At 39.8% G+C, this 273,762-nt stretch overlaps 1 protein-coding gene and 1 long non-coding RNA gene across 3 annotated transcripts; one reads left to right on the top strand and one right to left on the bottom strand.

Moving 5' to 3' along the window:
- Positions 1 to 31,714: 31,714 nt before the first annotated feature.
- LOC128016486 (zinc finger homeobox protein 3) lies at positions 31,715 to 184,055 on the bottom strand. 2 transcript variants are annotated; one of them, XM_052601015.1, is made up of 10 exons: positions 183,959 to 184,055; positions 120,346 to 123,436; positions 117,204 to 117,700; positions 92,499 to 92,730; positions 57,004 to 57,111; positions 48,259 to 48,392; positions 47,607 to 47,807; positions 43,988 to 44,105; positions 38,402 to 43,876; positions 31,715 to 38,269 (listed from the first exon to the last, which is right to left on the bottom strand). In XM_052601015.1, exons 2-10 carry the CDS (start codon positions 123,398 to 123,400, stop codon positions 36,552 to 36,554), a joined length of 11,538 nt encoding a protein of 3,845 aa, XP_052456975.1. In that variant the 5' UTR covers positions 123,401 to 123,436; positions 183,959 to 184,055; the 3' UTR covers positions 31,715 to 36,551. The 2 variants fall into 2 exon arrangements, with proteins under 2 accessions (XP_052456975.1, XP_052456974.1); XM_052601014.1 differs by lacking the exon at positions 183,959 to 184,055 and adding an exon at positions 172,884 to 173,232.
- A 24,216-nt stretch (positions 184,056 to 208,271) lies between these two features.
- Positions 208,272 to 209,902, top strand: LOC128016487 (uncharacterized). The gene is made up of 2 exons (XR_008184185.1): positions 208,272 to 208,433; positions 208,637 to 209,902. It is a non-coding gene; the product is annotated as an uncharacterized LOC128016487 (long non-coding RNA).
- The last annotated feature ends 63,860 nt before the right edge of the window (positions 209,903 to 273,762 follow it).

The following is a 273,762-nucleotide window of genomic DNA, read 5'->3' as shown; positions in this document are numbered from 1 at the left end:
ATTTGGAGAAGTATAAATGAGCTTTATTATTTTCATTTCATATGAGTATGTTCAAGTGTTGTTCTAACAAAAGCCTCAGATTTGCTTAGGTCGTTTACGTTCTTCAAGAGAAAGATAAGTCTTGGGATGTAATGTACTGTATATCATTGTATTTTGAAGCACTCCTTATTGTGCATTTCCAAACATTGGGCCTTTTAACTGTTATGGTCTTTAGTTATGACTCCAAAACACCCTAAAGACTGACTTGGCTAAACCAGCATAAAGTCTGGTCCACATTGGAGATGATTTGGGTCAAAAACAGGCCTCTTACAGCTGAGACACTACAAAACAATGTCAAAGAACTAGCAGTGATGAAAACCAAATGCGCATGTGTCTGGGCCAAAAAGTTGCAAAAAGTCGCAAAGACTATAGCCAACAACCAACTAGCTCATATGTTCAATGCAGGTGTGCCTCATACATCCTGAAAAGTGAAGCTCTTTGATCGCCCACCATGTAAACGAATGGGACTTGAGACAAAATAAAATAAATAATTACACCCCCAATACAATTTTCAATAAGATGGTTTTGACGGTATATGTTAAATTGTTTGTCTTTTTGATAAGTTAGATTTTTGCTAGTAATTTGATGCTAAGCAAATGTGGCATGTCGTTATGGTCTGCGGGAGTTCCACCTCATGACACTACTGCGCAGCGGCCATAATGAGATACTTTGGCTTCACTTTTCTATAGTAGAAGGAAGTGGAGACGCATCGTCCACCCTTTTTTACAGTCTATATGCTTCAATGCCTACTTGAATGGAAATAACGGTCTATCCCAGCAGGTGGCAGTAGTCTATATTTGTTATTCAAAAAAGAAAACCGATATAGGACTGAGGACATACAAACTGCAAGCAAAGCAGCACTTACCTTCCATATTGAATATGAACCATGTTGATCAGTTGGTCTTCTCTTTCTTAATTCTAGACAGCCATGATGATATGAAAATATTTCCATATTGGATGCTCAGGCAAGATGATGATATAATATTAGAATAGTAGAATAGCACTGTGTGCATACCTTGACCTCATTTGATTGCTTTCATTACATTATTTATTATTTGTGTGCACTGGTTGGATAAGCTAAATGGCCAATCAGAGTAATTTGTCCCACCGACTGCCTGATGCCATTTCAACATGCTCAATCATGCAAAAAGCCACCAAAGGGGTCCTTACTAGTGCTGACAGTGCAGTACGCACTGCAAAAACTGAGGTGTCAAATGCTCAGTGATGACCTTCCTTTTGCTGGTTTGGTCTATGACAGCCATTAGACCGTAAAAGACCATCTGAACGATCAAACACAGCTTGCTTTTTAGGTGACTTTTTGGCAGGTAAATACAAAATCAAACATAGGCCTAATCCTAAAAGAAAATTGGAATATAAAGGTATGCATAACGATATCTTGTTTATTTGCTTTAAGTCTCAAATAAAACTCTTGGATATCTTGAATGTGATGGAATGAATCATAGACATATTGAATATGGGATATTATACTTAGACGTGCATAAAGGAACAATCTAGGGTAGGGTTTCAAACCTGTTCCTGGGAATTCACTGTTTAGCCACAGTCCTGATCTAACAAACCTGAAACAACTCATGAAGATTGCTTACATATAAAATACCTGGAATGCTTAAAGAGATTAGAAATTAAATCTACAGTGGGTCGCAAGGAGCAGAACTGAAGACCTAGGGTCTAGGACAGGGATGTCCAATCCTGCACCAAGAGGGCCACTATAGCTCCAGTCCAAATTAAAGATTATTCAGCCTTATCTAAATAAGCAAGGTCTTTAGGATTGCCTGAAACTTCCAAGCGAGTGTGGTGAGACAGGTTGGAGCTAAACTCTGCCCTCCAGGAACAGGATTGGACACCCTTGGTCTAGGGAAACTATCAGCTAAATGGCCTACTTAATGTGGCTTGTACTTGTTCACAAGGGTGTTTCTTGTGTCATTTTATGATTTAGAACGGTGCTTACAAGCCCTTTTCAGCTGCTCTATGTATTTCCTCAATACAACCTTTTGCTGAGCCTGGACTTCATGGTGTTCTGCTACCAGATACTTTATGCAGAGGACCACAAGGGGTGAGGGCAAGATATGGCACCTTAACTCCTGGAAAACTCAACTAATCAAATCACTTGACATTTTGGGAAAACTCTTACCAATGTTGTGTGCAATAGCCATCTAATGGTCTGTGGGTGGTTTGTATTGGTGTGAATTTCTGAGGTTGAGACTGTCAGGTGCTGGTTTCAATGTGTGCAACATAAACTTGTACATTTTTACTTGGACATTTTGGGTTTATTGAGTGTTTTGGCATTAGTGATGTGTCTGCTCACACAAACAAACAGCATTTCAGCCTCCATCCTTCCCTATCCGCTATGTTTCTCATGCCTTTGCACAGGTATTGACCCACACTGAGACACAGACAGAGATTGAAAGCTCTAGACAGAGAAAATGTTGAGATACAGCAAGAAAGAGAGAAAGAAAGGTTGAGAATAAGGAGGAGAGAAAAAGGAGAGAAAAGACAGAAGCTCTCAGCTGTTCACTTGTACTTAAGAAGTGCATTTACTTTCCATTGATTTCCAATGGTTTAGTCAATTTACTGTCACTTTTCATTGCAAGTACATGGCATCTCAGTTTAGCGGCTTACAGGAAAACAGAGAAAGTCCTGTGGGGAAAGTAGGAGGGTTTGAGTCAACAAACTGTCTGGCCCAGGATCATTCCTCATTTCTCGCAAGCATGTAACCACTGCATAGATATACAGCATGTCATACTGATATTTTGATGTGTTCAAACTAAAATCAAGCTATTTAGAGCATTTATGTGCTGTGATGTGTGCATGTCACATGCTGTGTTACAGTGATTGTTACAATGAAGTCGAATCTTAAACCATGGCAACCTGACAGTAATCTTTGTGTATTTTCCCCTTCATTTTTATTATTAGCCTATTATTATTATTTTAATCAACTATTTCTGTCCCCATGCAGTGTAGATCTCTTCTATGTTTGCTTCTCTGGCACTGTTGTCGGTGCGTTACATTCCTTCCTGTCTTCTCGCGGAAAATAATCTGCTCACATTGAACATTAATCCTCACTTGTTTTCTCTCTCTGTGTTGGACCCTTTATTACTTGCAGGTGAGAAAAGCCCTGTGTCGCTCACATGCAGACGTGTGTTTGGGAGGGGTGAAAGCGGGAAGAAATAGCCTTAGTTTGGCATTGTGCAGGTTTTAGAAAGAAACAGTCAAACTTTGTTCTCTGAAGAGCTGAAAAAAGAGAAAAGAGGGAAAAGTGTAAAAAAAAAATTGAATGAAACTTGAATTTGTTTCACCCTTTTTAATCACACTTTGCTCTGGATACCTGAGAACTGACTACTGTATACATCCACTAAAATCACTTTTATGACAAGTTGTTTAAAATGTCGGGGGGGGGGGGGGGGGGGGATAAAATACAGCATAAAGTCATTTTTAGCTTGTAGTGTTATCCTTGTAGTTTTTTTGGCCCGCATTACTACTCTGTATATATATATATATATATATATATATATATATATATATATATAACAAGGTAAGATGCATAAACACTAAAGGAGGAAAACTAGTTTATCAATACAAAAAGTTGATAGCAGAGTAAGACCGAAAGCCAGAAGGTTTCCTGAGCAGTATCACATTCTGTCTTTTACATTGTAAGTTTCATCACTCGTCTGTGATCACTCCCCCAACACTTTTGTTTTTAGAGCCATTTCAACACCATCTTGACTACCCATAATTCAACTTCATTTCTCCCCTGATTCATCCCATAGACCGAAGGATCTCAGTATGAGAAGTGGCTTTTTCTCACCAGTGAGTAACACGAGCAGCAAGGTGTGAGAGACCGTGATATAATGTGAATAAAGTCATGACTACAAACATTGTTACTCTGTAACTATGTTTAGTTCCCAAACTATCTACTGTAAAAAAAAAAAATAATAATAAATTAATTAAAATGGCATATACTTTTACAGTAAAATACAGTTTTTGGAAGTAAAATATGTGACTTTTTATGTGTGAATATTATATTACACAGAACAATACATGTTTTACAGTAAAACACTATTTTTTTAAAAAACTGTCAAAGGTTTGGCGTAATTAAGATTTTTCTTTTTGAAAGTCTCTAATGATCAACAAGGCTGCATTTATTTGTACAAAAAATATAGAAAAATTGTTATATCATGTTATTTATATCTTATTTATGTTATATCAATATTATATATATATATATATATATATATATATATATATATATATATATATATATATATATATATATATATATATTGTCACTTTTGATTAATTTAATGTGTCATCGAACAAAAGTATTATTATTTTATATTTTTTTACACCAACCTTTAGCATAGTAGTGTATCATTGTTTTCATAAACAACTGTTAAACATAAAAGCTGTTTTAAAAATGTGTAATATTAAGAAATATTTTTTGAGTGCTTGAATCTGTATTTTAGAACAATTTCTGAATGATTATGTGACACTTAACACTGGAGTAACGGCTGCTGAAAATTGAAATCATAGAAATTAATTACATTTTAAAATGTATTAAAAATATAACTGTTCTTTTGAATTGTATTAATATTTCATAATATCACAGTTTTTTTGTTTATTTTGTCAATGGAGAAAGTCGTTTTTTAGGCCCAGATGGTGTAGTTACAGCCTCTACCAGCAGGGGCTAACTAGACCACACTAACCAGCTAAACCTTGACTCCTTGATATTCACAATGCAACACAGCCTGTGACTTTTAGCTTTTATTAAATAGTTACATCATAAAAAAATATTAAGGTGAATGTTTGGCCTGTGTGGATGCTGTGCAGTGATATGGTGAATGTGTTTCGTGTCACAGCTGTTACTGAATAGTGAATTTTAGCACAGCTAGACTTCTGTAATGACCAGTTGGAATACAAGACCGGAGCTAGCAGTGATATAATAAACTGTGTGAAACAATCTCATTCACTCACTTTGTGTCTAGGTCACAGTGACAGTTAGATCATGTTCTGCTGTGTGTGAGTCACTGCAGTGTGAAGTATTCTGATTGCTGTTAATCTGTTTGCTTGTTCAACCATATCTCCATTTAAATGAGAGCAATATTCAGCAATAAAGACACCACAGTGAAGCTCAAGAGGACAGCCAGCAGCTTGCAAATTATACAGCCCTAGAATAAAACACTTCTGAATGAGGACAACTTCATTTGGAATCTCATTCGAGTTTGGAATATGACTTTAGTTTTTTTTTTTTTTTTTCACAAAGCAGTAATATCTGTTTAATTTCAGCTTGTTCACTTTCAATGGTGAAATTAATTATAAAAATAAAATAATGCAATTAAAATATTGTACGTATGCAATTAATCATGCACCGCGACTCATAATAAGGAATTTACTATCTTCAGACCACAGTGATCTAATATCTGGAGAAAGCTATTAATCAATTCAATGGCAGTTTTCTATACAAAATAAGAACTTTTTTCATCTTTTTAGCTCATGGGCACTCATGTTTTTTGAACCAGTCACCAAGGTTGTAAATGCCATGGCGCTGATGTTGGAATATCATGCAAGTTGATTAAAATTAATCTATTCAATTAACAGCCTTAGTTTGAACAGAGAGACCAATGGATATATAAATTAAACTGAATTTTTATATTTAAAACTATAGTTAAAACAGTACATTTCTGTAACACTTTATTTTGATAGTCTCTTTTGAACATTCTGTTGACAATAATAAATGTTGCACCTACATGTCTACTAACTCTCATTGCTATCATCCCATGCTTTAAACAAAAAAGATTGTATCAAAGCAACTGAACAGCATTAATTAGGAAAACAGTGTGTCAATAATGCAAAATGACAGTTAAAGGCAGTTCATCATTGAATTCAGTGATCTCATCATTCAGCTCATCTCAGTTCAGTTTAAATAGTAACTGTGCAATCATTTGCAATCAAGTCAACGATATCGCTGTAAATGAAGTGACTTTGCAAGTACATGTCAACTTATTCTTACCCTAACCCTACCAATCTATTAATACTCTACTAATACTCTAATGAGAGTTAGCTCTTGCAAGACACCGGCAGACTAGAGGCTTTAGAGGATGAGAGAGAGATGACAGAGGTCTCTCTGGAAAAAGCAATTATTCTGAGACATGCTGACTCCATTTTGTAATCTACAGATCCACCTTCAATCTCTGAAGGCATGGGTGGAGGCAGCAGACGAGGTGCCTCCCCTCCCCTGAAGGCCTCTTCTCTCTCTCCTGCCCGCTTGCACACGGGAACGGAACACACTGATAAATCTCACAAAAATAAAACACAATTTTTGCACAAAGAATGATGTGTGTTTGTGAGTGTGTGTGTGTGTGTGTAGAGAGAGAGATACACACGGGGATGCTCTGTCTTTTCCTCACTGCTCTCCCACGTGAAATGGAATGGAATGACATTAGATGTCGGTGCGTGTTTGTGTTCTAGTGACAAGTAACAGGGGACTATGGTCTCCATGGCAACAGCAATGGCTCAATACATCATACCTCGTTACAGTAGTCAAGCGGGAACGTTTGGTCAAAAATTAATAAATCGAAGGAACAGTGGAATGTATTGCTCAGTATCCGTTACAGAAAACGTATTACCCTGCATGCTTACATTTTTTAAAAATGAAATCCAGCTGAAACCACCCTAAGGAGATAATGGGTTTTGGTAACAAGCATTTTGTTGGTAGACAAGCAACAAACCAGCGAAAAACCATGCAGCTTGTCCACCATAAATGAATATCCCACAGTCAATACAAGCTCGATTACATGCTTATAGGGCATAATACAGTACTTATTACCAAAGATTCATTCAGTTTTTATAGAAGAAAATGTCAAAATTACATATGAAGTTCATATTTTTTTGTAAAAACAACAAAATATCCGAGTTGCTTTTTCAAATCAATTATGCAAATTAATTTGTTTTCCCATTTATTCACTGACAACTTTCCCAATGTTGAGAGAACTTTTGAGTTAGGTGCAGAGGCACTTCCTTCAGCATGAGGCTTATTGTTTTGAACTTTACAGTTACCAAAAAAAAAAAAAAAAAAACTTTTAGGGGTTTTGTCATTAAAAAAAAATTTAATAAATATGCAAGCCTAGCCCAGGTGACAAAAGTAGGGCAAAGGTAACATAATGTGTTACTTTCCATAAAAAGTAGTTGAGTAATGCAATTAGTTCCTTTTTTTGGTTGAGTACTGCAATATTGTAAAATATTACTTTTAAATATAACTTTCCCCAACATTGGTTGTCATTATAATTATTATCTTTGGTGTGAAGAGCCCATAAGTCTTTTGGCTAAACATCAACATATATGTCATATTATGCATTTTGTATTACATATTCCATTGCCTTGCCCAATTTACTTTCAGTTATGCATTATTATTCCACAAATGCTGTTTATTGAGCTCTACGTGAAAAGCTTTTCATTTTTGTCATTTAAGCCTATACTGTAGCTTGATTGCTTTGTATGCATACGTTTGTGTCAATCACAAAGCATGAGTGAGTACTTTACAGAAAAAAAGAATGCTCAGATATACTGTAGTCAGGGACCAGCATAGAATGATTGAAAGCAGATGCAAGGCTGTACTGGTGGCACAAGTAAAGGAAAACATCAGTGTGAAGTATCAAAAGCTTTTATCTCCACATAATGAAACTAACATACACATACTGTAATCCTTTCATCCAGACAGGAAACAATATCACTGCTCTCTAATACCTCATACAGATACAGCATGTCTGTGTTCACCAGAAATCTACACATTTACAGTCTCCCAGATTCTAATATGAGGCAATTTCCTTGTTAAGTGATTATCACCAGATAAGCATGGAACAAGATTAGTTTTGTGCACCGTCTGTCTTTCATTGGAGAGAAAACTTTTTAATATGTGTTTCCTCAGGTCAAATGTGCCTTCTTTCTGCTGCTCGTTTCAAAATAATAATTTTAGTTTGATTGATGTTTAATAGGAAAATGTGTATCTGAATCCCATAGAATTCTTAAAAATAATGATTTCAGAAATTCCTGGAAGGCACAACAAGGTGGAAAAGGATTCAGAAATTATTATATAAATGTTGACCTTATGCGCAACACACACACACATGGCAAGTAGGGATCATGGCTTTGAATCTTTGAAAAATAGTGAGAGTTTTGTTCGATGCTCTTAATCAAAAAAGCAGCAATATACTTTTTAAAATTAAGTTCCTTAAATGGCATTAATGGTTCCATGATGAACATTAAATATCAATTGAACCTTTTCACTGCACAAACGGTTCTTTATAGTGGAAAATGGTTCATTAGATTATTATTGTTCTGCACTAAGAAAAAACTAAAACAAATAATATTAATAATAATATTAATAATAATAATAATAATAATAATTATATATATATATATATATATATATATATATATATATATATATATATATATATTTTTTTTTTTTTTTTTTTTTTTTTTTTTTCAGTAAGCCTGGGTTTATAATGAAATCCATTTTAATGACTATCAAATAAAGAAAGATGCATTGGATTACAGTCAGATGTTGTAGTTACAATATTGTATTTACTAAATGGAGCTAACATGACCATACTAACCAGTCAAAGCCTGATCTCTTGATAGAAGCTGATGGAATGATCCATCCACAAATGGAATGTAAAAAATAAACATTGAGGATTAGCTAGTAGGCTAAGCTGTTTAACTTGCTAACCAAAGTTTAAATAAAACAAAAAGAATATTTCATGAATATGAAAGAAGTTCCTCTTCAGGAACTCGTGCTGCGTCAAAAGCGCTTTGGGAACGCGCCCAGCGTGCGCGACTCTGAATATCGTGTGAAATCAGATCAATGGAAGAGCGTGACGTCACCGGCGGAGTGACGTAAGCGACCAGGAAGCTATAAAAGCACGTGCCACGCAGCTGGCGTCAGCTTCGCGTCTCTCAGCAAGCGCTCTGTGTGTGATTGTCAAACTGTTTGTCTGTGAGTCTTATTTACTGTTGTCTGTCCAGTTTAAGAGCTCCTAGACAATGCCCAAAAGCAAGGCGAAAGTTAAGCATTCTGGCGATTCCAAATCGCGTTTTAGGCTGTGTGTTCCTCCCTGCCCGAGATATATAACATGTGGGGATACACACAACCTTTGCGTGGTTTGCCTGGGTTCGAAGCACGCCGAGTCGGCTCTCGAGGGGGCCGACTGCCCGCACTGTTTGCGGATGTCGGTGCGTATGCTTCGTTCCCGGAGGGCCCTCTTCGAGGAGGGGGCCTTCGCCAGCGTTCCCCGCGGTGCTGGTCCCGCTTCTGCTGAGGCAGAACGGCGGCTGCACTCGTGGGGTTCGCAAGTGGATCTGGTGGAGGGAATGGAGACGGGCCAGTCCCTATCTCCTTCCACTTCTGCCAGATCCGGCACCCAATCCCTAGAGTCGGAAGCACGCTCAGCGGTTCCTTCCACTCAGGGAGAGGGGTCGACGCTTCGCCTCTCTTCCTCCGAGGAGGAAGTTGATGTGGAGTCGCTCGACAGGGATTCGCCACCCCACTCGCCGCAGTATGAGGAGCTCTTGGAGGTGGTTACTCGCGCGGTGGCCAAGCTAAACATCGATTGGCCCACCGAGAAAGCAGCTGAACCGCAGAGAAGCAAGCTTGATGAACGCTTCCTGCGCGCGAGTCAGCCACCTCCCAGCCGGGGCCTGCCATTCTTTCCCGACCTGCACGATGAGATCTCCAGGTCGTGGAAACGCCCATTCTCGGCCCGCCTCTACATCCCCTCGTCAGACTACTATGGGAACGTAGTGGGGATGGGAGAGCGCGGTTATAGAGCGATGCCCCGGGTGGAACAGACGCTCGCGAGCTATCTGTCCCCCGGTGCGGCGTCGTCTCTAAAGGCCCCGGCATTGCCCTCAAAGCCGCTAAGAACAACTTCGGCTTTGGTGGGCAAAGGGTATGCGGCAGCAGGTCAGGCTGGTGCGTGTCTGCACACCATGGCGGTGTTACAGGCGTACCAAGCCGATCTGCTCAAGGAGCTAGATGAGGGAGAGGAGATCAAGTCCCATGATATCTCTGAGCTAAGAAGGACCGCTGATCTCTCCCTCCGCGCCACCAAGGAGACCGCTCGAGCGATTGGGCGGTCCATGGCAGCTATGGTGGCCGCGGAGAGGCACTTATGGTTGACCCTGTCTGATATGAAAGAGCGGGACAGGGTCTGCCTCATGGACGCCCCGATCCAGCCGACTGGCCTGTTCGGCGACGCAGTCAATTCTGTCGTCGACAGGTTTCAGGAGGCCCGCAAACAAGCGGCGGCGTTCCATAAGTTCCTCCCTCGTCGCTCCCTCGGGGCATCTGGGCGGGAGATGCCCCAGCCGCTCCCTAGCTCCTCGTACCGCGAGGCTCAGAAGCAGAGCGTCGCCTCTCGTGCTCCTCCGCGTCGGGAACGAGAGTCTCGACGACGCTCTCGGCCGAGGACTTCCCAGCCCAAACAAGATCTCAGGGCGGTTATTGAAGCTAAGAAGTCCTCGGCCAAGAAACCCTGACGCCAACAACCCAGGGTTTCAGAGGGCAGCCTCTGCTGGGGTAGAGCGGTACACACCGCAGTACACGGTGCCCGTCTCCCCTCAGCGCCCTCTGGGGGCCGGTCTGCTAACCCTGCCAGTGATCCAGGGCGCAGCAGGTCCCAGCGAGCATCGCTCTCAGTATCTTCCGCCCGTGCGCGTAGCGGGGCTGAGACGCTCGCCGCCCCTGCGGGGGCCTCTTACACCAGAGATCAGTCTCGAGAGACTGATTCCCTTAGTAGATTATTTAGCAGCGTGGAAACTACTGCTAAATGTATCTCGATGGGTCCTGCACACAGTAGAAAAAGGCTACCGCATTCAGTTCGGCTCCGTGCCGCCAGTATTCAACGGGGTCGTTCAGACAGTAGTCGGCCTCAGGCAGGGTCTGGTTATGGAACAGGAGGTGAAAACCCTATTAGAGAAGGAGGCCATCGAGGTGGTCCCTCCTCAAGACAGGGAGTCCGGATTTTACAGCCGGTATTTCATAGTTCCCAAGAAGGATGGGGGGCTGCGTCCGATTATAGACTTGAGGGTCTTAAATCGTTCAGTTATGAGACTAAAATTCAGAATGCTTACAATCAAGCAAGTTGTAGCACAGATCAGGTCCCAGGACTGGTTTGTCACGATAGATCTCAAAGACGCATATTTTCATATATCCATCCTTCCACATCACAGGAAGTTTCTGAGGTTCGCTTTCGGGGGCGAAGCTTACCAATATCGAGTACTTCCCTTCGGCCTTGCACTCTCACCCCGCACGTTCACAAAATGTGTAGACGCGGCTCTGGTCCCCCTGCGCATGCAGGGCATCCGCATTCTCAACTATATCGACGATTGGTTGATCTTAGCTCAGTCAGAGCAGGCTGCGGTTCGGCATCGAGATGTCGTCCTCGCACATATGGGGGAGCTGGGTTTGAGACTGAACGCCAAGAAGAGTGTACTTTCTCCGGTTCAGAGAACCACCTATCTAGGCGTAGTATGGGATTCGACCACGATGCAGGCACGATTGTCCCCTGCTCGTATCGAGTCGATCCGCATCTCAGTCGAGAGAGTCAAACAAGGCCAGTCACTCACTGTCAAACAATTTCAGAGATTGTTGGGTCTGATGGCAGCTGCGTCCAACGTGATACCTCTTGGCCTGCTGTACATGAGGCCCCTGCAGTGGTGGCTCAAGACCAAGGGATTTTCCCCGAGGGGCAATCTACTCCGCACTATCAAGGTCACGCGGCGCTGCCTACGTGCCTTAGATGTATGGAAGAAACCTTGGTTCTTGAAACAGGGCCCGGTGCTGGGAGCTCTTTGTCGCCGTGTAACGCTAGCGACAGATGCATCCCTCACTGGTTGGGGTGCAGTCATGAGTGGCCACCCTGCCCGTGGTCTGTGGAGCGATCGCCATCGAACATGGCATATCAATTGTCTAGAAATGCTAGCAGTTTTTCGTGCACTGAAGCACTTCCTCCCAGACCTAAGGGGTCACCATGTGTTGGTGCGCACCGACAACACATCGGTGGTCTCCTATATCAACCACCAGGGAGGTCTGCGTTCGCGCCCTTTGTACAAGCTGGCGCACCAGATCCTGGTGTGGTCCCAGAGCAAACTCCTCTCACTAAGAGCAGTATATATTCCTGGGAAACAAAATGTGGGAGCAGACATACTGTCGAGGCAGGGGCCGAGGCCCGGGGAGTGGAAACTTCACCCACAAGTAGTGAAGCAGATATGGAGAATATTTGGCAGGGCTCAAGTAGACCTATTTGCATCTCAAGAGACGTCTCAATGCCCCCTTTGGTTCTCTCTAGTTCATCCAGCTCCTCTGGGACTGGACGCTATGGTACAGACCTGGCCGAGGCTTCATCTGTACGCATTTCCCCCTATTGCTCTGCTCCCGGGAGTTCTGGCGAGAGTATGCCGGGACGGGGTCCGTCTGTTGTTAGTAGCCCCGTTCTGGCCGGGCCGAGTATGGTTCTCAGATCTAGTCTCGCTCCTCGACGGCTCTCCGTGGGAGATACCGATCAGGACAGACCTCCTCTCGCAGGCGCAGGGTACGATAATTCACCCTCGCCCGGAGTTGTGGAAGCTGTGGGTGTGGCCCCTGAGGGGGCACAACTGTTAGCAGCCGGTCTCTCAACCGAGGTTGTTGAGACCCTTCTCCAATCCAGAGCTCCCTCAACGAGGAAACTGTACGCCCTGAGGTGGAAACTCTTCACCTCATGGTGCAGAGACCGCCAGCTAGACCCAGCAAACTGCCCGATTGGTACAGTTCTGGAGTTTCTACAGGCTAGGCTCTCTGCAGGGTTGACCCACTCCACGCTGAAGGTTTACGTGGCGGCTATTGCGGCCTACCACGCCCTTCTCGATGGCCAGTCTTTGGGAAGACACCCCTTAGTTACACGTTTCCTCCGCGGTGCGCTGAGGCTGAAACCTCCAGTACGGTCCCGTATTCCCCCGTGGGACCTGGTGGTGGTGTTAGAGGCAATGTGCAGACCCCCATTTGAACCTATTCAAGATATCTCAGACAGACACCTTACACTTAAAACCTCCTTTCTGTTGGCTATCACCTCTCTGTGGAGAGTAGGAGACCTTCAGGCCCTCTCTGTGGCCCCTACTTATCTTGAATTTGCACCAGGCATGACTAAAGCGTTCATATACCCTCGAGCGGGATATGTTCCTAAGGTTCCCTCTGTTACACCACAACCTGTCGTACTGCAGGCCTTCTGTCCTCCTCCCTTTCGGGAGCCCGACCAGGCGAAGCTAAATTGTATGTGTCCAGTTAGAGCGCTGGACGCATACGTCCACAGAGCTGCCCTGTGGAGAAAGACCGATCAATTGCTTGTATGCTACGGTCCCCCCAAGAGGGGTTTTCCTGCTTCTAAGCAGACTATCAGTCGTTGGATAGTCGAGGCTATCAACGCTTCCTATGAGTCCTCTGGTCGTCCCCCGCTGTCGGGAGCCAAGGCTCACTCTACCCGGGGTATGGCGGCCTCCAAGGCCTTCTTAGCAGGTGTATCCATGCTGGACATCTGCAACGCTGCGGGATGGTCCACGCCCTCCACGTTTGTCAGATTCTATGGCCTAGACATGCCAGTCACTCCAGGCGCTTCAGTCCTCCTGACCTAAGCTGTGCTCTTCGGATACACACTAGGCAGGGGTTTGGTAGTCTGGCGGCGTTGGTACTCGTTCCCCAAAGCGCTTTTGACGCAGCTCGAGTTCCTGAAGAGGAACGTCTCTAGGTTACGTATGTAACCCTAGTTCCTCGAGGGAACGAGACGCTGCGTCTCGGAGCCATACCCCCCGGCACCCCTGCCGGCGCTTGCTGGTACTCGAAGCTGACGCCAGCTGCGTGGCACGTGCTTTTATAGCTTCCTGGTCGCTTACGTCACTCCGCCGGTGACGTCACGCTCTTCCATTGGTCTGATTTCACACGATATTCAGAGTCGCGCACGCTGGGCGCGTTCCCAAAGCGCTTTTGACGCAGCGTCTCGTTCCCTCGAGGAACTAGGGTTACATACGTAACCTAGAGACGTTTTGTCTTACATTCTTTATTTTCCTCCCAAGAATAAATGATTGCCCTTACATAAAGCTAAACACATTATCTTACATTATTGTTTAGATTATATAGACATATACTGGACATCTTCTTAAAGCCATGGCAACATTGAATGTAAGATGACGTTTGACATTTATAACATAATCGATCAATCTCTTTAGATACTATATAAAAATAAAAATACATATATTTATTTCTCTCACAATTGAGTACATATATTGTACATACATATTGCCATATAAATGTGAACATATGGTAAATATATGTTAAAAAAGATTTACTCATATGTGCCATATCTTATTACATGTACATATATACATATTATGACCAACACTGTCTCATATTTCAAAATATGAAAAGCAGCAATTCCTTGTATTTTTTAGTATACAGGAATTTATAAATTTTCAGTATATTTTCAATAAACAATAAAAAAATAGATATTGTTAGCTAATGAGAAGATATATTTTCTTTACATAAGCGATATTTCCATATTTTTACTCTGTTAGAAAATGTACATTTTCTAACCAGGCACCAAGCATTGTCCTATTTATTTGTGGTTAACTTGTGGTTAATTTTCTGAAAAAAAAAAAAAAAAAAAAAAAAAAAAGAATTACAAAAACAATTCCTCAAAAGGTATTTATGAGACAACTGTTATTATAAAAAAAAAGACGAACACACACACAATGTCAGTTACAAACTTGAGAATACTGATCCTTCCTGTGCAGTCGATACTTATTCTATCAGGGCCTGTCAGGTGACTTCACAGTCTTGAGAGGAAAGGACACAAAAATGTGATCAACACATCACAATCGACTAACAGTACAGGGCGCATTTCTGCTGCAAACAGCCTAAGTCACAAAGTAATAGGGATTGGTCTTTGAAATCCTATTTCCTTCTGTTCAGACACTCAGCACGCCTGCTTCTGCCAAAAAGCTTTATACAAGAATAACTTCAGATAGCTGCACACGATTGTATGTCAAAGCAATTCTCCACACTAGAAAAAGTCTGTAATTATAAAGAGGCTGGACATAATAGTGCAAGAAGCCACCTTCTTGCCACAAAGCTCGGTTTTAATATCTGTGGTATACAACACTTTCATGCCTCATTTTCTTTTTGTTTTCTTTTTTCTTTTTTTCGTCTATTCCTGGAGTTCTATAGTAAACACGAAGTCAATATTTGATTAATATGCCAGAAAAGCAAACATGGCAAAAACGGAATTGCATTTTTCCCCATCTTACAAGATAAACAGTTAAAAGTGACAGACATTTCAATAGCCAGAGCGAGTAAATCAAATGGAAATATCTCTTAACAAAATTCCTCAAAAATGATTGCCTTAGCGTCCTGTCCCTCCTCATCACATACGTTCAGATACGTACCCTGCCCCCAGCAACATCTAAATTTTGGCTTAACATGACCGAGATCATAATGGGAAAATCTGAGTGAAACAATATCCAGCTTTATTATGATATCACATTCCCTTTGAAGGACGAGCGGTTTTTGAGAAGTACTGTGATGTTGAGGGTCTAGATTGAGCCCCTAGTGTAAAGGCCCTCATAAGCAGCTCTATAACCGCCTGCGTTTGACACACTCTATGACCTGCGGTGAGGAGCAAGAGTGAGAAATTCTGTATTTTAACGCCAGCTGCAATATCCGTTCCTCAGACATGTTCTTTAAAGGCCGTCTAGGAAGGAGTTAAATTATTGATGTCAAATGGCATGCTGGATTTCATCTGGTGCCTGTTAATTAGATTGTAATTACGAGGGAGCTTTGTGAGACTGTCTGGTCTGATTAGAAACACTTTTGCGGCCTGATCCTCCTGACCTTTCCTTTAAAACTTCAGCTACTCGAGATTAACAGCAAGCATCAGGGGTAAACGCTCAACAAATGAAGGTGTTCTGGATGAAAGATAACACAAAGGCTCATCTATGCAGAAAAACACTTATCAGCATCAAAGAGAGTCATTATATCACAGGATCACTGCTCTGGTCTGGTTTAATCGCTGGAAGTTTGCAGATAAAAGGGTGTTTGTGCAGGAATTCACAGAAGAACCAATAAGCTTAGGTTTAATGCTGTAAGATTCATACCTGAAGTACAAGACCACATTAAGACTAAGGACTGTACATGTTGCCGTTTAATACTGGCATGACAGGGAACATTCTCAATTATGTTTTTAAAAGTTATTTAAAGTAATGTTTATGGAACATTCTTACAATTTTTATTATATTTAATATAAGTTGACAGAGAGATGTTTTGAGATCAATTTTTTTTTATTCTGTAACCTTTAAATAATATTCTAATCACAACAAGAACTGACAACTGGATATTGTAAGTAGTATACTAGTTCTTAGTATATTAAAAATTAAAATTTAAATAACATTATATTTTGTGTAAAAGTTAGTAGAATGTTGTAAGAAACTATGTCGTAACCTTTACATAACATTAATAATGTTTAAATAACAAATAATGCACTTTTAAGGATTCTTAGAATATTACAAATAAATGTTTATATAACAATGCAGTGAAACTGCCCGACCACTGGTTCATGGAGTTCGACAAAACTGCCACGCGAGCCTATGGTGAGCGAGCCCGCCCGCCCCCCTGTAGGCTGAGACCTTACGGGGACAATACATTCACACCGTGCTGTCAGGAAGGATGACCAGGTATTCACCCGGAGCACTAAGAAGGGCTTGTAACGAATACGTAAAATATACCAGACCAGTCAGGGATGATATTACACCAGCCATCTTGTTGACCTCCTACAGTTCAGGCACCAAGAGGCCTGAGAACGTCTAGGGGACAAAGCTAGCCCCAGGGACCCGGACGCAGCTGAAAGGACCTGCGTTTGTAGGGGAAAAAAACATAAAGGGGGAGACTTGTACATTCATAGGCCAGAGCATCCTTTATTTTTGAAAAAAAAAGATTGGGCAATGAGAATTGTCTTCGGAGGAGAAGAGGTCGACCTCCCAAAGATGTCCCAAATCCTTTGAACAGTCTGGGGATGGAGCCTCCACACCTCTGAGTAGAGGTTACCCCGGGACAACATGTCTGCCCCAGTTTTCAGGACGCCCTACACATGCGCTGCCCTCAGCGAGAGCAGGTGGTGCTGGGTCCACTCTAGGAAGCTTTGAACTAGAGTGAATAGAGGTTTTGAGGAGAGCCCACCATAGCCATTTATGAAGGACACCACTGTCATGTTGTCTGACCAGACTAGAACGTGGTTCCCTGCCAGGAGTGGTAAGAAATCGTAGAGAGCTCAACATACAGCCCGCATTTCCGGGCTGTTGACATGGAGCTTGCTTTCTGTACTCGTCCAGATGCCTTCTCGGATGGCCTTCGCACAGGGCTCCCCAGCCCGTCTTGGAAGCATCCGTGAACATGACTGTCCGCCACAGCATGTCTGGCTCACCTTGATCATGTGGTGACCATGCCATCAGGGTGGGGAGGGGGAACTTGAGGTTTTAGCCAAAACTGTAGTTGATGCATGTAGCATCTTTTGAAACCTCTTGAGCGGCAGGGCTGTTCCGAGCCTAATGGCCAGAGCGTGTTCTGGCTAGACTACGGCCTGCATATGGGTCGAGTCGATAATTGTCCACAGGAACATGATACATATGGCTGGGGGACAACAAGCTCTTGGAAAAATTTATCCTGAGCCCCAAACACTGCTGGTTGAGGAGGAGGGATCTGTGAGCCACTAGCTCTGCCTCTGACTGGGCCAAAACGAGCCAGTCGTCGAGGTAATTTGCACTGTCTCAGAGTGGAGAGAGCCGCATCTATGCACTTCATAAAAGTGCGGGGGGCCAGGTACAGCCCGAACAGATATGCCTCAAAAAGTTAATCTCAAGAAGCGGCTGTGATGGGGGGCTATATGGATGTGAAAGTAAGCATCTTTCAAATCCAGGGAAAAGAACCAGTCCCCTGGGCTTATTGACCGAGGATCTGCTTCAAAGTGATCATTCTGAATGAGATCTTCATCTGGGCCTGGTTCAGATGCCTTAAATCGAGGATGAGTCTGAGACCGCCATCTTTTTTGGGGACGAGGAAGTACAGGCTGTAGAAGCCTGACTTGCTCTGCGCTGGGGGGACAACCTCTATGGCCCTTTTCCCCAGCATAGATTTTACCTCTGAGCGAAGGACATGCACATCCTCACCTGTCACAGAGGATAGGACCACGCCGTTGAATAATGGCGGCCTCCAAACAAACTGCAGTACGTAACCTCGTTTTATTGTTTTCAACATCCATTCTAACACTGCAGGGATGGCCTGCCATGCTGTGGCCCACATGGTGAGGGGTTGAATTGGTTCGGCCACTGTAAGGAACTGTGGTGCTCGTAAATAGTTGAAGAGGAAATTTGCTCTCTGAGTATGTTTGTGTTTTATTGAATCGATAATCTATGATAGTGGCATGCTGCCAGGGTGCTATGTTGGGCTTTGTAAGGCTAATGTCGCTAAAGCTACCATTGTAAATGTCTGTTTTCACTAATGTGAATGTGGTAGTTAAAAATTGCACTTGGAAGCAATCACTTGGAAGGGCATCAACTTTATGTGACATCACATAGGGGTTTAATTAACACTGATCTTTTTGGTGCTTTATGATCATAAGCTCATACATTCAACACTGTTAAGTAAGATTTTACTGGAAATAAATAACATTTCAGAACTTTTCATAAAAATGTTACAACAGCATCTACAGTTAATTGAATTTTAAATATCACTATGTTAGGCAATAATAAGATAATATATTTGAACGTGAAAAGTATGAGCATGTACAGCATTCAACACTTAGTTGGGGCTCTTTTTGCCTGAATTACTGCAATAATTAGGCGTGGTACGGAGTCGATCAGTCTGTGGCACTGCTCAAGTGTTCTGAGAGCCCAGGTTGCTCTGATAGTGGCCTTCATATCTTCTGCATTCTTGGGTTTGGAATAACACATCTTCCTCTTCACAATACCCCATAGATTTTCTGTGGGGTTAAGGTCAGGTGAGTTTGCTGGCCAATTATTAAGAACAGGGATGCCATGGTCCTTAAACCAGGTACTAGTAGCATTGGCACAAAAATGAAATCTGCATCTCCATAAAGTTGGTCAGCAGCAGGAAGCATGAAGTGCTCTAAAACGTCCTGGTGTATTGCTGCATTTACCTTGGACCTCAGAAAACACAGTGGACCAACACCAGCAGATGACATGGCACCCCAAACCATCAATGAGTGTGGAAACTTTACACTGGACCTCAAGCAACATGGATTGTGTGCCTCTCCTCTCTTACTCCAGACTCTGGGACCCTTATTTCCAAAGGAAATGGAAAATTTACTTTCATCAGAGAACTTTCGACCACTCAGCAGCAGTCTAGTCCTTTTTGTCTTTAGATGCTTCTGAGGCTGTCTATTGTTCAAGAGTGGCTTGACACAAGGAATGCGAAGCTGAAACCCATGTCTTGCATATGTCTGTGCATAGTGGTTCTTGAAGCACTGACTTCAGCTGCAGTCCACTCTTTGTGAATCCCCCCACACATTTTGGATGGGTTTTGTTTCACAATCCTCTCCAGGGTGCGCTTATCCCTCTTGCTTGAACACTTTTGTCTACCACATCTTTTCCTTCCCTTTGCCTCTCTATTAATGTACTTGGACACAGAGCTCTGTGAACAGCCATCCTCTTTTGCAATGACCTTTTTTGTGACTTGCCCTCCTAGTGCAAGGTGTCAATGGTCATCTTTTGGAAACTGTCAAGTCAGCAGTCTTCCCCATGATTGTGTAGCCTACAGAACTATACTGAGAGACCATTTAAAGTCCTTTGCAGGGGTTTTGAGTTAATTAGTTGATGACAGTGTGGCACCAGGTGTCTTCAAAATCTAATCTTTTCACAATATCCAAATTTTCTGAGATACTGAATTTGGGATTTTCCTTACCTGTCAGTTATATTAATCAAAATTAGAATAAATAAACATTTGAAATATATCAGTATGTGTGTAATGAATGAATATAATATACAAGTTTCATTTTTTGAATGGAACTAGTGAAATAAATCAACTTTTTTATGATATTCTAATTATATGACCAGCACCTGTATACACAAAACGTTAACAACAACTGTCAGTGATATTAAATGGCAAATCTATAATTTGCCAGGCAGAGTATGGACTCTGAGCAGGAATGCACCTCCCATTTAGGAAAAGGCGAGGAGAGGGGAATATCTCCTCTTTGGATCCCCTAAACACACCTGGTCTCCATTATCTGCCCATTTCACAGCAATGCACCCCCTTACGGGCCAGCCTGGGAACCAACTTCAGCGCTTTCATCCTCTCATCATTAGAGCAGCATGCCCGGGGTCAGGGCCCTGTCCCACAGCCCTCCGAGTGGCAGCACAAAAAACTGATTTCGTTTGGGGAAAAGGGGAGTTAGAGGAGGGGGGGGAAAAGAGAGAAATCCAAAACAGGCCGCAGTCTGAGAAGTATTAATAGGAGAAAGTCTTCTACCAATTATTGTATGGAGAATTCTGCTTGGGGTTGGACTTTGTCCCAAAAACTATATGAAACCTGAACCTGTACCTCAAAGGGTCTAGAAGAAAGACCCATCTCTGTCTGTCTGAAACAGACCCAGTTTGTAAATGACGCTCTGATACAGCTGTGTGCTCTACATACAGCCTTCACATAATGGCTTAAAACACATATACACACAGACAAGAATAATGAAATGTAGTGAAGCAAGCATAAATTATGGTCATTTACACATGCACCCACACTCTTGGTTTCAAACATGCATATGCTGAGAGGAAGATTTAATCTAGTTATTTTGCTGACTTTCCCTCCTAAATATACCCCTAAGTGTGAGGGCTTAAGACATATGGATCTGCAAGGCCTCGCTCTCATTCACCTCCCTTTTCTTAACACATCTCCACATTATTAACTCTTTCAGCAAAAACTAGCTCTCAATTTGCAGTACAGTTTAAAATATGAATCTTCCCATTTCATTAATATTCTTAATGTACTTTAGAGGGGAAAACAATGCAAAAAAACAATAAAATAATAAATTAATTAAACAAACAAACAGTGGAAATCATTCTGTGAATTTGTGGAATGCACATGCTTAGCTAACAATGCTGACAATAGGTGACAATTTTCTGTATCTTTGTATTCAAAGCAGTGTTGTCAAAAGACCCGGTATTTCAGTACCAAGTCGGTACAAAAAAAAAAAAAAAAAATGAAAATGTCACGGTACCAGGTTTCTTTAAGTACCGGTGGTATAGAGTACCCGGTCAACTAAGTTTTTGACGCATACAGCGATATGATTTCCACGAAGAAGAAAACACGGACGGAATCTCAAAATCCAGTCATGAAAATGAAACTTACATTTTAATATGGACAGTCATGGAATTTGTCAAAGCATACATTAATCAAATCTCCATATGGACCAGTATCTGTAAATGTTTAGCCTCAAAAGTTGGTTGAAATATGAATCCTGCATGTTCTGCGCGTCTCTGTGTGAATGAATGAATGGCAGAGACGTGCAGTTTTGTTTACTACATAGACTGAAGCATGTGACGCTTGGAGCAATTTCAGCATCTCAATGAAGACATAAATACATAAACAACATCACCAGAACTGTTGTGAGTCACTTCACACACTTTTACTGTTTCATTTGAGTAAAACCAGTGTCAAGTTAAAGGTATTCACGGCAACCCATCAAAACAACCCTCTACATTGCGAGTAAATAACTCGCATATGAGACAAAAATTTTTCTCTGGGCGACTAAATTATGTTGATTGTTAATAAATTCTTAGATTTTACTCGCCAGTGTGTGTGTTCAAGGCTATTATAAGATTAGCACATTTTCACTGAACACTGACTGAGCCCTTTATAGTTTTGTTTTATATATACAAACTATATATAGTTTTAAACTCTTTGTGAAGGCACACGACTCATCGTGACGATACATGTAAACTATTATTTGTTGTCTTCTCCTGTCAAAATAATGGAGTTCATTTAGAATCATTTAGCGTTTTAGAACAAGCAAAAGATAAACCAGTTTCTCCGGTAGTGGGTGGAGCTAATGCACAAATGGCAATTTCATTGCTTGGCACTCATCCATTACCATCCCCTTGTTTTGATTTCAGCAAATCAGTTCGACCGAACAAAGACAATGTGATTAATATTCATATTTCATTTTACAAAGATAAGCTGATTGGAATCGTGTGTGTGTAAATAGTATATCAGTATATCAGTTTGTTGTTCGTTATCTGGCTCGGGCTCAGTGTTCATCTTCAGTTCTCTCTTCACAGCAGTTCAGTCAGTGTACTGTTTGAGTACATGAATTACTTGGGGATATTGGTTTGTTTGAACTCAGAGGGAGTGTCAGCCACATTAAAAAAGTTAACAGCTTAAGTCATTTGTGGATTCATGAGTATTGGAGACGCGAACCGTTTAAAATGATTCAGTTCGATTTGGTGCCGCAGCATAAATGGCTGCCCACTGCTCCGGGTGTGTGCTCACAGTGTGTGTGTGTGTGTGTGTGTGTTCACTGCTCTGTGTGTGTGCATTTCGGATGGGTTAAATGCAGAGCACAAATTCTGAGTACTTGGCTGAATGTCACTTTCACTTTCTGTTTTCCGAATTAATGTTGTTCAGTTGCTTTGATGCAATGTATTTTGTTTAAAGCGCTATATAAATAAAGGTGACTTGACTTGACTTGACTTAATTCAAATCCCACTTCTATGACAACTACACGTCATAGGGTAACACATTTGCATAATGCACATCTATGTTCTACGTTGGCTGTCCCCGAACAACTTGACTCCGCCCACAAACACATCATTCGACTGAAAGATGGATCAGTATTCTGTTTGTTTGGACCAGCTGCTCCACTGAATCACAACCAGTAAGTATGATAAACAACGGATGTGTATATTTTCTATAGACTGTTCAAAATACAGAACTATTGAAGTAGGCCTATCGTTTTTGACACCGCTGCCGTAGACCAATCACAACAGACTAGGCCATCTGACCAATCAGAGCAGAGAAGGCTCACGGAAAGGAGGGGTTTAGAGAGACTGAATCTTTGAAATGCTTCGAATGCATCGTTTGAGAATCACTGGAAAATTAGGTGAAATGCATATTTTGAGAAATCGAAAGCGTTTTTTTTTTTTTTTTTTTACATTGCATACATGTAATCCTATTGTAAGAGACTCCCAAAACAATATTAGGAACCATAAAATTGGCATAATGGGGCACTTTAAAACAAATAATCTGCCATATTTATGTATTTTTTATTAAAATAATCACAATGTGAAAAAAATAATAAAATAAAATGTGCCACTTGGATCAGAAATATATTGATTTTGATAACAAAAAAAAAGTGCTATAATAATCAATTAAGGGTACTTTAGCACAATTAAGCTTGAAACCCATTTTGTGTTGTGGTCATTTGTGGTCAAAATGACCTTTGACCCCAAATATGTCATTCAAACCTAAGGAGATTTTATTATAATTTGTTACCCATTCACGCAATATAAATGCATATTTAAAATACATTTTATTTTAACATGAAAGGGTTAGCCATTTAACCACTTTGCCAGACCTACAAATCTCAGAAGCACATTGACTGGGACACCCCAAGAGACGAAAGAAAAAGAGCATACATGGTCCTCCCATTATCATTTTTGCATGGGAGAGAAAGAAAAAACAAACAGTAATGAAGTGTAATGGTCCACTCTCTCACGGCACCATATATTTTCACTCCCATAAATCTAAGCGAACATTTCAGGAGTTAAAAAAAGTTTTGCTCTCTTAAAGAGGCCCGAGAGAGCTCTCTGCAGAACGTTACTTTGAGGTTACCAAAATGACACCTGGAGCACAACTTTGAAGTGAAGTAAGACTATCCCTCCGTTTCTGTTGAAATGATATATCAGGAATTGAAGAAAAGAGGAGGCTGGAGGAGTGAAGGAAGGAGAGGGCAACCAAGAAGGAAGAGCAAGGAAAAGTGAGAGAGGGGGAGAAAAGTACAACCACATTCCCTGCACATATTCTCCTCATTACCAGAGAGAGGGAGCCAATCGCTCAATTATTGGCTGCCATCACAGGCTAATATTCCTGCCTGTCAGCCCTGATTTTTACTCAGTTTTGCTCAGACTCCTTCTGATGGAGCTCATTTCATGTTAATCTGAAACAGAAGGTGCTATGAAAACTGCGACACCTGATCCTGTGTCCAAGAGACGGGAAGTGCACCGCAAGGCCTGGTGCCTGCCAATGTACCCTCTCTGCAAACGCCCTCCCTAGGAATCCAAACAGGCAGCGGGACGGGTCAGGGGAGTTGGTCAAAGATAATCATGAAAACTTGCGGAGATTTGATTGATATGAGTAAGGAACACCAGAATGTCTGAGTGTTGGAAATGTGCCATTGAACAGTGAAATGCATGGATTTACATATATTTAATGGATGTTACCTAAGATTTACTTAAAATGTAAAATGTACTAAATAATAATTAAGAAAATACACTACAGACAAAACATTGTTTGGTAACACTTTAGAATAGGTAACACTTGTAATCTAACTATGACTTTTCTCTCAATAAATTCTTAATTTTCTGCTTATTATATTGAGTAAGGTAATTGTTAAGTTTAGGTATTGGGTAGAATTAGGGATGTAGAATAAGGTTATGTAGAATAAACAACTAATAGATGTAACCGTAAAATAAAGTGTTACCTTTTTTTCGTTTCTTTTTTTTTTTTTTTTTTACTTTTGCATTTTGCATCCATATAGATTTCAATTGTAGTATTTATCTTAAAGGCTATTTGACCAAAGTTATTTTTTCTCCACTACAGTTGCACTTATTGTACATACACCAAACGTTTTGCAGTTTCCTATTTATATTTGGAAGGTTTTTACAGAGTGGTTTGTCTGATTCATATAACATTTTATTCATTCATACTTTTTTAAAGGAAAGAGACAGAGAGATACCCAAAATCTTCTCTGTAAAATCCTTCAATATGTCAGCAAATTCAAATGATAATTTTGTTATGTTTAGAGTTTGACTCTTCACTTTATGAATTTAATTAGATGATGCTTCAAACATAACTTGAATACAAGACAATTGACAATTGCGACGTGCGCGGGTGCATTTTTCCGGGAGAAATGAGGTTTTTTTTTTTGTGTGTTTTTTTATACTGTCCTTGGTTATGGCTTTTCCTAAGTAATAAACGAGTTTTAAGAGATATATAATAATTATATAAGCATCCATACCAAATTATTTTGGTGGAATGGAGGGAAAAAAATGGAAATAAAATATTATTATTATTATTATTATTATTATTATTATTAAGATTGATTTTCAATATATTGTTTCTCTGTGTAATTACAATTATAGACATGGTACAGATTTAATTATTCTCACTGAATTAGAATGATTATTAAAACTAAATATTTAGTGTCATAGATATAATACTTGGTGTTAATGGGCCTCAAAACTGGGAAAGTCTGATGGCAAAATGTGTCACTTTTGGTTAACTAATCCATTAAGCAGTAGACAGATTGCACATTTGTATGCATGGGGTTTTCATTAATGTGTGAGCTATTCTTTTTAAATGCTCTGTGCATTAATTTAGAAAATAAATTGTTGGCGATGTTCCAGTTGAAGTGTATGTGATCAATTTATCAGTTTGCCCGCTCTTGTCAGGGACACCCTCATATTCCTGCCTGTTTCAATAAAAGCCTTTGCTGCTTCTCTCATTTCATAGGAGACTCGTCATTCCCGTTTAAGTCTTCCCCATGTTCTGAACATCTCTTCCTCGGATCCTCTTCACCCATCATTTCTTCTGACAGATGAGATTGAATTAGTCTGACCTGTCCTCACAGTTCGAGTGTAATTTGGCTTTGACATTGATAGCAGGGAAGATGCCTGACATGAATAGAGGGGAGAGAGAGAGAAGACGGAGGAAGGAAGTGATCACAGGATGCATGGCAATGAAGGAGGAACTCTGCCTGATTAAGGCTTTGACCAAATAAAATGCATTGTTTGATATTTGATCTCATTATTTCATAGGTCAGTTAGGGATCAATCTTGGCCTTGCAAACTTCTGCTGTAAAAAACACCATTCTAAAGACAATCACATCGATAGTAAAAAAATGCTTTGAAATATTAAAACATTAATACAAAATATCTATTTTTGAAGAATTGTATCTGTAGAATACATAAAAGGGGCCAAATTAGCCCATATTTATAGCATGACTTACATCCATTTATATAGCCTTGTGAAAAAGCAGTGTTTATATCAAGTATGAACAAACAACTTAACAAGCACTGGCAAAATGGCTATTCTGGGCCTAGGTATCTTGAGCAGATCCAAAACATGGTATATGCAGAAATAGGGAAAGGAAGAGCAGTGTTATGCAGCCTTCAAAGTCACGCTGAGTTCTGTGCTGCCATGGCTTTTCTCCCAGCTCTCTGCTACTCATTTGCTGCCTATGTGGTCATACTTCTCAGTACCAGCAGCCAGTAAACCATTCATGTTTTCCATTTAAGACAATGACTGTGATCACACAGCCTTCTGTACACTTGTGTCTTTTGTAGTCACTCCGGCTTAACTTGTCGAACATTTGTATCCTTGATGTTCCACAAATGATGGAAGCAGAGCTTGAAGTTTTTTTAAACCCTAAGACTGATTAGGAGAGAACATAAAATGCATGAGACATCACATAGCACCACTGCCTCAGTGTACCATACTATGTGAGCTGCTCGGCATTTGGAGATCCTTTGCGGTGCTTACCCCTTCATCTGTCACATGAACTTGAGCTTTGAGACGGAATACTCTTGAATGCCCTTGTTCAAGATTTTAATGGACATTGAACTGAGATTAGCTAATGCTTCCATTCTTCAAAAAAGCTTGTTCCCCGTGGGGTCTCGGTCGGGGATGCTGAAGCCCATCACAGCATCCTGGACCACAGGTCTCACATATAGACACACGCTCACTCTCAAAACTACAGACAGTTAAGTGCAGGTTTGTCCAAACCTGTTCCTGTTTGGCCACTATACTGCAGAGTTAAGGTCCAATCCTAATTAAAAACATCTGAACCAGCTAATCGAAGTCTTCAGACTCTTCAAAATGTGAAGTAAAAAATTCCAAGTGTGTTGGAGTTGGTTTGAGCTAAACTCGTTTAAGTGGTTTACTAGCACCTGCTCAAGACCAGCTCATAACTAGCTTATAACCATCTCAGGACAAGCTTAAACCAGTTGCCATGCTTCAAAACAGCATATTCAGTTTTCAGTTTTTTTTACTTGGTCTGAATTGTAAGAAGTAAGGAAACACATGCAAACACTGAGTACAGAGAAGGCCTCCTGACTCAGAACTCGAACCAATTTAAAGCAACAGCGCAACCACTTGAAAGGTTTTTAGATTCTTTGGGTTATTTGGAGTACAATCACAACATGCAGTCTCAGAAAAAGAAAATGGTACAAGTGCTGTCACTGGGACAGTACCCTTTTGAAGTGGTACACCATTGTATCTTATTTACCCCTAATGGGTTCATACTGGTACCTTAAAGGGGGGGTGAAATGCTCGTTTTCACTCAATATCCTGTTAATCTTGAGTACCTATAGAGTAGTACTGTATCCTTCATAACTCCAAAAAGTCTTTAGTTTTATTATATTCATAAGAGAAAGATAGTCTGTACCGATTTTTCCCGGAAAAACACGACCAACTGGAGGCGTGACGTGTGGGCGGAGCTAAAGAATCACGAGCGCCAGTAGGCTTTTGCGTTGAGAGCATTTGGAAGCTGTGACATTACCATGAGGGAAAAACCATCATCCAAAACAAACCATGGCTTACAGTCAGATTCAACCGTTTATTTATGATCCAGAATCAGATCCCGAGGCTGAAACTGAACAAGAGCAGCAGCAGCAACGACTCGCTCCGAGCGGGACTCGAACCCGGGTCTCCGCATGGGAGGCGGACACACTAACAAGGAGGCAGAGATATTTTAAGCAGTTTTACTCACCGCCTGCGGTTCCAACACACGATCGTGACCCTTTTTCGTTGGGACTGCATCATCCTTAAGAAATAAACGATACGCAAATCCGTCAACACTGGGCCTTGTTTGTAAAACAAGCATCTTCGAAATGCAGGGAACAAACAAAAACACTTGCACAACTCCGTTGATGCTCTGTAAAAATAAACTCCATCCACTGGTCCCTTAATGCTGTTTTTTTTTTTTTTTTTGGTAATCTGTGCAGGGTTGTCTTGCCCTGGCAACCAAAAACACACTCCTTTTGTGACATTTCGCGACGCTCTCGCTCTGATCAGTGAATGTCTGTTGTGCTCTCAGTGCTCTGCTATACGGGAGCGCGCACTCTTCCGGCAGAAGTCCCCTTAGGACACATATAAGGAAATTCCGCTCCATCTAACGTCACACAGAGCCATACTCGAAAAAAAACTTTCCGAAAATTGTGACAAACCGGAAGGAGTATTTTGGGAACAAAAATACTCCTTCAAACATATAACTTAATTTTTGAAACTTTGTCCATGTTTAGCATGTTTAGTGTAAAAAAACTCAGTATGCATGAAATAGCATTTCACCCCCCCCCCCCCTTTAAATTGTTAGTATCAAAAGTGCACATATTAGACATTTTTGAAAGGGTACCACCCAGTAACTGCTTTTGGTCCACCATTTTGAATTTCATCTGTTTTAAGTCCTCCTTTAGGTCTCACCAGTATCCAAATATTGATACACCAAACCATTGTTATGTAAGTCTAACATTGGCTAAATCTCTGAAACTCAGTGTACAAATGTCCAGGAACAATATGCTTCAAAGTTAGAATTGGGAAGCTAATTAAATCTGGGGCCCTGAATCAGTGAGTTGAACTCTACACCAACAGGTCACAGACCTTAAAGAGGAAGCACCTTTGCTTAATATCAGTGTTACACACAAGCGCTAACTCAATTTCACACTCTTAATTCAGGCCCCGTGCTTGGCCAACATTGCATCAAGTATGCATACCATCTGTATGCATACTTGTAGAAATATCGGAAACAGGAGGTCTGATCTACTGCTGTGGAAATGTGAGCCGTGAAAAACATGTTTTCAGGCACTCATCTAAGTCCATGCCAACTGATCTCACTGTGTGCCTTGTCATTCAACACTTTGTTGAATATCATATTCTTATGCTAAGGACAAACTGCATCTCTTCAGTCAGTTAAGTGAAATAGTTGACAGTGGGCATCAACTGTAGCTTGAAAATGTTTTTGTTTGAAATATGAATTTAGAACCATGGGTCCTTTGAAACCTCTTTTCAAATTCTCTTTAAAAGATTCTTTAAAAATTCCATTTGCAGCACCCGTTCTAACAAAACTGAGTGCTTTAAACGGCTCAAAAATAATGCAGCCTACATGCAGATATAGTACAGTCCTTTATCAAGGAAGACTTAAAAAGTGGAGCCAATGCCTTCAGGTTAGCTGTGAGAGAGGCCCATCATCAACCCTCCTGCCATATTAAAGCTGTTTTTTTTTTTTTTTTTTTTTTTTTTTAAAGCATCTAATTTCATAGGGAGTTTTCCCTGAATTTCTGAATTAAACCAATATGGTGTGAGTGTGTCACATTCCTGAGCAGAGACCCACTGGCTTCTCTTCATAATGAGGGAAAATTGGTTTCAACACAGGACAAGATATGAGCTTCTGCAAAGTGTTTTGCACTGATGCACACTCTGAATAAAATGAGATAATTAAGTAAAATAATAGTTTACCCAAATATGAAAATGCTGTCAATATTTACTATAACATTTTTAAAGAATTGTTACCCACCTCTTGGCTTATAACAATAGTTCACTATGGGCAAAAAATTAATAATTAAATTAAATTAAATTAAATTAAATTAAATTAAATTAAATTAAATTAAATTAAATTAAATTAAATTAAATTAAATTAAATAACTTAAAAAGACTTTTATACTTTTGATATTCTTATGGTGGTTTTATGGTACTGTTTATTCTTTTTCATCTATACCACACCACTCAGTTTAGTGCTAATATAAGTTTTAAATTAAACATTCATAAAAACTTCAACGTCTAGTGCAAGTTATTGATATGTGTTTACAAAATAAGAAGAACCTGAATTTTTGTTTGTTTTGAACAATGGCATCAAGGTAGCAGTTGCTTTACTATAAGCTAGCAACAAAGTCACGGGTTTGATTCCTAGAGAGCAGAACTTATTATAAAATGCAATCATTTGGTACTGGGGTGTATTTTAGCTATTTTGTAACCTCATTCCAAAATGACACATTTTCATTAATGCACCCCACAGATCTAAGTATAAAGCTATTTTAAAGGAAAGCGTATAAGTGGTTTATTAAAATTTATTAAAATGTGCATTTTATCATATCAAACTTTCTTGCTTTTATTATATTGTGTATACTTTTAATATGCTTCATAATCTAAAGATATGTCTATTATCTTTTGTATTAACAGTATACTCAGTATATAATATAAAAAATAATATTATACGTTTTTATTTTCTATTAAATTTATAATATGTCAGGAACCAAACATACTATATGTCTGTGTGAACATTTATCATCCAACATCATTTTTGTTAAATATTTAATTGACATGGATAATTGGACTTCAATAAGTTTAGTACCGTTTCCTGAATAAATGACCAAGTGAAGCACTGCAACCTGCTTTGAATAAAAAAGCCCCTGCAAACTGAAGAAATGTAAATATAGATTGTTTGTGTCTGATCAACAACAAGATGTGCGAGTGTTTCTTCTAACATCCTGTCAGATATCTTGTGAAAAACCTTAGTTGAAAGCTGTACAGAGAGCAGGAGTTCATTAATGGACCTGAACACCAGCATTGTGAAACATCCCTGCTGCTAGTAATCAGTTCTTTTCTCTCTCTTCCAAGTACTGTAAATCAAATAATCAAGAGAAACAAAGTGAGACACATGCACAAGACAATACAGGCATATTGTAATAACCAGCAAATACATAAATATGATAACCTGCACAAAGGGCATATGCAAGGGAGCTCTCATCCAGTTATGTACTATACAAGGCTTTGAATTAGCCTGGAACGTTGCATTTGATCCTTTGCACAAGTCAAATCGAATCTCAGAGCTTTGCTTTTAAAAGCAAACTTCACTTGGAATTATATTTGACTGTAAGTCTTAATCAGGTTCAATTTGTCATAAACAGCCACTTCTAATTAGCTACGTGTCTACGTATCTTGTTTAATATATTCTAATTAATCTTGTTCATGAATGTTCCCTAAGAGGAATTTCAATGTGACTGCTCTTGCAGAGAATACCATACCAACAAGACAATGCACTACTGGGAATGTATGTTTAGGGGCTGTCAAGTCATGCGCATGTTGCATTAGATTAATTGCAATTAGGGTTAATTACGTTTTCAAAATCAAGCTCACGCCAATGATCAGATGAGCTATGAGACATAGTTGCTTATTATTGGCTCCATTTGTTTTTTAATGCCAAAAATGTGAATTAGAATTAAAAGTAATAAACAAATGTGAACTTTGGTTGGCGTTCTCTCTCTCTCACTTCAATCATGCCAAAAATGCATCACACAATAAACGTTAATGCTCATACTTTTTAATGTATCACAATGAGCAAGAAACATACTTGATGAAATATTTTCAAAGGAGTATATTCAATTACCATCTACAATCAACTTAACTAGGACAACAAGGTTTTTGTGACAAAAGTTTCTCTTTAAAAGTCCATGTGGTTTATGTATGTTAGTCTCCATGTAATTTGGTACAGTTTGGAAATCTTCATCATATAATTACAGTAACAAAAAGCTAACAAGACTACAGTATAGAAAAGACATCAAGAACAACATTTTTGGTTTAACTTGCTCTTTTTTGTACATTGCAAGGCTGTAAGTTCTACCCTCGGATGGGCTACCTGGAGCCACAGAGCCGTGCTTGTGAGGCTCGGAGGAGGAGGAATAATTTGAGGAGAACGAAAGAGGAAAAAAAAGAAAAAAAAATAGGAAACACAAAAAGCATCCAAAATGCTGTGGCATCAGTAGCCACTAAAGGAACAGGAAGCTCCAGCAGCAGTTCATCCTTGAAACTGGAGCAAATGTTTTTTTTTTTTTTTTTTTTTCGTTTTTTTTTTTTTTTTTTTTGGTTGCTTGTTAGTTTGGTTATTCATTTTGGTTGATTCGCTTTTTTGTGTTTATCTGCTTTCTTAGGAATGACACACAGGAAAATCCCCTCCCCTTGAACAGTAAAGTCACTCTTTATGGTTGGATGGATCCGGTCGACTCCACGCCAGAGTGGAATCATGTGTCAGTCACTGAAGTGGGAAGGAGGAAATGAAACCGGTAGCAACATCGTGCACTGGGAGACAACGTATGCGAGTGTTTGAGTCCATCCCGTTCAGAAGTGCAGAAAATGTCCAAGTAGATGCAGAACCAGAGAGAGAAAAAGGAGATAAATTCCTCTCCGTGTCACATATGTCCACTGGTTGCAGAGTCCACTCCCATCGGCATATAGTGTTATTTAAATAATGACTTGATATCGGGGCGCGTCTGCCCTGCCTTTGGCTCCCATGCCCAGTTTTGGTGTGTCAACAACAGCCTTCTCTGTCATCTCAATGACATCTCTCAAGTTTCCCAGAGTTCGTTTCTCTTTATTTCCTTCTTTGTCATTTCAAAGAAAAGTGTTGATGTCTTCTTTAAATATATCTATATCTGTATACATGTTAATTTTCACAGTGGGCAAAAGGATGACCTCTACAGCAAAACCTGTCGTTTTCGTTCTCTCTTTGCAAAATGTCCAAAAAAATAAACAATAAAATAAATCAAGTATCCCAATGAGAGTTGATGCATATCAGCCACATGTAGGATTAACCACAATAAATATACACTCATCAGGGGCACCAACTAAAGTTTTTCGTGTTTTCGACTGCATTACGCTTTGGCCACATTCACTAATGAAAATAATAACTGCTCAGTGCTTCGGTATCTTCTTTCACCACGTTACGCAATTATTGTGAAAATCAGACTTTTCAAACCCTTTACTGAAGATTCAGCTTTGCAGTTCAGTATGTTTTGGTGCGAAATAAAAGTAGAAAATAGAATACAAAGTATAAAAACTCAGACTGATGCTGGCTCTTATGAAACACACATGTACACACACACACTCACGCTCGCACATACAAAGTCCATGCTGGCTGAAACAGTGAGGAATTCTGCCCCACACAAGAGCCTATAAAAAACGAGAACACTTTGGAAGCAAGAGATACAACTGTGTCAAGACAAACAAATATAGGAACATTGTAACACCATAAAGTGGCCAGAGAATGATAGAAAACAAATAGATGAGATTTCAATTTAAAGCTGGCATTGCAACATTAATTTATAAATGGACAACAACAAAAACAAAACAAAATAAAACATACAGTTACATGAAAACAACCATAAAGATATTATCTGAGACCAAAACAATGCAAAGCATTCAAAAATAAACTATACAATATCAGGCTTCTAAAAAATAATTATGAACAATATTATAGATAACATGGATTGTGAGGAGTGGATCAGCTTGCAGATCAAAGGAACCCAACTGCAATAGCATGTAAATATCCATTTACGATTGAATGGGGGCCATTTCGGTTAAACGCAAACATTTCCATCGCAATAATTTGGAGTGAGGGATCTCTTTGGACACATCTACCTAGTCACCATGCAAAACAAGGGACACCTAATACAAATCCTGCTTTCCCCAGTCTCATAATGCTTTGGAATGAAAATGCCCCTTACAGAACCACAACAGACATTTCCAGCATGAAAATGGCTTTACACCCTACAGACAACAAATTCCCCTACTTGCTTTTCCAGGAGGAGAGGCTGACTTTGCCAAACAGCCTTTCGTTCTGAGACTAGTTATGAATCAAGAAGCATGATGACACCAAATCAGGTTAAGATAAGATAAGTGCCCGACAGGTTGCAGTATGTACATTTTTGGTAACCACTATGACTTGGTGATCTAGTTCAAGTGAGTAATGTCATTTAATGGCTGCAGGGATTCTGTTCACTCTCAACACATCATAACTGGATATTCAGCAAACCATGATGGCAGAGTTGCAAAACAGCTTACAATCACCTTAGAAATGGGATAAAATAGAATTATACTCAATTTGAATAAAAAGAAGCAGTAAAGAAATTAAAACTCAGGTGTAGTATTTGGAATGCACTGTTATTTTCACAAACGTTATAGATCATTGGCTTTTAACATTGGTCTGTTCAAAAAAAAGAAAAGAAAAAAAAAAAAGAAAAAGAAAGCCAAAATGTCCTTTGGAACATATATTCACAGTTTTCAAGTTCCGTTATTTTCAACAGAAAAAAAAAAGATTTTGCAGGGGCAGGGAAATGGTTCATTGTTTGTTTTATTTTTTCTTAAAGCTTAGCCAAAAAGCAAAAGGAGCATGCATCTAGGTACTCTTCCTTTCCAAATCTACATTAGCAGCAAAACATGTCCTCAAAGACCAGACCTTATATATATATATATTTATGTGTATTTTTTTCTTTTTTTTTTACAGAAAGACAACAAAAGAAAAAAATTGATTACATATGTGACTGAAACTTCAACAAAACCTCTATTTTACAAACTGCAATGGCTCTGTAACGGTGCTACTCCACAATGCAAGGACAAGGGCCCTTTTTGATTTTTGGTTTTCTTTGTATTTGACGTAAAAATGCCACCTGTCTGCTTGCAAAGAAGCAAAAACGGCAACTCTGATGCGTACTTCTTTTATTTTAAAACTTTGTTTTCTTTCCTTAAAAACAGCAACAAATTCTCAAGTATAAAGAAGCCTCTTTTCTCATCTTTGTGCACCAATGGTGTAAGTGTTAAGTCTTTGGATTTTCTTTTTGTTTTAAAGCATGAGCATTATTATTATTATTATTATTATTATTATTATTATTCTTTTTTCATTTTCATATATGGCAACACAAAATTTGAAATGAACATAAAACCTATAGCAGACAGTAGCCACTCTACATGGAAACAAGTATCTGCTTTGTAGTGCTGAAGGAGAGGCAGTTATCTCCAAATCTACAAAGGCAGGGGTTACAGAAAGATGAAAAAGGAGGAACAGATGGATAGAAAGAGAAAAATTCAGACAGTGGTAAGTGCACTAAGGTAACACAAATATCTGAACAATTTTCAAACACACCCCAGATTTCTCTTCGGTTTTGGTCAATGCTGCACCAACCAAAGGTGAGAAACCCCATGTGACAAAGAGATTCAGCTGGGAGAACAAAAACCAGAAGCTGAGAATTGGACAGAAATAGAGTAGAGATTGTTTCCTGCTCCTTAATCTAGTCTATTGGAATGACCAAGACAACAACAAATGAAGCGCCTTAAAGTTGGACGACACAAAAGCTAAATGTACACAAAGATTTTTCAGTCTACCATACTGTTTAAATTCATTTCCAATGCAACAATCTACTGAACACCAAAAATGTATATATCTATCATAAATACAAAAAAGTTTTTTTCCTAAAAAAACAAAAACAAAATGCCCCCCCCTACAAGTCTGCAATGCTCTTTGTGTATGGGTAAAATGGGATAAGTAACTGTCCCATTAAAAATAAAAATAAAATAAAAAATAAAATAAAATGATAATATTTAAGGTTTAAAACCAGCAATTCAGCTTCTCATTGAATGCCCATAATCTTTAGTTGAGTTAGTATCATTTCTGAATACTTTATGCCAATAAATGTGATACAAAAACATAAATGTCTATCATTTGTTTGGAACAAAATTCATTAAATAATGACTTTCTGTAACACAAGAAAAGGTTGTGAGCTGTTGACCTGAGAATAAAATAGACATTATTTGTATTTTCTTTAGCAAGCCATTGGTATCTGAATGCTTAGATAGCAAGCAAACTGTAAGACTATTGTCCCATACAGTACATACTGGCTTTATGTGACTGTGCTATTAAGTGGAAATACTTATGCAAATAAGGGACATTTGTTGACTTGTTCTTTGTTGAGAGAATCGTGGGACCATTCCAATAACTTTGAGGCAGTCCACTGCAATACAGCATTCCACTAGAAATAATCGACTGTTAACTGCTGTGATCTATATATATATATATATATATATATATATATATATATATATATATATATATATATATATATATAAAGAGTTGTAATAAACTAAAACCAGCATGTTGATATGGGAAAACAATCCACTAACATTAAAATTTTTGGTTACAAGCTTTGGAATTGCAGTTAGTCTTTACACATCTTTTTCTGAAATTGGTTTGTATACTTTAAACATATTTTGAAACTTTGCTGCTCTTCTTGTTTTTTTTTTCTTTTGTTTTCTTTCGTCTTCTGTTTTTTTTTTTTTTTTTTTTTATATATATATTGTTCATCACTGAAAGCTTTTACAATCTGATGGAGTCCGATCCTACACTAGCGACATTACTACTACAACTACTGCTGTCTTTGAGACAGCCAAGCTGTTGTGGCTCCTCTGCTGGCCTGCCCAGCCTGTCTGCTGACTTCTGACTGCTGTCAGAATCAGACTCGTCGGAAAAGACGTCTGTTGGTATCGAGGTCTGGACCCCTGAGGTGCTCAATGAACTTGAGGTAACCGTTGAAGGAGAGGAAACTGGAGGAAAAGAAGACAATGCAGACAAAGGGAGATTGGACTTCCCAGCTAAAGCTCTGGAGAAAGGGGTCTGGGACCATGATTTGCCTGTAGCTATTGTGTTGAGTGGAGTGGCTGTGAAGGAGGAGGAGGTGCATGAAGATGCAGACGCTGATGAAGATGGTGTAGTGGCTGACGTTGTTGGTGGAGGGGATGGGGTGTTGTTTGAGTGAGTGGCAGACTGCGAGGTAGATGCGGTGTTAGGACTGGGGAAGCAGGCTGAAGAGTGAGGTAATAAATTAGTAGCGTGCTCTTTGGCATTTCTGGATCTCTTGATTGTTCTGTGTTTGTGCAAGGCTGAAACCAGGTGTTGACTGAGCGCTTTGTCCCCTTTTAGTGTGGTGTCACAGGCGAGGCAGTCATAAAGGCTGACCTCTGCTGCATTCCCGCTGTTTGGGACCCGAAGCAACATCTCTTGCAGGTTTGCCACAGACTGACCAAAAAAACAAATTGACTTGAGGTGGCTAATAGCCGCTTCCTCCTTGCTGAAGACAGCTTGACACTTGCGGCACGCCAGCCGATACTGAACTTTAGGGATGATATATTGGTCAAGATGGGGGTCTGCACCTTTGCTATCCATTTCATACTGCTCAGTGGCTAGGTTGTTGTGAGTGGAAGAGGAAGAGGCTTCAAATGAGGGAGTGCTCTTTTGCTCCTCTGTTTTTACTGTATCTTTGACAGAGTCCTTACGGTCCACCGAGTTTTGTGAAGTTTGGCTTGCTTTGGGTTGCTGGATCTGCTGAAGCTGCCTCTGCTGCTGCTGAAGTGCCTCCTGCAGGCTCTGCTGATATTGCTGGTAATGTTGAAGCAGAGATCCTTGTGACAGCCCCATCAGGGCCTGTGATAAAGCTGGGTTGTAGGGGAAAAGACTTTCCATGCCATACATGGGCTGAAGATATCCTCCTTGAAGAGCACCTGGTATCTGAGGGGCATAATATGGAGAGAAGCCAGGCATAAAGTAGGGTAGGAACTGACTTGTTAGCAGAGCTGTTGGATCTGAAGCTAAAGCTGCTTGCAGAGCTTGAAGTTGGGCAGTATCAACCACATACTCCATTCCAGGTGTTGGCATCGAGGTGGCCGGAACAGCAGTGTCTGTTTTTTCTTTCTTGGCACTGGCAGCAGAAGTGGAGGGAGCAGAAGTACCCCCAGCTGAGGATGGTGTGGTGGGCTTCTCAGCCTTCTCCTTGGGTTTCTCTTTCTCCCTGGCCCTCTCAGGAACACGATCTTTAGGAGCTTCAGGATGAAGGCCTGGCTGGGTCATCAAAGAGTTTGATGTGGATGTGGGGGTAGGGCTTGAGTGTGCGACAGATGTGCTGGCCTGAGCTGGGCTGGGTGAGGCCAATGAAGAGGAGGAAGGGGTCTTGTTGGGTAAACCAGATGTGGGGAGACTAGGTGAGGGAATGCTGGCACCAGGCATGTTCAGGAGGTTTGGAGGTTTCGGAGGGGTTATAGCTGCAGAAATTGACATATAGAAACACAACATGATTAGGATTATTGCAATATATATCTGAGAATTAGTAGATCATTGTACACTTCATATTTTAAAAGTCTTACTCATACTAGAGACTAAATGTAATGACATACCTGAGTTGGATGAGTTAAAGCCTGGTATGGAGGGACCACCAACACCTGGCAGGAGAACAGGGGGGATCCCCTGTAGATTTGGGTAACCTGACTGAAGGTTCAATGCTTGCAAAGCAGGTGTGTCAAACATCCCTTGTTGCTGCATGGCTTGTTGTTGTGCTAGTCCCAGGACCTCATTTGCTTTCTTGATACGATCCATCTCCTGCTGTGCCATCAGCTGACGAACCGTCGCTGGATCAAAGTACTCTTTCTCTTTATCGAGCTGACTTCCAATGGTATCCTTTACTTTGGAGATGTGTTGCTGGGAAAAGATGTGGTCTCGTACTGACAGGCGAGCACTGTATTTAACACCACACAAAGAGCATTCTGTCTTAGGTCCCTCGTAAGAAGTCTGGTTGATACCAAAGTGCTTAGCCATGCTGAGCTTAGCTTTCTTTTCCTTAGCACGGGCATTTTGAAACCAAACCTGAACAACTCTCTTTGGAAGTCCAATGTCATTGCCAAGTACCTCACACTCCAGCATGGTTGGAGTCCTATAATCATTGAAGCAAGACTTGAGCACCTTAAGCTGAAGATTAGTCATCTGTGTTCGGAAGCGTTTTTGACCAGGCCTGTCTCCACTATCAATGCTTCTGCTACCAGAGGCTCCTGGACTTGGTGAACAAGGGTCGGCCAGGCTAGATGTTTCACTGTAGTCTATAATATGTTCATTTTCAAAGTCTTTTGTATAGAAGCTTGTTGCAGGGCTCACCAGTCCTGAGGACATTTGTTCATCGTTCTCAATGGAGGGGACTGCACCCCCAGACTTAGAGAGAAAATCTCCACTGTTATGGCTGTGCTTTGCATCAGCACTATCATTGTCAATGTTTGCCTCATCACCAGTGGTAGTGTCAGTGATGGCTGTATTCACAGACGAACAATCATCGTTATCAAGCTTATGTTGATCAAAGTTTGTGTTTACTGAGGAAATGGTTGGGCTTTCAAACTCCTCTGCTCCCTCAACTTTGATAGATGTTGGGCTCAGGAGAGCCCTGGGAGACAAGTCCATGCTTTTGCTCACAGGTGACAGTGATGAACTTTGCACATCATTGTTAGACTGGGCAAGATGAGCATAGCTGGAGATATCCAGAGGATCCATCTTCAACTGCATGGCCTCCTGTTCAGGTAGCATACCGGAAAGCACTAGGTTATAACCAGCACGTTTAGCTTCATGCCAGTGGCGTGAACGAATATGGGCCTCGAGGGCAGTTTTAGCTTTGAATAGGGCTCGACAAAATGGGCAGCGCCGGTGGGCTTGAGCTGGCCCAACAGCACGAAACTGACCTTTTCTTTCTCTGGCTCTTGTGTTTTGGAACCATACCTGTACCACTCGTTTTTTAAGCCCCACTTCATGAGCAATGTGGTCAAGCATTTTACGAGTAGGATTGGAGTCAAGCAAATATTTCTGGTACAGAATCTCTAGTTGCTCTGGTGTAATAGTGGTTCGGAGGCGCTTGTCTCGTTGTGGCTCCTCTCCACTATTCATGCTGTCACTTTCTCCTGGACTAGTTCCTGCCTTCTCCTCCAATTTCCTCTTCAGGGAGTTCATAGTGGATGTAGGTGTTGATGGGGAGGTGGCAGAGTTGCTGGACATTTGAGGTATTGCTCCTGCAAGGAGCTGGCTAGCAAGCAGAGGGTTGCTGGGATCAAACAACATAAAGGACATGTCCATTGGGCGATCCAAAAACTGAGGATGAATGAACTGATTTTGGATACTCAGGAAATGCAGTTGCTGGTGTTCCTGCCAGTGTTCAAATGAAGGGAAGGCAAGTTTACACTGCTCACACTGGTATGGGATCATTTGCTGGGCCAACTGCTGCTGTGAGGCAGAGGCTAAATGAGGATTAAGGGCCATGTGGGAGCTCTGAGAGATCTGACTGTTATGTGAAATGGAGGGACCACTGTGCTGTTGCTGTTGGGACAGGGAAGGTGAAGAAAGCTTTGAATTCTTTGGGACTGTATGTGTCTTTTCCTCTCTTTGTGGTCTCTGCTGTGGAGTCTCAGATGGATGAATGGTTTCCTGTTCCTGTTTGAAAGATGTATGTTCTCTTTGGGCGAATGATGCTTCTGAAGAGTGTTTTGATTTTTCATCAAACAAGTTTGATGTGTTAGCTGGTGTAGGCTCCTCGTTTTCAGATGATGTGATGTTAGAGAATGCAGAGGATGAAGGGGGAAGAGGACAGAGGCTTGAAGATGTGGGCACTGGTGTTTGACCTGATGACCCAGATAGAGTATAGTATTCATGAGAGAGATCCAAAGAGTCCTCATTTAGACTGTCATATTGCCCATCTTCCTCCTCGTCTTTGTAACAGAGCTTCTTTTGGTGTTTAATAAGATCAAATATGCGCTGGAAAACCAGGCTGCACTTCTTGCACTGATAGTTTAAGTTGGTAGTACGAATGTATCGGTCATTAGATAACTCACGTCGATCACCTTCTTTTCCTCCATCTCCCTGGTTCTCATAATTCTTACGGGCTTTCTGTCTGGCATTTTGGAACCACACAACAATGACTCTAGTTGGAAGACTCAGAAGATTGGATAACTGCTCAAATTCATCATCTTTAGGATAAGCATTAGCATCAAAGAAATCCTGCAGTACCCTCAGCTGGTAGTCTGTGAACCTTGTCCTTGAGGACCTCTTATTTCCAAATGATTCTGGCTTTTGAGGCTCAGGGGAGGGTGGCTTTGAATCAATTTTGGTATCTTCAAGAGTTGTAATTGGAGGGTTATTAAAATTATAAGGTGAGTCTTTGTTGCGTTGTCGCTCTTTAAAGAGTGTATTGCGGAACCAGTGCTTGATGACTTTCTGGGGGAGTCCTGATTTATCTGCCATTTCCTTAATTTGGTCCTCGTTGGGAGAGTTGTTGATATCGAAATATTGGCGGAGCACCCTTAGCTGGTCATCTGTGATACGGGTACGGGGTCTCTTATTCTGTTGCTGCAACATGGCAGGGGTAAGCTGCTGTTGGTAGAGCTGGGCCAGATCAGTGGCCAGACTGGGCTCCACAGCTGGCAGTTGGGCAGGAATCTGAGAAGGTAATGACTGGAGTGACATGGGCTGCATCATAAGTGGAGAGAAGAGAGGGAGATCCATTGGCATTGGAATTTGGGCCAGTGAAACTGGGGGTTGAGGGGTTGTAACAGTTGGTGGTGTCTGGGTAGGAGCAGAAACAGGTATATTTGGTGTTGGTACCCTCTGGGGAGGCGGAGGTGGGGGTGGGGGCGGTGGAGGAGGTGGAGCAGCTTCGGGTGTCTGAGGTCTCAGTGGGTACAACTTGTCATATTGTTCTCTGTACTCTTTGGCAAATCTCTCTAGGAATCTGAATGGAAAGAAAGCCTGGTGGATATGCTCCTGATGACTCTTGAGAATCAATATGTTGGAAAAGAATTTACCGCAAGACTCACACTCCAGTTTCTCTAATCCTTCAATGGGGTCAACCACTCTAGTGATACCAGCTGACCTACTGCATCCTGACAGAGATCCCGTTGACTTTCTTTGTGCTTTTTGCTTGTTCTCATTGTACTGAATTACTAACTCGAAGCCAAAATTTTCCAGTAGGGCTTTAGTGGCATTCCCTCTGGCATCTGAGGCAATCCTTGGAGGAGGAAATCCATAGTCATGGTTCACATTTACAACAGCTTGAGGAGCATCTTTCTTTTCATTGGACTTGTCTGACATATCTTTTGGAACATGATCCTCAGCTTTATCACTAATTTCTTTATCCTTTGGCAACTCTCTTTCTTTCCCGGTGTGAGGAGATGGCTTTGGCTTTTTGTCTACAGGGTGAGAGAGGGCACTCTGCTGAAGTAAAGCCATTTGGCTTGACCCTTGGGAGTGGGAATGAGCTTGGTGCTGTTGCTGAAGGTGGTGGTGCATAAGCTGTTGTTGTAAGCAGCTTTGCTGGGCCTGCTGGGCAGTGTTTTTCTGTTCTTCCAATAGTGAAGCAGTAGATCCACTCAAGTTTAATGAAGAGCTACTTGGATTCATTTCTGGATTAAGCTGAAATTCTGCCCCAGGAATGTAAAATGGAAAAAGCAGCTGCTGTTGCTGAAGAGGAAGAAGAGCATCTGTTGTCATAGGGAAGTGCTGGAGAAGAGGGTTAAAAAGCTGGGACTGAAGGAGAGCAGCCTGCTGGAGCTCTTGTTGGAACTGAGCCTGTGCCTGTGCCTGAGCCTGGGCTAACTGCTGCTGCTGCTGTTGCTGGAGTTGTTGCTGATGACTCCTCGAAGATAGCATATCTGCAAATTTCTTCTTTTTCACTTCATTATTTTCAGAAGGAGAGGGATGACAAGTTGAGTTTCCCAAATTCTCAACATTGTGAGAATGACTTGACAGATGATTACCTCCCATGATGCTCTGTGCTGTCTGAGCTCCAGCTGGAGAGCTGCTGCTGTTGCTGGAGGTGGTAGTTGAGTTAGTGGCTGGAATAGGGCTTGGGGTTGAAGTGCTATTAGAAGTGCTTCCACTTGGGCCACTACTGCTTACAGCACTAGATGTGCCACCTGCTGCTTCAAGCTTTGCTGCCCTGGCCTTGGATTGGTGAAGAACAGAGCGCATGTGAATCTCCAGTGTAGAGCTCTGGCTGTATGCTACATTGCAAGTGCTGCACTTGAAGGGTTTATTGTCAGGGCTGCTTGTGGGCTCTGGCTGACCAGTGGTGGATTCCTGTAGGGCCCTTTTGACTTTGTGTAAGTGAGACACAGAGTTGTAGTGTACAAGAAGAATATTCTTTTGGGTAAATGACTCTTTGCAGACTGTACATTTGAAAGGACGGGATGGATCAAGAAACTTCTCCATTGTAAAGTTGGGGCCTTTCCTAAATGGCAGGGCTCGTTTGGGTTCAGATCCAGAATCTTCTTGCAAAGATCCAGAGTCACTACCAGTTGGGCTTTGCTTTTCCTCAGGATCACTTTCGTCTCCCTCTTTCTCATCATCAAGAAGAGCTCCCTGGTCTTCTCCAAGTGAGGGATCACCCATAATCATTAGGTCTCCATTCATCAGTAAACCTCCATAGAGCTGCTGGATGTCAGCTTCACTTAACTCCAGGTGACTGGTCTCCAGATGCTTCTTAAGTGCCTGTAGGGTCCTGAAGCTACGCTGGCATAAACAACACATTGTAGCTGCTCTGATTACATGGTATTGGGAATGCAGCTGAAGTTTCTCTATTGTCTTGAATGCCAAGCTACACTGGTTGCAGCGATATTTGTAGACATGACGATCAGAGACAGGCAGTTGGGGCCTTTTATTGTGGACCTCATTGAAGTGCATCTGAAGGGCATTGGAGGATTTAAAGACTTTGTTACAGCCCTTTTTCCAGCAGAGGAAACCAGTGGAATCATCTCTTCCAGGCTGCTGTTCCTCAAGAGGAGACTTGTGAGCTTCAGCAGTGTCTGAGGCCAGACAAACTCCTTTTTCAGGCTCAACATCTGCCATCTCTGCATTCAGAAAAAAAAAAAAAAAACACATAAAAATGTTGATAACATTACATATACATGTGTGCATGTGTGTGTTTAAAATATGTTTCCTCAATTGCACAACATTCTAACCTGTTTGTTTCTTAATGTCATCAGAGTTGACCATTGACTGAGGTGTGGTTTGAGTATCCTTTTCTGCTCCAGGGACTGGTATGAAAATACTTGCTGGCAGTACTTCTGATGCTGCCACCTGGAAAAATAAAAACATAGTATCTGTTATATTAATTATAAGCCATAAAAATAGAACATCTCAAATTAAGGTAAGGGGCAAACAAATTTCACATTCAAAACAGACAAAATTTCTGCAACATATACAGTAATCCTTCATTTTTTATTATTAGTATTTTTTAAAGCAAAAAGATGAATGTAAGGTGGTACAAGTGAGATGAGTGCTACAAATATAAAAATAAATAATTTCATAAGATAATCATATTATTTGAACTGGACACAAACACGTTTACTGTCTCCCACTTTCACACAGACGACTTAATTTGCTATCCATGGAATTTGCACTTTGATCACTGATGGTGTTTTGTCATGCTCTGCGATAGTTCTGTTGCTGGAGCCAATTAGTGTGATGGGCTGAGTGGTCTTCCTTGGCCAGTTGAAAAGCTTATTAGAGAGCCTAATTAAATAAGTCTTCCACCTCATAAAATGTGCTTTTCATTCCAATAGAAAAGCTTGGTGCAATGGTTAAATGCCATAATTCAGCCTGGAATTCTGGCTAATGCAACAACTTTCAATTTTTGGATAATGATCAGCACTCTTACTTTAACATACAGTGCTCATTAATATGTTTTCCAGCAAACCAGAATATTTTAATGTAAAACAATTATGCAAGATATTACTTGAAAAAAAGTCATTAATACAAAATGCCAATACATTTAAATGTAGGTAGATGGCAAGCAGCATGTTTTTATAATCAAATTAATTAGAAAAGTTAAAGTATTCGTAATATTGTTGTGATAAAGGTGCACCAAGGTTTGCTTGGCACTTCGAAGGTTGAAGTTAATCAAGTGTGAATGACAGCAACCTCCCCTCTATTTTTTAACATGATTCTCCATGCAAGGATCTCACTTTCTTGCTATCTCTCTCTTTCTCAGAATAATAATAAAAAAACAGATTCATTAACAGGATCCTATTTAACAATAATCAGCTACTGAGATTGGAAAATGTTGGGAGATGAGCCCTCGTGTGCTTCACCTTCCTTCAATTAACTTCACAAACTGAACAATCAGCCTCATTCATGCATTTCACTACCCCAGTCCCACCTCTCTCTCTCTCTCTCTCTCTTTCTCTCTATCACTCTCTCTCTCTCTTCCTTACAAACCTTCCTCTTTTTACAACCCCATGAGACAACCAATTATATTTTTCTCACATCAGACATCAGCTTCATGTCTATAGGAGTTTTAATTTTTGCATTGAATTAAATAAATGAATAAATATAATATACGTACATATATATATAGGCTATATTATTTATTTATTGATTTATTTATTTTTACAAAAACTAAACTGTAGATTAAATAACTTTCTTCAGACTGAACATACCTTGTGACATTATTCAAGTAAAATAAAAGTAATGTTAACTAAAAACGAGTAATTACCTGTGAGAGACCTAAGCAAACATAGTATCATTACATGGCTGTTTGACTGGTCTTCTGAGATCAGAGAGAAGGAACTGTTTTATAGTTGATTTAAAACCTAATCACAGCCAGCAGCTTTAATTCAGTGTCATCAAATACCAAGTGCCATGCAACCCCACGTCTCTGAGCGTGAAACACTGAGAAATATTCAGTGAACCACAGCCATTCTTAAACATCTGGTTTCTGCAATCAAGATCACACTGGGCAAAATGTAGCCCTTTTTTAGCTTTTTAGTTTCCTCCCTTACCCAATCTTTTCCTAACTAAATCTGTTAAATGATGTGACCAGTATAGAGAATTCCAGAAATAAAATATGCCTGTGATTAACATTACAAAGTGGACTGTTTCTAGACAACTGCATCATTAGGCAAATAGAGCAGAGTGCTGAGAGTATCCCAAGGTCACTTTTAATTTGGACCGTCTAATTGGCAAACATAGTTCCAAATGGCTATCATCTAGCCAGGCTCAGAATTAATGAAGCACAATTATTTTCATTACCCCTATCTTAGACAGACAGAACATTAGACATAGAGTGAGGGAGCGAGGGAGGGAAAGCGAGAGAAGAGGAAGGAGGAGGTAGGGTGAGTGGAAGAGAGTGCATCTTTATGCAATGTTTGCAAGAAATAAAAGTCACCTGATTCAGAATTCATTAAGCTTGTCTGTCTGACAAGAGGAACAGGACATGAGTATCTCTCCATCTCTCATTACTTGTAAAAAAGGTGATGGTTTTAATGTGCATTGTTTTAGCTCAGTTACTATCATGCACTGCACTTGTAGAGCGCTCTGTGTGTTATTACCTCTATAAAAGAAAAAATATTGCTGTCTGGCCTCCACTAATGTGTTCACCATTTGCTTTCGGGGCTGGGGGAGTAGAGATGCCTTCACAGTATTCGGAGTGATTGGCCAAGCAAGCAATTCAAACACCACAGGCAAACCTACACATAATTATTTCACTGCTAAAATTGTGTGTAAAAAAAAAAAAAAAAAATCTATGAAAGCAGAGTAGTCTCAGTAGAAGCTGAAATGGAATAAGGTGAGTATTCTCAGAGGGACCAGGCAGACTAGGCTGCTGGAGGCCTGAGCGCTCTGGGACTAGAGAGGGGGAAATAACGTAAAGGGATGATGTAAGTATTACTGCTTCTAGTGAGTGCCTGGAATACAAATGACCTTGGTAATCACAAGAGGCTTTTATAATTTTTCCACTAAACCGAGAACATTTCTTCTAAAGTTAAGAATTACAATATTCATCAACTTCCTACAAACCAACTGTTTCTTCTAATCAGCACTGAAATTAAATAGAGAGCAAATCAAAGCTTGCGTAACTCTACTGGTTTGCAGATTTTTTTGCCTGAGAAGACCCTAGTAATCTTGTGTGTCTTCTAGAGAACACAAATGAGCACAAAATGTGCTCTGATCAAAAGGTAGGTTTTTAACTAGAAGCAATAAGCAAAAAAAAAAAACACTTTAGGATTGTAAACATTTAATAAAACAAGGAAATGATATTGACCATAGTAATATCCAGTAATAACCAGTGTTACACCCAGCAATGTTCAAGCTTCAGCCTTACACATCTCATTTTGAATATACAGGATTCTTAAGGGCCATATCACAATTATCAGTTTCCTTTGTGATTTTAATTAAGCCTCAAAATTTCATCAATTAGACAGAAAAAACAACCTTTGGTCCTCAAAAGCAGAGTGAATGAGAAACTGTGAGTCTTTTGTGAGATTGATATCTGACATTATTACTACTAAACATTGCAGTAAGGCTACGTTGCTTTTGTGTAAAAAGCATATGGGCTTCACACCACACAATAGCAGGGCAGCCATGCCTTGCATGAAAACAAATGTTCCCAGAGAGAAATTAACTGGGCTTAATGAATATCTTTCCACTTGAGAGACTGAATGGGAAATATTTAGAAAGGTTCTTTTGACTGTGGAAGTAAAATAAACTTGGTTGAATGTCTTTGACATTCATTAGAGGAAACAAATGCATGCAAAGCCTGCTGTGATCGTTACCCCTAAATATTCTTCTGTGTTAACTTACTGTGGCAATTAGCTTTTCGACGCAGTCTGGTGCCACGCTGTGGAGGTGAGTGAGATGGAACTGCAGGTGGACCTTGTTGTTGAGCATGTCCTGGCACAGCGGGCAGCGGAACATGGGCTGCACTGAGTGCTGTGTCATCACGTGCATTCTGAGCCGGTTCAGATCTGTGTTGCTGAACTTGCAGTAGGGGCACTGGTACATCTATATAATGACAAGATGGAAGAAAAAAAATATTATTTTCTAGAGACGAGTGGTAAAATCAAGGGCAAAGCAACGCAAATCCATCTCCCATGCAGTGAGCAGTGGGCTACTCTGAGAGGTAGACACTTCAAAGAGCTCTCAACTGTCAAATATCACATTGATTTTTCACCTTTTGCACAATTAGCACTGCAAGAGCAGCAGAAAATATGGAGTAATATAATATTTGTAGAAAAAAAAAATGCATGCATAATTTAAAAAGGCCAGCTACATTCTACTACTCTATATTAAAAAGGGCTGAAAACAACATCCTCAGATATTTTGTTAATTAATGGGTACAGTTAATGAGACCTACATGCCTGGGGATTAGATAAGGTCTTTCTGAATCTACTTCACAAAAACAGACAGATAGAATTCTAAATGTTTCCCAGAGGCTGTAGATTTTCCTCCACACCTGCTCTCCACTGCTCTTCTCAGCGGTCCTGGGTCGTTTTGACGAGAGGGGGCTTTCTGCTGCCTCGGACCTTGAAGAAGGCCACTTGGAGGGGACCGGGGAATCCGTCTGATCCCTCTCCGATTGGTTGGATGCTGACATAGACACACAAAAGAAGCATACTTGTCAAAACACAGTGCCGATTTGGCAGTCAGGGCATGTAATCAATCAATAAGCCAGCCTTTATAAAAATGAAACGCAGTAAAACTGCAGTTTTGTGTCATATAATGATACTGTATTGTTCAATTAAAAACATGTAGCACAGTTAAAATGGCTTTTATGAGGCCTGCTATGCTGAGATTACTAGTAAAAGCAGTAAAATGAATATGTAGTAACACATTAACTTGCTAATGCTAGCTTAACCTACAGTAAAAGTCCACTGAACGTTTAAACAAAGCATATTTATTTTTCTTTGGTTTAATTATACTCAAGAAACGTGTAAGTCTGACTTTTCTTTTTTCAAGATATTTGTGTTCATACACATTTTTATGTTCTTGATTGCTACAACAGTGTGGGAATATGGGAACTGGAGTATGCAGTACAATAGTGCATGTGTAGTAATGGAAATTAAATATATTTCTGTGGTTTTCAGTAAAAGTGAGGGGGAAAAAAAATGCTGCGCATTAGCATTCACGTGGTTCAAATTTTACTGATGTCATATCACCATGCCATATGCTGTCATATCTTCATTTACTGTCAATAACATGGAAAAAATGGATGCAGAATTACAGCAGTTTTTAGTGCTGATGTTACCAAACTCACGGTACAATTAAGAAATTGCAGTCATTTTTTATTTTTTTTGTAAGGAAGTGAGCAGCATGTCTTTCTAAACTGTGATATATGGCCACTGAACAGGTAACACCCAGGCCGGCTGATTGTTAAGGCAGGCTGCTCCCCCTCCAAACCAATGCAGTCTTTTAACCGCTCCTCCCATGGCACTTAGAAGAGGCAGTGCGCAATGCTTTGACGGCTTGTCTTTCTCTATGTTGGATGTTTAGGACATCAGACACCAGCACAGACATCTAATCAAAACATTAGTTTGCCACGGTGAGCAGCTTTAGGATGCATGCTCTCTCAGATGAAGCCATTTGAAGTGTGGCTTCAGCGAAGGAATTCACCCAACTTGAAAAGAGTCAAATATACCACAGGCGGCTTCAGAAAGTATCAAAAAAAAAAAAAAAAAAGAGTTCTGTTCAGGTTCCTATTTCGATTCTTTTTTTGTTGCTTATTTGCACTTCTCATTGGAATACGAAATTGCCTTCCCTAGTTATTTCAGTTTTTAGCAAAACTTAATAGATTCTTGAGATTCTTGTTGCCATAGTTTTTAAGAAAAGACTCTTCACTAACTAGCCAGTTACTGTATGTGAGCTGAATAAAAAATCAAATTAAATTAAAATAAAATTGAAGAAGACAAACTAAAGGTGGCAATACAAAGCAATCAGGGTAAAAATAATCAGTTCGTATAAAAAGTAAATCCACACTAAGCCAGAGAGGGGTCGAGAGAACACGCTGTTTACGCTGCTAAGGGAAAGAATTTGCAGTGAAACTTAAGACGCCCCCCTCTCTCACAGGCCCATAACGAGGCTATAAAGAGTTAAATTTGCCATGATTTGTCCACTCCTGAAAGGGCAAATTGAGAGCAGGGCATTGTGGGGAGGGGTGTGGGGGTCAATTTAAGCCGAGCTGACCATGTTCCTTGGACAGACATTAAAGTGTCGGGTCCAATCAGGGCAGGGCAGCTGAGCGCTGGCTTCAGTGGGGGGCCCTACTTTGGGGAACGCTGCCTGCTGCAGCTCTCGGAGACTCCCCCAATCAGCCAGAGCTGCACTATTAGGTCCAGTCATGGCCAATCCCATTAGACATCTACCAATAAACAAAGGAAATGTTAAAGGAACCTCCTATTCATTGCCATTAACCTTTACTTTCGGTCCTGGCACTGTCCCGGCCACTTACTGCTCCTACTACTGTGTCAGTCCTTTCTATCTGATTTCTTTCAGGAAACCCCTTTTCAGGTGCATTGAATGTTCTGCAACATCACTTTTCCACCAAAAACAGCTGTAGTTATTTTTACTTCAATAAAATTGTGGAAACTTTGTATTAGCCACCAGTGTCATCAAAAACAAGCTGCTAATGCCATTTAAAAGACTAGCTATAAGTTTAAACAAAAACGACAGTAGCTGTGGTATTTGGGTGGAATTTTGGTGGGTACCATAGTACATTTTTGTTAGGGAGTGCAGGGATAGAGTGTAAACAAAGAACGCTTTAGCTAATGCTTTTATGCTAAATGCTTTTAAGCTAAATACATGTAAATAAACCAACAAAACAATTTCCTGTGACTCTAAGTATGATTGAAAAAGGCTTAAGTACACTATTTCACTATTATTGGAAATTTTTTCATTGTAAATTCTGTTTAACAGACAATTGCAAGTGAATAACTTGAGGTCAGGGGAGCAGCTGCCTGCTGGAGGCCTGCAGCACGTGTGGAGGGGAGGGTGGCCCACTGCCTCTGGGCACAGATGCACCTCGTCACGCCCTGTTAGGACTCCATAAATCTGATCAATTGTTTGCTTTTAAAAGGCACAAAAACCCACTTCTGCCACCAAACCCCCGTGACTAAAGCCCAGCTACCGTATCCTGTTTTCTGTTGTCAAGAGACGGAGGAAGAAAGCGAGGAAAAAACATCATCACGGAGCACGCTGGAGCAAAATGGAGACCAATAAAAAGGCGAAGGGGACTGTTGGCATGCGCAGTACGTGTGTCTTTGACACGGTTGGATGGCCGCAGGAACATGCCTCAACATTTGAGCAGGTCAGATCCATTATTAGAGACCAGATGACCAGAACCTGATGGTAGGGGTCTCTCTTTTTCTCCCCTCCCTTTCCCTGGTCTTTGCTCATGAACCTGGCTATACTGTATGTGGCCAGCTCTGTTATGTTCACTGTGTACTACTGTGTTTTCAAAGGGTATGGGTTTTATATATTTAACACAATTTAAGAAACCATGAAAGGAGAATGTAATCAAAAATACATACATACACACACACACACACACACACACACATATACATATATATATATATATATATATATATATATATATATATATATATATATATATCGCCGATCAGTTAGTCAAGAGGTAAAAGATCAATATAAACAGATGCAAATGATATCATATCACCAGATCATAAAATAATTAAGTGTAAATAATAGCCAATAATCTATTAACCAATATAAATAATAAAAAAAAAAATGCTAATTATTGTATAAACGGAATAATTTCAAAATGCCCAAGTATCATCTAACTGTGCTAATCTCAAAATGGACAAATTTTGGCTTAATCAAATTTCAAAATGGTCAAAAATAGCCTCTAAATAGCCACTATAGACAAGTAGTCTCGTTATTGCAAAACATCAACCTAATGAGTATTTATAACAAAAGTAATATTCAGTTCATGTCTAAAATGTACATTAATTCCCAGAAACACAGCATTACACTAAAACTACTAACTACTTTTTTAAAGCCTCACTGTTTTTAACAGGGAGGAGTGGGAACTACATCAGTCTGTGTGCACTCTTTGCCCCATGTGCCTTTTTTCAAAACCATCCTAATGTAGTATCTGTACATCTGACCTCAATTCTACCATTCAGCAGTAGACCGTGTTTGCAGCAAAACCCACAGAGACAGCGACAACGCCCCGATTTTCATCTGACATCACAAAAGCCAAAGGGGAAGCAGTGAAAAAAAGTCTTAAAAGTCAATTAGGTGATTATTAATTCATGGGCCTTTTCCATAAGCAGGAGGTCTTTGTTCTGGATTGTCCCGTAAGTGAATTGGACTTTGGCACCTTTTCTCAACCCCTGGAGCTGAGAAGCATTTCTAAGCCAGCCAGAGGAGGCTGTCAGTGCTGAGTGCAAAGCCTCTAAATCAGAGACGTGAAGCGCTTTCATGGACGGTAAGCACTGCAGAAGTGGTTGACTGACACAAGCATGGCAGCAGTAAGGCAACAAGTCTGAAAATGTCCACAAATGTAACCACAGCTGCCATCATTTCATTGCCCAGGTGTCCTTGGGAAGTCATCTCCTACGAGACTAACTGGACTCTGAAAGTGGGCGGACAGGGAAAGAACAGAAAGATGATTTCTTGTGGCATATTGAGTGCAGCATGTGCATTTGCAAAAAAAAAAATCAACTGGAGATGTGCTCCCAATAAGGCAATGGAAATGTCAAGTTGTCAGTTTTTCTTCACCTTATCCAATCCAGCTTTTGAATCTGAAAAGGCAAGTCATCAACATGTTCTACGGTGGTTTAGATTGGTACAAAGTCTGATGGACCAAAGGTGATCAACCAGCATGGTCCTTCAAGGTAAGCTGGTTGACCATGTATCTAGCTGGTTAGGCTAGTTAAGAAGCCCAAACTGAGATAACAGCATCCCATGCTTCTCTTTTCAGGAGGTCAAACCTCGTCCATCATTCGCTTGTCTGTGCTGCTTTTCTCCCAATACCTTCTCTCAGTGCTCCTCATGAAAGTCCTCCTCCCAGTTCATCTGCTATTTAACCGTTAATACGAAGGAGAGGTCCAACTCCCCAGTGCTATAAGTCATTCACTTTTACCATGGCTGACAATAACTGAATATTATATTTTTCTGCTCATTCACTCCCCGCTTTTCTTCCCTCCTTTTTTTAATCTGTAGGCTGCGTCGGTGCCCTGAGCAACAAAGGGCTAGATTCCATTTCACCACATATTTCTCAGGTAATTACTCTGCATCAATTAATTTCAAATAAAGAAAATTACAACCAAAGCCTAACGCCAACACTACTCCATATTAAGGCTTATCATATAACAGTTCCCTTGGTGCATAACCACTATTAAATGAAAGGACCACCTCCATGGCTCTGCAAAGGAAGTGCCCATGTAACCCCACAGGCGTGACTGCTACAAAGACAAATTTAAAATGAATAAATTAAAAGGAGATATCAATTAGTGGATGTGTTATTAATCTTCTGATGGCTAGGTGGGAGCTAATGCTGCAATCACCTTTAGAGGACATACACACACTGACACAAATACATGCAACTCTCTCTCTCTCTCAGGACGCCGTGCCAATTAGAATACAGGGAGTAAAGCTCATAAACACACGTCTCTGTGAGTGCTGGCTTACAAACAAGGACAATTTATAGCCTATTAGTCTGCAAGACAAAAGTAATTTTAATTTAAGGGATGACAAGCTTTTAAAGGACACAATATGAATATGCAAAAGCGTCTGTGTTTTTAAAACGGCTTTGATTGATGCTTCGTTTCAGAGAGAGGGTGTCAGGAACAACTTCAGTGACATGCTTTTCAGATTGTTTCACTACCTGTTAAATTCATCTTAAAACACCCTCAGGATGATGCAATAAATATGGCATCATAAAAATCATGATCCGCATACGTACCATTTCTTCAGCGTTATTCATGCAGTCAGCTGACAACCCTGACAGCTACGATTGCATTTACTTCGATTATAACACACCGCGGCTAGAGCTCCTGCCTATTCACATCAACTCCTGTAAAATCTATTGAGGGACATCAAAGCCATTAAATCAAGTAGGAGATGGAAACAGATTCACTTGTAATACACTCCACTGCGTCCAGGGGGTGCTAATGTTCACCTTGCAGTCAGAGGACAGTTATTTTGCTGTCCTTCTCAATGCTGTCTCTGTCTCTCCTATCAGTGTCACACACACACACCCGCCCTTGTGCATCCAATCACTGGCATTCATATATTTAAGTAAATATATAAGGCAAAAGAGATGGAACCAATTTGGAGGGCTGCTTCTGCCGTGTCAGATAACGTCTGACCTGCATCAGATTATTCACCCTCCCTCAAAATAACCCCAGTAATTTGAAAGTTGGGGGTTGAAAGGAATTATTCATAAACCTGCCGAGGACCACATACCCCCCCACTCCTCACCTCCCGCCAGTAAACCACCCCTTCCCCACCTATATTTATGTTAAACATCTAAAATCATATTGTGGTTGCTCCTCCAGTCCTTAAGTGAATTAACAATCCTTCTCATCTCTTTCGTGTCCACATTGGCATGTATCTTCCACTTTATCTGTCCATCCGTTATGGCCTCTATCCTTGTTTTCTGCCACATATATACCCATCCCTCATTCTTTAGTATCACCCTGTTTCACAAATGCTAACCCAACCCTCACCAAATGGATGAATGCTGAATGTATTTTTGACTATTATGGAATGCTTTTATACTAACCTAATCAAGTTAACCTTGAAAAACGTATCTGTATCTTTTTCCTTACCTGCCTACACGATACCCATCCAGCACAAAATCTCTCTAAATGCACTAAATGACATGTTCAAAAGAGACCCATCAGATTGGCCACGGCTTAACTCGGATGGTACTAACGTGCTCAACCTGAGAGTCATCTGTGAACCACGTTTCAACACTCAGTGTTCGCATGACTAGGATGAGAGGAAAAACTTCAACAACACTAATGACAGGCCCTAATAACAACCCGCGCAGACAGGGTGACTCAAATCTGCTCGGATACGTGCCTTTAAATAACAGGTTAGCCACGTCCCCATCGTGACGGAGTCCAGCAGCTAACCATTGATGCATTCTCCACACACATTCTCAGACAATTTCCAGCCAAAACAAGAGAGCCTCTGTTTACTAAAAGCATTCCAGCGCTTCCCAGGCAGAGTTCAGAAAGCCTCTCGTAGCGGCGTCTCACGCCGCTCTGTCCGTCAATCATGAAAGTGAGTTCTAAACACAAGAATATAAAGGAGCTTCCATTAAAGCAGCACCAGTATCTTAGATCAGAACACCGCCAGGTTTCACTCTTCCACCCCCGTCACTCCTTCCTCCCTTCTCCACCTCCCCTCAGACATCAAACAGCACCCTAGACCTGGCTTCCTAATGCACGCTATTTTTAACTAAGCGTTCCTAATAAGCTGCTGGGAAGCCTGTAAATTTTTCATATGCAAGCACATCTTTCCTTTGTGAAAACACAGAAACACACTTATTTGGTGATTAGCAACTGACAGGGGGAGGATAGGAATTGAATATTCTTGTATGGAAATTCAGAAAAGACGCAGGGCTCCTAATGCGCACAGTCGTCTTCTTTGGCACCACAGGTAACGGCTGAATTATTAATCAAGCAGCTCATTTTAATGCTTTTTAAAGTGCTTTATTTTGATACTTTTAGCCATTTTCAGCCAAGCGATGCATATCATTATTTCTCCCCATCAAAGCCGAGTGGCACTCGCTCAAAGTGCACAGTCAACTCAGCCTCATTTAAAATGAAAGTTGAAAAAAAATCAAAAGACGTTTTGAAAGATTTGCCTTCAAATGCTCCAATGATTTACTTTATTTTATTTTTTATTTATTTATATTTTTTTTGCTGTAGTTTTGGAATTTAAAAAATAATGATGATAATAATAAAATGTGGAACATGCAAAAGACTAAAATTGCTATCACGAAGAAATAAAAGTTATATTCTGTAATCTGTGAGGTACAGCTGTAGTGAAAACACTTGTTCCAGAAAGGTGCATGCCCTGACTAATTCCACCTCGCAATCAAACGGCTTCCACACTGGCACAAATTGAATGTGAATGGAACTTCAAATCAGAGATGGCAAGCAAGAACGGACACCTCACATTCAGACCAGCACGCACCTGTCCAAGGACATGACTAATGCTCAACGTCCAAACCCAACCATTTAATACAGCACCACCAGTAAGTATACATTCACTGAGATCAATCCATGAGTGCTATCCTATTAAACAATAATCATAGTTATTAATGTTACTTACTTTGAACAGCTAGTTCATAGTTGAACAGCTATAGTTTTATGAACCTACAGACATAAAAATGAATGTATTGCTTATTGTTAATATTTTAGTGCATTAACTAACATTAACTAATGACATCTAAAGGGAAGTGTTATTTCATTTTAAAATGGTACATATCATGCACAGGTACATAATTATGACTATAGTAACAAACCAGAGGTCAGGTGACTCTCTCACGCGCACGCATGCACAAACCAGCTCGTAACGGAGCACGTGCGGCAGGCCCTCGCCACTTTCCAAACACATCAGCAGCACAGCAACGCACCACTGATCTCCACTTATACCACCACAGGCCTCTCTCTCCTCTGCACTCCAATCCACTCCAACACCCAGAGCAACCCCCCTCCTCTTAAACCACACCTCTCTATGAAACCCGACACCTGCACCTGCCACAACTGCCCACCCCCCCACGCCTGCAAAATACTCCTATCTGATAGCATTCTTCAGAGGTGTGTGTGTGTGTGTGTGTGGCAGAGAACACGGTCACATGTGTTTAGACACATGGCTGCACTGTAACTCTGTAAGCAGGCCCTGACTTGTTTTTTTTTGTTTTTTTTGTCACTTGACCAGATTCGTCATAATGAGGGATCATTTTTCCTGGGAATTCCAACTCCAAATCCTCAGGGGTGAGAAATAAAGCATATTCAATTAAGCTTGGTTCTTGGAAAATAAAAATAGCTTCTTAAAGAGCACTGAAATATTTGAGGTGAAACATCATCTTATTTAATAAGCCACAACACTGGAGCTGTGGAATATAAAGGATTCTCAGTGTGAAAAAGAAACCCTAAAATCTAACACCCCCCTGTTAAACTGGACCCCTTGTATAGTAAAATGGGAAGATAGGGCTTACCTGTCCCTTTGGTGAGCTCCCTCTCCCCCCCACTCTCTCTGTCTTTGGTTTGGTCCTCCTGATCTGTGGTGGTCTCACTGGCAGCCTCCACATCCTCACTCAGCTCTCCTGAAGGGGGAGGAGAGGATGGGATATGTAAATCAGCACTCCATCAGAATTGGTGGAAGCACTTAAAGGGACGGTAGCATTTTTTTTTCTACACAAGCCCACAACAATTACATTCTCTGACAAGCATTTACAAGGTTACGAGACAAAGCAGCTGTTTCTCTCTCCAACCACACATGCTGGACCATACATTACATCAAATACAACGGCATCAATTTTTTTTCTATTACATTTTATATTGAAAAAAGCAAATACATATAGGCCTGTATGAGTGTATAATACATAAATCTAATATGCTGTTTAATTTAATAAAATTTCTGTATACTTGTATCCTTACACTCTCTCTCTCTCTCTCTCTCTCTCTCTCTCTCTCTCTCTCACACACACACACACACACACACACACATAAACAGACTTGCATTTTTTTCTGTAATATATTTGTACCTACAAAATGCATTTGGAAATTACACATTTTATCCTTTTAAGCACATGATTATTTTAATAATGTCATATTTTTGATGGCATATAAATATATTTTTAAAACAAGCCTTGACTCCAGAGTTATAATTCTTCATTTATGCAGGACCATGACACAAATATCTTTATGACTTCCTCTGTTTAATATGAACATAAAACTACAGCAAACCGCACACATGTGGTAGAGACATACACACATTTTCCACAGCGGCTCCGAGCATGCAGACAGGAAAAATAATTGTGCGAGTTTTTTAAGAGAGAGGAGAATTTCTGCGCGTCGCTCTCTCTAGTACTTCTCCCAATGTTCATAATTACAGTCCCTTGCTGCAGTTTGCTGCTGGCTCATTTTTACGTTCATTTTTAAAACCCAATGTAATGCAAAGCAAAAAAAATAAAATAAAAAAAAAATATATATATTTTGCCAAGTCAAATGCAGAAACCCCCATAACCATCTTAAAAGCCCCATGCTCAATATATTAGGCCATTTAAAGGAAGCAAACCTCCAACAATGGATCTCCAATAATGCCATGTGTAAGTAACAGAGGGAAGTAGCTGAAAAACAGATAATAAAATGGGCATCAATCCTTTTTATTCCCACCTCGTGCCCCCCGAGCACCCCCTTTCCTGGGCCGAGCTTGTTTAAAAGTACCGTGGCTAGCACACACAAACATTGATTTTGCAACAGTAAAGTCCGTGGCAGTCAATAAGCCTTATCAGTTATTACACAAGTCAGCTAATTCTCAGCAAATGTACTTAAATGTTCTTTTGAAAATGCCTCCCCATGCAGTCTCCACTCTATCAGGTGGGTTATTGACGTATCGACAGGACAACAATGACCGCTGAAATATCCTGTTCAAATATTCATCTGCACGCTCAAAGATCTCTATTCCATGACAATATTTGAACCCTTAACTTAAAACAGCTTTTATTGTCCAATAACGTTCCAGCAACTTTAGAAGCCCGCCTGGGACGCGACTTGAATCTGGACCAGCCGCTTCCAAAAGCCACCCCACAATCCATTAAAGTTTATTCTCATCAGTGTTGGGTTTCTAGAACTGTTAAAGCACAACCTCAATCCATCATTCTTCAAAAACACTTTTTTGGTCTCTGCATGAACATGGAGCGGCGTATTTAATAAACGCCTCCGCCATAACTCTCTCACTGCGAGTAATACATCAACATCTCTAAACATTTCCATCTCCTTGACTTAATGTGCTACAAGAAACCATTTGTGTGTGAGTGCGCGTATGTGTGTGTATCTAGAGCAGTTAAAGCCATTTACATCTGATGGTCTTGTGTGGATTGCTATGTGTAATTCTGCATTTTGTTGCACTGTTTTAATTATTGATGCACCGAGAGGAAACGCGACTGGCGCAGACCGTTTGCCAAAGCCTACGATCACTCGCTGTGGTTTCCACTGTGGGATTCTGGGAGAAAGTAATTACACAAGAAAACACTGGTGTACTGAGTCGTCTGTACTACACTGCAGGGCTATAAACTGCACGTGATAATTCACAAGAGCTGTTTTTCAGCATTACAGCGATAACACATCAGATGAACAAATGCAAAAACAGGCAAATTATTAAATAAAACAGGAGTGCAGATTTGAAAGAGGAAGGTAGATAAACACAACTGTAGTTAATTTCATCTCAGCCTCACTGAAGTTTTTTTTTTTTTTTTTTTTTTAAACAAACAAAAGCTTCATAAAAGAAGTGTGATTTGCTCAGTGCTTTTTTGCATTTGTACCTGTGTTCGGTGTAGATGAAGCACCTAGAGCTTGATCGCAGTATGGATTAATGCAGTTAGGCCATATTACCCAGAGCTCACACTGATCCTGTGTTTAAATGACGGTGTAAGTGGACAAACCGACTATTTATACATATACACAATTGTATTCTTTCACATACATGCATGTTTCTGTTTATGTTCTCCATAACCCAACATTACCCAGCGCTGGGCAGAGAAATAGGCTGGAAACTCAAAAAAAAAAGCAACATGCACTGCAGTCTAGATAAATCCACCTTCGCCAGGCTGGGAATTACTATATGATATGGAGTCAGAAGCAGCCAGATTACAAAATAATCCCCAGGTAGAATTTACACCTCTGGAAAAGACGCCAGTGTGTCTAATTTCTGCTCTAGCACACTTCCTTCTCTTAATGGAGAGTCACTTCACGCAACAGCTGCCACCCTAAAATCATCTCTAACCCCTTTTTCATCTCGCTCCTCGACTGTACGCCAGTCACCCTTCCCCCTCCAGTAGTACGCAGATAGGTAGACATTTAATTCCACCCATGGCCGTGTGTCTAAGAGGCAAATGAATGTGCCTATTCCTCATCTCCACCGGAGTAAACAATGATTAAACCCGGGCCAGCCATAATTAATGAAAGGTCACAAGTGGCCTTAGAGTACGCTGCAAATGAAAGAACCCACCCAAATGTAGTCATATATCTGGCCTGGAAATAGATTAAGAGGAAGCACTGGCAGCAATGGCGAGAGGCCATTTGCTAACCCAAATCCTAAAAATGTAAAGGACAATACCCCGAAGGTTAGGCTTTCTAATTAATCGTCCTCATTAACCCGTCCTCATACAGTGATATTAAACTTTTGCCATAATCTAATCACGCCAGCCGAATAAGCCCACCACAGTGCCTGAAATTACAAAGCATGTCTGTTCTCAGAGGAAACACAATCTCACAATATCTCAACGAAGCCAGATGTGGATACAGAAAACGGACTGTAATTTTGTACGGAGGCTGCATGATAATGTGTTAGAGAACTGGAGATGAAATGTTCCGGCACACACAGTGTGCAGTATCTCAGACTGACCTATAGGTGTCACCCTATACAAGCAAGGAAGAGAAATCGGCAAGACACACACACACACACAAACACACAGAGCAGATGAAGGCAGAGAGAGGTTAGAAAGGCACAGAAAAATATATACAGAACACGGACAGAGAAATATGTGGAGATGATAAAAGCAGATGCTAGACAGGAAGTCCGCGCCAAGCGATGAGACTCAGAAGACTGCGCGATTACCTTCAGATGATGCCGAGCTGCCTTCCACCATTTCCCCAGAAGAACGGTGATTACACACATACTAATCATACTGACAGGCACAAACCGCCAAATAAATACATGGTAACCACTGCTCCATCCAACCTCTCCTAACCAGACCGAAAGGCCAGCGTACGCGTTCATAACCCATACAAAGTATCTGACTCAACGGAAATAAGCCTGGTGCTCTCGAAGACACGTTGATGAACCATACCTGAGAAGCTCTTGGGATCCTCTGTAGGTTTAGCGTTGACTCATGAGGCGAGTCTCTGGCCTGTCTCGCCTCACCCATCCTCCAGCCAGAGCGCAGTGGAGCGGTGTGAGTCGGTCTCTCTGTGAGCGCCTGCTCTTTCTCATTACTCTCATTAGGATTACCGAAGCACGGGTTATCATTTTAACCAGGTGTCACAGCACACATCACTGTAAATCTGTGGGGCCACATTTCCCCATCTTCTTTCCCCCCACCCCCATCTATCTCCTTCTCCCCCTCTTTTTGCCCCACAACAGACAGCTTCCTTGTCTTTAACGCTGCCCTGTTGGATAAAAAAGCAATCTTATTTCACACCTCACGGACTCTATCTCTCTCTCCTTTGCTTGTCCGGTGTTTTTTTTTTTTTTTCTCTCTCTACGCGATCCCCCTCTGGCCCCCAGCCATCCGCTCTCGCACCCTTTCCTTATATCAAAGCTGTCCTGACTCCGGAGCTTGCGGTGTAAAATGAAAGTGACAGAAGGGTTCGGCGGGACAATGGGACATAGGCTCCATGCTGAGGGCTTTCACGCTTTGTCCACTCCTCATATCAGCACTTCTCCGGCTCCGTCCGTGCCCCTCCCACCCCAAACAGGACCCCCCCCTCTAAACCAAAACACATAAAAAACACTGCCTCCATCCCAGTCCAGCCGTAATCTGTGGACACCATCACTGCATGGGCGAAATCCCTCCTGTCAAGGTCCATCAAATGCACTATAATGTGTGAGAAATAATTGATGATTGACTGCTGAATTTTTAAAAATTAAAAGCACATCAACGTGGCGGTCCAGAATCAAATCTGCTTTAACCACAGTTAGCACATGTATATAAGGTGTACATTTTTAAGATTTGTATCCTGAAATGCTCTTGAATTTATTCATTTCTGAAGTATTATGTATAAAACATCTTAATACACCTTTATTGCAATAAGAAAAATAATGATTCCAAAAAAGCATTGCCATAAAAGAACCTTTCAATTCTTCTTCTTTTTTTTTTTTTCTTAGTGTGAAGAACATTTATTAATCAGAGAAATCTTTTTTCCACTACAAGGAAACTTTTGTCCAATAGAAAGGTTCCATGGATGTTAAAATTTCTTCATGGAAACATACATGCAAATAAAGCTTCTTTATTTTTAAGAGTGTAGTTCGGAAAGGAAGTGTGAAACTAATGCGGTCAAGACTAAAAACGAATCCACATCATGGAATGTCAGTAAACCAATCAGAATCAAGAATAAACTCTGAAGTAAACAAATATGTTCCAGTAGCAGCCACTTCATTACTCTACCGTACATAATTTTTTTTTTAAATAAATGCTGTGCGGAAATGCAACCAAATAATCATAAAACAATTCCCTAACAAAATATTTAAGCTATTCTCTAAAACTGCCTTTGAAGCAAAAAGTTCACCCACTTCAAACAATGCACACTGGGAAAACCCCTCCATCACCATAAACACAGAGTGTGAGTCAGGCAAACGTCAGCGAGACCGACATAGTGCACATGGTGACCACGCTCCCAAACAACAGCAACACCCTCCCTCTCACACACACACCAGGACGAGAACAGGACTCGTCTTTATCACTCCCGCACTCTCAAACAAACACACGCTCACCTCCAGCAAGGAAAAAGAAAAGCTAAGTACCTCTTTGGTTTAAAGAGCCATGGCTCTGTATCGGAGCGGGGTTGAGTTATGTGCTAGATTCCTGACCTGTCTTCCAGAAGCCATGGCGTTCGCTCGGCACTGGCCCTGTCGTGACCCCCAAATCTAAATGTGAATGAATACTTTGTGTCTCCATGGGGCTGTGCGCCAGAGGGGGGAGGCGCAGGAGGAGGAGGAGGAGGAAGAGGAGGAGGGTGGGCTAGCTAACAGCTAGCAAACTTTAAACAGCGAGTTGATCACAAACAGAAGGGAAAGCTCACACTGCTTTAGAACAAGAGCTTGAAGTCACCCCTCCCCCGTCTTTCTCCGTCTCGCACCCGGCTCTCCATACACCCTCCGAGTCGACCCCACACGCCCTCTGCGCAACACTTAATTTGATCCCCCAAGCCTTTCAAAATCACTGGCCCTTTCAGTGGATGGCTCACCTACAGACGCATTCTGCGGCGGAAGGAGACAGCTAATCAGGGGAAATCGAATTTACACCGGCACTGTCAAATCCTCCTCTTCTGAACAGACATCATTTGGTTTCAATACCTGATGTGACATCGCATCACAAGCATGACATTTCCAATAGCTTCTGATCTGTGTCTGTCATCATGAGGAAGTGACTTGAAAGTGACACACATCTGACTGCTCGCGCAAAATTACAGTGATATTCGTAAATAAACAGAAGGCAGGTGGACCACGTTAGGGGCTGCACAGGTCACACGTATGCATTCAGACTGAATCACTAATTATTCAGACAATTTTGTGTGCAGGTTTGGCCAATTCCTTTAAAAGAACTAACTTAAAAGGACATTTCATTCACAATCAAATCAAGCGTTTGCTGGATAATATAATACAATGCAATACAATACAATATAATATAATATAATGTAATTGTAAAACAGGTTCCATCTTCACATTTGTTAACTAACAATGACAAAAACTTCTAAAGCATGCATTAATCTTATTTAATGTTAATTTCAACAATTAATAATACATTGTTAAAATCAAAAGACATATCTGTTAATATTATTTAATGGACCTAACTGGAGCTATCATGAATTAACAATGAACAATGTTAATGTTAACAAAGATAAATAATAAATACAGTAGCAAATGTACTGTTAATTTGTTCATTGACAGTTAATGAATTAACTTATCAGACCTTATTGTAATGTGTTATCATATTAACTATAGAAAGTTTTATGAATTTTGAGATTTTTATTAATTGGAAAATTCCAAATTTATTTCCAGGTTTTCATGACCATCAGAACCCTGATTTTTAAATAAATAAATAAATAAATAATAATAATAATAATAATAATAAATCCAAATTTGAATCAATTCTAAATATTAAGCATGATAAAATACAATCAAAAAATTGCAACAACAGCAAGAAAAATCATTAATTTACAAAAAAAAAATACATATACATATATATATATATATATTTTGTTATTGGTCAAACTCCTTTGGACTTTATTATTTATTATCCTTGGTCTTTATTATTTCAGGTTTTCCTTGTGGGGACATTTGTGCACACAAACGCATTAATAGCAGAGCAGTGTGCTGTGCTTTTTTCTGCCCTGCACTCTGTGAGGTTGCAAGGGCCGTGTGGACGTTGTTCTCTAGCGCCTGGAGACATTTTTCTGCACAACAGAGAGGACGGGCTGGCAGAGCTTCCCTCAACGGCCACAGCGCACACTACTGGCCTACTGCTCTCATTCTAACATAACCTACATTTTCCTTCTTCATCATCTCATGCTACACTGCTTTCAGTTATATTGAGACAAGGATAAGGAGAAGAAAAAAAGAAAGTCAAGAAGGGTAATCAAATACAGTCTGATATATTCACCAGTGGCTCGGAAAATGTGATGGTACAGATATGACAGCCGAGCAAAACCCCCCTTTCCACTGAGGGCAGGGGCTTGACGGCACTCTGAATATGTATAACCCAGAAAAAAAAAAAAAAAAAAAAAAAAAAAACTTGCTGAATTTTCATTTGGTAAAAAGGGACATAAAATAATATAAACTGAAACTGTCACAGCTCTTCTGTTCATAGCTCCTCTCTCCTCATGCACGGCCACAAATGCCATTTAATTACTAGGTGGAAAGACATACTATATGATCGCATTTGTAATGGCATTATATGTGATATTCAACTTGAACACAATAAACTCGCTGCTTTTCATATTCCATGCAAATGTTCCCTATTAAGGTGGATGCTACGCATCAACCAACATGCTCGGCATCCTACCAGGAAAAGTTTGACCAGAAGGTCCAGGAAGGTTTGTCTGATGTTTGTGTAATCCAGAGCCTGTCCATTAACAGCTACTTATCTGTTTACGTCTCTCTTTAGACTGCTCTGCCTGGTACAGTGGGATGTCTGAGAAAGATCTCCGCCTGTCGATATATTGAGCGTAGCATTTGCATATCTTTGTAGTGCATCCATCTGCCTGTGGATCACTCTGTAGAGGTATTAGCTCAGAAAATCAATGCGGTCTGAACGCACGCATGTATGTATGTAGCGCCCACCTTGGCGCGTGGTCATTATTGTGTGGATAATGCAACACCAGTTTGTTTTCTTCAATAAAACAGATATTAAGAAAACACAAACTCAAACAGAGCATCATCCCACCATAGGAGGGCTCCGTAGGCATCCAATGCGTTCTGTAGGAAACGTGTGCCCTGCAATTGAAGACCCCATGCAGCACCACCCGCTTGTTTATGTTAGCAGACCAGGAGATAAAACAGAATTTTTAAGGCTTATGAATGCCAGATGACTTAATCAATTTTATTTAAGAAATATAAGAGCAGGGTTCATATCGATGTGTTTGAGCCATGGGAATCCACTGCACCCTCGCAGCTGTGAGAGTTGTGATTTCAATGCTGTTTTTTGACTTCGCGAACCGCGATAGTGAATCACTTAGTATGCAAGCATAAGCACGTTCTGAAGTGGAGTTGCTGAGCATTATTATAAGGAAAAGAGTTTCCTGTGTGTAGCATTCATAAGTAAAGTCAGGTTGTTTGGAATAGCATACTAGCATTTTACTTTTACTCTTTTTGAAGTATGCATGTATGGTGGATATGTGTACGGTGGATGTTATGCAAAGTTTTTAGCCATGGAATAATATGGTTGTTATTTCATAAAATAAGGGTGGCCATATGAGCCGTTCATAAGGGACATTTGGATTTGGATATTGCCTAAAACGTCCAAAGCAGTTTGACCAATAACATGCATATTGTATATAATGAGAAGGTGAGATCTACAGAGAATGACTGAAATGATCCAAACACGCTCAGATGTTTGCTCGTTTGTTTGACTTGGAGTGTTGCTGCTCACTGATCAAAAAAGACACCGAAGGAGGTAAAATAGTGATTCGAAAGCGTAAGGAGCCATCTGCTCTGCTCTCTATAGGGCCTTTCGCACCGCTTTAGTTCCAGAACTACATGAAAAGTATACTAAAGTACTGGTACGATTTTGTGCGAACTATTTCCCAGTACCATTTAAAGAGTTGCATTCGCACTGACCATGTGTTCTAAGATGTGACAATCCAGTAATCCAGTTGAGAGTGATGTCATTTGTACACGCAGTTCAACAAAGTTAACGAATAAGAATACCGTTAACAACAGGAGGATGGAAGACACTGTGATCATAGCTGTTTTTTTTGCGTCTCGCAGGTTTCACAATAATGAACATGGAATATTCTCCAAACGACAACTGGTAGTGCTACATTTGCTACAAGTGCCTGCACTTCAGCATCCGTATATTTACCGCTGTCCATCATACTTGTGAAATAAGTTGAAACAATGTTTACAGTATGTTACACAGCGTTTTAAATCATGGCGGGTGACGGCGTTTTTGAACGTGTCTGGCCAATCAATGTCTACTTACGTCACGGTTAGTACCATTTGTGCTGGTTAGACCCTGCTACAGATTAGGAGCTAATTTGGTTCGCGAAAAAGGCAGTCCGGTACTAAAATCGCACCTAAAAGTGTGTAGTTCCTCATTAAGTTTTGGTACTATGAAAAGATACCTGCGGTGCAAAAGGCCCTTATAGCTCTCATGAATGTCATATAACGATCGACCTGCACAGTTCAAATAGCCAAACCCTGGATATTTTAGGCAATATTAAAATCCTGGCTGGAAAGTGTCCTGTATGAACGGTGCATATGGCCACCCTACATAAAATATGCCACAGCAGTTCATACTCAACAGAATGCTATATCTCTGCTATACTTGACAAGAGTTCATAATGAGCAGAATATAGTACTGTCTCCTCATATCTAACCATTAATTTCCAGTGAGACCAGTCAACTGGAAGTAATCTCCACTATAGTCCTTCTTAAATATTTCAGATAGTCAGATAACCAGATGTTTACACAGAAATGAATAATAAAAAAAAAAACATGATCATGATAACACTGCAGCATTCTATTTTTTCCACATACTGTACTATTTTTGAAAAATAGAAGGCAGAATACTGTGCAGCATGCGGTATACCAGCATTCAATTTGGAACACAGGCAGGCAGAGGGCAGAGGCAGTGGTGTGGACACACAGAAAAGCTTCCCCCTGCACACACACACCGGATCGCTGTAGTTCCACCCCCGGTGGCTGCTAATAGCAATCCGCTACAGAAATCCAATCGTTACATCGTGCAGGCACTTAAAACAAGCTCAGTACTGCCACCAGTTATTGAAAAAAGGAAACACGGTTCATCTGTCCCACTTTCAGGCCATTTTCTAATACAAATCAAACACTTGCTGCTCCCTTCTTCCATTTGTCTTTCTTTCTGGGCATCTTTTTATAACCCATCCATTACGTTCACATGAAATATGAAAAGGCAATATCCTCTCTGTGTTTGTACTGAAGCGTAATGCGATTGTGTTGTCATTTATAGGAAATAATCGCAAACCTCTCTTTCATTTTCCAGTTCAAATAACCATGAAAAATTAGCCCACAATGTCAGGAGGGACAACAAAGGAAAGCGTGCAGACTATCGCTTCACCACTGCGCTTGACATTTCTCCTTAATAGGAAAATGTCTGATTGTTTCTATCTTTCTTTTTTCATGACAAATAAAGCCTTTTTTTCTTTCTTAATTAAAAAGTTTTGCACTTTGATCTGGAGAATCTCATCCTGCCCACTCTCTTTAGTGACAAAGAGGCGTGCATTCTGGTCGACCCAGTGAGAAGAAATTGAGCAGGGGGGGTCATCCCCAATCCCCATTATTTGCCCTTCACCGCATGCACAATAACTCTGTAGTAGTACAAGACGGCATCTAATGGCTACTAGTGAGGACCGTTGCCGCCATACTGAGGTCTGGATCTCTGCGCCTAGCATCCTACAGGCGTGATCAATTATTCAGCAGCCATCAGATGCAACCACCAGCCTGGCCTCTGATCTCAGATCAGCTGATGGTCACATATCTAATAGAACACCTTTAACAAACCCAGCAGATCTCAGATCAGTGGTGAACCGCTGCATCGAGCCACAAGACGCTCAGACACTGCAGGGCTGCACTGTCTCAAATGTGCCTACTTACAGTGAGAAACAAACTAGTGGTAATTGGATTGCTATCCGTGAAAGCGCCATAATGACGCTTAATAGACATGCATTGTTTTTCAGCAGTAATTATGCACAACATGATCGGCCCCATCTCCATTTTCTGATGTAATTACTATAGATATGTTTATCCGGCTGACAATTAATATTTGCGTGTGTGTTTTTTGCATGAGTATATGCCCTAGTATATGTTACATTCTGACAGCCCAACTAAAATGTTATACTTCAGAGCTCATGCCAAATGAAAGAACGCTCATTTTTTCATAATTAAAGTCGCACTACATTCTCATTACAGGGTTGAAGAGCACATTTTCATCTAGGAAATGATGTGGTGAAAAGTGTAAATAGCAAAATGTACAGTGCTTAAGAGAATCTAGGACTCTTTCTGTAACAGAAACAATGTGCATGTTAAATATAGTGAGTTGCGCCAGACAAACATTAGGCAAATATTAGGCCAGCCTAGGGTCCTTAAAGGGACCATTCACTGGAGGCTTGATTGAAAATACTAAAGACTAAAACCAGAATTATTGCAGTATCATTAACCAGACGATTGTTTTGATTTCAGTACACACAGCAGTCAAAACTCATCCAATGTACTGGTGGGCGAAGATCATTTTTGTCATGTCGAGTCAAATGAGGTGCCCAAGGAAGCGGAATGCGAACATGACATAAGGCTGCTCAAAAGTATCTCTCCTTTCCTTGTCAGTTTATTTATTTATTATTTCTGTGATTGCAAATTTACATATTTCTAAAGGAGGATTATAGTTTGTGATGCATATAATGAGATTTCCCCTCAAAAAGCTAATGAAAAAAGACTCATCTTACGCAATTAGCTGGGGCTTATTTATTCTCCTCCTGTAATGTATTAATTCATTATCACATAATTCAGACCTTATTTGTTTATTTGCGTATGTGCACACCTTAAAGCCTTAATTACAATAGAAACTGGTGAGGTCGAGGAAGAGAGGCGACGCACCAACTCAGCTATCAGCCGATCTAGTTATCCATTTAATCTCGAGAGTATATCCATCCAATCTCTTATCAGCAGCCTCTAATCTCAGTCTAATCAGTTTACCAATTTGCTGTATGGCTCACTGGAAAGAAAGGACTCAAAAAATCATTCTTTGAAAAAGATTTTGAACCAACAAAGCCAACATTTTCCACCATTTCCTTTGCTTTCCACACTCCCCTCGCTATTTATATCTATACTTCAGTCCAAATGAAGGGCAGAGGCAACATTTCCACGGTCAGTTTGGTTGTATTCAGCTCCACTAGCGTGGGTCATGTATGTCAAGTGAGCATACTTCATTTCTTTTCGATTTTCTCTCGCACACCTTTTATGCTTTAAACTACAGCCACACGGCACCCAGGACTTTTTAAGCCGAGTCGTGGCTCATGGGAACATGCTTTTACAGATATTCACAGCTTTAATTTTCATCCAGAGTGTCTCTATTTTGCCTTCCGGGTCTCCAAGGCCACATCCTCCCACAGCTGAAAGTGCAGGCCTTCACTCCTGAACATACATACTTCTCGGCTTCATTCAGAACAAGATTTTAGTTAGCCATGAGGTTTTGGCTTCATCTGACTCGTGTCATGAGCCGTTTTGAACAGACAAGGGCATGCGGTGTGGTGTAAAGTTTGAGCGCTGTGTTGTGAAGGGCTCCTGGAGAGGGGAACAGAAATTATTACAGTCACTCCTGTTACTCAGTGAGACATCTTTGGTTCAGGGAAAGAGAAGAAAAAGTCTAGAGATGTGGATGATTACACCAACCCTGCTCGAACATGCATCAGCTGCCCTAAAATAAAAGGGAGCAAAAAGACTCTCTTAACTGTGTTTTATTTACTTATTATATATGCAATATTCAACAGCTATCTGCTGTTCACATATCCTCCAAACCAAATTAATTTCTATTAATAATTGATATTTCATATGAATGTTTATATAATTTCATTTTTATTTATATAAAATGCATTATATTATTATTTACAATTTATATAATACTATTATATAATAATAAAGTGCATTTTCATATTATTAAACTTATTTTAGAATTTAGAATATGTATGCATATCTAAAATTCTATATTTTAATACTGAATTGAAATAATAATTCATGAAAATGACACGTCTAAAGATGAACAATTTGTCTGCTTTATGGCTTTGTCAAATTCTACAAATATGAAAATTGACATATTTATTTATTTGAGTTTAATAATTTGGTTTAGATGACACAAGTCGCAGGGAGATTTTTTTTCTTTAACAATCATTCATTATAATCAACCTCAGTTTTATCCTTAAAAGAGATGAATAAAAAAAATAAATACTTTCAAAAAATAGAAAGTAAATTGTAAATAAACAAATAATAATAATATATATATATATATATATATATATATATATATATATATATATATATATATATATATATATATATATATATATATATATATATTATCAGATTTAATTTAGTGCCAATTATGAATTATTCACCAAAAATAAATAAATAAACAAACAAACCCTGATGCTGGTGATGTAAAGTTCAAGTGTGTGTGGTTTGTCTGAATATAAGGAGAACCAATAAAAAAACAGCGGCTGATGGGCTCATCAGCCAAGAGAGCTAAATATTCGTATTAATTTATGCGATGTGAGAGGAATGCTTGGCCACGCAATTAGTAATACTTCCCAACTTTCATAGGAAACGTTAAGGCTAATGGTCTCAGGATCAACTCAGCAGCATTTTGTGGAATGAAAGGTTAGCTTGTGTGTGTGTGTGTGTGTGTGTGTGTGTTTGTGTGTGTGTGTGTGTGTGGCTGTGTCTTCTTTGTGCTGACTTTGCACAGCGAGAAAGAAAGAGAGAGAGAGAGCCTGCTTGTCACTTGTCTCTCTTGGGGAAGCATGGGATTAACTATTATTCTGCTCCTCTGAGACCACCATTGCCCCTAAATTGGTTCCAATGTTTTCTACCAATCCCTCCACCATATTCTGCAATCACGGACCAGCGCTGCAACTTCCTGCTTTTATTTACAGAGCTCCTGTTATTGCTGTTTTTTATTGTTGCTGTTGATGTCATCCCCACTGTGGAGGCTTGGAGCGGAAGACTACTCTCTCTAATTAGCCAGAGGTCTGTCTCATTGAAATGAGGGAGCAGGTAGCTCACATTAATTATTCATCCCACAGGTAAACATTGGGGCGGCCATGCCTGATGAGTGGCCTGAAAAGATGAGCTGGGTGAAGCCACTAACTAATACAAACCTTTCCCCCGGGGGCTGCTGGGAGGAAAATAAACAGGGTGCATTAGACGCTGAAGAATCCTTTGCACTTTTTTAGTTGAAACAAAACAACGCCACTTCTAATACCTCTAGGAGCAATGAGGTATTAGAACGGGACAGTTGCCTAAGCGCGACTTTCACGGCGGGCCGACTTAGGCTTAGGCTGCCTCCGCTTTCAAATTAAGCCCAAATTGGCCATTCATTCTGTTTCCCTTTATCCAGAACCAGATGCAAGCGGAAGCCTCATCCCAGATCCTCTTTTTTGTGTATGTGTTTTTTCCTTTCCCTCTCTGTCTGAGCTCCAGTAAAAACAGCCTCGCATGGCTCCAGCCAGGACTGGCGGCCTCATGAGAAAGCTGTGATAAGAATTCATTTCTCCCAATTATGCGCTCTTGTCCACTGCTTCAGTTCATCAGTTCAGTGCAGCCAAGTCAATGAAAAGGCTTGTAATGGAGCAATCAGATGCAGCCTGGCTCCCAGGGCCCAAGCCTCGGCTCCAGGCATCTCAAGCAGACCAGGCCATCCAGCGGGGGGAGATGGTGCTTGCATGGACCATCTACAGATTTATAATGACCGTCAAAAGGTCTGCCTAGTCAAAAGAGCCCACTCTTGAGCGTATGTATGTATTCTGGTTTCTAGCTATTGCTCGGGTCCCTCCTTTAATATAAATCTTTCTCATTTTAAACTCCACTAGGCAAAAATCATTATCATTTACAAAAGTAATGGCATGAGTTACGCGCTCTGTCTATGAGCAACAGTAATGGTGATAAGTGTCTTAGCGGCCAAACTGCGCAATGAATTGATAGCAGGGCCTTCACCTGTGGCAGTGTGTTGTGTTAGAGAGGTTTAGAGAAGAAACTATATCCAGCCAAACCTTCTCTTTCTTCTTCTCACTCTCACCCTCTCCCTTTCTCATTTATTTGCCCTCTCAACCTCTTCTGCTCTGTCCCCGTCCAACATGTGGAAAGCATTACAGGGAGTCAGGGAGAGGAATGCATGTGTTGAATCATAATCTGGACCTTAAAGTGCTGGATTCTATTTCCTTTGTCTCGTAATGCTGCGAACGTTCTACTAAAATTAAAACGAGGCCCATCTGATCCGTCTCATATCAAGCGCTACTCCTCAAAAGAAAGAGGAAGTCAAGGTTACCAAGCTATCACAGATGTGTAATTTGCTTTCTGTTGGTTCACGGTTCAACTGCAGGGCAGAAAACAAGGTCAGTATGTCCTCCTAGAACAACACTCAGCGCTGTTAAGCTGGGTTTTGTTGCCATAACAAGTGTAACACTTCAAATAAAGCAACAAATACAGTCTTTTCCTTCGAAAAGTCAACTTGAAAACACCATTCGCAATGCATTTTAATTTCGCAGTGTGACGTATTTTACGAATGTAAAATGTGAAAAGTGGTCAAAAAGGAATAAATACTGGTCATTTCAGCTGACCGAGTTTTATTTGGACCTTTAAAATTTTCTTCCACAAAATTAAGAAAATAATGAACACGGGTACTAAATCATACTGAAATATACAGAAAAAGAAAGTACTCTGGCAATGGTATTAAATGTTTGGCCTCAAGAATGGCTGACACATCTCTCATACCTCCTTTTTTCTCTCCATCTGTCAGTAGCAGCCAGTTCTAGGTTTGGAAGGCGAATCCTTGGTTGGATTCCACCTGACAAGAGCGGCTCTACAAGCGCCAGTCATTAACCTCCGGAGCGGGGAGCTGCCATGTGATGAAGTGTGCTCACCCAGCTGCAGAAGGGCCCTATTGATCCTGCGCATACTTGGTGCCTTCCTGGATGTTTATAATCAATATGCAAATGGCCCACGGCATTGATTCAATATTAATTTTCAATTAGAGTATCCTCCGGGGGTCTGCTAGGGTCAATACACAGCCATTCAGAGTGCAGGCTTGAGCAAGTTGCAAGAATCGACATTCCTCCACCACGGAGACACCTTACTTACTGTTTATTTGGTCTGCCCCGCTGTAAGCACCAATTAGGAATATAGCTTTCAGTCCAAGAGATGGATGGAGCACCAGTCTCTCTTTTTCCTTTCTCTCCTACTATGTTTCGAATGCTGCTTTTTACTGTTTTTTCAGTCAATCCCGTAGGAAAATCAGATCTCTTTAATATCAGAATAGTTTCTCCTAGACACTAATGAGAGTAAATAGATAGCAAATCAAGATGTTTTCTTGAGTTTACTGCACTTCTAATTTAAAGCAGTGGTTACCAACCTTTTTGACTTGAAGGCCCCCAGTTGTCCAACACATCACTCAAAGATTTTCTGAGTTGCATTACCCACATTAATTACACACACGTTTGTTTTTGTGAATGGTTTTTATACTGTACAAACTGTATAATCTATGGCTCTACACCAACCCTACACCTAACCCTAAACCTCACAGGAAACTTTGTGCATTTTTACTTTCTCAAAAAACCTGGTTTGTAAGCATTTTGAAAAATGGGGACATGGGTTATGTCCTCATAAGTCACCCTCTCCTTGTAATACCTGTGTCATACCCATGTCATTATACAAAGTTGTGTCCTGATATGTCACAAAAACATGCCCCCATATATATATATATATATATATATATATATATATATATATATATATATATATATATATATATATATGGGAAAAAAGGTGAAGCTCAAAAGAAAGAACACTAAGAACACTCCATCTGGTCTCTTGGGTCATGAAAGAGCAAACTCTAAGCAATGAAACTGTCCTCTGGGATGTGTACACATCCTAATTCCCTGCGTATGCTTTCAGATGTATTTGCAAATGTACTGTTTCATACTATATCTTTGTGATCTGCCTGCAGCCTGGCAAGAGTCCCCACTTCCTGTCCCCTGACACTACACAAAACATGCAAAACATAACACATTTTACACCCCTCGCATAATCTCTCACGAAAACAAATACATAATTAAGGATGACCTCCATAATTTATGAAACATAATGAGACATACACACAAGCCGTCGCTGTGCCAGCTCTCACATTCACTTAAAGTGCATAAATTCATTACAAGCCCTTGGGAGGCAGAACCATAATGGCAAATAAACCAAGATTACCATCATTTCTGTGAGCTGTCCTCTCCTTCCAAATTCAGTCTCCTTTCCTGTCCCTTTTTTCTCTGTGAGATTTACAATGTCTCGTCTTATCTACAATATCTATTCCAGTGGTTATTACCTTTTCTTGGATTAAAAGAAGAAGAAGAAGAAAAAAAAACTTACTTTTGCTACATCAGTCAAGAAGGGCAGTGGGGTGGGTAGGGAAAATGTCCTTTGTTAAAATGGTGTAGCCTGATAAGTGAGGTAATGGATTCCAGGCAGGACTGGTCCTGCTCTTCAATGTGAAAACAATAGTATTGATTTATAAGCGTGTTGTGTTTCCTGTACAGACCAGGTGTCTATCAGAGGCCCTTTGATTGAGTGCTTGGGATTGTCACTCTGTCTACACAGCTGCGGTGTAAGAAAAAAAGAGAGGGGGAAAGAGAGGTTGCTGGCAAAATACCTCCACAATAGGCAGGTGAGCCATGATGTCATCGGAGTGGAACGAGATTCGCGTTTAGCTCTGTAACCCGATCCCTGTGAGTAAGAAACACACGTCCCTCTTAAAGCAGAACGCTGCAATGTGAACATTTACTAGGGCTGATTTCATACTTCAGCTATGTGTCATCACGCGACATTGATCACGCGTGCAGTCGTAGGACTTGTTTTAAACTTGCTAATTGTGTGGAGCTGAGTATACATCTTCGCAATATTTCCTGAGCAAATGACTCTCATGAGCCAGCTGAATAAGCATTGGATAATTAAAATAATAATATATATTTTTTTGTTTACTAGACTCTTAGAAATAAAATATGTAAAAATTGACAATAAATATGATAGTCATACATTGCTTCAATAATGATACCTCCACAGAACTTTTTATAAGGGTGATCTGCGAGTCGGCTGAGAACAGGGCAGTGAGCAATAGGAAAAGAGATAAAATGGACAGGACCTCTTTCGGTTCTTACCAGCAAATGCAATAGCTGCTCTAATTGGTTTAGGGCTAACATTAATTACCACATTGCTCATTAATGGATGAAGCCTTTATTGGTTCCATTGATCAGCAGGACTTGTTAGCCATCATCCTAAGCAATGGTGGATGTAACAAGCTTACATATTGGCATATCAATTAATGCAATCAATTCAACTCCCTCCCTGGGCCCGGCACTCGCTCCCTCTCATCCCCATCATTCGTTCGGACAGGCCAGACAACAGCCTGATGTCATCCAGGAATTAACCAAGAGATTCCTTCATTTCTGCTTAAGAGGAAGTGCTGGATGGCTTGGAAGTAGAGAGTGATAGGAATAGGAGAGACACAGATGTGTATATATATATATATATATATATATATATATATATATATATATATATATATATATATATATATATATATATATATATATATATATATTCTGTTTCTTCTTTTTTATTATCATTATTAATAATTATCTTATCTTATTTTTGATTATGTAATACATGCATTAAATACATTGGAATTCTGACTATCAATTGTCTGTCACCAGTGTAGTGCTTCTTGAAAAGACGCAGACATGGCGACATCCGAGCAGACAGAGGGCATTAAAAACGGAAAAAGCAATGGGAAATTCTAACCACTATTTCAAGACTTGTTGGAATGTTCAGTAGGATTACCTATAACCTTTACAATGTCAAGAGGCACATCTGAGTGAGATCATCCACACTGCTGTTTAACATGTGCTACATTTAGTCCTAGAGACGCTCCTTTCCAAACTTCCCTCTCTTTTATAATTGAGATCAATGCTGCTTTTTAAGACACATTGATTAGCACTTAAAATCCTCTCTCTATCACCGAAGGTTCTACAGGGAATGCAGATGTTAAATATTACAGCAGCATGTTGAACTAAAACACAATGTTCTTGCAGAAAAACAAGGGTAGAGGACAAAGGAAAAACAGCCCATGATAGGTGGACATGCATCACGAAAAAATTGAGGGATTTAATGGCAGGTGAGCATCACTTCATTTGCCTAATAACAAATCATCTGTATGGCAAGAACGCAGAGCATTATATATAATATAATATAATAGGACCCACTTTATATTAAGTGGCCTTAACTACTATGTACTTACATTTTAATTAATAATTTAGTACAATGTACTTATTCTGTACATACATGTTTTTACATTGTACTTGTATTTAAAAAAAAAAACAAATGTAATTACATCTGTATTTAATTTCTGTAATAACATTTATAATTACACTGTTGACCCATACTTTACACCTTAACCCACCCTTAAACTTACCCATACCTCCAACCCTGTCTCTAACCTTACCCCTATCCCACCTCAATAGCAGCAAAAGTGTTTTACAATACAATATGAACACAATAAGTACATTGTACTTATTTTTTTATGTAAGTACATAGTAGTTAAGGCCACCTAATATAAAGTGGGACAATATAATATAATATAATATAATATAATATAATATAATATAATATAATATAATATAATATAATATAATATAATATAATATAATATAATATAATATTCCAAAAGCCACTTGAAGTATATGTGGAACACTGGTCAAATGTTGCGCATCAAATGAGGTTGTCCTGAGAAGATAGGGAATCCAAACTCCCCTTGAGTCCCATTTAAAGAGAGACTCATTTGGCTGGAGTTCATCTGCTCGAGTGGCTCATTCACTTCTAAATGACTCAACTGGCACATTTCTCTGCACAGCCATGACAGCCCGACCCAGAGCACACCGTCCCAGAGGCATCTTCCCAACATGCTGCCTTCCTTTTAACTCAGACTACACATATAGTCTACAAACAACATTCCTGAAAAGCATATTTTACACTTGAATAAGGGCTAGCACAAAGGTTAGTTCCACTCACACGCTGCCAGGCTTCTAGAGACATTCTGACATTAGACGAGGGCACTGTTGAGGCCAAGGCGGCTCAGATGTGCACAATAGCAGACGTAACAACTGTGAGGAGAAGATCAAGGTCAGAGGAAGGAGTGATGCAAAGGGAAAGAATGGATTCAGACTAGTTTGCCTACAAAAGCATATGCACACAGGCACTTCGGCGGGCACCCAGTCACTCGCACAATCCGTGTCCTTCAGGCAGCTCCCCCAGACTCCGTCCCCTGGGCGACACGTAAGTGGGCTGAGCAATTAACAATTTCATGCTGATTGCCTGAAGCATGCTTTTCTATACCATATAGATAATAGCATGAAGGGTGGCATACACCCCCCACCCCTCCCAATCCCTACCCATGATTCCCGACCGCCTCCAATCCTGCAGTCCCGTGTGATGCACTTTCCCCATTCATTCATTGGGTCCTGAGCGTGCTGCCTGCTGGCTTCATTACAGACGCTCTACACTCAGACAACACATTTAAGAAAAATATAGAAAGGACTCCCTGAAGAGTAAACAGGTATGATTATTAAAGGATATGAAAAAAAATAGAGGGAAAAAAATGAGATTCTCAGTCTCCCACTGGCTTCGGGTGATTTGAAAGTCTAATTTGGCCACAACACAACAGGCGTACAGGTTGTACAAAACAAACCGCCTCAGTTCCCGTGATGCACTGAGCATGCTCTGTGCAGAGGGGTGGCGACAGACCCATCATCCACTGCCATTGGAGGCCGTCTGTGTGACAGCTTGCGACGACAGAAACTGTGCTAACCACTGATTCTGATCAACCTCTCCACAATATCCCACGTATGAGATGCACATCAAAGTGTAGCAGAGACTAGAGGCAGAAAGCTAACTGTACTCTTGTGGTATCGTCTGTCTGCAAAGTGACAATGAAATTGGTGCATCAAAACGCGTCTTGCATGTTTACGCAAAACTGCGAGTCTTTCAAAAACTGCTAAATATTCACATGCATGTCTGGATTGAGTCGTTAAAATGAGCGTCAATATAGAGGTGATTTTCAGAGAGTCGACCTTAATGTTGTGAGCCATTCAGAGTGACGGGTGTAAATAAGGACGTGGCAAAAGATAAACACTACATACCAAGCCACACACAGCGGGCACTGCTAATGAACATACAAACCCTTTCCCAGACAGTTCACGTGCCCCAAACACTCATTTCAGTCTAAAACCGCTAATGATATTTCTGTGTTAATGACTGCCTGTTTTTAAAGCAGCAGCTTCTCGGCTCATACTGGCAACTGGAGGATTTATTTATCGATCGTTTAATGTTATGACGAGAAAAGGGAAATTAATGAACTTGAGACAGATGCAAAATCAAAACAGCGTGAGTGAACATTAAACACGAAAAAAAAAAAAGATTGATTTCCTACTATTTCACATTGAATGTATACATTTCCTTCATGGTATACAGTGTCCACTTGCCCTTGGTTGTTGTTTCTTTTCTTTCCTCTATTAGATCTGGCAATAAAAGTCAATAAGGAAAATAAATCCAAGAATTTAGTAAAATGTAATAATAAATGTTTGTTTGCATTTTGCACTGACAGAGTACAAGTCCCTGATCCTCTTCACTATTTAAATGACTGCATTAGAAAGGCTCCCAGGAGTGATGAGGGAATTGGGGAAGGAATCAGGAAGAGGTGTTGGGACAGACCGCAAGGAAAAGGTGATGGATGTCTGTCTGATCTGATGAATATTGCACAAAAAAGTTGCAAGAGCTTTCAGAAAATTGCAATCTCCAATGTGCTGATCTCTTCATGGCTCATTCATTCAAAACACCAAGATGTTACTTTAGATCCTCAGGTGCTTTGAAAAGAAGGAATTACAAAAGCATCCTGTATGGATGCATGCAACACACCCCCTCTAGTCTTGTTTCTCGCTGCCCCCCCACCCCACCCCACCACACCATCTAAATTGCAGTCACAACCCCCAGCTTGTAGCGTACGATAATTGCAGACGGCCAATAAATTACTACTGCCTTCACATCAATTATAAGCATCACGTCTGGCAATGAGGAAAATGAGATCTTGTGACAAATTTCATGAGGCTTGACTGCCCAGCAGCCTTTCTTAACATGCTACAGATAGCAATCCCTTATCTAGCCTCTGTAATGGGGAGCTACGGATAGAGAGATGGAACAGCAGCCATTTAATTAAAAAGCTGGGTGGTGTTGGTGTGTTGAGGTGGGGTGTTGCGTAATTCATTGTAGGGGCCCAGGAAGTAGACAAAGGCTTTGTCTCCAATACATATTTTGCTGTGTGTTGCCAGTTATCAGGGACTGTGCTTTTGCTGGCATTCATTTGAGCATTTTTTTTTCCTTCCCTTCTCGGCCAATTCCCCCCCCCCACCCCCCACCCAATCCCTTTACTTCTCCCACCTCCTTCCTTTTCTTATTTTTTATCCTGTTATTTCCCAGGGGACCACTGAGGTGCTTGCTCCACCAGGGCTGGTGCAACTCATTTGAGACGGGCATTTTTTTTTTCAGTACGAATGACTGCAGAGAGCAAGCAGACAGACAGTGGCACTGAATGAAATGGCCCCGGCACCTAATTGCATTTCCACCTGGGAAGCGTGGGTGACGGCAGCAGCTTCGGCGGGAGGAATAGGCAAAGGGATCTGATGAGGATTTATGGAGGACAGGCAAACGGCAAAATAAAACACCAAAAGGAATAGACCCTAAATCTTATTCCCTGTCGCAATATTCATTGCTGTTGCAATCGGGTGCACTGATAGAGCGTTGCAAAAACGACCGCTGCGTTCAAATTATAGCTGCACTCTCTACTAATATTTAACATCATTAGAAAATCATTAGAAAACCATCATAAAACCTGGGATTATGACTAGAGCATTAAACACAATGATTATTCAGGGTGCTCCTTTTCTGCGCTTTTCCCTTGGAAATGAGATTTCGCTCTCCACCCCTGTGCAGGAGAAAGTACGAGTATTTCTCATAATTACTACAACATTTGAAAAACATTGGCCTGCATAAATTACTATACCATTATACGATTGTTTTCCATTCCCCCAAAGCAAAGTTCTTAAAGATGGGCTTTTCAGAGAATGACAGCTGCGAGCGGCATTAATGCAATTTCACCATGAGTGTAAGAGGGCTAATTCAGATATTGCCCACTGCCTCCGCTGTTGAATGGCCCTTGTCATTAATCTGTTGTTTCTCATTGTGTTAAACCGGACGCACAAATGGCCATGAGGCGACTCTCCATATATTTCCGAAAAATTACCTTTCAACAGTAGGGTGATTACGGTATTCACTGTGCCTCGTTTAAGTTGTGCCGTAATGCAGCTATCTTTCCCTAAAATATCACATTTGATGAAAACTAATCGTAAACGACATTATCAAACACAACTTGCATTTCTTCCTTTAATTGCATACACATTCCGCAGCTATTGCCTACAAATCAAATTCAAAGGCTACACATTTTTGGGCAAGTTCCAGCAGGATATCACCGAGTATGTATGTGTGCATTCGGGCATTATCAGTAACAGTAATCAGTCCAGAGGGACAGGGCATGTAATGGAGGTTTCCCCAGAGGAGATGAAAGCTTTAGGGCTGAGTGGGTTCACAGGCCTTGGGTCTCTCTCAGCTTCTCAGGCAGGTGGGCCGCTTTTCAGGAGCTCAGTTCACAGAACTCCCCACCAAGGAGCAAGCTAATGAAGCTCTTTCCTGCCTTGTCATGTTGCGCAAAGGTTCTGACCCCTTGACACTGGCCTAAAAAGCCCTCCTGGCCAGACTGAGGGTTCCTCACAGCATTTGTTGGGGAGCATATCCATGTCTTTGCAGAATTAATCTGCGGTCAGACAATGGACGCACAGCAGTGGCATGGTTTAACTCCCCATGACAGCCTATAGTAACAGCTGAGGAAGGACTATTGCATCATAAATTAACACACAGGTCCAGGAATCTCCGAATGAGTGTGGGTGCATACACATGTCAATCATAGGACCTGCATTTTATACATCCAACGCAACCTTATTTATCCATGTATAGTAGACACCGATGGTTGGAAAAGGCTCCTTCCTATGGACCTAGAGAGGGAGTTTTGGACTGGAAATTCTCTTCAGGCAGAAAAAAAAACAGGAGGTTAAAATAAGAGCAATCCTTGTCAGGCGTTTGAGAGTAATTCAACTGACACTGATGAGAATCAATGTTCCTTTGAATGCATTACTTGGCAGAAACAGGCCTTTTGTCCCTTAAACCCAGCCAGCGAAAAATGATGCCCTTCGAACAATGGGGGGAGAGGTGAAAATATAAAGAGTGAGAGACAGGGAGAGAGAGAGAGAGAGAGAGAGAGAGAGGTCCATTCCCTTTCACTGAGCCAAATGGATTCTGAGCACTTATGCATTAATCAATCAATATCTCTCACTGTACATCAACGGCGCAACCAAGTTATGAATGACCTTTCCGACAAAAAAGGACACTTTAATGTGCACAAGACTACATGTAGCTGAGTAACTATGGCCCATTTTTCATCACGCATGATTACACCTGCACAAGGCACGGGGCCATTAATAGTGCACTAAATATGACAAGGTTAGTAATTATTCAATTAGCACAAAAGAAGAAGGCAAGGGGCGAATCTGCAAGAGAGATAGGGGGTGTCATTCTTTGGACATCCATCAGTCATTCAGTGTGGCCCAGAATGAGTGGACTAACCCAGAATCTTATTTTGCTGCCAATCATTGCAATGATTTTCATTTTATCTCAATAGTTTTATATCTTAAGTGTCACATTTTTTTTAAAATTCCTGCTTACTCAGAGTAAAAAGCAAGGGTGCTAAGTCACACCACATTTTCATGTAGCATCTGTAAGAGGATCTCATATGCTTTAAGATTTATTTTGTAGCGATATTCAAGAGCTAATTTAAAGATGGCTCCTATCTTCAGATAAAAGATGACTGTAGCAGCTGTCACACTTGAGAGGAATCACTCGCAGAGCCGAGTCTGTTTATGATCAAGTACAATGTCACACTATCATTCGGCTGATCAGTCAGATACAGTTAGGACTCAAAATGACTTGGAGCTCGGCCATTAGGACAAACAAGGCATCCAATGCCTTCTGAGGGTTTCCTCTGACAGATGGATCCACTTGAAAGTGTTTGGGTTGAACTATTTTTATCTTAAAGAATAATAAAATCAGCAGTGAAGTGCTTTTAATTATCTGCTCATCAGTTATTACTAGTCATAGTCCTTCCCCCTCACGTTCTCTGGATAGGAGTTGAGCAGTTTTAGACTTTGGAAGTGAAATCTCTTGTGGCCGGGATCTCACTCGATATTGATGGCTAGAGCGGCACTTAACTCTTTGAGCAATCAAAGCTCATCTTTTCTCATTAAAATCCTGAACGCCTGAAATCAGATAACATTTGGGGAGAGACTTGGGCTTCGACGGAGAAATGGATTTCTATGAGAAAAAAAAAAAAAAAAAAAAAAAACTTTCTTGGAGGTGGGAAATGGTGAGCATACAAAGCCCGAAAGAATTTTCCTTTTTTTTTTTTTTTTTTTTTTTTTTTTAATATGAGTCCGAATAAGAAAAAAAGGGAGCATAATATAAGATTTTGACATAGGGACTTCTGTTTCTCAGCCACCCTTTTCTCGGGGCTCTGTTGGGGTGTGGAGGTGAAGCATGGAGACAGAGTGGAACGGACAGGAGCTGACTGCACAGTGAAGCTGAGAAAGAAGAACTCGGGCCAGTAGCACACATTAATGCTATTGTGAGTTTGCCCACAATAGGGCCAGCGAAGTGACTGCGGAAGACCCTTAAACAAAGGAGACATCGCTCTTTTCTCCCTTCCCAATTAGATTTTCTCACCCATTTTACATTACAATAAAAGGGTCCATTTTTGTCTAATTCCTCCCTGCCACTGACACAGGCACCTCGGAATCTAAACCAGGAGCAGATTAGCAGCAAGCAAGGCGTGACTGACAGCGACCCATTCCGGACACCTATGCTGCGGCTCCGTCCCAATCATGAACCCCCCCTTCCTCTCTGGGAGTGTCTCCACCTCCTTTACATCAGTGTGCGATATTCGGCAAATACACGCAAAAGACACATTTTAAAATATGTCTCCTCACTTCATTTTGACTGTGGCCTGAGAAATGCTATGTACCATTAATATATTACACTCTGCTAATAATCGTTCAAGTCTCTAGGCTGTGCTCAGTGAAGAAAAACAGAGGTTTGCTGTATTATTCATCGTTTGTTGATGGTTTGCGCTGGTTGAAATGACTGACACCATGGGAATGGATTTGAAATTGAAGGACTAGTAGACGTGAAATGAGCATGTGTGTGTGTACAGTATGTTTTCTTTAATAGGCACGGGTTGGCTTGTCAACTCAATGGCTGCTCCACAGCATTAGTTCATTAAAGACACAGAGTGATTCTGGTAAGTTCATGCTAATTTCCGTTCCTGTCTGCTCAGCCACCCTTCTGAGACACTATTAGTGCCTCTTTGAATATTCAGAAAAGCAGGGACCAGAGACACACAAATTAAATCCCTTTATTCTGATTTAAGTTCGACATTGGGCTCCATCTGCACCCCCTACATATGGTCAACAGTAAAGACAGGGGGCAAATATGGAGAGAGTGAGAGAGAACAAGGCTTTCAAGAGTGTTTCTGGCATACTAACCACTTCCATGAGAGTTACGAAACATATATATATATATATATTATAAAAATTAATATCTAATGATAAAAAAAAAATCTATTTCTAAAGAGTTGCAAATATTTAAGTATGTATTAGCTGATTGTTAGTCCTTCAGAATGAGAAGAACTTTTAAGAAAGTCTTCAAAACAGGTGCATAGAGTTATTGACTTGAATGAGGGGAGAAAAGAAAGGGCAGCTTTTCATAGCGGCATTCGCTCTAATGCACTGTCACACGGCTCTGAAGTGGGGCTGGAATTGCGTGTCTTTCTCTCTTGACTGTACGGCACAGCTGAATTGACTCGATACACAGAGCACTCCTGTACGGTGACTGAGCAGTTAGCATGAAAATTGACCTTTGCTTGCTTTCTGAACTGTGGATTATTCATCTTTAATGCTTTCAATTGGTCAGGGTGGCTTGAGCTGGAAGCCTTTTGACATATTTGCCTTCTTCTCGTCCCTTCTCTGTTTTTAAAACACTTTTCTAACCGAAAAAAAAAGAAAAGAAAATGCACTCTAAGACCTCAGCGAATGACCATGCCAAGAAACTCAGTGCAATAAAAAGGGCAAAAAAGCTTGTAAACTCCAGCAAGGATTGGAAATCAACATGCAATGATTGCATATGCAGTAAGCGTTTAACAGGCAATGTGTAAAACAAATAAAAGAGGGAAGTTTGGGCTTAGTAGTAGCTATTGTTCCGAAGTCTTTATGTGGGGCTGGTAAAATACGGCTAAAATAAAGGTGTGATCGCTGCAAAATGGCCATCATTCGACACCAAAACGTACAAAAATGGCTTTGATTCTTTTCATAAGAGCTCTGCCTTTGATGTGCCATGGTAACTATTGTAAACTTTCTTAATACTTTATCAAGTTGTGGTAAGACAAGAAACAAGGTGCTAGAAAAAATACACAATATTCACTTTGCACTAAATGTCTTTGTTTAAAGATCATCAGTCAGTGTGCTCAGACCCATCTGAACAGGCTGAGATAGTGACAGAAGACAAAGAGATAGTGTGAAAGCTTGAGACGTCATAAATATGGCCCAGTCAAGCTCCAGGAATGTCCCAGTTTGTCAAAAACAAATAGCAGCTTGTCTCCAACCATTGCTGGGCAAAGGAGCCCTCACATCTGGTCAAACAGATCTCGCGCTCTGTCAGGAATCTGGTCAAGTCCATTTCGGACAAATAAGGCCTTGAAGGGGCATCGTATTGCTGCAGAATGCCTCTGCAGTAGAATGCAGACTAAACAGGAGACTTCACCAACAACGCTAACCACATGTTACATTACGGCTAACTGATGAGACCTGTGACGGCATGCAGTGTGAGAATCGCTGTTTCTTGCCTGTGAAGTTTTGCATTGGCACATACAAGGAGCGAACATGATGGCACCTTCGTGTAGGAATCCTGCCTTCGCTCCCCTCCAAGACCCCTGTCAGAATACACCAATGTCACATTGATCAGCCGCCTTGCCTTCCCTAACATCCCTCCGTTCCAACTTCTGTCGCTTGCTCCTTCTGTCCTCTGGGCTGTGTGTGAATAATCAAGCGAGAGCTGAATCAATGGCTGCCGTGCGGCTCCACAGGTAAAGGTTAGCAGGGTGGAATATTGAATTATTCCTGCTTCTCTCATCAGTGCCATCTGCTTGGCTGCCTCTAATTGACAGGTCGGAGGGACAAGATGGCTCTCTTCAGTATTTATGTGTGTGTGAGAGCCCGATCTTCTGTGTGCTAGCCGCAAAACAACAGACAGAATGTCTGCGATGATGAACATGCATCTTCCCATCAGTGAGGGATTGAGCCAGTTGCCCTGATTATCCACAGTCAGAGAAAAAGGGCATTCTGCTGTCAGAGCTGTATGTTGACACAGGCAGCTCATCCACAGCCGAAGACGATCTTTTGATCTTTCACTTTTTATCTAGAGGGGACAAATCAGCTTATTAAAAAAGACAAAAATCTTAAACTTTCGTTGTCTCTGATCAGCAATGGGAAAACTCCATCTCTCAATCCCTCTGGGTTTTTTACAGCCTGTGGTCACACTGAACTGATGAAACTCTAACTGAGGGAAAAATCACCCTTCTCACTAAAGTAGCAGCGTGGCATCAAATGCCAAATCTGAGAGCAGCTAGAAACCCATTGGTTTCAGTCACACGTGTAACTGACATCCATAACTAAAAGAACAATCTACTATAAATGAATGAACAGCCAGTGATTTCTTAATGTCTGACATACAAAATATTCCTTCAGAATACTTGGAGATGAGCTCCCAATTTATTAAGACTACATTTATCTCTATGTTTAAACCCAACATTTTAATTTGTGTGATAATATAATATAATATAATATAATATAATATAATATAATATAATATAATATAATATAATATAATATAATATAATATAATATAATATAATATAATATAATATAATATAATAAAAAGTACACAAATAAACCATTTAATTTTATAGAATTTTTAAAGTACATTTTGGATGCTTAAATTACAGTCAGAGGTTGCTACTAATAATCTCAAAGTGGTCAACAATTTGTATATAAAATACCATTTTTTCACTACAAAAGACCTTTACAACTCTCTCCATGTCATCTGCTGTTTCTCCTCCAGTTGCACACTTCTGCTTAGCTGCAGTCAGCTTGGACACATGACTGACAGTTCCTGTCCTCTGCGGTCTCAGTGCCCCGGCTGACACTGGACGAGTGCGAGCCTTCAGCCCGCCACCCGAAACCCTTGCGCTCCCCACCACAGCCTCCAAGCCCCGGAATAGAACTCATTAGCACGTTTGGTAAGTACAAATGAGATGACTGCCTCCTGATGGACTGTCTATCTTTTGGATCAGCTTTCAGGGAGAATGTCTCATAATGACGGGTGAAGGGAATGAAAGAGGGCGAGAGAAACTAATATTATAATGCTCTCTGCGTTCACTCTGGGCAGGGCACCTCGCAACGGCCTGAAATGGAGGGCCCTGAAGTGGGCTTGATGACAGAGGAGGCCTCTCTCACCCACACGCAGGACCCCACTGTGGGTGTGTGAACACCCATATGCATGCTAATTTGATGTCTTTGAGCATGTGAGCCTGTATAAAATACAAATCTGCTGCACCTGTACAATTTACACCCTCTTATCATATCCATATTGAAATGGAGCAAAGGAACAGGCTCTGTTTTAAACATGCACGTATACACACTCTCTCCCACACACATTTTCTGCTTCAAGGCCCTCCGTTTGACCCAAGCACCTCCCTTTTAGGGTAGCCAATGGTCAGAGTTATCCGGGCCCGGCCAGTAAAACAGCAGAAGAAATCACCACACAATTCGCTTTGATTTGCAGACAATCCCAGTGTAGCATTGCTGCTTCCCGGTCAGTTTGCAGTAACAGGATGAGCCAGGGAAGGAATTTATACAGCAGCTGTCTATAAACCAACCGGCAAAGAAAAGACTTCCTTGTGTGAGTTTGGCGCGGACATATGAGCCCTGTCCAACATTGCGCTGAGTGGAAAATCCATAAAGCCAACACTTAGATGCTTTAATAAAAGGGCCAGTTTCAATTTTAATATTTTTCAGAATGAAAGGTAATGCATATATGAAATTCATGGCATGCTCAGTGGACTAAAAACAATTTCCTCTGCTGGGATGTGCCCATCAAATGCGGATTAGGGGAGAGACGCCCAAGAGGAGCCAACCCCAGGCCCTTGAAGGGGCCCTTACCAATCGGACAGCTTCCTTTTTATCTCTAGCAGCATCACTCCAATACCAGACTTTATTAAAAGAATCCTTAATGATATCTGTTGCATGAGTTGCCCTGTTTTTACTCAGATGTACCTTGGCATGGTTTGGACGTGGGGGTCATGGTTAGCGGCTATAATATCCTGTTTCTCGGAAGGTTTACTTTGCATTTTAACAAGCATGTAAAAATGATAGGACATTCATGGGCCGGCCGCTGTCTGCAGGGCTATACAGGGCCCCGGGTCCAGACACGAGCCTTGCCCTGGAAAGCCCTAGCCAGCCTTCATAGTGCCTCTTTCCCTGCGGAATGCACATGCTGTACAGTATGTGCTTCATAGAGACATGTGGCTCCAGTCAATAAGAAACAGATACATACAAATGTGTACACACACACACACACACACACACACACACACACACACATACACACATCTCTCTGAGTTCAGGGTACAATTCCAGTCCAATAAAAATAAAGGTAAGGACTTTTTAACACTCATCGACTCTCCTCTCACTTGACATATCCTGTCCACTGTCCAAGGGGTTAAGTAAAGCAAAGAGCCGAGCAAGGATCCAGTGTTTGATTAAATAGTGCATCAATCTGTGCACGCAATATATTTTTCATATTCTTTTCATATCATAATTTTTTTTAATGATTTAATAACAATAGGCCTTTTTTCTTTATTCTGATATCAGGACTATCACCTTGACATTTTGACTTTATGCCTTCAAAACTATCAAAATGAATTTTAATTAAAAAATTAAAAACATGCTCATCAGAGAAGAGGTGTGTTCAAGTCAGTGTAAATACGAATTTCATTATTTAGATACAACAACAACAATAACAAAAACAACAAAAAGCCTATCGTTGATATCATTGACCCTTGGATCAGTCAAAGTTTAGTTCAGAGTCTCTGGTGCACTTTCCTCTCCCACTTGGGCGCTGAGAGGGGGGGCTGCAGTTGGCACGAGAAGCCAGGCAGGCCGCTGTTCCCATGTCTACAGACAGGGATTTCCTGCAGCACGTCATAGCACAGCGATCACGACACTGCCATCTGCGACTGAAAAAACGATTTACATCAGCAGCTAATCCACAGTGCCACTGCAATGTGTACGCACTCCAAAACAGCTTTCTCTCCTCTCTCCTACAAACATACACTAATCTTCCAGGCTGGCTGTAAGCAATGCCACCCAAAGGCCTGTAGCGCCATCAGAAAGCCAACTAACCATCTTTCAGTTCCTCTTACCTTTTTTCTTAATCTCTCTCTCTTTCTCTCTCCTGTATCTGTCAGTCTGCAATGTTCAAAAAAACTTCAGTCCATTAAGTCTTCTGAAATGAGAGACCCCAATGTGTCATCCAGCTATATGCCCTGGTGAACATCACTCATAAAACCTGTCAACTGCTGCTGTAGTGTCTCTTCCCACACATCAAGCTCAGACACACACATACTCGGGAAGCTGACTGTGTCTGTGTAAGCATGTGTTAGTGTGTGTTGTCTTGGGTGCCTGAGCGTTATAATTTTGGCAAACCCTTCTTGCAAAGAGCGCCTTTGTGTTGTGGCAAGCGAAAGGGTTAAGAATGACAAACGGACATCCAGTGAGAGAATGGTATGCTCGAGCAGCACATTTTCAATGCGGGGGCAGGAATTAAAACAATGCCTGCCTTTTATCCATACACTGTTCTAATTGGATGGGAAACTCTCCTGCCTTGGCTCTCTGTGGGCGAATAAGAGGGCAAAAAATTTACTAATATGGCACAGAAACCCAGACTACACCAACTGCACTCGCGTCCAGACACCACCACCACACAGATTTAACGTATTTGTTCATCTATCGTGTATAGTGTATATAATATATGTTATATCTGAATGCCTTGTATTGTATTGTGTTCGTTATGCGTCTAATAATGTTTAGCTAGCATGTATTCACGGGTGATTGGCTATTTTAATCAAGCCTGAACTTGGTTAGTTCTGAGAGAAAACAATATCATAACACCATATGGTTCAGAACTGAAAACAAAGCTAATCAATATTTCCACAATCAATTGTTTTCATCAACATCATCTGCTATGGCACACTTTCTCTGAATTAGTGGTATAGATCTTTTTTTTTAAATGATCCTCATTGATATTTTTAACAAATGACCAGATAATGGAATGTGACAGTTCTACAGAGAGACGCGAAAGACCTCCCTCAGGGGTGGCTGTTCAGCCTTAATTCGGGAACTATTAAAGTGCCTCTTATTTCAGGGGCCTCTTATTTCATAAACTGTCGATTGCAGTGGGATAGTCTAGTTCATGTGACATTCTGACACCAACAGAGCTGCACACGGCAGCAGCCAAAGGAATTGCTGCCTAGCTGACCTAGAAATCCAGGGCCAGCTTTGTTTTAACAAGCAGGGGAGTCTTCTACCACTTTAGCAACCGTGCCTCAACCACAATAAAGAGCCTGGTGCCTCAGAAGAGCTGGCGGGGAGGAAATTAAATATTACACCATCAAGGAATGGTTTCTGTTGGGTAAGGGGGCAGGACATTAAGAAGTGTAAAGGTAGTCTGGGGGAGGGTGGGTTCATGAGAACGATGGACGGCAGTGAGGAATTAGCAATGTTTCGTACTCACTGATGAAGAAGAATGTTCATTATCAACATAATTCGAACAAGATGCTGGGAGAAGCTGGGAGTTGGAGCAGACGAAGAGAGCTGACATTCTTTATTACACACCTCATTTAATTTAACTGACCTTTAAATATATATACTTATTTATATATCCAAGAGTTGAAAAGAGTCAGTCAACTTTGGCCCCACTATTTAAAGGGATGGGACTTGTTTTCAAGCTGAACAGTGCACCACGGCTTGGCCGACAGGAGCTTGAGTTTGATCCTGCATCTGTAGGGCAATCAATCAGCTGTTCAACGCTCCGACTGCAGCTTGCTCCATTTGGTAAACAGAGCGTCAAAGGCTATTAGACCAGCGATTCCTCTCTGAAGACCCAGCCTCCCTAACAGAGCGCTCACATGCCTGATTCTGACGTCAGTTAACAAGTATCAGCTATCAAAGGACGGAGATGCTGGGACCCTTCTCTCTCTCGCTCATTCTGTCTTCGTAGGAAACAATAGTTGTTAATAAGAGGCAGGCTGGTTCCCTTTTGAGCTGCTGGTCGATTTACACTCCCCTTGTCCTTTAGCAGTATTTCCCAGTCAGCATTGAGCTAGACTTCAGACTTAATCACCTACATATTCTCTCCTGAAGGTACAGAAATTCAATAATATCTAGTCAAGAAAAAGCCAGTAATTAAATACATCAAAAAACTTGCATTGCCACGCAATCAGCCATCATCAAAGAACGCAGCCATTTCTCACTACAAAGAACATCTCATTTGACTAATCCTGGAAGAGTTCGGAAAAGTTGCGCCACACGGCAGACATAATGTGGTGTTTGTGAGTTGTCGGCTGATTTGACGTCAAGGGGGTAAGACTGGATTGCTGCAACTAGAAAAAAAAAAGATGGCAGAATGTTGCAAATGTGGTTATGCGTGTGTGTGTGTGTGTGTGTGTGTCTGTGTGTGTGTGCGTGTGTGTGTGTGTGTGCAGCGACTGCATGCTGCTCTGCCCACACATCCCTTCTGCAGGAGTCATTACCTAACCTCCAACCAGCCTCACAAACAAGGGAATCCATTAACGCACATCAAAGGTTAGCCAAGAAAATATATAAATAAATGCTACATCAACCAAAAAAAGAGAGAGAGAGCATGAGGGAGAGAGAGAAAACCAGACTTGTTTGTGAACTCTTTACCTCCACCTACCCAGAAACACACTCTAAATCTCCCGCACCCCCACCCTTTTAACCTAAGTGGGCCTTCCTATTGCCTTTGCATGTTCACTTGTCCACTGTACTATAGTCATTAACATATTTGGAGTGCAGCAAGCAGAAAGCTTAATTGTCCTTAATTGCTCGGCTAAATATGTTCTCTAATGATTCTCCTCAGATCTGTGACTGCCTTTTGTGCAATTTCCCGGCCGCTGGCTTCATTATCCCTGCCTCCTCGGAACAAAGCGTCTTCAGAGGCCAACTCCCCCCATCGTCCTTCGCTCTCTCTCTCTCTCTCTCTCTGTCTCTTTCAGCTACCCCCCTCAAACGGCACAACATTAAGAGCCAGTTGGGCCGCCTGGCTCACGGGAGGGAGGGGAGCAATACACAGTGGAAGTGTTTTGTCAGGGCACAAGAAAACCAAATTTATGCTGAAACAGTGTGTTAATTGACTGCAGCTCTGTATTCTTAATGGCTAACTAACGTATGGCCTCGGCCCCCGAATTTTGTTTTTTGTGCCCCCTCCTCCCGTTCGGAGCTTTAATGGCATCTATGATTGTTTGTCTGTACTAATATTAATGAACGTGTTGTGCCAGATCGCCATTGTCCTTAGGAGATCCTCTCGCCTTATCAGTCATCAATGGAGCATGGATCCATGGCAGTGATGTCATAGGCACTGCCCAGGGACCTAAGATGCCACATGACCAGGTTTGAACAACCAGATGAATATGGTGCCATCACAAGAATTTACTTTATTGGTAATCGGATCGGAAAAGGCACTACCATGAACATTGTAGTCTATTGAGTAAGAAATATCTATCAATGATCAAATCTGTATTATGAATAGATTTGGCATTTTCCACTCTCAGTTTCAAAAGAGGGGAACACTACAATTATTAAAGAAGGAACCATCCCCTTGAAGATCAGATTAGCATACAAACTTGTATTCTTTACTTCTTACCTGTGTCGGCAGACGGACATTTACGAATGGTGAAGATGGCACTCAACTCCTCCTCTTCCTCGGACAGGCCCTTCTGCAGGCGTTGCAGCTTTCGCAGGCTTTCGCTGCGCTGGTGCTTCATGGAACGGACGTGTTGGATGAGGTTCAACTTGGCCTTGGTGGAGTAGTTACACAGAACACAGTGGTAGTAGCACGACTCGCCCTCCACAGCGTTCTCGTGCTGCTGCAAATGCTGTAGTGAGAGAATGAACAAGAAAGTTAGCATGGGGTTTTTAATGAATGAACACCTAATGCCACTTACAAATGAATAAATCAATTACCAATCAAGACTCTGTTGTCTAACACAAAGTTAATGTCATTCATCAACAGTACTCTGGACTCTGGACCTTAGCATAAGTGTGTGTCTCTGTGTGCTAACAAGACATGGGAGGGACATTGGCATCCCTGGGGCTGGTGAGGTAGATGAGAGGAGCATGTCAGCATCTACAGGAAGAGCTTGAGCAGGGACACACAGAGGAAAGTGCATTGATCCCTTTCACTCAAGAGAACTCTTTCGTCTCTGAAAAGGAAACTCCAAACATCTGCCTGTTTCACGCATGGGATGATAAATATTGATCACCAGTGAGTCAAATCATGCTTCTTTGAGAGTGAGGCAAAGTGAGAGAGACGGGCGGTGGTGGGGTACTCTGACAAAATCCAGAAGAGGGCATAGGGATCCTAGGGGTGACCAGAGATATGGGCTACGATCCACAAACCCAAAACAAGCCAACCACACCGCATACACAACAGTAACACAACAATTCCAAGTTAAGTCTCTGTTCAATGAGCACACCACACCTAATGAGACAAGACCAACACAATACTGGTATTGCAGGTCTATAGATCCGACTGCTAGTCTCTAGTTACCACCTGTACTTGTATGGTGAAAGCACTTACCAATACATCTTTACTAACCTTGATTCATATCTTCGTTCAAGTCATGATTTTTTCAAGCTTCACAAAAACTACTTTTGTGAATACTGCCAGTGTTAATCAATGGCAATGTCCCCCTTATTCATTCTTCATGGCCATCATCTCTTTGGTGAATTATGTTTGTTTATGTGGAGTGAGAGATTTATAGCAATTTATATATGTCAGACAATACACATTTTAATAATGTAATTAAATAGCAGTATCTTTCCTAGGGTCTCTTTACATTGTTGTTTATCTTTCTTTTTGTTACGCGAGTCACGAAAAAGCAACTAAATTGCATGAAGGAGATGATGCAAAACTGTAAAAAATATCCCTCTGCTTTTTTGCCTGGCGAAACATGTATTTTCTCTTTTCTGGAGAAGCTCTTAATCTCCTGCACAGACCACCCCCAAACCCTGACAAAGGTCGGGGAAAACAAATTGATTCATTAAGACGCGGCTGAGTTGGCTTTGCCCTGCAGCGCAGAGATGAGATGTGTTTCCATCGGCTTCGGATGCACAAAGCCAGAGTAACATTAGATTTTTAACCCAATTAAGGCCACATCAGGTGTTGACAACAGTGAGAGAGGAAAAAAATATTAGGTTCCCTGAAATGTTCTCCTTCTCTGGTAATATTTAATTTTCGGGTAACATTGCTATAAGGCCTTTTTTTTTTTCTCTCAAGGCAATTGTGGTGCTGATATCGTATGTCACCCTGGTATACCTAAGATGTGCATTAGGGCAACTGACTTCCAGGAATGGGTTTTTGCTTTTTGTGCCCCTCAGCTCCATGTAATGGAGTTATTAGGTGATCGTAAATGGCTCTGTCTTTCTCCTCACACTCTCTCTTGCTCTCCCTTCTCTCCCTTTCCTGTTTGAAGTAGGGATATGATGTCATTGAGTAGGTGCTGCTGGATGTTTTGGGCTTTGCTTGAGCTGCACCTCTCCACCTCACCCTCCCTAACACATATGCAGCATATCAGAGCTCAGGTATTCTGATCTGTCACAGACTTGCTGGCATAAAACACCAAATTAATCCATTGCGTGCTACGAGATGGCACAGTTTCTTCTTTCTTTCTGAAATATGTCTTTACTTCAGCCATCTTTATAAGTGCAGCAAAAAAGACGACACCTGATCTAAGCTTGAAAGATCTTTAAAAAAAAAATGTGGGGAGTTTCACAGTGCCCATACACAGGGCAGGATTTACACAGGTGAACCTTAGCTGGCTCAGCCCAGAGAATAACAATATATCACTTCTTTACCCAAACTGGAGCCAGCCTAATATGCCAGTGTTGTCACGGTACCAAAATTGCAGTATTCGGTAATAGGTTTTCTCGAGTATTCTCAGTACCAAGTTTGGTACCACAGCAAAACACAAAAATATGCTTAAAAAAAAATTATTATCACTAAAAATAAAAACAACGCCATTCTTTATACTTGTTTACAATTGTGTTTAAAGTTTTTCTACATGTAATATAATTATGGAAAACAGTAAACAAGTTTCACTCAAATTTAATTTGTCTTTTAATTAATGAAATTTAAACATTTGTTTTTTGGTAAATAATGGGGATTTGCTAATAAAATTAAAACATGGATGAAATATTGTGTTATGTATATCTTTAAAAAAGGTATCCTAAGTTTTTTTTTATTTTATTTTATTTTTTTTTTAAACAGAAGTAGCAGTATCACATACATTCTACTAAATAATAGTAATATTTCTAGCACAATGCCTTTATTTTAAAAAAATGAACTTTTATTTTTACGTGTTAACGTGAATACCTTAAAACTGACACTGGCTTTACTCAAATGAAACATTAAAATGCTTGTGAAGTGACTCTTTCCAATTCTGGTGATGTTGTTTATGTATTTATGTCCTCGTTGAGATGGCAGATGCTGAAATTACTGCAAGCATCACGCGCTTCAGTCTCTGTAGTAAACAAACCATTCATTCAGACGCGCAGAACATGCAGGATTCATATTTCAACCAACTTTTGTGGCTTAACATTTATAGATACTGGTCCATATGGAGATTTGATTTGATTAATTTATGCTAACTTTGACAAATTCCATGACTGTCCATATTAAAATGTAAGTTTCATTTTCAGATTTTGAGATTCCGTCCGCATTTTCTGGTTCGCGGAAATCATATCGCTGTATGTGTCAAAAACTGTGTTGACCGGGTACTCGGTACCACCAGTACTTAAAGAAACCTGGTACTGTGACATTTTAATTTTTTTAGTACCGACTTGGTACCGAAGTACCGGGTCTTTTGACAACATTATGCTACACCATTGCAATTTTGGCACAATTGGTTTATTACAAACCACTATGGTGCTTCAAGGAGATTCAAAGAATAACATGGTTTTACCAACATGGTATTGCAATGATACTTTATGTAAGATAAATTAGACAGCTCAAATCTCCAACACACCATAAGAGATGATAGTAATTTATTTTCATAATTTCCATGAAACAGAGATACATATAATGGTCTCCAGGTCTGACACCAGAGGGCCAAACAGACCTGTCCAAGGACCTATGTTTCTTTTTTTCTATCAAACACAGATATTTCCATCTGAAACATCCACACGAGGGACCCCTTAGATGCTCTCTACACCTAATCTCCCACCCTGCACACACACACACACACACACACACCCCTGGGTCTGAACGTGAAACACAATAACGCATGAGAGAGCATTGGTGTGTGGCGTGTCTGTTTCCTATGATCCTGAGATGAAGCTCCATGCTGATAAATCACCTCCAACTGAAGTGCAGGAATTCAGAGGCTTAATGAAAAAGTCATGTCCAGTGAGCAGGGAGGGGCCGGTCAGGGTGCTGTTGAGAAGCCTCCCCTCCGCTGGGGCCCCAGAACAGCCGCATACAGGCCCCTGGAGCCAGAGAAGGCCACAGAGACAGCATGGCTTACATTACTGCTCAAAATTCATTTAATTGGCTGGAAGTTAATGGCAGACTTACAGGAGAGCACATGAGCTGTGGGGAAGTGCAGTTGAGTGAAACCTGAGTGGGCTGGAGGGAGAAAGTGTGTGTGTATGTGTAAAAAAGTGAGAGAGTGTGCACGTGTGCAGAGCAAGTGCGGCCCATCTTTACCGAACAGGAGTTTTGATTACTCTCTCTGCACATGCAAATAACTGCCCGAGTGGAGGATGAATCAGTCCCCTGTACTCGTGTAGGTGAGGAAAAGCAAGAGCGACCCACCTTTTCCACCCCACCGAACTCAACACTGTGTCTCTGCCTGCTTCACTCCCATCACGCAGAGCTATCACTTTCAACACCTACCTGCTCCTGTGCATGGATCTACAAAAGCATCCACTTATGTGGGCTGAAAAAACACACATCTTTCACACCTATCACCACTTTACCTGCCAGAGAGCTGAATACAGGGCAGGCACTCAGCATACCCCCACGAATGCCCAGGATCACAGAGGAATCGTGGTAAAGCGACTCGAAGTTCCAAAACATATTCTACACAAGTACACAAACGTCTCTAGCTATGTAAGCTATTCATACACAGGTCCGTGTCGGATTCTCAGTCCGTTTGAGCTGCTAAAGCTGCGTGAGCTGCTAAAATGTCTTTTGAGTGTTCTTTTTCTTTTTTCTTTTTTTTTTTTTTTACACAGGTTTTTGTTATTTTCGAATTTTGTCAATATTTCATTATGCTACATTTAATCATTTTTGCCAGACCTAGTGTCAGACAAAAATGCCATCCTATTTTAGTCAACACAAACTTTTTTTATTGAGAAGAAATGTCAGATTAACACTAAATGTTTATTTTCCATAACAGTTAAGCTTAGCGATTTCTGACAATGTTCACTAAGATTGGATCACATTTCATTCACATTGATCATTTTTAATAGTTTAATAATAATCATTATGATACAATTGTTTTACATATTGTCCCTGATGACAAAAGTGAACATAATCAGTTCTCTTTTTCAATTTGAATTTGAATGCAGACAATTTAAAGTTAAACTGTCATCATGTCGCATAATTGTCACAAGCCACCTGAATAACAACAAATCCAGGTAAATATCATGGAATCTTTAAGGTAACTTTATTGTTTGCTTGAGTACCGTGGTTCATTATGCGTTATGTATGTGCAACTGGACTGCAAGCTTGACATGTACTGGCCTTGCATTCACATTATTATTATTATTTTTTTTTTCTTGCCTAAAGCCATACACAAATGTGCATGTGGTACGTTTACAGCCACACACACATGCAAGACCCCCTTTTGATGCAACCCCTATTTCTACTATTAAATTTGGCAGTGCTCTTAATACAAAATTAATGCATTAAAACAGATGACTATCCAGTGGCTAAATAGCTATCAATTTCTCCCAGAGCTGACGAATTCCCACTGTGAGTGAGCCAGAGAGTGTCTGAATGTGTATTGCTTTGTAATTATACCAATGATTCTCGTCACTTAGTGGCGAGGACTGGTGATTTCCACTCATCCTCGCTCAGACACACACATACGTCTGCTTTTCATAGTGTAACATGGTGGAGACTTTCCATTAACTTACGTACTGTTTTAACCTACCTCAACACATTGTTTTTCAGGTAGCTTTGCAGGTAGGTTTTATTACAACTGACATTTTCTACTGACACACTACAGAAAAAGATAAAAATAACTGACTTAAAACCATTTTTTTGGGTGAAAATACTAGTGACCTAAGACTTTTTCACAGTACTGTATGTATTAAGCCATTTTCCTCATAGGAAAATGTGGTGGTTGGTCCATACAGTATTGGTGATTTTACAATGTACTGTCCTTGCGGAAACATTTAGTCTTCACACTGCAGGTAAAACCTGACACGCAGACATATACTGTCTGATACTGACACCAGAGACAGAAAAATTACAGAAACTGGACTAAAGAACAATCTAAGCCAAAATGCATAACAAATTACTGGCCGCACACTTTATGTCAGGTTATATATCCAGTGATATCATGATGCCATGGGGTCACACCAGTGCCTTAAGGGCAGCTAACTAAACTGGATTCAGCCATATGTCATCCTGATGGATACAGTCAAGTGCGCTGACACCTTTGTAACCGGCCTAATGATCTCACTGGTTAAATAATAGCCAATGAGATCACTGCTCTGCATCTTGAGAAGAGACAAAAGAATTTGCCTAATGGGCAGAAAAACCCAAGCAGAGATGAGACAGGAAGCTGCACCTTTGTCATATCTCACTCTTTTTGTGTGTGTGTGTGTGTGTGTGTGTGTGTATGTATTTCTATGTTTTAGTGGGCTAACTTAGCTGTACTGTGGTCATAAAAATGCCCCAAAAAGTTAGAAAAATTTGACAAAATAATTTTTCTAAAAAGTTAGTAGTAAAAGCAGATATTATTTTAACAGTACACTGAAACAGTTAATGAGTTTATTCTTTGATTTACCTCCTTCACTTCTCTAATTCTCTTTTTCTTTATCTCATTTCTCACTTTGCAACAGTAGTAGAAGGAGTAACAGAACCGTGACCACAGAAGCTGCGCTGGATGCCAAGTTCAGCGGCTGGTTCAAATTAGCCACTGCGAGCGGCGACATGCCCAGATGCTGTTCTGTGGCTGGAGAGACGGCACGTACCCAACCCTTAACTGCATACCTACAACTTCCTGAATCTCTTTCACTCTCTGCTATGCTATCAGTTCTCCTGGAATAGCCATTCTATCACTTCCCAGAAGGACATTTTAGGAGTTAATAGAGTTCTGTGCAATGTTTTATTTGAGAATCAACTTTGTTTCCGATGTTTTTATCCGATGTGGATAACGAACGGCAGATAATTTGGAAGAATTTGATTAGCAATTGAGGCCGTTGATGATTTTAATTGAGACTCCATTGAAATTTGGCTTTAAAATGAAAGACTTTGCTATCTTGGCCAAGCTGAGCACAATTTGTGACATTGTTCTCACACTCACCGAGGAGAGAAGTCAATCACCATTTAATCCGTCTAGGAGATACAACTGACATTAAAGCAATCTTGTTTGTGATTTATCTTTACAAAACTTTAACAAGTGATTACAAGTCATGTTCCAGATGTGAAACAAGTTCGGTAAAAATAGCCATGCTGAATCTGTGATTCAGTTCTCTGTCATAGATTAGACTGGTGTGAATGGATTACTGTACATAAGCATTGAGAAAGAAAGAACAAAGGTGGAAAACATAGAAATGGGGGTCTTAAAAACAGCCCTCTCCAGCAACTTATACCACCCCAGTGCACTTTAACAGTAAATAAAGCAATAATTATTGAATTCCTTTGGAATAAATAAGCAGCTAGAAAGTAAACAATAGGAACATAATTGTAGAAAGAAGGCAATCAATGCCTGCAGTCATTTAGCGTGTGTTGATTATGCGTACACTCGTTTGTGTATGTTTCTTTGTGTCTTTGAGTAAAAAGCAATAGCGGTTAGAGGGAGGGTGTAGTGACAAGCAGTTAAATAATACCCTCTCGCACACACCAGCGCAAAACAAGCATTGGGTAATCCTTCCTCGAGTAATGCCCCTGCATTTCCAAACAATGGTTCTCAATCGGCTGATCAATGTGTCCACATAATTCATTGGGTGAATCGGTCTGGGTGAGGAAGGAAGAGAGCACGAGGAACTCTAAAGACAGAACTGTGGTGGTGGAGATATCAATACACAGATCGGTGATAATATGGCAGTGACAATGCCCCCCAAGGCCTTCATGAATAAGAGCAAGATTATATACGTAATGGAGTATTTTAAGTCAAAATAAACACATTTTACTTGTACAATGAGCTGAGCCACATTTAACAGTAAGTGACTGAGAGATCAAGCAGGAAATTAAGTTTAATCCAGGGTTGGGTAAAAGAAAAGAGTTGCAAAACTATATTAATCACTAGACGTGGCCTTCCACCATGAAGAACTAATTAACAGTTTAGCCTCCTGTTGTTTTTATGAATGCAAGCCCTGTAGCGTCAAGCTACATCCAGCCTCGTAGTACAATAACTCTGCCTGCAGGAGGCGACAGCTGTGTGGAGCACTAGGGGCAACACACACAGCTGTTCCAACTGTCCCTAGACATCTGCGGCTGCCTGGTGCCATCTGGAAATTTAGGAGGGCAGTTTAGGACCTGTACAGATCCTCCTACCCCCACAACCTCCAGCATGCTTCCCATAACTAACCCTCCATTTTGGTAAGAGACGGTATTGCTAATTATCAGGATGGGACAGTGAAAAAATTCTGTGCATGTCTCGGGGCATGCAGACAGGAGACAGACACGATCAATCGAGAGACATTCAGAGGTACTTAGACCGTTCAATTATGCCTTATTTGTAGCGAAAAAAAAAAAAAAAACTGGTTCTGGTGATCTAGTAACAGAATGATTTGTGAGAAGAAGAAAATACCTGCAAAGTAAATAACTGCATCTCTTTTTACAAAGACAAAACCAAGAGTCACATTGTATTCCTGAGTATAGTAAGTGTAACAACATTGAAGTCACTGTAACAAAAACTTTCTGGACTTAACTGAAACTGAGTGGTGGCACAAGTTTGTTAGAAGCAGCTGGTCTATAGATGGGTGAATAATGGGTGCAGACGTCAAAAAGGAACTGAATTCTATTAAGGCAGGTGTAACACAAGATTAGTCAAAACAAACAGCATCAAACTCTTCGTCCACATACCTAATGCTTCACATGAGTCAGGGCAAAACTAGAAGGACCCTGAATTATGATCATCAACATCTCGGTTAAGAATGGGCAAACCCTTACCAATAACCCACAAGTTATCAAACCCAATCCAACCCAACTGAACAATCCTTTATACTAAAAAAGCCATAAAAGTGATGAAAAGGACAGCCCCCAGTATTAACTCCTCAGGTTTGTATTATCTAGCTTTCACCTCCAGCGTTTCTTGTTAGTCTGCTTGAATATTTCATCACCACATAATTGGTTGATGCTTCAGGCTAGGTTATGAGGCGGTAAGAATGCTCCCTTCTTCCATGTTCTCTTTTCTAAAATTCACAAAGGGCAGTCTGGAGTCGGCAGCGTGGTGTGTTTGAACTGGTCTCCGATGAGGAAATGTTTGAGTTGCCAGGCTCTGCCCCCCTCTCATGTGCCCGGCTTCACCTTCACTCACAGGTCTGGTGTAATGAGATGGCCTGATCGTGGCCCTGTGCCAGAGTAAATATTTAAGCTCAGCTTAAAGGGCCTGGCTTTATTAGCTGTGTTGGGCCTACAATGGCGCAAGAGGCCCTAGGAGTTCTCACCTTCTTAACATGCAAATGAATAAGCAGGGGCGGGCTGGGGGTGGTTACTTTTGGAAGCTTATTTGCATAGCACATATGCTGAGTGTCTGAGGGCAATGTAGTGGTAACACAAACTTTGAGCACCTATCAATTTCTAGTGGCTCTCTCTCTTCATTCTAAATATACACTTTATTTGCCTTTACTCAATTGCTTTGACTCCTACTAACTGCATAAAGAGCTTTAAAGACTCAAATGCCTAGGACAGGGAGTTGTATTGTACCTGTCACTTTATCAGAGCAAATTAACTTGCTAATAAGCGTCATTAATCTAAACATGCATTGCCTCTATATTGCGAGAAACAAAACATATGGTGTGCAATCCGCCATTCATAAAGCCCAGATCTAGCCTAAACCGCACAGAATAAATATTAACAATGTATATTTATATGCATGTTTACAATTATTATTTGTGCAGTTACACAAGTAAAAAATGTCTTTTATCAGGATGAATAGCATTAAAATAAATACTTAATAATATAATATAATATAATATAATATAATATAATATAATATAATATAATATAATATAATATAATATAATATAATATAATAAAAAAATTATCAGTCCCCTGAAGCAGTGTATGTTTTGCCCTTCAGCAAGACATTAATTTGAAACAAGCACTTTTTAAACCCTGGCCATCTAGTCCCAGAGAAGGCTGAGCTGAGTGTTACAATTTTTTAGCTTTTTGGGAGAATCTCAACTGTCCATCCCATAAACTCATTCTTCTTTCCTTAAAAGGGGCATATGATGTTTCTAAAAAGAACATTATTTTGTGTATTTGGTGAAATGCAATGTATTTATGCGGTTTAAGGTTGAAAAAAATAAAATAAACATATACATTTTTACTAAGCTCATCGGTCTGAAAAGCGAGGTGTTCTCTGATTGGCCTGCTATCCAGTGCATTGTGTTTGGCTGAATAGCTCAAGCATGCGACGCAAATGTTATGCTCTTACCATAATGTAAAAATCTGTGTCCCGGCATGATGAGACAAAAACAATAAAACCCATCACAAACAAGGCATTTGTTGCATCAAGTGGGGACATAATTAAAGTGAAAGTGATGTGACATACAGCCAAGTATGGTGACCCATACTCAGAAATTGTGCTCTGCATTTAACCCTTCCAAAGTGCACACACACAGCAGTGAACACACACAAACCATGAACACACAACCAGAGCAGTGGGCAGCCATTTATGCTGCGGCGCCCAGGGAGCAGTTGGGGCCTTGCTCAAGGGCACCTAAGTCATGGTATTGCCGGCCTGAGACTCAAATCCACAGCCTTTAGTCTTTGTAACTTTATGTACCTTGTCTATGTACATACAGCTTGTAAGACTCCAAAGAGAAAGGAAAACTTGAAATTGCATCATATGACCCCTTTAAGCAGAATACATATGGACATAGAGCTCTTTATGAGACCTGTCATCAGCACAGACTCATTGGCTTGCAAAGTAAAGAAGAAATACAGAAAATAATTGTGAACTTTCCACTTTATGGAAAGTGAAGAAATACTTCACTTTCCATAAAAAAAAGAAACAAAGAGTTCATTGATCAGAGTGATCTATAGTGGATCGACAACCTAAGCCCTCATCATTCCAAGTCCAGTATAATTACAGCTGAGATATGCTCATTATCGCTAAAATCAAAAAAAGGTGCAGGTGTAATCGGAAGCAGTTCCGTTGCTTTAGTATTGCTGAAGGACTTCTGCATGCGAGTCACGCCATCAGTCCCTGTGTCATTGTAGAGGTTGCGATGATGGCTGCCCATTTGGAGGCATTTAATTTCGGGCACTGCTACTGTGTCAGCACAGAAAAGCTTTGTATCGCTCTTAATGTAAATTAAACGTTAGTTATAGGATTGCACTGAGCCACCAACGTGACTCGTTTAATGTATTAAATGTTGTGGAAGAGTGCCCTCCTTATGAGATTTGCAGCAAGTTTAGGTTCTTGCAGGAATATGAAGCAGTTATTAGCTGAAGGGCACGGGTCCTTAAAATATGGCAAAATGGCATTTGTTGGCACAAAAATCCATTGTTTTGGTTCTAAACTCACTGAGCATGCAAATAGCATTGCAGATGCAGGATAACAGCACTGTTAACAGGTAGAGACTGCTAGAAAGTGAATAACTTGGCCTTAACATGCCACTAACAGCAAGGCCCTCACTTCTCCTCCGGCTCGAGTTTCTGTGTCACTTCAGTTCGCACTGCATATGCGATGAGCGGCTGGAGGCATAAGTGCACTTGGCAATGGTGCTAAGAGAAGTGTATACAGTTTCTAACCCGGCTCAGTGTCTCTCACACTCGCCTTTTCCCTCCCCTGAAATCTCCACCAAAGCGCCGGGAGCGCCATGCTTGTAAAAGTAACCACAGCTCTTTAAGAGGCTCATGTATTTACAAACGGAGGTATGTCGAAATCAAAGGCATTACCACATGACATAACACATCGAGCAGCCAGAGGATAGAGAATTTATAGGGCGGATTCAAACATGGGTGGTGCGCCCAGGAACTATGCCATTGTTTGATCATGCACAGCCACAAGCAAGTACAACTCACTCACCTATGACAGGTTCCGAGTTCACTGGTTCATTGGTGCCAAGCCCCACCTTTCGCTGCCGTGCTCTCAGTCAGGTGGTTACAGGTGCAGATTGCTATTGTTTTCTACTTCCTGCTGTTCCTCCACTTGCTGATTCTCCATGCGTGTTGCTTTTTTAAAGTAAGGCTCTGTCTGGTTATGTAATCCTAGTACATGAGCTGTTCTCACTCGTCACCCTGCACCTCTTGTGAAGTACAGCGGTTAAATCTGTTGTGCTCCGTCCTGGTTGGATCTAAAGATTCATTCTCTCTCTTTGTATCCCTCCCCCTCTTTCCCTCTGTTGCTGTTCTGCCTAATCTCACCTCAGTTTTTATTTCATCCGCCTTCATCTGCAGAGGACTAAAAATACATGATAAATGGTACATGATATTTTAAAGTCTTATCTCTTATCTGTTCTTACAAGGGAATAATGGGGTAGTTAATCCTGAAGATCTCCCTCAAATTGATTAATCAGCACATACGGACAATCAAATAAATGATTAATATTCCCCTAGACCTGTGGTCGGACAGTTACCCCCCAAAGCATCAGTAATAATTAAGTAACCCTTCCCAGACCAAAGCCACGTCTGCCTGCTCAGCGGAAGCTCTCTGATGCGGTGGGAGATCTTTGAAGTTTGTGCATAACAAACTCCTAGTGCTCGAAGCATGGCTATACCTGTAGACTAGAGCACAACTACTGGCCATGCCAGAAAAAAAAAAAGAAAAAAAAATCAGCTTTGTACTAATGGAGCTGAATTCAGACAAAAATGTAGCTGCATATCCTCTAATGTGTGCACTATGACGCCCGACAGATGTTCAGTGATTTCTATTAGGCTTTTTGAGACAGCAGATTTTTAGAAACCAGTTTTTCGAGACTGAGTTTAATTTGTCAAAATTATGTTTTGGTGAAAGCAAACAGTGAACACTACCCTTACAGAACATGAAACAGTCCCTCAGTCATGGGTAAAAGCAACATTAAAATTACTTTAGATTACTTGAATGTTACATAAGGGGGGTTGTATATATACATGTCCAGCTTGCTGTCTGTGAGTCACCCTGGTTTTGTGTTCGACTCAGACAGATGTCTTTAGACAGCCTGTTTAGCAGCGACTCTCCCTGCGCTCGTACCCGGGGCACACCCTGTCCTGGTGATGGATTCCCTGTTTATTCAGCTATTTTTAGAACAAAAGGAGGAGATCTCCATGGAGAATGGCTCTCTTTCTATACCATTACTGAGTTTGCTAACCCTCCTACAGGGGTCAACAAACAGCCCCCCTCCCCAAGCTGACCGCATCTGCCAGCTTGCGCACTTATTAATGTGTGAGCAGCCCGGGCCTGGACACCCCTCGTCCACCACGACTGCAGTGCGCATGCTTATATGCGTCCGTACAAACATATGTTTATGTGTCACAGCTTTACCATGTGGTTCGGCATTAGCAGTCCCACGCCAGTAGTGACCCTTAATCGTCTACCCCCACCTTGGCCTTTGTGTAGGTTGCCTGGCTGGCTGACTAGCTAGAGAAGCATGAGCAGCTGTCTGCTGTCCTCTTCTCAGACACACTGTCTATGATGTTCACACTCCTGCATCCGAATGGGGCTATACATAACATCACACTGCATACTTTGAAACCTGACAACCACCTGCATTCTGCCACTCAACCTGAGTTGCTTGACAGGGCTATGCAGTTTCATTAGCACAAAGACACAGTATTAAACTAATCCATGTGTCTCTCGCACTGAGTCCGGAGCCCCATACAGCCTCAGCAGGGACACCATTAGCCTTTCAGCGAGAGCAGGCAGATCTGAAACCCTGCCAATACGTCTGTTGATGTATGGCCTTGAGCTCTAATAGGTATAAGCGTTTTGTGCGTTGCGAGAAGCCAGGCTTTTCTATAACTGATACAGTTAACTTTGATCTTGTCTTAGCATGGCCTGTTTATAAATCAGCCATGCAAATATTTATGAGCAGGACAGGAAAAAATGGCTGGTCTGGATTATATCCCTGGCCTTCCATTCTTCCTTGTCACCTCATCCCACTCCTCTTCCCCCCGGCTCATGTGTCGGGGAGGACGCCACACCGGTGGGGTGAGAGAGCACAGGCCCCAGGCCACATCTATCATTGACAACGCTGTCTGGCTTTATTGGCTGGTCATGGAGCGCAGGTCAAAGGCACTCCAGGGGAGGGCAGGGGAAATCTTGATATCCAAGAGATAAAGAAGAGCATATCTGAAAACTCACACAAAAAGTTGACAGGTGGGTCAGTTTTTTGGTGCAATCCTGTACAGTTCAGTGTGGAACTGGTCTAGGGAAGGTGAGGTCTGAATCACCTATAGTAAAGCTCAATAAATAACACGAGACATTTCTCAATAACTATTGCCTTTTGGCTGGCTCAATGCACACCTATCTGTATCTGCCTGCAGTGCACACAATGGGATGGCCCGCTCTGGCAGATGCACAGGCTTTAATTGCTCCCCCCAGTCCTGACCTCTGCTCCTGATCACCCTCTGATATACAGCATCTCTATTAAGCTGGGAAGTAGGTAAATATTCTCCTAAATACCCTATGTCCAAACGGCACTACAGAAAATAGAGGGAAAAAAATCAATCGCCTTTTTTTTTTCTTTTGTCCTTCGCCAACTCTAATAGTTTTCCTATTTTATCTGATGTTGGAATCCAAAAATGCTGAGATTGGTGCCAATGAGGACAGGGTGCAGCTGTGGTCTGAACAATCTTGGTTTGATGCAAAGCTGTATACAGTACATCACATATCTGGTTCCTTGAGAAATGTACGGCAAATTGTTTTGAGTGGAGTAGCTAAATTTGCGGAGAACGAAAATCATGCTTTTAAAGAATGGATAAAGGCAGCTAACATTTTAAGTTAACATTTCAGTTATTTAAAGAAATTCTGACTGATTCTGAGTTACGTCTTGTAAAGTTTGATGACAACATGCAATGTGGACACAATTATGCAACACTGCATGTGTGCTGGAGTGTTAGAGAGAGCAAGTGAGTAAAAGGGGGGCAGTGGTGATGGTAGTGGTGGACTGGCTTGTCGATCGATGCCGTGATTGGCAGTTAATGGCTTTTCCTGTTCTGCCTTCGTAACCTCACTCTGATGGCTGTTGCTTTTGATCAGAGATGGCAGATTGCATTTGATTTTTGTATATAAAGCCCTGACTTTTTGGGGATGGCTTCATCATGTTAAATCATTTAAAAGTCAAGTTGGATACTGAATTCTTTTCCACCCAGGCACAGAGGTGAAGCTTTAGCGTCCTAACAAACCATTAGACTTCTCAATAAATAACAGACCAATGAGAGCACTGATTTAAAATGTTCACAATGAAAACAATACTAAGTACAGAACATCATCCTACACTCACACGGTAATTCAAATGGCTTGTCTGTCACATTTATGAAAGAGCAGCCGGTGAAAAGATTTAGAATGGATGAAAATTGACTGATAAGACATTTTTGAGCTTTTGTACGGAGCCCCGCACATGGCATGCAAGAAAAAAATTATAAATTGTGCGCACGATTTACTAATTCATTCCCTTGATGTACTAAAATGTGTACACGATTACTATTGGGTTCCCTCGATTTACTATTGCATTTCCTCGATTTGCTAAATTGTGCGCAATAAGTTGGAAAAGACTTCCATACACCATATTTGTATGGTGCATGCAGCTGTTTTTACAGTTTTTAAAGAATCCCCAAGCCACAGAAAGAAATTAAGGAACTGATCAAAGAGAAGGCAGATTAGTATTGCAGAGCACAAGCTATATTTCTGATCGAAAGAACGGAGAAGAGAGGTGGGTCTCCCATTCATAGCATTTCTAAGGCGACAACTATTCAAGTATGCACTGGGTTGTGGGCAACAAGATCCATATTAAAGGGGTTGGGGGTCACCCAAGACCTAGGGATCTCATAACTCTGAATGTGATGCTCTAATAGAGGGCGATTTAAAATAATCTAGAACTCTGCTCTGATTAAACAGAAAAAAAGTAGTTCTGTGAGTCTGTATATGTACTGTATGTGCCGCTCCATTTGAAACATCAACAAATATTTAATAAAGCCTGCTTCATATAATTAATTAACATGGCACTCCCTCTCTTCTCTCAGTGCTTAATTTAATAAACAATAATTTGAATAATCATTTGCATACCAAGATCTTGTGATCTTCTCTCGTGGCAAAAATATAACATCTCCCTGATACCTCATTTATTTAGTAGCAAAGACAGGCTTTCTGGTTCAAATTAGCAGAACAAGACCATTCCAACATAACGAGTATAAATTAAGGAAATTCCTTTGCAGTGACAGAGATAACCCGTTCAAGTCGACGATCAAGTCTGCGGCAGCCTAATTTTAGGCCTGGTGTTGATTGAATGTGGCGATGCTGTGGGGATGAAGAAAGAGAGAGAGTTTGGTTGATTCTGTGGGGAGAGGGTGGAGGAATGTGGCGGCTGTGTTGAAGACTTCCTCCACTGTCTCTGTGTTCCATTTCTGCGCCCACAACGCCAAGATCTCCAATCCATAAATCAGCAGTGTTGTTTGAAAAATGCTTCATGATACACAAATGTGTGAAACCACTCAACAACCGAACTAAAATGTTTTCCCTACTGTCAGCAGCTGCAGCTAGTAAAATAAGGCACCTCTGAGAGGCTGACCTCAGAATTCACCTCATCAGTGGGAGGGGTTTCATAAAGAGAAAGCCTCAAAGAGAATGCTGGGATACATATCTATAAATGTTTGTGTCTTAAACACTAGGTGTCCTGTATGGGCAACCAGAGTTAGAAAGCAGAGCATGGAAGGGCTGTAAACTTACATTGAATGTTAGACCTTGAAGAATTTAGTGCTACTCCTTCATCGCTTTGTCTCTGGCCCTTTAATTCTCTGCTCTGTCAACCAACTAACATTTTTTTTTTATTATTAGAACACACGTTTAAAAGGAAAGAAAGAAAGAAAGAAAGAAAGAAAGAAAGAAAGAAAGAAAGAAAGAAAGAAAGAAAGCATTTGGGGATAACGTGCTAAACCAATTGAATCACTTCCTGATGACTTCACATCAACACTTTTTTAATGCAACAAACCACAATTTTAATTTATTATTGTAGAGCCTTTATCCTTCATTTCCCACTTAAAATAAAATAATACTAATAATAAAATAAAATAAAATTATCTTGGTTTCCCCCCTCTTTACATGCATAAAAGCACATGATGAGAAAACAAGGTGTGAAATGATTTTTTTTTCCAGAGGGGCCTCAATAAAAACCATATGACACCTCAGGCTGAACTGCTTAATTACAAAGGGATGAAAATCTGTAGTCTGCATCTGGTGAGAACATTGCCCCCATAACACTGATAGATTTACAACTCCCAGTCCTAACCTTGGACTCCAGTGCATGGCAATTAGGCCATGCATAAGATGTTCAAATGATGTCCATCTCTGTGGTGGTGGTGGTGTGTGTGTGTGTTTGTGGAGGGGGTATTTTTTAAACCCTGTGCTGCAGTTTTAGTCCTACTCAAAGCCTGATCTCAGCTAAGGTCTAAGAACTGTCTATGCTGAGGATTCTCTAACTCAGCCAGCAAGATTCTCTTGGACAAACAATTCCTCAACCTGTTTAACAGCAACACAACCACATTGACCAAAACCATGCGGATAAACAAACTTAGTCCAGTATCTACAGATCATAAACCAGTCTAGGTCCGCAGGGTCTAAATAAGCATCCCAGCATTCAGCCATTCCACAACGAAAGGTCCAGCACTTGCTGTGGAGTGGACCTTGAACTCACACATGTAATCATTCCTGAGTGTCCAGCACAAGAAGCATGTGGATTCCCTCGTTTCAGCAGAACGTCGTTATGAATATTCAGAAGAGAGACATTATCTGTGATGAGGGGGTGAGTGAAAAACAGTGAGGTCCAAAGCCTCATTGCATGGGTGGATTTATTTGTCCCATGGCACTCTTTAGCAGCCCAAAGCTAAACACTGTGTGTTTCCCAGCGCTCTGCCTTCCACTGAGCACCGAGAGCAGCCTTGTGGCCTGTGCCACTCACAGGCCATTAACCTGGTTGCTAAGTCACCGATGCTGGTGAACCTCAAAGAAAATGTACCTGCCTTGGTACCATTGTCATGTTCTGTGAGAAGGCTCGGCTTTTCCCATACATAGCAACATCATGATTGAAGGCTTTGTTTAAACTAATTTGACTCAAAATTTGACTAACAAATACATGTAAATATACAAAAATGCATTTATATAAATAAATCAACTGGATCAAATTAGGCTATTAAAGGGTAATTTTTAGGACTGAGCAATTGTCTTCTCACTATGGCAGAGAGACGTTGGAGGTGGAGGACGAAGTTGAGGAGCTTCTGATTGGAGGGGTGTGGACTGAGATTGCAATATAAATTATACAACTAAAATATATTTTACAAAACTGGGGCTGATACTACTAAGATAAAACATTGATTAAAGCATGTTATAAAAAGGCAAAGTTGCTAAAAATCTGGACTGGGAACGTAAAAGTCAAGAGGTTCAAACCCGGGGTGTAATCCATGAATGCAAGAAATGCTTGAGCAAGCCACTTAACTCCAGGGAGATTTTGCCTGTAGAAAGTGAACTTTTAAATAGCTTCAAAGCATCTACTAAATGTCAAATAACTACATAAAAAGGAGTCAGGTCAGTCCTTCACGTTAAATGCATGACAGTGTAATTGCACTCCACTCCACTCATCAATTAAAAAAAAAAAAAAAAAGATTAGCTAGTCAGTGTGATGATGTCCACCTTTGAAGAAGTCTTTATAACTTCCACTCTTTATCCTTTATAAGACACAGATATTCAGCGTACTAAAAAGAGAATTACAGGAGGAAAGATTGCAAGCATCAAGAGAAAACAAGGGAGAAGGAAGAAGATTTGGCTAGAGAAATATTTAGTTTTCCAGGCTGGTTGGATTAAAGCTATTTAACCTTAAGAAGAGAGCAGCGGAGAAGGACCACCCACCAGCTTGTGACCCAAGCTGGTTTGTTTTCTGCATGATGGGTATTTGCTTTGTTTATTAATTTTTCCAAATTCCACTCCTGAATCTGTTGTTCTATTCTGGTCCCTTAGATATGACTTAAGTATCTTGTTTTATGTATGTTTTTATATTATCATCTACCAGGCAAACTCTTTAAGTCTGATAACCTAGAAAAGTAATAGTGCACCTCTAATTAACACGCCACACAATCTGTGGTATCAGTTATGTCCATAGCTAAAATGTTGGGGGAGAAACTTTTCCCCGCAAAGTTTCTAATACTTAGGGGTTGTTTATATTGCTGCCTATGTGTACACATTCATTACAAACTACCACACTATTGTGCATTCATACTGTGGTGTAACACACTCTCTGATCCCTGTGTACACTCCAGTCCCCCATCAGTCTCCAATCCCCTGTTTGAGCTGATCAGGCAGCAGATAATAGGATCAACAGCTTCCTTCAGCAGTGGCAGGAGCATTGCTTAGTTGCTCTTGTCTGGCTGCCCAAAAAGGAAGAGAGGGGGGAGAAATCAAAACAAACAGCTATTACAACACAATAATATCTGCTCCTCAGCCTCTGCACAAAGATATACGCCCTCTTGCAGTCCATTTCCATATCCTTGTGCCTTTCTCCCAACTTTTGTAATATAGGACAACACTTAAAAACTGCATGGCCCTACCATGTGTATCTGGACCAGGTGTGCTGGTTTCTCCATTGTATGCACACACGCACACACACACTTAGAGAAGGTATATGCATGCGTAATCGTCAGCTGCAGCTGTGCAATGGGTCAGCGCCTTGCCTTACTGAGGAGGGGGCTGAAGGAATTGAGAAATTCCTGCAGACTTCCAGACACAGCTTTAAGCCCGCCCACTACTCTACAAACCAATGCCATGCTGTACAATGCCCCTCCCACGCTAACGGAGAGCTCTCTTAGCAAAACTCAGCTCCTCTTCTGGGGAGAAGCCCTCTGCCCCTTGTCTTAAAGGGAGCAGAGCCTCTGCTTGGCTTCTATGAGGCAGAGTTCAGCACCCTATGGACAAACCGATCTTATGATATAAATATATACATATGATGTATAAAAATGCAAAATAGTCTTATAATTATAAACTTTGGCGCATATAGATTATATGGACTGTTTCTCTGACTGGAGGAAGGCAGGATGTCTCAGTAGCAGCTCTATGGATATGGAATGGATGCTTTATTAGCGTGGTACTACCGGTAAATCAAAGCTCAGCCCTTCCTGGAAAAGCAGCAAACCTTTTTTCCCCACTGAGCACTATTACTGAACAATCACAGGCCAGCCATGATAATTAGCAGAGTATCTCCATCTAAACGAGCGCCTCTCTATCGCTCTCAGACCTGCATTCCCCCCTCCTTCCCATCATATTTCTCTCTGTCTCTTCTCTAACTGATGTCTGGAGGGACTTATGGAGTTTGGGTGTGGCGCTCTCTCTGGCATAGAGGTTGAGCTTCACTCTGTCCACAGATGAAAGATATAACCACCAGCCGTACCAATAGTTGTAAAATACTCCCTTGCGACTTTAACTCGAAATTACTATGCACTTTTATTTGATAATAAAAAACAAACACAATCTTGCTGGAGCCTGGGCATTCTCAGTCTATTTGTTTTTGGTGATTGGAGTCTGTTACCCTGATGAGGACAAGTCATGATAAAAATCATATTTAATAATGGAGGGTGTCTGCATCATTGATTAGGATTCTTATGTAAAAGGTGGAACGATATCTGAGAGGCACATACCTTTCAGTACAGCCGCTACAGCTAATCCCCGTCTACGCATTACTGTCTGTTTTGTTTTACTGTGTTTTTTCTTTGTTTTCTCCAGAGTGTAGACATTTTCCTTCCTCACGCCCCAGCTGATCTGGTTGGATTGCACTGGAGGGAAAAATAAGTAGAGAGAGTGCAAAATCCAGACGCTTTGTGCTGGATCCTGTGCCGCGCTTGGAGTGCAGTCAAAGCGCTGTTAGCATAGCTGAGACACATCAACATATGCTACGGGGTTCTGTTTGCAGAAGTTTTGGGCAGTAGTGAACAGATGACAGAATATGTGAACGTGTGTGTGTGTATTTGTACATGTACGAGGAGCGTGTAAATGTGTGCAGCACACAGTTTGTATAGTTTGTGTGTTTAATGGAGCGAGACCAGTACACTGGTGCTGGTGGTGTGGGGGTGAATGTTATGAGGCCTTTCTTGGGTAAAGATTCCCCATGTGATAGTGACGGCACTTTCTTCCTCTCTTTCCACGGCCAAGCGGCATCTGGAGTGGATTTTGTGCGAGCAGACACCGAAGAACATGATTACATTCAGTTAACTGTGCTCTAAACTGATTATGCATGTGCCAAGCTAATGGACTACATTTGCAAGAGGAAAAATAACATCCAATCAATCTCAATTATCCCAGATTGTACCAGCCCCTGAGACAAGGATGGTAGCCAGCCCGAAGCTCCTCCTCTTAGCTTGAAAGGCCTGCCTGGAAGACCTGCCTCTCTCCATCCTGTCTGGAGCGGAGAACCAAGTCTCAGACTCAAGGCTGGCTTGAGTGCAGCCCAGCACCTGAGACATGCTTACTCAGCATGAACAAGAACTCAAATATCAAGTGAATGTGTGCCCTACAGAGTGATGGTGTATGCTTGTGTATAAAAAAGTGGTGCAAGAAAAAGTTGAAGGAAGAATAATCATGCCGTATATGGATACTTCAAATCATGAAATGGCATTTGCAACTCATATTTTGGAGGTATAATTAGCAGAAAATGTAGTGCAGGACAGGATTGTAAAATTTCTCTCTATTACAGGTGGTTGGGGGAGTGGGGTTGCAAAATAAAAGGGTTCGGAAATATTAGCCAAAAAGGAAAGTCACAAAAAGGAATTACATTTTCATGAAAGATTATAAATTAATTGTTTAAATTGGAATAATGTACACAGATCACGAAAAACGAAAGCAACTAGTGTTGTTCTCGATTTCTTGTGCACTTTCATACACACACTATGTGGCAACTTTCTCTGATTTTGAAAACTGAAGGTTCCACCAACAATTCAGAACTTGAGAAGCCTAAGCTTTGTCATGACCTGGGTATTGTTGTGCAGCCCATCTGCAAGTGCTTATGGGGTGACCATCATAACATCATTCTCACCACTACAAAGCAGCCATCAAGCAGGAACTTGGAGGGAGCAATGGAAGGTAAAAGTTCATCTGAGATGAGTGCAAGACTAACTGATGGGTGTGTCTGAAACCAGAGAGGAACTTGGTCCTGTACCCTAGATATCAAAGTCGGGAAGCATCACCCCTGCTGTGCAGTGGTCTATGCGGATAGGACAATTCTCTCAAAGCTCTCCAAAGGCTTTCAGAACATTCCAATTCGTGGGGTGGTGGGGCAAAGTGTATTTTTAGACAGCCCTAATATGTGCTGCATACCACAGACTCTCAAATTATCCCATCCAGCTTAGCCTTCAGTTTAAACCTTCCTTTTTAATTCCAGTAATTACAGGCTCCAATTTACGGAGTTGTGCACACAAAGGGCCTGTTTAATGCAAACCAGTTTGATTTGGGCAAAGTGTCCCAAGGATCTACCACATCTTAGAGTTTGTTTATGCTGACTTGATGATTTATTTTCTCCCAGCAGGAGGTCGAAAAATTTTGCATTTTGTATCAGATTTCATTTGGATAAATAGTGTGTTTTTAATTTTCATTTCCTGTTTTACCACTTGTACAGTCAGCTTAGCTGAGCTAGCAAATCATACTGTTGGTGTCAGCCAGTCATTATGTCTATCAGGGCTATAAATTCACTGCAAAGTGAAGCCTGTGTCATTGTGGGGTTAGAAACCCTTGCTACAGCAAGACCTCAGCAGCAGCATGTGCTTATCGTCCTCTAATCACATTTGTATGTCATGAAAGACAGCTATAACTCAAACTGTGAATGTCTTAGTTTTGTGGGTAGGCCTGTCTCCACTGATGGAAGCTACTTGCTTGCAGGGCTTCCCTCTTCCTCTGTTCTGATCTGTGCAGCTTTTAGGGCTGAGGAACCATTTTAAGCAGCTTAAAGCTTACAAATTATCATGCTTGGATGTGTTGAACATTTCTAATCTGCCACAGAGTACTGAACATTCGCAGTTAGGCAGGCTAGTCTCTACTCTGCAAGCTCTCTTTCTTTACAGGGAACGTCGACAGTGAAAGTAATATTATATTGCTCTTAAAACATGTTGGTGCTAACAGTATATATCAATAATGTAAGTATGAGGTGGATGCTGGAATTTACCAGAAACAAACAAAAAACAGATCCATACGCATAAATTGCAGTTGGTGGCTATTTCTTGCCACAGATGCTAAAATTCCGGGTTTCTTGGGTATCGAACCCTGCCTGGAGCTACATGAGGCCCATGACTACAGCAAATCCTCCACGGGTCTGCCATGCACGTTAAGCCCCTTTGTTAAATATTTGAATCATTGTGGTATTTGTAAATACGCTTGTTGCGTGTTCCAGCTTGAGTATGGCAGACAATTTCGGCTCAGGCTTGTCTGCTTTTATCAACAGATGTAGTGGAAGCTGGTTTATGGCCTTCCCCTAATCTCCATTACAAATTAGTTAATCAGGGGAAGAGATGACTATCAGCCCAGGGCCAAGGTAATGACAAACCTTGACAATACTAGAATATCTCTGACTGTAAAGGGTTCATAAACGGGAAACCTGCAATGAAATCAATGGTGATTTGGTCTTAAGTCTTGGTAATTTTATATCAAAATGTAACAACATAGCTCTACCTCCAGGGAAAGTAATGTTAACCAAAACCCAAATAGCTATTAAGCCAATGTTTAAAGCTACATTATCATTTTTTTCTCTCTCTCTTGAAATATTCTGTTTCACTCTGAAGTATGTTAGAGTAGGTTGCAAATGCATGTTGTCTTCAAAGACGTTCCCTGAATAAAAAGCAAACAAATGTTTTGTATATTTTTGTTCCCTCTCAAAGGTTTAACACTTGAGAAAGGAGTGTAAATAAAGTTCAAGTAAGCATAGGCAGTGATGTACAGCTGAAATGGATGGTATGTGAGTCAGTAACTCATTGAGCAAGTGAGAACAAACGATAGATAGAGAGAAAGAAAGGGAGAATTAAGGAGAGAAGTCCCTGTGTGCAGTTGTGCCAGTCTAGGTTAAACACAGCCTGAGCTAGGCTCGCAAACACACAGGATAGGTGCCTAAATGGAATCAGGCCTGTTAGATTTATGGCCATTTGTTCAGAGAGTGTTCATCCATTGGCTATTATGGAATGATTAGAGTAGAAGGTGAAGCTCCAAGTCCGGTGAAAATCAATACGGCTGTCGAGAGCGATTCTGCCCTTCCCACTCTGAATGGTATTAGCACCAAACCTCTGTCTCTTCACACTTCTTCATCCTCTCTTCCAGCAATTTCATCAGCTGCCCTTCTCCCCACCATGCTGACCTGCCATGTTCCTCCCTCCCTCTAAGTGCCCCTGTTCTCCCCTCTCCACTGCATGCACATTAGACCTTAATATACTGCTCCGGGCCATCCCTCATAGATGGCCGTAGAGATGGAAAGTGCTGGTCAAATCAGTCATACAGTATGCTGGAGGTTTAAAACCCGTAGAAAGTCTAACACTGTGTCCTAAGCAGAAAGATGCTATCCTGTCTCTTCCAAGTTGATCGGCGTTTCGGTCCTAACCTCCCTTGACAAGCTATAAGGTATTTTGTTGTAGTGATGTACTGGGCAGCTCTGCCCAAAGTGAAATCTTACTGGTTCAAATTGGAGATTACTGAACATAACTTTTGTTCTGAATGTAGAGAGAATTATTACTTGAGGCTGGATTACTTGTCACATGGCACTTGGTTAGTGTAGGACCACCAGACTCACTCACCTTGTACAGCTTGAGACTGGCCTCATGGCGGGAGTTGACCGTGTGCATCCGCAATTTTTCCAGGCTGTTGGTATAGTAGTCGCAGGCATTGCATTTGAGGTGCACAGGGTTGCCAATGGCCACGCACTTGAGGCGCCACTCATTGCCCTTGCCGCCTTCCTTGATGTGTGCCACCAGCTGATACTTCTGCACATGTTTGTCAGTCTTACAATGCAGTTGAAAGTTGGCCTTGAGCTGTGTAGTGTAGTGGCACAGCTTGCACTGGTGCGAGTCACCCACCACCGCTCTCCACTCCTCCTCTGGGAGCGAACGCTCAGCGCCCATGTGCAGGCCAAGCACATCCAGGTTGTCGGTAGTGAAGCGGTTGCACACAGCGCACTGGAAGAGTTTGAGGGAGGGGTCACTGGTCTGGGATAGGCTTTCACCCAAGGTCATCAGCTCCTCTGAGACCAGCTGTCCCCCACTCAGGCGTAAATCCATTGCAATGTCCCCTCCAACTGAGAGCAGAAGACACAAAAGTGATCACTGATCTGTCAGACAGAATATTGATCTTTCACAAGTACACCGTCTCTTTTAAAATACAGCATTTAGCACTCATTTTAATTTTCCATAAATTTTCATCTGAAGCAATTTGGGACATATGGACACATGGTCCAATACAATGTACCAGTGAGGGTTGGACATTTCATCTGTTCTGATTTTCCCTCCCTCATTTAAACTTCCTCAAGTTACAAGAATGTCCTGGGAAACAGGGAAAAGGTGCATAGTTCAGCCTTTTAACAAAGAGTCATGTTTGTCTGTGCAGTCAAAGTGGATTTGCTCTCCAGGATAATGTGCAAATGTGTATTTATCTACATAATTTTATTAAATCAAGATTATCCTTTCCTTTGAGCTTTGCTTTGAGAAAGAGTAAGAAGAGAGAGAGAGAGGAGGTGTGGATTTACACAGCCGTGCACTTTCAGAGCTCTGCCATTAAATCAACTCCAGAGGCTGTGAGCAGAGGCGCAAAAATGAAGTTATTCAATCATTACCTGAAATCTAAACAGTGCCCAAGCTACATTATTGTAAATCATCTACAAGCATCTTTTCACAAAATAATAATATCTAAATTTGTTCTTTCACCTCTGATTGAGAACTAATCGATCCACCTGCTTAAAGTTTTTGAATTTATTATTATTATTATTATTATTACTTTTATTATTATTATTTTATTAATGTATTTTTGCGGAATGAAAAGAAGGTTTGGGAGCCAAATAAACTATATATTCAACAACAGAAGATCAAGGCATCAAAGAACAGCTTGAGGAAGACGCTAGAGGCTGAGATTTGGAGTCAAAGGATGCATAGAAGCTGTTGCCTCAATTCGATGATCTTCAATCTGTCACTGCCCAGATTGAGAGCACCCGCTGAACCAGTATGGCTTTACACTAAATTAATTCCAACAGCTCCTTTTATTTATTGGGGCAGCATGCAGCCTGCTCATTTCACCATTACTTTCAGCTTTTAGTGCAGGGTTAGAAAGACCTCTGACAATCTCCTACAAATCATTTTAAGATCCACCACTCTGAGGAACACAGTTTCTATTTATAATGCTTTCTCTAAATTTTGAAGATTCCATCTTTTTCAGCAGTTTTTAGGTTTTTTATGCCTTTAGTTGCCTTTGTTTTTTCAGGTTTGATAAATATATATATATATATATATATATATATATATATATATATATATATATATATATATATATATATATATATATATATATATATATATTTTATTTCCTTAAACCTCTCATGCAAATACCTTTAAATCTGTAGGTTAAGTTCAGTAATCATGACCTCTTAAGCATGACACGTAAGAACATCATTTGAATATTTAGCTTTTTTTTGTCTATATCAATGTTTAAGTAGAGAAGAAGGTTTATATATATATATATATATATATATATATATATATATATATATATATATATATATATATATATATATATACACAATGGAAGCATTATAGAGGCATTAATCTGAAAGTTGTACTTTATAAAAAACAAAAACAAAATGAATTTATATTATGATGACCAGAGTCCGGAGGTCTAATTTGTCACTAATTTGTCACATGCAGATAACTAAATCTGATATTTAGTTGTGTGAGACTTTAAACATATGAAAGTGCACTGAACATTCCAGATTGTATGCGTAATGGTTCCACTGTTCTTTATAAGTCTTGTGCCTGTCATTTCTTCCCTGTAATATGTTAACTGAACATTCCCTCACCGGAAAACCAACCAAATGGCTAGAAGAGGTAGATTAAAAAAAAAAAATAGTCACAGCAATCGATTCCTGTTTGTGTCTTTGAACTGGCAAAAAAATTGAAACAAGTCTGTGCAAATTGTGGTCTTAGAGCTGGCATGCCAAATTTTCTACTATGCTCCTGAATTATCCTCACAAGGCCCCCTTTCCTTCCTTTTTTGACTATGGTAAAGCTGCAATTACAAAAGCAGGAAAAAGGACAAGCCGATATGCAGTTGTAGTTGCATAGTATTGACATGAAAACAGTGATGTTTGGTATGAGCCTTGAGGACAGGGCCATGTGGAACACTCCCCTGGCCCCAGTCTACTCCGTCACACTATCTTTCACGAGAAACATGGGGGCAGCAAAAGGGGGAATTTCCCAGCCAAACTGACCCAGATAGAATGACCCTTAGAGGATGCGAAAAAATAAACCAAAGCTTGGGTGTTAAGAAGATGTGTGTGCCTGTCTTTCCTATTCGCTCACTTTCTCTTTTTCTCTCTGTGCCAGTGTTGCAGAAGCTGAAATCTACAAGCAAGCACTACATGAATATACTAAAACCACATTCTCATAAACCTGCTGTACCAGATATGTGTTTTTTCTTTTTTTGCTTTTTTATGTGTCAGCCTATATACAAACACATATAGTCAAACTATTTTTATTGTTTCATGCATTAAACTAAGCATGTCTACATTAAAGAAAAAATAAAATTCCTTAAAATATAACACAGAATTATATATATATATATATATATATATATATATATATATATATATATATATATATATATATATATATATATGAAATTGCAGATGAAAAGTTAAACACAGAGACAGTGTTATCTGTAACTCATTAAATTTACCTAATGCTGGGGCAAGAGCCGCCATGTTGTGGTCCAGATGAAAACCTCCAAGCAAGAACTGGGCATCAGCTCCAGATGGGTCCATCTTAAGGCCCGGTGGCAGGCTCATGTTTTGGGTCAAGTAGTATTGGTACAACTCAGCCTCTGAGGGTGAAGGCATGGCGTTTAGACCAAGCCGGCCATGCTGCATTTGGGTCATGTTCTGCTGAAGCAGCATCATGTTGTGCATGTGTTTCTCGCTTGTCATGTGGATGCGCAGGTTGCGTGCTACATTGGTCTCATAGTCGCACACCTCACACCGCCAGGTGGGTTTGCTTTTTGGCTTGGTAGGTGAAGGGGCACCACAGGGCCCTGCCATGTGGGTGGAGGACTGCGCTGGATGATGGTGATGACTAGGATGATGGCTGCTGGCCTGGGTAGCAGAAGAAACAGGTACCACGCCTCCAGGTCCATGCCCAAACACCTGTTCACCAGCGGTTGGAATAGTTCCTCCATTTTGTAATGTCTGCATATTGTTAAGATGCTTGTCAGACTGCATATGAATGCTTAGGTTGCCTTTGGTGGTAGTGGAATAGTTGCAGACCTCACAGCGGAAGGGCTTGTAGCCACAAGTGTAGCTCTCACCACGGGCAAGGCGAGGGTGACTCTGTCCACTGCTACAGTACACACAGGAGTTTCCAGAGTCAGGGTGCTTCTCCTTCATGTGGGCCTCCAAGGTCTGCTGGTATTTGTAGTGCCAGTTGCACTTGGGACATTTCAGTGTCTTGCACGAATTCCGTGAGTGCATCATGGTCATATGGCCACCCAGTGAACGAGAGGAGCCTAGGACAGTATCACACTTCGGGCACTCCACCCCACTCCCTGCACTGCCCCCAGCCCCATGGTTCTGGGTGCATTCAGTTATTCCTGACATGTCACAAGCAGCTGTGTGATGGAGGTGCATGTGAGCATTGGGTGAAGGGTGCGTGTGGTGGTGATGGTGGTGAAGGTGGTGGTGGTGGTGGAGGAGGGCACCGTTGTCCTCATCTCCCTCTGCTGGGCATTCATTTGGTTCAGGAGCTGTGGCACTATCTCGATTGGCACTTTCCTCAGCAGCAGCATTGGATGCAAGAGGGGAGGATGTGCTCTCAGAGGAACATGCAGCCCCATCCTCTTCACCCCCTCTGTCTGCGACTGCCGCCATTGCCGTGGGGACTGTAGACCCCTGGCAGTTAAAGCTTAGAGAGAGATCTAAAGTTGTCCCTACACTGTCTGCAGCCATCCCATCCTCTGACCCTCTGATAGAAGAGGAGGACATGGAAGCGGAGGCTTTGCTGCTGAGTGCGGGGCTGGCTGCAGAGAGACAAGCTGAAGGCTGGAAAGCGCTACTAGGCATTAATAAAGGAGATTTGGAGATGCTTTGGTTTGAGACAGCCAGTTCCCCCATAAATCCGCCACCGATGCTGCTACTTCCACTACAGGCCAGTGTAGTGCCTTCATCCTCTACATCTTCATCCTCTTCTTCTAAAAGAAGCTCATCCTCTTCCTCTGAGGCCATCTCCTCACCGTGAAGGAGAGCCTTCCTTTCACAGGTTTCTGCATCCCCGTCCTCCCCTCTATGAGTCCCCTCTTTCCCCACAGACCCCTCTGTTCTCCTACCCTGCTTGGACAGAGTGTTGGAGTCTTTGGCTGGGCCTGGGGTAGAGGTATGGGAGGTTCTGGGGCTGCCAAGAGCCCCCAGCGTGAGGAGGGCTTGTTGCTGGAGACACGAGTCAGAGTCTTTGTTGAGGAGGTTATCATCTCCCACACTACTGCTGCTCCCTTCTAAATGAATCCCACTGAACGTGCCATAGAAACTCTGGCCTGAGTTCATGGGTACCAGGGTTGGCGGTGGAGGAGAGCTTTTATTTTTTGGTTCTAGGAAGCTAATGAGTGGTTCTTTGTCTTTCCCAATGCCCTGTATAATTGCAGATGCATGCTGGTGGCCTAAGAGCCTGCGCTCATCCTCACACAGGGTCATGCGATGGTCATGGACTGCATGAGTGACAAAGGAGCGTGCGTAGCCAAAAGACAACTTGCAGAGGAAACACATGAGGATGGGCTTGCCTTTCCCATAAAGAGCCAGGCCGTCAAATTTGGAGAAATCCACGTTGTTGGGAACATCTTTGGATACGCAGGACTTCTTGGCAGACCCGTCGCTGTTCAGGTAATCTTTGTTGCTTTTGTGCCGCACATCAAAGACGCGGAAACTGTGCAGGACAGGACTGAGGCCTGCCAGGGTTGAGGTATTGGGGAAACCTTGGTCTGAGGAGCCGAACCATTTTCCAAAAGACGAGGCTATATGAAACGTGTTGATGATCTGAGGGTACACCGAAGAAGAGGTCCCCGCAGGTTCCTCTGGTTTTCCCCCACTGGGGAGAGAGTTTGAAGGGAGCAGGCCTGGTTCCATGCTCCCATCACTTTGGATCAGCTGGCTGAGACTCTCCACAATGTAGGCAGAGCCATCAGGCTGGTAGACTATCTCTCCAGCCAGGTTTTCCACATCACTACTCTCGTCTTCCTCCTCTTCCTCTCCTTCTTCGCTCCCACTCTCTGTGACTCCACTCCGATGGGAGGGCTGTTGCCGCATGAGCAAGGGCATGCCCCCTCCACTTGGCACCATAGGTACACCAGGGAAGGGGTTCAGACTAGGAAAACAGCTGTCAATCTCCATTTCATCCAATTCTTCTAAGTCTTCGTCCTCTTCTCCACAGCTCACTCCCTCCTGCTCCTCCTCCTCTAACCCCTGTCTTCTGGGGTGCAGCCGCCTGGTAGTGGAATTATCGCTGGGAGCCTGTGACAGTGTTTGCTGCTGCTGTTCTCTTACAGCCTCACAGGGTGTGCTAGGATTCTGGAGCTGGGCTGCTTGGGATGCAGAGAGAGACAGAGAATCCAAGGAAGGGGACTGGTTACAAGGTGGGACCTGTGTGTTAGGGTGATCGTTCCAGGGTTGTGGATGGTGCTGCTGCTGGGATGGGGCGGAGGAGCCAAGCCCATCGTCTGTCCCAGAAACCACGGGAGACTCACAGCTTTCCATGCTGATGCCTACATGAGGCGTTCATCGCATCCAGGCCTGATGAGAAAAACGAGAGAGAGACAGGTTTAGTCTTGTGAAGCTGAACATTCAAGCAGACATACAAGGCATCTTGATAAATAGTGAAGATATGTACAGTGAGTGGGTAGCAGCTTAATGTATAGTAGATTAGATGAGAAACAATAGTCTGAGATATAATGGTGGAAAATGACAAAGTGCTCATTAGGTTAGATTAGGTACTTAAGCACAATACCTCAGACAAGCACTAATAAGGCAGCTCAGATGCCTCATCCTGTCATATCAGCCAGTTACCATCTTTTATCTAGACCTTCCACACAACACCCGGAGTCTTCTATGTTCCAAATCCTGCATACATTTTTTTTAATTAACACTGAGTATGAGAAACAGAGTAACAGAATAACTTAATGGATAAAAAAGCTCCATTGTGCTGCTAATTAGACACAGTGTAACCCACCATCAGCACATGATCCATCTCACACCCAAAGAAATAACTGAAGTTACAAAAAATATATTAGCCATGCTGTTAAGACCTCCATTATAGAGAGATCCCACACACAGAACACACTGCATGAATAGATGATGCCAATATGGTGCATTTAGAAGATGTGTATATGCCTTTTACAGCAAACATTTATATTTATGTACATAAATACAATTTAGAAAATAAGATTTATTTATATCATTTTTTAAGCTTAAAATACAACAGTAATGTTGGTACTTCAAATGATGTACGTATAGATCAAACATCCAATAAACTGCACACTTTTACAAAAATATATTAGCCATGCTGATTTAAGACCTCCATTATAGAGAGATCTCTCACACAGATCACACTGCATGAATAGAAAATTGCCAATATGATGCATTTTTACAGCAAGCATTTATATTTATGTATAAACAGTAAATACTGTACACACAACATATAAATTAAGATCTGTTTATATTATGTTTTAAGCCTTAAATACACAAGCAATACTGGTACGTGATGTACGTATAGATCTAGCATCCAGTAACCTGCATGTTTAGCCTGGTTTTAAACACTCCTCTGCCTCTGAAATAATAAATGAGAGCGAACTTTCCAAAGGGGAGTGCTGCCCCAAGCAACTAAAAAGCCATGAGCAGGCCACAATTTCAAGCAGGTGATAAACGAGATAAAATGATAGCAAGAGATACTGCTGAGCTAATAATTTTAATAAAGGGATGCAGGCAGTATTGATTAAAGGGGGCAACCGTACTGAAACCAATAACTCTGGCCTGCCCTTTCACCCTCCATTGCTGAATATTACATGAGCAAAGTTTCCCGGCAGCACGCTAACCACTGCGTCCTGCCTGATTAGCACATTCACTGCCTCTACTTGATTTATTTACTTGCTTACTTAAGGATGCAAATTTCAGCAGTGTGTGTCTGCAGCGCCACACCCACCAAATGTATTAACATGAGTGTGTTTGGCTGGGGATATTGATAATGTTTGACTTTCTCTTCATGAATTTCTGATGAAAATTTGACAGCCCTCAAGTCTTGCCCATAAAGCCACCGACTCACTACCCCACCTGTGTCAAACAATGACCATGTGTTTTGTGTGTGTGTGTTTGTGTATTTTGCTAATTTGTTAATTATGTCGATTTAACATAACATTACGTCTTCAAAATTAATTTAAAATCACAAAGTTACACTACTAACAATGTGTACTTTGTCTAATTAAACAAACACCCAATAAATAATGAGGTTATTATTGACTATAATAAGATTAAGTACACTGAGAGTTTTTCTCCATCATCCCAATGCAAAATAATTAAGTGTTACACTATTACGAAGTCAATAAGCAACAATATATTTAAATTTAACAACTGACAGGAATCCAAAAATAAAATTCCAGTAACCTGTTCCTATTATGCCCCCCTCAACACTGCTGCTACAGCATTATGGGATTGTGTTTAATCGATAGTTTAAAGAACTACTTAAATTGTTAAACATAAACAGCTCACGCAATCACAAATGGTCATTCCTGAAAATCTGACATGATAGGCTTTTCATTTAAAGCAAATGAGATGGTCTCCTTTAAAGAATTAAACAGTGCTAGAGAGTGGCGGCCCAAGCTGTCTGGGCGCATCTGCTTACAGAAAACAGGATTGCCCTTTAAAATGGAGATGGTCTAATTCAATAACCTGCAGTGGTTACTGATGTGCAATAGGATTGTCTGGAGTCTGCCAGTCGCAGATGGGTGGGCAGATATAATGTCGTTTGTCCGCTCAAGGTCTGATTCCGAAGCAACACCTGTTTAAAGAATCTTTCAATCTCTCTCCTAACCTAACAAAAGCTCAGACAGAGAAGCAGAAGCATACAAGAAATGCATATTAGGCCTTAATGTCTCACCGTATACAAGCACCTTTGGCCAGTCAAACACTCATAAAAACAAGTATTTCCTTTATATCCTACACATTCTGTCATCAAGGCCTCATTTTCACGTGAAATCATGAAGTTGTGAGCCAGGAATTCCAGGTTTTCTTAGAGGCGCACATATATTCTTCTCAGTTCAAATTAAGCAGGACAGAAAACATTCCATGTTAACCTGCCAAACAAAGTGCATATGTTTTTAATGATAAAAAAAGAAAAAAGAAAAAAAAAAAGTACATAATGAACACTGTCAGAAGAGCTGGGTCTGGATGTCATTTAGAGGGGATAGAAAATGAGATAAGTTTTTATTTATGGGGCTTTTCATTTGGTGGGATTTACTGGCTGAGCAAGGATGGAATTAAAGGCTAAGGACCGGTCTGATTATAAGCACGCAAAATCACATGCCCAGGGGCCAGGCCTCCAGAGGCCCAGTGCTCCCTACCCTCTCCTGGGGAATTAACTCCTGCTCTGTCCCAGCTGAGAACCGCCATGGGATGCGGCCTGACCCCCACGGCCTACCCCCAGCACCCCTCAATATGTAAAGAACATATCCTTCTAGAGACTATCAGAGGAACAAAAAAGCTTCATCATCACCTCCCTGTGGTCTGCAGCAAGCCCTGCTTTTCTTTTCCCATCTCCTTCCAGATCTAGCCATCACACAGGCTGGCCACTACAGGGTTAGGGTGCTTATTGAAAAATCAATGGCATAAATGCTAGGCAAGTTACAGGAAGATGTGGGACCGGAAGGTTCCTATTGATAAAGCAGGGAGGGCCTCCTGATATTGCACAAAGGGATGCATTCACTGAATCTGGGAGAGAAGGCTTTATCTTTGAAGCATAAGCCAACTGAATTTCATGTATATGTGGAGAAACTATTCAACCCACTGCTACATTATCAATCTATATGCTAAAATGCCTTAGTTTTGCCTAGTTAAAAATAAAACAGAAATTACAACTAAAACATACGTGAGCTGCCAGAATATTTTGTGTCAATCAATACATGAGCAGTACACATACAGTATTTATGTATGTAGTATTTATGTACATAAGGACAATGAGGGAGATTTCTGCAGCAGTTCTCTTTATTCATATTATTTTCATAGCATCATCCCATCATATCTCTCATCTAGTCAAAACAAAGAAGCCAACAGTATGTATATATGTATATATATATATATATATATATATATATATATATATATATATATATATATATATATATATATATATATATAAATAATAAATAATTATAACTATAAACTCAAAATGGTTAAAAAATATAAAAAACAAAATAATAATAATATAATATAGTATAATATAATGTCATAATAATTATTATTATTACATTAATATTAATTTAATATCTATATAATAATTAATAATTATAATAATATAATAATTCATATAATATTTAGTTGTAATTTCTGTTTTATAAACTCTAAATTGTTATACATATTTGTATTGACATGTTAATTGGTGCATTATTATAATATAAATATAAATAAACAAAATAATAATATAAATAATATAATATAGTATAAATAATGTCATAATAATAATAATAATAATAATAATAATAATAATAATAATAATAATAATAATAATAACTATTATTATTATTATAGTTATTTTTATTATTATTATTATTATTATTATTATTATTATTATTATTATTATTATTATATAAAAATGTCTATTTTTTAAATGATTAATGACATCAGTGACAGAATGTCATGACTCATATAATTCAAAAGCACTTCTGCAGGAGTTCCACACTGGGTATTTCAGCTTTATTAGTGAGCAAAGGTAAACAGGGAGGGCTGAAAAATTCCTCCATCTCCTTTTCCTTGTCCTGAACGTTTAATGTAGACACAGCGACACTTCAGAGGAGTTGCTGTGTCAGAAGGCAAAAAGTCACCTCAGGTCGATGGGACTCTGGCTGTAAACACAGCTTCCCGTAAAATCAATGATCTTTAGTTCAAGCTATCAGTCTATGCAGCAGAAATAGCAGTGACTGTGTAGAGAGGGAGGAAAAGCGATAGAGAGAGAAAGAGAGATCAGTACAGTGTGGCTGTGAGCAAGGGATGAGAGAGCACAGCTATCTGCTGCTACTGCACACAGCTCTACTGCCAAACACAGCACTGAACACGGGACTAAACGCGGTTTCCAGCATGCATCTCTCCCAGAGCCACAGCCATTAGTGTGTGTGGAGCACGCGCTCTACCTGCACGCTGGCACTAGTTAATAGATTATGTTTGTTGTGGAAATGGGAGGTACTCCTTTGTGACTTTATGTAACAGTAAACATCTGCAAACTCATCTGTAACTAATTGGTCTCTGGCCTAAACACAAACGAATTGATTCCGAGGTATCAATAGCGTTCTCTGTTCTAGGGGCTGAAACTGAATCTTGGTGATAATTTTCGCTCTTGGGTAACAGCATAAGATCTGTAAACGCAATCAATGTAGCAAAACAAAGGGAGCATTAAAAATGTTTTCTTGACAAAGCGCGTGATGCAACGTCAGGCTGCTTTTAGCGCCATTTATTCCGCCAATGAAATCTGGAGCAGGTTTAAAGGCAGCTGAAGAGGAATCCGCGCGCTGGCAAAGTGTCTCATCACTTTTGGTGAGTGCGAAAGAAACAGGCTCCTTGGTGTAATTAGAAGTGGTTAATTAGCTGTGGGTTAATTACTCAGTTCGGAGGGGAAAGCTGGCAAAAAAAAAAGAGCTGGTAGGGTGGTAGAGGAAGGGGAAAGTGGCGAACACGCAGCAGGAAGCTTCCAGTCTCCTGCCAATTAGCAGTCAACATGGGGGGCTGGCGGAGGAATGGGGGCGCGAGTACAAATGAGCTTCACACCAGCCCACTTGCAGCCACAGAGCTAATATCACACTCAACATATCCACATTTCCCTATTAAAAATGCATACTGTTGGAGATTCTCCACTAACTGTTGTTTTTGGAAAGCGCTTCCATTTGCCCAAAAGCTACACGTTTCTTCTCAACAGCGTATGCAAAGAAAAAAAAAAAAAAACGAAGCTTTATTTCACTACAAAATCTAATATGGTCTTATTATATTACAGGCGTATTATAGCGTCTGAATATTTATCAAGTTAAAAATATACCTACATAATATGAACTATCTAAAATTAATTTTACAAATATATTAATGTTATTAAAAATTATAATATTATGATATGTTGTTTTTGAGAACAGTAAAATAATTATTGTTCTGGCCCCTGCATGTTGGCTTTTTTCCTCTTTTTTTCTTAACAAATCTTACAGTGAAGTAATAGCACATTATTTGCCTCCACCTTCCCCAGTGGTTGGTTCAGATAAAGCTTTGTGTTTTGTAAGTGCATAAATTATCCCAGGGATAAAGGTATTGATGTATAATCAGAGATGGGTGATCATGTTCGTGCTGCACAAAGCCCTCCATTCACCCCCAGGCACATCGAGTGAGCGCAGCGTGCTCCACAACACAGGAGGGAGGAGTGGAGAGAGCCTACTTACTTCTCAGAGAGAGAGAGAGGGTGCATTTGCTTGTTTACCTCTCGTGAAGAATGTTGTGTCTTCATGTGCCTGCCTGTACACTTTGCATGTGTGAACTAGATCAATCTGAACAAACAATTAATCACGGGATGTTTTCTTCACATGCACACTGAAGGCGTTTAGGATGTCTTCACTGCAAACCCAACAGATACCAAAAAGCATTATGACTTAAAAACTTGCATGTTCAAAGGTAGAGCTAGAGATGGTCTGACAACAAAAACACACAAATCATAACAATATCAGATTGCATTCATAATAAAAGGTTATGTGAGCGGGTGACAATACTATGCTTGACAACAAATTTGGTTTAAAAAAAATTGTTAGAACTTGGTGATATCCAAGACAACAGACATTTCCTGAGCCATCTAGATGGTACTTCTCCTTGACTTCTATGTTTTTTTTTTTTTTTTTTGTTATTATTATTATTCATCTTTTACTAAGCCTTGTGTTAAATTCCACATTTATCATAAAAACATTACTTTAATTAAGATTCTTTATTTGCTTTATTTAAAAAGTCTGAGGGTTTTCAGATCTAGCTAAAAAAAAGGCCATCAAAGTATAGTAATTTTTACAGTTAAATTTACAAATAAGCATATTATCCTTATATATAGGGATAACAATAAAGCAAAATAATGTGCTTTTTCATCCTAAATTTGAAAATTTTTAGGGTTATTATATAGTAATTTAATAAACATTTAACCCCAGAATTAGGAAGAGATGAGTACTTTAAAAGCCACAGAAGGTTAAGTCCCCATTTAGATATCTAGGTAAACGTGTGTGTGTGTGTGTGTGTGTGTATGTGCGTGCGTGTGTGTGTGTGTCTAAATGTCTCCCACACAATAATAGTAATACAAGTAAATTTTGACCTTGTGGGGACTTTTTTAATGTATAAAACATCTAATAAATCATACAGAATAAAGTATTTTGAAAATCTAAGGGGATAGAAATACTGTTCGTACAGCAAAAAAAAAAAAAAAAAAAAAAAACTTACATCTATGGAATGTCCCCATAATGAAAGGAATACCATTCCTGTGTGTCAAATGCAGTCAGGCCCAAAGGCTTTCATTTTTCATTAATTATCAAATCTCCTCTATTAATATCTTAATGAAACGGCTCTCTTTTCTCTCGTGAGGGACTGAGACAAAACGAGAAAGACTGAGAGAACAAGAAAACATAAAAGTGCAAACTTAAGAGATCGCACCAAGTTTATCTATCTTGTGCAAAAGAGGATGGTTGACTGGGTCAAATAGAGAGATTGAGCTCTGTCAGCGTCTAAATAACGAGACCACCATCCTCAATGCTCCCCTCTGAATCCCTCATGGCACCACTGATTTATTAAAGAAAGAAGAAATACTATATTCCATCTGCTATAAGGAGTTAGCCCACTCCCATTCCCCCCTCCCTCAAACACTTCCTCCTCAACTTCCTGATGTCCAAACACCCCTCCACCCCATTCATACCCTCACCGTTTCATCTCTCTTCTCACTGAGGCTGCAGTTAAGACAAGTCGACCGCAAACACTGTTGTTAAGATGATCAATACCATTGAAATATTAAACCTTAAAAAGCCGCATTATTGATTGTAAGGCCGATGATAAAACTGTTCATTATCATAATCGCTGAAGCTCCATGTAAATGCTCGAGAGAGGGACTTTAGCTGCACACAGCACTTGGATACCGGATTTGTTTTTTTCAGGGCTGTGCTCTTCAGGGTTTAAGGCCTACATAAGACCTTTGGTTGTAATTTTCCACCCTGTGGTGAAGTCATGAAGGATTATTTGTGAGTAATGCCACAATATGCTCTTCAACTACATGTTGAGCGCCTGAGCTTCAACTCAGGAATCAGCATCAGGCAGGCTGAATAGAGCTTGGATAACCCGCCTCTAATCCAAGGCCTTTTTAACTAATCTGGAAAACAAATACCTCAGTAATAACCCAGTCCTGCACCTGGTAAAACAGAGCGACGGGAGAGACAGCACCTGGAATTAGCCAAATATCCCAAGTAGGGCCTTCTTAAAGGTGCAGACACCCTTTTAGTGCTCTGCTGAAACAAATCCAAGCTATCAAGTGTCCCGAAAGTGACGAGAATCATAACGCAAGAAGAGACAGGCTTACTCTTGGGCTTAACACTCTCTGTCAACAAGTGTAAAACTCATAAATGATCCAATAACAGGGCGCTTAAAGTCAAAAACACTGAGAGACACTGAGAGGTTTTCGAGGCTGCCAGGCAGAGGAGTCATGGCGAGGCCTGGTGTTTTGTTAAACGTTTAAACCCGAGGAGTGCGATTCGATCCTTCTGGATGGCACGGGAGGGCAGACTATGGAGGCAACTTGAGCGAAGAGGGCAACATCTGTTCTGGGTTCAGGAGTCAGAAAAGCAGTAACAGGGAGGAGACGACGCAATCTTCTACATGTCCTTCCCCCTGCCGTGGGGTATTTAAATAGTGACAGAGGATCTAATACCGGTGCGAAGGCAAGTACGCTCGCACAAACAAGGGGGATTAAAGGCCGTCCCAGTGAAACCATTCTGTGGAAGTGATTTCGTCGCTCTAATTCTTTAGCGGTATATCCTGGATAAATAATTAGAGGCTTTCTTTGAAGACCCTAGACTGCATCTCCATTCACTCTCCACTTCACATTTGCTAAAGTCATTAATGACAAAGATTTGGAAAGAAAGTACAAACTTTTTCTCTTGTACACAAATACTTATTTTATGAGTTCTGGCCCAAATTCCTCTCTGCTTAGTTAAATCTCTTATCCTGGGAAAGAGTTGTGCTTGCTTTAAGCAATAAACCTCAAAGGAGGATGGCTTTCTACTGCACTCCCCACCTGCCCCGACCCCCTTTGAAAGAATTATGGAGTGTTAATAAAGTACAAGGAATTATGTGTTCTTTGGAGAAACTGAGGGAAGCAAAGCCAGAGTTTAGTTGGTGTTGAACATCCGGACATTTAAAAAAACAAAGAGCGAACAAATTACAGTTAAACACTTTTTCAGGCTGCTCTCATAGCATAACCTGCAGGTGAGAGTTTGAAGGACTGCCTGGGGGAATAAAATAGATTCCTATTGATGGCACTGACTCTTAAAGCCCAGCTATTCTCAAACGACAGCGGACTACATCTCCAATGAGGTACCCATGCTCTTACTTACTGACAGTCTATTTTTCCGGGCTGCTACGGAAGCTTAGAAAGCTATTTTTCAGCAGAAACATAAATAAAAGGTGGAACTGACACATGTAATGATGTTGAAAGATTCATCTTACACACAACACCCAAACTGGTAATATTTGCACTATTATTTTTGAAGTTACACAGTGCCAATCCACCTGCAGATGGTTCGATCTTTAACAACTCTCATTATCTAAGTGTATCGTTTTGTGGTATGTAGACACTACCAATAAATCATAACCATAACTACAGACTGCAGTGGTTTATTGCACTGTACAGATCTACCCCGCAGTATTTACAAGAAAAAGGGCCAAGGCAAAGCAAGTGAAGTGACTTGCATTCTTCCTCAGAGGTGATGAAATGAATGACTCTCAACAGAGGAAGAGAAAGACAAAAACACTATGGGAATACATGTAGTTAACTGTGTAACAAGGTGGCCTCGAGGCTGGTGTGGAAAGATGCTAACACTCAGGGCGAAGAGGAACACTGAAAACATGTAATGGTCCTCTTCTAACTTGTCGAGGCACACAACAAATGTTTCATTAAGCGGGGGAGGGGTGACAAAAAGCTGAGCTCAACAAGCAGGCCACACCCAGATCTAAGACTTAAAAAATACTACAAATCCCTTTTTTCTTTATTTGATTCATAGTTCAGTTAGGGAATCCCTTCTCTGAACGATTCTCTGACTCAAACTGCTAACTGCTAAAAGGAAACTGACTACTTCTTGTTTGAAATTATTGTCACACTTGACCATTTCAGTCACAGTCTGGCCACACCCACCAGAAAACAGAAGATTTTTAATCACCTACAAAGACTAACAGGAAAGGCCTAAAGGATACCAGCAAACCCTTTGATAATTATACGGATTTAAAATGGATCCAGGTCCAGGTTTACAGGCAAACTGGTAAGGACTGCTTTCAGAGACAAGGATGAAAGAGAAAGACAGAAACATCAAGAAAGAAAGAAAGAAAGAAAAGACAGGAGGCTAAGGACTGCCTTCACAGAGGCGGCAGGGGGAAAACCGACACCGTGCCACTAACATAAGCCCGTCAAAGTTTGCTGGCATGTCAACACTCTCAGACAATCCTGGCATTGTGGTGTCTGCCAAGACTTAAGCCACTGTGCACTCGGCAGAGGTCAGAGAGCCCACCGCACCTAAAAGCCCAAGCAGGGTGAGGGGAAATCCAAAGCATGCGAGATAGGAAGAAGAATAGTTAAAAATCCCAGAAGCGTGGCAACTGTTTGCAAGTCCAAGTTCCATCGACTCTCGCATTTAGGCTTTGTTGCTGGCAAGTGTGGACGTCAGACAGAGACTCCGCTTTCTATCTCCTCCTCCCTTTAATGAGGCGGCCACAAGCTGTCCCCCATCCCATCAGCCCCGCTGCTTCACTGAATGCAGCACCTGTTAGATATAAATCAGCCTCACTGAGCTGTGTTTGGGAAATGAGGCATTAAGCATGACACAGACTGTCAAAGTTCACATCACGCCAACCGCAACATCTAGCTGAACTGCTGAGCGGCAGACCCAAAGCCCGGCCCAGTCTCAGCCCAGCACTGCTCCACTCACATGGCCTGCCTCCCTGCACTGCGCCACATGAAATGCAGATTACATCTGGAGCCCAGCTGGGCCAGAAAGAGAAAGGAGGAAAGAAAAGGAGAAATAGAGAGAGAGATGGAGAGAGAGAGGTATGAAAATCAGAGAAAGACACTGATCTCCAGTCACTCTGTGGTCATGTTTTTAGGATTTACGTCTAAAAGCAGAGGAATAGACTGGAGCATGGAGCTTTAACTGCTGGTGACAGATCAATGTGTGTGTGATAACAAACAGACATTAAAGAGAGGCAGAAAAGGAGGGAGAGAAAGCCGTTAGTGCAGCTTAAAGAATCCTAGTCATGTGTCAGAACAGGGTCAAAGGTCAGATCCTGGAAGAGAAGCCACATTCCTATGTGGACAGAAACATATCTTCAGTACATGTGCCTATGAGTTTCAACTTTCCTGAACAACAGTCTGCACCCCTTTACCCATGGACCCTAGCAGCTAAATATTAACCAGATATGATTCCTTTTGAACTACGCGTACTTTATGGCAGGGTTTGGCAGAGATGGAAAGTGAAAGAGAAAAAGAAAGGGAATCCAAAATAAAACATCATCTGTTAATGATTTATCCGAGGGCAGTCATGGACAGGCGCCCATTCTAAGATGTGGCTTGTTGTGTTAAGCTGTTAGCTGCAGGGTCAGGCAGGATGGACAAATGCAGGGCCAGGCTAGTGCCGGCAGGGGCCATGGTTCTTTGCTGCCTCACTGTAATTTACATTACTGTGTAATTACCTGCAGAATGAGCGACTCAAGGATACATGGAACCCCCTCCACCTCCAACTCTCGCATCAACACACTCACACACACACACCTCCTGGAATAGCCAGAGTCTCCCATGGCTCAGCATTTGGGCCAGAAAACAAGCTGTGAGTAAAGCAGACTTGAGGAACATGCCAACAATAAGTGTCGAGTACAGACAAATCAGTATCACACCCAGAGAGTTATCTTTGGCTTGGTGGAGTAACACAGAGACCTTTTCATTACAAACACATCAAACTGCAGCGACAGGGCCCATTCACTGTTGTGAGTCGAAGGGATAAATTCCCGTCCATCATCTCTTGCTGGGGGAATTTCAAATGATTAATTTATAAAATATATTTAGAAGAAAAAGAAAAAAAAAAGAAAATGTAAAATGTATTACAAAAACATGAACAGACATGGTCAGCAACAATATTTAGGTAGGCTGTGGCATTTAAACAATGCTCAATGGGGAATAAGGGGCCACAAGTGTGCCAAGAAAATATCACCCACACCATTTCACCACCAGCAGTAGCCTGAACCGTTGAGACAAGGTAGGATGCATCCATGCTTTCATGTTCTTTACACCAAATTCTGACACTACTATCTGAATGTCACAGCAGAAATTAAGACTCATCAGACCAGGCATTATTGTCCCAAACTTCTATTGTCCAATTTCCGCCTGTGCGAATTGTAGCCTCTGTTTCCTATATATATATATATATATATATATATATATATATATATATATATATATATAACTGTTACAAATAATAATATATAAAAATCATCATATAGATATTATTAACACATATACATAGGAATTTTACTATGGGGTTTTTGTATATGTTATAAACATATAACTTCATATACCCCGAGAATGTATGTATGTGAAAGTTTTATACCTACCGCCTTATAAAAGAAAAAAGAAAAAAAGAGAGAAAACAAAAATGTATTTATTTATTTATTTTTGAAAATGATGATTGGATTGTGTATTCTTAGGTGTGATAAAAATGGTTTATTTCTTGAAATGTGCATTATGGTTCCACCATCTTTTCAAAACATGAAACCAATATTAAGACCCTGTTATGGGTTTTAAACTAGATTTTAAAAAGATTATTTATTTATTTGTGGTTTGTTTAGTTGTATCATATATATTCCACTATATCACTGACTTTACAATGAACACATGCTACTAAAATATTACACAATGTAGTCTGTGTGCTGCTCAGAGAAACAGGAATCTGCCATGCCTTGAAGAGCTTGAACCTGTGCTGTGTTAATGATGCCACTGTTTTGACAAAGAGGAAGTGTGCCAGAAAACAAGATAAACATTTGATGGCTGTCAGGACGTACATTTTTAGATTACTTAAGGAAACAGGACTAAAAGATCAACAGTGAGGCACTTGGAATCTTAACATAAGGCCATGGTAGTGCTCTGCTCAATCTTCCTAACCATTAGAGAACCTGTCACACACAGCTGCTGTGCCTGTGTGTGTGTGTGTGTATACAAGCTAAGGGAAAGCTGCCAGATTTAGTGCTATACTGTGAATGAAATCGCTCGGTGGAGCAGAAAGTTTGTAATGAATTGCCTATGCCAGGGTTCTGGGCACAAGAGTGGGAGGCTATGTAAACATGCCAACACACCATGTGAAATGCTCCACATGCCTTAGTATTTAAAAGTGCAACACAAAAACACTAAAATGGTCCACAAATGCATACGTGCACTGAAAAACAGATCAATAATTTCTGAGAAGTAAACAGAATCGAACAGGTATTCTCTGAAACATTGTTGACACTTATCTAGAGTTGCAGTCACCGCTGGGGAACTCTGGGAAAAGGTCCCAGTGTTTCATTTCCGCCAATTTAGGGAGTGTTTCAGGGATCAGGCAATCTATAAAATCTGCCAAATCAGGCTAAAATTTGCATGGGCTATGCAGAGAAGAGAGCAAAGGTGTTACACCCAACCCCGCTCTCAATAGGGCAGAAAGGTTGATGTCTGCAATGGACAGAGCCTCGTGCTGGGGAGGGACTGTGTAAGATGAGAGGTGCTTAATTGGCTCAGGGACTGTAATTCGGAGGGATTAATTGAAGTGAGCTATGATGCCAGGTGCACTCCTTTCACTGGGCGGGTGCAGATGGAGTTCAATGGCTAGCCTGACTGGGTCACGGTGAGCAAGCCTGGATAAGACAAACAAAGCTCTGCATACTAAAGTAAATGCTGCTCTGATGCTTGAAGCAAACAAACAGCCAGGATGTCCTGGGATGAAAGCCTAACCGAACCCAGGACTGTATACTATCTTAAAATGAACAGCCTAGACAAAAATGAACAGCTATAAAAACTTAAATGTAAGCCAGTAAGAAGAGATGGAATAAAGGGACGGTTGTCAGGGAGGCGGAACGGACAAGGGAGCCAAAGCAACACCTGCTGGCCCTGTCACCGCCTGCTCATTATCTAAACCTATCTATTCCTCATCCTCATTATGAGCAAACACTGACAGGGAGGTCAATTTGAAAATAAAATCTAAAGAGAAATGCATCACATTAAAAGCCCTGTCTTTTAGTAATATTGCATGTGAGAGGGATCAAGCATGCTTCACTCAAGGCTGTTATTCAAACATTTCAGCAACCCACTTTTACTGCTGGAGCTTTTGGTAGCTGGCACTTAAGACAAAACAAAGGAAAACAAAAGGTAATAAGGATGTGAGAAGCTTGTGTATGTGCATTTAGAAAGGTTTTTCTCCTGCAAGTCTGAAGTGCCTTGATCAGGTTGACAGAGTGACAGTTTATGGAGAGCACAGGAGATCCAGCAGATCTGTGTATCAATCACCACTCTGGGGTTTTTAGTCTTATCCAGAAGCAACAAAAAGCAGGAAATCCATCTTCAGTTGGGGATTCAACCACATATTCATGTTGACTAGGGGGATGTATGTTCTTGCATCTGCCTTTATGCTACTGACCCTTCATTTCCAATGCTAAATAGATTTTTGAAGGCGTCACTGGGAACCCAGAAGTGTAGATTAATTTCCCTTCAAGCCCCAGGTCTGGAGTATCAAAATTATCTCTCAGCATTTTGCTGTTATTTGGAGAAGATTAATCTGCATTTTGTTCCTCCTCCCTCCTGCCAGACTGACATGATGAACACCACAGGGTCATGTACAGGGGCTGGATTCAGGCCAGATCCCCACCCGCATACAGAAGACACCACTGACCCAACAGCTTTTAAATTACAGGCTAAGAGACAGAAGGTAGGTGACTGGAAAAAGAGCCATTATCCCCACAGTCCTGCAGGTCAAGCCTTCCCTCATCAAGGCACAGGTCAAAGCCACATATCTCTTCCACTAAGGTGAGGGTCACTGCAATGCTCCCTCCAGTCCTGGGTCAACCAGAGGTCTCCAGCCACTGAGGTTCATAGCAATACAATAAAGCAATCAACTAGGGTGCCAGACCCTGGTCAATAATATACTCCAAGGCCACAGGGGGTCACCACCTGCTCTCTGGCCTCTTATTGGAAAGTCCCTCAAGGTCTTTAACAGTGGACTAGGGCTTTAATTTCAAGCCTAAGGGGAGTGGAGAGGTGTAATTATATTCTCAAGCCGATGCAATAAAACAATTGAAGCATTGCAGAATGTGTTGTTTGGCTTGATGAACGCTGGATCTTTGTTTTCATTAAAATAATGCAGCCGTACAGCGTAGACCTCATCGTCAGTGCTCTGATGTCATCAGACAGTTTTTCATTCTGCCAGACGATTTTGTTTACAATATCCTTCTGAGAACACTAGCAAACGTCTCAACTTCTGCGAGACTGGCACAATGCCACAGCGTTGGACATCTGTTCCCATGAAATCTTTTGCCTGTTGTTTTGTAAAGCCAAGTGACTTGGTCAGAGGAAACAAAGAGAACAACACTCAAAATCACAGTCACCTACACTGAAACCCAACACCAGCAACGTCCTGCTGGGGAAAGTGCAGACCTGGGCTTTATCTGTTGAACTTAGACTATGTCTCTAGTTCTGGCTGAATTGGACAAGTACACAGAGCTAGACACATTCCTCAGAGGACCTGATCCTGGAATAAACCAAAAGGGATCAGAGGGAGGGGACTTTTTTTCTTCTCGTCATTCTCTTTTCATTCCATCTCTCTGAGTCCTCATGAATGGAGGCAGACAGCATCGATGCAGTTGCCAGGATGAGACAGCAGTTAAGTCTTGGCTGCTCTCCCTTTCTGCTTAAAGGTAGATATCGTGTTTCTAACAGCTCCGGCTGGTTGGATACAATGGGGAGCTCAAAGAAAAGAGCTCCAAACAGGTGAAGCTACCTGTCTTTTTGGGTCGCACCCTAACCCCTAGCCCCCGACTGCCTCCAAAAAGCTAGTCTTGAATAACTAACAATGACATTTTAATAGTTAGGATGTAGAAGTTTAACAAAAGATTTAAAAATTAAGAGTATTGTTAATTTGTGTGTGTGTGTGTGTGTGTTAGGTATTGCTTTAGCCAATGTTAACATATATAACTTATTATTAAATACTACCAAAAACACTCTATTGGAAAAAAACTAAAATGAACCACAATACAAAGGTTCTGAAATATGCAATATAATGTGACTTATCACCACTATATATTCTTATATTCTTACAATTAGCAAAAAGACAAATTCTATGTTTAATGTTTGTACAGTACCTAACATGAGATAACAATGAACAATTCTTTTACAGGTTTACAGTCTTATAAATGAACATTATTTAAATGTAGTTTGATTTGTTTGTGAACCAGAATACCACACTAACCACATTTTGTTTTTGCCTGCAGGCGGGGAGGACAACTCAATAGAAAGAAGTGTTTTCATGGCATTATTTTATGCTACTCAGTGTTTACATCACATTCCATTCAGACTCCAAGCTCACTTTTTTTTGCAATGTCAGTAGGCTCAGTGGTGCAGGAAACACTGTTTTATTTAATAGAAATGTGACACTGACACCATGGACAGAGGAAACCAAAAAAGTTTTGCTACCATAAACATCTATGACATTTAATCAGTTGACAGTTTACCCCTTGAGTAGGAGCTACTTAATTCACTCCTTGGGAGTGTGTGAGGAGACGTAAATGTTCCATGTGCCTTAATGGCACTTTTCTTCCCCTCCCCATCCCTCCCGTCTGAGCTCTGCTCCAGCAGGCGTCATTAGGCAACATAATCAGCATGCTGTTTGCATACATCTGCCTTATTTTATTGATCTCTCTTCATTCATTAGCCTTCAGGGGCATGTCATTAACACATGCCAACCGACCCCCCCCCCCCCCCAACCCCGCACCCCCTTCACACCCAGGGGAGGACTAATTCCTATACATGACATCTGGATTTCGGTAGAGGGCACAAGTGGGCTTGTCATAGTGGGCACAGGGCCAGTGCCAGCCCCATCCCTGGGTACCCATTCTTATCTGTGCCCCTGGCTGTCGACAGCCCCAGCCAAGATCCTCTAACAAGGACAGCCTTTCCCCTGCCTCCCGTTAACTAAAAGGGCAATTATCCGGAGAACAATGATGCTTTTCACAAGGCCTTATGTTATCATTAATGCAGTGGATCTGGTTACAGCAGACCCTGCTTAAGCTAATTACAGAATGCTATCTGTGGATTCTTCATTGCTTCTTAATTAAGTAGGATTCATTTCTAAAGGGGGTAAAACAGTCACGTTTTGTTTTTCCCTGTCTCTCAGCTTGCTTGGAGGTGGGATTTAGCCCGAGGGCTCCCACAGCTGATGACACAGATGTGATAAAGATGGGATCATATTCACACACTAGAAAACAAACAGATGCGCTACAGACACATCACAAACAATATAAAAGACAAATGTTGCAACAGCGACAAAGAAAATCTGAATTACAAGTGTCACACGTCTGAAGCCAACAAAATGTATACTGCATGACAACATCGCCAGTAACAGATGTGGGTCAATGACATGATGCTCATTTTATTATTGTATTCAATTCACATTAACATGCAATGCACACAATGACTTAAATACAGCTCTATGATGAATTTTACATTTCATAAATAAAACTTTTTTTTTTTTAACATGTGTCGTTAACCCATGTCACGAAAGCACATGCAACCACATCCTTGTGTACCACTGAGAGTAGCTATAATAACTGGCAGTAAAGTCATGCTTTGTGTTAGTACATTATGTAGGAAACACTAAGAGAGCTCTTCTAGTTCACCCCAGACATAGTAACTCAAAACCTGGCATGTCTTCTGTCTATTTGTGTCTCCACAGAGGACTCAAGCCTTTTCAACAGCACCCTCCCCGTCACTGACACATTCTTATTAGGCCTGATTAACCCACTCTTATTTCCTACCACTGTCACCCTGCCAGACGGAAGGGTAGAGAAGATTTACAGTCACCGTTCACTCGCCAGCCGGGCAGAGATGGGAGCAGAGTGGGATGGCACAGGAATGTAAAGGGGGAAAGGGTTTATAAAAGACATTCAGTGGGATTCTCCTGCTCTCTTTAGCCTTGAGCATTCTCTTCACCAGGGGCTGACCCCTCACTCGGAAGTTAAGATGACATGCAAGCTATTTTCAAAGGCTCTGTGTATCATCTAAAAGTGAGGACTCACACCACAAGCCTGAGTAGAATACTCCATCAAAGAAACTCATGGAATGACACAACAGGCAGTCGAGGTGTCACGGAAAAGTGAGTCAGAGAAAAGTGAGGAAACGAAAGAAAGGGAACAGGCGGTAAGTGTGGGCAAGCTCCAACCATCATTTGCTTACAACATGCATTGGGTATGTGGTGGTTCACTGAGAGGTGAGCTCAAATTAAACACACACACACATACACACGCGCAAAAAAGTACACACATATACACAGGGCTGGTTTGGCAAGAATGTGTCCATACTTGCTTCACATTGTGCAGCAAGACTCTGGCTGCTAATTGAGATTAAAATAAGTAAACAGACACAAAGTTATGCCCTTTCTGTATATTTGCAGAGATGGGGATGTATCAGCACGTACGACCTCGGGATCAAGTTTCAGGAAGGTCACGGCCAGAACACAGACACGTACATACAAACGCCAGCTAAAGAAATATGCATGGAGTTCATTCATGTTATTGTCCTATCTTCAAAGAAACTGTTAAACACATATAACCCATATTGCATAATACTATCAACATGGCAACAATGAAACAGCATTACATTGACAAAATGCAATTCAGAAGCATAACCCCTTACTTTGTTGCTCAAATGAAAAACCCAACCTGTGCAAATAAACTGCCCTAGAAAGTGACATAACAACACCCACTAACTGTAAATGGAGTCCTCTAGAGGTCCTGCTGCAAACAACAAGCATAAGAAAAATACTTGATGCATACGTTCGAACCTGTGATGCCTGATCTGTGCGCATATTTTAAGTCCACAAGACTGTCCCACTGGACATTTTATGGCTCAGAAGGTTGCTCACGGGTGCACTCTTCATGTCTTTTGCAGAGTTTGCACTGATGTGAGAAACAGCAAGCTAATATAAGATTACATCACCAAACTGTGGACACGGAAGAGGCAGCAAGGCCCTTTTGCTGGCAACCCTCTGATAACAAACAGGGTCACACTGACCTGGATGAGTTGCTCGTCTTATCACCAGCATTGCCGCTCCCTTCATTTGCCTTGTTTTTACCCTTTGCACAAGAAAAATTTAGTGTTTTAAGTAATCCTTGTTTGTACTGGCCATAATTGATTGGGTAATCCTGGTTTAACATGCACTAAAGCCAGTGCTTAAGAAACTATTAGGAAAGCTAACAGCTTAAAGAGGCAGATCTCCCTCTTTTGCTCTCAGGTTGGCTTGATGTAGCCCCACAAGGCACACACACATAGGCAAGCCCCTGCTCGCTGTCACCTTCGTCTCTTCTCCATTATACAGTCTCAAGGCACGGCTCCATGCCATTTGTTCGTCTAAGCTCGAGTTTGTGTGTCACTGTGCTGATCTACAAGGGCTAAGACAATGGAAGGATCTGGCCGGGTGCCATGGCTTAAAAAAATTCCCCTGTAAGTGAGGTCTGGCACTGTCTCCTTCAGTCTAGTGATACCCAGTACGGGTGGTGTTCCTACCGCTTGGCCTCTACGGACACCCCACCAAAAAGTCCCAGTCAACTCGACATGACACACGCCACACTGGGCAGTCATCACTGAGACAGTCTGTCATAATCACCATACATCTCCCTGCATCAGCACACAGGGAAAGAAAGAGTGAAGAGGAATGCTTATAGTGAGAAGACACCCACAGATGTGAATTAGGTTGTATGTTTCAGCTGTGAACTCTGAGAATGGGCATTTCAAGCAGCGCTCAACGCAGAAACCGACTTGAAAGCAGGACTTGACTCAACCAACTTGTCCCAGGACAAGGATTTGGTACACACACGTGCAATCTCTTACCTCAACACAAATATACACACAAAACAACCCCCCCCCCCCCCAGAAACCTCTGCCCTAATGGGACCCAATACTGTAATTACAAGGCATATATTTGGGATCAGGCACTTGAGTAGCCAGCTATAAGTGGCCCCCAAAACAAAAAGCTCTATAATTATCGTCTGCCATCTCTCTCTTTCTCGTTCTCTTGCTGTCTTTCTTTTTGACTTGGGTTACCTGTCATTCAAGGTTTTTTTTGTTTTTGTTTTTTTTGTTTTTTGTTTCTCCTAGATTTTCTCCTTAATCCATGTCTGGAAGGAGCACTGGCAGTGCTGGCAGAGTGCCGGAGCTGGTGAATGAGATGCACATTTCAGCCCGCAGGGGCTCTGTGACGACACAACAAATAAAGATATTAGAAACTTGAGTCCGCACTCATAGCTCTGCAAGCATATGAATGCATTTTTTTAAAGAAGGGAGAGAAGCAACAGAGGAGGGGGGTCATTTTGCTCTCCACAAAAGCTCCATTGTGCCAGAGAAACTTTATATGCATATTAGAAACTTGAAACCACATAGAATTCTCTGAGCAGGATTCTTGTAACTGTGAACAAGATAACATTACCTACCATTCTTTCCCCGTGCTCTCTCCTCACATACAAAAAGCAGAGAGAATGTCTTCAATCTTGTTTTTCTGCAGGGCTCTTAGACTTCATGATGGATCCTTCTTTTTTCCAGCAGGGTCATCTAACATCTACGATAAGAGCTCCATGGTCTCCAGGCGGTTTTTGTGGCTTTTTAGGTAATGCATTCCCTAGGTCAGGTGTAGTGCTCATGCATGACGTCCACATTGATTTGCTTTGAACATTCCCTTATCCTACTTATCCAGCCGTTTCACTTCTTCAGTGTTCCACCGTTGAAATTTTCCCTCACTCAGTGGTGTGTCTCTCTTGAGGAATCCAAATCAGTCAGAGACATGTCCCCTGCATACTCACACACATTTAAAACTCCTGTGTATGGTGTGCATACAAGTAAAAAAAAAAAAAATACCAAGAAAGAGTCATTCGCTCACAACTGCGTACATACCAACTTCTTTCCTTTCTGGCACAAGTTCATTCTTGTTACAACAGTTGTAGGACTCCTTATCTTCCGCTTGAGGAGGAAAGTTAAATAACCACATTCACAGAACAAATAATCAACTTAACAATCGTGGGTGGGGGGCTGGGGTTAGGTGGGAGTTCCGAGATCCGAGCACCGGTGTGGCTGAGGAGGACTCAGGGGTGAGATCGAGGTAGGTATTGAGGGCAGCTGGGGCAGGTGTGTGTTAAAGCACACGTGTTTGAGGGGAATGGGGAGGTGCCGGGTGAATGGCAGGAGACGCCACAGCAGTGACATCACTCACAGACCTGTAATTAAAGCACAGCTCTCCACACAAAAGCTGAAGAAAGGTATCGGCAGGGGAAGGACGGCCATTTTCATAATGACAGCTTAACCCCAGCAGCCAGCAAATAAAAAGACTCACAAACGGTCCCTATAGCTTCTAATTACTGTTGTACTACCGTGCAAACAAAAACATCCACATGGCTGTGCTAATAATAAAATAAGCACGCATGTTGAGTATATATACAACCTTAAACAGACCAGGGTTACTAAAAGAGTCATTCTCAAAGGCAGAACAACCTTGCTAACTTTTCCACAATGGTATAATTTTTTGAAAATATTATTAAGGTTTACAATACAAAATAAAAGTTTCTCTTCTCTATCCTTTATGAAAGCTGAGAGGCAATTGCCTCCGCAGGTTTTTGCTTGAGCACACAAGAGAAGCAGTGTTCCTGCATGCACTAAAATTAGACCAACCACTTTACTAGCCATAGTTTAAATTCCCGCCTTTTCTCATCAATTCTAAACTTTTACTTTTCTCGTTACTTTAAATTAAAGGCAGTGAAAGGAAACAAGGGGGAAAGATGCACAAGTGAATCGGAAATGCAGGATTCAAAAAAAATCTCCCGCATGAGCACCATCTAAACACTAAGCCAGAGCTCTGACCAAAACGCATTCTAAAACTGATCTTTTGATGGAAACAGGGTGAAATGAAGGTCTTAGCTGAAGCAAAGCCTCTCTGTAGCAATTCAACCCTTCTCACTCTTTTCTGCTATCTCCGTAGGTTTCTGAATGGTTGACAGGAACCTGAGGGAAAGCAGGCATTTTTCTAGTCCACCGGGGCTTCTCAACTCTGGGACGTAGTAATGATTGAGCAAGACAAGCTGTGGTGAGTGAATTAATAAATTTATATAGTATGTAGAGTTCAGCGAGATGAGGTTGAGAAATAGGGGAGGTTTATTTTTAAAAACAGCCAGGAATACTGGCATCAAGCACATGAGTCACTAATGAATCAGTGCTGAGCAGCCAGATTGCTATGTTCAGCTGTGCTCATCTTAACTTTTTCCAACAGCTCTGTTCTGTGACAAAATATCCTTAGATTTACTCAGCTATCTATTTGTTTGCACGATAGATTGTCTGGCTGCTTCAACCTCATACCTTCACCACAGCATTTCTGTGGAGAACGTCTGACTTACACGTGAGCAAGAGACGAAGCATGAAGAATGATTCCAGACGTGACCTCTACTCTCTGAACCCTGATGTGGGAAGATCACATCCAAAAAAGACTGAGGCCAACTCAGAGAGAAAAATTGTCTTTGTGTGAGTGTCTTGCTTACATTGTAAGTCACTTAAATGGCCACAGAATCACACGAGCAAATAAGAGGTGTAAGTCCTTTCTGAGCTCTGTTTGAAGTCTGTAATGACTGAAGTGTTCTGAGTCTTGTATAAAGGTCAATCTCACTTTGGGAAAGGAACACATAAGCAGAGGAAGAGAAAGAGAGGGAGCAGCTGAACTGGCACCTTGCCTACTAGCCTGTTATTGCCCTAAGCACTAGGTTTTGCTGCCAAAGGTAGCCACACCTGAACAGCTCCAAAACAATTTTAAAGAGATGACAGTCAGGGCACACAAAGTATGTTTATGTTTGCGTGTCTGATAAGAACCAAAGAAGCAAGTGACTCACTTTTAACTACTTTATCCTGCTACAACTCACCACTACTCATCACCTTCCTCATTGCTGTTCTTTCTTCCTCTCCACAGACTTGATATGAAAGCCTGTTCCTCCTCACCACTAGATGATAACTAGCATATTACTTCTTTTCGTTCTTTATTACATCTTTGTGACCTCACAATAGTGAGAGGTGACTATTAACAACAGGAACAGGAATAAGAAATGTTGCATGCCAGATTACATTTTGTATTACCCACTTGAGCACTATGGCTCAGTGTCAAGACATGTGCTGACTTCTAGTCTACTAGTATCTAAAGGTGTTGGCTACTATTTCGTTTTGGTCACAGATAAATGCAACAGAGCAAGACATACACATTTCTGCCCTTCACAGTCTGACTGATCATTGCAATATACATGGGAATGCTGGGATGCCACCCACCACAAGAACAAGGACATACCCCCTCCCCCCACACCAAGCTTCTAACAATCATCTTACACACACACAAAAACGCAGGAAAGAAAGACATGAGAAGTGTAGTCTTAGGGAGATGTGGTTGCAGTGTATTTTGGAATATAGAATAAAAACAGCTTTATGGCACTAGAAAACCACAGCAGCCAATTGGTGGGCAATTGTGGCCGGTTCACACATGGGGACAGTGCTACAATGAACCTGCTCGGGTTCACATGCACATCAAATGAGATTAGCTGTCCGCAGTGGGATTCCTATGAATCCTCATTTTCTCTCATCTGCCACTGACCTCTTCAGCGCACCAAGCTTCAACCCCGCCGCAGTGGTGTCCCCCTTCAGCCCAGCCCAACCCAGGACCACGGGTCTCTCCTCCGCTTGTGGAAGTAATACCAGATTACAGAGCAACTGTTGTCAAATGTTTATATAATGTGTTTTTCCAGTTCTTTTCCCCCTCTCCTTGTTTGAACAGCTGTCCTTTAACAGCGGGACATCTTCAGATGCTGCTCTAGCATGACTCTTCTGCTTTTTTTTTTTTTTTTTTGTGGAATTAACGTCTCATTTCAACATAATAAACATGAAATACATTTCCAATTCGGCAACAGGAAGGCACCCTGGTTACTGAGGGGGATTTGTGTGTGGTATGTTTGAGAGGCCTTTTATGCGGGCATATGATTTTTCTTTGTTTTTTATCGAGCTTGTATGCATGTGCCTGCTTTAACATACAGATCTTTATGTCTCGAGGCCTGATGCTAGGCTGATATGTGCAGCTGTGCATGCATGTATGCATGTGTGTGTATGTTTTCTTTGTGAACCTGCATGAGTTAAACATTTGCTCTGTGACTCAGGTGTACCAAACGTGTCCCAACAGGCCACCAACAGCCCAGCGTGGAACACAACGCTCTGCTCAACCCACAAAGAAAGAGAGGGAGAGGGAGAGAGTGAGAAGTTTAAAGAAAACAAAAGCGGACGGAAAGAAGAGGAGGAAAAAATGCAGATCACAGAGAAAGCTCCTTTTGTTTGTTGAATCAAAGTAGATCAGCTTAAATGAAATATCCATCAAAACAGGCATTCATGAGAGAGGCGTTTGCGGAGGGGGTGAGGGGGGTCGGGGTTGGGTTATAGACAGGGTATGACCACCAGATGAAAGCCTGGACTGGGTCACCTCCACACTGTGAGGCACTGAGTGTGTATGGAGCAGCTCACCCCGTTTCCAGATGCTTTGTCAGCACAGCGATTCCACAGAGGAAATCATAGCTCGGGTGATCTCAGTATCAATTATGTCTTAAATGCTATCGCTAAAATTACTCAGGACAGAAATGAGACAACGGTTGTTATAAAATATATAACTATAGAAATAAATAAATCCACTGTTTTCCCTCTAAAATCTGCACAGTAAATAAGAAAAATCAGTCTGGAAAGTTTAGAGGAAATGTTACATTAGGGTTACAGTAGCGTGAAATTCTCTAAATTGGGAGGGTCAATCATCTCAATCCTGCCCTTAATTGGTTCTTCCACAGATACTGATCAATGAAATGCACAGAAGCTAGGTTATCCTGTTAATGTATCCTTCATAAGTCCACTTAAAACCACACTAAACAAGATGAGGAAACAAATGACAGAGAACGATAGAGAGAGCGAAAGTCTGACTACCTCAGCTGGGGCCTTCTCTCCCTCTTCCTGTCAGGAGGTAAATAGCTATTGGCTGCTCAATAAGTGGCTTCGGTTCACAGAGTGAGGGGTCTTTTTCCCTCTGCTCTCCACTGCCTTGACAAGCAGGTATTGACAGAGCAGTTACACACTAACCCATTGGGGGAAATCCTCTACAATGTGCCCCGGGCAGCTGATAAATGGAACTCATACGCTACCTGAGAGTATAAGCGCCCATACGTACACAAACACACTTTTTCTCACATGCACAAGACGTCAGAAAATAATAACAGGAAGTGAGACAAAGAGAGGGGCGAAAAATGGCCAGTAAAGATGTGAAGGTCATTGATGTTTCCTTGGACACAGATGTTTGTCTCCCTACACCGAAATCATTTTGCTCGGCTTCAAGAGGCACAGGATTACAGGATGGGAAATTATAGTACACAAATGTACGCTCGATACATGTGGCCATGATCAAAATACTTGATTAAAAAAATGAAAGCATTCAATAGCCAATTAAGGCCCTTGGAAACAGCTCGCTGAGTCTAAACACAGCACGGTATTGACAGAGAAGGGGAAAAAAACTACAGGAAGGCGGAGAGATGAATGTGAGAAAGATTATTGTAGTGCTAAAGCATCTGAGGAGCACTGATGTGGCCCACCACCAAAGCAGTTCAGAATTTGATAGACAGGTGACAGAGTGAAATGATAGGGGGGTTGAGGTGTGGATACAGAGTAAGGGGTAACGGAGAGAAAGCAGAGCGTAGCATCATCTCCTCTCTCCGTGAGATTGTGGGCTGATAAATAGCCAGGGGTAAAGCACTGGCTATCACTTTGTGATATGATGTCAGTAACCTTCATTGATCCACGTGCTGGCAGGCAGGCCTTATCACTGACTCTCTCTCTGTGATATACTGAGATCTGGGGCCCCACTGCTTTTTAATACACTGCACTTTGGGTGAGGATGTCACAGGCTAACCTCTCGGCACCTGGGGCAATATTTTACTGCTGCACTATGATGGCTGAGAAGGCTGGAATAGAAAACAGCATCACTTAACTAGTGGTCTTACAATTAAAATATGGCAAATTTAAATTTTTAACAGTTCTTGTTGTGAGGATTCACACTTGGGATTAAGGTTCTATGCAAACCCCTGAGTCTTAGCATTAAACTTCAAAGTGTACTCTGGTGAAAAAAAAAGTGCACTTCATATTTTTAGTGTACTTTTCATACTTTTACTGTCCTGTACTTGCAGATAACATATCATTAACTAAATAAAAGGACAACTGCAATTAACCTAAAATTCAGTGTCTGAAAACATATCCAGTTTGTGTATTTGATTCAATACAGGAAAATAAAATGGAAGAGAGGAAGAAGCAGAAATCAAGCTAACATGAGCACCATAACACCATGTGAGCTAAATGCTAGGCCATAGCTCTGGCTAATACAAACACTTAAACACCATTTCTAACTGAGAGAGACTACAAAAGTACACCAAAAAAAAATGTTTTTGAACAGGGCAGGCCATGTATGACAAAGACCAGAAGGCCTGAGCTGAATGTTTTTTAGCTACAAATTTAAGTGGACTAAAGAAACAGTTGGACACACACTTCCAGAAATATCAAGGTGCTGACAGGAACTTCCCTCACTCAGATTAACCCATACACCTGACCTGAGTGAAAACAGACACACAAACACCCCCCTTTTGCTTCTTATATCTTGGAAGTAACACTCGATTCACTAGCGCTGTATGACCTACATGTGTAACTTCACAACACAAACTCACACACTGGTCCTCATCTAGTGAAAAAGTGAAATGTGATATGGGAGAAACACATGTAGTTATGCTAGACCTCAAGAGGAACTAAATAAGCAATATATCAGTAAATCAGTCACTCCCTGCCAGTTATGCAGGCGTCTATTATTGCACACACTTATTCTGATGCAGTCTATGTGGGCAGAACATGGCGGAAGACAAAAGCAAATGAAGAAATAGCAGCAGTATTATCCTATGTATTGATTTTAGCTGTTGGGTATTACAGAGGGAAAGAGTGGTTTTATCAGGCTAAGATCCCCTTACACTCTTCCTAACTAACTGTCTTTCCACAGCTTATCTGGTCTGAGAGGCTATTACTTACACCTTCAGTACCACCTTCATCCGGGAAGACTGGAGTTAACATGGCCTTTTGGTGAACATACCTCCCTCAAAAGTGACGTCATGAATGATCATGATGAAAAGACCAGACCAGTCACCCGCATAAGTGGTGTTTTGCATGTTGTTTCCCATCATTGGACGCTGGTGTTCCAAGCAAGGTTTTTTAACTAGCCTAACTAGGACAACTTCCTTGGTAAAGCAGATTCTTAAAGATTCTGTTGCTGGTGAACATTATAACTATACTGGTTCACCAACCAGATCAGCACTAAACCTGCGCTAATCAGTATTAACTAGCATGGAACCTAATGCTGGTATAAGTACAAGCCTTCATAATTAAATTCAAACTGTTGTAGATATGTAGCCATTTTTACATGAAAACCAGTGGGAATACTAATTGAGAAAAAAAAAACTTTATAAAAAGGTACTAGTATCTCCAGACAGATTTACTATCCAAGGCTTTCTAAAGTTCACCTATTGACTAAGTCTGGTGATCTAGCAATTAGGCTTCTTCGTCTTCCTCCTCCTGTCTGTCTTTCTGCTCTGAATATGAGTAGCAGAATGGAGAGATAATGAGAGCAGTATAATCCCACAGAGGAGTCTAGTATATCCTCTAATCACAGACTAAATGTTGGTTTTAATTACAGACAAAGGAAGATATCCGAAGAGCACAATGCCACTGAAGTTTGAAAAAATGGTAAACGCCAATTATCATACAAAATCTGGTGGTTATTCTATTGGCGCATCATCCCTACGCCGAGATACAAGCATAACAGGAAACACTTCTATTCCATTCTCATTTCCCAATATTTATAATGGAGACAGGTTGGGACAGAGAAAATCTCCGCTTCGCAATTACTGTAAAAATCCATAATCTAATCAATGCGCAATTCAAAGGGATTGTCTTAATACATAAAAAATATGGCTCATGCTGAATATGTATCCAATGAAAGGTTGCATAAATGGACATGGAATGCTATTGTGAAAATGACCAATGGTGAGATTGTGGCTATTGAGGAAATGAGGCGAAAGTTTTACGATTTACATATTTCATCACAAGACGAGGCTAGAGTGTGAAAATGCGGGGAAGAGGATTACAAAACAAGTCAATCCATTAAAGAAATAAAAGCAATCTTTTTAGAGCCAATCCAGATTTCTCAAGATTTTGACAATGTAATCCACTATGTCAAATACCCTAAGCACACTTAGTGGGCTGGGAAAGGGAGCGTGCTAAGATTTTCTGAGTGAGCGTAAACTGCAGCCAGGCAGAAGGGAAGGTCTGATACCCGGGACTGGCACGCTCTTCTAGGGCACCGCTGGCCGCCTCCTCTGACTCCGAGCCCACCTTGTAATTTGCCTGGGGCGGCGATAAATCTTATCTCAGAGACCTGATTAAGTTTTTAATTTACACTCCAATCAATAGCCCAAGTCTATTGGCAATACGTCTGAAACTCTATTTACCAAAGGATTCGCTGCTATCAATTGATCAAGGACCTCGCAGCCATAAATTATAGACATATGCTTGTGTGTCAGTGTGTGTGTGTGTGTGTATGTGGCAGAATGTGTCTGTGCCGGGGGAATTTCTTCATTGAAAAGCGAAACGATGGGAAAGTTTAAGCTGCAGGCAGCGCAAAGTTGCCCCCAACAGAGCTGATCATCTTACATCTACACACCCTCAAAATCACAAAGAGCTCGGGCTCTTTCTTTTAACAGCAGCGGCTGGGGGTAGGGTGTGTGTGAATCCTTACAGAATCCTTACAGTGTTCTATCATGTTTGTTACACCAATCCAAGCACTCAAATGGCCAAATTAAGACCTCGAGATTACACAATGCTAGTCACATGTACTGAAAACTTGCCTGATCCCTCCCACTTCCGGTTCCTTTCTGCATGAAAGCCATTATCTGTTTACAATCCTGTGCTCTCCAAACGGAACTCTGTAGGAGGCATCTGCTCTCGTTGCCCGTATGTCAAATTCCTGAGCTCAGTTCGTCCGCCGGACTGAGAGTCAGAGCAACGTGGGAAACAGAGGCAGGGATTGTTCAGGCACCGGTTAGCACCACCATGACATCCAGGAAATGTCCCAATGGCTATTTCGAGCTATTTTTTATATTTGTTTATAACTTCACAAGCTGTGTGTGGTGGAAGAAACTGAAAGATTGTGCTCTGGAAATGTGAAGAAAAACATAAAAAAGTGAAGGTAGTCTCTTCCATAAAAGAGGTAAATGAGTGTGTGCGAACAGTCTGTTATCTGTGCTATTTCTTCAGTGTGGTGGGTAGGGTACCGGTGGGACTCTCTCACTCGGTTTCCCAGGAGAAGAGCAGAAAGGGGGCAAGTCCTTATCGGCATGGAGAAAGTGTCATCATAGCATTTCTGCTCTGACCCTGCTGACTTGCCGATTCCTTAACATGAGATCATTCTGGACAGCTGACCTCAATATCACTGTGCTGTGCTCTGCCAGCTCGCTACACATCCACAAAGGTTTCTCCTCCACACATAACAGCAAATAGTGACCACACCACTGCCCACACCCCCATTCAGCCCAGACGCATTTAAAACACTCCCTTTAAGCTCTGAGAAGCTACAGTAGAACCACAGGCAACAATGATTATGTTCCGAATGGAATACTTGTAAACTGCTTACTGGGCTACTGTATACTGCAGACTAGTTTTTAAAAAGAATGTAAAACTGAAAAACATGTGTGACAGAAGTAGAAGTTCCCATTTTTAAATAAAAATGTAAAGAAAATAAGGTTTAATTTGTCAACAAATTAGTTGATGCATAAAAGATCATGAAATAACAACAAATAATTTTTGAGCATTAACTAAACTTGGTTAATAATAATTTATATATATATATATATATATATATATATATATATATATATATATATATATATATATATATATATATATATATATAATTTTTAGGCCTGGCTTTTTAGCTTGCAGAAGGATTTGTTGAAAGTGAATGAGACAATGAAAGATGGAAAGAAAGAGAGCAAGACCATGGCAGGTTCAGTTTTTTCAAAATCTTAGGTTAGTTGACATATTGTAAAAAATTTAAATATATGTGAGTTGTTGATTTATATTTATAAATTAACATTAACTTAGATTCATAAATGCTAGTTTCCAAGTAGAACATATATGATTTGAATACATTTACATTCTGGGTAAAGAATACATACTGCATAATACAGTAATAAAGTCATATATTTTTATGGAAATACGCAAAGATTATTTTTCCACTCTTCTCCTTTTCTTCCTTCCTTCGTCTGTTTCAAGACTGAAATAAATAAATGAAAGGAAACACATGCTGAGTTGTATTAAACAGATTCCACATACGACATTTATCCTCACCGTGGCTGGTGTGTACATTTCACTATACACACGACCGGCGCGACATGCACACCATACCTTCTTTCCACAAACAGTGAGTGACCGGAAATGGAGGGAGTGAGAAGAATAAGGCACTGATAAATGATTTGGGGAGGAATTTTAAGTGCTATTTTATCACAAAGTGAGCCTCACTCTGGCGGAGTCTAGCATAAACATGTGTCAGGACTGCATGTAATTACAGAAGAAAAACTTCCTCTTGTACTACGGGCATGAAAAAAAAAAAAAAAAACTCACAGACTGAAGTATCTGTTACTGTGTGTATGTGTGTTTTATCGCCCCCAAACCTGCTACACATACTTTAAAGATGAAAAAGCACAAAACAGCCATGTTGACACCTACTTCGATGAAATCCTAGTAACCAACTGTTAATAAACTGGAAACGTGTAATCAGAGCTGTCACATGAATGGCATGCAATGTGAAGAATGGACAAAATCTGGTTTCCAGAATATCAGGTCATGAGTGTGTGTTTAAGTAAACAATGAACGATTTATGCTCTGAAAATTGTGTAACACTTTCACAGAATGCCTGTCGAAGATCTCCAATGGTGTACGCAACAATCCCGCAGTCCTCGATGATGTCCAGATTTGTTTTGCTATAGTCAGTCAATGTAGTTTCTAAAAAGAGGGCCAAACTGGGGCCCGTTTTCCATGCTAACCCTCATGTTTCTCAGAGCTGCTATAATTAGCCATTTTTTTTCCTCGCTGCATGTCCAAACGATATTTACATATACAAATCCCATTTGGCTGCCGAGAGACCATTCAAGCAAAACCAGCTAGCAGGGTTTGCTTGAAATGACTTAAACAGGATGAATATGTATCCGATGCAGATAATGAAAACATTGGGATGGTTTGAATGTGTTTGCATTGTGTTTTGATTGAAAATGAAGCACTCAGCACAAACTATGTATTATAGTTATGCTGTCAAGTCCTTCTGAGGGTTTCGGGGGTCGCTGGAAGCTCTTTAGCTCGGGCAGGTCAGGGCTTGAGGCTAGAAAGAACATTCCAGAACTCTTAGCAAACAGCAAACGCTGGAAGCAAACACCCTCAGACGCTGCATAACCCTCAGAGTTCTCCTCAAGCACTGCCAAGTCTCTCTCGCTCTCACTTCCTCTTCTGTCCTGCAGATTACTCAAGCGGTTAAGTGTCGCATGATGTCATAACACTGTCTGACTGGTGGATGTCATTGGGAAAAAAAAGGTGAAAACTTTCAGTTCTCTTGTTATTTTTATTATTGGACACATTTGATATTAAACACAGTGGAATCAATGTGAATGAGATTTCCTGAGTAGTTAACACACTTTATTTTCTTCGGTGTTCTCAGGCCTGGCTCATTAGGGCCCGTCTTGATTAGCTTGCGGAAGGCTTTGTTGAAGATCTATTTGAACATCCACTAAGAGTGAATGAGATAATGAAAGGGGGAAAGAGAGAGCGCAAGACTGAAGCGGGTTTGCAGGTTTCAGTTGAGGCCTCGCCCTTGCTCTGCCACAATTGTAAACTTTTCTGTTGATATGCAAAGCAGTGCAGATCATTTGGGTCCCCATGGCAACAGCGCCCCTGCTTTGCACAAATGTAATGATTAATCGCGCCTTTGATAACAATAGCCGGCACCGCTGTTCCAACATAAATGCTGTGAAGAAGACAGTGTGTGACTGCAGGGGGATCCATACACAGACCTACACGCACACCCACTCCCCTGCTGTCCAAAATTCATCCATGTGTGACCACTTGCTCGCTCACGCACGAAAAAGTGTGCTACGATACAAAGCGGGAAACTAGCAATCACTACAAGTTTGGTTTTGTTAGATGCTCTCTTGTAAGCACATAATAGAAAGTAAAAAAAAAACAATAATAATATGTAGAACATAATAGAGCATTGTGATCCTTATGATAGATTGTATATACTGCTCAAAACAATAAAGGGAACACTTGTGTGTTACATTGTGTTGTTAAGTGTTGCCTTTATTTTTTTGAGCAGTATATATATATATATATATATATATATATATATATATGTGTGTGTGTGTGTGTGTGTGTGTGTGTGTGTGTGTGTGTGTGTGTGTGTGTGTGTGTGTATATATGTATACAGATACATACACACATTTTCCTTTTTTCATTATTGTATTCATCAGTTTATTAGTCTAAAGCTATTTTGAAATAAATATAATGCAATATTATATTAATAAATAAATAATTTTAAAAATCATAATTTTAAAGGAAATTGAATTAAGCATTATTTCATTTTCTCTTTCACTTTCATAATAGAACCTAGATATATTTAATTCATTTTCATTGCTTTTCTAGGCCTTTATTAATAGGAAACACAGTCAATTAATAATAATAATAATAATAACAATGATATAATATAATAATTATATTATCAGTGCATGCACACACACACACGCGCGCGTACACACACTATTCCATACTTTAGTATTCTAAACCTTTTTTTTTTTTTTTGTAAATATTATATATACACACCTTTTTTTTTTTACATTTTTTATTGTATTTCTAACAAGTGGTAAATTCAGGTAAACCGGGCCACATTGTAACTGTCATGTCAATGTGAATCTGTGGCCCATTTCAACTGAATTCACCCTACAGATACATGAAGCGTTTGTGTGTATGTGTTCGTACAAGCCAATGCTGTGGCTTGAAAGTCAATGCAGGAACATGGCCAGAGTTTAGGTCTCTGAAACTGTAATTCAATCAGCGCCACTTGGCTTTGATGCAGATTCACTTTGGCAGTTGCGCTTTACCATTAATTTATCATTTTGAAAACAGAGACAATCCAAACAATCATTTCTCTCTCCTCTGCAACCTGTCAGAGAAGGGCGGGTGCAAATCTAATAACTACATTTTATTGGCCGACACCACAGCTTTGCTCCTATACATGGACAGGCTCCACCTTGGCTCATGAAGTGGGCAAATCATCAGGTACGTATCCTTTAGTTGCTACAAGCCAGATGAATATCAAGCACAGGCCTGACAGAAGGCCTCATCCAGGCCACCCTCCTCCCCATCCCAAAGCCACATGCACACACTGCTGAGGGAGAGTCAAGTGTGTGTTATGTCTAGTGTCCAGATGGACAGACGTGGTTTGGAGACATGGCCTCTGAAAGGGGCCGGGCTTGGAACTTTGCCATGCAGGACACTGTTAATGGTGCTGTGAAGAGAAACAATGAATTCACAGAGAGCATGAGGAGGGCTCAAGATATATATATATATATATATATATATATATATATATATATATATATATATATATATATATATAGTGGTGCAACTGTACACAGAAGTCACAGTTCGGTATGGTTCAGGGGTCACAGTTCGATACAATATCAGTACAACAGGGGAATAAAATATCTGCTGTGCTCAGTATCTTTTCACTAATTTTGAACAGACAGTAGTACATTTTTTTTTTTTTTTAAAGTCCACTTGGAAATGAAAATACTACATATCACATTATGTTAAATATATATAAAATGCAGTACATATATAAATACAAGGAATAAATTCCTTAAGTATATTCGATTTAGTTTACAGATAAACAAGAGAGAAAAAAACAGTGCCACATGTAACATAGCCTATATATATGCTGAGTTTCAGTGTTTTTTTTTTTTTGTTTCGTTTTTTGTTTTTGTGTGATGCTTAACACAGAAAGCAAACTTAAATGGTAGAAAGCGACACCCTATTTGTATTCCTTATTTTACAAAAGCACAATGTTTTGTTTTCATAGGGACTGTACACAAATATAAGCAGAGCTTTATACAGTGATGCATTATTAATAAGACAATAAGTGTTTCAAGTTGATTCTGCTGGTATAAGGAAACAGTTGAAGTGATCGTGCCGGTGCACCAGCACGCGCACACACACACGCACACACACACGCACACACACAAACATGACGGCACAGGTTGTACTTTATCAAAATGAAATACAGTGAACCAAACAGCAGCGCGCACGCCTCTTTGTCACCATTGGAACTGAAGTACAAAGCCTATGATTTACATAATAAATAATAGTTTAGCATTCAGATACTTTACAATCGCAAATACGGAAATGTTATGGAATATTTGGATTTGTGCCGAATGAGAGAGGTAGGATACACGAACACAAAGCTCCATTTCGCAAACTGTTGAGTGCATAAGCCTTAAACATAAACTCATTTGACAGTCTGTGAGAGACGCAATCACCCTTGATATATATATATATATATATATATATATATATATATATATATATATATATATATATATATATATATATATATATATATATATATATTAAAACAATTGTCAAGCATAATCCATAACAACGTTCCATAAAGTATCACGGAAACCAAACGTTTATGCTTTCAGGCATTAAAATGTAGTGATGTTGTGGCCTGACAGGACAACTGGCCTGAACTCGTCTCACACCGGCTGCAGACCAGTGGGCCACCATTAATTTTGAGCCCTGCAGATGTTGCCAGGCCCTGGCAGGTCAAACAATCACGCTCACATTTGCATTTCTGATAGAAGGAATTGGGATTAAGGGCCTTGAATGTATGAGTCTGAATTCACAACACAGAAAGAAAAAGCAGAACCACATGGGGAGAGAGCGAGAGAAAGGACAATGAAAAGAAATACACCTTGAGAAAAGAAAAATAAGAAAAAAAGTTGAAATTAGGACAGAAAGGAATGTGGACGATAAAAGGAAATGCGAAAGAGAGAGAGAGACAGCTATTGTGATGTAGTGTCTTTTACAGTGGTTTAAAATGTAAAATGTATTTCGGATGGTTCTGGATTCACAAACGTTATGGTTAATGTGATGAGCAACACCTGTGTGAACTACAGGAAAACTGACTTCATACATCTACTAAAGTCCAGTTGATCAAACATAATGTCTGTAAAAAATGTACATTAGATATGGTTATCAAATGTAATAAAATTCATACATTTTAAATGTGTATTGAGTGTTTAAATACTTTTTAGGCCACTGCATCTGCGTGTGATAGTTGTTTGGCACAGTGAGGGGAGAAAGAGACCCCTGTCCGGGGCAGAGGTTTAGAAGAACTTGTGCTTCCCTCTGCAAGAGAGACAGTGCTGACCAGCTGTGTTCAGTGAAGAACCATGGCCTACACAAACATACACAACCTTTGATCAAACCACCATATCCCAGCCAAACCTTCCCCTCACCAGACACTGTGCATACAAACTGTATGCGTCTAGATATGTGTTTAAGTGTGTGTGTGTGTGTGTGTGTGTGTGTGTGTGTGTGTGTGTGTGTTGAAGTTGAGTTTGGCATAGCGAAAAGGCAACATAGTGGTGAAACTCGAGAGGGAGTTTAAATAAAGAATGACAAAACAGTAAGAATCTTTCTTGTTCACATTATCTGTCTCCAATGCTAATTATTAGCATGCATGGCTGCAGTACACAGTCATGGGCTATGTTGCAAAAGCTAGCGAGATTCATAGCGGTCTACGGCTTACTTAGACAGCTGCCTACTGTGGCAAAATTGTGCTTACCACATGAAGCATATGAGAAACACATAATTGATTCCAATAGTTTGGTCTTAGCATGTTGGTCTACTAAAAGCAAACCAACAGTCCATACTTTTAGCACTGAATGAAATATAAATATGTACTAAACACCTCGTTTGACTTTGTCATCTACTTTTATCCATTACCGTTCTGAAAATTAAACATGGCATCAATACAAATAAAATACCATAGTTTAGCCATGGTATTTGTATTATACTTTAATAAAACCATGGTTCATTTTTTAAACAAATATCTTAGAAGACAGCATTATGTTGCTGCCTACCTTTCTGGAACAGCTGTCACATCGGCAGTGAGCCTATGATTGATTCCTTACAATGTTGTCTAGATAGGCAGCTCACTAGGTTCTACAACAGAGTTATAGTGTATCTCTCTGGCCCACAATAGCTGCTTATCAAGGATAACTAAAGAGGCACCACAACTAATTAGTTTAAACTGCAAGAGAAACAAGAACTGAAGGATGAGCTGGTCTTTGAAAGAGCGGGAAAGCAGACCAGAGCAAAGCTTATCCAGTTGATTTATCTTCACCGAGGTCAAACTCCAAACCCTGGGATCTGGCTAGTCTCAAACACCGTCAAAATGCATTTCCTCCACCTCAAAAACATTTCTCGTCAAAATGGAGGTATCGCCTGCCCTCTCGTCTCTCTTGGAAAGCTGCCTGCTCCTGCCTTAATTCCATCAGAGCTAATTGCTACCAGCACCGTTGCCATTTCTGCAAGAGAGGGACATGTTTCAATCAACAAAAACCTGTCCGTTTTAAAGCGTGGTTGATATCAGATTTGCTGTCATGTGTAAACAATGGGAGCAGCACGATAAATTCAGATTCCCAAGCACCTAAAAATAATTAGCCAAATAAAATGTGCTGCCAGGTTTGTGGACTCTGCTCTTCATGGTGAAATATTGTGTTGTTGCATATCTGATTCATTCTAGGCCTCTAAAGCTAATTTCTGAACTGTAACAGTAAGTGTTCTCTAGTTCTCCAGGGATACTTTAGAGTTGAGTATATACCGCCTCTGTCCGCAGGCAGTGCGAGCCACTGACTCTGAAAGTTAATATTTTGCTCTCTTCCACTCATAAATCTGCATGCAATTAAAACAGCTGACCTAAATGCATTCTGAGCATCACTTGTAATTAGTTATAGCATCCTTTGTAGGAGGGCATGTATTAAGAGGTTTCATCACCCCTTTTTGGAAAATCTATCTTCAGAAGGTAGCTAGTTTTAAGGGCTGTTTATACAGGCAGTCCAAGACAACAAATGGAAATCTATTTCATCGGTGACAAAGTTGAGTATTTGCATAAAGTTTAGAGTTCGGCTACATGCAAATGCGATTACCAACAACTACTAGCAACTTGCTGACCTGTCAACTTTATTGGTTTCTAGGCGGTCCAGTCTGGTCTAGATGGTTGATCAGCTGGGTTCCCAGTTGGTGGACCCGTGGACAAGCAGCAAACCAGCTAACATTTTCCAAAAACAAACCTAACTGGTACATCCTGCTTTTTCCCACCGCCCCCAATCGCAACAAGAACTGAGGAACTCAAACTGCCTGGCAATTTTCATCTACATCAAGCCCTGGAGTCAGTTCCACGTAGAAAGGAGAAAGCGCCTGCAAACAGACCCCCCTCAATGTTCAGAAGGAGTGTCAATGAGGGTCTAATAAAGAAAGACAATGGGTAAACAAGTAGGGCAAGTCCACCCCAGCTTGTAGGACCTCCCTTCCTCTCTCTGAGCTGGCACACTCTCAATGGGATCTGCCATAATTAGTCTCACCAATGCTTGTTTAGCATTTGCATATAAATGCTCTCGCTGGCAAGTGCTAAACACACCATCATGAGCCATGCCCATAACAGACGGTGACTACACCTCCGGACCCTCCAGGAGAAGGAAAGGGATCCCAGGGGGCCCAACGCAGACACGAGGCCCCTCTGCGGCTCTCCTCCCCCGTGCTCGTTGCCTTCAACAGGTTGGCACCCATCTGCTGTCAGTGAGGGGCCATGCCTTGGCCTGCTCTCAGTTCCTGTTTCGAAGGAGATTGTGAAAGATGGCAGCCAGACTTCCTGTTTCTCTACTTATGTCATGAGAGCATTTGGACCCAACAAAATGAGCCCTGACGAAAACAGACAGTGTTCTCAGGAAGTTTTAATACGTTTGCTTTCGGCCCGCTCACACCATGTGTTGAGAAAGAAAAATAACACAAAACCTCTTCCCTGAAACTGATCTGTGATCACCTCATCTAGCCTTGGGATGGCTGCTATTGTTCTCATTTTGTATAACATGCAACAATTCTTTCCTTTCCATGAGCCTCCCCCATTCTCCCTCTCTCTCTCTCTCTCTCTCTCTCTCTCTCTCTTTCAGTTTCCTCCACGTCTCTAGCAGTTGTTATGACAGATCGATTCATAAAAACGGAGAGGAGGAAGGAAGTGATGAAACGAGTGTCTGTGCACCCTCCACCCCTCCATCCCATCCACTGTAAACACAATGAAAGTCACCAACATGAGTTACCCACACCAGAACGGAGATAAGCTAAAGAACACTGAGAAAAACACACACAGCTGGCCCTCACAAGCAGCGACTGTAGCAGCTCTGCCTAAAACTAATTTTATTATATTCTAGTCTTATATTCTGCCCAAAACTAATGTAATTTTATTAATATATATATATATATTTTCTTGTACTCTTTCAGAGCTCTCGGTGGAGTTTGCAGTTATTCTTTAAGTATAGCAACTTTTTCTCAGACACTTCTCCTAAAATTCCTCAGGACAGACAAAATTAAACTATTTGTTGTGAGATTAATATTAAGTTGAGATTAAGTTCTTGGTGAAATTTTTGGCTTTAATTGCAGACACTGGCATCTTGGAACAGTGTGTGACATTGCTGAGAAATTTTTGAGAAGAAACACCTTTTCTCTTTTCTTTCTTTTTTATTTTATTTTATTATTTTTTAGAAGGAAACACATCTGAGGACCAGGAAACTTGAGCAGAAAAACTGATCTGGCTCAGTGAAACAACTGAAATGTTACAAATATCTCATTAATAGTTCTTTTTTTCTATGAGAGGAAGCCAATATTGAACTTAGCAGGCTAAGCAGATATTTTTACATGCAACATGACTCAGTTCCATAAACTGTATGTGATTTGGACTTCTGACAAATGCTGACGCCCTGTCACACGAGTGTCATGTTCCCTGACAGCACGTCTGTCATTACCAGCTTCGGATATTAATATTTATGTGTCACTGAACAAATTAGATTTCAATGTTTATTTCAAGTAACCGCAAGTTATCGCAATCCTTGACTAGTGTCATCCAGTTTACCTTTAAACACAGCCATCGGGTTTAACTACAATGAGAGAAACAGAGGGGGAAGAATGTTATCTCGCTTATGTGTACAGTTACAAACTTGTCACAAAGCACATCTAAAAAAGGGGACAGGAAAAAAAGGAACAAAAGACTGGCACTCGACAAAGTAACTGATCCATAAATGTTTCATGTGAGCGCCAAGCTTGTCTTTCACCTCTGTCTGACCCCCCTACACTCCTCTCTCTTTCTCTCTCCCAGTCTCTTGCTTATTTGCTGTCCGGTTAGTTTAGACAGCTTTAGAGTAAGAGAAAAATACCAGGAAAAATGAGGTGTGAAACAGAGATATGGTTACAAAAACACACATTTATAAAACGTGACTAAGCAAAGCCTAGCGGCACAAACAGCCCAACAGTAAAGATAAAAAAAAAAAAAAACATTATGTATTATTACATTATATTTATTTATTCATTTTTTCTTCAAGATATATGTTTTAATTATTTAAGTAATTTTAATAGTTATAGCAATAGTTTGTGTATTTATTTATTTATTTATTTTTTTTTACAACATACACATATGAACTGTTCAAATGAATTGTGCATTGAGAAAGCAAATAGTCAACGTCATGTTGACTCAAATTTGAATACAGTAGTTGACACAAAAGGTCAGGCTCTGACAGAATGGCAGACAGCATGAGTGACGTCACAGTGCGGGGGTCACCGATCTATTGTGACTGTCTGGCCTTGAGCAATCCCTAGTGGCACGATCACACCCCAAGCCCACTCATCCAGACCCCCAAATTAGAAACAGGGAAAGCACCGGCTTGAATATGTTACAACCTAAGGACTCAAGGATCATTCAATGGAAGCAGGAAGAGAGTCATTCCACACACTGTCGCCCGCTGTCTCCTGTGTGTATCTCTGTATATAGACACATCTCCTTTAATTGATTTCTTATTGCAATAGAAATGCACAAAAGGAATAAAACAAAGAGTTTAGAAGTGCAGAGACAGAGGTTGTGTGTGAGCTTGTGCGGGCAACGGACGAGTAGCCAGACGCCCCGTCCTCCGACAGCAATAGTTTACTCAGGCATGATTTAATTGTGGTCTTATGTAACACTTAATAGAGAGCGCAGTGCACCTGGCAAAAACAAGTTACACCCAAGAGGGGGTGGAGGGGTGTCCAACAGTACCAATTAAACACCTCAGCCAATGAGCTGACCTCTCACAGGACTCCTCGTGCCAATAAACCAATCACACCACACCTCTCATGTCTCATTAAATACCTATGTGATAGGAAGGCGACAAGAAGAGACAGCTTTTTTTCCACCCAACATTTAATTATAACGTCTGGGAGGAAAAGAATTCTGCGAAGTAAACAATCATCATTACTATTGAAAACAACACTACTTATTCTGAGTGCCGAGACACAGACACTGATACATGTGCACTGCTGTCATATTTTTCTTTTATAAAAAAAAAAAATGCTGGTAAATACAGCTTGTAAATAAACTGCTTAAATAATGTAAAAGTATTCAATTAAAAGCGTTTTTACTCCGTGATACTGAGCGAAGTAACATTTTGTAAATGTAAAAACATCTATTTACATATGGCAGTGCTTCTTAGAATCATTTTAAATGATTCAAATGAGACTAGGGTTGCATAAATGATGCATTATGTAAAATAAAGCAGAACTGAGTCCTAAATTTATTTCCTCATAGACATATTTGAATTGGCACCAAAATGGCTGCCATCAGAGGTGGATGTGATCTGTATACACACTCTTCCAGTCACTGGCCTTGATCCACACACACACACACACACACACACACACGTATCAAAAAACTAGCACAGACTATACATGATCGCCTGTGCTGCTAAAACAGGTACAGAAACATCATATCATAAATGCATTGTTAATGGTCATTTACACAGTATATATTACAAAATAAAAAAATACTATAAAACTATAAAAATACTATAAATCTGAGGGTGTGTGGGGGTATTCCATTACTGAATATATATTTTGGAACAGTTTAGTAGCTATTAAAAATTTTGATTCGGTGGATATTTTGAAAAGGAAACTCTGAATACCAAACAATTCTCTCTTCCATCAGGGTTTTCTAAATCAAATAAATGAATAAACAGTCAATACGTAAATGTGAACAAGACAACAGCAAAAATGACACTGGAAACAGATGTAATATATGGTATTCAATTCTGCATGCGTGTGTGTGTGTGCGTGTGTGTGAGAGAGAGAGAAGTGAAAGCCCAAAGGAGAGGTGCTGTTATAGGGACACGGAGCCCGTGGCACTTAGGGGCCATTTTATTGCTTTGCTGTGGTCAAGTGAGGTGCAGCGAGCTCAATTCCAGCACAACAATGACAAAGAGGGCCGCCGAGACAAAGGGGTATCTCTTTGCCTCTTAACCCCTTCACTGCTATACACACACACTCACACAATATCAAGACCACAAGCACCGCTCACACATGCAGAAAACACTCCATGATACATGGCTCAGTTTGTAATAGCCACTCCGTTTCAGACCAGACTAATGGATTCAAGAGTCCGACCGGCCTGACAAGAACGGCTAGGCCTCAACGCCACAAAGACAGAATCGTACGACTCTACTATACCTTTATTTCCTCTCATCCTCGCTCTCTCTGCTCCTCCTCTCCCAGTGCATCATGGGGGACCCGTATGGGCTGCTGAACATTTGCAAATGAATCACGCTTTTTGTTTGAGCTTTTTTTTTTCTCCCCCTTTTCCAAACATGGAAAAAGGGAGAGAGGAGGGCGAGCGAGAGAGAGATAGAGAGAGGGGGGCTCATGCCATCGCTCTTTTCTTTTCTGCTGTCTGTCTTTAATCCTGAGGAGGATAAGCTGTGCCGTACACAGAGAGGAAGTGCCATCGGCCTGTCGGGCTTCACCCGTCCCCATTCCTGCAGCCCTCACACACACACATGCACGCGTGCTGTCGATCACTCACTCACATGCACGCAAACGGCCCGCATTACTGACAGAGCGTGCAGCACGGCGCTCCGTTGCAAATGACCCAAGCACACTCTACAATTTGTGAGTCAAGAAAAAATGTGCTGCACATTTCATGAAAATCTATTTATGTGTCCAACAACACCACTGCTGAGCAATATGCAGCCTGAGAAGTAAAACATGCAATACAATTATTATTATTATTATTTTAAATATGGAATAACTTATCAGTCTTAATTTAAGTTTTAAAATTTGCTACAAATATTATTGCATTCAATTGCACTTGCAAAACTCGCAACATATACATCAGCTGAAAAACAAGGTAATATATTCTTTATTAATGCAACAGTAATGCAACAAATGCCTGCATTGTGGTATCTAACACAGACACGGAACACTGATACGGAACTCCTCGACTGATGCGTACACACACACTCAGTTCAGGTCTGTTTTCATGTCATAGTGCTAATGTAGCCGAGGCTAACACTGGCTCGATCACATGCCGTGCTAACCGTAAAATACGCTGGAAAAATGACATCTGCAGACACTCTCAGGGCCTGATCAGCCTGACTGATCAACTCCACCACATACGTCTGCTTCTCACACGCAGCACATTCAACAAATCATATTATTATCACATCATAAAAATAACCATTAGAGCAGAGTATATTTTCTAATATTAGAAAAGTGGAACATTCTGTATGTTATAGTATATAAAATATTGATTATATTCTCAATTTACACACACAAACACGCACATATATTAGGGCTGTCAAATGATTAATTACGATTAATCGCATCCAAAATAAATGTTTTCTGTTTACGTAATATATGAGTGTATACTGTATACTTATGTATACACTATATGTATATATATATATATATATATATATATATATATATATATATATATATATATATATATATATATATATAAACATGCACGTGTGTGTATTTACATATAGGCCTGCATAAAAAATATACACAATGCACACATACATTGTGTCAACAAAAACTTTTATTTTGGATGCGATTAATTGCGATTAATCATTTGACAGCCCTAATATATGTAATCATATAAGAATTTTATATATTTTATTGTGGTGTATATACATTCTTATTCTTATAACTATTGATAATTAATCATTGTAATAATTAATAATAACGTTTAATAATTTTTATAAAAAAAAAATTATTTTGGCTATATTTATCAATCATTTGTATTCTCAAAAAATGTTTGCTAAAAACATTTTTAAGTGTATACAGAGGACTTTTCATTTGAAAATGACACTTGTATACACTTGCATGCCTGCATTTACACAAAAATACGTGTGCATGCTTGAGAAAGAGGACATAAAAATTAAAGAGTGAACGAGAGTGAAAAAGTGTGTGAGAGAGAGAAGGCAAGGATCGGGTCAAAGTCACAGGCCACAGGACCTCACGCTTTGTTTCTGCATGGAGAGAAAGGCGACCTGGGCTGCCAGTGTCTGTGTGTCCTCCATGTTTTATGCATTCTGCTTCTTTGTGATGATAAGTGACAGCGCAAAAGGCAGATCGCTGGGCTCCGGGGTGCAACGAAGAGGGGGGCTGTCCATCTCTGTTTTGGAGTTGCCTTTCGAAACTAGCCTCGATTCCAGTGGCCAGCCACACTGTTATTACCCACAGCCTCTGTAACACTGCCGCCTGTGCAGCCATGCTACTAGGCTAGAATTTACCCTCACAAACACACACGACATGCATGGGGCCGTACCACTGCAAAAACACCCTGAGATAACATCTGCTTTTGAATCATATTACATATTTATGCAAATATCAGATCCATTTCTTAAGTTAGACTGTTTCACAGTACATAAACAAAAATGGCTCCATTCTGTTGTCTGTATTTATTTTTCAGAAACTAGCTAGTTTGCTTCACACGAGCCTGTGAAATGCAGGCATCGTGCGTCCTCGTGACATTAGCTGTGAATGACAAATGCTGAGGGCTACGTACGTCTGTCTCTCGAAATATTCCCTGACCGAGGGAAAATGTGCAAAAGCAGCTTCTCGCAATAAAAGAGGAATTCCTCTCCCCGTTCCACACACACACACAAACATATATAGATCTATTCAGGGCTGGCCCTGTCTATAAACAGCACAGGATCCACTAGATCCGCTGAAGACTTCTGCTTCTCTCCTTCTGTTTTCTATCACTCGTTTTTTCCTTTCAAAGCAAAAATAAAAACACTTTATTTAGCAGTTTGGATGTGGTAGCTAAATCATTCTGTTATAACATGTATAATGTGCATGAGTGTATCTATGATCCTGAAAACAGCGAGAGAAAAGGAGCTTTGAAAAAATTTATTATTTAATAAATTCAATAAAAAATACGTAGATGAGATGTACACTACACAGGATCACGTGTACACACACATATTTTCTCTATCATAAATCTCCACCGAAATGATTTGGAGACAGTTAACATGATAGCATATTGTGAAACAGCAAGCCACAGACATTTCTGCCAACTTCACTGGGAACAATAAAAGAAAGCAGCAAAAGAGGGGGGGGGGGGGGGTAGGAAACAAAAAAGAACATGCAGACAGTCAGTGCAACCGTCTGAAACATGAAACCGTGGCTTGAGCTGAGCTTGTGGTAAAATCTGAGTTTACACAGGTATAGCGTACCTAACTATCCCTGAACCCCATCCACACACACACACACACTCTCACACTGTCCTCCCCACTAACGCTCAGCCTACCCCTGTCCGTGGTTTAATGATAGCACTGACACATACGCCATTGTCCTCCCCCTCATTATGAAAAGACTGGAAGAACTGGTCCTGACTGCACAGGCTTGCATATTCAAAACCATCAAATGTAATCAGACCCAGTGCTCCTGCTAACCTAATTTACACACACACACACAATCCAAGCCCTACAGCAAATGGAGGTGGCTGGGCTTTCTCTGCGCGCCTCCTCGGAACGACTGGATTAATGGAAAACTCGTGACAGAGATCAGCTCCTCTCTCCACACACACACACACACCACGTTCACCTTCACACTGGACCATCTCCAAAGCAGTGTGTTGTGCTTTTTGTTCTTGCTTTCAACGTTTAAGCAACTTTAAGTATTTTTTTTTTATATATCAGTGTATTTAGAATTGTATGCTGATTATAGCTGTGACATTATGACATATTATGAAAAATAAGATAATATAAGACAGTATAAGATAAATATTAAATTTAATGCATAATGCATATTTAATAGTTCAATAGTGATTACAAAATAAATGTGCATGAAATGTTTAAACATTTAATATCATTGTTATTATCATCAAGTATACTCATAGGTGGCCTGTCATTGATGTTGACCCAAAGAGGGCCCTCTTGCACTGAGGACATCACTGAGGCTTTCCCTAAGGGTGCCAGCAAAAGAGAGAGAGAGAGAGAGAATAGGGAGGGGTAAAGAGAAGAGGAAAGCACAGTCTCCCCCTGCCCTATATCTCCACAAATGATTTCCATACGCACTCATAGGCCACACAGCAAGCCGTCTCGTCATCGAGCATCTCCATTCATGCACCATACATGACCAGGATGAGTACACTTGGTAATATTTACAATCGTCGTGTAAGAGGAAGTCACCAGAAATCAAGATGCAAACAAAAAAAGAGAGACAGAGAGAGAGAAAGAGAAAGCAAGCAAATATAGCAAATCTATTGCTGAACCAGCAATTTCAATAAGCGACAGCATTACAAAATTACAATTTAACAACATTCTAAAAATACCAAGAACAACAGAAATAATAACAATTGTAATAATATAGTCATAAATGTGCAATAATTCTAATACAATTAAATATAATAATTATAATTATATAAATATTAATTAAGAAAATTACATAAATTAAGTTCACTTTTTCAAAATAAAATATAAATATTAAATAATCGAAACATTTCCATATAGTTACACTTAAAGCTAAATTAAACATACAATAATCTGACACACGTATGTATAAACTAAGGTGAAAAATCAATCATGACACTCTAGTCTGTGTTCTTGTTTATCTCAGAAACGGTGAGCAGTTATCCTTTTATTTCAAATCAGGTAAACGGACTACAGCGCCTGTCTGTGTCTTTCTGTAGGCTTGAGAAAATCCTGAAAGAACTGAGACAATGCAAACGTTCCGCCAAACCACAACGCAAACATATGCACAACTCAGTCAAACATCTTCTGTACTAGCGAAAATCCTTACAGCATCCCAACAAGCACCTAAATCTGTCCAGAGCCTATAATAAGACAGTGTTTTCTCTGACTTAAGTACATACACACAACGCAACATAGTTTTTACACAGCGTAAATTTGGACGAGAATTACTAAACGCTTCGTGTTTAAGTGTTTCATGACCAGGCTAAACACAAAAGGAAAGACAGACAACAAATACTGAAACAATATGACTTCCTAGAAATGAGTCAACTGCCATCAAAATCATTGTCCGCAAAAGGATTAGCCCTGAATAGCCTATCCATGAGTTTTTGAAGAGTCAGTGAGATGGCAAAGACCTTGCCTGCTGTCTTTGTTTTGTGATGCTAAAAGCCAGAGCACAGAGAGAGAAAGGAAGGGAAAGGATAAGATTGAGCTGGAGCGAGTGAGAGAGAGAGAGAGAGAGAGAGAGAGAGTCCATGCACAGCATCTGAATTATACTATATATCCTTTTTGTGTGACGCTTGTAATTATTGCCACCCCTCTACTAGGGAGCCGAGAGACATTAAACCCCTGACTTATCTGTCCTTCTCCTCCCTCCCTCCCATATTCTCTCTCCTAAAAACAGAGAAGCTAGTTTGCCCACTATATGCTCTCCTCTAAACGGTTAAGAAAAGGAAAAAGACTGAAATATAATAACAAAAACACATAATGCCTCTGCCTGCCTATTTCACCCTCACACACACAGACACACAGATTTCTGGAATTCTGTTGTAATAATTCTTGGAATGTATATTAAATTTAAAAAAAAAAAATGCAAAAACCTACACTTTCTAGACAATGCAGTGTCTTTCTTAACCTAAACAAGTGTGTGTCGTCACAAGTTAGCTTCTGGTTCCTCTTGTTACAACACGTCGGGAAGGATAAAAAGGTCTTGGGATTTGTGTTTTTCTGACCTCTTCCCCGATTCCTTCGATATGGCCCGTGGCTATTTGACCCCGTCTATCCTCTCAACTCTCTCTGCATGCATGCCTTCCTTTATGAGCATTCTCTCTCTCTCTCTCTCTCTCTCTCTCTCTCCAAAAAAAAATGTAATACAAATAGCAATAATCCATTACTTCAAACTAAGCACTTTTTACCTAGTCCAAAAGCAAACATGCACTCATTCCAACTGCTCTTTTGTTGATCAAACTTGACGTATATTTTTATAGTCCTGCTAACCCCAACAATCTCGATGTATTGTTTGTGTGACCCCACAACATAACCCACCCCACTCTTTTCCCACTCTTTGCTTGCTCTATAATGTTGGGTTTTTCCCTTCTCTTTCTTTTTTATCTTTCCTCCACTCACTCGGTGACCCCTGCACCCTTGTTTCTTGCCGTCTGACCCCAAGTCTCTCAACCTCCCCCTCTCTTTCTTCCCCAACCCTGCACATCCATGAGTAGCTGGCAAACAGTCAGTCAGCTCTGGGTCTGTCTGTCCTTCCATTGCATCTCTTCTGTTTTCTCCTCTTTCTGTCTCACTGTGGGCTACATTGTATCATTGTTATGGATCCACATTTCCGTTTGTTCTTGTCAGTGTACCTTGGAAGGACTATCTTTCTCTCAATAGGCTAGCTCTGCGTTCAGGTTACTTTTTAAGCCCCATTTCCATTTTTCTTTTTATTTATTTATTTTTTTTTTTTATTAATGCTACACCTGTAGTCTTCATTAAGTTTGGGCTTTATTCAAATATTTGAGCCCCTCGTCTATCTGTGGGGCAAATATATAGCTAGTGTAAGCTAGTTCAAACTAAGCGATGTTGACGAAGTTGTTTATAATTCGAAAACTCTTTTTCGTCCTATTTTTCTCCCTCAGGAGAACGTACGCAAGCTGTAAAATGTAGCCTTATTCTGATTTCATTAGCATAGTCTTTGCTGTCGAAATGACATTTTTTCCCATTGTTTTTTCTTTTTAGATTCTAAGATTCTCGCCGTGCGCGTGGGTTTAACTCGTTTAAAGTCATTCGCCGTGATCGCTGTGTCGAGCGGCTCCTCGGGCTCTGTGAGCTCCGGCTGAACCGCTCCTGAGACCCCGGGCTCCGTCTCTATACCAAACACACTCCCCTACACTCACACACACTTCACACACACATCGCCTATCGATTTGCATGTGACTTCGGTCGGGAAGCAGCAAAGAACAACTTTAACGTCGCTTGGAGTGAAAAAAAAAAGAATAATAATAATACGGGAAAAGACGGTGAAAGTGTCAGGAGTGAAAAAGTAGAGGAACTGAAATGCACAGCAAAGGGCGGAGAAATCCACACTAGAAGGGACTCGAAAAAGTAACGATTGGCGCAATATTGAGGATTTTTGCTCGCTAAATGAGGGAGGAAATGAAAGTAGAGGACGAATGAGCATATCGGTGTAAAAATGGAAACGCGGGCGACGCTTCCCGCTCAGCGGACGCGGACGGACTCGGAGGCTGGACTAAGACGCTCCTCTCCCGGCTACGATCGCGCAGAGCTCCCGCTCCTCTCCCAGCAGCCTCGTACATCGACACCATCACAAAAGCCTCTTTCTTGACACTATTCAGTCCTTTTGTGACCCGTGTGAATACATGAACGTGCAGAAGTGTGTTTTAAATCCAACTGTTTGGAAAAGGAATCGCTGTCTTTCCCTGTTCTTTTCTTCCAGTCACGAGAAGAGCGAGGACGAAGCCAGATGTAAACACAGGTAACGATACTAATAAACAGCAGCAAATAAAATCAACTTGCATGAAAATAACTTGCGATCGCCTGCTCTTTATCCTGCTAGGAGATAAGGCAAAGCCGGGGCTGATACGGCGAAATCCCGAAAGCCATCGCTTTAGTCTGTTGTTGAAACTAAAGATAATCGTAACGCTAAGAGAGGGACAGAAAGAAAGAAAGAGAAAGCAAAGTTACAACTTACAATGTTTGGCTGCCGCTTTGTGATCCTTGCTTTTTAATCCAGTATTGAGACGCTTTGGCTAAAGATCCCATCAAGGCAGTCCCTTTTGGTCAGTTTGCGTTTAGGATGATGGTAAAAGAAAGATCATTGTTGTTGCGGAGAGTAAAAACCCGGAGTATTAGTTGTAAAGGCAATATAAAAATAATTTGGATGCAAAGCAGGCGATGAGTCTCGTGTTAGAGGGAGAGAGGAAGAGGTGAAAGTGAGATCTGATGATTGAAAAGAAAAAAACTCTTTGGATCTTTATTCCTGCTAATTAGTTTCCTGCAAAAAATGGCTGTGATTAATTCAGTGCGCATGTGCTTCATTACACAGGCACGACGGGAAGGGCTAATTAGCCACCTTCTGGATCAATAAGATTCAGCAGAGAGCCGAGGAGAGAGAGAGGGAGGAGGGAGATAGTGAAGGAGGGAGGGATGGATGGATAGATGGAGAACGAGAAAGAGGAAAGTAGTGATCGGGAATTGAAAATATGGAATTAAGTACAGCACAAAGTAAGAGTTGGATGAGAAGGAAGACACTGAAAGTTAATAGTGGAGAGGCGCGCGCGGAGCCCCTGCTGCACAGTGTTCTCGCGCCGGTATTATTTGCTCGAAAGACTCTAGTTTTGTATTTAGGAAATGAAATAACACCGTTATAACCTCGAAAAGAGCGCTTACAGACCACAACAAGTTGGTCAGACTTTCAAGTGCCTATTATTTAATAATAATAAGAATAATAATAAAACATATGACAGGATTTACACTGTTTTTGCTTAGATTTTTTATTTTATTTTAGAACAGGCAAAAGTGAAACAAAGGCGGCTTTATGTGGACACTAATATAACGCAACACTCTCAGGGATGCTTTATCATTACAAATGTTAAAAAAGCTAAATACCTTCGTGTATTGTAGTCAATGTGGACTTATCTGCTGTATGGTGACGAGCAAACTTAAGAACATACCGAGAACAGTACTGAAAAAAAAGTAGGCTAGTAACAACACGCATATTGCATAAACACAATGCATGTATTGACAAATCAAAAACACCTTTATTTTTTTATATGATTGTGAGGAATAGACTGAATTTCTGAATACATGCACAAAGGAACAATTAAAAAACTGTGTTAAGTTAAATGTTATAATTTCAACATGCACGTTAAATGATACAGGATTATATATTTTTAGTGTTGCAGTTGTCTGAAGTAAATAAATATTGCTTAAAACAACACGTTAGCAACACGCAGCATACTATGCATGACATAACATTTGTAAAATCGTTATAAAGTATATTCATTTTTAGGTGTAATAAATGCAATTTGACTTTTATCTGTCGTAACACCTCAATGTACTGCCTATTTACGTTCACGGTCTGTCCCATCATGCTGGATCTTGAGATACGTGCACGAGGAAGAATCAAGATGCATCCGAATGCGAGGAGAAACTGCTAAAACTAGACAGCGCGAAAAAACAACCTCTTCCCTCTTTTTAGCTTTTCTGGACAAATTCATATTATTCCTGTCAGAGTCAAACGCAATGTAGGCTACGTACTTTATTCGCTTTGAGTCGATGAGCAATGATGATAGGATATGCTTCTTCAGATATTATCTTTAACAGTAGACTCGACAGAACCAAAAAGCACTGCATAACATTTTATTAAAATTGTTAATATATTCAATTCTGTTTCTGTTCCCCCCTCTCTCTGTCGCCTCTGTCTCACACACTCACACACAGTGGGTGCAATGTAAAAATCACATGTTCTTTAATGAACATTTTCTTTCCTGTAATTTGCTTACTTTATCTCATGTTATAGGCATAAACAGCTCAGTAGCCTATTTTGTTTAAATATGTTATTACAATTTAAAGAAAATTTCAACAGAGCATTTGAACAGAAGTCATGTTTATTTAGTGAGACATTTAAATAGCATGTAAATCGCTCTTTAAACAGTCAGCGGCGATAAAATGACACGATACGCGTTACATGCTGGTTGTTGTTTTTTTATAATTCTCAATAAGTAGTGTAACTTTCAAGCGCGTGCGTTCAAAGAGGTGACATTTGATCAATAGTAACAACTGTAGTATAGATCGGTGGGTTTCTCCACAGGTTTGCTTTTTTCACTTTGCCCCAAAACATTTCTCCTACTCTTAGTGGTCATTTAAAACGCCCTCTTCCCGAATCAAAAGCGTGCATCCCAGATCCGACCTTTGAGCCCAGGCCAGTGTCCTTTCTCATGATAATTCTATTGTTGATTCTCACTAAAGAAATGACAATTCCTCTCTCTCTCTCTCTCTATCTCTCTCTCTCTCTCTTTCAATGACTACTTTCGCTATTGACAACTCTTAGGTGCCTTAATCCTGCCAAATACAACTACCCTGTTTTTATCGATGACATGTTTATTGGAAAATTATCAGATATAACTTTTTAGTTGTTGAGTGGTTTTTTTTTTTGTAACTCTCTCTCTCTCTCTATCTATCTATCTCGTGCTCTCTCTCTCTCTCTCTCTCTTCATACAATGTATTTTGATGACAAATTATGTGCTATCATTTACTGTCGCATTAGGCAATATATGTAATTTGTATATCATAAAATAAATATATGTTTATGTTGTTCTCCACGATTATAACTGATTGTTGTGTGTGTATAGGCTTAAGCATTCAGTTGTCATAAACATGCTGTAGAATGAATAATTACAATAATCATCACATGAATTGTAATATTTCAATGTACTACCATACTAGTGCAATATCTTAAGTTTAAATAAATTTAGAGTGTAATACAAGTGGTATTTGTTTTATTTCCATCTCATGTCATACCATACAGAACATGTTGGAGAGCATGCAGTCGCTTTGGGAGTTTACAAAGAAACACACCTATAACATCTCTGAAATCTATTGCACTGAAGCATTATCAGAAACGGCTATCAATGCATTATACAGACTATAGCAATATTAAACACTCGGGCCTCGTGGAATAATATAGGCTAGACGTGACAGTTGCTGTTGTGTGTGCGTGGATAGCGCGTGGGTGTCCGTGTGTGTGCTCGCGTAAATGTAAGTTCTAGTTTTAAAAGCACATATTTTTTTTATTGCTGACGTGCATAGTATATATATATATATATATATATATATATATATATATATATATATATATATATATATATATATATATATATATATATATATATATATATATATACTATGCACGTATATATATATGAAATAGTAAGAAAGACTAACCATTCACATGGAGTAACTTCCGTCACGTGCGACGGAAAACAAAGGTGACAAATGAAAAGTTACAAAAATAAAACGTCGATATGTTTGATATGCATACGGATTTTGCCTTTAGAGAGTCTTCAGGATTGGTGTTGTGTCTGCTCTCTTGGGAAAGAGGGACTGTAAAAAAAAAAAAAAAGAAAAAAAAAACCTTGCATGAATGCACGGAAAATAAGAGTGCGTGAAGAGTTAGAGGGGAAGTGAGATAATAAGAGGCCGATGCGTGAAAAGGGACAGAATCAGAGCTTGTCTGTCGCTTTGTAACCTGCCATGGCCAATCTAAGCACATTTGAATATGCAGTGTGGTCCTGTCTGGCGCTTGATAGCCATATATATGCTTCGTTTTCTTCAGCAGATACCCACATAATAGTCATCGCATGCTAATGTGTTTCTTATCTGTTAGCTCCGATCAGTTACGAATGCTCTGTCTCAAATATGAATCACTGAACAGACATCCAAATAGACATGACCAACCCCTCTGTTGAACAGGTTGATTGATCTGACTAGAGATGTGTGTGTAATTACCTCGGTCCATCGCCGTGGTAACAATGCATTTCAGATATGAACCCTAAACTGCAGAAACCAAATCACAACCCGTTGCTTATTCATGATGAAAACATCATGTAAGAATTGTTTTACCAAATTTAGAGAGGACAAAAATCTTACAAATACATTTAAAACAATGTGCATGTATGTAAGCTTCTTTTAGCTTGTCTGTGATTTTCACCCTCATGCATTGCACGTCACCATTGAATAATAAAAACCAAAAATGAGCCGTAAGGAAATGAAAACAGGCGAAAGAATTCAGAGATAAAGACAGCAGTCTCGTAACTTTATATTAAAACACTGTAGTTTAGATAAGAATAATCTAAATGTATATGGGATTATGTCACTGTATTAACATGGAAGGCAGACAAGTTCAATTTGCATTCGTATGAAGCTATCAAAGGAGTTCCATCCTCATGCGTCTCTAGTGAAAGAATCTCGCGCTTAATTAGCATTTTCCCGCGTGGTTAACTAACACAACTTTAACTCAGTCACCGGTGAACAGCGGTGACTTTTTGGGAACGGGCCCTCCAACGGGGGCATGGACAGCAGCAGCAGAGGATCAGAGAGCTGTGGCGCATGGCTGGTCTGAATCACACTGGGACTCAATGGCATTGACAGCACAAGAACATTGTCCGGCCTGAAAGCTACGGGTGGCTGCATGGGGCAGGACGTGTTACCAGGTGCAATGGCAGCGCCCTCTTATGTTCACTCTGGCCATGGGACTCAAACACAACATGAACCTGACTTGTCAGGGATATATGTTCCCTATCTGCCATCTGCAGCAGATCTGTGCGTGTCCTATGTCACCGGACTGCGTCAAATCGAGCACATAAACATACAGGTAAATGTCTGTTGGCGAATGACTAGGTTCCTTGCTTAACGTTTCATTCAGCTTCATCGAATATCTTAACTTTACGCACGAAGCCATATAAGTGCGCGCAACTGGAGACCATTTTTTTGTGTGATTTCTTTTTATTTTATTTTTTATTTTTTTCTAAAGAGGCAACTTTTTAAACAGAAAAACAAAATATCATGAGATAGGACAATTCAGATATGATGGAAATCATAAATAATAATACAGAAAAGCAGCAGTGAATTCATTTATACAGCAGTGTATAAATGATTAAACGCTGTAAGACAGAATAAGTAATATTGCACTTAATGCGAAATTATTTCATGACTGTGTAACATCAAGGTTCACAGATAAAATGCCATTGTCGTATTATGACATAAATCAGCTCGCAGATATGATAAGCACGTGAGTGAATCAAATATGATGCATGTCAAAGGAATGCATTAATTATCATGCACCTTAAAGACAAACTGAAGGAAAACAGCATAGTTTTTTTTTTTTTTTTTTTTTTTTTTTGCATTCAGATGAAAACATGCCTTCTCTTATTTTAAATGCCACTGTATAATGGTTAAAAAGACATGATTTTGTTATTGTAGTGATGCAGAATGTTTAATCGCAGAACTGCATCTAACTCCGTATAAATGATACATTTTCTGTAATATAAACATTTAAATCAACTATTTAAAACCAATAAAATAACTGTTTATAAATACATGCATGCAAGGATAATGATGCATGTTTTACCGTTACATTATAACCTGATACCTCAAAATATCCGTGGAACAAAGATGTCTACACTGAAAAAAGTGCTGGACGCTTTTAATTAACGCAAAGTTTCGGTTACGCGGTGCTAAATTAAACCATATGTTTCTTTCACTCTGTCAAAACACACTTACACACTCACTAATATTTGAATGTTTCAGCGAATGCGTTATTTAATACCACAAAAGGCTGTCCATGGCTAAATATGTTCGTGCCTTTTTTTTTTTCCTTTACACGTTTTTATTGTTTTGTAGCCTATACCGAAAACAAAGATGTCTGCAAATGTAACATCTAAACCCGAAACAAAATAAAAAATTTGTTTAAAATTAATTTGAAATTAGGCTTTAATTTTTTGATAAATTAATTAATTAATGAGAACGTTCCTGTTAATATTTTCTTGTTTTGTGCAGATTTTAAGATGAACATTTTGAATAACGCACAGCATAAATGTCAATGTATCATCTTAATTATAAAAAAAAATATAATTTGTTATCAAAATAGCCAAAATTACAATATGTTAAAAAGCGAACGTATATGTTGTGCTTCTCCAAAATGTTTTCACGCGTTAACTTTTTATATTAATTAATTATGCAAATATTTTTAATTAATTCATAATTATCCTTAAATTAAATTCCAGTATTATTGACTTGGATTTTTAAAGTTACCTGATACAGCCCAAACAGGTGCAGTTCGCAAACAAAATGAACACATGCGAACTCTAAATCTAGCTAAATAAATTCTGAAATAAAAACAATAAATTAAATCAATAATAATTAAAAAAACGAACCTCTGCACAAGATATTCTGCATACAGATTGGTAAAAGTATGTATAATCTGTTATTAATCTCGGTTTCAGTCGAAAGATGTTCAGCAACCTAAAAAAGGTCTATATGTAAACAATGGATAATGTAATTGGAAAACATTTAAAAAAATATGATTTGATTATAACCCTTTATAAACACTGAGAAGAAGAAAACCGAACACGTGAATTTGTTAATAGAAAAAAATATCAGTGTATCACCTGCGTGCGTCAGTGTGTGTGTTTGTGTGTGTGTGTGTGCGTGTATTTGTGTGCATCACCGATCATCTTATCAATTATTACTTAAATCTAAAATCTACTATAAAACGATATCATTTTTATCGATATCAGAACAACACGAGCATTATGCCACGCATTCACATTTACGGTCATGCTCAGTAAATGCATAAGCTTAAAGAAAACAACAGAAGCACATTCAAATACACCTTTAAAAATCCAGGAACTGATCATATTCACTATCTGCGCGGTAAAGCAGTACAAATGCTTCTGTTCACGGTCGTGCAACGATCAGAAAGAAAAGCAGCCTGGAGCAAGCCTGCGTCCAGAGGAGCTACAACTGAAACCAGCTCATCCTCACACCGCCGATTCTCTGCAACCTCCATTTTATCAATGTGCAGGTAAGAGAACAACGCAGGCTGAAATGAAAACGACTGTCCAGTTTAAAAATGCGCTGCAACAAAATGATCTAAAGCATATTTCAAGAATCAAGCACAAAGCAGAATAGCGAAGATTGTCTTCCCGCATCTCGACATCAACACGCGATATATAGATGCAATGCAGTGTGCGCATTACAGGCCTGCACCTCCATTTGAAATGAATCATTCTCTGCTTTCACTACATTCATACAATATTCAGCCCTACGTAACACAATAATATACAAATATGACCACCTGTCCATAAAATAATATAAGAGACATATTTCCTTCCTTTATTTGTTCTTCTTTTTTTTTTTTTTTCTTTTTTTAGCAAAGCTCACATAGGCCTATATACATCCACAGCTGGCTCATAGGTTTCATGTATAGCAGGTGGAAGCAGCCACAGAAGGGCAACAGAGAAGTAGGGCTCCCGCCAAGGGTCACCGTGCAAATCCTTCCCCAATTCTTTCATCTGACATATATGGCAGGATTATGTGCAAAGCTTTGCTCAGGAAGTCAATTCGTCTCAAAGAGGAGACCCCGGGTTCCAACCGAGAAATACGGTGATTTCATGACCCAAATGTCATGAATAGTTAGCTTAAAAATTAGACAGATGAGATTTTCTTGACACATATTTTCAAAGACAAATGCAGAAACAAACCCATTAACATATTCTTCCACGCAGACTTGTTTAATTGTGTGTGTGTGTGTGTGTGTGTGTGATGGACTTCAGACAAATACTATATATTTCAACAGTTATGCTGCCAAACATCTTGTAAATAATATTATGTGTAAAATACTTAAATATGTAAATTAAATATTTCATTAAGTAATTCTGAATATGATGATGACTATACAAGTGTGTGAAGTCTGAATCACTGAAATGTAAAATGAGCCAGACAAAACACGCACATACAAGAAAAATGTGTATATTGTATTGTAACCAAATATTTGCTATTAAACTATAAATGCAATAAATATATGAATAGATAATTCATAACAATTAATAGCTTAAGATGGTCTGAAATCAATGTTCTATGCAAAAGAAGAAAAATGCACTGGTGATGTAAAATTATTCAGAATAAGTTTCACTAATTTTGTTGATCATGAAGAAGAAAAAAATAGTTTAGCATCATAATGTATACATTTAATGTGAAAGTAATAGTAATTAATATGAATAGTTAAGGAACAAGGAAAAGGTCAAGAGGAGCAACATGGACCAGCAAATTCTACCAAAGCCTAAAACATGCAACTAGTCTTGTGGGTGATGTAGCTGGGGTATAATTGCAAGTGACCACAGCGGCTGGAACATGGTTGCACAGTGTTTAACCCTGTCATTACCCCCGCCCCTGTGACCTCCAGGACTCAGAGGCAGGTGGGCTTCTGCCAAATTCAGAGGTGGGGGTAGGGTTGACGTCAAAAAGGGGACAAGCTGTGCATCACGGCCAGTAACACATGGATGCTGCCCCCGTAAGGTTCGGCGGAGACCCCGTCTGGCCTTGGAGCTCCACGCGCCCATAAAACAAGCCATTAAAAAAGCCGTTCACGGGTAAAGCATGAACACGTTAGGACAATTAACAAGAGAGGTGTTTAGCTTGGCAGTACATTAACACTCCAGGAGGGACCCCACCAAACAACACGACTGTGTGTGTCCCCAACACGACCCACAAGACACGTCAGATATCACATAAAACAGATTCTACCGCATCAAGTCAAAAGCAAACTTTGAAATAAATTACATATATGTTCCCCAGCATTAAACCGAGCCATTTAGTCTTGCTGAATCCAAATTCTTATTCACAACTCAAATATTACTGCATTATTAAAGATGCGTTATGAAGGTCACAAACAAACAAATGCATCCGCTATCTCTCCACGGATAAACAAAGCATCGGGACGTCCCTTTCAGGAACTGGACGACAACATCACCGCCACGGTATTAGTCAGAATACGAGGCCAGCGGGAATAATTCCTCTATTTTTGTGTCCAAGCGATCTAGCAACGAGACAGGACACCGAGGCGACGCTGGGCTGTGTCAGAATGACACATTCAACTCATCCACAATGAAAGTAAATAAGAAGTGTGATAATCTGCATTTCATGTATTTTTTGTACATCATGGGCTCTGCGATATGCAGAAATTCGTTCCTTGCAGAGAAAGAGGCTATGACCAAGAGAGATAAAGGGAATTGCTTCTCACATCTTCTGTTTAGAATTGTAAATATGGCGTATAGGCATTGCTGCTGTCCAATTACATATATCTTTCATGTATGAAATCACGCATGGCTCTTTTTACCGCGAGGCCAAGGAGGGCCGGCACAAAGGGAGCGACCCCCGGCCGCAGTGCAGTACATCCCTCATGCGGAGCGGGGTCTGGTGCCGGAGCCCTGGGCTAAGAGCACTGTTCCATTAGCTCTCTCGGATGGAGGGGGAAAATGAGGAGGACGGGTGGAGGGAATGAGGGGGGGGGTCGCTCTCTTGATGGGGGCATTCACCGCTTATGGCTTCTGCTGATTTACATTTGTCCTGTTGTGAACGTGCATGACCCCTTAGATCCTACAGCCTACCTTTGACGCAGCCCATTCCAAGTCGCTAATTAGTTTAACAGAGATGGATTTTTTTGCTTAATGCTTTGAAGTGTATTTATTAATATTTTTTTGGATAATACTACATGAGCAAGATGCACAAAAAGCTTCAGTGCTCCATCTGTTTGGTTTTTTATTTATTTGCTTTCTCTTTCCCCACAGATGACAGCTCCCTGCTGAGTACTAATGTGAAATGACCTAAATTTGGCAAAATTACTTTGAACTTTCCAAACAAAGGCCCTGCTCTCTTCTCGGAACCTGGCCGATCTCCGAAGTGTCTTGCGTTCTACCTCCATGGCTGTCTGTTTTTCTTTTTCTAAATGCTTAATTCTATAATAACTATTTACTTTCATTCGGGGTTATAGCGAGAGCAGCGAATGCCATCATTTTGAACAGCTAAAAAGCATGTTATGTCTGTCATGTTAGCAAAACAAAAATATCACTGCTTAACATTTACACACGATTATGCTAGTCACCGTGGCAGCACTCTGTAACTGTTTTGTAACTTCACTGTAAAAATGTTTAGATAATTAATTTATGTTAATGTGTTTCATGTGAAAACATTTAAATTAACTAATTTCATTTAAATCAAAGAAATGATTGAATTATCTCCAAATACCCCAATGAAAGTCATTTTAAAGAGTCAGATCAGACATTAAAAGCTCCACAAGGCAACGACCGCAGGTGAAATGGTCAGAGGAACACTAAAAACTAAATCAGCGTTCTTACTCAAGGGGAGATATTTTTCCATAACGCATCTCTCAAAATAACCATACACAAATTACTCCCAAGGTAGGAACAAGCATTAAAAGAATATATCGGGTTAATACAAGTTAAGCTCTATTGACAGCATACTTTGGCATTATGTTGATTACTGCAAAAAGTAATTTCAACTCGTCTCTGGTTTTCTTAAAAAAAAAAAAAAAAGTTATAGGGACGCACTAAATGCGTCCAATTTCTGAAAGATTTTAAAAGCAGAAATTTGAAAGTTTTTAAAAACAGTTACAATAACTCTCTCTAAGTTTTTTTTTTTTTTTTGTGCTGTAAAGCTTTCCTTAGCATGTTATGGTCATTTTATGATTTTAAGCATTAAAATGTCATTGTATTAAAGTTGCAATGTTGCATAGAGTAAACGTTTTATTTTCTCATTCAAATAATAGTACATATATTGTCGTTTTATTTATTTATTTGTTTATTTTAAAGAAAATGAATCAAAGTTGATTTTGCTTTTGATTTAGTTAAACTTGTATTGAACTCAGAAATATTCCTGCAGCACAGGTCAACTTGCATTAAGTAGATCTCCTTCTCATGTGCTTTCCAGGATTTCCCTGCACCTAAGCATCTTTGAGCCAAACAAATTCAATCAGCACACATTCCCTCTAATCCTACAGCAGCAGACAGGTGATTGAGTCTTCAAACCCGGGAAGCCTTTATCTACAGTGGGCTCTCCTGTAGGCCCAGCATGGAGGAAAAGCCATCTATGTGGGAGTGGACGCAGGGAGTCCATCTGGGCTTCAAAAGCCCCCGAGGAGCTTTGGGGGTGTTGCCAGCAGGAAAAGAAGTGACTTCACAGCCTTACCTGATGGGGTTTTTGGTTTCAGTTGCCACCGCTCGGAAGCCCTCTCTGACCGCGTCCTTCTTTTCAAGTGTCTGTTTGAAGTGGGCGCCAGAAAGGTCACAACCCTTGCGGTCACAGCAGGTTTGGTGCAATGGCAGGCGGATGGCCGTAATCTATCACTAGTTCTAAAGCTATCGTTTTTGTTTAGTTTTTCGGTCTGTTGGTGAATTCAAAAGTAAAGAGGAATGTAAAGCTTTCAGATCCAGTGCCTGGGCACTATTAGTAGGTCCCTCGGAAAGGGCTTGGGATGATGTAGTCCTATAATTCCAGGTATTTCCAGGTTTTTCAAAGCTACGAGACCAGGTCATAAGATTTGGTTTGAAGCATCCACAGTCGGTGGAAAAGCCTTTCAAAGTGATGGCGCCACCTAGGGATAAGAAAAACAAAAACAATGCTATTAGCATTTAAAGCAAAAGTTCTTTCATGCAACTGAACAAAGGATGAAACAAAAAAAAAACACATTTAATAGATTCTCACAGAAATGTATAAACACGCACTTTGCCTTTTATAAAGCAGATCTGAGAGGAGGTGAGGCCGCTGTTAGTTATGCTTCATAAGTGAGTGCAGATTTTTCACTTTGCGTGCTCGTTCCCCCTGAGAAAGAGCCGGCTAAATCTCTTTCAGGAGGGGAGGACACAGAACAATATGGCTTCTATCAAGTCTTTTGAATTCTGTAATAAGCTGTTTCAGAGAACGGAAAATTAATATATAATTATTTTTATTACTGCTGCAGGACAAAACCGTATGATTTTCCAGATTGCATTAATAAATGCATTTCTTTGAGTAATTCTCGCTGTTGTGGCATTAGGGGCTCTTTCTCTCCATAAAAAAGGGAGAAACAGAAGAAGAAGAAAAAAAATCTGGAGAAACTTAATTTCCCCCATAATCAGAACAAGACATATTCCTGTAATAACATGCGTAATTGTGCACTCTGCGGAAGATCTCTCATACACAACAACAAAGCCACTTAGACAGTACATGTTTATTCACATGTCAGTTCCAACATTGAAGGAGAAAAAAGGAGGAGGGAAAAGCAAAAGGGAATGCCACATGGGGCTGGGATAGAAAGCAGTGTAAATGTGTCTATCATAGGCTACGGCTCTGAGAGTTCTCGCTTGTGCTGCTTGGGCTTCACTTGAGGGAATAAAGGACAGAGAAGGAGACAGACTGTGATTTCTGAACGGTCCCCCTGGAGTCTCTTCTATTTGGCAACATTTTTATGATTATTTTTACCTCTGTGGATCAAGCAGGGTTAAAAATGATGTTTAATTGTTCCCAAGAGCTCTGATTAAGTTGTTGATGAGGAGCTCCAGGGAGAGGCACTTAAAACTGCAACTAAAACAAGCAGTGGAGTCAGGAAGCTGAGGAGGACGTGCGACAGGGGTCCTGAGATGGGATGATGAATGAATGGAGTGTGGAGATCTGAACTTTTTTGATGCTGGTTTAAATCTACAGTACGTCCACCGGTCTGTCTCTGCACCAGGGGCCGCAACCACCACAGACAGAGGCAGACAAATACCTGTCAATAATTAGAAACCGCCAAATTGTCCCTTCAAGATTTGATATTCTTGGTACTGCTCTCTTTGTTATTTGGATTACATAAACTTTTAGGCTGGTGTTCCTCAGAGGTCTATAACAGTACAGTTCAGTTTCTAATGGTAAAAGAGCATGAAGTAAAATATAAGTAGCTATTTAAGATCTTTTAATATCTGACAACTGTTTTATTATGATAGAAATGTTAGTAAAATAACAGTAAAATAACTTTTTGACATTTTGAATAGAAAATAAAGGCTGCAATATATTTGAATCATATAATTCATGACCTAATGTGAGCAAGAAGAAACATTTATGGAGTCATTTTCAACATATTAGGTATAAAGAGTTGAAAGTGTGCATATTTTTAAATAAAAACATTGTTTTTGTGTTAAAATGTATATATTTACAGATAAAAGCAAATTGATCGCACAAAAATTCTAGTTCTTATGATGTTTTTTTTTTTTTTTTTTTCGTTTTCATTTCTTTATTCTCTTAAGTCCCATTAAATCATTTTATTATTTAATTCCTTTAGAAAATAATATAAAAAGATCTCTCCATGTTCAAGACATGGTTACTAGCTCTGCACAGAGGCGGGCTGATAGGAAGTGATGTAAATGGCACGACTATATGTTAGTCTGGCAAATAATAAATGGGGAAACCTGTCTGAAAACAGTCACCTTTTGGTGGCACTAGTATTACAATAATTATGTTTTATACCTTTAATTATACAATAAATCAATATTGCAACATGAGAAAGGTCTGACAGCAATAAGACAGTCTGTTACAACATACTATACTGGTTGGACAGCACTAAATGTTTCTAGTGCAGTTCAGTGGCATGGATGCATTACATACAAAGCATCCAGTCCTCTCTCTTGCCATACCTCCCCAATCACACCTTCTCCACTGGGCAGACTGTGGCCTTACACAAGGAGGAGCAGCGGGACGGAGTGGATCTGGATCAATACCCCAGCCTGCAGCACAGCAGGGCCGCGGGCCATCCCTGACCTGGGCTATTGATCAGCCGCTCCTCTGCTGCCAATAGCAATGTGCTAGATGTGACACAGGGGCTGAGTCCAGAGAGGCAGCTGAGGGATGGGGGAATGTGTATCGCCAGTGGCAGCCCCACAGCACAGTGAAGATAAAAGTCAATTCCATTTAACCAAATCACAGACAGCTAAATAGTTAGTTGACGGAGGAATGTGCAAGGTCTCAGGTGGTGGCAGCTGGCTGCATGGATAACTGGGAAGCAGGGATTCCCAGGATCCCCCTCACCTGCACTGAGAAAGCCCTAAATATGGGTGTGCACAAGCAATGCAAGACCAACAAAAACACTTTCGTCCAATGTCAAACTACAGCCATTTAACAGGCCAAAACATCTATTATGATTGATTATATTATTACATTTATTATAATGGAATAATTAATAAGAATCGCTACTTCTAAAAAATAAAACCTAATTTAAAACTAATTAAATTAAATTGAATTATATATATATATATATATATATTTATTATTATTATTATTATTATTATTATTATTATTATTATTATTATTATTATTATTATTTGGACATTGTTTTAATGTCACATAGATTAAAGATGCTGTGTACTACACTCCCAGGCAGCTCATCTAATCTATCTTCTAGACAGCCATTAGCAGTCCATATCTGAGTAGTTTACATGTCACTTTACTGCTCCGCTGCCTGTTCATTGCCATTCTGTAGCCAATGGCCCGCCTGTCCATTCAACACCTATCTAAGGCTTCATATCTCTTCCTTTAATTACTGACTGACAGGAAGGCAATACTGAACACTTCATTACAGAATCAGCCCAGTGACCAGCCACCAAAGCCCAAGTCTCTCTGGTCAGTCTGACACGCAATGCCTAGGTCAGCTAAGGTCAGCCACCCTGATTTTATCAGCCAGAACTTGACCAAACCCAGCCAGGTCATCGTACAGCGGGGGCAGTGACCTTGGCCAACTGATTACATCATGTATTGATCCAGCTGTTTATGTCAAGGCCATGCTAATCACCAATAGCAGAGTCTCCAAAGCACAGTTAAGTTCCACAGGATGTGTCTATAACTTAGACTGGAAAGAGAAACATAAGGAAAAAAACACTGCAAGGCAATTTTGCTATGAAAACGACTCAACCTTAAAAAAGTACTTGCTGAAAATGTGTGGTCACATATGCAAAAAATAAAAAATAAAAAAAATAAATTATAATAATAACAAATAAATATAATGGTCGGAGAAGTTCCATTCACAACAAAGTCACTTTTAAACCAAGCATGCTCTATGTTAACATGATAAGTTAATAAACAATGCCAGAATATTCTTTCTTTTCTTTTTCTTTTTTAACTATTACTTTAAATACAGCCATATGTCAGATATCAAACTTACTAACACTGACATCCAATGTCCAATTAAATTAGAGGAAATGCATCCCTCTCAAACCAGTTCAGTTAAAGGGACACATCAGTAATCAGCACCTGAATAAACCAGTGTTAGATACTCTCATAAACCTAAACTGTTTGCAAGATTAAGTAGCTTTTGTGTAGACCCGGGTTCAACAGTGTGCAAGAGAGCGCTTCAGAGAAAGTTTCAGTATTTGTGTAACACAACTTGTGTAAAACCCGTTTCCCCGTGTGTTAGCGTAGCTCAGTGCCAGCTGCTCTTCAGATCTCTTTCTCGCTCGGCATCGCTCGCATTAAATGACAATAAAGGTTGGGAATCCGCGGAGCAGGAGAGACGAGCAGCCATTTCAACCCTTCTTGCTTTATTACGCTTTGTTCTGTTTAATCAAAAAAGTGATGCATACGGATAACCCCTTTTTAAAAAAGACCAGATAAACAGAAACGATTGCATCTCTAAATAATAGATGATATCCTGGCTTCATACAGACACACATATAACGGGAAAATAATTGAAGACAACAATGTCCTATAAGAGACCCACTTGAGCAATGCTGATTCAGAAAGCTTCCTGACTTCAAACGCTCTGTCATAAAGTATGGATAATCCCTTAAGAAAGGCGTGTGTCTGTTTACAATTTTCTTCTAATTAAGGCTACAGAATAGGGCGATCTTTGTTCAAATTGATGCGTGTTGGTTGGATTTTGGCAGAAAATGGTACCATTAGAAAAATGTGTGTTTGTGGGGGAGTTACGAAGTAACGAAGTAAACAATAACATCATAATACAATCTCAGCATCTGAATAAATACTCTTGCATCTGTCTACACATGACACACTTTCAGACAGGAAAACAGGTTTCCAAAATAACAAATTAACCAAGTCTTTTTTTCAAAAAACAATAAGCCCAGTTTTGGACAGTAATCCCAGTGGTCTATGTGAATCCAAGAGGATCTCAGACACTGCATCAAAATTAAGTTTTGACCTCAATTTGTCTTGCGTTCCCTCAAAATCTGGGCTCTTTCTTATCTTTGTCATGTGTGAATTTGAATCGGTTATGGAACAAATCAATCAGAGCAACAAAGAGCAAAAAAGGCCCAAATTAAGCTCCAGAAGGAAAATGGGACAATAAGTCTTGGACACATCCTTCATGATTTTCCCTTTAAAGGACATGTCACTTGTCAGAGGCTGGATATCAACCACAGTTTAAACAGATATGAACAAGGCGATCCCGTCAGACCCACGTGATGGTTAATTTAAGAGTCTTGAGAGAAAGTTGTAAAAACATTACTGCATATTCTAGACTACACGGATCCTGATAATGTCTTTACAGACAGAAATATTAATATTACCCTATTAATGTGAAAAACAAAAACATTACCTAACCACCACAGTTTGAATAGTTTTCGGCAATATTAGTTTTCTACACTCAAAAAAATATTTAACCCCAAAAGTTAAAACTTATTTAATTCAATTAGATGTCAATTTTCCATCCAATGTAATGACATAAATCCAACGCAAAAGTTAATATTTGTTTAAGCTTCACCTTTTCATGTTCAGTTAACGTAAATGAATTAAATACATTTTATGAAAACTGATGAACTGTGATTTAAGCTTGTGTAATACATAAACTTTACTCATTTTCAAAAACGTATTGTTACTTGCCTTATATAAGCACCTTACATTTTCTTAATTCTATTAAATAAATGGACAAAACATGTTACATTTTCAAACCTTTATTGTTGTAATTGAAAGTGACAAAAGTGAAAGTGACGTGACATTCAGCCAAGTATGGCTCATACTCAGAATTTGTGCTCTGCATTTAACCCATCCGAAGTGCACACACACAGAGCAGTGAACACACACACACACACACACACTGTGAACACACACCCGGAGCAGTGGGCAGCCATTTATGCTGCGGCGCCCGGGGAGCAGTTGGGGGTTCGATGCCTTGCTCAAGGGCACCTAAGTCGTGGTATTGAAGGTGGAGAGAGAGCTGTTCATGCACTCCCCCCACCCACAATTCCTGCCGGCCCGTGACTTCAAACTCACAACTTTTCAATTGCCAGTCCGACTCTAACCATTGGGCCGCAACTTCCCTATTGTTATAATTTTAGCTAACTTGGCAGGTCCTCAACCCAACCACAAGCTCCACACTTCACCTCAATGGTAACCCAAAATACACCAATATAAAGTATTTTAAAATGCCCACATAATAGAGCATTAGACATGAAAAAGTATCCTTATTATCACATTTTACTATAAACTGCATAAAATAACACTTTATTTCAACATTTTCTCTCCCCATATCATCACATGGGTTCACTTGAATATACTGACATTATGTACTTCATGTTAGCATAAGATTTTAATCAGTCTAATGTACAATGAACAATGTTAGTACTGTTCATCTGAAATTTGGAAGAAAATGCAAACTATATTAAATATCAGATCACAAGGAATATACTACTATTACTTTTACTTAACGGTAATAACAGAATCTTAATAATAGATATTTTTTAAACCTTTTTTTGAGCAACCCCACATCCCTGTCATCATCCTTTTGGTGCACCATGAAGCCCATCAAAAACTCCTCGGATCGGTTTAAAAGGCAGATAAAGGCTTAAGATAAGGAATTAAGAGTGAGATTATTGGTGAAGTTTTTGAGACAGCGGCCCATGTGTCTGTGTGGTGGAGATTTGAGGATTAAAATAAGCTGACCCTTCATATTTAGGGCCATGCGTGAGAGATTAATCTAACTAGCCCAGATCACATTAGACCTTATCATTGTGCAGAAGATCTCACTGTCGGCCGGAGCACAACCCATCCCCTGCTGTTGGATTAGTGACAGAGAGACACATGCGTGCTGACTGAGCTTTACCTGACAAAGGATGGGACCTATACTAAAGCCGATGAGGACCTCAAACACTTCATTAACACCTCGAGCGATGCAATCCAGCCAACCCACGCTGAGCGGCGTCCCATGGCCCGTTCTCCTCCATCACTCAGCTCTGCTTCACTGGCCCATTCACATGCCGAAGCAGAAAAAGGCAATTCATCATTGTTCATCAAGCCATGACGGTGACTAAAGCTCTTCACCTGTCACCTTCTCTCGACCTGTGTCCGTTTCAACATGTCAGGCGCTACAGGAAACCTTCAAGACCCCTCTGACACATCTCAAACCATAAAAAATCACCTCTCTGCCAACTTCTTGCTGACTGAAAAGCACTGGATGTGCCATCTCAATGCAAACATTGGAAACACAAGGTCAATCCCTCACAAACCTCCTTAACCAAATAATTTCACTCTTTATTCCTTATTTAAGACCAAATAGGACAAACCCTAAAAGGGACACATATAACAGGACCAAGACTGAAGTATTTTTATGATAAGTGCCATGGTGGGTTGGCTCACATAATGGCTATGATAATATATACTCCAGTGTCTGTTATTAAAATCTTATTTGAAAAAGTAAGTAACATCAATATCTTCCAAGTGAACCCATATTCCTGTAGCAGCAACAGTTTCTCATCAAATCATATTAATGGCCAACAACTCTAGGATGGTCTTTGAAGTTGGGAGGCAATTTCGAGCTGTGTGGATTATAGAGCATAAAGCAGGGTTTATTTTTACAACCTCCATTATTTCAAATTGTAAATATTCAAATCCTGGAATAAAACCCCTATCTAAGTGAAGACAATCTTTGGAAAACAACATGGCACACCTCAAATAGTCTTCTTTGAAGACAAATTAACAGTGAATTCTGTGCAATGAGATGTGTGTGCGGACAGTGCTGCAGCAACCTGGAGAGTTTTCTTTATGTGTTTCTCGATTCGTTGTTGTCTTTATTTGTTTGAGTGTTTTGACATTATTTTGCATGCGCTGCTCTTGGCTGGAATTAATATTTTGGTGGGCTTGAATATTAATCTGGCATCAGAGCTGGGATTAGAGGACTATTGTTCCTTTACAGCTGAGCCCCCATAGCGAGATGACAAACACAAAGACGATCTTCCCTGCTCTGCTCTGCATCTACAGATAACAGTCAGACCCTTCTCCCTCCATCCTTCTCTTCCTCTCTCCTACTTTGGCAGAGGAAGGGTGGCGGAACTTTCCATGGTAAATTTGCACGCCAATTGTGCCCTTAAACCATGCTGCTTCCCCCAGCTTATACTGTGCATTTTACAGAGTTTATCAAAGAATACAATAGGGTTATGCTTGAACCATTCTTCTCCAGGCAAAAACAGAAATTTAAATGCACCAGTGCTACTGAAGGGACCCAAAGTGACGTCTGTTTTGTTTGTTTTTGCGGAAGAAAGGGGCGAAATGAAAATGCGTTACAAAAATGTGCAGCATTACAACATTGACCTTTCCTGTTCATATTGTCTACAAACATCTGTGAACCTCCTTCCGCTTGGCTCTTTGTATGAGACGGTTGGACTGGTACAGGCGCGCCATGCCTCAATAAAATATTCTTGCTCTCTGCGTCTCACTTTTTCTCCCCCGTGTGCTTCCCAGACAAACAGAAAAGCATGAACACACGCGTTCTGTCTCGCGCAAATACTCAGAACAGGAATAAATACACATGCAAAACATACTGTACAGTCTGTCTGATTCTAAACACATGCAAACTGCTTCTCTCCACACATACACACTCACCTGTTCGAAGCCGTACTGTGGAGGAGTGTTGAATTGGTTTGAATTTTGATTTTTTTTTTTCTTATATCTCCATAACATGGCAAATTGCGTCTTTCATCAACATTGCATTAAAATGTGAAATAAAATGGTTATGAAATTCAGGATTTCTTAGTATTTGGTTTGCATCCCTTTTTGCATCAGTGACACTCAAGCTGCATGAAATTCACAAGTTTATATAAAACCTGAATTTCACATTCTCCTGCATAATTTGAGAGCTTTTGTTTTATAGGAAGAAAGGAATTTAGATGACCAGTTTCACAAGTTTGACCTTTGAGTTCAGTTATTAGTATACATTTTTACTATTATTACAAATAAGTAACCTAACATATATTCAGTGTGGTCTCAGGCTTTTAGACCCCACTGTATATATGTGAAAAGACTTCCACCCACTTGTTCACAGAAAATGACATGGGAGTGTATGTAGCTGACAGACCCTTGATTTAAAACCTCTTAAATAACAAGAGTCTACATGCAAGTCTATTCTTACGCCACATATTATAACACAGTGGCTCACTTTTCATCTTTGCCCATGTTATGGCCCATGCATCACTTTCTAAAGATGGATGTCAGAGACCGCTCAGCCCATTGGATGATCATAGATGTTCTGTCTGGGAATTGTCAATTCAAATGGGAACACTACGTGTCTTTAATTCTGAAGCACGTCTACATGTGTGACCTAGAGGCACTGTGCTACTTGAGCATTAGCAAGCACTTGTCAGAAACAGCAGGAGGGGTGGAGAGAGATGGGAATGCAGGTGGAGAAAAAACTGAGAGAAATCAATGAGAAAGCTACAAGTAATATTTATAAAAGAGAAAACATGGGGCATCAAACGACATATGAAAAGCATAAAATTAATATTTAAACATTACATAAAAACGGCCCATATGAGCCATGGCCTGCTCTGACTCTGTTTTGAGCCATTGTGCTCATGACCACAAATTAAAATATTGCTTGTGTTTTGTCCTGTTTTTCTATGCATAAAATACAGTCTTGTATTGATTGCATCTAATAAAATTAGTAAAAAGTCAAAATAAATAAATTCTCATTCTGTTTACTTCAGCTCACACACACACACACAAACACACACACATACACACACACATATATATATATACATATATATATATATATATATATATATATGCTTAAAAACATGGTTGAACTAAAATGAGTGTTGCTCGGCTAATCAATGAAATATGAAATGGGTGTTTATGCGTCAATCCGCCATCAATCCTCCCAGATTTGAAGGGGTTAATGGAAAATCAATAATGGAGGGATATATGTTCATGAATGAACTGAATAAAGCAAAGGGAGAAGGGAGGAGAGGAAAAAGAGTGAGTCTGAATAAGGGGAGGGAGTAGCAGATAGGGCCCATGTGTCTTGTGATAGCTACAGACTTCCCAGATGTTCTCTGTCACTCAAGAGAAGACTCCTGGTGACCAGATGTATATGTGAGGAACATGCCGTATTCCCACATTAGCAGAAGTCAAGTGTGAAAATCTTCATCATACATGCGCACACATACTATTGTATTATTTTCGCAGCCGTAACAACGGTTAAGCTTAAAATGCTAATTAATATATATGACAGTCTACAAACAGAAAGGCCAGCATTTGCAATTTCAAAATGTAGACAAAAGCAGAATCTTTAATCATATTTAAGTATGTTACACAATACCAATAATAAACCAAATTAACCTACAACAAAGACTGACGTCTAGGCTTGGGAAAGTTTTGAGTAAAGCCAAGCCCAAGTAACTTTCCAATTTGCTTTTAATCACTATGACAGCTGTTTATAGCATCTCCGCTAAGCGGCAGGAAATTATCAATGTATTATTTACTGATAACAAAGGCCCTCTGCATCATGTAAAAATAAATAAACACGAGGATGATAAGGCCGGGAGGAACACAATGCATTTAATTTGTGCAAACCTACTTCGGGTTGATTTTTGATTTATTTATTTATTTTTAACCAAAGCTAGCTAAGTGGATTGAGAAAAAAAGTTAACCACTTTTATCATTTGCCGAAGTGACGAATCTGCTGTTCCTTTGTGTTTCCCCTTAAATGCATGTTCTGTTTCTCTCTGATAAGTTATGTTGTCTAAAAACATCCATGCTTTTCCAGCGCTTTGTTCGTCAGAGAAACTTCATACCCAGGGATTTACTAAACACTATTCATCAAAGTGGAACAGCAGTGTTTTTCTCCCTGCTTTCCTAATCCCTTTTTTGCCGCAGATGAGAGATTTGCTGTTCAGACTCATTAAGATTAGAACGTTTTTGCCAGAGTTATTTAAGAATGCACAGTTCCCGCCGAAGACCGCACAGAGTTCACAGAGAAGGGGAAATCTCATGGAGATGCTGTGTTCTTTCATAACATGACCATCACGGCTAGCAATTTCCACGCTCTGTGTCAAGGATTGAGCGCTAGCTAGTGAACCGGCTCTCAGAAACACTGTACTCATTAGGACACACAGCAAATTATCCTTGTGTCTGACAGCGGAGTTGAATTACAAGGCAATGAATTACAAGTTCAAGGCAAACAATGGGTATATCAACATTTCAAGAAACAGCTCAAATTGTGATAATTGAAACAGCTACAGAGCATGTATCATATGTACGCTTGGCGGCCAGGGGAAAGAGTGTGTTTGTTTTGGCGGCTTGAGTGTCAGAGTTTTGGCTGGGAGTGCATGTGTTTTGTTTAGGAATGTAGGGTTCTTTGAGAGAGCTGCAGTAGTGGTTTTGGCGTAGGAGGCCAAAGTCCTATGACTAAAGAAGCAGAGGTATTTGGCGTAAAAGACTGAAATCTCTCTTCTTGCTGTAATAATCCTCCAAACACGTGTTATTTTTATTCATTTATACATGTAGAATTTCCTTGATATGAAAAGGGATTTTTGACTCAAGCAGGCGATGCTCTTTGAACAGGCTAAGAGGTTTTGTGTGGAAGTCCCTTGGCTTGTTGGTCATATTTCGATCAAAAGAACGGTGGTTTAATATTAGGAAAGTAGTGGTGAAATAAAAAGCGCCTGAGGGGCCATTGCGTTCACACAGAACATTTTCTTACTTTCCATCAACACTATTTGTTTAATTGTTGGTCTAGGTAAAAAGGCACTAAATGAATGGCTTTGGTTGTTGGGTTACATTCCACTGTTTTTATTTTATAAATTTTTCTTATCTCACACCATGTTTTTAACAGGCCGCATCAAGTTAAAAATTAAATTTTTGAGATTAAATTCATTAGTGTCAGTTACAAACCAATGCAACAATCAGATGAATTTGAGTGAAGGAGAGCAAATTAAAATATGGACAAAGCAACAATATATGGAAATGTAATATAAATATGAAAAAAAAAAAATTTTTCAAATGAGCTAAGCATAAAATAAAAAAAATATATATTTTTTATAAAATTCCCACACAAACATGTCACATTTTTTGTTTAGTTCAACATGAAGTACCAAAAAAAAAAAAAAAAAAAAAAAAAAAAAAATATATATATATATATATATATATATATATATATATATATATATATATATATACATATTCAATATATGGTAAAACTAATAAATAAAATTTAGCAAAAAAAAAAAAAAAAAAAAGCACATGCACAGTACAAAAGCAGTGTTATTAGGGCATGTGGGCATTATGGGGGCTTATGGTCTATTAGCACGTGAGCCGGGGCAGGTTTTCAGAGGGGCTGGATTTTAGGGAAGCAGTAGTTTCTTGGCCTCTCTTATGCTGCAGAGGAATTCATACTCCAGTGCTGTATGAACACACAGCTTCAGTCTCGGCAGCTTTCCCAAACTTTCCAACTCCAAGTGTCGCAATCTGGTTCCATTTTACAGCTGGCCTTGAGATTGTAACAGAGCCCCTTTCTCCCCCTCCCAAACCACATATTTAATCCCTTCGCTTATGTCAAACTTAATTACGGGACCTTGTACGAAGAAATAACAAGTGTGCCTTGTAGGAGAGGGAGCGAGGGGGTTTTCGTGAGGAAGAGAGAAAAATGGGGGTATGCAGAAAAAAAAAGTGGGCTTAAGGGAAGGACTGAAAATCTATCAAGACATGAAAGGTAGGGTAGTGGTTAACAGAAAGGGAGAAAAAAAACTTGTTTAATACTAGACAGTACAGTCAACAGAGCTGAAAAAAGTTATTAACATATAATCAGGGATATCATTTATAAATCAAGTTCACTTTTTGAAACAACTGACATATTTCACTAAAGCATAAAAGGAAAGAAAAAGTTATAAGGAAGGCACAGTTGTCAGTAAAGAAACTATAACAGTTCTGTGATAAATCATTTATATATTATATATTTTGCAATATTGTAATGATTATATACTATTAATTAACTATTATTATTATTATTATACAAATAAGAAAAATGTAAATTTTGTTGTGTGATTAGTTAAATGTTTCAGTACAATTATTTCTTTGACATTACAATTAAAAATTCACGTCCTGTCATTTCAGTTCATAATCTAGCTGAGTGTGGCACTTTTAAATTCCAATTCATGAATTGAAATGAAGACGAATGTGTGTGTGTGTGTGTGTGTGTGTGAATTTAAGAACATGTTTCAGTGTGTGTGTCTGTGTAAGTATTTACTATTCAGAAGTGGAACAGTCAAGAAGAGTGATGTTTAGTCTGCCAGTTTAAAACTATTACCTCCAAAAAAAAAAAAAAAAAAAAGTGAGCTAAACCTGTCTCGTACTGACACAGAAGAAAGTGCTGTGAAGAGCAAGCCTTTGAAAGTCAAAATCAATTTTCGGTGGGGTAAAACAAACGCTTCATCTGAGTTCCACAAACCGGATTTCTAACACTTCTAAAAGCACATATTCATACAATCTTTATAAGGCAAAAACAGACTAAATGCAGTGTAAAACTGCTTTGAAAGAGAAGGATGCACCGTAGAGGCTGAGGTATAGAGGGATGAAACAGTCAGCAACTCTCCTCAGAGACACAACAGAGAGACAGACAATTACAGTCTCAAAGGAAGGCTGGAAGAAAGTCAAGAAGAAAGAGCTCTCTTCCTCTGTCGTCAGCCTCAACATTGCTCTGGCCTGCTGTCCGTCCTCAGTGGCCTGGCTGAAGGGTTCCCAGGGTGGTCGAGTGGCCCAGGGCTGGGCTAAAGGAGATGAGATTCCCATGCCATGGGCGGTGGGACTGGCGCGCCACCCGTAGTTATTTATAGGAGGCCTGCTCCGAAGGGCCAGGAGAGAGGGCATGATTGTTTTCCTTTCCATTCCCCTGGCCCACTCACCCGGCCTCACACAAGGGTGGTAAATATATACCCAAACACTGGGAGCTGTGCAGAAGGGGGAGAGACGGGGGTGGGTGGGGGTTCAATCATGGCTCTTCGTGAAAGGTGTGCTTGATTTGGAATTGTTAGGCTGAGCAGCAGAGATCTTACCATGCTTGAAGAAGAAAAATTATAGAAATCTAGAGGAAAAATGTCTGGAAAACAAGTCAAGCATAAATGCATAATGTCAACGCATTGAACTGTTTCAAAAAACATTTTTTTTTATTTTTACTTTTATTAACTAATAGAGACCAATTCTCTATTAGAGAAAAGCACTAAAGCACCATACAAGTGGAACTATATTATAAGCCATGTTATATCTGCTGCTCTGCAAAAAAAAAAAAAAAAAAAAAAAAAAAAAAGCCAAAGATCCCTTGTTTGAAATGATTGACATCCAAAACCAAATTTGATCTATTCCTCTCAATAATGCTTGAAAATGTACACAGGAGTCATGTAAACTACCTTTATGGTGCTTTTATAGAAAGGCATGGTTGTTGTATTGTTGTACAAACATTTTATGGAAAAGAGCATATCTATATAGCATATATAGCATATCTCAACTGCTTGATTGCATGTATAATCGCTAAATGTATACTACATTATCACCCAGCTTTAAGTCTGCTAAATATGACATTAAGATATTATAAACATTATGACATTATAGTAATTTGGGGAAATCGTGGACTAGTGGTTAGAGAGTTTAACTCCTAACTCTAAGGTTGTGGGTTCAAGTCTCGGGCCAGCAATACCACGAATGAGGTGCCCTTGAGCAAGGCAACGAACCCCCAACTGCTCCCTGGGTGTTGCAGCATAAATGGCTGCCCTCTGCTCTGGGTGTGTGTTCACTGCTGTGTGTGTGCACTTTAAATGGGTTAAATGCAGAGCACAGATTCTGAGTATGGATCATCATACTTGGCTATATGTCACGTCACTTATATTCTGTAAAGCTGCTTTGAAAAAATATGTATTGTGAAAAGAGCTTTTTATTATAAATTTGACTTAATTCAACTTGATTAAATATAGCAGTGATTTGTGACCAGCAAAAAGCTGTTTAACTAGACATTTAAGCAGCAGGGATTGAATGAAGATAGAAAAAAAAAAAAAAACAGAACAGAAATTAAGAAAGAGGAGTAGAGAGGGAAGGGATAAGAATGAGAAATGCAAGGAAAATGAGACCACAATTCCTCCAGCCCAGGGACGCCAAGACTTGGTACAGCTTTGGTCCTGGACACCCCCAGCAGGCGAGACCTGGCTCGGCTCAGCTTAGACCCATTGAGCATGCAGCCCCGCCAGGCCCGATCCACACAAGACCCGGGTCAACTAAAGCCAAGCAGCAGAACAGCCTGGAGCAGTGGCCTCTGGCCCCCACTGCAACCAAGAGAGTCTGCCAGGATCCAAACATCAGCCCCTGCCCTCCCCCTTTCTCTTTTTCTCATTTTCTCTCTTTCTTCTTCTCCTCCCAAGCATGGGAATTCCGGAGTGACATTATTACTATGATCAAAACAGACCCTATAAATACCAAAAGCTATGATGAATTTAACAGCAATTACAGAGGCACGGATAATTAGAGAAGGAGGAGAGGCAGAGATGGGGGAGCGGGCATTGATGTGCACTGTTTTTGTGTTTAAGGGGGTATCTAAATGTATGTCAAATTAGGGTGGGTGAAGAAATGCTGCTGATGGTATTCCTCTCAATCAGAGCCTGAGGGAGCATATACTTTTGTTCTAACCCTCCGCTTGCTCTATTTGTCACTATGCTTGCATCTTAAAAAAGGCATCAAGCATCTGTTTTTTTAATGATCCCTTAGCCAACACACAATTAATGGGCTTCCTTCAGAGATGTTCCTACAGAAAAAAAGAAGAAAAAAAGAGATAGCAGGGGCCAGGAACCTGTCCCAGTGGACACCCAGTGAACTTGCAGCTGGCTCTCCTACTCTTAACTTTTCCTTTTTTCAAGTCAGACATCCATTTCCCTCCATTTCTTTCTTTTACCCTCTTGCCCTCTTTCGTTCCCTCTCTCTCCTCCTCTCTGGCCCGTCCACGAAAGCATTGCGTCACCAGGATTCCAGAGCACTGGCATCTGTTTTTTTATGCTTGTGGGAAAATAGCAGCTCATGTTTCCTAAGATGCTTCTCACATTCCTCACCCGGTCTCCAGATCACACAGGCCCAATGAGTGGGCCGCACCAGGAAGACAAACACAGCAGAACCATCTGATAAAGTATGGAGTTTTTCTAGCAGATAGAATTTTTTGTGCACATATGTTTGCTTTCTCTGTTCAACAAGGCTGTGAAGGTGAAATCTAGGACAATAAATAATTGCATATCCATGTAGTGACATTTTTTTTCATAAAGGTTTATAATATTCTCTCATAAAAGCCTTAAATATTTATTTGTCTAATTCGTATTCATTGAGGTCATTTGCATTCTGGATGCAACCCAAAGGTCAGTGGCTTTAATGTTTTAAAGGCAGTTTTAAACCATAATAGAAGTAACGCAGAAGTGGAACATTTCTACTTGAATGTCAGAGTTAATTAATTAATAATTAATTAATAATTAATTATGTATGGTAACAACTGGCCAAACTGGTTCTTTGAATTTGATACAACAACTAAGAGAGTTGAAAAGATCAAAATCAAAGTAGAAAGACTTTGCATTGACCCCATGTGAAAATGAATCAAATGCTGGATATCAATGGCTGTGCTGTAAATGTTTTCAAAGTAATTAATTTTTTTTAACTGGACAAGGAGAATGTGTGAAAATATATGGCCATTTGAATCACTCTGCATAAAGCCATACATCACTACTACTTTTGAACTGGAATGCTGTTTTAAGTCATTAAACTTTTCAGAGTAGCAGATTGATTTTTTTCAATCCACCAGAGCAACCAATTGATTTTTCTTTTCTATCTATGCAAACTTTTTCTTTTTATTTATGTCTAGATGTCGTCAAACTCAGTACTGCATGGTATGAGAATTTTCTTTAGCCCTATTCCAACCCCAGCACCCCCTGTCTAGATCTGCTATGAAAGTTTCCTACTACTTTACCTGTGCAGCATACTTGCTATTCTGAGCATGTTTTAGCAGTAACGTTTGATTATTCTAACTGTAGCAGTGCAGCATAACTAGTCTGCCAAGATCAAGCAGTGGCTTGGCAGATGGACGATCCAAAATTCAGCTTACTGGGGCCAGAGTCTTTCAGTTCACAGGGAGGCCTGTGAATTTAAAACTATGGCACTGTCTTTAATTAGCATCCCCTTCCCCCATTTCCCTTAAAAAAGGGTGCAAAACCTATGCTTTAGGGGGTACACCAGCTTGTCCATGGGGTAATAACCTTTAAGGGACAACTTTACCCCATAAAAGGTACATATTAGTACCTTAGATTAGTAATGCACCATTAATGTATTGCTTTAAAATTTTTGCACATATTATACAAGAGTGTACGTTATACTTATAGTGCAGCGGATTCCAATCCTGGTTGTGGAGAACCTACAATTTTTTTACATTTTAGACTTCTCCCTAATAAAATACACCTGATGCTACTCATCAGCTCATTAGTAAAGCCCTTGAATGTGTGGGTCACATAAAAGAGAAACATGCAGTGTTGGTGGTCCTCCAGGATTGGGAACCACTGCTTATAGAAAACAATACACACGGCTTACCCTTTGCAAATCTGAGCTCAAGTATGAAATTTAGCCACTACGCCCCCCAAAAATATTATTTTGGTCAAATTAAGGCTTGAACAACTTGCCCTCTTTTGCTACTCATGTATATACTGGCCAGTTTTCAGGCCTGGGGTACCACCATCATAGGCCTAGCTCAATCATATCTCCCACCCACCAACTTCCTCTTTGTACAGCCTAGTGAGGGCCATCTCCTGAGCTTAACAGAGCTGAAATTCAGTGTTTTACAAGGCGCCTTCCTTCTAAATCTTTAATGGCGGGGGGTCGAGTAGGTCCAATTAGGAGTTGTAGTCTTCAGGGTCTGAAGACTGGAGGGGTGAGGGTGGGCAAGGGTTTCATGCCTGGACACAGGATGTGAGGAGAGGGGGAATAGTCATCAATTAGCGCCAATGAATCTTAATCTCACTAATGACTGCTGGGTCCATGTCTAGTGGTCTGCTGGTGTCTGCTGGGATGGCGGGGGTACAGTCTTCATGTACATCTCTGGAAGTCACAGACTTGCCTGAGGCAATATGCTTAGCCCTCTCCCATATCACACACACTTACTCATTTACCCTCTGTCATTACACCGATTGAGGGATCCAAGCTACATTGAGATTCAATGTGTATCCATTCCACGCCACAACCATCCCCAGAAGAAACATTATTTCATTTCATATATTATGCATTCAGCTTTAAAAAGTCTGTGAGCCAGTGTGACATGTGTTAATGTGTGTGTGTGTGTGCGTGCATGCGTGCGCATGTGTGTGTGTGTGTGAGAGAGAGAGAGAGAGAGAGAGAGAGAGAAACTGAATTTCCATCTTCAAGTGCTTTGGCAACCATGTGGCTACACCATGTTTGGGGGTTACAACGTATTACAGTAGGAATGTATACAGTATAAAAAATAAATAGATTTGGTCTTGGTTTCTGATCAGTCATTACAACATTCCAGCTATGTTAAAATGCATGATATAGTAACAGAAAATCATTCTTATTGTTGCATAGAAAAATTCTGTTATATCTGGGGCTATTTTAGTCAAAGCATGACACTTAATGAATTTGCTTTGTAAAAATAAATAAGTAAATGAGCAAAATAGAACAGAAATAAAAAGTGTGTGTGTGTGTGTATATATATATATATATATGTATATATATGTGATTTATAATAATAATAATAATAATAATAATAATAATAAATATCCTTTTCTGGCTACATTGTACAGTATATTGTATCACTTGCACAATATTGCATTTCTGCATTTCATGTTTTGTTTAAATAATAAAGATAGAGCCTTCTTGGAGCCAAAGTTAAATGTATTTGATCTTCACTACCAGTTAAACTATTTTTGTCAAGGTCATTTACATAGTTAAGCCACAGTTAAAACTGAATAAAACTTACTGTATAAGGTAAAATATTGCACAAAGAGTTTATCATAGATATAAAAAAAGACACAGCTTTTGTTCCATTTATTCTGCTGATGATTTGGTATTTTGTTTCTAATGCAATGCAATCTGTTTACTAAATGAGATTTAAATGGGATCTAACTTTTGGAAACAATTCATCTCTGATTTATTAGTAAACCCCAACAGCACTGTGAAAACAAGAGTAGATATTTAATTCCCAAACAGTTGGATGAGCATGTGTGACTGAGTGCGCTTGCATGCCTACTGGTTCCCCCGCAGCAGCCTGGGCCTGGAGACAGCTTTACTCCAGATGTCAGTTGAACAATTTTTGTTTGTTCATATGTCCTGCTTTATGAACCCTTCCTCAGAGAGGCTTCCCGCTTTCCAGCCGAGTCTTCAAGTGACTCAATTAGAACACAAGACAGCCCTTGTCTTTGCCAAACTGGAATCAATTAAGAAAAGCAACCATTTCACCTCAAATTAAGCCATTCAATGTCTGTTCTGTGGCACACTGACCTTTGCTAGGCTCTAGTCTCGTTCTATGGGGACCGGCTGGCCAGATGATACTCTTCCCTAATTAAAGGCCTTGACGTCAAACTCCCAGAGTTGCCTGAGTGACTTATATGTGAACCCCTAGCCACAGGTCAGCAGAAGTCTTTCAGAAATCACATTGCCATTTCATCCTCACAACTCTTTTCTCTCACAATCTTTTTCCTTGCAAATTCCATTGATTCTCTTGTGCTCCTATTAACCTATTTCTCTTTTACACAAGCACCCACACAATGCACTTTAGTTTGAATTTTGGACACCAGCCACATGCGGCCAGTTGGCATTAGGCGTTATCTGCTGGAGGCTTTGAATGCTGTTGAGCCATATCAGGCATTGGCTTCCTTTGACTCTCTCTTCAGACAGGCCATGGAGGCCAGAACACTAACAAACAAACACTTTTACTGATCAATGGTGGCAAGATCAGACACTTAAGACTGCCACCTGCAGAGAGACAAAGAAGAAACACAGTGCCTTGTAGCCTTGGACTTTAGCCTGGACACAGCTTATAAACAGGGCGACCGGTGAAGAGGTACCTCTACATGTTCAACTGAATCCTCTGGCCTTTTATACACACTTGTTTGGTTGTGCTAGGAATGCGCTGCGCCTGACCCCAGGGCACTCATCCAATCAGCTCGCTATCTCCTGAAAGGGCCTCCATAATAGTGACATTTTTCCACCTCGTCAATAAGTGGTGAAAGCCACCCTCAACTCGCTACTTGACCATTTAACTTCCTCATGAAAAGCCCTTTCTTTCTTCCTCCCTCTATTTCTCACTGAAATCAATAAAAGTGGAGCGAGGAATAAGGCTGATCCAGAACTCACATTAAGCAGAGCGAGAGAGAAAGAGAACGAGAAAAATAGACCAAGGGACAGAGTTGTGGCTTCCGTAGGCCTCTATACAGCACAGTGCTCAAAAGCATAATATCATCAACACTTACTTACAATTCAAAACATCCCGAGGACACATTTACACCCACAAACACACACTTATGCACAGATTTATGACTCATGCCATGCATATAGATACACGTACTATACATATGTATGCCTATATATGCAGCTATATAACTGCAATGTGATTAAATTGAGACTCTTTAAGCAAATCTATAGCTAAAGACAAAAACTTGAGTAATCTATAACCCACCTAATGTAATTTGTATAGACTATCTAAATATTAGATATATGTTTATTATATAAAGAAATGCTTGTTCATGATACCTAATGCATTACTGTAATGCCCAACCCGATCTCACGGCAATTCGTACATTTTTCACAAGGTGGCTTATTCGTACGAATTTGTACGAACACACTCATACAAATTAATACGATTGTTGCCAAATCGTATGTATTTTACGAGTTGCACAATTCATATGAATTTGTACGAATTACCTACACCTAACCCCGCCCCTAAACCTAACCGTCACTGGGGTTTAGACAAATCGTATAAAATCGTACAAGTGAGGTCGTACAAATTCGTACGAATAAGCCACCTTGTAAAATATGTACAAATTGGCCGTGAGATAGCGTTGTTATGCCTTATTGTGAAATATCAAACACGACTGTAACAGAACAACCCAAGAAAAATATTTTCAAAATTAAACAATATAATATGATTTTGTCATCCCATATCAATAATAAACTTGTAAAGTTGTCATGAGAATATGCCCGTAACCCACTGTGTAGCATCTTTCTCCAGCCAGTATCAACGAATATGCAACACAGTATTTGGTCTCAGGTCTTTACTGATTACATCACAGACATCAGGGAAGAAAAAGAAAATGGTGAAAAGCCATGTAATCATGCATTGCTATGATGGCAAAATTAAAATAAATACTTGCACAGGACACATCTGAGAACCCTGAGATGCAGAAGCAGCCTATATAATATAATTGTCCTCTGACAGACAAAGAAAAATAAAGAACCAGAAAGGAGAAGGGAAATATAGAAAGAGAAAGAATGAGAGTGAGAAAGATAAAAAGGGGAAAAACCCACAACTCTGAATCATTAAAGTGATATCTACAAACAGACAACGCACTTCATTTTGCTGCTAATGATATACACATGCCCATCACTCATTTGCTAGCTGTGTTCACACCTCATCACTTGTGCAATGATTGACAATAATGGCAGTATAGAGTGAAAACAAAATGTCTCCCAAGAAGGGAGGGAAGTAGAGGAGAGATGAGCACGATAGTTTTCGTGAGTGTGTATGGATGCTACGATGAGCATGGCGCTTTGTTTGGTTCCACTGGCTGAGCTGAAATTGATTTCTGTGTGAGGCATACACACCCCGAGCACCTCTGCATTCTAATGGAATAAATAAAACACCCTCTTATGCACTGTGAGGAGGGGAGGGGGCATATGAAAGAGTAAAATGGGAGAGAACAGAATCAAAAGTTAAATAATGAAGAGAAAAGAAGGAACAGAGAAAGGAAAAGGAGTAAGAGGATAAGAGCCTGAGATGTTACAGAGATATGAACAAAAAAAACTGGAGTAAGAGATAAACATCTATGGCCTTCCAGCACTAACAGAATTAGTCTCTACACTAGTCACTAGTCCAGTCTAGTACTGAGGCTCTCATCTATTAAGTAACAAGCCAAGAATGGGTCAGCCAAGAATCGTTAAGAAAAACCATTATTTGCAAAATGCAAATAATAAAATTCGATGCAGAATGAAGCATAGTAAGCATAGCAAAAATAAACATCCTATTAACTTTTTAAAAGAAGAAAAATGTAGTCTTTGTTGCTGGCTTCAAATGTTGTGTGGGCAATCAAATGGTTATGCAAAAATTGCACAATTTAGCAAAAAAAGTAGTCATATGTCACTTAGATTCAGCGAAATTAGCAGAGATACTAACATTAGACCAGGACAGTAAGTGTTTTCCTAGTTTTCATATTCAGTTCATTCTAGGGTTAGTATTTCAGAGCAGATGTTGAGACCATCAATGCTTCAGTTAGTTGGGGAAATAAGTAGCTTTTATGGTTAATTAAAAACACCACCATAATTAAACCGACTTCACTTGATTGCTTGACCTATGTGACTTTGCCCTAGGCTATCCAATACAGTGTTTTACGGTATGTGCCAGAGAAGCAGCAGGATAGCTAAAAACAGGATATGGAGGATATCAGAGAAACACTGTGGATGTGTATCATATAGTCTCATATCAAACAAATTCATAATACAATTTGACAGTATTTATGAACAATTCTCTTTATGAAAAAAACAAGGCACGGGTAAGTGCCGTATGGTGTGTGCCCACATCAGTATTGGCATATATAAATGTTTTAAAAATATATTGTATGGTTAATAGTTGATCATTGTGCACAGCTACAGAAAACAATAAAGTTCTCTGATTCAGACTTTAATCAGAATGAAAGCTGCAGACCCGATGTTATGTTATCAAACTCACTAGTTCCAGTTCTGTTGGCCATATTGAATTAAACTGAGAATCATTTTAGAATAAGATTGGGATCTGAAATTAAAACGTGAGGTGCCTACTTAATCCACCACATGAAATTGTTATAGTTTGTGTCTGAAATCTGTTACAGCAATTACCTGTGGGCTTTCTAAACATTTATAAGCTATGTGGAAGTTGCTGCTAAGTTTCAAGAATTAGCAGAGCCTGATGCAACAGTTTAATTGTTCTAGGTATCTTTCGATCCTTTCGATTTTAATCGAATGATAAATGCTAATGATCCTTTACTGTCAGGACTGCTGGGATGTCAAGGGCGAGTCCTTCCCCATCATGAATGGAGCTCTAGATGAAAAGATTAGCAGTGAGCTAGGTCTGCTGTGGTTAGCATCTCTAAGTGCGAGGGGAGAAAACTGTTTGTATGAACCGCAGAAACATTTAGAAAGGTAAGATCCCAGCATATGTGCTCAGGGACAAGCACAAGCTCACACAGGACCAGAGGGATCTCTGGGGACGTGTTGTTTGATAATGCTGATATAGTGAGAGCATGGTCCCAGGAGCCAGGGAAATGGAGAAGGGTCCAAAGGGTATTCCATGCCAAAGGAAACCCAAAGCAGGTGGGCTGGGAGTATGTGTAAGTAAGTAGTCATTATTTTACGTGTCCTCATGTAGCAGAAAGCAAACAAGGGGAGGAGGAACAACATGACATGACATCAACTCGTTAAGAGCATGGCACTGCCTGCCGCCTGCTAATTTATGCAGATGAAGGTTACTGACTCCTGGGATCTAGGATGTCGAGGGGGGTGCTGGCAGAGTTTGGCTGGCAGCCAATGCTGTGCTGTAAAAACGGTGCCACTGCTGTGGTGGTGGTCACGGCTTGTCGTGCTGGAAAGTTTGGTAGAGCACCACAGGAGCGGAAGTGGGGAGCACCGTGCCAGAACAACGTACCCCATTAGTTGCCTGGCAAGTAAGGCAGAGAAGCGACCAATCAGGGGCATGCTGCCTCCTCTACCCTGGCTGAATGGCATCGCCCTCACGGCCCTCCCCTCGCTCGCACTCCCTCTCCACCCCATCACTCCGGTTGCCCGGGATGATTTTATAAACATTTTGCTAGCCGATCAATAGCTGTATTGATCAGGCATTGTAAGAGTGATCCGTCTAAAACCCCCAGCAGCCTGCAGCTCTAAGAGAGGGAGGAGCGAGGGAAAGGGAGAGAGAGGATGCAGAGAAGATGAGGAAAGGGAAAGAGAGAGAGGAAAGGAGAGAGAGGCTGCAGCCACAGAAGAGAGAGGTAGAGGGGAGAGAAGGGGAGATCTCACAGAGAGGCAGAAGGAGGCAGTGCTGAAGGTAAAGCAGTGTGGTGTGGACTTAGAGAAGCGAGCAGGAGCAGCCATTGGGACTGCGTTAACATGCATTCTAATCGCTTTCTCGTTAAGCCGCGGAAGGGAGGGGTGACTAATGAGTCTCGCCGTAAGTATACAAAATAATTTACGGAGAGAGAGGGAGTGGGCGAGAGAGGTAATGTATGAACGAAAACAGGCGCAGGTTTGGCCTGGTGAGTAAATGGGCATATGTGTGCACGGGGGGAGGCGGAGGTGTGTAATCGCTGTGGGAGATGTTACGCAATTAATTCTGATTGCTTTGTAAATTTAATTATCATTTATTCTCTTTAGGGAAAAAAAAATGCCTCTGGTTGACGGGGATGGAATCGCGTACCGTAAAATTTACCTGCGAACAACAATACCCGATGACTTCTCGCTCATAAGGAGGCCGGCTAAATACGGCGGCGATCCCTTCCGAAGGGAATTCTTAATGAGAAAACATCAAACTGAGAGCAGGTCCAGTGCATTTGATAGTCTTGAGGATAATTAAGGTCTACTTTGAAGATTTTGGTGCATGATCTTTCCGTAAACCCCAACTGTGTGCCAGTGGATCATGGTGGAACATTCAAAAATGGGATATTTAATCGTTGGAGGTGTATCAGTTCCTCAACATTGGAGTACAGACACTTTCAACTTTCTACTGACTGTTTTGCCACCTTTTGGAAAAAAGTCTGGATAATAAACAGAAGAGCTGCTGGTCCTATAATGGAGAACAATGGATGAAGCCAAGGCTGTTTAGAAAATCAGGCCTGTCTTGCCACTCAGTCAAAAAACACACCAGGGGGGATCAGGCACAAGAGCCCAAGGGAGGCCTGTATTGATCCAGACCAAAGTGTATTTCCCCAGCACTGTGGTTTGTGTTCAACTGATGTGCTCAGGGCTGCTTGAGGATCAGGCCTGGTCTGCAGGCCATAACAAAAGGAATTGATGCAGGATGTCAGACCACTGATCACCTATCAGCACCACAATCTAAATCCAAGAGAATGAAGCCCTGTATTCTACTTGTGTTGAATACCTTTGTGTAATGGAAATGTATACTTTAACACACAAATTCAAGGCGTACAGCTCTGCGTACAGCTTGGTTGCCAACTAGCATCTGAAACTTGGATCTAAAATAGACCAAGTTGTTCCAAACCCATATGACATCCTAGAAGGGTTTTCTAGCAGAAGGTCCAAACTGCTTTTCTCCAGTCAATGAAAGTGAATGAAAAGTGTTAGGCCTGGTCCCCATCCAGTTTTATTGTATAGAAGAAAGAGCTTGGATGTTTTGCTAAATACCTCCTTTTCAGTTTATACAGGTACCTTTAAGTGGTTACACAGACAAACCACAGGTTATTCGCAAATTTATGTTACTCAAGACTTGATTCATTGCAGTAGGTGGTACGTTAGGGAAAATGAGGTGTGCTGTGGCTCAGAATACCAAAACACTTTATTTATACACATCTAAACATTCATATCTGAAATTTAGACTCAAATTTATGTTTTGGGTATCATCCACTGACATCTTTCAATGATAGATGTGCTACAGCAAATAAAATATATTATTGTGCAATTTTATTTTGGGGCATACAGTGTTTTTTTATGTATTTTTTTAGGGAAGACTGATACAGTACCTATACTTTTTAGTTAGGAAAAGAAAATAAATATTCAATGCAAACTCTATTTTTCATAATATATATATATATATATATATATATATATATATATATATATATATATATATATATATATATATATATATATATATATATATATGAATGACATCATTCTTTAAAACGATCAGCAAATCTTGTCCTTCTATATTAAGGAGCGCATTACATATTTGTGGAGAATGAGAAACAAAAAGCAGAATTAACTGGTCAGGAAACCTTAAGTTAATAAATTATGGCAATTAGTACACAACGGAAATGGCTCCAATGAGTCTGGATCATTAGCATTCTATTCTAATGCCACAATCTGTAGAGGAAAAAACAACAACAATGGACAAATGATGGAATAAAAAGGGAACAGGTTGCAAGAAACAAGTAAAAGGCAGAATATGAAATAAAACAACTTTCTTAGGCTAGTGCTGCAACAGACAAATATGTCAGTGGGCCACAATACAGTATATATGCACACATGTGAGTGTAGAACTGTGTGTGAGTAAAATGATTAATAAGAGCCTGTGGCAGTGTCTGTCTGCCAGTAAGTTAGCACTACATTACGACTGGATTACAAGGAGATTCCTTTGCAATGTGCCTACTGAGTTAGCGTTGGCTTGGACCTGAGACAGGGAGTCTGCAGTCCACCTGTGTGTGTGTTAAGCACATACCAGCTGTAACAGTTCAGACTCGTATGTTTGCTACTCATATCAGCATTTCTGGCAGTGAGAGATAGGCTAATCTTATCTAAACACTGGTAAAGACCTGGTAGGTCACTGTAAGTTTGCATGTAAGTATGTTTTTCAGATTCCCTGTCATTTTCTTTGTTGTAGAATGGAGTGTGATTGGATGTCTGGTTTGGATTTGACACATGAAGTTGTGATGGGATGCTGTCACTCATGTCCTGTGTGGTGTCTAAGTGGGTGTAAAGACTCATGTTAGCCTCATTCACTCAGGTGCTGCTGGGAAATCTGCGCGAGAGTGGGCGTACGTACCGGCAGGCCACCGGAGATCCAGTAGTGTGCACCGTTCAAACACCGTCTCCTGTCACAGAGCGGATCCAAACCTAGAACACAAACACAAAGAGATACAGAAATACAAAGAAAGACGTGTGAGACATAAAAGAAACAGATGCATTGCGACAGTATTATTAATATTCTGGGATATGAGTGACAGAGCTTCTCAGAAGCGCGAGATTGTGCTTTCACATCTTCTGCACAAACCGATGCGCCCGTGCCTGGTCTAATTGTGCTATTACTAATTCATGTTTATTAATGCAGTGATGTGTGAAGGTGGCAGGGACAGATTGCTGCTGTTTGCATGTGCAGCATCAGCATCAGAATCATGGGAACTCTCTCGCACACTCAGAAAGACATATGCATGTGCACAAACAGCTTGACTGCTAAATGCCGATGCCAGATTGCATGTGTTTCTCAGCACTAGTGCTGGCACAGATCATTGGTGAGGTAGCAGGAGGGTTGGAGGATGGGGCGCCGATGGCCCCGTGCCAAGGCCCTTTATTCCCAGAGCCTCTCTTCCCCCTGTGCCCTTGGGCATCTGTTGTAGAGTTATTGTTTTCACTAGTATGCAATTAGCAACACTACACATTTATTTAGCACTGCTCTAATGCTCCATAATTAGCTTCAGGCCCCAAACAACACCGCCTTTCCTGCTCTCCCCTCTGTCACGATCCCAGCCCGCCGTGATTCAGCACAAGCGAGGGAGCGTTGGACAGAAAAGTGAAAGAAAGAGGGAGAAAGAGAATTACTAGAGTTGCTAGCAGGGCCGGCTTGTGTGTCGTCTCAGCATTTCTTAAAAGCTCTTTAGGGGCCTGTTGGCTGAACAGTGCGTGTGTACAGGGAGGAAAGGGCAAACACGGAGCGGTTGCACTTTTATAGAATGCTTTGTGGAAAAACACCCCTGACACACACCTCAGCACTGCAGCCCTTTTTGTCATAGGGCCCAAGGGGCCACACTGGCCTCTCACATGACTGTGAGCAATGACCTTCCAGGGCAGCAATTTATAAGAGAGCATGGCAACCCCACCTCCTCTCCTGTGCTGCTCTCTGGGAAATGGAGTCTCACGCCAGCACAGATATGGACTGAAATGTAGATGAGAATATGGAGCAGGATGAAATGTCAAACACATAAATACAGTGCTTGTATGAAGTGTGCCACTTGAGAAGAATTGCTTTTAGATTCTTTTAATATTTCCATTCTGGTTTATGATTAAAGGAACCAGTAAGAGAGCTGCGAGTGGATTTTTTCAAGATTTTCAGTTGTTTTTTTTTATTTTTTATTTTTATTTTTTTACATTAATTCCATTACATTGTACACATAATTGCCATTAGATTTTTGCCAAAAATATCCATTAGATATTAGACATTAGATATATTCTTAGATTTTCTACTCAGTTTTACAAAAAGATTATTACAATCACTATTGTTAGATTTTAGAATTTGTCATGAAATTTTCTCCACTATTTCTCCACAGATTATTTATTTATTTATTGATTGATTTCCTAGAATTGACAGTATATATATATATATATATATATATATATATATATATACTTTTTCTTTTACCAATAATGAGCATTAGATTTTGCCATCTGATTGATTGCATTTTGACAAGTATTGCCAATAATTGCCATAATTATCGAATGAATTATGTGTTTTATTAGATTTAACATTATTTCATTAGATTTAACTATTTAATTCTAACATTATTTTATTAGATTTATTTAGATGTAATTGGAATTACATATTTGTCAATAACACCCCTCAGATGTCACAAGGAATTTCTACTCCGTTTTATGGTTAGATTAGGCATAGATCTTAGATCTTAGATTTTGTCAAAGAGTATAGAATTCCATTAGATTTTACATATATCATAATTACATTTTGCCAATAATATCCATTAGAACCAATAATTATTTTTATTGAGAGTAACTGCCATTTGTTTTTGCTAGTATATACCATAGTTTGCTGATTTGTTTGATATGTATTTATTTAGTGGGTGTATATACATAGTACTGAATTGCTGTGAGGGAAAAATAATAATAATAATGATAACAATTTATCAAAAGATCTTATGCACCTCAATTGTCCAGAGTGGAGCTGATGGCTCATGTATGTATATGTCTATTGTTTCTGGAATCAAAGGTCAAAACCAAGTTCAAGTCAATGTGCATAATGCTTACATATTCATGTGCCTCCTATATCAATCTATTTCAGCTGAGGCAAGTGGGTGGAGCCCGCTGATGAGGTCAAAAGAGACAGACACATGAATATCAGTAGCGCACATACACAGCTGCATCGTAACTGGATGCACTCATTACAGAATAAGTAAATAAACCCAAAGGTTGACATACAATTCCAAAATGCTGCTCGTAAACCTGAATTTATAATGATGTCACATGAAAATTCATTCAAAGCATGAGCTATTTTCTCAGCTCCCATTCTGAAAAGACAATACTCAGTGAAATCGAATTAAAGCATTGCATTTATGAAAAGGGAAAGGTTCGTGTACCCAGAAATCACATCCAGCAAAACTGACCTCTGCCCTATTTCATTTTAGCATGAAGGCCATTATCCAGCAGAAAATTAGAAACGTCCTGCCATTGTCTGGTCCCGCAGTGGGGGCGTGGTTATGAAAAGATAAACGCAGCTTCTGCAGAAACGCAGCAACTGCACAGATTCAAGACTCTTAAAGAGAAAAACTACAAGCTACCTGACTGAGGTACTGGTATGATGAGGATTTGTGTGTGTGAGTGTGTCTGTTTAGGTTTATGCTGTGTTATTTGAGGAACAGCTATGCAATTTTGCAAAACAGATTAGACATGTGTGTCCTTATGATTAGATTTTTGTGTCTATAATTTAACCCACAGTTGAAACCAAAAATAAAGATGACGCATCTAAATTTGAGACATTCAAGTGCCAAGAAGGAAGGGAGAAAAGGGGATGTATCTTGTCTCCATGGGCAACGCAGGTTATGCTGTCTTTTCTTGTAAACATGAGGAGAATAAGGACAAAGCGTCTGTTGGTAACAAAGCCATATCAACGAGTGAAGAGGTGACATGGTTCCACGCAGCTTCTCTGCACGGAAGCGTCCGGGTTATTCACACATTCACCCATAATTATGCAAAAGGATGTAATGTCCCTTTCTTCGGTATAGATCTACAATAAAAAAACATTACTGCATCAGCGCGCACGTTCAAAATCTGAATATATCAAAATAAAAATGTGCTTTTTGTGCTCTTAAAACAGCAGGGTATCAGACTTCCTGTCTCACATATGTATCGGTGAATATATTAGTCATATTTTGGGCTTTTCAAAAGGCGAATCGCTGTCCATACTAATGCACATGTGCTAATTGTGAAGGGCACAGGACGCAGACGTTTTAAATGTTATATTTCCATGATTGCTTCTTGCTCCCCATTTCCTGTCTATTGTGTGGGTGCAAGAGGCATTGTGTGGAGCGTCTGTGCGCGCGCGGGGCGGGTCGGTTCAGAAAGGACATCCCCCTGGGAGCTCGGAGCAGCCCCATCTTTTATTAATCAGAGGCCCCTGTGCCACACTCCACGCTTATCACATTTAACAGCCTCAGATGTAGATGTGGCTCTGGGTGGGGTGCCTCCGCTCGAGCCGAAGAGGCCGTCTAGAACGCGTGTGTGCGGGATGGTGGGGGTTTCGGTGCAGACCCATCATGTACTCCAGCTACTGGGCTGAATCAAAATACAGTAAATTACCTTCTGCTGACAAGAAAAAAATGAGCAGGTGTTCTGTATGGGGAGAAAAAAAGGATTGTCAAGAAGAGGTGACATTTTGATTGCTTAGTATGCGTATCCTTCGGGCCCGGGGTTTGCTGTCTTCCTCTTCTATATAAATGTAGAAGCAGGGGGACGGGGCAGGTGGAGTGAAGGAGAAATTGAAATGCCACGTTAGATTGGAGGGTCTGCTCTCAAACCGGGCAGGCTGACCAACAAATGCACAAACACAAAGGTCTTGTGCGTGCGGATGAAGTCTGTGTCGTGCATGCAGGGTTGTAAGATGTCGTCCCGACACCCTTCTCTTCTCTTCTTTTTTTTGTCTTGTTTGTCCTCTTTCACCCCCCTCCCCTCGTCTCATGTATGTCGTAGCTCAGATGAATCAGTGTCAGCAGTGTTGAGAGCACTTACTGTCAACCCCAGCGCCCCGGGCCAAGCCACTGATGGACACAAACTATAAAATATCACCCCCCAGGGGAGACATTGTTGAAACTCTTCCCCCACAGCCCTGAGGTGAAGAGCTTGCTCTCTTTTTCACTTTCTCTCGGTCTGAGCATAAGGTTTCGGAACGTTGTGTTCATTCACATGGCTATGAAGCCAAAATCCAGTTTCTTTGGGACTGGGCTACTGAGATTCAGCGGTTGAGCTCAAATCTGTCAAATTGTCGGACTTCTTTGTGCCGCTCCACGCTGGAGCTTGGTTAAATGACACAACAGGAATCACAGATCTGAGACCTCTGACAGCTGAAGACTGGAAGACAAAAACTAAAATCTTGATGTCCACTCCAGGTTTAAATAATGTAGCAGGGTGCATGCTGGGATTGCCATCAATCCCAGTCTCTGATGATGGCACTTATTTCAGCTGATAAGTGGAGTAGAAAGCGAGAGGGAGCCGAGCCAGACAGGAAAGGAGGGATGAAGGGAGGGGGAAAAGAGAGCGAAACCCCCCAAAACAACTTCTCCAGTCTATATGGGTCACCGGGCTTCAACTCTCTTTTTTGCATCCACAAGGTCAACGACTAAATCACTCTCTCTGTTGAAGTGTCCATGTGTCTATATGCATGTGTGAATAAATGTGTATTAGAGTCAATGACATAACCCTCATTATTATTAATATTAGTTTTTTCATAAAAAAATGTAACTCCAATTGCTTATTTTTGGGGGGCATAGTAAAAAAATGTAAGAATGATATAACTGTCTTGATATCTTAAAGAAGAAAGTAGTAATAAATAAATAAATAAATTCACAAATATTTTATTAAGTAGTTGGAATATATATATATACTATCCTCATCATGGACATACTTACACATCATTGACCCATAATGGGTGAACATCATGACAAATATGTTAATTTATATCTAATGTTAATTCTGGTGGAACAGAAAAACACACAGATGTACACCCTCACCTCACACATTAGCACAAATATATCTTGTGCATAATGAGTCAAATATTGACAGTTGATTTCTAGTTCTCTGGAAAACTGTCTGTCGCCACTTGACTTATTGAATCTAGATATATTAGCAGGTAAATGTCAGAAAGATTAGTGTGCATTAAGATGCTGGCAACTGCTACTGGCATTGCATTGTGTATTTTGTGTGTGTGTGTGTGTGTGTGTGTGTGTGTGTGTGTGTGTGCGTGTGTGTGTGTGTGTGTGTGTGTGTGAATCTGTTCTAATTGGACCTGTTTACTGCACTGGCTCACTGTAAGTTCTGGGTTTAGGTCTCGAGTGGGCAGGAAGAGGCGAACCCTCTAAATGTGCTGGATCACGACTGCAATTCATTCCTCTCTTTTCTTTTCTTTTCCTTTCCTTTCCTTTCTTCCCTTTTGGCAGTCTCATAGGAGCCCATCTATCTAATGATAACGTGAGAGTCAAGCTGAACTACATAACAAGCTAACTTGTCCAAAAGTCCTCATTACACATAAACAACATTATATATCTAAATGCCAAACCGTCAATAGTTATGTGATTTAAAAACCTGACAGGTTAATTCTTCAATTTATAATGAGTCATTCAGGCAGTCTTTAACAGGGTTATTTCAGCAAATAAGAGGTTATACACAGAAAATCCATAAATAAAAATAATGGAAACCTTGAAAATAAAACCTCTTTTTAATATAACTGAAATAGTATTTTAGTATTTCTGAAAAGTTCACTGCTTATTATTTGTGTATGTGTGTGTAATTATAAAAAAAGTTATCAAATATACTAAAAATTAATAAGTTTGGACACACCTTCTCATTCAAAGAGTTTTCTTTACTTTCATGACTATGAAAATTGTAGATTCACACTGAAGGCATCAAAACTATGAATAAACACATGTGGAATTATATATGGAATTATATACATAACAAAAAAGTGTGAAACAACTGAAAATCTGTCATATTCTAGGTTCTTCAAAGTAGCCACCTTTTGCTTTGATTACTGCTTTGCACACTCTTGGCATTCTCTTGATGAGCTTCAAGAGGTCGTCACCTGAAATGGTCTTCCAACAGTCTTGAAGGAGTTCCTCGAGAGATGCTTAGCACTTGTTGGCCCTTTTGCCTTCTGTCTGCGGTCCAGCTCACCCCTAAACCATCTGGATTGGGTTCAGGTCCGGTGACTGTAGAGGCCAGGTCATCTGGAGCAGCACCCCATCACTCTCCTTCTTGCTCAAATAGCCCTTGATGGATGCCTTCAGTGTGACTCTACAATTTTCATAGTCGTGAAAATAAAGAAAACTCTTTGAATGAGAAGGTGTGTCCAAACTTTTGGTCTGTACTGAATATATATATATATATATATATATATATATATATATATATATATATATGAAATGCGTAGATTTTTACAAGGCTCGTTGGTTTGAAAAGCGAGGTGTGCTGTGATTGGCTGGCTATCCAGTGCATTGTCATTGGCCAAATACCTCAAGCGTGTGACGGAAATGTAACGCCCCTTAACATATTGTGATCCCGTCTGACCGGAGCGACGAGACATAAACATAAAACCCCATTATAAATGTGATATAAACATTAATTCTAGTCGTGTCCTCTTTTGGAAGGCCAAACAAAGTACTTTTGTTTTCTCAACGAAATAGCGTCAAACACAGAGTGAGCGGAGGCTGACTTGAGTGAGCAGAAGTGGGTGGGCTTGAGAACGGCGTGGCCGCAAATTCTACGAAGGAACGTCCGTTAGTCTTGCGGCAACCACATGTGATGACCCTGGGCTGGATCCAGCGATCCACGGTGCAAAGTTTATGTATTTGAGCACGGATCAGCTCCAGGCATGATGAAGCGGATATCATCCTTTTTTGGAACGCCAAACAAAGTAGTTTAGCATTCACAATGAAACACGGTTAAACTTTGGTTAGTGTAGCTAAATTAATTAACATGATTGAAATATATTAACCATATTTGTATTAAAACCATGGTTAATTTTCGTAATCTCAACAACACTACTGTGGATAAATATATAAAAATACTGGATAAAATAACTACAATGAACTAGATTATTATTGCTTTCTTTTCGGTACTCAATGAAAGACACTATTTACTTAATATTATTCAATATTTTTGTTATATTTATATTACATTTATTTATTTTTTATTATTTAGAACATTTTGGATTAAGTTAACCACAATGAGGTATCGCATTATTTTACAGTCCACTGAAATTAAAGAATAGTCATGTCAGAAGTTATTCCATGATGCAGGCAGTATTGCTATCTAGCTACAGACCAGATTTTGACAATAAAAATTCAGATTATAGTGTTTCCATCAGAGATGTCCATCCGTGCATGTAGTAGAGTGAGCAAATATGGTGGTGGATGGAGGACACAAGTGTCAGCTGTGACTGGTGATATCTGTGTAAGTGTGTGTGTAGGTTAAGGCTGGTGATGTGAGCAATGGGTGTGAGTTCTGAGTGATGAGATACTGTACTTCTAGGTGACCTTTCTACCTGTGACCCAAACGTCTGCTATCAGCATCGTCCTCCCTGTGCTGGGCCTGTAGTGAGTCGACACTGTCCAGCGCCTAGAGACTCATCCATAATTCCTGATGAGCGTAATGCCATCTTAACTTCATAATTATGTGATATTCCTCCACCTCCAGTGCAGCCAATGACACCAGTAGATGCACACTGCCCTAATGAGCATTTCAGATGGGGGGGGGGGGGGGTTGTGTCTGCTGCTTTGGGATTTAGCAAAACGATCAGAGCAGAACAGGAGTTTTAGAGAAATGGAAGATAAAACGTTGTAATGTACTGTACAAAGGTGGCTAGGGCTGGGGGAGGTTAACTGTAAAAAAAAATAATAAACGGCCATAAAAATCTCATAAATATCCCACAGCATCCTTCACGCCGGCCATTTTCTGAATGCTATCATTAGTAATTTTTTGATCCCATTCTGGCAGCGGGCCACATATAGGCTCATAACAAAGTGGTGACCTAATGTGTCACGGAGAGGTTCAAGAGGCGGCCGGCGGAGGCCAGGAGGAAGAGCCGCTCTCTGTAAAGACCTGACACAACAGAGAAAAAGATTGCCATTAAAAATCAGACTCCCTAATAAATGCAGCGCAGCTAAAAAATAATGGTCGGATGTGATGAGGGTCAGCCTCGTCTGCGAGCTCGGTGCAACCTCATTCTCTGTGTTCATCTTCCGTATCAACATCAGAACAGCGTCGCCTGCCACCGGTACAAACTGGGTTTGAATGCAAGTAACAACATCCTGTTTCTCATCTGTAAATGGGCAATTAGCACAGACAATTTTTGCTTTAAATGCTCCATCTTTTTGTTATTGAAATGTCAGAGTCTTATTTAGCTGTGAGGTGAATAATAAATAAGGCGTAATTACTGTCCTAAATGAGCTGCACGGGTCAGTCTCTCTCCTTCTCTCCCTAATTAGATTCTGCAATTAGTTTTTCTGATAGATCAGGAAGGTCTGGGGGGCCCTGGTAGGTGCATGAGGGGTGAGACAACTTTGTACAGCCCCATGTACCTTTCATTAATGCCATAGCTGTTGGTGATGCTCGTTTATGACCCCCTTCCTTTTTCCACAAAGACGTGAGCAACCAGATCAACCAACGGAGCCTCCGCACAGGAACCACTGAGCTCATTTATAGCCTCAAATATGATTTTAGCTACTAATGGGGAGAGTGTAATGATCTTCACAAGACCTGCTATGCAAAACCATTATAACAAAAAAAAGAATAAAAAAAGAAAGAAAATGAAACAAAGATTACTGTAACAGATTTTAAAAGAAAAATAGCATTTCAGACTTTCTAATTCAAAATTGCATGTTTAATTCAATGTGTAGCTTGTGTGAAAATATATAGCTTTAAATCTGATTTTAGCTTCTATTAATGTTTTTTTTTTTCAAGACTAGCTATGCAAAACCAGTGTAAAAAAGATTTTTCAAAGTTAAAAAAAATAATCAAACTATTAAAATTAAATTATTGTAATTGTGATTACTGACAGTAACATTAGGCTTGTTAATTAAGTTTTGAAAAAAAAAATGTAGAAAATTACTTTTTTCATTTCTCAAAAATAACAATGGGAATACATGAAATTGTAATAAATAATAATAATATATTTATAATATTTTGTAATAATGTTATTTGTACAAACACTAAAACTTTCTTTGTTGAGCAGTATAAAGAGATAATTTTATATTAATAATATCATATACCTATAATAATAATTGGCTACACTTTTAAGCTGCCCTTAATCAAGTGTAATTATACATTTACATACATACAAGTACTGTGTACTATTAATTATCAATGTGTACTTATTGTAGGCATTGGTGTATGGTAATTTGCACGTAATTTACTGTTATCACTATAGTAATAACATGTAACAAGGACACTAAAAAGTTTAAGTTAGCCTAATATATTTTGTACTTACACCAAAAAAGATCTAGTTTTTGTCATAAAGTGAAAAAAAAAAAAGTTCACTTAGGACTGTAATTATGAATGCACGTTGTGAACACATTGAGCAGAAATTACGATTTCTCAACTCGTAAGTAGAAACTTCCTAGGAGGACGTGATCGCAAAATAAATAGTTTGTGATAAGGTTTAAAAAAAACAACAACTAAAGAATGAGTAATAGTAAAAGTAATGTATTTTCCAGAACTACTGGCACACCGAGACGTGAAGAGAAATAAAGTGCATAGAAATAGAAAACAAACCGGATGCATGTTGAGATGCATGAAGGAAGTATTAGGCAGACAAAGAAATCGAAAGACAAAAAGACAATTAACTTGAGTGCCCCAGGTCAACACCACTAACTAAACATGTCCTGCTGTGGGAAATAAAACAGCGAGCCGCATATTTGTGGCTGTGGCTTTATATGGATCTGATCTGGGCTGGTAAAAATGTCCACCCAGTTCTAATTATAGAAAGCCTTACATACTTCAAGATGACACACATACACACACAGTGCCCCCCCAACACCTTTCCCTTTACCTCCTTTCTCTCTCTCTTTCTCGCTTTGCACCTCACTGTTGGCCAGGCTACACTAGATATCGCTCCCTAATCAGCAGGCTCGCCTCACAGACCCGTTGCCATAGTAATATGCTGGCTGGTTGACATGGCAACCGCTCTGAGGTCCACTATTAAAATGATGAGAGAGGGAGCGAGAGAGACTGTCCAAGATAGTGCAGGGGCATAGAAATATGAGCAAAGAAGGCAAAACGCCGAAGAAAAACGAATAAGGGGGGATTCGGGGGAGGGGAACGGAGGTGCGCTGCACACACCATTGTGTTTCACGCATCCTGACTGAATGTGTGGAAACAATGCCATTAAGATAATGCATGACGTCAGTGGATTTACAGCTCACACGTATAAATTCATACATATGAGATATGCCTGTGCACTCTTCTCAATCTAGAGAAAGTGATCGTAAACTAATAAAGCGTTTTATTTAGCTACTTAGGTCATTATTGTCTGTATACCCCAGACACATCCGTAGTATGAATTAATATTTATGAAATATAAAGCAGTTTTTTATGGACTGTAGGACCATTATCATTTTAAGCCACGATATGATTAGAAGTCGCAATATATGGGTGATCAAAATGACATGAGGGTTGATAGTCTCAAAGGCACCATCAAAATCATACAATCAGACTGAGTTAAAGAAAGAATAAGAGAGTTAAAATAGGCCAGGTTAAACACAAATTAAGTTCTGTTCATGACATCAGGGGTGTAGTGTTATATTTTGGGTGTAATTTCAGTAAATAAGTACACACATTATTTTTCAACTTGTATACATTTTTAAAGTAATATATCTACATACATATACATATATGCACAAGAAATATGTACATAGTAGATGGATTTATAATGTGAATGTTTAAAAATGTGAAATAAGCAAAAAACATAACATTTTAAATTTAAAACTATTTTATTATTATTTCAATATTTTTTAAGTACTGAGTAATATTAATTAATAAGATGTACTAATTATAAGATTTGGTATATGCTTAGTTTTGTATAATACATTTTAAACAGTACATTTTGTAGAAGATATAAATTGACATTTTGCATGTAGAAAACTGTGTATGTGAATTAATATATATATATATATATATATATATATATATATATATATATATATCAGTGTTAATTTCGTTAACGAAGACTATGACGAAAAATATTCGTCAACTAACCTTTTTCACGGACGAAAACTAAATAAAAACTAAATAAAAAGTCAGATATGATGACGAAAAACGTGACGAAATATAACTGACACTTTAGTCAACGAATAAAAATTAGACGAAAATATATGGGAGGGACGAATGGAGAAGAGATCCAATCAGAGCGAATCTTTGAGGGTAGGTTGATCTATGCAGAAGCAGCCGAGCCATTTTAAAAAGCCGCGGCAAATGCAAGCGCAACAGCTAAACAAACGCAGGAGCAGTTACACAGAAAAGAGAACAAAGATGAGTTTGCAGAAATTCGCACAGTTTCGAGGACGTTTTCATAACAGTTAAGTTGTTTACACAGGGAACTACACTGCGACCTTTTGAAATGCCATTTGGACCCAAATTTTTATGGGGTCGTAAATGTATCACTGATTATTTTTGTACCTACTTATGTGTAATGCTATGTTTTAATATGAGCATTTATTAAAACAGAAATGTGTATTTTAAGAATACGTTTTATAACGTGCTCCGAGCATTCAACACATCAAGTTGGCTTCAGCCCCGCGATGCGGGAAAGTTGAACTGAGCAGATGGTTACGCACGACACTGAACCGAGCTCTCTTTCAGGACGTTTGTGTCCTCCTGCACCTGAACGAACAAATACAAATCGCATTTTAAATAAACATAAGAAAAAGAGCGAAAAGTGAAAGAGCTCAATTCAGCAGCGCGGTGTTCTGGTGTTCAGGGAGCAAGCAGAGACGCGTCTCAAAGTCTTCTTGCTTTTGTACCGACAACAAATACATACTAAATATGTCGAAATACCCGTCTTGGAAAGTGTGTTCGAAAAAGTCTGTAGTTATGTCTTCAGTGAAAGTAAAGAGTTGGAAAGAAATCGGATGCGTATCTTTATAATGGATGCATTTGTCTCTTAAAGTGACCGCGCCTAATTTACTAGCTCTGCTGTCAGTGTCTTTAATGTATGAAAATGAAAGTAAATCACTCACTGCTCTTGATTGAATTACTTTGTAGTTTTAACAAGAATTTATCCAAAGTCAATCCAAAAATCAGATAGAATAGATTATATTGTTTTACTAGTGACTAAAAAATAAAAAATAAAAATAATAGGGACCTGAGCATGTTTTGCTTAAGTGTTTCTTTCTTTAATTGCTAATGCAACCTTTTCACACCACAGACTGAACCAAATTAAGCATTGCATCAGACATTATCAAGATGAATTTGTTGTTCTGACACAGTTTAACCCCGAGTTATTGTCATATTTTATTACCAATTTCTAAACTACAGCAAATAAACTATGATATTGTAAGAAACGTTGAAGGTGTCTGAATACATTTTGGTTTGATTGTGTATTTTATTTTACAGTGAAAACTATGCAGTGCTATTTTAAATGAACAAAAACAAACTTAAAAAAATGTAAACTTTGTGTAAATAGCACAAATAAAGAAATAGAATGAACAAACAATACAAATATAATATAGGTGGTTGTCTATTTCAATAATACTGTACTTCATCTTGAAAGAATGTCATATGCATTGCATATCATTCAGGACGAATGCATATCTTTTTCAGAGAGCATGTATATTTTTCATTGAGAGCAGGCCTTATGTTTATTTTATAAATACCATTCCATAACAGACTGATGGAAACATTTAGTCAAGTCAACTAATTTGACTTTGTTCTACTAAAATAAAAAACTAGACTAAGACTAAAAGACTTAAGACTAGACTAAGACTAAAACTCTTATGATATTTAGTCGACTAAAACTAGACTAAGACTAAAACATTTCAGATGACTAAAATGTGACTAAAACTAAATGGTGTGTTATTCAAAAGACTAAGACTAAGACTAAATCCGAATTCGCTGTCAAAATTAACACTGATATATATATATATATATATATATATATATATATATATATATATATATAATTGAGGTGTGTGTAATTGAGGTGTGTGTAAATTATTTTCTACCAAGTACACAAATCAATTTTAAAATAGTATTTTATTTTTACTTTACAAAATTTCAAGTAAATGTTAAGACATGTTTTAAAAAAAACTTTTTTAAGTAAAACAAGGTATAAAATAAACATCTAAAATACTTTAATTGAATTAATTCTTATTTTAAAAACACATAATATAAAGTGGTTCCCTGATTTAAGTTATTAAGTTAATTATTTCATTTAGTTATGCTTAAGTCTGTAAAAACAGCTTAAAAATGATATATGTAAGCCAACCAAGATACTTTTATTTCAGTCACCCATTATTCACCCACTTTCTGTCCATGTGACCGTAGAAGATGCTATATTTAGTCTAGACAAAAAAATATATATAACGTATTTATTTATTTATTTTTTAATTGGGAGCCCAAATATAAAAAATGTAAGTCAATCTAAACAGAATATAAGGTTTAACTCATCAGCTCTGTCCGACTTCCTCTCCTTTCTATTGCATCAATTTTTATCTCCATCTCCCGGTGCTATCTTACTTTCACTTTCTCTCCCCCTCTGTCCGGTCATGTCTATCTCTTTCTCATAAAAGTCATGTCACAATGAGTGGATGCCAGTCGGGCTTCAAACACACTCAGGCAGTTTGTGTCAGCGCACGTGACATTCCAGACAGGCTCTGTCTCATTGAGCTGGGTTTTATGAACGATGTCTCATTGATGTCCCTCTGTCCTCTTACATTACCACACTAGTGCACCATTCGCTGACAATTACAATGAAGTGCGTCATTCTCTTAATGCAATTACAGAATGTGTATGCACAGAAAACACACACACAAGCATGTACTTGTATGCTACAGGGTGAAAGAGCAAACGGAAAATGTTAATTTATGCAGCACATGTCCCAGGCCTACCCTCACCCAATCTGACACTGGAACTGGACAAAAGTTGGATTCATTCTACATAACAAACATGTAGAAATTCAGTATTTGGACAATTCAGCTACTGTACACTTAGAAATATATGGATCCCAATAAAATTTGATACTGCAGTTAATAACAATAATTATAAATAAGAAGAAAACAAAACTGGAAATGTTTCATTAAATAAAGCAAACTTAGATATCAAACATAGCACTGAAACATGACTACCATGTCATAGTTCACATAAAACACACACTCACACATGCAGATCCTCTAAGTTAACACACACATACGTGTATGAGAGGCCAGAGTGATATCTTTTGTTCGATGTGGCGGCCCCATAATTAGTATTGATCAGCCTATTATGGTGTATTAGTCTCCAATTGGATATCCCTAAATTTAAAGTCAAGTTCAATGGCTGGCAAGTGTCAGCAGTTTAAGTGAGACATTGAGCACCCCACCAGGCCAAAGAACAATGGAGAACTGTTTCAGACAAGAGCCATCAAGCCACAGGCAAACCATTAGAACAGAGAGAATAACGATAACAATAGCCTCAAAAGCTAAATTTCATCTATTTTCCTGATAAATGGCGGCGGGATGGTAAACTGATCTGAGACTAAACCCTTAATGCTTCTGAAGAATGTATCAAAGTCAGGAATAAATGAAATAGGAAGAGGAGACGGGAAAAGACAGAATGTAACCGCCGCTGTGGAAGCGCTTCATCTGCCTTCTGTTCTCCATCAGCAGCCCTCTGTCCAAATGAGATTTGACGTTCTGCAACTTCGAGAACAGCTCCATCTGCACTGCCTCTGTGTGGCGAACGGTTGCCTCCATTCGGAAGGCGGATCGTGTTTGTACAGATTCAATTAGAAAGTGCAAACAAAGGAAGCTTTTGACAGACTGCCATAATACAAAAGCTTAGCAAGGCCTGAGAAAGCATCCTATTCATTAACGCCCACAAGTATTTAATAACTTGCCCGGCTCTGCTACGCAAAGATGGATATACAGATCGGGACAGATAAGTGAGAAAACCGACAGACATGGCTGTTGATTACAATCTGCTGCCTGGTCACATGATCGCTCCACCAAGACTATAAGGAATCACTACAGTTGCTGGGCAAGCTGGTCCCTGTGGAGTAATAGAGGAACAAACTAAAGACAATGACAGGGTCCCCTCCAGTGCACACAACCCACCCCAATTAGTCCCCAGCTGGGTCTTTCTCTCCAACCCGGCCCTGCTAAGCCTGCTATACTGCCAATTAAAGGGGGCCCAATTTGTCAGATCCCCAAGTCCTCACAACTCACCACCCTACAGTGTCCTCCACCCTTGCATCCAGGTATCGGTCTTCATTTAGAGCATGGTGCTCAGCATTAAATGGAAATCAATGGTGTAAGTTTAGCAAAGAGTTAATTACTACTGGGCCTCCAATTGATCCGGGCCCCGAGTGCTGGCAGCAAAGAGGGGCCATTTGTCTCATTCATCTGCCATTAAAAATGAGCCGAAAAGGAGGAAGAGATGGAGATATAGAGCTGAAAGAGGAGGGGGATAGAGGGAATAGTGCATTTGATAGTAAAATCATGGCAAAGTGAATGCATTCTTTCTGTTTCTATATAACACACAAAGTTTGCAGATATATACCTAGCAAAAGTCAGAGAAATTGGCTTTCTTGGTTGCTCTAATAGTGTGCATTTAAAATCAAAATATAATGGCAGTGACGGCTGTTCTTTTATCTCACTGACTCAATAACCATCCAGTCAAATTTACCATTATGGCCTTTATTACAGGAAATGGAGCCAGTTTTAGTAAACAAATACCTACTGCAAAAATAGAGGATGTACATATCTAGAGTAGCAAGTGAAACTGGTGTCAGTGCAGCATTCTCAATAGATGCTGTTTTCAAAGTTAATCTAGTAACCAGGGGTATTGCTAGACCCTTTTTAATGGGGCAGGAGCACCCCTGAAATACTGCTGAGCCCCAGTAAAATATAACTGTTAAATCCTTATGTTAATGGGATTGAAATATATCGACCTGAGAATTCTTTGTTCTAATAATATTTCACCAATCAAATCATGTGTGTTTTCTAATGATGCCAGATTCATGAATTAATCACTTTTTTAATCTAATCGGGTCAGGTAGGTTTGCAAAAAGGTTTGGAGATATTCACAATTTAGGGTGATTTATATGGACAGTTCACTTATGCACCAAATCGTTTGCAGTGGTTTCTGACAACACACACACAAAAAATAAAATTGGATTAAAATATTTACATATAATTCATTGTAGAAAACAAAAGATAAAAAAAAAAAAACACTTGTTTCGAGCAGCTCTATACTGCACATGCCAATTGTGATTTACTCTGTACTGCAGGGAAAAATCCAAAACCACATTTTTAAAAAAAGGCTAAAATTTTTTAATAGGAAGCCTGTAAACCTGTACTCACTTCTAAAAAAAAATGGATGGAGAATATCTCTGAATGATCGCAAATTTTGAAGCCCTCAGCACATCCTGATCTACACTAAGATATATATTTATATGCGCAGATCTGAATCCCATGCATTACAGCAGCTTGGCGGCTTTCCTTGTGAATTTTGTGAATGTGCCATCCTTGTTTCGCAGTATCCTTCCAATTAAAAACGTCCTTCAGCTGCTGCTCCACAGCCTTTGGCTGATTGCTGAGTAGAGTCCGAGCAGTGCATGAAATCAGCGGCAAAGCCAAGAGGAGCGATAGGCTGAGTGAAAAAAGTACACATACACAAGTGCAACACACTATAAAATAGGGATCTTTGAGTGTGTGTGTGCAGGATTGGGGGTTAGACTTCTGTGCTGCAATTACAGCCCATCCTGCGTGGACCCCTTCAGTCCAAAACTTAAGGGTTGCTCTGATTCCTGACAGAGAAGGTTATTTGTTTTTATTGAAGGAAATAGGTGCTGGGCAGCTTGAAATAGTGCAGTAATGTGCAGGGGGATGGAGGGGCACTCCTGACCCTGCTCTCTCTTGGGTCCTATAGAGTCGGCTGAATGTCGGACACGTTGAGCCCATCACGTCATTCACGATTCTTCTCCAGCGTCCCCCACTCTTTGGGGTCAGCGTACCTCTCCATGGCCTTGAACTCACCTAACCAACCTTTCCACCAGCCCTCTATCTTTCTTCCTTCACTCTCCCCATCCCTGGTAACCTTTTGGCTTTGACATATTCAGCTTCTGTCCAGCCTCTCATTATGTCTCATGCCTGTTGCTGTACTAATCAATATGTCTGTGTTCATTTATTAGCTCTTCTTACAGGGATGTACAGTTTTAAATCAGAAATCACTGTCTTTATATATATATATATTGTTTAGGACAGGGCAACGTTTATGCATTCACCACCAGAACACACATATTGTTAATTAAAAAAGCACCATTAAATGCATTTAATGTAAGTTATGCACTATAATTCAGGTCTTGTGCAGCTACAGCTTATAAAAGAACTCTGAGTAGATATTTAATGAAGATCTTCCCTCACAGATCTCAAATATTTTTCAAAATTATGTTTAAACCTCTATTTCTATATGTCATAATCAGCCAACAGATATATGAGAGCCAGTGCGATGTGACATCACATCTTGTAATGGCAAATACTCGAATGAGTGTTACTGAGACTTGCAATATGGCAAATTTTACAGTATAGTGTAATTTATTACACTATTATTGGCTTGCAGCTGAAAGACAGTACATTAGAAATACAATAGATTGACTACTTTCATTCTATAGCCTGCCATTCTACAAGCTACATTTATATTTATTCATTTATACAAAACAACTCAAAAATGAGCAACAGTGCAAGCAATTTGTCATAGGTCCAACAATATTCTTCCCCAACATGCGAAGAGTTAAAAATGAACCTAGAAACACAAGCTTTTTTCTAAAGCAACAGTACTGTGTGTTTGCTTCCAATGCTGTAATGACTGTTCTTATATGTCTCCTCACGTGTATGTGTGTGTGTGTGTGTGCACGCGCATGTACAACAGACCAAAAAGGGAAACAGAAGGCCATATTTGCCTTTGTGCAGTGGCCGCCGGTGTGTGTACACTGCGGTGTGTGACGTTAGTTCAGCATGTGTAAGCTATGATGTGCCTGCACCCCTGATGAAGTGAAGTGCATGTCTTTGTCCAAAGTGCACGTCCATGTGACAGCCATCTTGTATCCATCTTGTTTCCTTTCTGATACAGAAGATCAAGTAACTGTGAGCGATCAAACACTACATGTGCATGCTAAATGTGTATATGTGTGTGCTGACCTGCTGTGCTCATTAGTATTCTAGGCAGGTCCCTCTGCCACTGAGTCTCTGCTCAACCAATAATAATGGCCTGATGGGAGTCTGATGGCCACAAGGCTTTCTCATGTACACACACACATATAATCTAAGTAAAGCGCGCACACACATGCATACAACCTATAATTCACAATCCAGTCTACATTTGATTTACACAGTCATTGCAGACAACAAATGGTGCATAGTGAGGCATAGTTCCAAAAAAAAAAAAAAAAAATAAAATTTCCTTTTTTGACCACTTATTTATAGAAAAAGCAGAGCGATGATGGAAAATAATGGATGAATGGGATGAATGGCAATTGGGAAATGTTCAAGCATAATATGCCCACATGAACACCATAGCTCAATGTATCCAACCTAAATTCATTCAAAACAAATTGCAACCATGCCATTATAGTGTGATTTTAAAAATGTATGCTCGGTAAACTGCTCGGTAAAGTATCTGGCAACACTATTTTCTTTCAGGCACACTAAATGCAACTTGAAAATGAAAATCTAAATCAGTCCGTTGCAACATAACGTGAAATAAAACTCTGCATAAAAACAGTGGACTGCGATAATAGATAAGTTTTTAGCATTTTTGGGGGTGCTTTTTTTCTCAGTAGCTACCTCTTGGGACACAATTTGATCAATTTATTCATCCTACAGAGAGTTATTGAGTAAGCAATTAAATGAAATGTTTGGCTCTCTGCTGAAGTTGCCGCAGTTATTCGGACTGTTTAATTGCCTTTCCCACAAACGACGCTAGTGAAGCGCTGCCCCTCTTAGCTGATGGGCAGGAAGTGAAGAGAGGAGAAAATGAATGTCACTACACTGCTTGTAAATTAAAACAAGGCCGACAACAGGCTCTAACTTAACCGAGGAGAAGATTGGCCTGTGTCTGGAGTATTACTACTCATTCAGAGTCCCTGCCCACCGCGAAAACCTTATTAGTGTGCGGTGTGTTGTGCTAAGAGAGTGTGTTATTAAAACTCTGAAGTATTTCTTCTTAAAACCAGCGACAGCCAGATCCAAATACACAAAGTAGAGCCAAACGCAACAAAACTTTCACAAAATGTCTGTAGCTTTATCTTCCTGTGCTCTGTCTTTGTCTTTCTTGCTCTCTCTCTCTCTCTCTCTCTCTCTCTGACCGCAGGCTAAGTGAGTGCCGGGCCGGGCTCCCTCAGTGGCGTCTAATGTTCCTGACCCAGCACTCCCCGAGCCACCTCCAGCCCTCCAGGCCTTTGAAGGGCCGGCCTGCTCTAAGGTCTCCTGACGGCTGGTGAGGAAATTTGCAGGAACAACTGGAAGAGGCCTGTGTTTATTCAGCTCCCTTTAATGAGGAGAGAGAGGGATTATCACTAGCCTGGATCTCCCCTGGAACGAGAAGGAGGGGAAAAACAAAACAAAAAAAGGAAAACGAAAGAGAAAACGGCCGCTCCACATGCTGTTCTACCTCTGACCACTCCAGTAGATTTTCGACACAATCGAGGGAGCGAGGGAAAGGGAGGAGGGGGAAAAATGAGAAAGCATACTGTGCCCATGTATTTCTAGCCTGCTTTCTGCACTTCCACTTCCAGATGTTCCTATTGCAAAAGCAGAAGGGAGGAGAAAGAGTGCATTAGGACGTGGTTTGGGTTGAAGAAGGTGGTGGTCCAACACCTGGCCCAGCCACAAGCATGAGTGGCTCTTACAGTTCAACTCCTCATGGTGCTGTTTATCGCATGGTGCTATCATACGGGGGCTTCCTGAGTATGTTATACAAGCTATAATGTTTTATTATTACAGTGTTTTATTGCAATTGTAACTGAAGCAAAGAATGGTGTAAGCTGGCGTAAAGCCTCCTCACGTGGAGTGCTAGTCTCATAGATGGAGCCTTCATGTGTGAGGATTGATTTTAAAGCACAATAGAGGTTATGGAAAACTTTCATGGATCATAAACACAAAGGTTGTGTAATATTCAGAATTGAAGAATTGTCTCTCTTTCAATACATGAATGTGATTTTGAATTGAATTGGCTACACTCCACAGAAAGCTGATATTCAAAACTATCAAACAAGTTCAAAGTTTTACATTTAATTTTCTAGTTAAAATCTGAATTCCAAAAAAGTTTCCTCAAACGGGCACATGGCAAGAGATACTAAAAGCACACAAACACTTGGAGCCCTGATCTTAATTTAGATTGTATAGTTCTCTTAGTTTAACATTAAAATGTCAGGAATGAGTGCATAAATCTTTGTTCTTTATTTTCAAATGCTGTACAAGCTTTTTATTTTATTTTTTTATGTCAATTGTAGATGCAGATAATTTAGCATGAATAAAAGGTAAGTTAATCTAACTAGGTTTAGTTCACCCATAATATTATATGAAAAATCTAATTCCAATCCTATTAGACTTTTGTTCATTTTTGGAACACTAATGAAGATCCATTTGAATGAAATCTGACAGCTATACTGTATTAGACCTTGAAATGGTAGTTGCATAGGCTGTCAATGGAGGGACAGAAAGCAGAGATTTCCTAAAAAAATACTCTTGTGTTTCAAAGATGAATGGAAATCGTATGGATTTGGAACGGTATGAGGGAAAGTAACTGATGTCAGAATTCACATGTTGTGCTTTTAAATAATGTGTTCTATAGGAAAATTATGTCATTTTACTTGACTATTGACTATTAGTCTGTAGCAATTGTTAATAATGACAGCCCTGTCTTTGTATTAATTTTTACCCCGTGTATTAAAAAAATTATAAACTAATAAAATCTTTATCTTTGTGACCATTATTTGGTGCAACACCAATATTGTACAGGTACCTGCTCATATTTTATTTTAATTTTGTACGGAATTAAACATTTTAGGATGACTGAAGTGTCCTTTAATGGTATGGATTGAGTACTTTAATAATACGGAATATTACATTTTAGGTTTGATGGAAGTGTCCATAAATGGTAAAGAAAAAATCTGGTAAATCTACGGAAATATCTGTTATAGGGTTTACGTAATTGTCCGTGCAATAACGCAAAAAATTATGGAAAATACGGAATTTTCCATTTTAGGTTTGACGGAAGTGTTATATAACGTAATAACGTACAATTTTTCCGTTTTTTAACGGAACTTTTTTTAACAGTGTAGATGTCTAGTTGTTGACAGCAAACTGACCGGGTTCTCTTAATTAAACAGCGAGACAGACAGCATCAGTGGATCAATAGCAATGTCTATTGTCCACACATTGAGGAGAGCATTAGGACTCCTCATGCTGTATCATGCGTCCTTCACTGATGCAGGTCAGAGGTCAGGAACTCTAACCCTACAACACACAGCTTACACATGAGTCGAACTCGATCGCCAGAGGCTGTGCTGAGCAACTGCCCCTTCCTCCATTCTGGAATGGAAGTGCAAACAACCCACCGCTTCATAATCCACATGATAAGATCAACCTCAGACATTCAGATGACCTTTGGCTTTTGACCTCCATCCAGTGTCTCCAAGTTCAAGGCTAGGCTGGGCTGAGATACAGATAGATTAGAAGAAGCCATATGGCTAGCAAAGACCCACAGACCAACATTGGTTTTACAGTGAAGAGACTGTGTGTGAGTGTGTGTGTGTGTGGTTTGCTAGAAAACATGCTGCCAAAACACTTTCACTCTCCATCTGGCTCCCCTTTGAGAGCGCAGGCCTGTTGGTTTACAAGTCTACCACTTCGGAGCCATAAAACTGCACTTGAGTGGATTAATAAATACAAAAAAATAAAAATAAATAACAGAATGCCACTTCATTGGTGTTGATTAGCAAAACCACATAATGTCGATATCCAATTATGCGGGATTGCCTCAACATCTGTTTTTTACACTGAAAGTGTCTTTAAATTTCTCATAAAAGAGAGGCTGATATTTTTATGGCAATTACTCGCTTGCATTTAAAACAGTGGGACTTCAATATAAAGTATTACAAAGCAGCACTTCTTTTAGGATCATATGTCTTAAAGGCAAATATGAAACCAGAGCTGTTTTTCAAGCATCAATAAAACAATAGAGAGCTTTTCTGCCTTATCACCTTGAGGGATGCATTTAAAACCCTCTCAAAACATTGTTCATTATTTTAAATAAGCTTGCATGCCTATTAATCATTTATAATAGAATATGACTGTATAATTACATATTAATTACATGTTATTACAAACACTCCCCATCAAATGTTTGCCATTTTATACAAAAAGCACAGTGCTGTCGTTTATCATTGCATAAATGTCTTCTGTTCCTACTTTCCCTTTACTTGCTTGCAAGGATGTGACATTTTATCATGCAGTGGCATCCCATTTTTTAACCAATAATTCTCCGTGAGTGACAGAGGCCAGGAATAGCACATGGCAAACGACTCCAGCTTGAGAGATCAATATTATAGTGAGCTCTTTTAGATATACTGTCACATCTAAACCTGCACAAACATCTCTGCCACAGTGATAATTCACTCTCCCAGCTAAATGCACTATGCACGCTGTGAGAAATTTACCCACGAGGTAGGTTACAGACGGCATGTTCGGAAATTACACTCAGTATGACGACACACTTCTTTTAATGATTTTGTGCACTCAGACTCACCAACAGTCGATGAAGAGCAGCTGCTAAATCCCTTTCCTCGTTTCCTCGCAGACCTAAAAAGGACACACAAAGAAATAATCATAATCAAACAGCCTTCAATCAAATCTGAAATTCAATTTTCCTCATCCACTTCAATCAGCCGTCTCAAAGAAAACAAGGTCTCTAATCGCCAAGCTGACTGATCAACATTCTTACCCAAATAATTTCTGACTGATCCCAATCATTTTTGGCCCCAAGGCCGTACCTAACACTATATAAAATCAGCTTGGGAATAAACCTTGTGATGGACAAGCCAGGGAAAAGACAAAACCTACATCCACGACAATGGAGGGCATGTTGTTCCAAAGAACAAAGGTGTACATCGTGACAACAATAGCATGAGGCCCTCGTGCTTGTAATGTGTATATAGACAGAAACACGCACTGGGACGAAAATACCGATATTTCATACCATACCACTTCACAGCCATTTACTGTGCTCTTTATATTAATATAATAAATACAAGAGCAACAGAAATTTCATTGTAAAACACGTTGAGTATGTATTCTCATTTGCAAGAGATACTGAGAATTCACAGAAGACTAGCAGCCTCTGAGACCTTAAGGAATGTATTGACTGGGTTGACACAGTTACTATACAAGGACTACAGAAAAGACACCCACCAGTCTTGAAATAGCTCTATCCTTGTGATATACATACATACTGAAATACTGTTTTCTTGTAAAATACACACTAGTAATCTTTGTTTTATTAACATCTTTCAAACATATTTTTTACAGTGCACACGGTGACATATTTTAGCGCATTACTTTCACATGAGGTTTTATTTTCCTGTCGGTGCATTAAAGCAGCTTTGTGCCAATGTGCTAATTACTGGCTCTTTTTAATAAGAGGGCATAGGCTCACATATACATCCAGACACAGTGACAGATTTATGGTGCCCCGTGGAGGCAGTAGCGAGGACCCCGGCCTCCAATGGCCCACCACAGCCGAGTGAGATATAGTGAGGTATTGATCCCAATGCCACTTCATTTCGCAATAACTATTACACAATATTTGCTTGCCCGCTCCTGGCCACTGATTTATACTGCCCTGTTATTTGCATTAGCTGTAAGTGTTTTTCGATACCGTGGCTATGGAAGGTCTTCTCAACAGATGAAGAAACATATCCACAATTCATCAATGCATATTGTGCGCACATGCAAACTCTGGCATACAGATTTTACTCTGTTTAAATGCACATGCATCTCTCCAGTTCAGATCTGAAGCGCAGGGATATTTCATCTCATTGATCCAGGGTCATTATACCCAACTGAAAATTAGACCATAAACACAATTTTAAATTTTTTATTTCAAGCTAGCTGCCGTTTCTCATTTTCATTTAGCTTAATTTGATGCACTATAATATTAAACTGAAATCAAAATTATAGGAGATATTATTATATTAAGATTAATTACATTACAGAAAACTTAAATAAATCCTTTATCCAAATAATGTAATAATAATACATTGTCACATGTAAGATTATACAAAATTTGCACGGAAAATTACAAAATTATTATATTTTATACGAGGTGGATTAGTAATTAATCTCAATATATAATCTCAATAATTCCACATTTGTGATCACTGTTAATCAGGGAATAAATTAGTCATGACTGACAGTGAGTGAATAGCACATTTCTACAATATTATTATTAACTGAAAACTTAGCGCAACGTTGCATCCAGGCCACTAAGTGTCAGTATAAAAACAACTGCTATATCCAGCAGAGCAGCATCAAAGTGAGAATAAGCCAGAATATGCATTGCTTATGATTTGTGATAGGTCAGTATCAGTCATTTGTGATCCATGTAATCACTGACTATTGCCTGAAAGCAGCTCACGGTGTCAGGCCTAAGTCAGCAGACCACCTAGCGACAGGGTTGCGTATATTCAAGCCAAACGCGTGCCGAGCTACGAAAAGGGAGGGGAAGTAGAAGCCACGTGCCGAGCTGAAATTCTCATACACGTCGCCTCTGGAGGCGCCTGGCTTGCCCACTCCACCGCGCTAAACAAAAGCACTAAGCAGCCTTAATTGCTTCTTGGCTGTTTTGCATCTGGAGGGTGTCAACTCGGCGGTGATATGTAAATCAGCAGCCCCGCCTCCTGCTCCCCCACCCACTGCCTGGGCATATTAAGCTCTTTATCTGCATACGGGGGCGGGCAAACGGGCAGGCTGGCTGCCAAGTTTGAGTGTGGCAATGCGGAAAAAGACACTTGTTGCCACAACCTCAGCCTGTTATGCCAAGTAGAGCGGCACGCAAGCAGATGGCTGGGCTCCGCTGGCAAGCAGACAATCCGACGCTGCCACTTTAAAACCAGCAGGAGAGAAAAAGGCATGTGGCACCTGGGTCCACCCTGACTCAGTTTCACTTCATTCATGAATAGAGCCCATTCATATGCACAGCCTAGGCAAATTTTATGCTAATATCACCAAGGGGAGGAGGCAACGGAGTTAAGTGGGTGTTTGTGTGATTTGAGAGTGGGCTGTTGGGTGGGTAAAAGGTCTGAATTAGTCTACTAAATAAACACAGACTTAACCAGAGGTCAAGGCACAAGAGATTTGTATGTGCTACTATAAAAATTATTTTTTTATGAGAACTTTAATAGAACTATAATGATTCAGTTTTATTAAAGAATATCAAAGTGACATCAATATAGATAAAAGATTAAGCGCAATTAAGGGCTTTTTGCTGACAGGCGAATATATTCATGCTTTTTTTGTAGATGGAGAGGAAATTACATTTTGGGCTATTGAAATTTAGTAACTTGATACAAAATGCATATTCATTTTTGATTAATTTCCAGCTGAACACCGCTTGGCAGTCATCGAAGTCATTTGGTTGAAAGATATTAATATTAACTGAAATCACACAGATCTACGATGTCCATATACATTCCCACAAATACTCCCAACAACATCATTACCTTTATCACACTTCAATGTATGGAGTTTAATCATTATGTGGTGCTCTGCTCATTTTGACCCAGAAAGGCTTCTCCATTTTTCAGAAATGCTAGTTTGTTATTGTAATGTTATTGTAAAGGAAAAAAGGGTGCTGACTCTGCTCACACACGGTTAAATAATAATAATAAAAATGTTACACTTGTGGTGATCATTGTCAAAAATAAATATAAATCATTCATTATGCTAAATTATCACCAAATCCTGTTTTAATCTTGTTTTAGTCAGCTTGTTTTCTTTCAGTGAGCAAAGGCTTGCATTTCCTTTTTTTTTTTTAACTAGGCCTTATTAATGAGCACCTCCATTTTGAGTGAACATTGGTAGAATTATCCACAGCAACATTTTGGTTCGCTCAAAAACTGAGATGCATGAGCTCAGATGACTTTACATGCAGTTTTTTAAAAGGCTGGTCATTTTTGACTATAGCAACACTAAATTAGGTAAAGATTTTCAACACAGCAGGAGATTTAAAGGTAAAGTGTGATGAGCTAAAATGCTGAGCTATTACTCCAGTGTGTGTGTGTGTGTGTGTGTGTGTGTGTGTGTGTGTGAGCACAGGGCATGCTAAAGTCACATCCCCTGGAGCTTTAAGTGTCCCCAAGCTCGCCTTAATGCATTTTCTACACCTGCCTGTGTCTCAGATCTATGGACTCTCTAATGATTTAGAGGCAGCAACAAACCTGTCCCATTTTTAGATGGACATTATTGATAGACTGTCACTTCAGTTTGTAGCTAACTGCTAATAGTTATTTTATAGTGCATATGTCAAATATGATGCGGATTGTGTTCGTTTATTTATTTATTTATATCCATTTTTTTCTATTTCACCACTCTGGAAACCATGATGTTTCCAAGCTGGTGTACTGTAGGAAAGCAACAGATAATAAATATCTTAAAATGAAAATTTGACTTGACATGGCATGGAGCGGTTGAGTGTAAAACAACAGCTGCCAAGAAGCGGACATAATAATCAGTGTTTTACATGTAACATAATGCTAATAATACTAGACCTTGCGAATACAAAATCTCACTTTGAATGACAAAATGAGAGTGCAGTAAACATATAATTCCCTCTGCTTATTAAGATATAACATATCAAGAAAGCATATCCCACCTCCCAATATTAAGTACAATATTAGAGAAACAGAAAATTTCAGAAATACTCAAAAATACCAAACCTACAAAATTTAAACAAAGAGATTTTTAAGACTGCAATTGGAATTATAAAGTTCTGTCTGCATTCTGGGTAGTTTTGAGATATTAAGCTACAAAGTTTTAGTATTCCATTCGACTGTGTATAGAATCTTTTATTGTTTTTTTTTTTTATAAAAAGTCCCAAAAATTTACACAATACAAAAAAATCTATCACAAAGTCTGTCACAAAGTTGTCACAGAATAAGAATATGAATAACAACATTTTGACAAAAATGTCAGATATAACCAGATTAATTATATATTAATAAAGCTTTTGTGTCTGATTATATACATATATATATATTAATTTGACTATCTAACAAAAAAGTTACTTTGCGTATATGTTACTTGCGATTTCTTTCTTATTAAATCTAAAATGTTTTGTTTATTATTAGGGCCCGAGCACCGATGGTGTGAGGACCCTCTTGGAATTGCTCCGTTTATTAGGGCCCGAGCACCGATGGTGTGAGGACCCTCTTGGAATTGCTCCGTTTATTATTATTATTAGGGCTCAAGCCCGAAGGGGCGAAGAGCCCTATTGTTCTTCTAAGGATTATTCTTCTTCTTATTAGGGCTCAAGCCCGAAGGGGCGAAGAGCCCTATTGTTCTTCTAAGGATTATTCTTCTTCTTATTATTATTTTTTTTATTTTTTATTAAACCTTCCGGGGGGTTTTGGAGGCCTTAACATGCTCAAAAACTCTTGAAAATTGGCACACACATTGGAATCTGCGGCCATCAGGACGCCACAGAGACTGGGACCCGGGCGTGGCACAGGGGCTCTACAGCGCCCCCTGGAACACAGTCAGAAATCTTGAACCATAGCTCACACACACTTTCATGTATTTATATGAAACTCAGTACACTTATAGATCTCATTGAGCCGAACAACTTTCGCACTCTATGTCATAGGCTCCGCCCAACAGGAAGTCAGCTATTTAGGGCTGTTTATAAAAAGCATGCTCTGGAATTTGATATACTTGTCATAGGTCTTTTACTTGATTGCCACCAAACTCGGTCAACATGATCTCAAGACATTGGGGATGGAAAATTGCGAGGGGATTTTTGATATCTCGAACGGTTTGCCCATGGCGAGACGTTGAAATTATGGCGAGAAATGAGAAACAGGAAATGTCTAATAACATCCACATACATTTCCTGAATTTGATCCAACTTCATTGGTTTGTTCGTTGTATGATACTGATCGTATATATGTGACTATTAAGAGTCAACATTATAGCGCCACCAACTGGCAGCAGGAAGTGTGTCATTTTCCAAATGCTTTGAATTCAGCATCTTATTTTTACTCTATTTACTTAAAACTTCATCAGAATAATGACAAAACACGGCCGATGTAAATCTGTTGTGGGGATATTGATATCTGATATAGTGTTGCCATGGCAACGTGTCAAACTTGAATGTTCTGTTATGGTGAGTTTGAGGCAGACAACAAGCTCAGATTTACATAAAACTCAAAACACATATCAGTATTAGTGATAACTAGACAATGGCAAAAGCTTTTAAAAGGGCGTGAAGGAGGCACTCTATAGCGCCACCTTTTGTCAAAAGTGGGGGGGTTAGTTTTAGCTACAGACACCAAACTTGGTACATAAATTGTTCTTTTCAAGACGGACAACTTTCTAATTCACAGTCATCAGCTACGACCAACAGGAAGTCGGCTATTTTGATTTGAATATTTAAATTGAGCTCTGATTTAATGCATACTCCTCACAGGGGAAGTACACTATACACACCAAACTTTGTCTACATGAAGAAAAACCATTGAGGAACTTAAATTGCGAACGGATTTTGGTTAGCTTGAACGGTTTTGTCGTGGTGAATTTTTGAAATGACAGTAAAAAGGGAAACATTGATTGTCTTGTATGTTTAAATTGCAGCTTCCAAACACTTCAAAGCATTTTTTTATACAAAGATCAAATCATTCTGAGGAAATATGCATAGTTTCACGACTTTACAACACTGTATGGATAAAAGAAAATTAAAAAACTGTCAGACTTCTCAACTGACATGATCTCACTCTGGCCACCCTGTCTGTGTGAGGGAAGGGAGGGGGAGAGGGAGGGGGAGTGTGAGGGGGTTGGTGACTGTGACAATGTGTGTGGACTGTAGGGAGGGGCTGTCTGGCAGAGAGAGAGAGAGAGAGACCTAATCATCCCTTTAATAATCAGGAAAAAAAAAATCTGTATTTTAAATTGTTTTTGTTTTTGTTGTTGCTAATGGTGGTGTTTTTTCCTTTCAATACAGGTTAAGAAATCTCTTAGGCCTTATCCTTTTCTGACAGTTTTAGGGATTTAAAAACTCTTTTTTTTTTAAATCCTAAGAACCCTAATTTGTGCTGCAAATAATAATTTCAAACTCATTTGATACTGACCTATGACAACCTGTGACGTGACATGACATTTATTAATCTCATGTATGTAACAGTAAAACTCTTCAACTGACAGATAAAGCTGCAATGCAAGCAAAACTATTTCACAAATGCTTATAGGTCATTAAAATAATTACAAAACACTAATACATTATTTAAGGATTTGGTAACACTGTAAAATAATGTCTAATTTGTTAACATTATGCAGTATAACATAGAATGCAGTCTTCGTAGGGCACCAACTCCCAGAGGGGGCACCATCCCAGTTGCTCAAAAAAAAAAAAAAACATGCGCCATTCTCCCATCCGCGCTCGCGACCGCTCACACCTCATGTTTGCGGCTGAATGTTCGTAATTGATGGATGGACATCTATGCCTGGGTATAGGACATCAGCAATCCGGCACAGAGAAAAGAAAACTAAAGAAAATAAAACAGGCATAAAGTTGTCTTGACATTGGACTTTCTAGAGTCTCAAATTTAGGGCCGGTCTCTAAAGTTACATGTGATATTGTTATACACTTTTCTAACGTCAGTAGCATTTGAAGAGAATGACTTACAGTCATAAAAACAACTGTAATTGTTCATCTAGGTGACAGCTATAATGCACAATTAAATTTAAATGTTTGATATTTATTACAACAAACTGTAAGTCATATGTAAATTATGCAACTTTTTCACATGGGCTCAAATGCAAATTTGAAGCTCAATAGCATTTGAGAAGAAAGACTTGCAGTCACAAAGCAATTGTAATGTGTTCATATAGGTGTAAGCTACAATGCACACCTTATACATTTTTTATAAATATTAAAATAAAGTGTTACTAAAGTTATATATATTGTTCTGTGTATGTGATTTCAAAGTCTAGATTGGTCGGATTAACCCTTTAACTGCCGCATCCCTTAAAACTGATTGTCAGAGGGTTACTGTAAATGCTGTAAATTTTATTGTGGATTTATGATCAAATCAGCCTGTAAATGAATCATACTCCTCCAAGAAGACACAAGTAGTTCACACCAAACTTTTTCAACATGATGCCAATATACTGAAGATGTTAAATTGCGAATGGGTTTAGGATACCTTAAATGGTGTGGCCATACCGATTTATTAAAGTAACATAAAAAAATACAATAGTTATTTTACTATATCTTTAACATTCTTTATTCCAACTCTTCATAATTTTTTATATACGTAGAAGTCATCATTTGAAAGAAGCACAGTAAGTTTCATAGCTTTATCATTTTCAAGAGCCAGCTTAAAATTAAAACTATCATAACATATAAATCAAGCTTGCAATTCTTAGTACCAATAATGGCCACCAGATGGCGCTATATGATTACTTTTAAATAATTATTGTAGAAACAAGTATGATTTAAATCATTTATAGAAATCTTTCAAAGAAAAATAATATGTATTTTACTGATAAAATGACCCTCACTTAATTAGAATAATATGCTGAAGTATTGTGAAATACTGTATATTAAGAATAATTCTTTATAGGCTTTATGGACAGATAAGTTTGGAGTGACTCTTGAAGGATCAGCACCACATCCTCTTTTACCACTGTTTAAAGAATTTATCTTACAGAACAGGTGCGAATGAATTTTGGATAGCTTGAATGGTTTTGTCATGGTGATTTTTTGAAATAACAGTAAAAAAGGAACCAGTAAATGTCTTTTATTTTTTTAAGTGCAGCTTCTAAACACTTCAACAAAATGTACACATAGAAGTCATGCTGAGGAAATATGCATAGTTTCATGACTATACAACACTATATGGATGATAGAAAATTAAAAAACTACCATACATCTGATGTCACTCTGTCCCTCTGTCACTGTGGGTAATGTGTGTGTGTGTGTGTGTGTTTGTGTGTTAAGTGTGTGTGTGTTAAGTGTGTGTGTGTTAAGTGTGTGTGCTGAGTTTGTGTGAATGTGTGGGAGAGGGGATGGGCTTGGTGTCAGAGAGAGAGAGAGAGAGAGAGAGAGAGGGAGGGAGACTTAATCATCTCTTTAATCACCAGCAGAAAAAAAAGCAATTTTGTGTTGTTGTTGTTTTTTCATCATTACAGCTTAAGAAATATCTTAGGCCTCAACATCAACTGTTGCTGCTTTATATAGCCTTCTCCCAAAATTTAAAGTCATTAGTAAGCATTTTATAAATACAGCTATAATTAAATTGTTCATGGTTTATATGCACATTTATTTTGAGGAGATTAAAGGCTGTAATCTTCCTAAAAAAAATAAAAAAATAAAAATAATAAAAATAAACAAACACAGAACTCAGAAACATTTATTTCAAGATGCAATAAAAGAAAACTGTACACTATATATACATATATATACAATTGCATAAATTTATATTTATTTTTTTTTATCAAGTGTACAGCTAATAATAATAATAATAATAATAATAATAATAATAATAATAATGCATTTAATTTAAGGCGCCTTTCAAACCACTCAAGGTCACCGTACAACAAGTAACAACAGTAACAATATTAAAACAAAAAATAACAGCAAATAACAATGTCAATAAAAAACCACAATAATATTAGAATAGCACAACATATTGTGGAATACTATATTAAGACTTTATATATAGGCTTTATGAACAGATAGGTTTTGAGAGATGCTTGAAGTACTAGCATCACCTCCTCTTGTACGACGGTTTGAGGAATATATCTTCCAGATAGTACCGCCGCTCCCTATATGCAGAATACGCAGTCTTCGTAAGGCACCAACTCCCAGAGGGGGCACCATCCCAGTAGCTCAAAAAAAATAAAACATGCGCCATTCTCCCATCCGCACTCGCGACCGCTCGGACATTTGCGGATGAATGTTCGTAATTGATGGATGGACATCTATGCCCGGGTAAAAGACATCAGCAATCCGGCACAGAGAAAAGAAAAATAAAGTAAAAAACAAAACAAAAACAGGCATAAAGTTGGCTTGACATTGGACATTCGAGAGTCTCAAATTTAGGGACCGTCTCTAAAGTTACATGTGATATTGTTATACACTTTTCTAACGTCAGTAGCATTTGAAGAGAATGACTTACAGTCATAAAAACAACTGTAATTGTTCATCTAGGTGACAGCTATAATGCACCATTAAATTGAATGTTTGATATTTATTAAAACAAACTGTAAGTCATATGTAAATTATGCTACTTTTTCACATGGGCTCAAAAGCAAATTTGAAGCTCAATAGCATTTGAGGAGAAAGACTTGCAGTCATAAACCAATTGTAATGTGTTCATTTAGGTGTCAGCTACGATGCACAACTTATACATTTTTTATATATATTAAAATAAAGTGTTACTAAAGTTATATATATTGTTCTGTGTATGTGATTTCAAAGTGTAGATGGGTCGGATTAACCCTTTAACTGCCATATCCCTTAAAATTTGATTGCCAGAGGGTTACTGTAAATGCTTATGCCCGCTGGACACAGTTTTCCCGATGCCACCGGGGTGGCGTTGCACTGACGGCTTGAGCCCGCCATCGCTGCTTGCAGCTATATTTATTATTATTTTTTTTATTTTTTATTAAACCTTCCGGGGGTTTTTGGAGGCCTTAACATGCTCAAAAACTCTTGAAAATTGGCACACACATTGGAATCTGCGGCCATCAGGACGCCACAGAGACTGGGCCCCGGGCGTGGCACAGGGACTCTACAGCGCCCCCTGGAACACAGTCAGAAATCTTGAACCATAGCTCACACACACTTTCATGTATTTATATGAAACTCAGTACACTTATAGATCTCATTGAGCCGAGCAACTTTCGCACTCTATGTCATAGGCTCCGCCCAACAGGAAGTCAGCTATTTAGGGCTGTTTATAAAAAGCATGCTCTGGAATTTGATATACTTGTCATAGGTCTTTTACTTGATTGCCACCAAACTCGGTCAACATGATCTCAAGACATTGGGGATGGAAAATTGCGAGGGGATTTTTGATATCTCGAACGGTTTGCCCGTGGCGAGGCGTTGAAATTATGGCGAGATATGAGAAACAGGAAATGTCTAATAACATCCACATACATTTCCTGAATTTGATCAAACTTCATTGGTTTGTTCGTTGTATGATACTGATCGTATATATGTGACTATTAAGAGTCAACATTATAGCGCCACCAACTGGCAGCAGGAAGTGTGCCATTTTCCAAATGCTTTGAATTCAGCATCTTATTTTTACTCTATTTACTTAAAACTTCATCAGAATAATGACAAAACACGGCCGATGTAAATCTGTTGTGGGGATATTGATATCTGATATAGTGTTGCCATGGCAACGTGTCAAACTTGAATGTTCTGTTATGGTGAGTTTGAGGCAGACAACAAGCTCAGATTTACATAAAACTCAAAACACATATCAGTATTAGTGATAGCTAGACAATGGCAAAAGCTTTTAAAAGGGCGTGAAGGAGGCACTCTATAGCGCCACCTTTTGTCAAAAGTGGGGGGGTTAGTTTTAGCTACAGACACCAAACTTGGTACATAAATTGTTCTTTTCAAGACGGACAACTTTCTAATTCACAGTCATCAGCTACGACCAACAGGAAGTCGGCTATTTTGATTTGAATATTTAAATTGAGCTCTGATTTAATGCATACTCCTCACAGGGGAAGTACACTATACACACCAAACTTTGTCTACATGAAGAAAAACCATTGAGGAACTTAAATTGCGAACGGATTTTGGTTAGCTTGAACGGTTTTGTCGTGGTGAATTTTTGAAATGACAGTAAAAAGGGAAACATTAATTGCCTTGTATGTTTAAATTGCAGCTTCCAAACACTTCAAAGCATTTTTTTATACAAAGATCAAATCATTTTGAGGAAATATGCATAGTTTCACGACTTTACAACACTGTATGGATAAAAGAAAATTAAAAAACTGTCAGACTTCTCAACTGACATGATCTCACTCTGGCCACCCTGTCTGTGTGAGGGAAGGGAGGGGGAGAGGGAGGGGGAGTGTGAGGGGGTTGGTGACTGTGACAGTGTGTGTGGACTGTAGGGAGGGGCTGTCTGGCAGAGAGAGAGACAGAGAGACCTAATCATCCCTTTAATAATCAGGAAAAAAAAAATCTGTATTTTAAATTGTTATTGTTTTTGTTGTTGCTAATGGTGGTGTTTTTTCCTTTCATTACAGGTTAAGAAATCTCTTAGGCCTTATCCTTTTCTGACAGTTTTAGGGATTTAAAAACATCCTAAGAACCCTAATTTGTGCTGCAAATAATAATTTCAAACTCATTTGATACTGACCTATGACAACCTGTGACGTGACATGACATTTATTAATCTCATGGATGTAACAGTAAAACTCTTCAACTGACAGATAAAGCTGTAATGCAAGCAAAACTATTTCACAAATGCTTATAGGTCATTAAAATCATTACAAAACACTAATACATTATTTAAGGATTTGGTAACACTGTAAAATAATGTCTAATTTGTTAACATTATGCAGTATAACATAGTATGCAGTCTTCGTAGGGCACCAACTCCCAGAGGGGGCACCATCCCAGTTGCTCAAAAAAAAAAAAAAAAAAAAAAAAAACATGCGTCATTCTCCCATCCGCGCTCGCGACCGCTCACACCTCATGTTTGCGGCTGAATGTTCGTAATTGATGGATGGACATCTATGCCTGGGTATAGGACATCAGCAATCCGGCACAGAGAAAAGAAAACTAAAGAAAATAAAACAGGCATAAAGTTGTCTTGACATTGGACTTTCTAGAGTCTCAAATTTAGGGAAGGTCTCTAAAGTTACATGTGATATTGTTATACACTTTTCTAACGTCAGTAGCATTTGAAGAGAATGACTTACAGTCATAAAAACAACTGTAATTGTTCATCTAGGTGACAGCTATAATGCACAATTAAATTGAATGTTTGATATTTATTACAACAAACTGTAAGTCATATGTAAATTGTGCAACTTTTTCACATGGGCTCAAATGCAAATTTGAAGCTCAATAGCATTTGAGAAGAAAGACTTGCAGTCACAAAGCAATTGTAATGTGTTCATATAGGTGTCAGCTACAATGCACACCTTATACATTTTTTATAAATATTAAAATAAAGTGTTACTAAAGTTATATATATTGTTCTGTGTATGTGATTTCAAAGTCTAGATTGGTCGGATTAACCCTTTAACTGCCGCATCCCTTAAAACTGATTGTCAGAGGGTTACTGTAAATGCTTATGCCCGCTGGGCACAGTTATCCTGATGCCACCGGGGTGGCGTTGCACTGATGGCTTGAGCCCGACATCGCTGCTTGCAGCTATATTTATTATTATTATTATTCTTCTTCTCTAAGATGAATCGCATTTTTGAGGGCCTAAACATGCTCGAAAAGTCATGAAACTTTGCACACACCTCAGAACTGGCGAAAATGTACGTCTGATATGGGTTTCAGAAGTGGGTGTGGCAAAATGGCTCAACAGCGCCACCTATACACGTTCAACGGTGTGCGCCTCGAGCTACGTTTCATGTACATGTATGAAAATTGGTATACACATGTAACTCTCCAATACCTACAAAAAAGTCTCTTGGAGCAAAATCCGAAACCCAACAGGAAGTCGGTTATTTCTAATATTATGAGCAAATTTTGTGTCATTTTTGTCATTTCCATGCGTTGTATTTTAACGAACTCCTCCTAGAGATTAATTCAGATCAACACCAAATTTGGTATGCCTAATCTAAAGGCCTTTGCGATGTTAAATTGCGAAGCTTTTGAGTTTTCGTTAAAGGGCCTGTGTGTGGCGGCCTGGCGAATTTCGATGATTCGCCATGAAACAGGAAGTTGCTATAACTCAGACATACAATGACCAATCTGCCCCAAACTTCACATGTTTGATGAAACTCCTGTCCTGAACAGTTTGACATGACCATATTCAGTTATAGTCATAGCGCCACCTATTGGCAACAGGAAGTGACATATTTTTCGCTGCGACAAACTACTCCTAGAAATTTTTGACATCAATGTTTTTTTTGTCGTCAGTCTAATCTAAAGGCCTGTACGATGTTAAATTGAGAAGATCTTGAGTTTTCGTTAAAGGGCGTGTCCATGGCGCCATGTCAAAGTTCGATGTCTCGCCATGGGAGTAGAAGTTGTTGTAACTCAGTCATAAAATATCAGATCTTGCCCAAACTTCAAATGTTTGATAAGAGTACTGACCTGAACACATCTGGAGGCTAATATTCCATTGGGTGTGGCAAAATGGCTCGATAGCGCCACCTATACATTTTCAATGGAGTGCGCCTCGAGCTACATGTCATATACATGTAGGAAAATCGGTAAACATATGTAACACACCAATAGCTACAAAAAAGTCTCTTGGTACGAAACCCGAATCCCAACAGGAAGTCGGTTATTTTTAATTTTCCCTGCAAAATTGGTGTTGTTTTTGTCATTTTCAGGGGTTGTATTTTAACAAACTCCTCCTAGAGATTTATTCAGATCAACACCAAACTTGGTCAGTGTAATCTAAAGCCCTTTGCCATGTTAAATTGCGAAGGAATTGAGGTTTCGTTAAAGGGCGTGTCCATGGCGGCCTGACAAATTTCGATGATTCGCCATGAAAAATGATGGTGCTATAACTCACACATACAATGTCCAATCCGCCCCAAACTTCACATTTTTGATAAGACTCTTCACCTGAACAGATCTACATGCCAATATTCAGTTATAGTCATAGCGCCACCTATTGGCAACTGGAAGTGACATATTTTACACTGTGACAAACTACTCCTAGAAATTTTATGACATCAATGTCTTTTTTGTGGTCAGTCTAATCTAAAGACCTGTGTGATGTTTAGTTGTGAAGATCTTGAGTTTTTGTTAAAAGGCATGTCCATGTCGCCATGACGAAGTTCGATGTCTCGCCATGGGAATAAAAGATGTTATAACTCAGGCATAAAATGTCCGATCTTGCCCAAACTTCACATGTGTGATAAGGGTCCTGGCTTGAACACATCTGAAGGCCAATATTCCATTATAACGATAGCGCCACCTGCTGGCAACAGGAAGATTGGCACACATATGGAATAAACTTTGATATATTGCACTTATATTTATGAGTTTAAATGCATATTTCTCAACGTACACCTTTTTACTAAAGCCACACGATGGCGGTGAGCCCGGGTGCGAGGGCCCGTTCATCGCTGCTTGCAGCTTTAATTATTATTATTATTATTATTATTATTAGGGCCCGAGCACCGATGGTGTGAGGACCCTCTTGGAATTGCTCCGTTTATTAGGGCCCGAGCACCGATGGTGTGAGGACCCTCTTGGAATTGCTCCGTTTATTATTATTATTATTATTATTATTATTATTATTATTATTCTTCTTCTCCAAAATGAATCGCATTTTTGAGGGCCTAAACATGCTCGAAAAGTCATGAAACTTTGCACACACCTCAGAACTGGCGAAAATTTACGTCTGATATGGGTTTCAGAAGTGGGTGTGGCAAAATGGCTCAACAGCGCCACCTATACACGTTCAACGGTGTGCGCCTCGAGCTACGTTTCATGTACATGTATGAAAATCGGTATACACATGTAACTCTCCACTACCTACAAAAAAGTCTCTTGGAGCAAAATCCGAAACCCAACAGGAAGTCGGTTATTACTAATATTATGAGCAAATTTTGTGTCATTTTTGTCATTTCCATGCGTTGTATTTTAACGAACTCCTCCTAGAGATTCATTCAGATCAACACCAAATTTGGTATGCCTAATCTGAAGGCCTTTGCCATGTTAAATTGCGAAGCTTTTGAGTTTTCATTAATGGGCGTGTCCGTGGCGGCCTGGCGAATTTCAATGATTCGCCATGAAACAGGAAGTTGCTATAACTCAGACATACAATGACCAATCTGCCCCAAACTTCACATGTTTGATGAGACTCCTGACCTGAACAGATTGACATGCCCATATTCAGTTATAGTCATAGCGCCACCTACTGGCAACAGGAAGTGACATATTTTACACTGCAATGAACTACTCCTAGAAATTTTATGACATCAATGTATTTTTTGTGGTCAGTCTAATCTAAAGGCCTGTGCGATATTAAGTTGTGAAGATCTTGAGTTTTCGTTTAAAGGCGTGTCCATGGCGCCGTCACGAAGTTCGATGTCTCGCCATGGGAATAAAAGATGTTATAACTCAGGCATAAAATGTCCGATCTTCCCCAAACTGCACATGTGTAATAAGAGTCCTGGCCTGAACACATCTGAAGGCCAAAATTCCATCAGGTGTGGCAAAATGGCTCGATAGCGCCACCTATACACTTTCAACAGAGTGCGCCTCGAGCTATGTTTCACGTACATGTACAAAAATCGGTATACACATGTAACATACCAATACCTACAAAAAAGTCTCTTGGTACGAAATCCGAATCCCAACAGGAAGTCGGTTATTTAGAATTTTCTCTGCAAAATTGGCGTTGTTTTTGCCATTTTCAGGGGTTGTACTTTAACGAACTCCTCCTAGAGATTTATTCAGATCAACACCAAACCTGGTCAGTGTAATCTTAAGCCCTTTGCAATGTTAAATTGCGAAGATCTTTAGATTTCGTTAAAGGGCGTGTCCATGGCGGCCTGACAAATTTCGATGTTTCGCCATGAAAAAGGAAGTTGCTGTAACTCAGACATACAATGTCCAATCTGCCCCAAACTTCACATGTTAGATAAAACTTCTGCCCTTAACAGATCTACATGCCCACATTCAGTTATAGTCATAGCGCCACCTATTGGCAACAGGAAGTGACATGTTTTACGCTGCAACAAACTACTCCTATAATTATTTTGAGATTAACATATATTTTGTGGTCAGTCTAATCTAAAGGCCTGTGCAATGTTAACTTTGTAGATCTTGAGTTTTTGTTAAAGGGCGTTTCCATGGCGCCATGACAAAATTTGATGTCTTGCCACAGCAAGAGAAGTTGTTGTAACTCAAGCATAAAATGTTCAATCTTCCCCAAACTTCACATGTTTGATAAGAGTCCTGGCCTGAACACATCTGAAGGCCAATATTCCATTATAATGATAGCGCCACCTGCTGGCAACGGTAAGATTGGCACATATATGGGATATCCTTTGATATATTCCACTGATATTTAGGACATTAAATGCATTTTTCTCAACGTTCACCTTTTTACTAAAGCAACACGATGGCGGTGAGCCCGGGTGCGAGGGCCCGTTCATCGCTGCTTGCAGCTTTAATTATTATTATTATTATTATTATTATACTTCTCCAAAATGAATCGCATTTTTGAGGGCCTAAACATACTCAAAAAGTCATGAAACTTTGCACACACCTCAGAACTGGCGAAAATTTACATCTGATATGGGTTTCAGAAGTGGGTGTGGCAAAATGGCTCGACAGCGCCACCTATACACGTTCAACGGTGTGCGCCTCGAGCTATGTTTCACGTACATGTATGAAAATCGGTACACATGTGTAACTCTCCAGTACCTACAAAAAAGTCTCTTAGAGCAAAATTCTAAACCCAACAGGAAGTCGGTTATTTTTAATATTATGAGCAAATTTTGTGTCATTTTTGCCATTTCCATGCGTTGTATTTTAACGAACTCCTCCTAGAGACTTATTCAGATCAACACCAAGTTTGGTATGCCTAATCTAAAGGCCTTTGCGATGTTAAATTGCGAAGCTTTTGAGTTTTCGTTAATGGTCGTGTCCGTGGCGGCCTGGCGAATTTTGATGATTCGCCATGAAACAGGAAGTTGCTATAACTCAGACATACAATGACCAATCTGCCCCAAACTTCACATGTTTGATGAGTCTCCTGACCTGAACAGATTGGCATGCCCATATTCAGTTATAGTCATAGCGCCACCTACTGGCAACAGGAAGTGACATATTTTACACTGCGATGAACTACTCCTAGAAATTTTATGACATCAATGTATTTTTTGTGGTCAGTCTAATCTAAAGGCCTGTGCGATGTTAAGTTTTGAAGATCTTGAGTTTTCGTTAAAAGGCGTGTCCATGGCGCCGTCACGAAGTTCGATGTCTCGCCATGGGAATAAAAGATGTTATAACTCAGGCATAAAATGTCCGATCTTCCCCAAACTTCACATGTGTGATAAGAGTCCTGGCCTGAACACATCTGAAGGCCAAAATTCCATCAGGTGTGGCAAAATGGCTCGATAGCGCCACCTATACATTTTCAACAGAGTGCGCCTCGAGCTATGTTTCACGTACATGTACAAACATCGGTATACACATGTAACACACCAATACCTACAAAAAAGTATCTTGGTACGAAATCCGAATCCCAACAGGAAGTCGGTTTTTTAGAATTTTCTCTGCAAAATTGGCGTTGTTTTTGACATTTTCAGGGGTTGTACTTTAACGAACTCCTCCTAGAGATTTATTCAGATCAACACCAAACCTGGTCAGTGTAATCTTAAGCCCTTTGCGATGTTAAATTGCGAAGATCTTTAGATTTCGTTAAAGGGCGTGTCCATGGTGGCCTGACAAATTTCGATGTTTCGCCATGAAAAAGGAAGTTGCTGTAACTCAGACATACAATGTCCAGTCTGCCCCAAACTTCACATGTTAGATAAGACTTCTGCCCTTAACAGATCTACATGCCCACTTTCAGTTATAGTCATAGCGCCACCTATTGGCAACAGGAAGTGACATGTTTTACGCTGCGACAAACTACTCCTATAATTATTTTAAGATTAACATATATTTTTTGGTCAGTCTAATCTAAAGGCCTGTGCAATGTTAACTTTTGGAGATCTTGAGTTTTTGTTAAAGGGCGTTTCCATGGCGCCATGACAAAATTTGATGTCTTGCCACAGCAAGAGAAGTTGTTGTAACTCAAGCATAAAATGTTCAATCTTCCCCAAACTTCTAATTTTTGATAAGAGTCCTGGCCTGAACACATCTGTAGGCCAATATTCCATTATAATGATAGCGCCACCTGCTGGCAACGGTAAGATTGGCACATATATGGGATATACTTTGATATATTCCACTTATATTTAGGACATTAAATGCATATTTCTCAACGTTCACCTTTTTACTAGAGCAACACGATGGCGGTGAGCCCGGGTGCGAGGGCCCGTTCATCGCTGCTTGCAGCTTTAATTATTATTATTATTAGGGCTCAAGCCCAAAGGGCGAGAGGCCTATTGTTTTCCTTAGGATTATTTTTTATTATTATTATTATTATTATTATTATTTTTTTCCAACGTCTCGGGGGCTTTTGGGGCCCTTAACGTGCTTAAAAAGTCTTGAAAATTGGCACACAGATTGGAACCTGCGGCCATTAGGGCCGGGCAGAGACTGATACACGGGCGTGGCACAGGGGCTCTACAGCGCCCCCTGGAATATGGAGGGCCATATATCATACATTCTTGCTCGTAGACGTATGAAACTCGGTACACATATAAATCTCATCAATCCAAACAACTTTTGTATTGCATATCATAGGCTCCGCCCAACAGGAAGTTGGCTATTTAGGGTTTAGTATTCAAATTTTTCGTCAAAGTTGTGGGGGCTTTTGGGGTCCTTAACATACTCAAAAACTCTTGAAAATTTGCGCACACTTTGGAATCTGTGGCCTTTAGGAGCCTGCAGAGGCTGGGACCCGGGCGTGGCACAGGGGCTCTACGGCGCCCCCTGGAACACAGTCAGAAATGTTGATGTATAGCTCACACATACTTGCACATATTCATATGAAACTCAGTACACATATAGATCTCATCGTGCCGAACAACTTTCATATTGCATGTCATAGGCTCCACCCAACAGGAAGTCAGCTATTTAGAGTTATGTAAAAAGCGCATGCTCTGGAATTTGAAATACTTGTCATAGGTTTTTTTCTCGATTGCCGCCAAACTCGGTCAACATGATCTCAAGACACTGGGGATGAAAAATTGCCAGGGGATTTTTGATATCTCGAACGGTTTGCTCGTGGCGAGGCGTTGAAATTATGGCGAGAAATGAGAAACAGGAAGTGTCTAATACCGTCCACATACATTTCCTGATTTTAATCAAACTTCATCAGATTATTCGTTGTATGATGTCGATCGCATATATGTGACTATTAGGAGTCAAAGTTATAGCGCCACCAACTGGCAGAAGGAAGTGTGTCATTTTCAAAATGATTTGAATTCAGCATCTTATTATTACTCGATTCGCTTCAAACTTCATCAGAATAATGTTAAAACACAGCCGATATAAATCTGCAAGGGGGATATTGATATCTAAAAAATTGTTGGCGTGGCAACATGTCAAACTGGAATACTTCTCAGGTGATTTTGAGGCAAATAACATACTTAGAATTTCACAAAACTCTGAACACACATCAGTATTTCTGATAGGAACTTAAATTGTGAATGGATTTTGGATAGCTTGAATGGTTTTGCCGTGGTGATTTTTTTAAATGACCTTACAAAGGGAATCATTATTGTATTTTTAAATTGCAGCTTCCAAACACGTCAAATACTTTTTTCATACAGATGAAAAAGTCATTCTGAGGAAATATGCATAGTTTCACGACTTTACAACACTGTATGGATAACAGAAAATTAAAAAACTGTCAGACATCTCATCTCACTCTGTCCCTCTGTTTGAGTGTATGTGCTTCAGACTTCCATTGTCTGAGAGAAATTGCGCCCCTACAGGTTCAATTCCCGAACTTTTACTTTCACTTTTAAATCGGTTAAAAATACAAATAAATACTTAGATTTAATTCACACTGACAAGCTAAACCAACATATCTGATTATTACCGGTTCAGGGCTCATGGATAAATTATTTCTGGCCAGAGATACGTGAGAAATAGGAGAGATGAATCACCGCTGTGATCACGAGCGTCTGGAGTAAAGAGCTCAGAGAAAACGAATTTATTCCTGTTTTAAAGCTTTTAAAAATAAATTATTACAGCGATATCACACAATCAACCAATTAGAACACACCAAGAGCTAAATTCAGATGTTTTTGAACTGTTTGTGTGAAAATGAAATATTTGTGGCTGCCTATCTGAAATCACCGCTCCGATCAGCGCGTACAGTGTCCAGCTCAAAACAAACGAATTTATTCTTGTTTAAGAGCTTTTTTAAATAAAATATTACCACAAATGCACACAATAAACCCATTGTAACACTACAAGAGCTAAATGCAGGTGTTTGTGACCCGTTTAAGTGTGCAAGACTATTTGAAAGCGCGACTGGCAGAATAACATATCTCTCGAGCTGCAGGTTTCTGTCTTTCGTCGTACGAACGAACACATCACGGACAAGATTATTTCAAAATACATAATAGCTTGGCGAATATAAACGAAAACAGCCACGTGAACATAAACTGGATCTACTGGATTTGAATATTAAAGTGACCACATTTACCACTTGCTTCTGTCTTCAATTTTAATCTATATAAAAAAGGAAACTCATTCGACTTGGCTGCTTTTTTAATGTGTGCGTATTTATTTATTTACCTTTTTATACATTTTGTATAATTTCATAGTTTGTGTATTACAATTATAAAAACAAAAATAAATTTAGCCACTCACATAGAAATAGCTTAGGCCTTAACCTTTTTCTGACAGTTTTAGGGATTTTTAAAAATCCTAAAAAAAAACTTATTTGTGCTGCAAATAATAATTTCAAACTCATTTGATACTGACCTATGACATCCTGTGACATTATATTTATTTGAATTGACATAATCTCATAGATGTAACAGTAAATCTGTTCAGCTCACAGATCAATACTAAGCTGTAATGCAAGCAGAACTTTCACAAATGCTTATGAGTCATTTAAGGATTTGATAACACTGTAAAATAATGTCTAATTTGTTAACATTAGCAAATTCATTGATAACACTTTATAATAACTGCACTCATTAGTAAACAGTCAGTTCATGCTTTATAAAGCCTTGTCCCAATATTAATAGTCAGTAGTAAGCAGTTTATAAATACAGCTATAAATAGCTTGTCCTTGGTTTATAAGCACATTTATTAAAAAGGAGAGTAAAGGGTCAGTTATCTTCCTATGAAAAATAAAAGATAAAAATAAACAAACAACAACAACACAGATTGATACAGAACTCAGAAATTTTATTGTGGATTTATGATAAAATCAGCCTGTAAATGAATTCATACTCCTCCTCATACTACTCCATACTCCTTTTTCAACATGATGCCAATATACTGAGATGTTAAATTGTGAATGGGTTTAGGATAGCTTAAATGGTGTTGCCATAGAGATTTATTAAAGTAACATAAAAAATACAATAGTTATTTTACTATATCTTTAAAATTTTTCATTCTAACTCTTCATAATTTTTTATATAAGTAGAAGTCCTCATTTGAAGGAAGCACAGTAAGTTTCATAGCTTTATCATTTTCAAGAGCCAGCATAAAATTAAAACTATCATAACTTATAAATCAAGCTTGCAATTCTTAGTACCTATAATGGCCACCAGAGGGAGCTATAGGATTACTTTTAAATAATTATTGGAGAAACGAGTATGATTTAAATAATTTATAGAAATCTTTCAAATAAAATAATATGTATTTTAGGAATTTTACTGATAAAATGACCCTCACTTAATTAGAATAACAAGCTGAAGTATTGTGAACTGTATATTAAGAATAATTCTTAATAGGCTTTATGGACAGATACGTTTTAAGTGACTCTTGAAGGTTCAGCACCACATCCTCTTTTACCACTGTTTAAAGAATTAATCTTACAGAACAGGTGTGAATGAATTTTGGATAGCTTGAATGGTTTTGTCGTGGTGATTTTTGAAATAATAGTAAAAAAGGAACCAGTAAAAAAAAGTGCAGCTTCTAAACACTTCAAAAAAATGTACACATAGAAGACAAGTCATTCTGAGGAAATATGCATAGTTTCATGACTATACAACATTATATGGATGACAGAAAATTAAAAAACATACATCTGATGTCACTCTGTCCCTCTGTCACTGTGTGTGTGTGTTTGTGTGTGTTTTAAGTGAATTAGGTGTGAAACTATCAGTGAGCATTTAATCTCCAGCGCCAACATTTTACAGAACTGCCACTTTCCTGGAGTCTCAGAATTACAATGTGTCAGGTTCTGAGAGATCTAAGATTCCAAAAAAATATTTAATTAGAATATCATGAAGTATTGTGAAATACTATATATTAAGACTTTATATATAGGCTTAATGAACAGATTAGACTGACTCGTGAAGGACCAGCACCACCTCCTCTTGTTTGATGGTTTGAGGAATATATCTTCCAGAATCCGGGATTAAGATTTAGGAGCTCATTTTTATTCCACCTCCTTTCCTGAAAGTCTGTCTTGCAGAATTGACTAAAAATTAATCTTCACATTAATTCCTAATTCTTTTGCAATTCTTTTGTCAGTTCTTCTTGACCTGTTTTTCTCTTCCAGCTTTCCTGGACTATTGTATAGCACTCATAAATGATTAAATAAAAAATAATGGTAGTTATTAAGATTGATATGGTTTGGAATTGGTAAAATGTGCTTGGAAAAAAATCACAATAAAACAATGTTTTAATGTTTAAGTTTGGAATATTAACTGACATGAATGAATGCTGTATATAAATATTGTTCATGTTAACATAATGTTTATAAATGAAATCTTATTGTAAAGTGTTACTAAAGTTATATATATATATATATATATTGTTCTGTGAATGTGATTTTAAAGTCTAGATGATTCGGATTAACCCTTTAACTGCCATATCAAGTTCAAGTTCAAGTTCAGGTTCAATTTATTTGTATAGCGCATTTACAACAGCCTCCTGGCTGACCAAAGTGCTTTAACATAAGAGCAAGAATATTACACATACATAAAAATAGACCAGACAAAAAATTTAAAACCACCCATTTCAAAATGTAGCATAACACAGTAGTCAGTACACTAAGGAAAATAAAAAAGTTTTTAGCAAAGATTTAAAAATAGACAAGGAAGGGGCCAGTCTGATCTCTAAAGGCAGGGTATTCCAGAGTCGTGGCCCAGCCACTGCAAATGCACGCTCCCCTCTACGCTCCCCTCTATCCTTTAAAACCTCACTGCCAGAGGGATATTGTGAATGCATGTGCCCGCTGGGCACAGTTTACCTGATGCCACCGGGGTGGTGATGGCATTGGTGGCTTGAGCCCGCCATCGCTGCTTGCAGCTATATTTATTATTATTATTCTTCTTCTCCAAAATGAATCGCATTTTTGAGGGCCTAAACATGCTCGAAAAGTCATGAAACTTTGCACACACCTCAGAACTGGCGAAAATTTACGTCTGATATGGGTTTCAGAAGTGGGTGTGGCAAAATGGCTCAACAGCGCCACCTATACACGTTCAACTATGTGCGCCTCGAGCTACGTTTCATGTACATGTATGAAAATCGGTATACATATGTAACTCTCCAATACCTACAAAAAAGTCTCTTGGAGCAAAATCCGAAACCCAACAGGAAGTCGGTTATTTCTAATTTTATGAGCAAATTTTGTGTCATTTTTGTCATTTCCATGCGTTGTATTTTAACGAACTCCTCCTAGAGATTCATTCAGATCAACACCAAATTTGGTATGCCTAATCTGAAGGCCTTTGCGATGTTAAATTGCGAAGCTTTTGAGTTTTCGTTAATGGACGTGTCCGTGGCGGCCTGGCGAATTTTGATGATTCGCCATGAAACAGGAAGTTGCTATAACTCAGACATACAATGACCAATCTGCCCCAAACTTCACATGTTTGATGAGACTCCTGGCCTGAACAGATTGACATGCCCATATTCAGTTATAGTCATAGCGCCACCTATTGGCAACAGGAAGTGACATATTTTACACTGCGATGAACTACTCCTAGAAATTTTATGACATCAATGTCTTTTTTGTGGTCAGTCTAATCTAAAGGCCTGTGCGATGTTAAGTTGTGAAGATCTTGAGTTTTCGTTAAAAGGCGTGTCCATGGCGCAGTCACGAAGTTCGATGTCTTGCCATGGGAATAAAATATGTTATAACTCAGGCATAAAATGTCCGATCTTCCCCAAACTGCACATGTGTGATAAGAGTCCTGGCTTGAACACATCTGAAGGCCAAAATTCCATCAAGTGTGGCAAAATGGCTCGATAGCGCCACCTATACACTTTCAACAGAGTGCGCCTCGAGCTATGTTTCACGTACATGTACAAAAATCGGTATACACATTTAACACATCAATACCTACAAAAAAGTCTCTTGGTATGAAATCCGAATCCCAACAGGAAGTCGGTTATTTCGAATTTTCTCTGCAAAATTGGTGTTGTTTTTGCCATTTTCAGGGGTTGTACTTTAACGAACTCCTCCTAGAGATTTATTCAGATCAACACCAAACCTGGTCAGTTTAATCTTAAGCCCTTTGCGATGTTAAATTGTGAAGATCTTTAGATTTCGTTAAAGGGCGTGTCCATGGCGGCCTGACAAATTTCGATGTTTCGCCATGAAAAAGGAAGTTGCTGTAACTCAGACATACAATGTCCAATCTGCCCCAAACTTCACATGTTAGATAAAACTTCTGCCCTTAACAGATCTACATGCCCACATTCAGTTATAGTCATAGCGCCACCTATTGGCAACAGGAAGTGACATGTTTTACGCTGCGACAAACTACTCCTATAACTTTTTTGAGATTAACATATATTTTGTGGTCAGTCTAATCTAAAGGCCTGTGCAATGTTAACTTTTGGAGATCTTGAGTTTTTGTTAAAGGGCGTTTCCATGGCGCCATGACAAAGTTTGATGTCTTGCCACAGCAAGAGAAGTTGTTGTAACTCAAGCATAAAATGTTCAATCTTCCCCAAACTTCACATGTTTGATAAGAGTCCTGGCCTGAACACATCTGAAGGCCAATATTCCATTATAATGATAGCGCCACCTGCTGGCAACGGTAAGATTGGCACATATATGGGATATACTTTGATATATTCCACTTATATTTAGGACATTAAATGCATATTTCTCAACGTTCACCTTTTTACTAAAGCCACACGATGGCGGTGAGCCCGGGTGCGAGGGCCCGTTCATCGCTGCTTGCAGCTTTAATTATTAATGAAATTCTATTTATGCTAAATTCCTTTTTTAATTTAATTACAATTTTATTTGACTTTGCGGCAAAAACTTTTTTATGTGAAACATAATTATGTTAGCATACAAAGTATCCAACTGTCTTCTAAAACATACAAAGTAGCCACTGTAAATAAATAATAAATAAACAATGTTGTTTGTAGAATAAAGATTATCAGAGTACATTTTATGCAAAATAATAAAATATATATATATATATATATATATATACACACAGTATATATATATATATATGTATATATTATTTCGACTATCTACCAAAAAAAAAAAAAAAAAAAAAATGTGTTACTTGCGATTTTTTTCTTATTAAATCTAAAATTTGGTAGTAATTTCTTGGTAAATTTTATTAATGTTTTTCAGTTTATATAAAGCAAGATGAACGTAAACAAATTGCTTTTAGCCTCTCTCCAAGACATGCACCAGTGTCATAGATTAACCCATGAGACATCCAGAAACAAAGTGTGTATCAGCGTGTATGTGTGTGTGTGTGTGTGTGTGTGACGTTCCACTTATGCCTGGATCTTAAAGGACTCCAATTTTGTGGGTATTAATGAGAGCAGCTGCTCAGGGAGAGGCTTCGGTGTCACTGGATCACTCTGTGTATCAATGCCTGGCTGACTGCATGGCTTTTTGTTTCAACACTTGAATCATCAGAGTCGTTTGAAATCAATTTAGCAATCGTTCCTGAGAATGATTTGAGTATGTAAATGTGGCCCGGCGGGTGAAAAACAGGGTAAGCAGGCAAAGAGAGAGAGAGAGAGAGAGATGTAGAAGTGGCAGTGAGCATCTATTACTGCATTAAAGAGTCGAATCCTTTAATTCCACTCCCAGCAGGACACTGTGAAAGCAAGAAACAAAATCAGCGAGAGGGACACGGACAGACAGAGACATAAAACATATAATTGCACTGATGAATAACCATCATCAGCAGTAAAGAAAAGAACAAAGTCTAAAAGAAAGGGGGAAGGAAATGTTGTCATCCAGATGTGTGACATACATTGCTCTCTCTCTCTCTCTCTCTCTCTCTCTCTCTCTCTCTCTATCTATCTATCTTTATACATATATATATTTTGATAGATAGATAGATAGATAGATAGATAGATAGATAGATAGATAGATAGATAGATAGATAGATAGATAGATAGATAGATAGATTATTTTTGTATAGATTTATTCCCCTTTTAAAATGTGTATATATCTACAAAACTAGCATGTTTGGGCCAAATAATAATAATAATAAAAATAATAATAATAATAAAAATAATAATAATAATAGTTTTTTTATCTCATGTTTTGGACATTCTTCATAGTTCTGAGTTTCTATTTCACATCTTTTTTTTAATATATTTTTTTTCTTACAAGAGACAAGGGGAAAATACAAAATTGTGAGAGATATGACCTATCACAATTCAGATATTTTTTTTCTTTAAATTTCATCAGTTAACATCAAAACAAATATATATATATATATATATATATATATATATATATATATATATATATATATATATATATATATATATATATATATATATATATATATATATATGGTAACACTTTATTTTGATAGTCCACTTTAGACATTCTACTAGCAGTAAGTAACTTTGCAACTACATGTCAGCTAGCAGTTAGTAGAGTATTAGTAGACTGTCTGCTTAATATCTTCTAACACTTTCTTTGTCAACTAATACTAAGCCTAAACCTACCCCAACACTAACCCTAAACCTACCCTAACAGTCTACTCTGAGAGTTAGCAGACATGTAGTTGCAAAATTCTGAGATTTAGTTGATATGTAGTTGACATGTAGTTACAAAGTTACTTACAGTCAGTAGAATGTCTAAAGTGGACTATCGAAATAAAGTGTAACCCTTTGCTTGGCTTGGCTTTGTTTTATTTTGCTTTGTTTTGTTTTCCCGCCAAGAAATAAAAATATAAATTAGGCAAATGCAAAACATTTTCTCACAATTCAGACTTTTTTCTCTTTCTTTCAGAACTGTAAGTTTAAGTAAAAATTTTGTGTCTACTGTATATCTCAAAATAAAATAAAAAACTACATTTTTAAGATATAAATCACTGTAATGTTGTTCAACTTTACATCGCTAACCAAGTCACTGCAAATAAATTGTGAATACTTGATATACCGGACAGCTGTCTACCAGACATGCGTAAATAACAGCATTCTAAGACGAAACGCATAAACATACACAAAATGAAGCACAAGTGCTGAGAGAAAGACTAAAATAAAGCAGAAGATCTGTGGCGTTCGGACACACGAGCTGAACACAAAAGCTCAGGAAAGATTCAATTAAGCAACATATCTACTGACCTCATTGCCATGGTTACCAAACAGAAGAAAATATTAATCAAGTCTCCACTTGAGAGAAAGAGGAGCAAAGATGGAAATAGAGGAGAAAGACATACGTTTATATGTTTTCAGTGCAATTTAGTAAGATCCAAAACTGCAGTCTGTTGCATGCGACTTCTCTCATCTTTATGTTGACGTCAGCAGCAGGTGACCTTGTGGAACATCTAATAATCTACTTTTCATTATTCAACTAAACATTCAGTTCTACGCCTAATGAAGACACAAAGAAAGAGGAATAGAAAACGAGATAGAAATGAGGGAGACACTCAGTTTTCTTCATTCAGTGAGGGAGATTGAGAAAGCAATGCCACTTTTTTACACTGTCCTCTGGAAAAAAGAGGAAATTAGGTAAATGTGAAACTAATGCATTTGAATATATATGATATCTATGAATAAAATGTATAGGTAAGTGACACAGCCGCATATTAGGGGTAAGCTGTGCCATGTAATAAAAACCTATTTTAAAATGCACAATCATGCCATATCTTATTCCTCAGATCATACTTTTTATAAACCATATAGAGACAGACAGACAAACAAACAAGCAAACCACATTTTAAAGTTTCACTGCATTACAATGTTCTGATAAAATATTTATTCATTTTTGAGTTTAATATTTGGCTTTACATTTGTTTAAAAATTAACAGTAGGGGTGGATGGGGGGGGGCTATTTCTTACTATTAACTAGTTGCTTATTAGCATGCAGATTACTAGCATTTTGGCTGTTTATAGTATTAATAAAGCACATATTAATTCTGCATGACCAGCATGATTTTTATTTATCTATTTAACATCTACCTTACTAACTAATAATAAGCAGCAAATTAAGTGTTTATTGAGACAAAATTCATAGATAAAAGATAGTTAATCAAGAGGATTTGTCTCTAAACTAAAGTGTGACCTAGATATGCAATCGACTCATCTTACCCCATTCTTTCCTACAGCTTCTTGTCAATTGCAAGCCAGTTTTACCGAATGAACCTTCAAATAACTAAAGCTGCCCAACCCGATCTCACGGCAATTCGTAAATTTTTTCACAAGGTGGCTTATTCGTAAGAATTCGTACGACCACACTCGTACGATTGTTGCCAAATCGTACGTATTTTACGAGTTGCACAATTTGTATGAATTCGTACGAATGGCCTACACCTAACCCCGCCCCTAAACCTAACCGTCACTGGGGTTTAGACAAATCGTATAAAATCGTACGAGTGAGGTCGTACAAATTTGTACAAATAAACCACCTCGTAAAATAGGTACGAATTGGCCGTGAGATAGCGTTGAGCTGCCACATAGGTACACATAGATCCTATCAGCAATAAATGCACAGACTGTGTATATATGCATTAATTTATTAGCATGCTATGAGAGCACTTTCTCTATGAAGGGGTACACACCTATGTTTCTGATCCCAAAAAGGAGGGGAAAGAAGAGAGGGAGTAAAACAAAATTCGCATGCATATTGCTACAGACTCTAAAACATTTTGACAATCATTTTCAATCATCCTGAGCCGTGGTGCACTGCTTTGGCGTATTTGGCTGCATGGCGCTGAGGGGGGAAAGTTGAGCATTGTTCTGTTTGATGAAACTGTGGAGTGTTTGCTCGCTGTCTGCAGGGACTGTCTTGAAAACAAGCTATCTGAAAACTCCCCCCGCTGTGCCAAATGTTAAATAAACAAAGGCACGGATAAACAAAATCCCTCCATTTTAATGTCACCGAGAAGAAAGACCATGTTTTAAAGCTGCTGGAAGCGAAAGGGCTGCCGACACAATTTTATATGAAGTTTACACATCAGCGGGATCTGGATTATAATCACCTTCAATAATTATAAGGTTATGAGAAAGTTGAACGACGAAAAGAGAAAAAGGCACTTGACAAAAAGCTTTCATTGAGTTCAGTGCAGAAAGACAGTTATCAGAGAAAAGATTCACTGCAATGAACTCTGGAAGAGAACTTGCACGAGCCATTAAAGGAGAATATTCACAATTTTAGAGGATTCAAATATCTCCTGAAAAAAATGCATAACGCAGTGTGATGGTTGTTTAGCAGAAGGACGTCTCAGAGGAAAATTGTATTGCTCAGAGGTTGCTTTTTCACAGCTTTGGGGATTGAAAAGAGTTGTCAGTTATGTTTTATTTAGGTGTCAGCTTTTTTTCTTTCAAAATTCCTAAATTATGAGAAATGAAGATGTACTGTAAACAAATGAGACAATTGCTGACATGCAGTGAGAGTACAAAGCAATAAAGTGAATGAGGATATCAGCTCAAAGATCATCTGATTTAAAGAGTTAGTTCATGTTGAAATTCACAGACTTTGGTATCTTGTCAAATATGAGCTCAGTTTGAGACACTAGAGATCTCTTGAAGATACATAATGTATGTGAGATCTTTCACCCCCAGAAGATACAGTGTGAGTTGTGTGTTATTTAAAAATCTACTTTTCTCTCAGATGTTTTTTTTTTTTTTTTTTCACAATTCCTTGATTATGAGAAATAAAGATGTAAACAAATGTGAGTACATCCAGTACAAAGCAAAAAAAAAGCTCATTATAAAATCTCACAGCCTGTGATATTTTGGCACGTATGAAAAGAGTTGGAGATATATTGTAGACACATATGTGAAATTACGAGTGAAATGTGAAAGGATAGTTTCCCCCAAAAGATTTAGTTGTGAGTTACTCTTTAAGAATCAACCTTTTCTCAGTGGTTTCTTCCCAAAAAACAAAAAAAAAATCCTAAATTATGAGAAATAAAGATTGCTGAAATGCTGTAAGAGTACAAAGCAATAAATTGAATGTGGACATCCAGATCATTTGGTTTTTATATAAATAGCTAATTTTAAATGATCACTCTTTGGTACATTTGCAATGAGAACAGCTGAGACGCTAATGATATCTTCTAGACACATATGTGAAAATATTAACAACTTTTTTCCCATAAGATATATTTGACAAGACGGAAATGTAAGAAGCCTCTCCATTTTATGTAATTTTTGTCTAAAAGAAAAATTGAAATCATAAATAGATTAAATGTCTTTCGTGTTGGGGGGGGGGGTAGTGGATCGTCAGCATGCTACAAAATGTAGGATGTCCTGCTTGATGCTTCATACCTGGTTCTTTCATCTCATCCCATGGTACAGTATGCCATTAGAGAGTCAGAACTAGTCCGTTTGGTACAGACAGAGGAAGACGGGTCCCATGCAGAACCACGTGATCAGAAACAATTGAATTCCCCAGCATCAGCCATCTCCACCTGATCTGCTCCTGCGCCCTTGAAGGTCATGTGATTAATGAGCGGCAGAACCTCCGCGCAGTGACGTGTATGAGCTCAGCTCATATTCACTGGACAGCAGCGCCTGAGAGAATGAATAGCCAGAGACAACCAAGGTCCTCCAGAGAAACTTCACACTGCTCAAACACACATTAATAAAGCATCACATTCCCTAATTAGTTTCAGTTAGCTCAAATCTGCTTCTGTTTATACAATTAAAACAGTCAAAGTCATACGAGCATGTCTGAGGACCCTAGAATCAAAATCAGTCCAGAAAGTACAGTCAATATGTACAAACCAAACTAAATTTGCCAAAATAATGACTGCACTTGCTGTACTTTTTAGTGCACTTAAAGTTTAGTGTCACTGTTATATAAAATATCATATTTACCTACTTTAAATTATGAGTAGTCACTTTAAATGTATGAGTATCTGTAAAGCTACAGTTTTAAACCTGCACATTATGAATCCTAGCATCAGTTGAATTGATGCTGATGGTATAGATACAGACAAACATTAATTTTTAAACAAAAAAATTCACACTTTTTTCAGTTCTCATGAGAAATATCATGAGTTTCTTCAGGCCTACATATACTCCTGGTTGGGAATCTCTTTCATAAACCACAATGCAAGAAAATAGGTAAGGCAAAAATAATCGGTGAATGGCCTAAGATGATGCAATGCATCTTAAAAAGGAAAGTTCCTGAAAAATCCGGAAGGGACACAGCAAATACTCATTTCACACTTACTTAAGAATAAGTGAAAGGGGAGAGAAAAATAAGAGAAAAAGAGTGTTAGAGGAATAAACTCCAGCTTTGAGGTAAGAAATAAAGAAATGAAATCACATCCTTCTCTCACACACAACATGAACAAGATCACCACGTCACAAAATCACCTTTGAATTAGTGTGAAACAAACCCCTTTTGTTGACCTCACAACATATGACGGGGTGAATTTTAATGATGCACAGGTATCAGAAATTTAATACAGACTAATGTCGGAAATCTGTCAAAAACAATCCTGTTTTCGGAATTTGGTACAGAGGGAAAAATTATTCATGGTCAAAAATATTTGTGAAATGTATTTGTCTCTCTTTGTCAGAAATGTCAGAGCTTCAGAAACCCTCTTGACCCTCAGTGCTGAGAAACTCCCTCTGGATTCAATATCTTTATTATTTTTTATCACTCTAAATCCGTTTAATTTTGTCCAATTTTTTTTTTAAATGTGACTATTTGTGATTATCCTGATTCAAAAAACAAAAAACAACAACAAAAAAAAAAATGCTGTTTAGTAACATGGACTCAATTAAATTGAAAATTTTATAATTTAAGTATGGGAACTTTTTGTAATTCAGTTAAATTTAATAGTTACCATATTTAATCATAAAACATGTTTGTTTGTTTTTTTGTTTTTTTGAATCAGGATAATCACAAATAGTCACATGTAAAAAAAAAATTGACAAAATTGAAATGGTGAAATGGTGAAATGTTCAGTGTTATGGCTTTTTTGGAGCCTGCTCATGTGTGTGTAAAACATGCAGGGGTGGAGAGAGCAAAAGAGGAAGTGAGGTCATGCTGAGAGAGGGAAATGGGCTAGAGGACATTTCATGCTCATAGTGGCCAGTCAATTGGAATGACTGCAGCGCGGCGGGGTTTGAAGGTCAGGAGATAGTGGATTATATTCCAGAGGTAGAGAGACTCTCCTCCTCTCCTGTGTCCGGTCTTTCTTTCTTTTTCTTTCTTTTTCTTTCTTTTTGAAAATTTCTTTTCATAATTTTTTTCTTTGCCCGAACATCTTATTTTTTATTTTTATTTTTTTTTATATTACAGGACAGGAAGGCAGAATGAAAACACCAAGGCACCAAACAGACAGCCATTAGTCTCACACATCACGTCCCATGCGCGCACACACACACACACACACACACACACATGACACGCGGAGAAATCTCATTTTAGTCTTCTCTGACGTACTACCTCCCCATACCGGCCACTAACATCTACCCCCAGCCCAAACCAGAGAGAGGCAGAAAAAGAAAATGTGTTTTACACAAACAATAACAGCTCTATCAGCCAGAGCGCAGCATTCCGAGAGCGTGATTTAATAAAAACAGAGCGGGATTGAATTATCATATTTTAACTGGATGTGTGTTTGTGGGATTCAGGCCTACAGATGATCCCAACGCTTTTCCGAGGTGCAAGACAAGCCCTCTCTCTTCCTCTCAGTGCTTCTCGAAAATGGACGGGGGAAAGACAAAGAAGGTAAACTAATAAGCTCCTCGGATATCGGTGACACAGAAAATAAACCGAGATGGCTCTTGTTTGATCTGGCTCCATGTACAGTACGAGTGTCCAACAGAAGCCCAGACACGAGCGCTTGATGAGGATTGTCCACATGACTGCAGTAATCAGATGGAATCAGATGCGAGATGACCATCTGTAATTGCCCCAGACGGAGCGGTCGCTCCTCAGACCCTCTGAGGGACTTTACACATTTGACTAACATGGAACAGGACAGCAGGGCACGGGGGGGGGGGGGGGGGGGGGGGACAACAAGAAGAACAACAAATAAATGTCAGGAGAGGACGTGCAGATCAAGCAAACTTGTGTCATTTAATTAATTCCAGAAACACGCAAACAACTTTTTTATCTGCCTTGGGCATTCTGCGTCTCTTTGGTAATGATGTCCTTACACAGAGCCGGACATAAAAGTGCTGTTTGTTTCCACCTTTCTAACTCTTGCATTCCAACCCAGGATGAAAGATATTTCTGTGCCCTGGTGTAAATGAAATGCAGGAGTCCACTTTTAGCAGACGTCACAATGGGGTTGAGAGGATTCTCGACTGTTGTGCCTGTGCTGATGCATGTACATCAAAAACAAGCAACCAATCCACGGCTCCCGGATGCTCTGTCAGCATGGACTGAGGTGTCTAATAGGCAGAGAACAGGTGTCAATCATCTCGTGCCACCAATGGGCTCGTCTCCCACAGACGCAGCATGCCGGATTCACACACTTCCTTGTGTGCAGCAACCATAGAGTACATATGAAAGATACAGATAGATTCTGAAAATGACACACAGACTATGCCTGCATTTTAAAATTCTTTAGTTCATAATACAATAGAACTAGACATTTGAAATACTTTCTGTTATTTTACAAAATCCTTTCAAAAGCAAGCAGCTCAGATAAGCAGAACACTGCACATGTCCTCAGGGCAGCACACAACAGACCAGAGAAATGAGCAGGATTCATGTGCACAGTTTAGACACAACTATAAATACAAGCTTTGAGTCAAATCTATTCGTTTCTTTAAAAAAATCAAATTAAATAAAGATTTCCTCACAAAAACTACCAACAATTGAAATTACACACATTTTAATACAATATTTTAACCAAACATATACAATAATTTCACCTTTATTTTTTTTTATTTATTGTTATTTTTAAGAAGATATTTTAAATGCTACAAAAGGATGTAAATAGTATGTTTAGGTTTACATGAGGAATTATTAGATTATTAATTGATTATACATATATAAATTCACCATTTATGTCTACAAAAAATATATTAATTTGTTTATTAAATTACATTATTGTTTATCATGTTACCAAATACAGCAAATTAATTTTGAAAGTAATTTCACAGAGGCAAGAAGCATATTCATTTAGACATAAAAATACATAAATAGGTTATAACTGAGGTTAATTAATCATGACAAAATATGGCAAATTCTTTAAATATAATATTTTTTAACTATATAAATAAACAAATCAACCAATTTGAATTGTGGATGTTCAGCCAAAATTGAGCCACATTTGTTATTTCTCTATAAGAATATCTTTGTTGCCATTGTGGTCACCATTACTTCACCACAACTGCGAGCAAAAATAACACATAGAGACAGTGACTAATATATACAGTGTCAATGTGATGTTTACAGTGAATACGTTTTGAATTAGCAGCTCAAGCTTCAGTTCACCATTCAAAAGGGTCAGCATATGACCTACAGCACATGAATAGAGCATCTTCGGCCTTTCCCAGACGATAAGACGGGATAGAGGCTGGCCACACTGTTCTCGTCCATATGAATGACTGCCCGTGTGAAGCCCTAAAAACTGTCATTAATCCTGGATTTGACGTGCAGAGCCAACATTTTTTTATATATCTGAATATTACAGTTCACCTCACATTTCACCTCACAAGTCTTGAATAAAACTATGTTACAACTACAATGCTACATGCTACAATGCTACAATGTTTTGGCTAACACTACAATGTTTAGTAATGTTTTTTTTTTAATACTAACAAGGATTCTCACTGAAATACGCAATATTCTGTAGTGTAATTAGCCAAATGAATGCACATTCTGATAAAAAAATATAGATACAGAATAAATTAAATGATGAATCACGTGATAAAAAGTGAATTTTTAAAGGCCACAGCAGTGTGTATGTGTGTGTGTGTGTGTGTGTGTGTGTGTGTGTGTGTGTGTATATATATATATATATATATATATATATATATATATATATATATATATATATATATATATATATATATATATATATATATATATATATATATTTACAATTAGAATGTGTATTAAATACGATTTTGGGTCTTATTTTATTATTACATTACAGGATATTGTGAAAAATGTATAGTTTTACATGGACCACCAAACAAATCACACAGTTAGACACTTGGTTGATGCACATACCTAGAAATGCATGTAAATGTCTACATTTACACATCTAATACACATGCAAACAAAAAGCTGGTCCCTAAAATAGGCACACATTGAAAATGACACATACACAAGTTATTTGATGAAAATCAAAAGCTATATATATATATATATATATATATATATATATATATATATATATATATATATATATATATATATATATCCATTTGTGCAGGGCTTAGGTATCTTAAATATGAAGTGCTTGCACATTTGTGTATGAATTTGTGTATGAATGTGTGCATGTTCATTCTAAAGAATTTATTATCTTAAAACAGCCAGATGATAATGCACACATACACTCGACTGGATGAAAATCAGAGCTCGCTGGCACATCATGCTACACACACACACACACACACACACACACACACACACACACACACATGCTGTTAAATCCAAATCATGCTGTCCTCTCGCTAGTAAAACTGAGCCACCGTTTCAGAGTGTTTATGATTGTCTCTCTTTCTGTGTGTGTGTGTGTGTGTGTGTGTGTGTGTGTGTGAATGCACTTGTCCTCTGAATATCTCCGTCTAGAGGAAAGAATATGCAGTACAGCACACCGTGTGGTTTGGAAGCAGAATTATTTCCTTTTTGCGTCTGACATATGTAGCATATGTTTGCAATTTTACAGTAGAGCTGGTGTTAACATCTAAACTAAATAAGACAAAATATTAAAAAAATCACTTGATACTGCTTCTGCATATTCCCTGATGCTTAAAACATTTTAATACTGACTTAATCTTCTGTAGCATTTAGCATGAGCTAAAGAAGTCGTGCCAAGGTGCATCTCGTCATGGTGTGTGTTATTGTGTTCAGAGGGTGTTTGTGAGCATTCAGTCCTCCAGCCAGACTGGGTGCTGCTTATTTCTCCATCACAGCTCAAATGGGCTCCCATGCTGGAATAAATCACTGTCGCCACGGAATAGCAGCGACAGCCATGATAGATGGCTGAAATGTGCGTGTTGATGTCTTTAGTGTTGCCAACAATTTGGTAAATCTTGCCTTTTCCTGTTTCTCACAACATTGCGTGTGGGGCACAAGGAATCTGAATGTTGACATGAACCATAAGAAAAAGGGCCTGTACTGAGACCACCTCTGTGACATCAGCACGACACAACATTGCTAAAGTCATTTTGAACATCTTCCTGTCAAACATTGCAATTACTAATCTAAATTATATAATAATATAATACAATATAATATAATATAATATAATATAATATAATATAATATAATATAATATAATATAATATAATATAATATAATACAAAATAGAATTATTACAATCATCAAATATACAAATGCAAATATTGTTTACAAAATGTTCATAAGCCTGTAATTAATGGTAAGCAGAATTCATATTCAAGGGTGAAATGGTGCATTCAAGTCTCCCTTCGTATTTACAAATTGGCAAGATGTAATGACAATGTCCGGTGTGTTCAAGTCACTTTGGTCGGAGCAAGATGGTGACATACCTTTTCTACATAAAATTCAAAGGACTTTTTAACTATGTCATGCCAGTTTTCTATTTCAATAAAGGTATGACAAACAATAAAAGTCTTTTGAATAATTATTTTCTTGCGAGAAAAGTTCCACAGTCATCCAAGGTGACTGCATGAGTGCAGCCAAGAGGAAAACACCTTCACCCAAATATTTATACCCAAATCAAATCAGGATGCTTCTATCTCATCCAGTCATAATGCATACTCAAGATATGTGTCCATTTAAGGTGTCCAGCTATGTCCCCCCTAGATGCATTTCTAAGTGAGATTCAATCTTCTTCTAAGAAGCTATAAAATAGTATTTCTCATCTCACACTTGTCTTGCACACACACACACACACACACACACACACACACACACACACACACACACACACACACATTAAATAGATGTCCTGTTATCTCTCAGCTCATCAAAACCTCAAGCATACTGAAGCAAACTGAAACACTCAGATACCGTCTAAAGAACACTCTTTAGTATAGGCAAGCAGATAATATTTATGATATTAATAATAATAATTTAGATAAAAATAACATTTCCTCCACACTCTACTTCAAAAAAAAAAAAGATGAATAATGAATGTGTATTGGGTGTTACATTTTTTTATTAGCTTTGTGTTTTTATTAATTTATGAAGGTACTGTAAATTGAATCATTATTTATTCTACCGTAATTGTACGATACTTTGGTATTTTGCACATGCAACTTAGATTTCAGTTTTATTGTACATGCAAAAATTTTTTATTACATTTACAATTACATTTGAACAAAAGTAAGATGAATACAGATGCCGAATCTGTTGCGTCGAGCATGTTTTCTCACTGAAAAGCACCTTGAAAAAAAAATCTGAGTTTCACTTTGTGGTGACGTTCATGTGTGTTCAATTTGTAAATATTAGTTTTTGCCGCACATGACTTGAGTGCATCAGAAGTGTTCCTCATTGACGGGGGGGGTTCACCCTCACGTGCATTCGGGTCATGAGTGCAGTGACCCCCGTGAGTATTATGTCAGTGTGGTGTACGTAAGTCTTGCGTACGGTACGGCTGTCCGTCACGCAGACGCATCACTATGACTCAAATGGTGACAAAACGACTTCATATATATTTTGCTGGACCCCCCACCCCTCCCACCTCAAATCTTTTTATCTGACCAGTGAGCCAGCCCACCCAGTGCCTAAATATAGACCCTGACACCCCCGTCACACAGCAATTGAGACACATGCACACCCCGTTTCTGATTCAATCAGATCTATAGCGGTGCAAACGCGAGGCGACTCGGGCTTTCGCACACATAAAACCTTTGACACGGCACCTGTGAACTCACACACACCAGTCAAGACACTTGGCCTACTCCCGAATCCAGAGTCCCCCAACAAGCCAGCGCTTGCACCTGGCAGGACGAAACAAGCGTGCACTCCCCACAAACTCACTTACAATCAATACTTTCAGCCAACACCACGCAGCAGTCCCAGCTCCACCGCACACACACACACACACACACACACACACAGGGAGAGAGAGTGGAACAGCACTCCAAAGAGCAGAAAGCAGTGTACTGACCTTTCTATCTCTCTTTTTTTTTGCCTCCTTCCTTTCTTTCTTGCCCTCCTTGACGTCCAATCCACACTTGTCTTCTGGCTGCTGGAGCTGGGGCTACAGTAGTAGAGGAACGGTAGTGTGTGAGTGAGAGAGAAAGTGAGTGATCCTGCTCAACCAGACTAGAGCGGGCGCATTAGTGTGATTTCACACCCAGGCTGCAGCCCTGCCTACTGTCCTGATGGGGTTCCTGAATGTGCTGCTTATTTAGAGAGCCGGCTCTGTAACTGGGCTTGCAGGCAGGCTGCTTAAAGCAAGAGCCAACATCTAGAGTGCATAATACCCCCACTCTCTCCCTCTCTGTGTGTGTCTCTCTCTCTCTTTCTCCCTCCCGCACATACACATACACAAACACTGGTATGCTCTCCTAGTCACTGGCTGGCTGGAGAGGTAGACGCCGGCTCGGGAGTTCACACAACCGAAGTGCGC

This window comes from Carassius gibelio, chromosome A7 (genome assembly GCF_023724105.1).
Source record: "Carassius gibelio isolate Cgi1373 ecotype wild population from Czech Republic chromosome A7, carGib1.2-hapl.c, whole genome shotgun sequence".
NCBI classification, from domain to species: domain Eukaryota; kingdom Metazoa; phylum Chordata; class Actinopteri; order Cypriniformes; family Cyprinidae; genus Carassius; species Carassius gibelio.
This window is presented reverse-complemented; position numbering and strand designations above follow the sequence as displayed.

Excerpts from the sequence above, each read along its gene's own strand:
- LOC128016486 (XM_052601015.1), bottom strand. The coding sequence starts at position 123,400 with ATGGAAAGCTGTGAGTCTCCCGTGGTTTCTGGGACAGACGATGGGCTT. Across the intron at positions 57,112-92,498 it reads ATGTCCGTCTGCCGACACAG|GAGAGCTGAGTGAGGATGTG; the intron begins GTAAGAAGTAAA and ends CTCCCCCTTCAG. Across the intron at positions 38,270-38,401 it reads CTTTAACTCATCCAACTCAG|CTATAACCCCTCCGAAACCT; the intron begins GTATGTCATTAC and ends CAATTTCTGCAG.